Below are 288358 nucleotides of genomic sequence, written 5' to 3' on the forward strand. Positions count from 1 at the left end.
ATTTTTTATCATCATATTTATTTTTTCACCATCACCACGGTTTTGATTAATTTAAACAGACCTTATTTATTTTTATATGTTATATTTATGTGTGTACCAATGTTTATTTATTGTTATGTACCACAACCTTTATATTAATTATGAGGAGTATGTGTATTTATTCATACGATTAAGGGACCAGTATTATTTATTCACTTTATTATTGTTTTAAATATTAATATTTATTTGCATACCAAATATTGCAGGAGATTATATGACCATTTATTAATATAGGTGGAGAATTATTAGTAGTGTAGGGATTGGTAGGGTAGCGCAGTTACTTTTTGTTTTATATGGAAAATACAATTAGTAAGACAGAGTTGGGGAAAATGATTCGGTACCTGCACATTTGAGGAATTTAGGAAAGAAATCACATAAGATGACACTTAAAACCTTAGAGACATGGGATATGATACAGAAAAAACAAAAATGGAGCTATAACTCCCCATGTATTGCACTGAAGAACACAGAGTATTTTCCACTGGGGAAAAAGGGAAAATTGTATAGTCGCCTTTCCATAATTTTCCTTTGCTGACACATCCCATGGCAGCGCACACATTGGGTTGTGACTCCACCTCCACAACCTGATAGGACTGGTTAGCTATAAGATTTGAAGAGGAGTCCACCGTTGCATTCTCAGTAACTATTCACCTTAGAGGGGTGGGCCCCTGTGTGCTGCCATGGGATGCGTCAGGAAAGGAAAATTACGGAAAGGTGAGTATACAATTTTCTGTTTTCCTGACGCATCATGGCAGCACACACATTGGAAAATAACTCGCTACATGGGTGGGTGCTTTCAGAAGGTTTTATTTACTCAAGTACAAGGTATGGAAGAATTAGTTTGAATGATTGAGCTCCCAAACTCAATTGTAGTTAATTGAGCCGGGTCTATTCTGTAGTGTGACATGAATGTGTTTTTTGAGGCCCAGGTTGCTGGCTTGCAAATGGTTTCTGGGGACACTCTACAGTACGCTGCCCAGGAGGTCACCACTACCCTTGTCGAGTGGGCCCTCAATTCTTGCCATGGGATAGGTCGACGATGCAGTGACGTATCGCTCGTAATGACGCGATCACGTCACGTGACCCCGAACCGATCATGGGGTCAGCACAGCGTCCTAGTGGTTGCTGTGGCAACCAACAATCTTGATATCTATGCTATGGACGCAGCGTTGTCTATCCAATCTTTAAGGTCATACATATGGATACATCTACAAAAACTAAAGTCATCCTTATAATGTGAGTAATTTAAAGGTCTCCAAACGACCAACTATTGATCAGGCATATGGATGATGATTGTGTTGACTGTTTGATTAGTCCATCTGAGATATTATTTAACACCCGAGTTATGTGAACATCATATATCCACAATAATGGTCTAGAATAAATATATTACTGATTCCTCTGCTATATAGTTATTTGGGCATTAATTAATTGGTCCCTTTGAGGTATATACTAGATCAAATTACTAACATAAGACATATCAATAAAAGGTTCTTTTGTGACAGGCGAATATGCATGTACAACCCTTTATGGCGCTTCTAGAGTGTTTTTATAGACAGTTTGTTGATATGCTTATATGGTTGATGTATAGACAAGTATGTGTGTGTTGAATTGGCCAAGCTCATTGGTTGTTGGGTTTGTGTTGGCCCTCCCACTGTCCAGTACCATTGGGCCGCCATTCCACACACATTCTGTTTTTGATTACAGACTCCGCCCCCTTATAGGCGGGTCTGTCTTAGGGATTTTATAAATTTGATAGCAATGTGGTGGGTTCCAATATGCCCCTGTTGAAGACATACTTTGTCGAAACGCGTTGGGCTTGCATCTGCCACCCCACATTGCTTTTATTCTGTTTTTTGTGATCACATGTCATAACTTTTGTCCATTTTTATGACCTTTTAAATAAAACCTAAATGGTTACTTTTTGACCTGCACCATTTGGAGCTTTCTTTTTTCTTTATTATATTTTTGTGAACCCTCTCCTATATTTGGGGCTGGAACCCCAAACGGGCCATATCTGATCCGGACAACCTGAGGAATACTCCGAGAGACGTCCTTCATGGGCTCCCATCGTTTGAAGTCTCCCCAGCATCCGGTTTGACTATCTACAATCCATTATCTGTTTCCATGTTTGGATCCCAAGCGTTTTTGACTCAACTGTCGTAAGACTGATGAGTCCACCTTCTCTGGTAAGAGTACTCTACCTACCTTTTAGATCACTTCAGACAAGTTGATATATCTGGTTGCACTTGATCAGTGAAACTCCTGATTCTTTTGTGAGGAAGACCCACCACAACATTTGTTCACTAGTTTATACAAGTGGACCTTTTTTTTACTGTGTTTTTTACCTATTTTTGGGGTTTTCAGTATTCACGATTTTTTGTATATTTATATTTTGCTCTTTTACAACTACATTATCTTTCTACATAGATTTGTTATCCAATTCAGCGCTACACTATTTGTTGTTTTAAACCCCTAAAACAGACAGACAGTCACAGAGCATGACAGACACACTGTGACAAACATGCCATTAGTTAGTTACACGACACGAAACTAAAAATTCAAAATGGAGTTGGACACACAATAATAGTAGAACTAGAAAACCATTCTCCATCTCCTCCAGTGCTAGAAGAGTTCTAACAAATATAATATATATCATAATACTCCAGGTTGAGGTTCACTGTGATCATCATTGTTTGTTTGCAGTTGCCAGTGCCACTGCCACAGCCACCTTGTCGGCAGGTCTGCTGCCAGCCTGCCACCACCAGTGAGTCTGAGTCAACAACAGTGTGACTGCGTTGAGGTTGACGGCGCGCTAGACTAGAGTGGCATAACTGTCGTTATAAGGTCTTCTTGACAATAACATATGGATTGGGAATAGATTAGGACTCGGGAGGGAGAGGAGAAAAGGGGAAAGGGAGGGGGGAAAAGGGGAAACTGGAAGGGGGAAAGGGAAAAGGGAAAGAGGGAGAAAGACAAAAAGAGAAAGACAGAAAGAAAGGGGGAGAGGGGGAGAGGGGGAGAGGGGGAGAGGGGGAGAGGGGGAGAGGGGGAGAGGGGGAGAGGGGGAGAGGGGGAGAGGGAGAGGGAGAGGGAGAGGGAGAGGGAGAGGGAGAGGGGGAGGGGGAGGGGGAGGGGGAGGGGAGGAGGGGGAGAGGGAGAGGGAGAGGGAGAGAGAAGGAAAGGGGAAAAGGAAAAAGCGGAAGGGGAAGGGGAAAGGGGAAGGGAAAAAGGGGGATAGGAGAATAGGGGAATAGGGAAAAGGGGGAAAGGGAGAAGGGAAAAGGGGGATAGGGGAAGGGGATAGGGGAAGGGGGATAGGGGAAGGGGAAAAGGGGAAGGGAAAAAGGGGAAGGGAAAAAGGGGAAGGGAAAAAGGGGAAGGGAAAAAGGGGAAGGGGAAAAGGGAAAAGGGGAAGGGGAAAGGGAATAGGGGAAGGGAAAGGGGAAAGGGAATAGGGGAAGGGAAAGGGAAAGGGGGAAAGAGGGCCTTTTAATGAAAATCTGCAAAAAACAAAAATCATTATCTCAATGGCAGACAGTGCTATAAACAAACAAATATATACAATTAACACCGCTGGTGTGGCAGACTGACAGTGGGCACTGGGCAGGCAGATATGTAACAACAGTACAGCATCACTTCCTGGATGTGACTAACATCACTATGTAAAAAATGACAGAAAAAACAAAAAAACAAAAATGGATCACTGCAAGGCGCAAGCAATGCTGCTTAGCATTTGGGAATGTGTAGATTTTTCTGTAAGAACACTAGCTGATCCACATGCTCTGGTTTGAGGGTGCTTCTTTTTGTAGTTACCACATCTCCTGCAGTGGAAAAAACCCTCTCTGCAGACACACTTGTGCCTGGAATATACAAGTATTGCTTTGACAGCTGAGAAAGGAGGGGACATGTGACCTCATGCTCACGCCACCAGTTCAAAGGGTCCTCGGTGAGAGGCAGAGGTGGGGCTTTACAATATTTTCCATTTCCTCTTTAGCCTTGGCATAGGGGTCTTGGGTTCTATTGTACCTTCAGTGTCAGTGAAAGACTGTCCGAGCAAAGTCATGAGGGGAGGAGATGGAGAATGGTTGTCCTCGATGGGTGAACTTTCTTCTTCTTCCAGAGTTTCTTTTCTTCTAGCCACTTCAACTTCATCCTCATCATGTGTCCTAGATGTAATCTGTGTTTGAACAAAAAAGAATAGAAAAAATAAAAATAAAACACATTGTCAATTGCCTATATTTCTGATGGGGTGATGAAAAAGCACAGGAAAGGACGGTGCAGTTCCCGCACCACATCAGATTCAGAAGCATGGCTTACAAGTTACACCACACCACACAGTTCCAGTTTGTTTCAAGAAACATGATGAAATTCAAATTAAGTTTAATTACCTCCAAGTATGCAGCCTCCTCAGTCACTCGTTTGTATATCTCCAATCTCTCCTCCTCTGTGAGGATAAAAGGCAGTCCCTTAAAGTGAGGATCCAGTGCAGAGGCTGTATGAAGGATCTTCTTTTCTGCCTCACTGTTGTACCTCTTCTGGAGATCTGTTCTGATGGCATTCTTTATCTCATGGATCATAGGTGTGTCTCCCATAGTGTCTGTCATGCTCTGGAGGAGTTGTGCATTTAGAGGGGCAATGAGAGAAACTGTTGGATTGCCCTCTTCTGACATCAGCATGGTTGCATCCTTCATTGGCTTTAATGCACTCACAGCATCCTCTGCATTTGACACATCTGTTTCGTTGAGAGTGCAGAGATCGGACTCTCCTTTTCTGACTTCTGGAGACAGCAAGGTGGCACAGACTGCAGGTTGTTGTTCTAAGAACCTCTCGACCATGTCGTATGCACTGTTCCATCTTGTTGGCACATCAGTTATCAGCTTATGATTGTTCAGGCCAAGGCATTTCTGTTTCTCTTTTAGACAGTGGCTTGCTCTAGTGCTGCGGTGAAAGAATGTGGATATCCGTCGCACTCTGCCAAGAAGCCTGGAGAGTGTGGCCACTTTCAGCGCTCGCTGGGATGCAAGGTTTAGTGTATGGGCGAAGCATTTCACATGGGAGAATTTCCCAACTTGAGCTGCAACTATCATGTTTGACGCGTTGTCGGTCACAAGCACTACAGATTTATCGGACAGTTGCCATTCTTCCACAACACGAGACAGTAGCTCTGCCAGATGAGCACCCGTGTGAGATTCATAAATGGCTCTCATTTGTAGCACATGCGACATGATCTGCCAGTCCTTGCTAACGTAATGTGCTGTTATTGTAACATAAGACTCCATCGTGACTGAAGTCCATGAACCACACGTTATTGCGGTTCGACTTGCTTGGCTCATTGACGCAATTATCTGAGCTTTGGTTTCGTGGTAGAATGCAGGTATAACATTTTCTGTAAAGTGACTTTGTGACAGGATCTAGTAACGCGGCTCTATCGTCTTCAACAGGTAGCGAAACCCAGTGTTGTCCACAACAGAGTAAGGGCGCAGGTCCTTAGCTATGAAAGTTGCTACAGCTTTTGTTATTCTCTTCCCCTTTTCAGAGTTGGGCGGCAAAGTTGAGATTATTGCTGCATCAATTCTTGGCTGAGCTCTGTCTTTTTCCTTGGCACTGATGGCAGGTTTTAGCATCTCTGAGTGAAAACGGCTAGCATGGTTTCTCAAATTAGTAGTATTCCCTAGATATTTAATTTTTGTGTGACAGGCTTTACACACAGCGTATGACTTGTCCAATTCATGCTTCCCACTTTGTTCATGTTCATAAAAGCCAAAATTAAAAAGTTAGGTGCATTTTTTATTTCTCGTTCTTTTTGGTCTCCTCCTGCCATTTTTACTAGTCTAGCATCATGCCATGCAATTGTGACAGGGGTGGTGACAATGTTGTCTAAAAAATCTGTCAGTATTAAAAAAAAGAAAAAAAAAATTAATGTCATTATGTCATATACAATTACATACATACATCATACTAGTAGAGTAAACTTGTTACTGATATGTCATATACAATTACATACATACATTATACTAGTAGAGTAAAATTGTTACTGGTAGAGTAAACTTGTTACTAATATAGTTGACAAAAATCCTATTCTACCTCATGCTGTGACTGTCCCATTGTCCCTGTGTCCCACCAACATCCTCCTGCCCCCATTTCATGAAATTATGGTTTTATGTATTTAAAAAAAAAAACAGTAAAGTAGTTAGCCCAATTTTTTTGTATAATGTGAAAATTTGACATTTACATTAAATTTACACTGATGGACACAGATACAGATTCGATTTTGATATTTTTATTATTTTAGATTATATTATATATTAATTTATCTTAGTTTGGTAGTACAGTACCCTACCCTACCACCTCTTTTAGTCTAGTACTACTACTACTAGTGTGTGTGACAGACACTCAGACAGACACAATGAGTTTGGTTACCCCTACCTGTGATGATGATGATGACCATGAGTGAGCTGAGCGCAGCGCTGTTCTGGTGCTGAAGCAGGTCTCTCTCTCCTCCTCTCCTGCTGCTGCCTGTGAGAGTGTGAATGAGGACTGGAATCTGAGAGGACAGGACAGAAGAATGACAAGTTTAGTGACTGTACTAGTTCTTCCACAGTGTGTGTGTGTGTCTGTGTGTGATAGTGACACTAATATGACAAATGACAATGACACAGTCAGTTACCTACCTGATTAATTTGATGATGGTACTGACTCTGAGCTGAGTGGCAGGCAGTGTGGCACTGGCTGATTTCAACACCCCTAGTGATTGGATGTGGTGCTTAAAGGAGAGTTCAGAGTCCAGGACTACACCTAGAATGTTGGCATGTGAGGATGGGCTTATAGTTGTGCCATCGATTTTGACAGAGAGATCAGGGGAAGGGGCATACGGGGGAGGAAAAATTATAAGTTTGGTTTTGGATAGATTAAGTTTGAGGAAGTGGTGTGACATCCAGACTGATATATCTGATAGTAAATTAGTGATACGTGAGGCGACAGAGGGAGTGAGCTGAGGAGCAGAGAAATAGATTTGGGTGTTGTCAGCATAGAGGTGATATTGGAAGCCATGGGAGGCTATCAGCTGACCCAGGGAGGAGGTGTAGATTGAAAATAGGAGAGGTCCAAGAACAGAACCTTGGGGGACCTCAACTGAGAAAGGAAGAGGAGAAGAGGAAGTAGAGTTGTAGGAAATGCTAAAGGTGCAGTTGGAGAAGTAGGAAGAGAACCAGCGAAGAGTGAAGTAACAGAGACCAAAGCCGTGGAGTTTTTTGAGGGGGGGGGGGGGGGGTGATCAACCATATCAAAGGCAGCAGAGAGGTCAAGGAGTAGGAGTACAGAATAGTGTTGATTGGTTTTGGCTGTTAGTAGATTGTTAGTTTTAGGAGAGCAGTTTCTGTGGAGTGTTGAGGACGAAATCCAGACTGAAGGGGATCAAGAAGGCTATTATCAGCAAGATGGATGCTCAGTCGGTTGTAGACCAGACGTTCGAGGAGTTTGGATAAGAAGGGGAGCAAGGAGATTGGGCATAGGTTGTTAAGATCGGATGGGTTCAGTGAGGGCTTTTTAAGTATGGGTCTGACAAGTGCATGTTTTAGAGAATTGGGGAAGATGCCAGAAGAGAGGGAGAGATTGAAGATGTGGGTTAGAGAGTGTAGCATTGAGCCAGAGGGTGAACGTAGCATTTGTGAGGGAACAGGATCCAGAGGACAGGTGGTAAGGTGGACATTAGCAAGTAGTTTAGCAACTTCGTCTATAGTGGTGGGGTTGAAAGAATGATTGTGCCTGTGGGCATGAAGTGTAAAGCGCTGAGGGTATCGGAACAGCAGAGATCTCCTCATGAATTGTATCAATCTTCTGTTTAAATTGATTGGCAATCTCCTGGGCAAAGAGTTGACGGGGACGGGATGATAAGCTGCTAATGTGAGTGATAAAATAGGTCTACTTGGCAGTGAGGAGGCTGGAATTGTATTTTTGGAGGACAGATTTATATAGTCTTACGCCAAAGCCGCTCATGAACACAACTACGTTTTTTTCAGACTTCTAGTATCATCTGTTTGCCAAGGTTGAAGAAATTGGGGCCTGATTCTGTGTGTAGTGAGGGGGGCCATTGAGTCCAGTGAGGCTAGAAGTGAAGCGTTGTAGACAGAAGTGGCTAGGTTGGTGCAGGATAGGGGTGAGATTTTGTTGTAGAGGTTGTTGATAGAGTAGAGAAGAGAAGGGTTGAGATGACGTAGGTTTCTGTGGGTAACTTTTAGGCAGTTGGAGGGAGAGGGGGTGGAGGAGAGAGAGAGAGAGTGAAACTAATAAGGTGGCGATCAAAGAGAGGGAATGGGAAGTTAGAGCGGTTGCATGGAGTGCAAAGGTGAGAGAAAACAAGGTCAGAGGTATATTCAGAGTGAGTGGGAGCATGTATCCACTGCTTCAGTTCAAAGGAGGATGTTAGGCCGAGAAGTTTGGAAGTGGAAGGAGTGTTATTAATAGGGATGTTGAAGTCCCCAATGATTTGGGGGATTTCAGAAGAAAGAAAGTAGGGTAGTCAGGCAGAGAAGTCATCAAGAAAGGTTGATACTGGTGCAGAGGGGCCTGCAGATTACAGTTATCCTGGAAACTGGAGTGAAAAGACAAATGCAGCATGCTTTGAAAGAGAAGAGTGACAGAAGGAGGTGGGTGTAGTACCTGAAAGGTGCTATGTGGGGCTAGAAGGATTCTGACACCTCCTCCCTCACGTCCAATGGATCTGGAGGTGTAAGTCCAGAGAAGACAACCATGGGATAGGGCAGCAAAAAGATGCAGTGTCGGATTCGTGGAGCCAAGTTTTGGTAATGGCGAGTAGGTTAAATGAGTTGGCAATAAAGAGGTCATGGAGAGAGACGAGTTTGTTGCAGACAGAGCGGGAGTTCCAAAGGGCACAAGAGAAAGGGAGCCTGGTCTTGGGAAGAAAGGGGAACTAAATTGTGTTGATTGCGGGTGCTGCCAGAGGGTGCAGGGTGATGGGCGCATGGGGTAGATTAAATGATGGAGGCCTGGGGTTTGGGGACATATCTCCAGATGTTAGGAGAAGCAGGAGAGTGTGGGAAGTAATATGGGAGTGGGATGTATATGACGGGACATGGCCCAGGGTCTTGGAGGTTTTTAGTGTGTGTGGATTTAGAATAAGCAGGAGTTGGTGGAAGCAGTAATAAGGAGAGGACAGAAGTGAGGGTGATTATATATATATATATATATATATATATATATATATATATATATATATATATATATATATATATATTACTGTGGGGGGGGAGAAGAGGGGTGAAGGAGAGATAGTTTAAGGATAGAGGACACAACTAAAGTTCATGGTACAAGGGAAAAGAGCTGAAGGGATAAACAAGGTCACCTGATGTCTGTGTGGTGTTTTTCAAAGTATTTTCTAGTGTTCATTTGCTTTGTGCATTCTCTGAAGTGCAGTCAGAAGTGCTTCCACTTATAGAAATAGCCCCACTTTGAGAAAGGGCCCCAGTTGCAAATGTGCCCCCTGCAGATGCTTCCCCCAAAAGAAGCTTATATTTATACTGATAGGGGTGGATTTCAATTAGCAATCAAGAGGTAATAAAAGTTGGCTGGTTAACAGGGCAAAATTCTTCAGAAACAGACTAGCAAGAGGGCACTAACGTTAAAGGGCCATAATTCTGGGTAAGACAAGGGAGATAATAAAGCATTGTAATGTGAACAGGTCTACAGACTGTTAAGCAAAAATAACATAGCAGCAATTATTAACCACCTCAATACCAGGCACTTAAACACCTTCCTGCCCAGACCAATTTTGAGCTTTCAGCGCTGTCGCATTTTTAAATGACAATTGCGCGGTCATGCTACACTGTACCCAAATTAAATTTTTATCATTTTTTTCCCCATAAATACAGCTTTATTTTGGTGATATTTGATCACCTCTACGGTTTTTATTTTTTGCTAAATAAAAAAAGACCGAAAATTTTGAAAAAAAATATGTTTTTTTTGTTTCAGTTTCAAAACTTTGTAAATAAGTACGCTTTCTCTTTCACTGATGGGGCTGCACTGATGGGCACTGATGGGCACCGATGAGGTGTCACCAATGAAGTGGCACTGATGAGGTGGCATTGATATGTGGCACTGATGGGCGACATGGATGGACACTGATAGGTGGCACAAATTGGCACTGATAGCTGGCACGAATTGGCATAGATAGGCAGCATGAATGGGCATGGATAGGCAGCACAGATGGGCATGGATGGGCACTGATAGTTGGCATGGATGGGCACTGATAGGCGACATTGTAATGTTTTGTGCTGATGGATGCCAATCAGTGCCAAACAATAATGCATGCCAATCAGTGATGCCCATTGTGGGCACTGATTGGCATCCCTGGTGGTCTAGGGTGGCATATCTGGTGCTGGGCATCCCTGGTGGCATCCCTGGTGGTCCAGTGTGGGCATCCACGGGGGGAGGGGGCGGGGAGGCGGGGCTGTGCTGATAATAGATCAGCACAGACCCCCCCCGTCAGAGGAGCAGCAGATCGGCTCTCCTCTACTCGCGTCTGACAGACGTGAGTGAGGAAAAGCCGATCACCGGCTCTTCCTATTTACACTGTGATCAGCTGTGATTGGACATGGCTGATCATGTGGTAAAGAGTCTCCGTCAGAGACTCTTTACCGAGATCGTAGTTGCGGGGTGTCAGACTGACACCCCGCAACAACTCGCTGCGATGCATGCCCCTGGGGGCGCGCAGCGGCTCAAAATCCTGAGGATGTCCTATGACGTCCGGTCAGGATTTTGAAACCACTTTGCAGTGGTCATTTGCCTATAGGGCAGGCGGCAAGTGGTTAAAGACACATAAACAAAGCAGATAGCAGTGTTTCAGTTTTTGGGTGGAGATGGCAGTCAGCTGCAAACATACCTATGAAGAGACAGAGAAAAAATCTTCAGATGAGTGCAGAGTCAGAAGTGCTCTCACTTATAGAAATAGCTCCACTTTGAGAAAGAGCCCCAGTTGTAAATGTGCAATAGCAGCAAGTGAAGCCAAATTGAATCGACGATCCTACAAGGCAGAGAAAACGGTACCATTGTGGTGGGTATTATGTGCAGGAGAGGAGTGGGGTGTGTTTGGTGGTGGGTATTACGTGCAGGAGAGAAGTGCAGTGTGTATGGAGGTGGGTATTATGTGCAGGAGAGGAGTGCGGCGTGTATGGAGGTGGGTAGTATGTGCAAGGAGAGGGGTATGAAGATGGGTAGTATGTACAGGAGAGGAGTGGGGTGTGTTTGGTGGTGGGTAATATGTGCAGGAGAGGAGTGTGGCATGTATGGAGATGGGTTTTAAGTGCAGGAGAGGAATGGGGTGTGTTTGGGGGTGGGGTATTATGTGCAGGAGAGGGGAGGGGTGGGGTGTGTATTGTGGTGGGTAGTATGTGCAAGAGAGGAGTGCAGAGCATATGGTTGTGGGTAGTATGTGCAGGAGAGGAGTGGGGTATGTTTGGTGGTGGGTAATATGTGCAGGAGAGGAGTGCGGCGTGTATGGAGGTGGGTAGTATGTGCAAGGAGAGGGGTATGGAGATAGGTAGTATGTGCAGGAGAGGAGTGTGTTTGGTGGTGGGTAGTATGTGCAGGAGAGGCGTGTGGAGTGTATGGATGTGGGTAGTATGGGCAGTAGAGCAGTGCGGCGTGTATGGAGGTGGGTAGTATGTGCAGGGAGAGGGGTATGGAGTTTATGGAGATGGGCAGTATGTGCAGGAGAGGAATGGGGTGTGTGGAGGAGGACACAGTGGGCTGGGAGAGAACATGGGGAGTGGAGGAGAACAGCCCAGGAGGATCGTTGCGGCGGGAGGGACAGCTGTAAGCACTGATAGCCGCGGGAGGGAGAGGAGAAGCAGCTGCCAGGCAGGGAAATCGGTGTTTACAGCCGTCCCACCCGCCGCGCCGATCATTCCCGGTTATGAACCAGGGGACAATCAACCATGTGTGCAGGGTGGGTCACAGTGGACCCCCCTCCCTTCGGATGCCCGTGTGCAGTGAACACACTGCACAGATAGAGGATACGCCACTGCTCCTGGCTTCACCCAAGTGGTAAACCATTCCAGCTGGTGAAGCTCTAGCACTTCCAAATAGTGCTGAACCTTCCCTACTTGCCTCTTGTTCATTCCATTTGGGCACTAATGCAGATTATCATAATGGGCCAATGAGGAAGGTTTAGTGCTTCAAACAGCATTTCACTTACATGAATCGTGGGGGGGAAACTCTTCAGCGTCCTGCTGGTCCTATTCCTCAATTTACCCACCCTCAAACTGTCCCACCACCAGTGTTAATTTTGGCAGCAAATTTAGATTTAGTCTTAGGACTAAAATGGCATTTTAGTTTTAGTACCATTTTAGTCTTCTGCAATTGTTTTAGTTTTAGTCGTATTTAGTTGACTAAATCTCCAGTACATTTTAGTCGACTAAAACAAATTTTAGCAGTCTGAAATCAAATGGATGTAATTGTAATCATTCATTAACATTTCTCTACAATTTCCAAACTCATATACTGCTGGAGGGAAAAAATCTCATATGTTATTATTTAAGGTATTGAGGTAGGAGCATGCACTAAAGGCCAGTGTTAATTTTGAAGTCAAATTTAAATTTTGTTTTAGTCTTAGTCTTTTGACTAAAATGCCATTTTAATTTTACTCCCATTTTATTCTTTTGACTAAAATGCCATTTTAGTTTTAGTCGTATTTTAGTCATCTCAATTGTTTTAGTTTTAGTCCTATTTTAGTAGACTAAGATAGTACTCATTTAGTCGACTAAAATGTTTTAGTCATTTTAGTCGATGAAATTAACACTGCCCACCACTTACCCGAATAGTAAGGTCCTTCTCCCTTCAGAGGTCCTGTTTTTGTAACTTAACACACACAGCTGCATCATCCATTCACAGAGATATGTGAATGGGAGCACTAAAAGTCCCATCTAATCCCATAGCAGAGAGAATCACAAATCACGTGCCATGTCTAGTAGTCTGTTGTTTAAAGTGGTATTAAAAGTTCAGCTTTTAAAAAAATAAAAAAACAAACAAACATGTTATACTTACCCACTATGTGCAATGGTTTTGCACACAGCAGCCCCCATCCTCTTCTCGCATCCCCCACCGCCTTGACCAGTGCTACCAATAGCAAGCTGGTTGCTATGGGGGCACTGGGGGGTACATTGTCCCAGGCTCTGCTCAATCCCCCACTCTCTCCTCAATTGCTCCCGCTGCTGTCTCAACCAATAAGGAGATGGAGTCCTGGAATAGCTTGAGGCTTTTTGTGCACATCGCTGAATCAAGCAGATCAGATGAATAGTAGTTGAGGGGACTGTGGGGGGAGCAGCACACAGAAGGATTTTTACCTTCATGCATAGAATGCATGAAGGTAAAACACCTTCCGCCTTTACAACCACTTTAATTCCTTTCAACCCCATAAGAAAAGGTACAAACCTGGGGCTGGGGGGTAAACAATGCAGGAGCATTGATCATCATTTTGGACTTAAACCTTCCAATTCTCTGCAGGTTTAAGTCCAAAAATTTAATAAATGCACATTTGTTTACTTTATTAATATGGATGCATTTATTACATTTTTAGAAAAAAATGGACTATGCCTTACAACATGAAGATAAGTCTAATACAAATGCAACCTAGACTAGCTGATAACTGCTGTGGAACTTCTTCCTTTGTTGATACTGTATGATAATATCCTTCTAAAGTGTGGACAGGGTTAAACTGAATATTCATTAATATAGATGTGCAGAGCCATCTTTAACTGCTTGGCGACCATCACACGATGGTGTACGTCGGCACAATGGCATGGCTGGGCAAATGGGCGTACCTGTACATCCCCTTTAGGATGCGCCTTAGTGGGCACATGCACACCCGCCGCGTACACGGTGAGCGTGCCCACAGGTCGTGTGGACTCTATGTCCAGCGGGGGCAGTGATCGGGACACGGAGCAGCAGAACGGGGAGATATAAACAAGGCATTTCCCTGTTCTGCCTAGCAACATGACAGGGATCTACTGCTCCCAGTGATCGGGAGCCGTGATCTCTGTCATGTTGTAGTGAGCCCATCCCCCCACAGTTGGAATCACTCTCTAGGACACACTTAACCCCTATTGATTGCCCCCTAGTATTTAACCCCTTCCCTGACAGTGTCATTTATACAGTATGTAACCCCAAAAAGTACAGCGCTATTCTTCAATAAATTAGTGATAAATAAAAATATATATGAAAAAAGAAATTTATATCGTGAATGAAGCAGCAACTTATTATGTGAGATACCCACAAACCAAATCCTAGTTAATTTTCAAAAAAGCTGCGCTGAGAATGATCCAAAAATTATTTGTGAAAAATAAAGTGCTAAAAAAACAATATTATACCAACTCTAATTAAAAGAATGTGTATATTCAAAAAATAGTTCCAAAAAGAATAAAATATTAATTATATTAATTTTCCATATCACCATCTACACAAAAAAGAGTTCATTTCATATAGAAAAAAATAATAGATCCTCTTTGATTGTAGTTCCCACCGTGAAACACACCACACCGGTAAAGGGAAAAGGGTGTCCTCAAAGATGCAGAAAACAGAACTCCACCACCAATATCACTGCCGCTTACCAGCTAGACTGGTCCCATCACAGAGACCAGATATGGCCACACATAAGAAAACACTCCTTCTGCACATGGACCACCAGGAGGATACAGCTCTGTTCAGGCGTTTGGACTGATCATACGGCTACACCACTCATTGCCCGGTACATACAGAAACAAGAAGGGTCGCCATAGTGTAATAAATTCTTAGGTTTAATAAATAAATAAAAGATTGCACTTACATCCAATTAGGAAAATAGGTCGCTGTATAACAAGTAACAATATTGCCGGCCGGCTTCGTGAACGCTGCCCGTTGCTTCCGGGTTCAGCGTGGAACGCGATGACGTCAATACGCCACTCCTCCCTACGCCGTTTCGTCACAACTGACGTCTTCCAGGGGCACGGGCGGCGTATTGACTCACCGCATTAAATAACAGTACAGATAGTCGGTTCCGCCCCACTCTGAGCTTCTGAGGGCCATATCAAGTAAGGGCAAATCTCAATAACAAAAAGGGCAGGTATGCGAATATTCCCTCCACACACCGTCCGCTATATTGTGAACGATCAGATCTTAGGTTTACATTACCTACCCGAACGGAAAATTTGATTTTACATTTAAAAAAACTAACGAATATTAAAACCAGGTAAAACTAATCCCAAACAGAACATCTTATTTTCCCTCCTTTTTTTTCCCTTCTAGTTATATATATATCCAGAACTGAAATTGATATATTCAGATCGGAATTGGAATTTATTATATAACAGGAAAAATATATATATATAGAATAAAGAATTTTTATTAATTGAAATAAAAAATAAAAATTGGGGATTAGACATTAACCAAAATTACTTATAAAAAAATTGATATTATAAAAAATTAATGTGTTTAAAAATAAAAATAAAAAAATTAAAATTAAAAATAAAGATAAAAGTAAAAATAAAAATAAGAAAAAAAGGGAAACCCTCTAGGACTACCAGCCAATAATATGCATATCACGGGAAATATCCCATAAAGTGTATATGCATATCATATTTAGTTCAAAGAACTTTCATAAAAGAATAATTGTACAGAATCCTTTGTATATTTATTTTATTATTTATTTATTGGTCACCTTGAATTACCACTATGGAAAATAGGTTCCCCATATATCTGGTACCAAACAGGAAGAGTTGTTCTAATATGAATAAAATACTCATATCAAAAACCTCAAAAGAAGCTTCAAGCTGTATTTAAAATTATTCTACGCTATTCCTTCCTTTACTAAAAAGAAGGTAGCAAATAAAACAGCAACAAACCCAAAACGAAAAGATTCTTTATGCCCACTAGCATTTGCACATCCACAAAGGGTATACAAACAAAAACTTGACTCGGGCCTAACAGAAACTCACAGTGGGTTCACAGTATTTCATTCCCTTAATTATCAGCTAGCTGTTATCAATAAAAGCGTTAACATCCACTTCTACATTAAGACCATACGGGGTATAACATCGTACCCTATGTATCCAATTCATCTCCAACCTAGATAGCTCTCTCACCAAAGAGCTCCCCCTCCAGTGGGCACTGTATTTATCTATTCCCAGGAATAATGTGTTCGCTGGGTTACGGTTATGGTGAATAGCGTAATGTTTTGATACTGAATGGAACCTGAAACCATTTCGTATATTCGTTAGATGTTCGCCCAAACGCACCTGCATGGTGCGTTTAGTCCTGCCGATATATTGAAAACCACAGGGACATTGTAAAAGATACACCACCCCTGTGGAACTACATGTAATAAATGGTTCGATTTTATGTTCTCTAGATGTGCTGGTGGAGATAAATGATTCTGTCTTCCTTTGTTTGCTTTTATTCAGTGCACAGATTTGACATCTGCGACACTGATGATACCCTGACAAATTTTGAAAGAAAGAGATCTTCTTAGTGGGCGGATCGATAACATTTGGGGCAATTAAATCTCGGAGCGAAGGAACTCCCCTGAAGACCAAATGTGGCCTGGCTGGTAGGAAAGTTTTAATAATCCTGTCATTACCTAGCAGGTGCCAATGTTTACGAAGTAGTTTTTTAATAAGATAATGTTGAGTTGAAAAAGTAGTGATGAAGGGTATAACTGGTCTCTCCCTCCCCTTCTTATTGTTATTCTGACCTACAGTTAGTAAAGTAGAGCGATCGATTTCTCCTGTTTGTTGTATTATCTGATTTAGTGTCTCAACTTCATATCCCTTCTCAATTAGCCTATTTTTAATGATATCTGCCTGAAACTTATAGTCAGTGAGGTCAGTGCAATTTCGCCTCATTCTTAAAAATTGGCTCTTTGGAACCGAATCCAACCAAGCATCATGATGGCAGCTCCCTTTAGGAATAAATGCATTCCGATCCGTCTTCTTAAAAAAGGAGACGGTTTTGAGAGTATCAGCACTTTTACAAATGGTTAGGTCCAAGAAGTTTATTTTCTCTTGGCTCGCCTCATATGTAAAATTTATACCCCTCTCGTTATTGTTTAGATATCCAAAGAATTCCTCCAGCTCCAGACCTGTCCCATCCCATAGGAGGAGGACGTCGTCTATATACCTAGCCCAAAAGGTCAGGTGAGGACTCCTATCCTTATAGACGACGTCCTCCTCCCACTTAGCTAGAAACAGATTGGCAAGACTGGGGGCATATTTTGCCCCCATGGCTACGCCACGAATCTGTCTAAAGTAATTGTGTTCAAACCAAAAATAATTATGGCTAGCTGCGTATTCCAAAAGATCCATAATAAAAGATTGTTGCACCCTAGGTATAGTAGAAAAACATTCCAAAAAATATTTTACTGCAGAGATTCCCATGGCGTGCGGAATTATAGTGTACAAAGAAGACACATCTGCTGTAACTAAAAAGGTTGAAGCTCCTACTTTTAATTCAGACAGTAAATTGATTACATGTCTGGTGTCCTTAATGTATGATGGCATAAGTTGAACCATAGGCTGAAGAAAGAAATCTATATATTTGCCCACCCGGGCCGTGATGGAGTCGATACCACTCACAATCGGACGGCCCGGGGGGCAAGTAAGACTCTTATGGATCTTGGGGAGATAATAAAGTATGGGGGCTCGTGCTGCTTTGGGGATCAGAAAAGTTTTTTCTTTTTCGTTCAATATATTCAAATGAGAACCCCTATCAACCAATAATTGTAATGTTTTTTTATATTGAATTATTGGATTGCCTGGAAGGATCGCATAGGTATCTCTATCGTCCACTATCCTGTGCATCTCCGTCAGGTAATCTTTCTGGTCTAAAACCACTATGCCCCCCCCTTTGTCCGCTGGACGTATTACCAAATTTTTATTTTTGCATAATGAATCTAAACCCTCTTCCAAATTTTTTTCCATTTTGATATTTTTTATTTTAATGGACTCTAGGTCACGCAAAAGAACATCTCTAAACACCCTAACCGAAGGGGCCAATACCCCCGGAGGGTTAAAAGTAGATGCATTGGAGAGGCCTGTATGTATATATTGATGTTGGATACTTTCATGTTGAACAGTTGAAATGGACGAAAAATGTCTCTTTATATTAATAGTGCGGACAAATTTATGAATATCCATATAAGTTTGAAACTTATTCAGTTTCTTAGGGGGAGCAAATTTTAACCCCTTATTGAGAAGGGCTGTTTCAGCTGTAGTAAGGGTCTGAGAGCTAAGATTAAAAATACCGTCCCCATTTACTTCTTTGATTTTTTTTGATTGTGCTCTCCTCCCCCCTCTGGTTCCTCTTTGTTTTCTATTGCCCTTTTTATGCCCTGATTTACTTTGGGAAAACCCCAATTCTGCTGGGTTTGATTAATCACCGCAGGTCTAGAAGGTTCAGTTCTGGGCTCACTATATTCTCTCGCATTCTGTACGTAATTTTGAGAATATTGTTTCGTAGGGCCCTCTCTCTCATATAGGGGGAAGAAACGATTACGGGTCTCCACTCCATATTCAAAATCCTCCCCTCTCCAATTGTCCTGGAAAGGTCGAGAACCTCCATGGTAGCTTGGCGGTACACCATAGAAAGGTCTTTCATTAGGTATAAAATGATTGAAAGATCTATCTATTCTCCCTCCATTTGCATAAGGGTCTCTACCATAATGGGAAGGCTCTGGGTTGTAGGGTTGACGATAATCTCTGTCAAAATGCCCCGTCTGTCTATAAGGGGGTGGATGATTCCCCCCAGTAGTACGATATTGTTGTCCTGTTTTCCCTGTATTATGGTTTCTCTGCGGAGATGAGTAAGAAACCCTTCTCTCCTTTTTACTGAGTTTTTTTACAGGTCTCTTTGGAGTTCTCTGACCCTGATTTGCTATAGGTACATGTTGTATTTGAGCGGATTCTGGTTCTAAAATATCTCTGTCCTGCGTTCCCATTTCCATTTGTGAATCAGAACGCAATGTTGATTCCTCTCCCAATTTCTTTTGCCATTCAAAAACCCTATTGGCCTGGTAGTCCTCAAAGTCCCTATTGAACTTTTTCCTTTTTTTTATTTTTTGTTCCCTCTCTTCTTTATCTAATGTTTTGAGCAAAGCTGTACTCCTCTCCTTATATTCCTCTTTATCTTTATGTGGCAGTAATACATCCTTCAGAGTTTTAATCTCACCATCTAGGCGTACTAATTTACTGCTTTTCCTAGATACCAAGAACTGAAGGAAATTGACTCCTGCCTCATTGAAATATCGGAACCATTCCTCCAGTTCTGTTTCACCTTTTTGGGGGCACACCTCCCAGCGTAAACTGCGAGGGACCATACTTTTATTAATGTAGGTTTCCAGAAAAACAATATCCCACTGAGTGTGTATCTCTGAGACTGTCAAATTTTTCAGTCGCATAAACAATCCACTCAAATCACCCTCATCATCTTTGTATTGTTCAAAGACACCATCTATATTCACCTTTTTAGATGCTCTGTATTCAAAGATATCCATAATCCCTGAGCAGTAGAGCAAAAATCACCGTGAAAGTGCTAGACAGCTGCTATACTTGTGTATCAATATTTAGACAAAATGTAACCCCAAAAAGTACAGCGCTATTCTTCAATAAATTAGTGATAAATAAAAATATATATGAAAAAAGAAATTTATATCGTGAATGAAGCAGCAACTTATTATGTGAGATACCCACAAACCAAATCCTAGTTAATTTTCAAAAAAGCTGCGCTGAGAATGATCCAAAAATTATTTGTGAAAAATAAAGTGCTAAAAAAACAATATTATACCAACTCTAATTAAAAGAATGTGTATATTCAAAAAATAGTTCCAAAAAGAATAAAATATTAATTATATTAATTTTCCATATCACCATCTACACAAAAAAGAGTTCATTTCATATAGAAAAAAATAATAGATCCTCTTTGATTGTAGTTCCCACCGTGAAACACACCACACCGGTAAAGGGAAAAGGGTGTCCTCAAAGATGCAGAAAACAGAACTCCACCACCAATATCACTGCCGCTTACCAGCTAGACTGGTCCCATCACAGAGACCAGATATGGCCACACATAAGAAAACACTCCTTCTGCACATGGACCACCAGGAGGATACAGCTCTGTTCAGGCGTTTGGACTGATCATACGGCTACACCACTCATTGCCCGGTACATACAGAAACAAGAAGGGTCGCCATAGTGTAATAAATTCTTAGGTTTAATAAATAATAAAGATTGCACTTACATCCAATTAGGAAAATAGGTCGCTGTATAACAAGTAACAATATTGCCGGCCGGCTTCGTGAACGCTGCCCGTTGCTTCCGGGTTCAGCGTGGAACGCGATGACGTCAATACGCCACTCCTCCCTACGCCGTTTCGTCACAACTGACGTCTTCCAGGGGCACGGGCGGCGTATTGACTCACCGCATTAAATAACAGTACAGATAGTCGGTTCCGCCCCACTCTGAGCTTCTGAGGGCCATATCAAGTAAGGGCAAATCTCAATAACAAAAAGGGCAGGTATGCGAATATTCCCTCCACACACCGTCCGCTATATTGTGAACGATCAGATCTTAGGTTTACATTACCTACCCGAACGGAAAATTCGATTTTACATTTAAAAAAACGAACGAATATTAAAACCAGGTAAAACTAATCCCAAACAGAACATCTTATTTTCCCTCCTTTTTTTTCCCTTCTAGTTATATATATATCCAGAACTGAAATTGATATATTCAGATCGGAATTGGAATTTATTATATAACAGGAAAAATATATATATATAGAATAAAGAATTTTTATTAATTGAAATAAAAAATAAAAATTGGGGATTAGACATTAACCAAAATTACTTATAAAAAAATTGATATTATAAAAAATTAATGTGTTTAAAAATAAAAATAAAAAAATTAAAATTAAAAATAAAGATAAAAGTAAAAATAAAAATAAGAAAAAAAGGGAAACCCTCTAGGACTACCAGCCAATAATATGCATATCACGGGAAATATCCCATAAAGTGTATATGCATATCATATTTAGTTCAAAGAACTTTCATAAAAGAATAATTGTACAGAATCCTTTGTATATTTATTTTATTATTTATTTATTGGTCACCTTGAATTACCACTATGGAAAATAGGTTCCCCATATATCTGGTACCAAACAGGAAGAGTTGTTCTAATATGAATAAAATACTCATATCAAAAACCTCAAAAGAAGCTTCAAGCTGTATTTAAAATTATTCTACGCTATTCCTTCCTTTACTAAAAAGAAGGTAGCAAATAAAACAGCAACAAACCCAAAACGAAAAGATTCTTTATGCCCACTAGCATTTGCACATCCACAAAGGGTATACAAACAAAAACTTGACTCGGGCCTAACAGAAACTCACAGTGGGTTCACAGTATTTCATTCCCTTAATTATCAGCTAGCTGTTATCAATAAAAGCGTTAACATCCACTTCTACATTAAGACCATACGGGGTATAACATCGTACCCTATGTATCCAATTCATCTCCAACCTAGATAGCTCTCTCACCAAAGAGCTCCCCCTCCAGTGGGCACTGTATTTATCTATTCCCAGGAATAATGTGTTCGCTGGGTTACGGTTATGGTGAATAGCGTAATGTTTTGATACTGAATGGAACCTGAAACCATTTCGTATATTCGTTAGATGTTCGCCCAAACGCACCTGCATGGTGCGTTTAGTCCTGCCGATATATTGAAAACCACAGGGACATTGTAAAAGATACACCACCCCTGTGGAACTACATGTAATAAATGGTTCGATTTTATGTTCTCTAGATGTGCTGGTGGAGATAAATGATTCTGTCTTCCTTTGTTTGCTTTTATTCAGTGCACAGATTTGACATCTGCGACACTGATGATACCCTGACAAATTTTGAAAGAAAGAGATCTTCTTAGTGGGCGGATCGATAACATTTGGGGCAATTAAATCTCGGAGCGAAGGAACTCCCCTGAAGACCAAATGTGGCCTGGCTGGTAGGAAAGTTTTAATAATCCTGTCATTACCTAGCAGGTGCCAATGTTTACGAAGTAGTTTTTTAATAAGATAATGTTGAGTTGAAAAAGTAGTGATGAAGGGTATAACTGGTCTCTCCCTCCCCTTCTTATTGTTATTCTGACCTACAGTTAGTAAAGTAGAGCGATCGATTTCTCCTGTTTGTTGTATTATCTGATTTAGTGTCTCAACTTCATATCCCTTCTCAATTAGCCTATTTTTAATGATATCTGCCTGAAACTTATAGTCAGTGAGGTCAGTGCAATTTCGCCTCATTCTTAAAAATTGGCTCTTTGGAACCGAATCCAACCAAGCATCATGATGGCAGCTCCCTTTAGGAATAAATGCATTCCGATCCGTCTTCTTAAAAAAGGAGACGGTTTTGAGAGTATCAGCACTTTTACAAATGGTTAGGTCCAAGAAGTTTATTTTCTCTTGGCTCGCCTCATATGTAAAATTTATACCCCTCTCGTTATTGTTTAGATATCCAAAGAATTCCTCCAGCTCCAGACCTGTCCCATCCCATAGGAGGAGGACGTCGTCTATATACCTAGCCCAAAAGGTCAGGTGAGGACTCCTATCCTTATAGACGACGTCCTCCTCCCACTTAGCTAGAAACAGATTGGCAAGACTGGGGGCATATTTTGCCCCCATGGCTACGCCACGAATCTGTCTAAAGTAATTGTGTTCAAACCAAAAATAATTATGGCTAGCTGCGTATTCCAAAAGATCCATAATAAAAGATTGTTGCACCCTAGGTATAGTAGAAAAACATTCCAAAAAATATTTTACTGCAGAGATTCCCATGGCGTGCGGAATTATAGTGTACAAAGAAGACACATCTGCTGTAACTAAAAAGGTTGAAGCTCCTACTTTTAATTCAGACAGTAAATTGATTACATGTCTGGTGTCCTTAATGTATGATGGCATAAGTTGAACCATAGGCTGAAGAAAGAAATCTATATATTTGCCCACCCGGGCCGTGATGGAGTCGATACCACTCACAATCGGACGGCCCGGGGGGCAAGTAAGACTCTTATGGATCTTGGGGAGATAATAAAGTATGGGGGCTCGTGCTGCTTTGGGGATCAGAAAAGTTTTTTCTTTTTCGTTCAATATATTCAAATGAGAACCCCTATCAACCAATAATTGTAATGTTTTTTTATATTGAATTATTGGATTGCCTGGAAGGATCGCATAGGTATCTCTATCGTCCACTATCCTGTGCATCTCCGTCAGGTAATCTTTCTGGTCTAAAACCACTATGCCCCCCCCTTTGTCCGCTGGACGTATTACCAAATTTTTATTTTTGCATAATGAATCTAAACCCTCTTCCAAATTCTTACTCATCTCCGCAGAGAAACCATAATACAGGGAAAACAGGACAACAATATCGTACTACTGGGGGGAATCATCCACCCCCTTATAGACAGACGGGGCATTTTGACAGAGATTATCGTCAACCCTACAACCCAGAGCCTTCCCATTATGGTAGAGACCCTTATGCAAATGGAGGGAGAATAGATAGATCTTTCAATCATTTTATACCTAATGAAAGACCTTTCTATGGTGTACCGCCAAGCTACCATGGAGGTTCTCGACCTTTCCAGGACAATTGGAGAGGGGAGGATTTTGAATATGGAGTGGAGACCCGTAATCGTTTCTTCCCCCTATATGAGAGAGAGGGCCCTACGAAACAATATTCTCAAAATGACGTACAGAATGCGAGAGAATATAGTGAGCCCAGAACTGAACCTTCTAGACCTGCGGTGATTAATCAAACCCAGCAGAATTGGGGTTTTCCCAAAGTAAATCAGGGCATAAAAAGGGCAATAGAAAACAAAGAGGAACCAGAGGGGGGAGGAGAGCACAATCAAAAAAAATCAAAGAAGTAAATGGGGACGGTATTTTTAATCTTAGCTCTCAGACCCTTACTACAGCTGAAACAGCCCTTCTCAATAAGGGGTTAAAATTTGCTCCCCCTAAGAAACTGAATAAGTTTCAAACTTATATGGATATTCATAAATTTGTCCGCACTATTAATATAAAGAGACATTTTTCGTCCATTTCAACTGTTCAACATGAAAGTATCCAACATCAATATATACATACAGGCCTCTCCAATGCATCTACTTTTAACCCTCCGGGGGTATTGGCCCCTTCGGTTAGGGTGTTTAGAGATGTTCTTTTGCGTGACCTAGAGTCCATTAAAATAAAAAATATCAAAATGGAAAAAAATTTGGAAGAGGGTTTAGATTCATTATGCAAAAATAAAAATTTGGTAATACGTCCAGCGGACAAAGGGGGGGGCATAGTGGTTTTAGACCAGAAAGATTACCTGACGGAGATGCACAGGATAGTGGACGATAGAGATACCTATGCGATCCTTCCAGGCAATCCAATAATTCAATATAAAAAAACATTACAATTATTGGTTGATAGGGGTTCTCATTTGAATATATTGAACGAAAAAGAAAAAACTTTTCTGATCCCCAAAGCAGCACGAGCCCCCATACTTTATTATCTCCCCAAGATCCATAAGAGTCTTACTTGCCCCCCGGGCCGTCCGATTGTGAGTGGTATCGACTCCATCACGGCCCGGGTGGGCAAATATATAGATTTCTTTCTTCAGCCTATGGTTCAACTTATGCCATCATACATTAAGGACACCAGACATGTAATCAATTTACTGTCTGAATTAAAAGTAGGAGCTTCAACCTTTTTAGTTACAGCAGATGTGTCTTCTTTGTACACTATAATTCCGCACGCCATGGGAATCTCTGCAGTAAAATATTTTTTGGAATGTTTTTCTACTATACCTAGGGTGCAACAATCTTTTATTATGGATCTTTTGGAATACGCAGCTAGCCATAATTATTTTTGGTTTGAACACAATTACTTTAGACAGATTCGTGGCGTAGCCATGGGGGCAAAATATGCCCCCAGTCTTGCCAATCTGTTTCTAGCTAAGTGGGAGGAGGACGTCGTCTATAAGGATAGGAGTCCTCACCTGACCTTTTGGGCTAGGTATATAGACGACGTCCTCCTCCTATGGGATGGGACAGGTCTGGAGCTGGAGGAATTCTTTGGATATCTAAACAATAACGAGAGGGGTATAAATTTTACATATGAGGCGAGCCAAGAGAAAATAAACTTCTTGGACCTAACCATTTGTAAAAGTGCTGATACTCTCAAAACCGTCTCCTTTTTTAAGAAGACGGATCGGAATGCATTTATTCCTAAAGGGAGCTGCCATCATGATGCTTGGTTGGATTCGGTTCCAAAGAGCCAATTTTTAAGAATGAGGCGAAATTGCACTGACCTCACTGACTATAAGTTTCAGGCAGATATCATTAAAAATAGGCTAATTGAGAAGGGATATGAAGTTGAGACACTAAATCAGATAATACAACAAACAGGAGAAATCGATCGCTCTACTTTACTAACTGTAGGTCAGAATAACAATAAGAAGGGGAGGGAGAGACCAGTTATACCCTTCATCACTACTTTTTCAACTCAACATTATCTTATTAAAAAACTACTTCGTAAACATTGGCACCTGCTAGGTAATGACAGGATTATTAAAACTTTCCTACCAGCCAGGCCACATTTGGTCTTCAGGGGAGTTCCTTCGCTCCGAGATTTAATTGCCCCAAATGTTATCGATCCGCCCACTAAGAAGATCTCTTTCTTTCAAAATTTGTCAGGGTATCATCAGTGTCGCAGATGTCAAATCTGTGCACTGAATAAAAGCAAACAAAGGAAGACAGAATCATTTATCTCCACCAGCACATCTAGAGAACATAAAATCGAACCATTTATTACATGTAGTTCCACAGGGGTGGTGTATCTTTTACAATGTCCCTGTGGTTTTCAATATATCGGCAGGACTAAACGCACCATGCAGGTGCGTTTGGGCGAACATCTAACGAATATACGAAATGGTTTCAGGTTCCATTCAGTATCAAAACATTACGCTATTCACCATAACCGTAACCCAGCGAACACATTATTCCTGGGAATAGATAAATACAGTGCCCACTGGAGGGGGAGCTCTTTGGTGAGAGAGCTATCTAGGTTGGAGATGAATTGGATACATAGGGTACGATGTTATACCCCGTATGGTCTTAATGTAGAAGTGGATGTTAACGCTTTTATTGATAACAGCTAGCTGATAATTAAGGGAATGAAATACTGTGAACCCACTGTGAGTTTCTGTTAGGCCCGAGTCAAGTTTTTGTTTGTATACCCTTTGTGGATGTGCAAATGCTAGTGGGCATAAAGAATCTTTTCGTTTTGGGTTTGTTGCTGTTTTATTTGCTACCTTCTTTTTAGTAAAGGAAGGAATAGCGTAGAATAATTTTAAATACAGCTTGAAGCTTCTTTTGAGGTTTTTGATATGAGTATTTTATTCATATTAGAACAACTCTTCCTGTTTGGTACCAGATATATGGGGAACCTATTTTCCATAGTGGTAATTCAAGGTGACCAATAAATAAATAATAAAATAAATATACAAAGGATTCTGTACAATTATTCTTTTATGAAAGTTCTTTGAACTAAATATGATATGCATATACACTTTATGGGATATTTCCCGTGATATGCATATTATTGGCTGGTAGTCCTAGAGGGTTTCCCTTTTTTTCTTATTTTTATTTTTACTTTTATCTTTATTTTTAATTTTAATTTTTTTATTTTTATTTTTAAACACATTAATTTTTTATAATATCAATTTTTTTATAAGTAATTTTGGTTAATGTCTAATCCCCAATTTTTATTTTTTATTTCAATTAATAAAAATTCTTTATTCTATATATATATATTTTTCCTGTTATATAATAAATTCCAATTCCGATCTGAATATATCAATTTCAGTTCTGGATATATATATAACTAGAAGGGAAAAAAAAGGAGGGAAAATAAGATGTTCTGTTTGGGATTAGTTTTACCTGGTTTTAATATTCGTTCGTTTTTTTAAATGTAAAATCGAATTTTCCGTTCGGGTAGGTAATGTAAACCTAAGATCTGATCGTTCACAATATAGCGGACGGTGTGTGGAGGGAATATTCGCATACCTGCCCTTTTTGTTATTGAGATTTGCCCTTACTTGATATGGCCCTCAGAAGCTCAGAGTGGGGCGGAACCGACTATCTGTACTGTTATTTAATGCGGTGAGTCAATACGCCGCCCGTGCCCCTGGAAGACGTCAGTTGTGACGAAACGGCGTAGGGAGGAGTGGCGTATTGACGTCATCGCGTTCCACGCTGAACCCGGAAGCAACGGGCAGCGTTCACGAAGCCGGCCGGCAATATTGTTACTTGTTATACAGCGACCTATTTTCCTAATTGGATGTAAGTGCAATCTTTTATTTATTTATTAAACCTAAGAATTTATTACACTATGGCGACCCTTCTTGTTTCTGTATGTACCGGGCAATGAGTGGTGTAGCCGTATGATCAGTCCAAACGCCTGAACAGAGCTGTATCCTCCTGGTGGTCCATGTGCAGAAGGAGTGTTTTCTTATGTGTGGCCATATCTGGTCTCTGTGATGGGACCAGTCTAGCTGGTAAGCGGCAGTGATATTGGTGGTGGAGTTCTGTTTTCTGCATCTTTGAGGACACCCTTTTCCCTTTACCGGTGTGGTGTGTTTCACGGTGGGAACTACAATCAAAGAGGATCTATTATTTTTTTCTATATGAAATGAACTCTTTTTTGTGTAGATGGTGATATGGAAAATTAATATAATTAATATTTTATTCTTTTTGGAACTATTTTTTGAATATACACATTCTTTTAATTAGAGTTGGTATAATATTGTTTTTTTAGCACTTTATTTTTCACAAATAATTTTTGGATCATTCTCAGCGCAGCTTTTTTGAAAATTAACTAGGATTTGGTTTGTGGGTATCTCACATAATAAGTTGCTGCTTCATTCACGATATAAATTTCTTTTTTCATATATATTTTTATTTATCACTAATTTATTGAAGAATAGCGCTGTACTTTTTGGGGTTACATTTTGTCTAAATATTGATACACAAGTATAGCAGCTGTCTAGCACTTTCACGGTGATTTTTGCTCTACTGCTCAGGGATTATGGATATCTTTGAATACAGAGCATCTAAAAAGGTGAATATAGATGGTGTCTTTGAACAATACAAAGATGATGAGGGTGATTTGAGTGGATTGTTTATGCGACTGAAAAATTTGACAGTCTCAGAGATACACACTCAGTGGGATATTGTTTTTCTGGAAACCTACATTAATAAAAGTATGGTCCCTCGCAGTTTACGCTGGGAGGTGTGCCCCCAAAAAGGTGAAACAGAACTGGAGGAATGGTTCCGATATTTCAATGAGGCAGGAGTCAATTTCCTTCAGTTCTTGGTATCTAGGAAAAGCAGTAAATTAGTACGCCTAGATGGTGAGATTAAAACTCTGAAGGATGTATTACTGCCACATAAAGATAAAGAGGAATATAAGGAGAGGAGTACAGCTTTGCTCAAAACATTAGATAAAGAAGAGAGGGAACAAAAAATAAAAAAAAGGAAAAAGTTCAATAGGGACTTTGAGGACTACCAGGCCAATAGGGTTTTTGAATGGCAAAAGAAATTGGGAGAGGAATCAACATTGCGTTCTGATTCACAAATGGAAATGGGAACGCAGGACAGAGATATTTTAGAACCAGAATCCGCTCAAATACAACATGTACCTATAGCAAATCAGGGTCAGAGAACTCCAAAGAGACCTGTAAAAAAACTCAGTAAAAAGGAGAGAAGGGTTTCTTACTCATCTCCGCAGAGAAACCATAATACAGGGAAAACAGGACAACAATATTGTACTACTGGGGGGAATCATCCACCCCCTTATAGACAGACGGGGCATTTTGACAGAGATTATCGTCAACCCTACAACCCAGAGCCTTCCCATTATGGTAGAGACCCTTATGCAAATGGAGGGAGAATAGATAGATCTTTCAATCATTTTATACCTAATGAAAGACCTTTCTATGGTGTACCGCCAAGCTACCATGGAGGTTCTCGACCTTTCCAGGACAATTGGAGAGGGGAGGATTTTGAATATGGAGTGGAGACCCGTAATCGTTTCTTCCCCCTATATGAGAGAGAGGGCCCTACGAAACAATATTCTCAAAATGACGTACAGAATGCGAGAGAATATAGTGAGCCCAGAACTGAACCTTCTAGACCTGCGGTGATTAATCAAACCCAGCAGAATTGGGGTTTTCCCAAAGTAAATCAGGGCATAAAAAGGGCAATAGAAAACAAAGAGGAACCAGAGGGGGGAGGAGAGCACAATCAAAAAAAATCAAAGAAGTAAATGGGGACGGTATTTTTAATCTTAGCTCTCAGACCCTTACTACAGCTGAAACAGCCCTTCTCAATAAGGGGTTAAAATTTGCTCCCCCTAAGAAACTGAATAAGTTTCAAACTTATATGGATATTCATAAATTTGTCCGCACTATTAATATAAAGAGACATTTTTCGTCCATTTCAACTGTTCAACATGAAAGTATCCAACATCAATATATACATACAGGCCTCTCCAATGCATCTACTTTTAACCCTCCGGGGGTATTGGCCCCTTCGGTTAGGGTGTTTAGAGATGTTCTTTTGCGTGACCTAGAGTCCATTAAAATAAAAAATATCAAAATGGAAAAAAATTTGGAAGAGGGTTTAGATTCATTATGCAAAAATAAAAATTTGGTAATACGTCCAGCGGACAAAGGGGGGGGCATAGTGGTTTTAGACCAGAAAGATTACCTGATGGAGATGCACAGGATAGTGGACGATAGAGATACCTATGCGATCCTTCCAGGCAATCCAATAATTCAATATAAAAAAACATTACAATTATTGGTTGATAGGGGTTCTCATTTGAATATATTGAACGAAAAAGAAAAAACTTTTCTGATCCCCAAAGCAGCACGAGCCCCCATACTTTATTATCTCCCCAAGATCCATAAGAGTCTTACTTGCCCCCCGGGTCGTCCGATTGTGAGTGGTATCGACTCCATCACGGCCCGGGTGGGCAAATATATAGATTTCTTTCTTCAGCCTATGGTTCAACTTATGCCATCATACATTAAGGACACCAGACATGTAATCAATTTACTGTCTGAATTAAAAGTAGGAGCTTCAACCTTTTTAGTTACAGCAGATGTGTCTTCTTTGTACACTATAATTCCGCACGCCATGGGAATCTCTGCAGTAAAATATTTTTTGGAATGTTTTTCTACTATACCTAGGGTGCAACAATCTTTTATTATGGATCTTTTGGAATACGCAGCTAGCCATAATTATTTTTGGTTTGAACACAATTACTTTAGACAGATTCGTGGCGTAGCCATGGGGGCAAAATATGCCCCCAGTCTTGCCAATCTGTTTCTAGCTAAGTGGGAGGAGGACGTCGTCTATAAGGATAGGAGTCCTCACCTGACCTTTTGGGCTAGGTATATAGACGACGTCCTCCTCCTATGGGATGGGACAGGTCTGGAGCTGGAGGAATTCTTTGGATATCTAAACAATAACGAGAGGGGTATAAATTTTACATATGAGGCGAGCCAAGAGAAAATAAACTTCTTGGACCTAACCATTTGTAAAAGTGCTGATACTCTCAAAACTGTCTCCTTTTTTAAGAAGACGGATCGGAATGCATTTATTCCTAAAGGGAGCTGCCATCATGATGCTTGGTTGGATTCGGTTCCAAAGAGCCAATTTTTAAGAATGAGGCGAAATTGCACTGACCTCACTGACTATAAGTTTCAGGCAGATATCATTAAAAATAGGCTAATTGAGAAGGGATATGAAGTTGAGACACTAAATCAGATAATACAACAAACAGGAGAAATCGATCGCTCTACTTTACTAACTGTAGGTCAGAATAACAATAAGAAGGGGAGGGAGAGACCAGTTATACCCTTCATCACTACTTTTTCAACTCAACATTATCTTATTAAAAAACTACTTCGTAAACATTGGCACCTGCTAGGTAATGACAGGATTATTAAAACTTTCCTACCAGCCAGGCCACATTTGGTCTTCAGGGGAGTTCCTTCGCTCCGAGATTTAATTGCCCCAAATGTTATCGATCCGCCCACTAAGAAGATCTCTTTCTTTCAAAATTTGTCAGGGTATCATCAGTGTCGCAGATGTCAAATCTGTGCACTGAATAAAAGCAAACAAAGGAAGACAGAATCATTTATCTCCACCAGCACATCTAGAGAACATAAAATCGAACCATTTATTACATGTAGTTCCACAGGGGTGGTGTATCTTTTACAATGTCCCTGTGGTTTTCAATATATCGGCAGGACTAAACGCACCATGCAGGTGCGTTTGGGCGAACATCTAACGAATATACGAAATGGTTTCAGGTTCCATTCAGTATCAAAACATTACGCTATTCACCATAACCGTAACCCAGCGAACACATTATTCCTGGGAATAGATAAATACAGTGCCCACTGGAGGGGGAGCTCTTTGGTGAGAGAGCTATCTAGGTTGGAGATGAATTGGATACATAGGGTACGATGTTATACCCCGTATGGTCTTAATGTAGAAGTGGATGTTAACGCTTTTATTGATAACAGCTAGCTGATAATTAAGGGAATGAAATACTGTGAACCCACTGTGAGTTTCTGTTAGGCCCGAGTCAAGTTTTTGTTTGTATACCCTTTGTGGATGTGCAAATGCTAGTGGGCATAAAGAATCTTTTCGTTTTGGGTTTGTTGCTGTTTTATTTGCTACCTTCTTTTTAGTAAAGGAAGGAATAGCGTAGAATAATTTTAAATACAGCTTGAAGCTTCTTTTGAGGTTTTTGATATGAGTATTTTATTCATATTAGAACAACTCTTCCTGTTTGGTACCAGATATATGGGGAACCTATTTTCCATAGTGGTAATTCAAGGTGACCAATAAATAAATAATAAAATAAATATACAAAGGATTCTGTACAATTATTCTTTTATGAAAGTTCTTTGAACTAAATATGATATGCATATACACTTTATGGGATATTTCCCGTGATATGCATATTATTGGCTGGTAGTCCTAGAGGGTTTCCCTTTTTTTCTTATTTTTATTTTTACTTTTATCTTTATTTTTAATTTTAATTTTTTTATTTTTATTTTTAAACACATTAATTTTTTATAATATCAATTTTTTTATAAGTAATTTTGGTTAATGTCTAATCCCCAATTTTTATTTTTTATTTCAATTAATAAAAATTCTTTATTCTATATATATATATTTTTCCTGTTATATAATAAATTCCAATTCCGATCTGAATATATCAATTTCAGTTCTGGATATATATATAACTAGAAGGGAAAAAAAAGGAGGGAAAATAAGATGTTCTGTTTGGGATTAGTTTTACCTGGTTTTAATATTCGTTCGTTTTTTTAAATGTAAAATCGAATTTTCCGTTCGGGTAGGTAATGTAAACCTAAGATCTGATCGTTCACAATATAGCGGACGGTGTGTGGAGGGAATATTCGCATACCTGCCCTTTTTGTTATTGAGATTTGCCCTTACTTGATATGGCCCTCAGAAGCTCAGAGTGGGGCGGAACCGACTATCTGTACTGTTATTTAATGCGGTGAGTCAATACGCCGCCCGTGCCCCTGGAAGACGTCAGTTGTGACGAAACGGCGTAGGGAGGAGTGGCGTATTGACGTCATCGCGTTCCACGCTGAACCCGGAAGCAACGGGCAGCGTTCACGAAGCCGGCCGGCAATATTGTTACTTGTTATACAGCGACCTATTTTCCTAATTGGATGTAAGTGCAATCTTTTATTTATTTATTAAACCTAAGAATTTATTACACTATGGCGACCCTTCTTGTTTCTGTATGTACCGGGCAATGAGTGGTGTAGCCGTATGATCAGTCCAAACGCCTGAACAGAGCTGTATCCTCCTGGTGGTCCATGTGCAGAAGGAGTGTTTTCTTATGTGTGGCCATATCTGGTCTCTGTGATGGGACCAGTCTAGCTGGTAAGCGGCAGTGATATTGGTGGTGGAGTTCTGTTTTCTGCATCTTTGAGGACACCCTTTTCCCTTTACCGGTGTGGTGTGTTTCACGGTGGGAACTACAATCAAAGAGGATCTATTATTTTTTTCTATATGAAATGAACTCTTTTTTGTGTAGATGGTGATATGGAAAATTAATATAATTAATATTTTATTCTTTTTGGAACTATTTTTTGAATATACACATTCTTTTAATTAGAGTTGGTATAATATTGTTTTTTTAGCACTTTATTTTTCACAAATAATTTTTGGATCATTCTCAGCGCAGCTTTTTTGAAAATTAACTAGGATTTGGTTTGTGGGTATCTCACATAATAAGTTGCTGCTTCATTCACGATATAAATTTCTTTTTTCATATATATTTTTATTTATCACTAATTTATTGAAGAATAGCGCTGTACTTTTTGGGGTTACATTTTGTCTAAATATTGATACACAAGTATAGCAGCTGTCTAGCACTTTCACGGTGATTTTTGCTCTACTGCTCAGGGATTATGGATATCTTTGAATACAGAGCATCTAAAAAGGTGAATATAGATGGTGTCTTTGAACAATACAAAGATGATGAGGGTGATTTGAGTGGATTGTTTATGCGACTGAAAAATTTGACAGTCTCAGAGATACACACTCAGTGGGATATTGTTTTTCTGGAAACCTACATTAATAAAAGTATGGTCCCTCGCAGTTTACGCTGGGAGGTGTGCCCCCAAAAAGGTGAAACAGAACTGGAGGAATGGTTCCGATATTTCAATGAGGCAGGAGTCAATTTCCTTCAGTTCTTGGTATCTAGGAAAAGCAGTAAATTAGTACGCCTAGATGGTGAGATTAAAACTCTGAAGGATGTATTACTGCCACATAAAGATAAAGAGGAATATAAGGAGAGGAGTACAGCTTTGCTCAAAACATTAGATAAAGAAGAGAGGGAACAAAAAATAAAAAAAAGGAAAAAGTTCAATAGGGACTTTGAGGACTACCAGGCCAATAGGGTTTTTGAATGGCAAAAGAAATTGGGAGAGGAATCAACATTGCGTTCTGATTCACAAATGGAAATGGGAACGCAGGACAGAGATATTTTAGAACCAGAATCCGCTCAAATACAACATGTACCTATAGCAAATCAGGGTCAGAGAACTCCAAAGAGACCTGTAAAAAAACTCAGTAAAAAGGAGAGAAGGGTTTCTTACTCATCTCCGCAGAGAAACCATAATACAGGGAAAACAGGACAACAATATTGTACTACTGGGGGGAATCATCCACCCCCTTATAGACAGACGGGGCATTTTGACAGAGATTATCGTCAACCCTACAACCCAGAGCCTTCCCATTATGGTAGAGACCCTTATGCAAATGGAGGGAGAATAGATAGATCTTTCAATCATTTTATACCTAATGAAAGACCTTTCTATGGTGTACCGCCAAGCTACCATGGAGGTTCTCGACCTTTCCAGGACAATTGGAGAGGGGAGGATTTTGAATATGGAGTGGAGACCCGTAATCGTTTCTTCCCCCTATATGAGAGAGAGGGCCCTACGAAACAATATTCTCAAAATGACGTACAGAATGCGAGAGAATATAGTGAGCCCAGAACTGAACCTTCTAGACCTGCGGTGATTAATCAAACCCAGCAGAATTGGGGTTTTCCCAAAGTAAATCAGGGCATAAAAAGGGCAATAGAAAACAAAGAGGAACCAGAGGGGGGAGGAGAGCACAATCAAAAAAAATCAAAGAAGTAAATGGGGACGGTATTTTTAATCTTAGCTCTCAGACCCTTACTACAGCTGAAACAGCCCTTCTCAATAAGGGGTTAAAATTTGCTCCCCCTAAGAAACTGAATAAGTTTCAAACTTATATGGATATTCATAAATTTGTCCGCACTATTAATATAAAGAGACATTTTTCGTCCATTTCAACTGTTCAACATGAAAGTATCCAACATCAATATATACATACAGGCCTCTCCAATGCATCTACTTTTAACCCTCCGGGGGTATTGGCCCCTTCGGTTAGGGTGTTTAGAGATGTTCTTTTGCGTGACCTAGAGTCCATTAAAATAAAAAATATCAAAATGGAAAAAAATTTGGAAGAGGGTTTAGATTCATTATGCAAAAATAAAAATTTGGTAATACGTCCAGCGGACAAAGGGGGGGGCATAGTGGTTTTAGACCAGAAAGATTACCTGATGGAGATGCACAGGATAGTGGACGATAGAGATACCTATGCGATCCTTCCAGGCAATCCAATAATTCAATATAAAAAAACATTACAATTATTGGTTGATAGGGGTTCTCATTTGAATATATTGAACGAAAAAGAAAAAACTTTTCTGATCCCCAAAGCAGCACGAGCCCCCATACTTTATTATCTCCCCAAGATCCATAAGAGTCTTACTTGCCCCCCGGGCCGTCCGATTGTGAGTGGTATCGACTCCATCACGGCCCGGGTGGGCAAATATATAGATTTCTTTCTTCAGCCTATGGTTCAACTTATGCCATCATACATTAAGGACACCAGACATGTAATCAATTTACTGTCTGAATTAAAAGTAGGAGCTTCAACCTTTTTAGTTACAGCAGATGTGTCTTCTTTGTACACTATAATTCCGCACGCCATGGGAATCTCTGCAGTAAAATATTTTTTGGAATGTTTTTCTACTATACCTAGGGTGCAACAATCTTTTATTATGGATCTTTTGGAATACGCAGCTAGCCATAATTATTTTTGGTTTGAACACAATTACTTTAGACAGATTCGTGGCGTAGCCATGGGGGCAAAATATGCCCCCAGTCTTGCCAATCTGTTTCTAGCTAAGTGGGAGGAGGATGTCGTCTATAAGGATAGGAGTCCTCACCTGACCTTTTGGGCTAGGTATATAGACGACGTCCTCCTCCTATGGGATGGGACAGGTCTGGAGCTGGAGGAATTCTTTGGATATCTAAACAATAACGAGAGGGGTATAAATTTTACATATGAGGCGAGCCAAGAGAAAATAAACTTCTTGGACCTAACCATTTGTAAAAGTGCTGATACTCTCAAAACCGTCTCCTTTTTTAAGAAGACGGATCGGAATGCATTTATTCCTAAAGGGAGCTGCCATCATGATGCTTGGTTGGATTCGGTTCCAAAGAGCCAATTTTTAAGAATGAGGCGAAATTGCACTGACCTCACTGACTATAAGTTTCAGGCAGATATCATTAAAAATAGGCTAATTGAGAAGGGATATGAAGTTGAGACACTAAATCAGATAATACAACAAACAGGAGAAATCGATCGCTCTACTTTACTAACTGTAGGTCAGAATAACAATAAGAAGGGGAGGGAGAGACCAGTTATACCCTTCATCACTACTTTTTCAACTCAACATTATCTTATTAAAAAACTACTTCGTAAACATTGGCACCTGCTAGGTAATGACAGGATTATTAAAACTTTCCTACCAGCCAGGCCACATTTGGTCTTCAGGGGAGTTCCTTCGCTCCGAGATTTAATTGCCCCAAATGTTATCGATCCGCCCACTAAGAAGATCTCTTTCTTTCAAAATTTGTCAGGGTATCATCAGTGTCGCAGATGTCAAATCTGTGCACTGAATAAAAGCAAACAAAGGAAGACAGAATCATTTATCTCCACCAGCACATCTAGAGAACATAAAATCGAACCATTTATTACATGTAGTTCCACAGGGGTGGTGTATCTTTTACAATGTCCCTGTGGTTTTCAATATATCGGCAGGACTAAACGCACCATGCAGGTGCGTTTGGGCGAACATCTAACGAATATACGAAATGGTTTCAGGTTCCATTCAGTATCAAAACATTACGCTATTCACCATAACCGTAACCCAGCGAACACATTATTCCTGGGAATAGATAAATACAGTGCCCACTGGAGGGGGAGCTCTTTGGTGAGAGAGCTATCTAGGTTGGAGATGAATTGGATACATAGGGTACGATGTTATACCCCGTATGGTCTTAATGTAGAAGTGGATGTTAACGCTTTTATTGATAACAGCTAGCTGATAATTAAGGGAATGAAATACTGTGAACCCACTGTGAGTTTCTGTTAGGCCCGAGTCAAGTTTTTGTTTGTATACCCTTTGTGGATGTGCAAATGCTAGTGGGCATAAAGAATCTTTTCGTTTTGGGTTTGTTGCTGTTTTATTTGCTACCTTCTTTTTAGTAAAGGAAGGAATAGCGTAGAATAATTTTAAATACAGCTTGAAGCTTCTTTTGAGGTTTTTGATATGAGTATTTTATTCATATTAGAACAACTCTTCCTGTTTGGTACCAGATATATGGGGAACCTATTTTCCATAGTGGTAATTCAAGGTGACCAATAAATAAATAATAAAATAAATATACAAAGGATTCTGTACAATTATTCTTTTATGAAAGTTCTTTGAACTAAATATGATATGCATATACACTTTATGGGATATTTCCCGTGATATGCATATTATTGGCTGGTAGTCCTAGAGGGTTTCCCTTTTTTTCTTATTTTTATTTTTACTTTTATCTTTATTTTTAATTTTAATTTTTTTATTTTTATTTTTAAACACATTAATTTTTTATAATATCAATTTTTTTATAAGTAATTTTGGTTAATGTCTAATCCCCAATTTTTATTTTTTATTTCAATTAATAAAAATTCTTTATTCTATATATATATATTTTTCCTGTTATATAATAAATTCCAATTCCGATCTGAATATATCAATTTCAGTTCTGGATATATATATAACTAGAAGGGAAAAAAAAGGAGGGAAAATAAGATGTTCTGTTTGGGATTAGTTTTACCTGGTTTTAATATTCGTTCGTTTTTTTAAATGTAAAATCGAATTTTCCGTTCGGGTAGGTAATGTAAACCTAAGATCTGATCGTTCACAATATAGCGGACGGTGTGTGGAGGGAATATTCGCATACCTGCCCTTTTTGTTATTGAGATTTGCCCTTACTTGATATGGCCCTCAGAAGCTCAGAGTGGGGCGGAACCGACTATCTGTACTGTTATTTAATGCGGTGAGTCAATACGCCGCCCGTGCCCCTGGAAGACGTCAGTTGTGACGAAACGGCGTAGGGAGGAGTGGCGTATTGACGTCATCGCGTTCCACGCTGAACCCGGAAGCAACGGGCAGCGTTCACGAAGCCGGCCGGCAATATTGTTACTTGTTATACAGCGACCTATTTTCCTAATTGGATGTAAGTGCAATCTTTTATTTATTTATTAAACCTAAGAATTTATTACACTATGGCGACCCTTCTTGTTTCTGTATGTACCGGGCAATGAGTGGTGTAGCCGTATGATCAGTCCAAACGCCTGAACAGAGCTGTATCCTCCTGGTGGTCCATGTGCAGAAGGAGTGTTTTCTTATGTGTGGCCATATCTGGTCTCTGTGATGGGACCAGTCTAGCTGGTAAGCGGCAGTGATATTGGTGGTGGAGTTCTGTTTTCTGCATCTTTGAGGACACCCTTTTCCCTTTACCGGTGTGGTGTGTTTCACGGTGGGAACTACAATCAAAGAGGATCTATTATTTTTTTCTATATGAAATGAACTCTTTTTTGTGTAGATGGTGATATGGAAAATTAATATAATTAATATTTTATTCTTTTTGGAACTATTTTTTGAATATACACATTCTTTTAATTAGAGTTGGTATAATATTGTTTTTTTAGCACTTTATTTTTCACAAATAATTTTTGGATCATTCTCAGCGCAGCTTTTTTGAAAATCATTTATACAGTAATCAGTGCATTTTTATAGCACTGATCGCTGTATAAAATGTCACTGGTCCTAAAATAGTGTCAAAAGTGTCCGATGTGTCTGCTGCACTGTCACAGTCCTGATAAAAATCACAGATCGCCGCCATTACTAATAATAATAATTATAAAAATTTCATAAATCTATCCCCTATTTTGTATACGCTATAGCTTTTGTGCAAACCAATCAATATACACCTATTGCGATTTTTTACCAAAAATATATAGAAGAATACATATCGGCCTAAATAAATCAAGGTGAACCAATATCTGTGCTGACTCAAGAAACAGCAGCCAGCACAGTTTGCCGATTCATGAAACAATATTATAAGGTCCAATAGTGCAGCGCTGAACAAAAGTTTTAAATGTGATTGTCCATATAAAACAAATGTGAACAAAATCAATAAAAAATTGTTTAAACGTGATTGTCCACATGAAAAGTGACGTGAATCCTCCAAGATTCAATGTGCATATATGAAGCACACCACACCCACGTGCTCTCAAGCCACTTACTAGAATGCTATGAAAACAGGCATATAAACATATGATGCAAGTGGTAAATGGTAAACTTGGATGGCACACTCCAAACTTGATAGGTGGATCATAGAGTTAACCAGGTACATCAGTATCAGAATTCACCCCAGGGTATGGATTAAACAATCATCACCTTATGCCGCATACACACGACCGGACTTTGAGGGACTAGGTCCGACAGACTTTCGACGGAGTTCTGACAGAGTTCTGACCGACTTTCCGAATGAATGGACTTGGCCACACACAATCACACCAAAGTCCGACGGATTTGAACGTGATGACATACGACCGGGCTAGAATAAGGAAGTTCATAGCCAGTAGCCAATAGCTGCCCTCGTGTCGGTTTTTGTCCGTCAGACTAGCATACACACGAGTGGATTTTTCGGTAGGAACTGGGTCCGGCAGAGTTCTGGGCGGAAAAATTTGAAACATGTTCCATTTCTAAAGTCTGTCAGACTTTTGCAATTTAAAAGTCCACTGCAGCCCACACACGATCGAATGGTCTGCCGGAATCGTTCCGTCAGACCTTTGTTGAAAAGTCCGGTCGTGTGTACGCGGCATTAATCATCTACAGGTAGGAGAAAGTGGTGAAGTGGCTTATTGGAACCATAGATCTCTTCCACAGACCAGTGAATAGTCTAGCAGTGTTACCCTAGATCAGGCCTGCGGAGAAGGCGTGGAAGTAGCAGAATTGAAGGAAACGCATAGATCAGTAAAAAACAAACAAAAAAAACTGATACCATGGGAAGACTAATGCGTCTGTTCCACCTGCTAGCGGATCCCTTGTTGTCTACACTGTTGTTGAATCTGGATGCGAATAGGTCCACGTCCGGAATACCCCATCTAACATAGCGCTAGGAAGATGTCGGGGTGAAGAGACCATTCTTCTGGAAATAATTGTTGGCGACTCAAGTAGTCCACCTGCCAATTCTCTATTCCTGGAATGAAAATTGCAGATAGGCAAGGAATGTTGTGTTCTGCCCAAGCTAGAACATTATTCACCTCTTTTTGGGCTGCACGACTTCTCGTGCCCCCCTGGTGATTGATGTAAGCCACAGCCGTGGCCTTGTTGGACTAAATCCTGACAGGACAGTCCCGTAATCTGACCGTCCAAGATTCTGGGGCCAGACGTACTGCCCGAATCTTCCAAAATGTTGATAAACAAGGTCCTCTAACCTGGACCATCTCCCCTGGACAGAATCTTCTTCCAGGGCTGCTCCCGAACCTAGAAGGCTGGCATATGTTGTTAACACTTTCCAGGATACAGGTAGAAAAGATTTTCCCTTTTGCTGGATAACAACCACCAATGTAGGTTCTGACTTACGTCGGGAGCCAAGCGTATTTGGAAAAAACCAAGGCCTGAATCTTTTTCGTTTTCAATAGTTTATTTCAAGTTTTCAATTTTCCATAATAAAGCAGAAATACAAAATAAGTAAACAGTATCGCTTAAGTGATTACCGTACCAACATCTGTTAACGATAAAAAACTTCCAATAACACTGGTCTTCTGAGGTAGCATTGACGTCATTATGGTTACATTTATGTCCCTCTGTAAAAAATTTTATAGACTGTTACTGGTGTTTATATTAGGATTTGCCACCTCATGACAGACCGGGTTAGATATTTAAACCCAAAAAGAGATAGGTGAAGAAAGGAACGAATACGAAATGAGTTAGTGTTTTAAAGGTTTAGAAGGTGACCCCCCCCATATCCCGACCCCCACCCCCCGGCCCACTTTATGTCTCTATCACTCTATGGTCTCCTGCTAGGTAAATTTTGTCATTTAATATCGGTGTCATTCTTTCATTAATCATGATCCGGGAGAGTTTATGTTTGAGCTGGCCAAACACCACTACAGCCGATTTCCATGATTTGGCTATTATGATTCTCGCTGCTGTGAAAATAAACAATATTAGATGCTTTTGAGGCTGAATCCACCTCTGCCCCTAGCAGTGCCTGTTTCGGGGATTTAATAAAATTTACCTGGGTGAGGGAATATATAAAAATTATACACCCTAATCCAGTAACGTTTTACTTTGGGGCATTGCCACCATGTGTGGTACATCGTCCCCAGTTGCAGAAGCATTTAGGGGATGCCTCGGGAATAAAGGTCACCAATCTAATTGGGACCATGTACCATCTCAATAAAACTTTATAATTGAAGTATTTATAATGGATTTTGCTGCTCCCTGGGCTAGTTTGTGCCACTCGTCCAGCTCAATACTCTCCTGGAGATCTGCCTCCCATCTCTTCATGTATTCTAGTTTTACAGTGCTATTCATGAGAACTGTGTATAGTTCAGATATATGACCTCTTATCTTATCATATCGTGAGCAAAAGTATTCCATGGGAGTCCTCGTGTTTATATCTAAGTTTCTAGATATTGTAGACAAGAAATGCATCTGAGTGTATCTGTAGTGTTCCGAGATCAGAAGCTGGTACTTGCCCTTCTTGTTAAAATTCACACATATCTACAATTCTCATTAGACCCTTATTCATCCACCAATCGAAAGTTCTAGGAGAGAGACCCGGGGTGAATCTTACGTTCCCCACTAAAGGAGCTAATGGGGTGTGTAAAGATTGAAAGTTGTGGGATTTTAGTAATCTGTCCCAAATGCTCATGGAGACAGAAAGTGCCGGACATAAGATCGGGTGTCTCTGCTTCTGAGACAGCCAGAGGATGGAGGAAATCGGGTGTGTCGTACAGGCTGCCGCCTCTATCCACATCCAAATTGGATGTGGTTGCAAGCTATGGAATCTGGTGATGTGTGCCAGCTGCGCTGCATAGTAATATTTTAATAGGTCTGGAAAGCCCAGTCCACCTGTTCTCGTGGGGGCATATAACGTGCGTATATTCACCCTAGGTCTCTTATCCCCCCCATATGAAAGACAGGAGTTTGGTTTGAAATGATTACAAATCTGATCTAGCAAGTGCCACTGGTAACGTTCTAAAGAGGTACAAGAGTCTTGGTAGCATGTACATTTTGACAGCGTGTAGTCTGCCGAACCACGACGGTGGGTGTAAAGACCATTTTGTCAAATCTGCCCCCAATTTTTTATACAATGGAGGATAGTTTTGAGAATATAATGTATTCCAAGATGGAGTAAGATTAATTCCCAGGTAAGGGAGAGTGTTGGTTTTCCATTCGAATTTGTAAGATCTTTTCAAGTTGGAGATCATGGTATTTTCTAAGGAGATACTCATGGCCTGAGATTTGTCGTGGTTGATTTTAAGACCCAAGATTATTGAAAATGGTTTAAGTATAGCATATAAGTTGGGAAGAGTTGTAATTGGGGATGAAGTTGTCATCAGTATATCATCCGCAAAGAGGATGCATTTGTGTTCTGTGTCCCCGCATTCGATTCCCTTTACATCTAAAGAATTTCTTATCCATATCGCGAGTGGTTCTAAAGCTAGCACAAAAAGTAAAGAGGACAAAGGACAGCCTTGGGGTGTCCCTCTTTGTATTTTAATTGGTCCTGAGAAGTAGCCTTTTATTGTCAGTGCTGCCGTCAGAGAGCTATAGAGAGTATTAAGTGTGGATATAAAGTAGGTTCCGAATCCTAGTCGGGTCAGGACAAAGAAGAGGTAGTCCCAAGACAGGGAATCGAATGCCTTGTGAATATCTAATGAAAGCAGCATTCCCTGCCTTGGCCCCCTCCCATCCCAGTCCGAGTGGACCGCGGAAATAATATCTATAATTCTTCTCGTTTGATCTGTCGTTTGGCCCCCGGTACAAACCCCACCTGATCTGGGTGGATATAATTGGCTAGAAATTAGTTCATTCTGACCGCCAGGATCTTTGTCAAAATCTTTAAATCAGTATTGATCAACGATATGGTGCGGTTATTTTCGCAGCATCCGTGATCCTTGCCTGGTTTTGGAAAGACATGTATAAATGCCTTATTTTCCTGGTCAGGGATAGCCGTGCCCTGTCAGATCGCATTAAAGAATGAAGATGTGGTGTCAGAATCACCTGAAATTTCCTATAGAAAAGCCCTGAGAAACCATCCGGGCCTGGGGCTTTGGAGGGGCTCCAGGGCCTTCAAAAGTGTAATAGGTAGTCAACAAGTTAGATGTGTAATTTATGCTCCTAGAACATGTGACGGCGCTCCCTGCATGTTGGGCCTCTCTATGTGGCCAGGCTGTGAAAAAGTCCCACACGTGGTATTGTAATACTCAGGAGGAGTAGCAGAATTTTTTTGGGGGTGTCATTTGTGGTATACACATGCCACGTGAGAGAAATAACCTATTACCAGTACATCAGATGTGATCAATTTTGTGCGATTCGCACCACAGCTTGTAGACTCGCTAACTTTCTCAAAGACCAAATAATATCCACTAATTTGGGTTATTTTTACCAAAGGTATGTAACAGTATATATAGTGGCCAAAATTTATGACGAAAAATTTGCATAATTTTGTCACAGAAACAAGAAATATGCGTTTTTTTCAAAATTTTCGGTCTTCTTTCATTTATAGCGCAAAAACTAAAAACCCAGAGGTGATCAAATACCACCAAAAGAAAGCTCTATTTGTGGGAAAAAAAGGACAAAAAATTCATTTGGGTACACTGTTGCATGACTGAGTAATTGTCAAAGTGTGAGAGCACCGAAAGCTGAAAATTGGTCTGGGCAGGAAGGGTGTTTAAGTGCCCAGTAAGCAAGTGGTTAATCTAGTTAAACAATAGAAATAAATAATTAAAAAAAAAAAAAAACACATCAACTCTTGAGAAACCCAACCAGTCTCTGCCATGCATGCCCGAGGCCTCTTTGCCTCAAGATCGCCTATATAGAAACTTTGAATACCGGCCTATGCCGCCTTTATCTGGAGGCCTAGTGTATCCAGACTGGTTACATGTCTAGAAAAAATGGCCAGGAAAAAAAAATCAAAAAGGGCCACTCCCATTTGAGTTTTAGGCTTCAACTTTCTAACTTTTAGCAGAAGATCTGCAACTTGTCCAGGTTTAGCTGCCTGTGTCCTGTTAAACGGGTAGCCTTCACCCAAGGAATCCGTTAGACTTGTTTGAGTCTGTAGGTCAGTTGAAAATAGTGTCCCATAGGTGGATGAAAAAACCCTTGTAGGGGTCACAAACTGAGCTATTCAGGTTGGCGATTGTTGTATTCCGTTGTTCCTGGGTCTTTGTGAGAACCAAATGGGGGACAGTGCTCTGTTTTGGTGGGAGGTGTCGGCGGGTGATCCCTGGAGATGATTCCCAATTCAAGTAGAAGGTCTTCACCGTCATGGTAGTTGGAGGAGTAGTAATTCTTGCCTTTGTATGTAAAGGAAAGTCTGAAGGGGAATGACCATCTATATTTGATTTAGCAGTTCAGTAGTTGATGTAGGAGTGGCTTTAGGGTACAGCGTTTTTGCACCGTGGAGGGGGCAAGGTCTGCGAATAGTTGGATTGGGGCACCGAGTAGGTTTAAATCTTGTTTGTATCTTGCGGCAGCCATTAGTTTCTCTTTAATTTTGTAATGGTGCGGTTTCACGATAATATCCCGTGGAAGTCCATCAGATCTCGGGGCTGTCAAGGCTCTGTGGATTCAGTCGACTTCAAGGTGAAATGTCTGGTATTAGGTCCTTCATGAGGATAGTCATAGCTCCTTCTAGTTCCATCTGGGATTCAAGGAGGCCCAGTATGCATATATTATAAACAGCTGGACCTATTCTCAAGGTCCTCAATTTTAGCGTATGCCTCCTCCAAACGTCCCTGGAGTTCTGTAGTCAGCCTGGTGTTTTGGTTGATTCTGTGTACTGATTTATCACTTTCGTTTCAATAGTGTCCAGTCTGAGACCAAAACTTTGTATATCCTGTTTTATGTCGTTTGTAATGATGGAACATGCTTTGGAGAGCTCCTGCTGCAGCATGGTCGAATATCTCGCAAGCAGTGCTGCATCTCCTGTACAAGGGGCCTGTGAGAATGAGGGATCAGCTGGGGCTGGGCTAGATTAGCTAAAGATGGAGTCTGCCAGATCAACCATGTTTCTGTCCATGGAGGAGCCCAGTGATCCCACCCTATCCGGCTGTCCCAGTGATGTCCCTGTGAAGGGGGAAAGGGATTCCAGTCCTGTACTTCCTCCTCTGGTTCCCCAGAGGATTGGGAGGAAAATGAATCCCTAGGTGCTGCCATGGGAGAGACGTTAGAGTGCTGTGGGGAGTCTGGGTGCTCTGGGTCCCAGCCACCTCGTGCATTCTGCTTACCCAGGGCCATCTTGGAAGAGGAGGTCTGTGTGGAGTAAGCTCGCCTCGACTGATTTCTTTTAGTGGCCTGCTTGTTCTGACGCTGCTGGCATCTCATCTCCTTCCCCTCGGGTTCCGCTTCAGCTGGGGGGTTAGTTTACGGCTGCTCTGCTCTATCCTGCACTGGTTTTAGCTATTGCAAAGCCGGCAGTGTGTGGAGCACGGCTACGGCGCACTTCGGCCTGAATCTTTTTATTCCAGACCGATAGGATGGTGTTTTGAAGCAGTCTTGAGTGAAAACTGCACGCAAGGGATGGCCTCGAAGGAGGCCACCATTTCCCCTAATGATCTCATGCACAGCCGAATTGAAGGATTTTTCTTTGTTTTGAGAAGTTGAATAAGGCCGCGTACACACGGGCGGATTGTCTGCCCAACTAAGTTAGTCAGACAATCCGACAGGCAGTCCGTTCAACTTTTGAATGAACGGACTTGACCACACACGATGAACAGACAGTCCGCTGAAAACTTGCGCGATGACGTGTACAGCACGTACGACGGGACTAGAAAAACGACGTCCAATACACTGCAATGCAACCTTCGGCTGTGTAAATCCTTTCGGAGCATGCGCCATACTTAGTCCGTCCAACTTGCCTACACACGAGCGGACTGTCCGCTGAAACCAAGTTTGGACGGACAAAACCAAGTTTGGACGGACAAAATTACGGAAATTCCGAAAGACTAAGTCCGTCAGACTGTCCGCTGAAAAAGTCCGCTGAAGCCCACACACGAGCGGATTGTCCGCTGAAACACGGTTCAGTGGACTAAGTTGGGCAGACAATCCGCCCGTGTGTACGCGGCCTTAGTCCTACAATGGAACTGATTCTTGTCTGGGGTACAAATACCTTCTGTATGGTATCTATAACCAGCCCCAAGTACTGTAATCCTTGATGGTTTTAATGAGGATTTTTCTTGGTTAAATATCCAACCCAGAGATTCCAGGTAGTTTACAGCTGTGACCAGACTCTGGTTTAGACCTGAGACTGAATGATCTATTAAAAGTAGATCGTCTAAATAGGCCAGGACAGTTATGCCTTGAGCCCTTAATCTGGCTAAAGGAGGTGCCGGAATCTTCAAGAACAGCCGTGGTGCTGTGGCTAAACCGAATGGCAGGGCCACAACTGAAAATTATGATTTTCTATTTCAAAGTGCAGAAATTTCTGGTGAGCGGGAAATATTGGCACGTGGAAATATGCATCTTTGATATCGACTGAAGCCAAAAACTCCCCTCCTTGCCGGATGGACACAACCGATCGGATTGACTCCATGCAGGAGGATCGGATATATAAGTGCTGATTCAGACCTTTGAGATCTAGAATGGGTCTTACTTCTCCATTTGGTTTTGGAACTGTGAAAAGGTTTAATATCAAAACCTGTGCCCTGTTCCATTAAGGTAACCTCTGATATCACCGACAGGGATAATAGATGATCCAGAGCCAGAAAGAGAGACTTCTTTTTCTCTGGATCTTTGGGAATATTTGACCTAAGAAAAACGAGGAGACTGAAACGCTCAGAAATCTATTTGTAACCTAGAGAAAACTGCAGAAGCCACCCATCTGTCTTGACATTGTTCCTCTTTCACAATTTCAGGAGCCTACCCCCCCCCCCCCCACCTGAGCGAGCGGGGTCGCCCCTTTATGAGGAGGCTTTAGCATCCTGCTTTGTGGACTTTCTGCCCCAAGATCTCTTCTGACCCTGGTGCTGCCCTTGGCATCTTCCCCTTGAACCTGACGTTTGAGGCCGTCGATACTGCCTAGAGGCTGATGCCCCTGGTACAGTAGAGGCAGCATGCTTAACCACTTGGGATCCGCGCTATTGCCGAATGACGGCATTAGCGCGGACCTAGATTGCCGGGACTACGTCTATTGACGTCGTCCCGGTTACGAGCGGCCTGCTCTGTGATCGGCGAGTCCGTGAGACTCGCCTGATCACCGATCCGTGTAAGGGGTCGATCCCGCTTTATTTGTGGGAAAAAAATGATAAAAATTTCATTTGGGTACAGTGTTGTATGACCGCGCAATTGTCACTCAAAGTGCATCAGCGCTGAAAGCTGAAAATTGGTCTGGGACTGAGGGGGGTTTAAGTGCCCAGTAAGCAAGTGGTTAAAGGAGAAATATTTAAACTTCTTCTTTACTGGTAAAAGAGAGCTTTTCCCATTACAGATCCTTTGGATGTATTTTATCCAGATCCTTTCCAAATAGCCATCCACCATGAAAAGGGGCAACTGGCTAGGAGCTTTTTACAGGGTGCTTCGGCTGACCAATTTTTTCAGCCATAGAACTCTGAGAATGCACTAGTACAAGCATAAGCCGTGAGGCTTAAATGCTAGAATCTTTCATAGCATCTAATGTGAAACATAGTGCGTCTGATACACCAGCTCATTGCTGGGCCTGCTGATCAGGCAGAACTTTAAGTATCTCCTCAAACTGTTCCTTAATGGACTGGGATACACCAATTGCAGCAAGAACCGGCTGCGCTACTGAACTTGCTAAAGACATATTGTTTTAGAAAGAAGTTGCAACTTTTTATCTGTTGGATCCTATCCTAACATCAGCGCATTATCCACCGGACATGTGAGATTCACTAACCACTCACTAAAGAGATTGCAGCATCAATTGCTGGAACCCCCCCATTTTTTTAATAGAAATCCTCCTCCATAGGATAAAGTGTGGAGAATTTCTTAGGAGGATAATATTGTTTATCCGGATGTTCCTATTCAGAATACTTTAGCCGTTCATGAATAGGAAATACATCCCCAGATGGGGGAGGTTCTAATGAACCCAAATTAGAGGTGGGTTCCTCGAGAGCCTGAGCTGCAGCCAGAAAAAAAGGTTGAACAAACCAATTTAGTAAGGGAGTGCACAAGAAACCTGTCTTGTGATGTTACTCCTTCTATATTAGTATCCTTGGAAGAGGGTAAATAAGTATCTTCTTTGAGAAGATCTACATGATCCCCAGCCTCCTGTACCTCAATAAGAGGGCCTAGATAGGAATCTGCTGCTATGTTTGGCCCCACTATGGAGAGATATAGCATCAATCTTCTTTCCACATTACAAATGGTAGAAGAAAACCCTCTAGTGTGATATATACAGGGACTGAAGTGTCTAGCGCAGCTGCAACAACAGTTACCCGTGACGGCTCAATCTGACCAGCAGCATCCCTCTCAGAGGAGGATGACATTCTTTTGGAAATGGATTTAGTTTATTGTGAAACCATTGACCCTTTAGAACCCTTAGAGGAGTTCCTGGTCCCATTACCACTCATAGCCTGAAGCATAAACCAGAGGAACTACTGGCAAAAGAATGTACACTGCTAGGTTATAGTCTACCGCTAATAGCTGCCATTAATCCTAGCCTGGTAAAGTATAATGTGTCAAAGGGGGGAAAAAAAAAAAGCCTGTGTCGCCAACCTGAAACAAGCCATCGTCCTGCTCTGTCCCTCCACAGCCAGCAGCAGCTACACACATACAGTGCTTTAACAACTTCCTGCACATGTGGCTGGCGTCTGACGCGGTTAGCCACATCCCCCACACAAATTACACCCCCTTTCCTTTCAAAGGAAAATGTTTTCCCGTGAGAGCGGCGTCCTGTGAAACAGCAGAGATGGTGGGGGGTAAATCCCTTGCCGAGTGGCCAACAGAAGGAAAGGAAACTGCTTTGGCATATCACTCCCCCGAAGAGGAGAAAAACCAACATTGGGGGCGCAGGAGAACCAGACCCCCCTTTCTTACCGAAGGATCTGCTTGTGGCTGGAGAGGAGAAATGAAGGCTTCTGCGCTGTTTCCAGCATCAGGTCGGCAAGTGCTCAATACAGCTCCCAGTGGCGACACATAGGCATGACAGCATTATACATAGAAGGAGAAATTCCTGAGAAAATCTCCCTTCTCTTTCCTCACAGCAGGGTTATCTGAGATAAAACCCAATCTTCACCCTTCATGGTTGGCTCCGAAACCTTCAGGAACAGGGGAACCTCAAGTTACCCACAATCCTGGACCTGCTACAGCACCCTGCCAGTAAAAAAAACTTTATGGCCTTACTACCAAAAAGTACTGGATCCCAGGGTCCAGCTCTCTAAAAGAGAAGCGTTCCCAAGCAAAACCTTGTTTCTTCGGACATGAGGCCTGGGTACCATTCATTTAGCTCCTGAAAGGACATCAGAATGGATCTGGTCAGCATGGCTAGCCCGAGCAGGGAAGCTTCCAGTGGAGCTCAGCACAGCACACCTTTACTCGTGACCAACACCTTAGACACTGGCGAAAAAACTGAGGATTCACAGTAGCGGGAGGGGTTATATAGGGAGTACACTTCTTGCCTTAGGGCGTGCCAGTGTCCATCACCTATAAGTGGCCCTATAGCCCGCATAGTAAGTACTATGCCTCTGTGTCCTCTGATGTAAGAAAATAAATAGGTAGTACAGGTTACCCTCATACCCGCATTGTATTTCTTTCTTCCCTCCGCCCTTTAGTTTTTGTAGAAAAGTCTTTTGAAGAGTTTTGAAGAGTTCAGAATCAGCCTAAGGCCGCGTACACACGGGCGGACTGTCTGTCCAACTTAGTCCGCTGAAACACATTTCAGCGGACAGTCCGCTCGTGTGTGGGCTTCAGCGGACTTTTTCAGCGGACTGTCTGGCGGACAAAGCCTTTCGGAATTTCCGTAATATTGTCCGTCCAACTTTGGTTTCAGCGGACAGTCCGCTCGTGAGTAGGCAAGTTGGACGGACTAAGTATGGCGCATGCTCAGAAAGGATTTACACGGCCGAAGGTTGCATTGCAGTGTATTGGACGTCGTATTTCTAGTCCCGTCGTACGTGCTGTACACGTCATCGCGCAAGCTTTCAACGGACTGTCTGTTCATCGTGTGTGGTCAAGTCCGTTCATTCAAAAGTAGGACGGACTGTCTGTCGGATTGTCTGACGGACTTAGTTGGCCAGACAGTCCGCCCGTGTGTACGCGGCTTTACAGTTCTTTCTCTGTTCAACAGTTTGCAAGGGGTGGATACAGCTCCACAATCCAGCTGCTCCTTCAGTCCCTCCCTCTAGAGGACATGTGGGTGTGCCTGATGAAGAGGTGCACACCCAGGCTGCTATCTAGAGCAAGAACTTTCTTCACTGTTTCCATGGTAGCATGTCCCCAGCTAAAACCTGGAAGCAGAGACAGTGTGATACAAGCAGTGAAGTCCTCACCTTTCCCTGGCTGTTATCTGCAAGCTCCAAAACCTCTCCCCTGGGCTTTTATGTTCCTTCCTGTGTCCTCCGAATTCCCCACCCCAGGCTTTGAATGAGTGAAGGGGAGGGGGAATTCAGAGGACACAGGAATATCAAAGTTCTGTCAGCATCTCCTCCAGCCGATGATGGGGAGGACGGAGAGGCACTGAGCACTTCTCATGTTAAGAAATCACCACAAATAATCTCTCTACACACAGCACTGTGTTATAAGAGAAGAGGAGACCTGGCAAGGAGCATAGTGACCTGTGTCTGTTCTCTGAAATCAACACAGTGCTATGTGTAGAGAGATCATACCTTTGTATAGCACATATGATGGGAGACTGACAAATCCCCCACATCTAAAGTGGCCCCCGATATGTCCCCAGTCTCCTTTATTGTACATACAAATCATCCCTCTGCCACCGTTGTCATCCCCACCCCCCCATCCCCAAGTACTCCTATACAATCCCATCATGCGACCCCATGTCCTGCACTCCTATACAGTCCCATCCTCCCCATCCCCTGTACTCCTATACAGTCCCATCATCCCCTGTTCTCCCTCTACAGTCCCATCATCCCCATCCCCTGTACTCCTAGCAGTGTGAAACTAGCATATGTACATGGAAGGCTCCATTACCTTATTCACATAGCAGGATCTGAATAGCCAATACAAAAATGATGACATCACAATATTAGCTCTAATTCTTTTACAGTGAATGCAGGCAATACTAACAAAAGCCAGTGTTGTATTTTACTTTAAAATTGTATTCTTTGCATTTTAATTTTAGCAGGAAAGTAGAATATAGTACACTATAGAGAGCACTATCACCGACCTCTACACTCACTAATGCCTGCTGCTTTCCTGAATGTGTTTTCAGATCGTTCTGTCTACAACAAGGAGGAGGGGGATCAGCTCTGTGGTGTTGGATGAAGTCTCGGGAACGAGCAAAGAGCAAACATCAGGTAATTAACTATTTTAGCAGAAACGGGGCACTTCTCCGAGGGCAAGAAAGATTTATTAGATATTAGCAGCTCATCAGGATTAAGCAATGGAAAAAAAAAAAAAAAACCCCTACTTCTCTTTTAAATAGTAGCATGTGATACTCCATTTTATATCATGGCATTGCAAAGCACAAATAAGTAAAGTTGTACACAAAGTTGTAAATACCGAAAAGCCAACTCCGAAATTTTGCAGCCCAACTCCCAGCCTATTCTTTTATAGTATACCTGCTGTAGGATAAGCCCAAGCGCACACAGCTACGAATATTACTTTACAAATGGATATACTGCTGGATGCTTGGTCTAAAATGCAGCAACTGTAGTATAAGACGACCCCCAGCACAAAGCAATGATAAACAGTAAATGGTAGTTAATTGTTATGCTGTGCAGACAAGTAATACTGGTTCTCAGTACTTATTCTTTATTTGCAATCACAGCACATTAGACCAAGTCCCATAGCACAAAGAAAGGAAGATGAAAGGAAGATTATGACTATATGTTGCAGGGAAGCAGCACTGGTATTCAATTGCACATGTAATAGCCCTATAGCACAAAGCAATGAGCCTAAAGCAGGTAATACAGGATGCACTCTCTTTTCTTCAACCAGGTTGAATAAAATAAAATTGCTTCCCTCATCCACAATCTCAGGCTATGTTCACACCTGGGAGTTTTGGGTCTGTGGTAGAATGGCTGCGATTCCAGCCGTGATCTCAAAAAGCACTACAATCACAAAACACAGGTTCAGTGCCTTTATTAATAGCGGTTAAAACGTGGCGTGGTTTTGACGCAAAATCACATTGCGTGAAGCTTGTTGCCCAAAAATGAGCAGGAGCTTCTTTTGGGCGACAAGCTTCATGCAATGCGATTTGCCATGCAACAATCACAGCAAAACCACACCACATTTTAAGTGCCATTAAAAACAATGGCACTTGAACTTATGTTTTGCAATTGTATTGTGTTTTGAGATTGCTAGGAGAATCACAGCAATTCTGCCCTGATCCCAAGAGCCACACATCAGAACAAGACCTGCTCTGTGTAGACAAGTGGCAGTCTCAGCCTAAACCCCAATCCTGAAATGCTCAGGTGTGAACGGGGCCTCAAAGTGGATGGAGGAATCCCTCCAAAGAAGTTATTGTATTCTGAGAGAGGAGAGTTCCTTACGGTCAGAATACACTCATCTGTACCACCGGAGGCACTGATCGAAAAAAAATATTTCATCAATCTGCACAGAAGTCGATCAAGAGATTCATATTATGTACAACAAGCCTGCCCATAGGTGCATTGGCATTTGACTGGTCGATGCTGAACTAGCTGAATTTTGATCCATCCATGGATGGCTTAATAATGTTTTATACCACAGCAATACAGTACTAGTCTGCCTGCACTAGGCTTTAATATCATGCACATGCTGCAATATATACCCCACACAGTATAAATCAGTGCTCCATGGTCCTTATAGCAGATGAAACGAATTAAAAGATACAATTAAAAGATTTAAAGATTTTAGCCACTGGTTGCGGTTAGGTGATACAGAACACTTTCTTGAAACTTAAAGTGGTTGTAAAACCACTTTTCTTCTCACAATCCCCTCTGTTCTCTTACTGTATGTGCCCCAGTGCATGTTTATCGAGAAAATGCAGCTTTATACCAAATTTCAGAGCGCCACTCAGTGCTCACGTGACTGCCCACCACCGTCTTCCCCGTTCCAACAGCTACAGCGGGCGGAGTATTTGGTATGAAGAGACATATTTTTGATAAACCTGCATTGGGCACATAATGTAATATAGGGGATTATAGCAAGAAATCAATCATTTTTGCTGCAGGAGGGAAGCAATCAGCCATGACAGTAGCTGACAGGCAAGCAGGGTGGGAGGGGGGAGAGGGAGCAAGGAGAGACAGCGGATGATGGAGGCATGTAAATGGACCACGGTGTCAGGGCTCAGCAGGTATGATAACATTTGGTCAGTTTAGAGGGGGAGGGCAGAACCAGGCAGGATCAGCCAGGTATTTTAGGTGATACAGGGGACTAAATTGCACAACACAGGCACTATGGTGTATAACATGTTTTAAGCTGACAGGATTTTTTTTTTTTTTTTTAAGGCAAACACCTGGACTGTGGAAGCTTTGTTAATTACAGGCAAGTGGAAGGACAACGGACTAGTTACAGATATTGCCTATAGGCTCCCCCAGCTGATCTTTTCCTAAATAATGACATACTATACCTTTTTCTGCCCAATCTGTATGAAGGTGATCATCTAGGTAAACGTAGAGCTCTGCTTCCTGTCAGAGCTTGCCCCTGATGATTGGTGGGGAAATATTTAAGATGCAGGGAGAGAGGTTGATGAAGCAAAGATCCACAGAGTGGATGAAGTAGAAATAGGGAGACTTTTAGGTTATGAGGTAGAGCTTCCTCTCCAGCATTGTTTGTGGCTCAGTAGTAACACCAGGCAGTCATAGGCAGTGATGCATCTCACAGCAGATTAGCAGCTATGTGACTTAAGGTGTAACATTTCTAAATGTTCCCCAACAGATCAAATCTATACTGTTTGTGTCTAGATGAACCACTTCAGCCCCTTTAATGACCAGGCCATTTTTTGAAAAACGGCACTGTTACTTTAACCACTTGCCGCCCGCCCTATAGGCAATTGACGGCGGCAAAGTGGTTTCATAATCCTGACCGGACGTCATATGACGTGATCAGGATTATGAGCCGCTGCGCGCCCCCGGGGCGCGCATCGCGGCGATCGTTGTTGCGGGGTGTCAGTCTGACACCCGGCAACTACGATCTCGGTAAAGAGTCTCCGACGGAGACTCTTTACCACGTGATCAGCCGTGTCCAATCACGGCTGATCACAGTGTAAATGGGAAGAGCCGGTGATCGGCTTTCCCTCACTCGCGTCTGTCAGACGCGAGTAGAGGAGAGCCGATCGGCTGCTCCTCTGACAGGGGGGGTCTGTGCTGATCGATTATCAGCACAGCCCCCCCGAGGATGCCCACACTGGACCACCAGGGACGCCACCAGGGAAAAGGTAATCCTCCCTAGACCACCATGGATGCCAGTCAGCACAATGGGTGCCAATCAGTGCCCATAATGGATGCCAATCAGTGCCCACAATGGGCATCACTGATTGGCATGCATTATTGTTTGGCACTGATTGGCATCCATTACTATAGGATATAGCACCAATGCCACCTATGTGTGCTCACCTGTGCCGCCTATGTGTGCCCACCTGTGCCGCCTATCAGTGCCCATCCATGCCCATCTGTGCCGCCTATCCATGCCCATCTGTGCCGCCTATCCATGCCCATCTGTGCCGCCCATCCGTGCCGCCCATCCGTACCAGCTATCAGTGCCAATTTGTGCCACCTATCAGTGTCCGTCCGTGTCGCCCATCAGTGCCGCCTATCAGTGCCACTACATTGGTGCCACATTGGTGCCCATCAGTGCCGCCTTATCAGTGTAGCCCCATCAGTGCCCATCAGTGAAGGAGAAAACGTACTTATTTACAAAGTTTTGAAACTGAAACAAAAAAAATATTTTTTTTTTCAAAATTTTCGGTATTTTTTTATTTGTAGCGCAAAAAATAAAAACCGTAGAGGTGATCAAATACCACCAAAAGAAAGCTCTATTTGTGGGAAAAAAATGATAAAAATTTAATTTGGGTACAGTGTAGCATGACCGCGCAATTGTCATTCAAAGTGCGACAGCGCTGAAAGCTCAAAATTGGTCTGGGCAGGAAGGTGTTTAAGTGCCCTGTATTGAAGTGGTTAACGGACAATTGCAGCATCACATCCAAATAAAATTGATGTCCTTTTCCCCCACAAATAGAGCTTTCTTTTGGTGGTATGTGATCACCTCTGCGGTTTTTAGTTTTTGCCCTATTAAAAAAAAAATTTTTGAAAAAAAAAAAAAAACACAATATTTTTTTTTTTCTGCCATAATACACCCCCCCCCCCCAAAAAAAAATCTAATTTAATCAATTTAGGCCCATATGTATTCTGCTACATGTTTTTGGTAAAAAAAAAAAAAAGAAGAAAAAAAAAAACCAGTGTATATTGATTGGTTTGTGCAAAAGTTATAGCGTCTACAAACTATGGGATAGGATTTATGGACTTTTATTGTTTTTACTGGTAATGGGGGCGATCAGCGATTTTTTTTTTTTGTGGAACTGCGACATTGCAGCAGACAAATCTGACACCAAGTGACACTTTTTGGGGACCAGTGACAATACAGTGATCAGTACTAAAAAAAAAAAAAAAAAAAAAAAAAAATTTACTGCTACTGTATAAATGACACTGACAGGGAAGGGGTTAACATCAGGGGCAATCAAAGGGTTGAGTATGCTCCCTGGGAATGTTTTCTGTGTGGGGGGTGGACTGACAGGAAGAACAGAGAGATCCTTATTACTGCTTACAAAGAACAAATCTCTATGTACTTCCCTGTCAGAACAGGGATCTGCCTTGTTTACATAGGCAGATCCCCGTTCTACTTCTCTGTGGAGCGAACGTGGGTGACCAGCAGACATCGGGTCTGCCGCACCCGCCGAATGGCTGCCGCTCCGTGAAGCAGGTGCTCCCACAGTATCTATTGCACTAAACGTACAGGTACGTAGTTTCGCACAATAGAGCCACCCTGCTGCAGTATATATGCGGTGGGCAGTCGAAGTGGTTAAAGCAAAATTAAACCTTTGTTTTTGTTTTTTTAATTAACAAACATGTTATACTTGCTCTGTGCAATGGTTTTACACAGAGCAGCCCCAATCCTCCTTTTCTGGGACTCTCCCACAGCACTCCAGGCACCTCCTCTTTGGCGAGTGCCCCCATGAAAAAGCCAGTTTCCATGGAAGCACTTGTGCATGCTCGCTTCTGAGCTGCCCAGTCTATTGACACAGGTTGGGCGACTCAGCCCCACCCCCTCATCACAGCATTTGACAGCAGCAGGATGAGGAGGGAGACAGCGGCAAGAGACACTGCTCTCTTGCACAAAGCTGGATCAGGCTCAAGAAAAAGCCACACCCCCTCCTCCCCAGGTGGCCTATGTAGGACACACAAAATCGCGAGTGAAAACGCTTGTTCCCACTACATGTGTGATTGGGGCATACGACAGACTAAGCTGCTAAAAGCAAACAACTGCTAAATACTAGCTGACAAATTTAAAACATTTCAATTTCTAGCCTACTCTTATTAATCAGAATGATCTTGAAATTTTGTAAACTTATTAACCAGCAACCAATAAAAATCAGTCTGTATGATGAAGCATACTTGTTATACTGACTGTGGAACCGAAGGGGTTAATCCTCCACATTGTGTAAAAAGGCTGTTTGATCCAGACTTCTTTGATCCTTCCCTTTTACTGTGCCCAATACATCTTCTGATAGTACAGAGCCTTGGCCTTGCCCTTTGAACTACAGTTGTGCCGATAGTAGTTTCATACGACAGAGTCAGTACATGAATCACTGCTTACAGGCAAGCAAGGTATCATGGGACATATAGTCCTTAGAACTTTATGTAAAAAGATGAGGAGAACCTGCAGAGCATGCCAAATGTTGAGCGGCAATCACAACATGAAAGGGTATACATTTTTTATTATATTGGATTGTCAAACATTTATTCGTATTGCTATGACATTGCTGATGTTATAAAATCAAATTGCATGCTGTGACTATAGAATTCCTCTATTGTTTCTACCTCGATTAAAAGGTGATAATTGCCAATTCCAAGAAAACATGTTAGCTTTGCAATTTTTACTGTTTTGTGCAGCATTTTTTTATCTAAGAACACTGCTTTGTCATTGTATGTTTAATACAGGTGATGCAGTGGTTATGCAAGATGTGAAAGCTGAAGAAGGAAAAAAATAAAAATAAAAATAAAAAAAGGGAACACAGGGGGTTGGGGAGGAGATTCTCAGCAAAAGCTTTTACCTGTGTCCAACCACCTGTAGGTCCAGAAAGAATGATTAAGAAAAATATTAGGGATCACCACTACAAATATGTCATAATGAGCAATATGTGAAGAGATTATAAAATCCTAGAGTGGTTGGTAGATGAAAAAAAAAGCCTCAAGTGTAATTCCAGCTACATTTTTTATAAATTAGATTTGGATCGTGTGGAAGCATTAGAACCCTTGTCACCTCTTCTGAAGCCCCAGTTTTGGGGCATCTCTCCTAAATACCTGTCCCCGTGATAACACTGACAACAAAGGGAAAGACAGCAATAATTCTTTTTTCGATTACACTGTAAAGCAACTCAGAAATACCTTGTGTTTGCCAAGAAAGAGCTGGGATATTTGCTTCAAATGTGCAAACCATACAGCTCACTGAAATTACACAAGCATCTTAGGTCAAAAGGGCAGAGTCCTGAGGAAGTTTTTATCCCTTGGGTCTCCGAGTTTTCAGGGGTCTCAAACTGGTGGACCTTTCAGCTGTTGCAGAACTACCATTCCCATGAGGCACTGCAAGGCTGACAGTTACAAGCAAGACTCCCATAGGCAGACTTGAGATGGGACTTGTAGTTCCGCAACAGCTGGAGCGCCACCATTCTGAGACCCCTGGTTTAACCACTTGACCACTGGGCACTTAAACACCCTTAATAACCAGACCAATTTTCAGCGTTCGGTGCTCTCGCATTTTGAATGACAATTACTCAGTCATGCAACACTGGACCTATATGAAATTTTTGTCCTTTTTTTCACACAAATAGAGCTTTCTTTTGGTGGTATTTAATCACCGCTGGATTTTTTATTTTTTGTGCTATAAGAAAAAATACCGAAAATTCTGTAAAAAAATGAATTTTTCTTTGTTTCTGTTAGAAAATTTTGCAGATTAGTAATTATTTCTTCATAAATTTTGGCCAAAATTTATACCACTACATATCTTTGGTAAAAATAAGTACAAATTGGTGGATATTATTTGGTCTTTGTGAAAGTTATAGAGTCCACAAGCTATGGTGCCAATATCTGAAAATTGATCACACCTGAAGTACTGACGGCCTATTTCAATTCTTGAGACCCTAACATGCCAGAAAAGTACAAATAGCCCCCAAATGACCCCTTTTTGGAAAGAAGACATTCCAAGGTATTTAGTAAGAGGCATGATGAGTTTTTTGAAGTTGTAATTTTTTCCCACAATTCTTTGCAAAATCAAGATTCTTTTTACTTTTTTTTCACAAAATTGTCATATTATCAGGTTATTTCTCACACACAGCATATGCATACCACAAATTACACCCCAAAACACATTCTGCTATTACTTCCGAGTACGGCGATACCACATGTGTGAGACTTTTACACAGTGTGGCCACATACAGAGGCCCAACATGCATGGAGCGCCATCAGGTGTTCTGGAGCACCCAGGACAATTCTGACATTTCTCTCCTACATGTAAAAATCATCATTTATTTGCTAGAAAATTACATAGAACTCCAAAACATTATATATGTTTTTTTAGCAAACACCCTGGAGAATACAATGGTGGTCTTTGCAACTTTTTATCTCACACGGTATTTGCGCAGTAATTTTTCGAATGCTTTTTTTTGGAAAAAAAACAGTTTTGTGCTTAAAAAAAAAAAACACAGTAAAGTTAGCCCAATTTTTGCATAATGTGAAAGATGAAGTTACGCTGAGTAAATAGATACCTAATATGTCACTCTTCAAAATTGCACACGCTCGTGGAATGGCGCCAAACGTCGCTACTTAAAAATCCCCATAGGCGACGATTTAAATTTTTTTTACTGGTTATATGTTTTGAGTTACAGAGGAGGTCTAGGGCTAGAATTATTGCTCTCGCTCTAACCTTTTGCAGCGATACCTCACATGTGTGGTTTGAACACCGTTTTCATATGTGGGCGGGACTTACGTATGCGTTCGCTTCTGCATGCGAGCACATGGGGACAGGGGCGATTTAAAAAAAAACATTTTTTTTATTGTTCATTTTACTTTATTTATTTTAGTTTGACATTTTTTTCCCCAAAAATAATTTTTTTGATCACTTTTATTCCTATTACAAGGAATGTAAACATCCCTTGTAATAGGAATATGGCATGACAGGTCCTCTTTACAGTGAGATGTGGGGTCAATAAGACCCCGCATCTCACCTCTAAGCTGGGAAGCCTGAAAAAAAAAAAAAAAAGATTCTGGCTTTGATCGTATTAGCGATTCGGTAGAAGCACCCGAGGGCGGGGGATGTCTATGGCTGGGTATTGCAGGGTATCACCGACTATGGCTGGGTATCTCAAGAGTATGGCTGGGTATCTCAGAGTATGGCGTTGCAGAGCATTGCAGGGTATTGGCGGGTGTTGCAGAGCATTGCAGAGTGTTGCAGGGTATTGGCGGGTGTTGCAGAGCATTGCAGGGTATTGGCGGGTGTTGCAGAGTGTTGCAAGGTGTTGCAGGGCGTTGCAAGGTGTTGCAGGGCGTTGCAAGGTGTTGCAGGGCGTTGCAAGGTGTTGCAGGGCATTGCAGAGTGTTGCAGGGCATTGCAGAGTAATGGCAGGGTATTGCAGAGTAATGCAGAGTAATGGCAGGGTATTGCAGAGTAATGCAGGGAATCGAGGGGTTAATTTTCGGTGAGCAGCGATGTGGGCACTGCAGATGCAGCCCACATCGCTGCTGACACCGATCTCTTCCCCCTCCGCTGTACCGATCGGTACAGAGAGGGGGAGGGAGGAACCGGCGTCATAACATGACGCCGGCTTGTTTACAAGTGATCACTTCGTCATTTGACGGAGCGATCACGTGGTAAACGGCCGCGATGAGCGGCCGTTTACCGTGATTCGTGATGCGCCGGGTCCACTGGACCCGGCGATCACGGATGCTCTCGTGTGCGCACCCCAGGGGGCGCGCGAGAGCAGAATTCTGGGAGGCCGTTAATTAACGGCCTCTCAGAGTTAAACAACCGCCCTGAAGCCGTTAATCGGCAATGGGCGGTTGTTAAGTGGTTAAATGCTTAGGAAGCCGCATTTCCTCTAGAGTGAGTCTAGACGTTGCTTAACTTACTCCCCTTATCATCTAAAGTCAGAACACGGTTGGACGCATTGGCGACATTTGCCCCTCATTGATTGGTCGGTTAAACCTTCTCAAAATGAAGATTTTACTGACATTTTTTTACTTTTTACGCAATTCCCCAATCTGGGTATTCGGTTTCTATTTTAAGCGTGCAAATAGCCTATTTAGTTTATTTTTATGTCCATAGTCACATCCCAGGATAGGGCTTCATGCCCTGCAAGAACCCCGTGGACAGGGAGTCCTGGCACTACTGGATCTCTTTAAATATTTTTTAGCATGGCAAATGGTCTTTGCCAGACGCTGGTTATTACGTGATGATGGAGATGGAGCAAACGTGCTCCTGGGATCCTATGAAAGTCTATATTATCTGGTATACAGGGGTCCCCAGGTGGCTTCTCCTTTAAGTATACATACCACCATCCAAATTGGTATCTCTTCCGCTGCTTGCATTTTTGGCACAATTTAGATTTTTGCCACAAATTAGGTCATCTCCTTTAGAGCAACTGTTGTGTGATGAATTTATAACGAAGTCGCCATCTGAAGTCTATAAGGAATTGTTCGCAGAGAGACCAAAAGTACTCACTAAAATGTAGGGAAAGCTGGATGCCATTAAGCCCGTTTCCAAGGGGACAACATGTGGGACTACCCATTTAGGACTCATGTCAGCTAGGGGCCACTACATTCAATTTAAACAGTCACTATTTATGGCTCGGTGGAAGGCTGGCGTACCACCTCTCCTGCCAATTTCAAACATCTTCTGGCATTGGAAGCCGATACAGGAGTATTGATCATTCTTGTTTGTCTGCTGGGCCTGGTGGCAGAGCTAGCACCATGCAGAACACAAAGGAGTTTCCTCTCAATCTCACTTCATGACCATCTTGCTGTGCTGGAAGAAACCAGAAACCCCCTCATTTTATTGGAAGGGCATTGTTAACAACTTGCCACTATATAAAGCCACGTATTTGAGCAGGGGATGCTCCAAAAAGTTTTAAATGGTATGGCAGTGTTGGCTTTCAGCCACAGACATGCTAGATTTAATTTTTTTTATTTCCTTTGATACTACTGTGATAATCCTAATGTTTCCCCCTTACGTGGACTCAGTCTTAGCCAAGGGTGCCTTGTCTTATGTAGTCATAGCTCTGCACTTGAGATGTATCTAAACGAGTGGGCCAATTGTCTTTTTTTTCCCTATGCACTTAATAGAAATGTTGTACATACAAAAATGGGGAGGGGCTGGGCTTTTCTTTTAAAGTCAGTTGATTATATAGGCTCACTGACTTGGTGAGATTTATCACAGGGTTGTATATTGCTGTCTTTGATTGTTTTTATTTTTCAAATATGAAGGGGGGGGGGGGGGGGGAATGATGTACAAAGTTAAAAAAAAAAAAAATCATGCAAACCATGAATGCAACATGTACACCACTGAACAAATTTGTAATTCATGGGTAATAGCTCATCTGTTCCATGGAAGTAGGTTTTCACTGGATTGTCTTACAATTCTTGACCAAGATGCAAATGTCCTTATGTAAGGAGTCCTGACTTTCCTGAGCTGCATTCTTCTGAGATTTAGGTCAGCATGACAACAGGAAGTTAGCCTTTTCACGGTCCATAACAGGAGCCCTCTTTTTTAAGCTGCCATTGTTAACATATACATTCATTTGTGCTTTTTTCAAAGACATTTTAACATCGGACTTATTTTAAAGAATATGTAAACCCAACCAATATTCCTGAAAGGTGCCTGCAGTACTATGTACTTGTATGAGAAAGCATCCTGTTCTCTTTGTATTGCTTCCTTTATGTGAAAGCCCTGGTGTCCTTGTCAGTCCCTCTGCTTTCGTACTAAAAACTGACCACTCTAAGCAGAACACACCAGTTCTCTAGCTATGCTGGGAACTCTGCCTGCTCTCCTTCAAGGATCATATAGTTCTGACACCTCCCCCTCCACACAACCTTTTACTGAGAAGCTCAGTGTGCTGCTGCTTCTCCTTCCCCCCAGCTCTTATGCAGCTGAGAACAGCAGGTATTATATATTATATAATAAAAAAATGAAATATAAATATACTTTATACAGAATGGGTTGTTTAACAAAGGCATGTTTACTTTAAGAGTGGTGTTGGCTAGTTTTGAACCAGCTATCTTTAAAGAGTTAAGACCTGGCAACTTTGCCAGTCACATCAAGACTGGTAAACACTCCTTTACTGTTATTTCAGGAGATGGTAAAGTGAAACTAAAAACACAAAGTTAAAATAATTACTGTTGTAAGCAAAATGTAGAAAAGTTAATTGAGCAGTACCCCTTTGAGATTTCTCCTGAAAAATAGTACTTCCTGGTAGGTGTGCCTATAGCTACAGCCTCATAGTTATAGGTATGCAGCGTGAGATCTAAGGCAAAATTATAGATTAGGAGCAGCAAGTTAGACAATACTCTTCCCTCCCCCCCCCCCATCCTTTAATGCGTTATGCTATAAAGAGCAATTACCAAAAATGGTCTGACAGTTAAAATCACATACAGCTTGAGTAAAAGTAAGCATTAAATCCCAGAGTGAAGTCAAATTTACCAAACACAAGTAGATACATTTACTTAAAAACATTTTTATTTCAGACAATTTTATATTAAGGCTTTTATTTTTGTAAAGGATTTGTATGCTACTTTTTCCAGAATTTGTGTGTGAATGCAAATAAAACATAAAATAAATTTGTTACTGCAATACCTGGCACCCTGAATGATTGTTGAGTAGACCACAAACTTTTTAACCAAAAAATATTCCATTGGTTGGGTAAGTTAGGTGTAAATACTAAGCTCCAAAACAGGAGGGCAATGTGCAGGCGATACCTTGGTCAATCAGACTTTCCATATGGTATTTCTCTGGTGTATGTTAAAGCTGAACTCCAGGTCTATATAAAGAACAAAATATAACAGCTCTGTAATCACTAGCACATTAAATCTATTTTTAAATGCAAGCAGCACAATTACCTGAATAAGGTGTAAAGGAGGATCTCAGAGAGGAGGAAAATGTAGGTGTGCTAAAGTGCAAGGAACCATGCTGACAGGTGAGATGAGCACATCAGTGTGCTGCCTCACTGTCCAGTCACAGGGTACAGGTTGGGACCTCTAAGTGAAAGTGAAACTGCAGCATAGACAGATCAAGAGATCAGGATGACTGCCCCAAACACACACCTACACAGACAGGGCTGGGCTTTGGGACAGAGCTGTGTATTTAGTAATTTGCTTGGAATTCAGCTTTAAAAAAAATGCAAGCCATCATCTGACTAGTTACATAAACCTTTGTAAGTATACGCATTTGAAAAAAAAAAAAACACAAAACAAATAAAAAAACTGTCCATTTAAGAGGAAATAAAGTATTCCTCTTTAGTTGTACCTATAGGTAAGCCTATAGTAAGGCTTACCTGTAGGTACTGTAAACATCTCCTAAACGTGCACTATTTAGGAGACATTTACTATATATGCTGCCATTGGCGCAATGCGCACGGAAGGAACAGCCCCTACTCGTGCCTTTTTTACAGGGCCGGTGCCGTGACTGGCGGCAGCTGTGCTAATCACAGTGCTGGAGCTGCAAACCCGGAAGTAACTCTGGGAAATATGTTGGCCGTGTCAGTGGGATGCTGGCGCCGCTGCAGGGCATCGTTCTTAGGTAAGCATTTCAATGCAAACTAGCTCATTATGCCTTTGTCTTGCAGGGTTTTTTTTTGGGGGGGGGGCTTACAACCTATTTAAGGCTTCACAATATCATTGCGCTCTCTGGTTTTGTTTCAGTTTCGCAAGTTGTGATTGCCCACTGCCACCAATCAGATATCAAGGATGATTTACTAAAAGGGTGAAGAGTCTTCACACAAATTCTTTGAATGTTCGCTGCAATTATCTGATTACATACAAGTGAAATATGTAAGCAGGAATTTGCTTTTCACATGGGTGGATAACTGAAGTGAATATTCACACAACTGTTTGTGGGAAGATTCTCAACTCCGTTAGTAGATCAGCCTCACTGGCTCTTAATTTCTAACTTGCACTGGAAAACATTCTAAATACACCTGTGGTGAGAGGAATACATTGGCTGACACAACAGGGCTAGCTGTCTGTCGGGAAACTTAGAATGTCTTAAGTTTATAGTTCTGGGCCAATGACTCAAGCACTGAAGCATCCGCATGGCGTGCAGGCCACTAGCAGACTTCAGAAAGAGAGTCAGCATTGAAGCGCCCACATTTCTTCTATGGCAGGTTTATTTTAAAATGGCAACTATGGACAAAGCTTCCACAGGTCACTCATTAAGTTAAGGAATGGCTTGAAATGAAATTAACACATCAAAAATGTACTTTCATTCATGTCCAGCATTCACACATCAATGTTTATAGGAAGGACACCTTCCATAACAGAGCTGGATCACAAAATTCTTGAAATGGCAGCAATATTTTTATTATTGGAGGTATTTGCTGTCCCACAAGACTTCTAGAATGCCACGGGTGACTCTGTAAATACAGAATAGCAATGCTTTGCAAAATAAATGCAACAATAACTATTTAGACCAAAACAATGTTACAAAAAGAAAAATGAATCAAAGTAAAAAAACAAAAAAAACAAACAAAAAATAGTAAGATGTCAGAATACAAAAGTTAGAGGGGTGAGTTATAATGGGATACAGTTAAATAGCGGATGGAATTTAATTAATTAGTTTGACTAATTTATGCAGGCCATGTTACACCAGATCTACGTCCAGACATCAATAAAGTTCCATAGCATGCAAAGGGGTGCTTACAGGAACTTCTATCTGATAATGGTACAGCACAGAGCAAGAAGTTGAAGACTGCACAGTTTGACCCTGCCTTGAGTTTATTAGTAACAAAATGAAGACATAAGCTGCTATGGTTTTGGCACAAGTGAGGACTGTGCTCTTGAAAAGTAATACTTTCGAATCAACAAATTGATACTAGTAATCTCAGGGCCCTCTTCAGTCACAGGCTGGCCTTTTGGGTGGACTGGCTTAAACATTGTCATTTATGTGTTTTCTACTCTAGAGTGACTCTTTACATCCGATCAGATACAAGAAGAGCCAACCTCAAGTTTACAATACAAAACAGCATGATCACTGATGCACAGCACTGAAACAAGTCTTTAAATCATTAAAACCGGACCTTTACCTGTCCAGCAGTCAAGTAAAATGGCTGATAACCCCGGTGGCAAGCAAAAAAAAAAAAGAAAAAAAAATGTATAAAAAAGGCAAGTAAAAATCTGGGGAGGGGCTGGGCTTGAGAAGAATAGGAACAGCTAGGAAAGATGGCTGGTGTTACAAAAAGCATCATACAAAAAGACACATGCTACATAAAAAAATACTAACCCCCTTACCATCTCTTTCAGACAGTACAGTTTGATGGGTTGACCAATAACATACACCAATATGTTTCAAGAATATCATATTCTTTTCTTCCAGCAGCCAACATGAACAGCTAAAAATGCTTCTTTGCTATAGTATAAAAAGAAGAGAACAGTGAATGTATGAGACAAAGTAATGTGCTACTTTGTCTGCGATGCACTTCAAAGTTCACTTCATTTCAAGGTATCTGGAAATGTTTGTGCAGACAAACCCTGATTATTTGATAAATAAGCCATAGCAACAACTGCTATGGTTTCTTCTCACCACTGCTCTAGAACATTTCACAGAACAAATGTGAGTTCAATCTGCACAAGCAAGGTCAGCCTAACTGTTCTCTAATGGAAGAAAATGAGGGTAGCACAATTTGCCAGAGATGTGGCAACACAGCGATCTTTAGTTTTCTCCAATACGTTCAAGCCTTGGGAGCCTATTGAAGAGCCCAGAGAGACGATATCTGTCTTCAGTGACGAGAAAATCTGTACTTCAAGTGAAACTTTATTTTAGGATAATGTGGTAACTGTCACTTGTTTCAGCTGAAAGAAATCAAAAGAATAAATTATAAAAGACACATGGTAAAATTTAAGAATGTACCCCAGAACCGACCTTATATTATAGTTTAAAGGCTAATGACTTAATTTCTAAAAATATGCATAAATTAGATTTTTTGTTAATCTTATATTGCCAAATCTTATATTTTCTTGCCATTTATCTGATCTGTTTTATTCCTTTAGCTCTGGAAAATTAAAACATTAAAATAGATAAAAATGTACCCCGCTATCAACTAACCCCATCGTTGCCAGAGCAGTTTTTGCTTTTTTGTGTGCAAAGGTGGGATAAAGGCCCAAAACATTATATATTTTCTGAAAGCGGATACCCTGGAGGGGAAAATTTTATTTTTATTTTTTTTTGGGTCACATTAAAGTGGTCGCCCCGATCTATTTTTTTCCCCATTTAGGACCGATTGCCTTGCCCCAGTGTCTTTCCCGGGTTGGGAGCCTTTAGCTCCAATTGTCCATCAGCACTAGAGGGTTGGTCTCCTTTTTACATCTCGCTGCCTTTCCTCCAATCGGCTCTCACAGTACAAGCCCAGGCTCCCCACCCACTGCTGAAAGGGGAAGAAAGATTGTAAACACAATCTGCACTTTCCAAAGTGTGTAGAAAGGGGAAGACAGCAGCTATACATGAAAAACTTATGTAGGAGGATTTGTTTAATCTGAGGCTGATCACTTCACTGGGTATATGTGAGGGTTTCCAACCACTTTAACAGCATGCCGACCAGCCGCCGCATTTGTACTGCGCCGATGCAAGTGCCCGGCAGTCTCGATCACCACCGGGCTCCCGTGATCACTCGGGGCACACGGAGAACCGACAGCCGTTTGTGTAAACACACAGTTGCCGGTTCTCCAAGCAGTGAACTGACAGATCGTCTGTTCATACAGAGTATGGACAGCGATCTGTTCGTTTCCCTGCACAGTCCCATCCCCCCTAGAACACAAACTAGGATACATATTAACTCCTCCCCTGCCCCCTAGTGTTAACCCCTTCACTGCCAGTGATATTTTTACAGTAATCAATGCAATTTTAATCGCACTGACCGCTGTATTAATGCCAATGGTCCAAAAAGGTGTTAAAACTGTCTGACATGTACGCCATGATGTCGCAGTCATGGGGGAGGGAAGGAAAAAAATAAATAAATAAAATAATCGCTGATCGCCGCCATTACTAGTAAAGAAAAAAAAGAAAAATGACAAATCTATCCCCTATTTTGTAGACGCTATAACTTACAATATATGCTTGTAACATCTTTTTTTCATAGCTTTTTAAAAAAAAATGTGCCCTGAGCCTAAAGTGTTACTAAACTCAGGACCCTGCATTCACTATATCTGGTCTCCCACAGTACACAAAACAAATATTTTAGTAAATATAAACTGCTAAATACCCCTTTTTCATCAGCAGTATATAGCAGTCTTGTGACTAACAGGGTCTAACAGGTTAACGTTTGTAGGAGTTTGCATTCTACTCGATTGTCCTATGAGGTTGCAAGACCCCCGACCCTCTGTCTGGACAGTGCGGATTGGCCCTGTGCTGATCACATGCACCCGGCCCAAGAAAAATAAAATAAAATAAAAAACGCTCTAGCAATACACCAAACTGAGCATGTGCAGCTTGTCCCCAAGGCTCTGTTCTATCAGGACATGGTTTGGAGACTATGGAAGAAGGGGAGGATCAGAGGAGGCAGGATGAAACAACCTTTTTAATTTTGTAGAACATAAACCCCTTAGGTTCCACAGCGAGTATAACCAGCATGCTTTACTGCATATACACAAATTGATTTTACTGTTGTGGGCTGAGTAACACTTTAAAAATCAAAATCAGCTAGGGCCCTTTTAATATTCGTCCTGACAAGCAAAAAGGGATATGTCCTTTTTCTAATAAAATAAAAAAAAATAAAAAAAATTCTCAGTCTATAGCTCATGTACAGTGTATTTTCTCATTCATTCCCAAGGGAGGAACTACGCAGCAGCTGGGGCCCGCAGGCACAAAAAGGCATATTTTATTTTATACACTCATACATCTGTAAATACGTCTGTGTGCATAAATGCTCAGACGTTAAACTACACGGCTCTGTGTGAAAAGATCAAATTATAAAGAAAGCAATAAGTTCATACCAAGCAATAACTTTGAAAAGTTATCATGTAGACAGTAACAGAGGTTAGAGTATCAAGTAGTTTGATTTCCGAGAACAACCACTAGATGGTGATAATACAATGTAGTTCCCTAACCTGGTATACGTATGAAGTGCAACTATTGATACACATATGAACACATTACTATTTGGTTAGGTTTACTGTTAAACCTGTTTGAGTAAAATCAGGCTCTCTTCCTTGTCCATTGAGAGACAGCAGAAGTCAGATAAGGTTGGCTTTTAATTCTACTTCGAGAAGGAGAGGAGAGAAAAATTGGACACTGGAAGGAAAAAAACACTGTAGGCCATCCTCAGGATAACCACTCCTCTACCCAGCATGCCTGTTATTGGCTACTGTTTTAGGAGGAGGGACAAGTTCTTCAGCTCTCCCAACTATAGTCTAACCTTTGCTAGACTCTCTTCAGTTAATTTTTACGTGCATTCTTCCTCCATTGACTTTAATCAAGATTTCTCAATACAATGTCAGAGCTTGTCGCTAGCTATGCAGATTATAATTTCTGCAGTCCAACATTGGAGTGTTGTTCCCAGCCCTAGCAGCTAGCCTGGAATGTGATCTTCAGGCACTAACAAAAGTTAGTTGCAGAGTGCATTTCAGGTCCAGAGTCACTGCATTGTCTCAGCACTGGGTAAGGCTGTGGGGGGGGGGGGGGGGGGGATACCTTCACCATCTGCAGTTAGGCGCATATAAAATTTTCCCACTACTGCCACTTTTACTGCCGGTGTTAATGTTGGGGGACTAAGGGAAGGGGTAAAAGCAGAGGTCATCCGCTGGGTGAAATGCATTGTGGGCTCATTTCCAACAGGTGCTGCTCCTGTTTTGTAACGTACCTTGTGTAACTCTGGTCTGCTTCTACTGCATTTCTGCAATCTCTAGCCATCCAACTCTAATCAGCACTAACTGCCTGGGTTTGTGAGACCTATCCTTCACACCTTAGGGCTAATTGCATCACCACCACCACCACCACCACGTGGCAACATGCCCAGTTGCTATGGGTGACCCAAGCCCATAACATTTCCAGAGACACTTGCTCCATATCCTCTGAGGGAACAAATACCTGGAACCTGGAAACCAGTGACCCTGTAGTCCCAGGATCTACATAATCCGAGTCTTTCAGCTTCACAGAAGTGAGGTAGAGTTCACTAGCCTGTTGTCAGGGGACTCTACAGCAGTAAGAGGTTGTGACCTAATTCATCCAATTCCTTGATATGATCGCTGGCTGACCCAAGGCCTTAGAGTCTAAGGCCTTGGGTCAGCCAGACTCAAAGACTTTCCACCTCTCCCGTGTGAATATCTTGGTTCACCTTACATTTCACTTAGGTCACCACAGTTCCGTGCCCGCCCTGGTTGGTGCCTATGGGGTGCCCCCGCTGGACTGCCCTCCGTGGCTCCCGGTGGGGATTGCAGTTTGGATTGCTAGTGTTTCCCAGCACTACACCATCTTTTGGACTCAAGTAATTTTAATTGTATTTGGTACGGGGGTTTTCAGTTTCACCCCTGCCCATATCTACATTTATTCTACTATGTAAGTTAATGCCAATATTTCTATTTTTAGAAACATCAAGTGCTGGCTACCGAGTGGCCTTCCAGCCATGAAACACATAGAGCTGCCTTACGCCATGTTATTTATCAATACCCATACAGCCTTGTTAGCTAACTTTATATCCTACTTAACCTCCCTGGCGGTATGATTCAGTCTGGAATTAGGTGCTGAAAGCGGTACAATTATTTTGCATGGAAATCTGGCGTTTTATTTTGTAGTCCTGCAATTCTTAGGAATAACGCTCTTAAATTTCTTCAAACCAGAGTCTAGCAGACATCCCGGGTATGATAAAGTTTATAATATAATAATAAAAATGATTCAATAATGTAATTAAATTCTAAAACACTGAAAAAGGGACACATTTTGGTTGCTATGGACAATCTCCAAATGGCAGAAAAAAACTATTTATAATATAAAAGTGCATGCAGGGCACTGCACAGACCACTAGGGACAACGGGGGTGTGTAATTTTTTAATACAGCACTGTAATCTGTAAGATTACAGTGCTGTGTGTTTTGTGTCTTTTTACTTTTTTGAATTTGTCGCCGTTCTCCGCTCCCGTGCGCCGCAGGGAACGGAGCTCGGCGGCATTCGGCACTGTGAATTGAGCGGAAGACAGCTCAATCACACAGCGCGGGGGACATTGCTGGATCCAGGGGACAAGGTAAGTAAGTCTCACTGTGTCCTCCCCTGCATCCAGCGAAGCGATCCAGAGTCTGGCTCAGGGTTACCGCTAGGGGGGGGGTTAAGGATCCAAGAGGCCTGAGTTTTTGCAGGCATTATCAAAATTTTACAATTTTATCTTCATCATGGTTTTGGTGCACTTTGGAAAGCTGTTGCTTGCTGTTTTATGTGGCAATCATGTTATGACTGAGATGTACTGTATTATCCATGCATCACCTCAATATGTTTATATTTAATGTACCCAACTTGTATTTTATGGCAACCAATAAATTCCAATTAGGTTCATCAAATTATTCTTTTGCTACCACGTGCCTCATTTAAAGTCCCGCCCCTTGCTCTCCCCCCATTCTTGACCAAGACCTTAGAGGCCAAACCATCGGTCGCTGTGACCATCTGCAACTCAGCTTTAAAGTCATAAAAATCCGTCTTTAAAGAGGCACAGCAATCTCCTGCCTTCTCTCAATTACAAGAGGTTGCATCAGACCTCTTTGATGCAGCCTCTGCTGTCTCATGCCTTGGGTCTTTCAGAGCTCCTACAGTTGCAAAGACCTATCCATAACACCTGCTATTCGAGATATTCCTCTACATGGACTGGAAGCACCCCGAAGGGTCCCCGCTAGTGTGTTGGACTGTTCACCTTTGAGTAGGAATTTGATAAACAGTGTCCTATACCACTATGCATTTGTTAATAACCCGCCTGTACAGGAACACTACTAGACAGGTAGAGCACAAGCTTACTGACAGAATCCAGTCTCAAACTTCAGTTTTCTCTGGCTGGTTCTGCTGTTCACCCTCTATTGGCTGTGACTGTAAATTTGTCAAACGGTGACACAATAGCTTAGAGCCCCCATAGTGGATCTCTCCACTGCCAGGGCAGACCCCTTTATTGAACATCCAGGTTCAGAGCACCCCTTTAGACTCCCAGGCTAATCTTTTGCCTCCGGCGCCTCTATTATGGTAGGCCCAGGAGTTGTTCTCTAACATACACAGGAGTCACTTGACACGCCTTGTGGTTGGCTGCATTTTTCACTGGTAAGTCTTGCCTAGCGAGATTGCATGCCTAACCGGACCTCTTCAGTAATGGAATCCTCCTCCTTTTGCCCTAAGAGAATAGTGTAAAGGCTTTGGGCCTTCTCATGTAACCTGGCTAGTCTTTCTCACATGGACCTGTTGGTCCTAGGTTTTTTCTAGGGTTTGTCCCCAATTCTTTTTGCTCACATCATGTAGGTTTTTTTATTTATTTCATTCACAAGAATTTGTTACAAGTTTCTAATGGGTGTTTGGTTTTGATTCCCCCTTGTGTGGAGTGATTTTATCTGGTGGTGACCTTTCTTCTAGTCCACAAATCTGAAGATGATGTCTCAAATTCCCTTTGGTTGTGTTGGCAGGTTGCCTTAAGTGAAAGATAGGCTCAGCTTCATCTGGTTCAGAATCAGGCCTTGGTCCTTTCAGTGGTTCCTGGGCTGCAAGCAGTTCCCAGGCCTTTCAATGGACCCTTTAGAGATTGTTGCTGTGGCGTCCTCCCCTGAAGTTGGGCTGCTTATGGAGGTCACCGACATTCCCTGAATTCTTCTGTCACTTAAAATCAAACAGGATTTTCAAACTAAAATATTCTTGAAGTACATCAAATGATGCAGTATTGGTTATTCCTAGACCAATGGGTCAGGCTCCATTCTTTGCAATTTGGGATTCCAAATCATGAGGTAGTTGCAGCACAATGTGCATTTGGGAATAAATACCCCTTAAGGGATCACTAAAGGCAAATTTTTGATTTTTTTTTAAAACAACAAACATGTACTTGCCTCCACTGTGCAGCTCGTTTTGCACAGAGTGGCCAGAACCTGCTCCTCTGGGGTCCCTCGGCGGCTGTCTCGGAAGTCCCTCCCGCAAGTACTCCACAACTTCACGCGAGCTCCCTCGCATAGTGTGGAGTGCTTGCGGGTGTGCTCCAGTGATACAGCTAGCAGCCGTAGACGCTCACTGTATAACTCGGCCCCGCCCCCTGGTGCGCCACGTCATTGGATGTGATTGCACTGCTTTCAATCCATCCACTCTATCCAATCAATAGCCAGGGTGGGCGGCAAAGGATGTCGGGGGCGAGCACAGGATTTAGAGGGATCAGGTAAGTAAAAACGAGAAACACACACTCAGAGCAGCCCATTCACGTGAATGAGATTACCCTATACAACATGCAAAATCGCAAGCGGGAATGCTTTTTCCTGCTACGCAAAAGTGTGAATGTAGCCTTATGCATCTCCTCCAAGTAACTGGACACTGGCAATCGGAACGCCAAAATCAAGCCCTGCATAAACCCTCCCACCCATAACATACCTCTGTTTAAAAAAAAAAAAAAATATATATATATTTTGCCCATAGTAACCAGAGCAGGTTGAAAAATAACTAACAGAGTTATTCTTTTGGATACTTTGATCAGTAAGGTGGTTTATATCTATTGGGGAAAAAAGTACCGGAGTCTTCATACCTTTCATTGAATCCAACACAAAGCACGACTCATCCTGGAAGTTCTGAATCATCTAGAAAAAAAAAAAAAAAAGAAGAAGTTAGTGGAAGAAGATTTTTCTCAGGGTTTTCATAACTTTGGTTCTAAATTTTGTTAACTTTAAGAACTAGTAGGGTCAGCCAGTAAAAAGAAAGGGGATGAAGATGTATTCATTCAAATGATTAGGACATATTTGAGAAAATAAAATAAAAAAATCAAGGCATGGTGGGACATTATGTACAGTAAGTTAATCCAATTTCTATATCATAAGCTAAAATATTGTATTTTTAACATTTTAAAATACTGCACAGGAGATTTTTGCCCTATTATGTCCAACGATGGTGTTGTAGAATCTTTTAGAAGCATGTTTTCCATGCTCTCCTTACTCTCAACCTTCTCCCTTCTGTGCTCAGAAGGCTCTAAAGGAAGTTTAAAAAGAGACAGTCTGAAATTAAACAGCTATTACTGTGCTGTATGTTAGAAAAGCCATGATGCTCTGTGAATTATATGTCCCTGCAATGAAGAATGTGTCAGTTAAGGGTGATAAAATGTATCAAACAGCAATGCACTTGTGTACTGCAGTCTGATGTTGTTCATTTAACTTGCACTGCAACAGACCTTGGCTTATGTGTACAGATATGGGTTAATAGTTCCATTGTGGTGCAATATAGTAGGCTACCCTACTACTAAGCACATCAACGTATTTCAAGACGTGCAGTAACAGTCCAAAAATGCATGAATCTGGCCTAAATTTATTTTTCTAAACTAAATTTCTGTAAAATAAAATATAAAATCATAGGTTAAAAAAAAAAAAAAAATAATAATAATTTGAACCTTTTCACATTATAGCTTCTCTTTAAATGAGTTTCTAATAGAAATCCAGTTTTGAAATAACTTCAGATATCACCAATACAAAATAGGGCATGATGGGCTCTCGTCAATAAGACATTAAGGATCGGTTTGACTTCTAATGCTTCCTCTGCCTCTAGCCCATACAGATGAGAAACACTAGGTTCCAAGTTTGAATGTTATCCAGCTGCTGTTACCTTGAAGTGTTCAGCTAGACACTTCAGGATGATTAGCAGTCAGAGGTGTAATCATTGAATTGGAGATCTGATTTCCAGCCATTCTCCACAAAGGAAGCAAAAAGCCCTAGCGAGAACACTGAAAATCTGTACAAAATCCCTATTGCACTCCTTTAAAAACATGAGAAATAAAAAAAATTATAATAAATCCAAGAATAAGACAACAGCCTTGAGAAGAATATTAAAGTACAAAAAGGTCATGCAGACAATTCAAAGAACACTTCTGTCAGATCTGTAAATGGGAGCCTTTGAACATTAGGTGACCTAGGCAATGCATTAGTGATTTTACAGCAAATGCTGAAGCAGTGTATTTGGTTTGCTTTTATACAGGTGTACAAAGCACACACAAAAATGTTCTTTTAACGGAGATAAATACAATTAAACGGCCTTCAACTAAAGCTAGTGTACACATCCACAGCTCAGCAGTCTGTACAGCCCACACGTGATGTGAGAAACCACATTCTTCCATTGGAGAAGGGGAAAAAAAGCATATTTTAGTAAGTGAATAAACAAATCCGTTTCTGTTGTAAAGTGACCAGAGAGAAGAATGCAACACTAGCCCAAAAAAATAATAAAATCGGCTTTTCTATTTCTTTTTGTTCCACATTATCCGCACCATTTTGCCCCTGCTTTTTGGAACAGTTTGGTCAATCCTGCCACCTACTTGTTAGCAGGTATATTTTATAAGTATTGTTCCTACAAAATATATATCAATGGTGTTAGCTTGTTTGCTTTGATAATTATTATATTTTATATTGTTTTCGATTTGGCTGGCTTTCCTGTGCATGTATACAGACCACCGCATACTAAGTCTCTATTAGGACAGTAATTTTTCTGAGCTATTGCCTGGATATGCTTATTTGAGACGTATCCCTCTAATGTAATGGGCAATTATCAGTATACATATTTAATAACTATTTTTGTATTCATATTGTTATATGGGTCTTTCTAGTGAACAGATTAACATTTTGAATATATTTGATATATCACCAAGTTTGATTTTAAAGTTCATATGTTCTATTTTCAGACAGTGGCATCCACTCTATTTGCTATCTGTAGAATCTTGACTGTATCCTGAAGAAGCCTAACGGTGAAACGCGTCAAACAAGGGCTCACTCACTGTGTATTGGTATACATGATTTTTAACCTTTTTTGAATGTTTCATTCATGTTCTGTTATTTTTCTAATAAAACATTGTTATTTTTTTTCATACCTCTCGGTTGTTTCCTATACCTTTAAAGTCCAACCTAGGTTTAACATTTAGTATTCCTTCCCCTTTTGTATATTTCTCCCCTTATTACGGAAGTGGCTACCCCGTTTCCCTTAAAATAAGACCTAGCGTGATTGTCTGTGTTGGCTGCAATATAAGCCCTACCGCCCAAATAAGCCCTACTCTGTTTACCCGAAAATAAGCCCTACGCTGAAAATAAGACCTACAAGGACTTTAACTAGGGCTTATTTGGGGAGCAGGGCTTATATTGCAGCCATCACTGACAATCACGCTAGGTCTTATTTTAGGGGAAACGGGGTATGTGAGTGCGTTCTTTTTTCTTTATTATAATGCAACACTAACCACTTTAGTACTAGCCTGTATCACAACTTCATTACCAGGCCATTTTTCCAGTGTGAATTTTACAAAGTATTTTTTTTTGAGACAGAGCTTTTCTTTGGGATTATTTAAAAACCACTGGGTTTTTAAATTATATACTGGAAAAAATAACTTGTATACATTCCATTCTAAGAACAGAGAAAAATAAAAACACCATCACTTTAAAAATTAACCCTTTTTGAAAAGCAGGCAACCTAGGGTTGTCATTTTTTGCCACAATTTTATGGAAATGTGAAAACTGGTATCGAGGGGGTAAAACATGGAGCTTGGTAAGGGTCCACTAGATATATTAAAAGAAATATAGCCAAAGCTATTTTGGCTATAGCTTCTCCTATGGATGATGAAAGAAAAAAAATGCTGCTGCTACTGACCAGGAACTAATTATTTATTTTTAAATTCCTCCTTCCTACAATGCAGCAGGAAGGGGTGGGCTTACTAATGTAAGCACTACACTATTTACATTAGTGATCACTGCATTTGGTCATCTTGGTGATCACATGGTACAGATCTGCTCCAATCAGCTCTGTACATAGTTTGAGGACTATGTTCTCAGATATTAACAGGCGCAGCAGCTGAAGGGCAAATTCTGTTGTGCCTTTTATAAACACTGATGATCACCCATTTACATCAGTTTTTTTCCATAGAAATGCAGTGATGTCTGTTTTTCATTATTCAATGGATGGATGAAAAATGGACAGTCTGCATGTGTGAAAGGGGCTTTATGGTCAGATGAAACAATTATTTGGCCTCAACACCAAACGATAGGTCTGGCAGAAATCCAATACAGCTCATCCAAATAACACCATTCCTACAGTAAAGCATATAAAAGGTAGTAATATCCTGTTATGGGGGTATTTCCCTGCAGGAGGGATTGGAGCAATTGTCAGGATAGAACGGAAACTGAATGGGGCAAAATGGCATCAATTTCTTGAGGAAAAGCTGCTCCCCTCTGCCAGAAAGTTGTCAATGGGAAGATGATTTATTTACCTTCCAACATGACAATGATCCAAAGCACACAGCAAAAATGACCACACGGTGGTTGAAGGAGAAAAAGGTGAATTTCCTTGCATGGCCTAGACAGAGCACAGACGTAAACCCCATTGAAAATCTGTGGAGTGACTTGAAGACTGTGGTCCACAAACAGGTACCATTAAATTTAAATGAACTGCAAAGTAGCAGTTCTGCAAAGAAGATTGAGCAAATATTACAAACTCTAGATGTGCAAAGTTAGTAGAGACATATCCCAACAGGCTAAAGGCTGTAATTAAAGAAAAAGGTGGTAAAACAAAATATATTGACATAAGAGGGGTGATTCTGTTTTTTAATTTAATTTTTAAACATTTTGAAGTTATATCCTTCGCTTGGATGTTATAAGTTGTACTAGAAAATACAGCAGGATAAAAACAAAAAACAAGGTCTGCCTTCATTTTAGGCTGCAAAGCAACAAAATGTGTTTTAAACCACCTGCCAACCAGCCACCGCAGTTATACTGTGGCAGGGTGGCTCTATTGTGTGAATGGCCATACTGGTATGGCACTTTGTGTAATAGATACAGTGGGCGCGTGCATGGCGCTGGATGGCTTCAGAGAGGCAGAACGGGGATCTGCCAGTGTAAACAAAGCAGATGCCTGTTCTGACAGGAGTGTAAAGTGTGTCTCTATTCCCAGGCAGGCCAACCCCCGCCCCCCAACCACAGTTGGAAATAAGTCTCTAGGACACGCTTAACCCCTTGATCACCTCCTAGTGTTAACCCTTTCCCTGATAATATAAATATATATATATATATATATATATATATATATATATATATATATATACACATACACATACACACACACATATATACATATACATATATATATATACATACATATATATATATATATATATACACACACACACACACACACACACACACACACACACACACAGTACAGACCAAAAGTTTGGAGACATCTTCTCATTCAAAGATTTTTCTTTATTTTCAAGCCTATGAAAATTGTAGATTCACACTGAAGGCATCAAAACTATGAATTAACACATGTGGAATTATATACTGAACATAAAAGTGTGAAACTGAAAATATGTCTTATATTCTAGGTTCTTCAAAGTAGCCACCTTTTGCTTTGATTACTGCTCAGCACACTCTTGGCATTCTGTTGATGAGCTTCAAGAGGTAGTCACCTGAAATGACTTTCCAACAGTCTTGAAGGAGTTCCCAGAGATGCTTAGCACTTGTTGGCCTTTTTGCCTTCACTCTGTGGTCCAGCTCACCCCAAACCATCTCGATTGGGTTCAGGTCCGGTGACTGTGGAGGCCAGGTCATCTGCCGCAGCACCCCATCACTCTCCTTCTTGGTCAAATAGCCCTTACACAGACTGGAGGTGTGTTTGGGGGTCATTGTCCTGTTAAAATAAATGATGGTCCAACTAAACGCAAACCGGATGGAATAGCATGCCGCTGCAAGATGCTGTGGTAGCCATGCTGGTTCAGTATGCCTTCAATTTTGAATAAATCCCCAACAGTGTCACCAGCAAAGCACCCCCACACCATCACACCTCCTCCTCCATGCTTCACGGTGAGAACCAGGCATGTAGAGTCCATCCGTTCACCTCTTCTGCGTCGCACAAAGACACAGTGGTTGGAACTAAAGATCTCAAACTTGGACTCATCAGACCAAAGCACAGATTTCCACTGGTCTAATGTCCATTCCTTGTGTTCTTTAGCCCAAACAAGTCTCTTCTGCTTGTTGCCTGTCCTCAGCAGTGGTTTCCTAGCAGCTATTTTACCATGAAGGCCTGATTCACACAGTCTTCTCTTAACAGTTGTTCTAGAGATGTGTCTGCTGCTATAACTCTGTGTGGCATTGACCTGTTCTCTAATCTGAGCTGTTAAAGCGGGAGTCCGCCGTTTTTTTTTTTTTTAAAGCCAGCAGCTACAAATACTGCAGCTGCCGACTTTTAAAATAATGACACTTACCCGCCCAGTGCGCCCGCGATGTCTCTCGATCGTCTCTCGGGTGCCGCCGCCGCCATCTTGGGTATGGTTATCAGGAAGTGGAGCCTTTCGGCTTCATTTCCCGATTCCCTACTGCGCAATAAGGATGGTCCCCGCTGTCTCTGGGATCCGTGCGTTTCCCAGCAGGCAGCGGGGGACCTTCGCAAAGGGGCGTAGATTCTGCGGAAAGGGGCGTACCTTCTGCAGAATCTACGCCGGAAGTGGGTGCAGATACCTGTACTGTACAGGTACCTGCACCCCCCCTCCCCCCTGAAAGGTGCCAATTGTGGCACCGGAGGGGGTGAGGGTTTCAATGAGTGGAAGGTCCACTTTAGGGTGGACCTCCACTTTAACCTGCGATTTCTGAGGCTGGTGACTCGGATGAACTTATCGTCCGTAGCAGAGGTGACTCTTGGTCTTCCTTTCCTGGGGCAATCCTCATGTGAGCCAGTTTCTTTGTAGTGCTTGATGGTTTTTGCCACTGCACTTGGGGACACTTTCAAAGTTTTCCCAATTGTTCGGACTGACTGACCTTCATTTCTTAAAGTAATGATGGCCACTCGTTTTTCTTTACTTCGAATTTGTATTATGGCAAGAAAAAAAGCAGCTAACAGTCTATTCAGTAGGACTATCAGCTGTGTACTGTAGGCACCTCTTTCACAACACAACTGATGGTCCCAACCCCATTTATAAGGCTTGAAATCCCACTTATTAAACCTGACAGGGCACACCTGTGAAGTGAAAACCATTTCAGGTGACTACCCCTTGAAGCTCATCAACAGAATGCCAAGAGTGTGCGGAGCAGTAATCAAACCAAAATGTGGCTACTTTGAAGACCCTAGAATATAAGACATTTTCAGTTGTTTCACACTTTTTTGTCAAGTATATAATTCCACATGTGTTAATTCATAGTTTTGATGCCTTCAGTGTGAATCTACAATTTTCACAGTCATGAAAAATTAGGGCAGTTCTGAAGGCGAAAGAAGGTCGAACACACTACTAGTCAGGTGTACCTAATAAGGCCAGCGAGTCTTCATTTCATCTTTTAGATTATTTTTATTCAGTAGTATCTGAGCCCATGATCTTGCAAAGATCTCAAATATCTCCTCAACTACACATTGCAGATATTCACCACATATTGCATTTACTCTTCAGTCAGAGAACAGAAGCGCAAATATTAATAAACCGGCTCTCCTTTATAACACAGTGAAAGGTAATGGTGTGTAAAGATAGTAAACATTGCAGGTTAAAAGTACACTTTTGTCAATCGGCTACACGATACCAGAAAGAGCCTAGAGACATGGGCCTTGTACACACCGGCTCATATAAATATACTTACCATACCAAATGAACACCGTTTGCTACGACCCACAGAACACCACCAGTATACCACCCCCCCCACCCCTTTCCTTTTTTCCTTCCTTCTCTCCCATCCCTTCCTCCATTCACCCACACCTCGTCCCTCCCATTTATAGGGAACTACAGGTGGTTAGATAGACCCAAGACTGTTGCCTTATCCCCAAAAAAGTATTCTGTAACTCGCATTATATTTGAGTTACTATAAAAAAAAAAAAATAAAAAAAAAATAAAAAAAATAAATGATATCGGCCTCTACCAAGCCAGCTAATGTCCTATGTTAAAACTTGTTGTACCCTATGTTTTGTAGTCTATTGAACAGTTTCTTACAAGGGAAAATTTGTATGTACCATCTAGGATGGAAAAGGACCTGGGGGTCCTAGTAGATGATAGGCTCAGTAATGGCATGCAATGCCAAGCTGCTAACAAAGCAAAACAGAATATTGGCATGCATTAAAAAGGGGGTTCATTCAAATAAAGCGGAATTTCTCCCACTCTACAAGACTCTGGTCAGGCCTCACCTGGTGTATGTATTCCTGTCCAGTTCTGGGCACCAGTCCTCAGAAGGATGTACTGGAAATGGAGCGAGTACAGAGAAGGGCAACAAAGCTAGTAAAAGGGACTGGAGGGTATTCGTTATGAAGAACTTATTCTCTCTGGAGAAGAGATGCTTGAGAGGGGATACGATTTCAAATACGATACTGGTGACCCCACAATAGGGATAACACTTTTTCGCAGAAAGGAGTTTAATAAGACCCGTGGCCACTCATTAAAATTCGAAGAAATTAGATTTACCCTTAAACTGTGTAAAGGGTTCTTTACTGTAAGAGCGACAAGGATGCGGAATTCCCTTTGACAGGTGGTGGTTTCAGTGGGCTGCATCGATCATTTAAAAAAAAAAAACTATTAAGCACCTGAACAACCACAACATACAGGGTTATACAATGTAATACTGACATAATCATACACATAGGTTGGACTTGAGTCTTTTTCACCTCACCTGCTATGTAACCAACATTTCATGAATCTCTCTGGAATAAAACAGGATAACTACCTACCAGGGTGCGTGCCCCCATTGCCCCCCCCCCCCCCCCCGGCACAATTTGTCCATGATGGGGTGCCCAGGGATGAAGACAATATCCATTACCATAATGTTTGTCAGAACTTACTAGCTCCAAAGTTTATCGTTCAGTTCCGCAGACTTATTATATGGATTCATTAGATGATTCTCCAATATATAAACATATAATGTATGTCAGTCAATGTCTGTTTTTCTTGATAAGACTCAAACATTTGAAACATAAAGAACACTCTTATCACGTATGAAGGAGGAGGCTGAAAGCATCAAACTGACCTTGCAATTTCCCAACAATACACTTGTGTCATTTGTAGCACAGTCAGTCATACATTTTCAAACTGACAGAATTTTGCTCAAAATAAAGAATCAAACTATTTTATAGTGCAAACCGTAAATTATATTACCTCATCACTTATCAGAACATGAATGCCTGTGGGCCCCTGTTTGTAAATCTGGTTAATCTGATGAGGAGAAATGTTAAACAGCTGGGCTATCTTCTCAGTTAATTCCAGAGATGTGAGCTCCTCCAGGTAGATGGCATGATACACTGTAGGCAAAGATGGAACCTTCTTACTGATACAAATTAGTAAATAGTTCACCTCAAATGAGGGGAAAAGAACACATGCACATAATACAAAGACACATTTTGTGTTAAAGGCCCACTGAAGTTTCAAAACATTTAATTTCTTTGGAGTTCATAACCCTGCACATAATGATTTGGGACAGATTTTTGCTAGGAAATGCATTAAAGTAGATTTCGGTCTGTGAAATCACAGCTGTACAGGCAGAGCTGAGTAACAGACACACCCCTCAGCATAAGGGCCCTTGCACTGACTTCATAAAAAGGAGGGAGGGCAGCATTTCTATTAGAGTGCAGTAGCTCTAAAACTGTCTAAATGTAAAACAGGATTTTTGACTTGCACGTAAAATCCTTTCTGCAAGTGAATTACAGGACAGTGGATTGAATAATTTAGACCAATGAGTGAAGTTTAATGTCCATTTAAACGCTGGCAAAAAATCAAAGCTGAAACATAGCTTGGCATAACCCCTCCCACTTCTAACAGGCCTTCAGTTTTTTTAGCCAGCAATACAGCAGTGATTAGAACAGGTCCTGTTATATAATTCCAGGAAAAATGATTTTTTAGATAAAAAATAAATAAAATAAATAAAACAAAAAGAAAAGGCCCAAAACTCAGTGCTGTCTGAAGGACTTTCCAAACCAAAGACAGCATCTACTGGGGCCTGGACATACAACTGATAGAACTTAAAAATGTGAAAAAAAACAGGTGGCTATCTTACCGACCTGTAAAATTGAAGCCTGATGTTGGAACATCCAAGAAACACTAATACTTCTGGTAGAATATGCTCAGACCACAAAGAGGGAACCTTTTCCCTTAAGACCCTTGATCTGTGAGAGGAGTTGGTAAATCCACCTAAAAATGGCGAAAGAAGAAGCAGACTACCACTTATAAGAGAACAGGGCAGTTAGATTGATAGATGGAGGCTGTAGCCAACAGGTAGGCTTGCACTATCCACATCACATCCAAATAATAGAGAGCAACGAAGGATGCTTAAGAGTAGGAAAGAAAAATGGAAAAACAATGTACCGATTGAGGAAGAGACCACCTGGGGTAAAAAGGAAGATCCGGAGCTGAGCTGGGTACCCCCTTTTTGAAGAAGGGAGCAAACGCTTGGCCTTACATTAGAAAAGATACGTGCCTGTAGGTAAATCTGACCATCTCTGTATGTACATTCGAGCCAGTTCCTGCAAATATTTTACAACGCATGGTAATTTTTTTTTTTAACCTAAAGTTGACTATGGCCCCGAGTCGTTAGTCATGATCACTGATTTGCAAGAGTATGGATAGTGACAATCTGTTACTTTCATATCACTGCTAATAATATTGGTCAGGACTGTGCCGTCATGTCATACTACCGTGTCATGTTGTACACCCTTAAAGAAAGGATGAGAAAAAAAAAAAGGAAGGAAGCTCTGGGCCTCAGAACAACCTTATTCTTGTGTAGAACAAGGAATGGTCCCTTACAAGATAGGGCCGTCAATGTGGAAACCATGGAAGGGGGAAGTCATTGCAATGAGATAATCCAGCAAATGCAGTTTAAACCTAACAAAACCAAAGTTGAGGTCACACGGAGCATTATGAACAGGAACAAAGTAACCACTTGTATGAAAGCTCTTAAAGAATCAGGACCAAGAGGCCACTGAAGGAGAACCACCAAAGCCGATATCTGACCCTTAAGGGCAGTTAAGACTAAGGCTTTGTGCAGACCCAACTGAAGACTAGACAGAATTCATCAGATGAAAATTCCTGGTCTCACAACAAGTAAAGTACACTTTTGCCAAGAGGGGTGGTATATGTTGAAAGAAGATGACTTCAAGTGAGTAAGGATGACTGAATCTTTCAGGACCTGGACTTCAACATTCATGTAGTAAATGTCAGCGATGGCGAAGCAGGATAGCACACGGCCTCTAAGACAGCAGATCTGTGCATTCCAGGGGAGGCAACACATAACCAGCCAGAAGCTGGACTAGGTTTGCATATTAAGCAAGCCAATTCAGGGAGAAAAGTATTCACCAGAATGCCCTCCGTCTCGGGCTGATGGAGGAGTTTGGTGGGGGGAGGGGAAGAAACCAGACACTGGCAACTAGATAATGTCTTGAATGTGCCTGATGGACAAGGCTGGAATGTGTGTGAAGTTCTACGCAGGCCAGAATTCTAGCTACTTTGAGCAGTCTAATTTTTGGAGCCCCCTGGTGATTGATGTATGCCACTGCCATGGCATTGTCCAACTATAGCTTTACTGGCAAACCCTGAAGAGGAGAGGGAATAGCGCTGAAGGGATAGGATAGGTGAATAGCCCTTAGTTTCAAAACATGGATTGGGAGCTGAGCTTCATCGAAACACCACAGCTCCTGAACCGTCAGTCTTCAGGAATTAACCGAATACTTTCCAGACTAAAACCAACATCTCCAGGGCTATATGGGTCTGGTTGGTCAGACACATGGGATCAATTTAGGGCTGGAGTAAGTTTGTCCCGTATCGCCAGAATGTTGAGTTGGAACTGTCTGCAGTGGAAATGGGCATCGGGACTGCCATCAAGCCCAGTATCCACTTGTAGAGTGAAATTGAATGCACTAAAGACTCCATATGTCTCAACTTGTAGCGAAGGAACATGAGCTTTTGTTATAGAAGGTAATTGCAACACAGGTCTGTGTCCAAGACCAGGTGCTCTAAGCAGTAAGAGGGATCCAATGTGGACTTTTTGAGGTTTAGGATCCAACCAAAATGCTGAGTTTGTTGGACATTGGCAGAAAGTGTCTCAGCTGACTGCTCCATCAGGAGTAGGTTGGGCTCAAGAGATTCCCACCATTGTGTGTTATCTGGAGAAAGCAGGGTCAGGACCAGAGACAGAACTTTTAATAAAAATCTGGGGTGCTGCTGATGGGGTAAAAGGTAAAGCCACAAACTGAAAACGATGCTTGTCCACAGTAAATTGCATATAGCATTGGTTTGGCTAAAATATAGGATTGTGCAGATAAGCATGCTTGCTGTCCACCAAGGCCAGAAAATTCCCTGAATGAAGAAAGGCAATCACTGACTGGAAACACTATATAAAAAACGTTGGCACTCTTAAGAGAAGTTCACCTTTCATAACATGTTACACCCATATTCAGGGTGTGACATGTCATTGATGCAGCAGCCCCTGCAATGGCCCAACATTGCACCCGTGATCTGCTGTTCGCAGGTGGAATGCTTTGCAGGCTCCTAGTAAAACAAAAATAAATGCAATTTTTTTTTTACCTGCAAAAAGATGTGCATTTATTCATTTACTTTGTTTACAAAGGTCCTTTATCTTTTAAGTGGTTCAGAACGTTCAGATCCAAAATTAGATGCACACACCCCATCCGGCTTGAGAACAGTAAAACCGGTTGGAGTAAAAATCTCGGAAGTTTTCCCAATCTGGGAAAGGTACAATAAACCCCCCCAGAGAGATGCTGTTCCAGGGCAGCCAAGAGATCCGCTTTCCTGCATGGAGCAAAAGGCACACCAGATGGCATGAACCTGGAAAGGGGCATATGGAATTTAAGGTGAAAAACTCCAGCTTGTAGCACCTGGACCCATTGGTTTGAAAAGTTCCAGATCCAAATGGCCAACAAACAACATCTCAACTTGAAAGACTGGGAACTTGTCCCCATTCTGCGTTTACTTCTTCTTACAGAACTGGGTTTCAGGTTTGGACTTTGAGGCGAAGGGCAGGAAGGAATGAAAGGAATTCTTTGGCCCTGACTGAAGACTTCTTCGGTTTGGTCAGCTTGGTTTTTCAGGGCAATAGGATGCCCATGCCTTCAGTAATCTTATGGATAAAAGTATCCAAATGTAACCTAACAGACATTTTAAAAAGCTATTTGTTAAAGCCCTTTCTTGTTGAACACTCTGGCGAGGAACACTCTCGCAAGCAACACAAGAGATGGGAGAGAGAAAGAAAGAAAGAAAGAAAGAAAGAAAGAAAGAAAGAAAGAAAGAAAAGAAAGAAAGAAAGAAAAGAAAGAAAGAAAGAAAAGAAAGAAAGAAAGAAAAGAAAGAAAGAAAGAAAAGAAAGAAAGAAAGAAAAGAAAGAAAGAAAGAAAAGAAAGACATCCTAACAAAAAAGTACGAGAGTCTGAAAACAGAGTTTATTAGTACAAAGTCCATCTTCCTGCATGTATATTTTTGGAACTTTGGGTATTAACCTTGAAGGGCTCTTTCACATTCAGTTTTTGATGTGCTTTTGGTATTTGAAAAGCGGAAGATTGCGTGAAAAATGTATCCCTTTAAATCATATAGAAGTCTTCACAACAATGTGCTGCGGTGCATTCGTTAAAAGTCCTTTTTACTGCATTTTTGGTGCACGTTTAAAAAGTGCACCAAAAACAAACATCCCCTTTTGAGATGGATGAAAAATGCACCCACAGTGCATTTTGAGTCACATGTCCCAGTTTCACAAGTGCAGTATGAAAGGGCCCCAAGAGTACATAAAGAGTGACACTTACTGTAAAAGTACTAGTTTAACTTTATAGCACTCACATCTACATACATACAGTGACACAAAACGCCACACACAAAAAGTGACATTTACTTGGCTGAAAAAGTTCCTTATCTGTGTGTTAAAGCTTTGTAAACTGAACATGTAAGCTACAGAAAAAAGTGCCCTTACAAACATACCATAGAAAGCACCATTTCCTTGCTCTCCATTTTCATGTTTCTGTTGCTGATGTTCACGCAGTTGTTGCGACTCCTGACAAACATAAATCGTAAGCCTCGGCCGGACCACCCTATATGATTGTAGAACAAAAAAAAAAAAGGCTCAAGAGCTTAGGCCACACTTCAGAGCTACATCAGATTTAGCCACGACAGGACACACAGTTCAAGTTAAATTCCATTTACTCACCTTCCTTTCAGTGCATTGAAGAGCCGTATGCCATCAGCAGGCCCACAGATTTGGATAACATCGTCTCTAGTTAGTTTTAATAAATCTGCACCTGAAAACAAATACACATACTCCAATTGCTTTAGCTTCACGATTGATGTATCTGCTGGTTGGAAAATTATGTTGGCTGAAATTACTGACTGCCTAAAATGTTAAATTTTAAATGTAACCCTACACAACTTCTAAAACTAACTCTGCACTGAATACTGTGAAAATACAATTTAAAACTCAAAAACAGGATATGGGGGATTTAAAAATGACCCCTACACATATTGTTCAAAAATAGAAATAAAAAAAAAAAAAAAGTTTTTGGGCATATGTAAGCTAGCTAACACTGACAGTAAAGGATTCAATAAAACATGTAATTGTTAAAAAGGGACATGAGTAACTATAATCTATGTTTCCAAAAATTAACAAATCTCTTTTAAAGTGTTTTTAAATTCAATATTAACATTGCCAAGGGCATTAAACATACAAATTGTGATTTGTGAGGCTGCACACAGAAATATAACATATATATAGCCAGTAGGAGAGAGCATTTCATAATTTAAGAAAACTTAAGCCATATGATGAAAATAGGCCATATATTGAATTATATATACTTCTGAGTGAAAATGCTGGGCATACTGGGAGTGAATTGTCCACTAATCTCAAGAACATAAATGGAAGATGAACAGAAGCAGGCCATACAAAGTATTTAATTGTGTGGTAGTATTTTTTTTTTTTTTTTTTTTAAGTTTAAAGCTATATTTCTGAATCTGAACCTACCCAATAAACACCACCATGGGAGTTCTATTTGGTGGTGGGCCTGTACTTCTAAAAACATAACCCAGGTATTGTCACTTGATCCAAACACTAGCAACAACATTTCCAATATTTTTTAGTGGCCATCTTTGGCTAGTGTTTTACTTTTCATAGTATTTCCCATATATTTGGTTCTTGCTCTCCCATTGTTTGCTACACAATGGGGTTGATTTACTAAAACTATAGTGTGCAAAATCTGGTGCAGCTATGCATGGAAGCCAATCAGCTTCTAACGTCAGCTTGTTCACTTAAGCTTTAAAAAAAAAAAAAAAAAAAAAAAAAGGAAGCCGATTGTTTTTTATGCGGAGCTGCACCAGGTTTTGCGCTCTCCAGTTTTAGTAACTCAACAGTGCAAGTAAATTGCACTTAAAACTACTCCCACCAATCTTTTAAGTCCTATGCCAACTATCATGTAGAAGGAAGACACTTATACTTGCCTATATTCCAGGCAATGCGGTCCATTCACATGATTTGCCCCCAGCAGCTGTCTTTAGAGGAGTGGAGGGACATCTAACAGATGCACACAGTAAGCCTATGGGTGACATCACTGGCCAGGCATTCTATCTGTTGTTGGCGCTCTCTGTTCTGAAGCCGGCTGCTGGGGAATTCACACAACTGGATCAGAGAGCTCTGATAATAAGCAAAAGCATTAAAATTGTAGTTCATTTAGCATTAGAACGTGGGTGGGAGCGGTTTTAGACATAGTTCTCTTCCAGATTACTTTAAGCCAAAGAAGATATTCCACTCATTATGTAGAAACGTACCAGGTTTTGCAGTTCAAATAGAATGAATCAGCATTCCTAGATAGAGGCCTTCACTTGCTCGCTTACAGATGCATGTATAGATTTAAATGTGTTTAAAGTCAAATTTTCTCTTTTGTTTAAAAGTAACAAACATGTTACACTTACCAGCTATGTGCAGTGGTTTTGTACAGAGCAGCTCAGAACCTTCTCTTCTCGGGTCCCTCGCTGGCACTCCTGCCCCCACAGCATGCCCCCTCTCTCTCCTCATTGGCTCACTGACCGCAGCAGTAACCAATGGTGCCCCGCTGCTGTGTCTCAGCCAATCAGGAGGGAGAGTGACAGCCGAGGCTCCCGTGCAAAATTGCTGGATCGAGATGGGGCTTAGGCAAGTATTTGGGGGGGGGGGGGGGGGTTGGGTGGTGGCTGCTGCACACAGTTTTTTTTTTTTTTTTTTTTATCTTAATGCATTAAGATAAACATTCTGCCTTTAGAACCAGCAATTACATTTTTTTTGCTCCTTGCGCCTCTTGAGGTCGGTCCCATAATTTTTGTCTCTTCAACCTAATCTGTACAGCAGAAAGTCTTTTAGAAGCTTTCTCCCATCATATTATACAGCACACTCTAGCCACTCAGCCACTAAAAACATAGATACTATGACATTGCCCTTTGTGTGCTAAGCCCAATTTTCACCCCTGTAGTACAGGAGAGAAGAGTAAAACTTCCCTGCTGTGTGTCATACTACAAAGGCTTGCATTTTGTTCTGTACACTATGTTTGACACCCATAAAGAAAAGAGGTAAAATAAGACCGGTATAACCTCCATCTATTTTGACAAATCTCAAGCAACTATTCAAAGAAGTATGGAAACTACATATCTGTTAAAAGGACATATCACCCTTAGAATGCATTGTATGCAAAGCAGACAAAATTACTTTCCTTATTTAAGGTAACACCCTGCCAAAACCTGTCATTCTCAGGTTGCTTTTTAGGTGTGTGTGCGTGAAGTTAACCTTTGTAATAAAAAATAAAAAAATGCACATCTTTTTTCAGGTAAAAAACTAAAAAAAAAGTAGATTTTTGTTTACTATGAGCCTACATAGCATTGCAGCCATGATCAGCAGATCATGAATGCCATGCAGGGCTCTTGCAGGCAGTCTGTCCAGTTTGTGGAGGCCGATGCATTGTAACAGGTTACACCCTGAATAGACAGAACATGTTAAAGTGGTTGTAAAGGTAGGTGTTTATCTTAATGCATTCTATACATTAATAAAAAAATCTACAGTAAACAGCAGCCCCCCCCCTGATACTTACCTGAGTCCCATCTCTATCCAGCCAGTGCCTCGGCTGTCCAGGACTCTCTCCCCTTATTGGCTGAGACACAGCAGCAACACCCATTGGCTCCTGTTGCGTTCAAAGTCAGTTAGCTAATCAGGAAAGAGGGGGTGGGTCTGTACGATGGCTCCATGTCTGAATAGACACATGGGGCTGTGGCTGGTCTCGGCCACCCAACAGGAAGGAGAGGCCAGGATCGCTGGCGAGGGATCTGAAAAGTGAAGGATACAGGTTCCTCTGTGCAAAACCACTACACAGAGCAATTATATATATATATTCCTCTAACTGCATTGTATCAACAACTCAGAGCCAACTACATGATACATGAAGGGGAAAGAAGAAAAAAAAAAAAAAAAAAAAAAAAAAAACACTCCTTTTTATGCTCAGCATATCACTCAAGTGGGAGAGAAGTATACAATTGTGTTTGGTGCTAAAGAGGGAAAGAAGGTAGGTTGCAGGCGGAAGGGAGTGTGAAATAGCATTGTATTATTATTAAAACTTTTCGTTCTAGGGAGTTACCTGAGAAATTTGAGAATAGCCGCGAGAATGCAGCAAATCTATTTCTATGTAGCCACTGTTGTGCCTCCTGAGGGGTTGATGTAGGCAAGAGGTTCTACAAGAGAAATGCATAAAGAGAGCTCCACAAAACTCCATTCTATACATTAGGTAACAAACCAGTGTCTCATGAGAAGGGCATTTCCTCTTCTAGAAGACTGTATGCACCCACAATAAGGAGTGCATGTGTACTGTCACAGACTGTGGCATTATTCCTAAAACAAAGGGTAAGCAAACCGATTTTTCACATCCCATCAGTGCAAGTTCTACACTTTTTTTTTTTTTTTCTTAAAAGGAACTGTCAACTCCACATAAGACAATAGTATGTGATACATTGCATAAACACACAATGTGCTATTCATATTGTTAAACAATTTACTTTTACTATTGGGGTAGAGTATTATTGATTCTGACACATTTAGATACAATTCAAATGCACCTATATGTACCATGGAAAAATAAAAACAGTCAGCAAAAACACACTTTGTAAAGATTTTTTATGTTAAAAATATCCAGTTCATTACCGCAACAAAGTTATCAAGCTTTACTGATGGCCTATTTTTACATGTGAGTAGGCTTTCCTTTATGAGCTAGAATTCAATTACTATTAAGTATGGACTGCCAGAAAAGCACAAGATGGCTTTATTTAACAGATCCCAGTCAAAAAATTACTTTCTGCTTTTAGTGCTTGATTTGATTTTAAAATGCAATAAATATTGTTAACTTGAACAATGGCATTTTTAACATATTGAAAACTATATGCATGTACCATGTGTTAGAGGAAAAACTGCAGGTGGAAACCAGTGGTGGATAAAAAACACAGCCAATTTAGGCACTAGGGTAAGGTTTATTTTAATTACCATAACCCCCCAGGTGGCATATTTAACTTCAGATCAAGCAATATTCACTTTGGAGCCCTGCCTCCCATTGCACAGCCTTCACAAAGAAAGCCTTCACTAGCTTCACTTGATACTGTGAATGTGCGCTGCCATCCCATATACACACAGCCCCAGAGTACAGCCATCTCACTGAAATTAATGGGGTTCAGGTCAGCATACGTAGAAGGGGACACTTGCCAGAGGTTTTCTTTGTTAAGGCTGTGTGGCACTGAGCATGGGTGCAAAGCAAACATCGCTGGATCTGGGCTCAGGGTAATGCGTTTGTTACAGAGTGGGCTGCAGTCAAGTGGGTGGGGGGTAATCCAAAGGACAACTTTACCAGAAAAAGTTTAAAGTTGTCCTTTAAACCAAGGTGTTCGGGAATAAATGCAAAAAATTTAAATATTGACGCAAAAACATTTGCTTCACTAAAACTGGTCCTCTGCATTGAAATTTAAAAACACATGATATATAGTAGGTATCTGGCAATGCGAGACACAAAATTTCCAGTAAAAGGAATGCAACATAGTAAAAAGGCTGCACCGTAATAATACTAAAAGACTGACTGTTGCCCCAATATGCGTATGTTCACCTCACAAGGGAATACAACATCAAAAGGGCATTAGTTTTCAAATATAAAATAGTAATTATTTTGAAACCATAAGCGATTTTTATTTTACTCGAAATACTGAGTATTCTACCACTAGATTATATTTATTCTGAAGCTGTATCTAGATTGAAACAAGTATAAGAAAAAGCTTTTACGTATAACTAAAGGCTAAAAACTTTTTTTAGTTTTGGATAGAGTGCAGATGAATTAGAACACCTGTCAAGTTTTTATTACTCTTTGTGCCACCAATAGTCACATTTACCATTACAACACCCAAATTTTAGGCTGTCCTCAGGTAGGTAATAGAGGGTAAATCTTCCAATGGTGACGCTAGATTTGGTGTCAGGGATTTTCCCACTTTATAAGTATTTCCTCTCACTGCCTGTTTTGGCTATTGGACAGTAAGCAAAGGAAAATCTACCCAATGGAATACAGATTGCAAAAACAAAAATAAATACACAAAACACCTTGACACTATCAAAAATGAAAAGTTTTGTCTTTCTACTTTAAAGCTGAATTCCAGGAATTCAGCCACTTTGTAACAAAGTGCAGGCACACTAAGTGAAGTCCAACTAGGTGCATGCCACCTACTAGACTTCTATTAAATGCATGTCACAAGTTTTTGGCTCTGCCCAGGATAAACTGGGATTTTAGAGGGGAAAAGCACACAACTATGCCTGCTCCTCTCCTTTGATGCTCATTCACAGAAGCCTTTGTAATATATGAATCCGTGGACTTCTGTTACTGAGCAGGTGGAGGGGAGGGGTGGGCATAGCAGCTGCAGTGACTCTTCTGTTGAACATGCTGAGACCAGATGGTTCAGCAGTGCACTACAGTTAAAGTACAGTCTTCCGAGAGTTGTAAAAAACAGTCAGATGTACCTCGTTGGACTTAACTCATAGAATGCTTTTTTTTATTTTTTATTTTTTTTACAAAGTAGCTGAATTCCTGGAGTTCAGCTTTAATGCACAGGAATCTCACACATGCACTGTAATGGGGCACAACAAGTGATATTGCTCACATTATGGAAAATCTGTCACCCACCTGAGGTCATTGAAAGTATGACTGTACTTAAACATATCATTGCACTAACTTTTGCTGCAACCTTTCCACTAGATTTATAAGTTGACATAAGGACAATTGGATGAAAGATTGGATCATCATGGAACTTTCGAAATACATAACTTCTACTGCATCACACCTTACAGAGATCATGGATGTAATCCTGCAACCTAATACTGACAAAAATGCCTAAGCTTTGCATATGTAATCACCTGTACAACTTCCCAAATGAATATAACAACAATATTGCTATGAGAAAAAAGTGGGGGAAATCTGCAAGCAATACAAGGGCCACGTCACCCAAAACAGAAGCTTTCCATAGCTACAATTGTCTATCAAGCCGATTTACAGTCTGCTACAGCAAATGTCTGTATAAATAAAATAAGTGTCTCAGCTGCAAAAGACGAATTGGGATGAAAGATGTTCCACTGACTGCAAGTCCTTTCTACCCATGAACAAAAACACTTGGGAGATTCTGAAGTGGCTACAAAATCACTAGTGTGAGATGACCGTTCTTTTTAACAAGAACCTGTCCCAGACCATGCACAGTAAAGTATTTATATATGTAGAACAAGCCAAAAAAGCACTTGGCTCACTGAAATTCCTATGTTCGTTTCCACATGCGTACTGTGTTTGGTTTACCCTTTACAACGAAAATCTCTATTTAGTATGCAAACATGTTGTCCCTTGCATATGTTATTTGTCTGATGTGTTCACAGGTTTATGAGTGTTCCAAAGTGAAAAAAAATGCATGCTGCATTTTTTTTTTTTTTTTAAAGAACTGGAACTGAATATAATGCACAGTATATATATATTTTTTTAGAACAGGCCAAATAAAAAAATAAAAAAGCACTCCTGGGACTCCCTTAAATCCCCATATTCAGTTCTGCATGCACACTGTTAAGCATATTTTTTTTTACCCTTCACTACAAAAAGTCTAAGTTATTACCTGATAACTCCCTTTCCAGGAATCCTCCAGGACGGTCACATGAGAGATAGGTTCCACCTCCTACAGGAAACACAAGCACAGAGATAGTTTAAAACGGCCACCTCAGGGCTGCCCCTCAGTTATACAAAAATTACCCGGACAGCAAACACTCAACGTTTGATCATAAATGAACTGTAATATACAAAAATAAGCATGGGAATCCACAGTCCTGGAGGATTCCTGGAAAGGGAGTTATCAGGTAATAACTCAGACTTTCTCCAAGTCATCCTCCAGGATGGCCACACAAGACCCCAACAAACCATACCTTGGATGAACTACCACTTGAAGTACCTTGCGACCAAAGGTCAGATCTTGGGCGGAGACCAGATCAATTCTATGCTGCTTTGCAAATGTGGAGTCGCTGGCCCAGATCGCTGCTTTGCAGATCTGCTCAATGGAAGCCCCAGTCCTCTCTACCCAGGAGATAGTGATCAGGCAGTTGGAATGGGCTTTCAGACCTGAAGGACAACTGAGGTGTTGAGAAGCATAGGCAATTCCAATCGTCATTCTAATCCATCTAGCTATTGAGCCATCTAGCTATTAGATGCAGGCTTTCCTTTATGTGCGCCCCCCCGCAAAAAAAAAAAAAAAAAAAAAAAAAAAGACTGAAGGTTTCCTGAAGGGTTTGGTGGCTGCCATCTAGGGAGGGAAAACTTTGGTCTTCTCGACTTGTGAGTTTTGGCAAGATGGTAATAGGACTTCTTGAGTCCTGGGAAATTAAGGAGGAGACTTTAGGAAGAAGTAGTGGGTCGGGCTTTAGTACAAGTCTATCTGGGAAGAAGGTAAGCAAAGCCTCTTTAATGGATAAGGCTTGTAATTCACTCACCTGCTGGAGGTGATGGCCACTAGGAACACCAACTAAAGCGTTAATGTTAGCGAGGAGTCAACCAATGGCTTAAAGAGCTCTTGGGTTAATGCTGAAAAGACTGTAGAGAGATCAAGGTACTACCCTGATGGCCCAACAGGGGCAACTTCTAGGATCGGTCTTAAATATATTTGATCACAGGACTTTTCTTTAGTGCTATATCTAAAAAGACCGCCAAAGCAGCAGAATGAACTTTAAGAGTGCCGACAGCTAATCCTGCCTCTGCACCGACCTGAAGAAAATCCAACACAGTGGATAAGGTTGGTGATCCCAGTTAGACATTTTGGCTATTTCCTCCTTTTCAGGGGTTTTATGCTATTCAACAGGGTATCCACAACCCTTGAGAGACCCTCCTTTAACATTTCCCATTCAGGTCCAATGTACCTTAGCCACCTTCTCCAGAGACGAAAACCACCCTAGACAGAAGCTGAATCGGGAAAGCATAGACTAGCATGAATTGCCATGTGAAACCCAGGGAGTCAACTCAGAGACTTTCCATCTTCAGGGAGAAGAATTTATCTACCCGTCTGTTTGCTGTGGCAAACAAATCCACTGCTGGTGTTTCTGGGTTAAATTTTATGAAGATCTGCTGGTTCAGTTCCTACTCTGCTGGATCCAGTTGTTGCCGACTCAAGTAATCTGCAAGAGTATGGTCCGATTCTTGATGTGAACAGCCTTGATTTACATAAGGTTGGTCTCCACCCAGGATAACAGAAAATGAGTTGCACGCATCAGTGTTTTTGATCTGGTACCCCCCCTGATGGTAGACCTCAACACTAATTTCTTCCTTGAATACCAACAGTGCCCAGTGAACTGCTGCAAGTTCCCTTAGATTTGAAGAAGCTCTTAACAAGTCTGTGTCCCAGAGTCCTTGACAGACAGCTTGATTCAGGTGAGCTCCCCATGCTGTTGCACTCACATCTGTAGTAATGTGTATCTGAGGGGTAGGTGCCCAGAGTTCTTCTGCTAGTAGATCTCTTCTTCCACCACTGTAGTGACTGCTTGTTGACCTGGGAAATGGAAATTACTTCCCCCAAGGATTTCACTTAGCCGTCCCAGTTTTTCAACAAGTAGGACTGAAACTGTTGCATGTGGCATTGGGCCCCTTGTACTGCAGGGATAGATGTAGACAGGCAGAGGAAATAAAGGATATTCCGTCTGGTCACCTGCGTTGCTTTTGCAATCTGGTATGTGGTCTTCACCAACTTGATCTTTGCAGGTCTGTCGATGGTGTAGCCCAGAAAAAAACCCTTTGAGAAGGGACTTAGATTTTTTTTCCAAGTTTAGTTTCCATGCCAGCGACTCCAGAAACAGCTTGGCTGTGTCTAAGCTTGTCAACACTTCTGTTTCTGTCCTGCCATAGATTAGAGATATGGTATAATCTGCACTCATTTCAATCTTCGCTCCTGCATGACTCCTGCCATAATTTTGGTGAATATGCAAGGAGCCAAAGCTAGTTCGAAGGGAAGAGCTCAATATTGGAAATGCTGTACTTTTGCCATCTTATGGCGAACCTTGGGTACTTCTGATGGTTCAGATGGATGGGTACATGCAGGTATGCATCTTTTATATACAATGTCACTAGGAAAGACTACTCTGGGAGTAAAGCTCTTACTGGGAATATGCTCTCCATTTTAAATTTTTTTTACTGAATTGCTTTGTTTAGGGGTTTCAGGTTCAAAATCAAATGTTTCCCTGAAGGCTTAGCACTTATAAAAACATGAGAGTATAAACCGTACTCCCGATAATCACATTTTCTCTCAACAGATTAGAGGATTGGGATTTGTTAGTTGCAACTGCACTTGGGAACAGGACATTGGATTTTCCCTTTACTTTATTGAACACCCAGTTGCGCTGACCTTGGTGGTTTTCTCTGCAATTGTGGCTCCTTTTTTTTTTTTTTTTACACAAGACACCACAACCTTTTCTCCTTGACTTCCCTTGAACAATCCCTCACTCTCATCCACTGGAAAGAGGTGTCTTGAAGTCTTTTGGGCCTCACCCAGACTTGATTCCTCTTCGGATTCTGAACTATCCTGGAATAGTAGCTTGCCTTTCTCCTCTACTTCTGAGTCTGAAGTATTGACCGGGACCAGAGGGGTAATTGGAGGTCTTCGAAGTCCCTCACGGCGATGCGTGTCTTTTGAGCTTTGTGCTGAACACTGTCCAATATCTTTTATATTATTATTTTTTTTTTTTTTGTAGAGACTGCAAAGTAGAAATCTAGAAAATCCTTGAAGGCAGGCAGATTTTCTTCATTAACTATTTTCTTAAGGCATTTGTGGCATAGGAATGTGTTACTGAGGGAACTTTTGGTCGGCAGGTGCAGCAATATTTAATTTTCTTGGCCTTTTAGGATTTTCACAACAGCCCTGCCCATAGCGCACTGCTCGCATCATACTGGCGTCACTCCAGCCGGTAGACATGCCCCAAACAAAGATGGCTGCCATGCGACTTCCAGTCAGAGCACCATCTTTGCGACATCACTTCCGCAGCAGCGGCCACCTTGGTCGCAACATCCACATGGGGATGCAGCCAGCAGACAAGCGATCACGCAGAGGTGAGCCCAAACCAGGACCTCCCGGTTGGTGTCGCAGCAAGTGCCCCTCAGGTTCTTCACCCTCAACCACACTCCACCTAGGGTGTAGGAGGGTGGCCAAAAAGGGTGCAAAACTGTGAAGGTTACAAGAAAGAAGGCAAGTCCTAGAGCCCAGCCCCTCTCAAAATGTCTCTCCCTTCCCCCCCTAAAAAAAAAAAAAAAACACAACAACAAAAAACAAAAACCCTGCAGCAGACCACCTACCTTGCCAATACAGGAAGAGAGAAAGTATTCAGGGATACCCGCCCCAAATACAATGCAAAAAAACAACAAACTGGGGATGATTCCTCCTTCCTCTGTGCGGGTGCTTGCAGGACACAGGAAACACAAGAACGGAGGGGCAGCCCTGAGGCAGCCTTTTTAAACTCTGTGCTTGCGTTTTCTGTAGGAGGTGGGGCTATTCTCATGTGACCGTCCTGGAGGAGGACTTGGGAAATCTATTTTTAGTATGCAAACATTTTGTCCCTTGCATTTTTGATCAGATGTGTTAACACATTAATGCGCGTTCCAGTGTGAAAAAATGCATGCCAGGGTACTTTTATTTGAAAGCACTGGAACTGAACGCAATGGCATGAACTATTGTAATCAGAAAACAATTTTACTGTACATACGTTCAACGTGTTTAAGAAGGCAACCAACGGAATCTGATGCAAACAAGCTCAAATTCACCTCAGCTCACTTCACTAAGCAAAAGATGGTCTTCAAAGTTCACAACAGAGGCACTGAAATCCCCCCCCCCTCCCCATTGCAACTGAATCTGGGAGGCTGCCAGTCCTCCAATGTAAACACAGCAGGTGCGTTTAGCCTGTTAGAAACAACTGAAACCTGTCTTTATAGTCATTGTGAAATTTAAGGGGCTTTGAATTACAAGCAGCTAGAAAAAGTAGAGATGGCTTGTTTTAGAGCTCTTATACTGCTTGTTAATAGGCAATTTAATGTCCATAGTCTTTGCACAGGTGCATTTTAAGGATTGTAAAAATGGTGTGAAAATGTCAACGGCTTGTTACCAAGTTTACCAACTTCTGGACTGTCACAGAACTGCAACATTTAACTTAATTACTAGCTAAAAACATCCGAGGGCATTTTATGCAAGTTGCACCATTGAAATCTTTCCTATACCCCAAGTAACTGGAGCTCAAATATTGACCGACAAGTAAAGGGATTCTAAAATACGGTAAGAGGTCAAATCACCCAGCTCACAAATGGTATATTGTGGCCGTGCTAAATATAGGGATTGCTGCACAATATGTGCTAATGAGAAACAGAGCTGTTTATACCATTTAAGGCTGGGTAAATCGTATTAAAGTACCTGTATGGGCGTCAATCCGGAACTTACATCAACGATTGGAGCCGGGGGCTCTGGCTGATGATTTGGAGAACCATTACTATAAAGAAAAGTGACAAAAACTGTTGTTAAGCAAAGAATGTAGGACTATCGCAAGATGGCAATGTTAAGGTGCCACAGTGGTCTGGCAGTGCTAACCAATATCATACTGATAAACCGTTATAATGTCTAGGAAAGGAAAGAAATTTAAAATGAAAAAAGTGGACTGAGAGGCCCCCAAATGAACAGAGACCGAAGGTTACATTCACACTGGTGATCAGGGTAGGTTAGCCTTAGGACATCCAAAACACTATAATCTCTCTCTCTCTCTCTCTCCATCTACACATTTTTTTAAAGTTCACTTTTTTAATAAAAAAAAAAAATAAGACAGTTAAGTTAGCTCAATTTCTTTTCATATTGTGAAAGATAATGTTATGCCGAATAAATTGATACCCAACACGTCACTCTTCAAAGTTGCCCTTGCTCGTGGAATGGGAACAAAAACTTTTACCCTTTGCTTGTAAGCTCGTTGCAAGCTTGTCCCATGTTAGACACCTCCAGGGATGTCAAACTTATTACACGCCTTTGTATCAACAAAAAGTCATACTTTGCATAAAAGACCTTTAGTTATGCCACTTACAGTATCTCACAAAAGAGTACACCTCACATTTTTTGTAATTATTTTATTATATCTTTTCATCTGACAACACTAAAGAAATGACACTTTGCTTCAATGTAAAGTACTGAGTGTACAGTTTAACAGTGTAAAATTTGCTGTCTCCTCAAAATAACTCACAGCCATATATGTCTAAACCGCTGGCAACAAAAAGTGAATACCACCCCTAAAGGGAAAATGTCTAAATTGGGCCCAAAGTGTCAATATTGTATGGCCACCATTATTTTCCAGCACGGTCTTAACCCTCTTGGGCATGGAGTTAACCAGAGCTTCACAGGTTGCCCTGGAGTCCACTTTCACTCCCCCATGACATCATGGCGCTGGTGGATGTTGGAGACCTTGTGCTCCTCCACCTTCCGATGAGAAGTGTAGTTTTAGAGCTAGTCTGTTGGAAAGTCTCAATTTAGGCACCACATCCCTAATTGCAAAACTAACATAGGAGAGAAATTGTGACTTTTAAAGCGCACACAAACATTTTGAAAAATAGAAAATATTTATTGAATTAAAAATACAATTATGTGAAAAAAAGGGTAAAACCACAGTACATCAGTAACACATCAACAGAAGTAAATTGTCTCTCTATGTTCTGCCGTTCACAGCTTCTTCAGGAGATTCTGTTACAATAAACTCTGTATAGACGGATCACTATAATAGAAAAGTATACAAATCAAAAAACACAATATAGAAAAAAAAAGAACATACAAAAACAAAGCAGCAAACAATCCAGAGATTTTAGTATCAGACTGATGATGAACAGTTTAAGCATTTTCTAACCACGGCACCAACTTTCAAAATTTCAAAAATACAGTCATCAATAGTGGAGGAGGGGCCAACAGGGCCATTTGGGAGCATCATAGAGAAGGGCAATAGACTGGGAAGAACAGAAAGTCCATCTAAATTGAAGGTAAAAATGCAAAAAACACGAGTATAAATAACTCCCTAATAGCCTACCTCAATAAATTTTGAGCCAGTCACGATCTTGAGAGCAACAGCAGGTTATATTTGTGCCATTTGCAAGCAAGGGAAAAAAAATAGACTTTTTGAATAAAAAAAGGATTCACAAAGTATTCCAAAATTCCCTTCAAAAGAAATACAAAAACAAAAGTTGGAATAAAAAATATTTTTTGAATGAAGACTAAAAAGGTAACAGTTCAAATTAATCTTTACCTGGTAATTTCTGAAGCCCTAGGCAGCATGCCTCCTTTTTGGTGCCAAAAAGGTCTGGAGGGGGGTATATAAGGAAGTAATCCTCAGTTACTGTTAGGTTCAGTCCATGGAAGGAGGCATGCTGCCTAGGGCTTCAGAAAATTACCAGGTAAAGATCAATTTGGACTTTGCTACCTTATGCCCTGTACACACGGTTGGATATTCCGACGACAAAATCCGGATTTTGTCCCAAATCCGATTGTTAAGAACGAGGTGACGTAAACCATGTACGACGGGACTATAAAGAGGGCAGTAGCCAATAGATTTGTCTCTTAATTTATTCTGAGCATGTGTGGCACTTTGTCTTTTGGAATTGTCTACACACAATTGGAATTTTAAACTATTGTATTTTGTGGTCGGAAAATTTTAGATCCAGCTCTCAAACTTTGTGTGTTGGAAATTCCGACGGAAAAAGGCTCTGATGGAGCCCACACCCGCTCGGATTTTCAGACAACACGATCCGATGGCACATTTTCCATCGGAAAGTCTGACCGTGTGTACAGGGCATTCGTCTTCATTAAAAAAATATTTTTTATTGCAACTTTGTTTTTGTATTTCTTTTTAAGGGAATTTTGGAATACTTTGAGAATCTTTTTTGATTCAAAGTCTATTTCCCTTGCTTGCAAATAGAGCAACTATAACCTGCTGTTGCTATCAAGATCTTGAACTGGCTCAAAATTTATTGAGGTGGGCTATTAGGGAGTTTGCTTTTGCAACCCTCTCCCTCTTTTTCTGTCCAAATGTTTAAATATTTATACTCATGTTTTTTGCATCTTTACCTTCAATTTAGATGGACTCTCTGTTCTTCCCAGTCTATTACCCTTCTCTATGATGCTCCCAAATGGCCCTGCTTGCCCCTCCACTACTGATGACTGTATTTTAAAAATTTTGAAGGTTGGTGTCGTGGTTTGAAAATGCTTATACTGTTCATTTATCAGTCTATGATAATAAAATCTCTGGATTATTGTTTGCTGCTTTGTTTTTGTATTTTTTTTCTATATTGTGTTTTTTGATTTGTATACTTTTCTATTATAGTGATCAGTCTATACACACAGACTTTATTGTAACAGAATCTCCTGAAGAAGCAGTGAATAGCAAAAACATGTAAAAGACAATTTACTTGTTAATATTTGTTACTGATGTACTGTGGTTTTACCCTTTTTTCACATATGTAGTTTTAATAAATATTTTCTATTTTTCTAAATTTTGTATGTGTGCGCAATTTAAAAGTCCCAATTTCTCTCCTATGTTATTCCTTCACCTTCCATTTGAGGATGCCCCACAGATGCTCAATAGGGTTTAGGTCTAGAGACATGCTTAGCCAATCCATCACCTTTACCCTCAACTTCTTTAGCAAGGCAGTGATCCTCTTGGAGGTGTGTTTGGAGTTATGATAGAATACTGCTCTGGAGCTCTGTCTCTGAAGATTAGAGATAATGCTTGGGTTCAGTAGATCACAGTACATGTTGGCATTCATGGTTGAAGTGTAACTTCCCAGTGCCGGCAGCACTCATGCAGCCCCGGACTACCATACTCACACCACCATGCTTCACTGTAGGCAAGATACTTGTCTTTGTACCCCTTACCGGGTTGCCGCCACACACGCTTGAAACCATCTAAACCAAATACGTTTTTCTTGGTCTCATCAGACCACAGGAAATGGTTCCAGTAATCCTTGTCCTTAGTGTGCTTGTCTTCAAACTGTTTGCGGACTTTCTTGTGCATCATCTTTAGCAGAGGCTTCCTTTTGGGATGACCATGCAGACCAATTTGATGCAGTGAGCAGCGTATGGTCTGAGCTCTGACAGGCTGACAACCTCTGCAGCAAAGCTGGCAGCACTCATACGTCCATTTCCCAAAGACAACCTCTGGATATGACGCTGAGCATGTGCACTCAACTTTTGGTGGACCATGGCGAGGCCTCTTCCGAGTGTAACCTGTCCTATTAAACTGCTATATTGTCACCATGCTGCATCTCAGTTTCAGGGTCTTGGCAATCCTCTTATAGCTTAGGCCTTCTTTATGTAGAGCAACTATTTTTTTTTTTAGATCCTCAAGGAGTTTGGCCATGAGGTGCCATGCTGAACTTCCAGTGACCAGTAAGAGTGAGAATGAATACACCAAATTTAACACACCTGCGACCTTGTAACACTAACGAGTCACATGACCGGATGGTGCGCTAATTGGGCCCAATATGGACATTTTCACTTAGGGGTGTACTTACTTTTGTTGCCAACGGTTTAGAGATTAATGATAGTGTTGAGATATTTCGAGGGGGGACAGCAAATTTTCAAAATTTACACCATTATACAAGCTGTACACTCACTACTTTGCTACCATTTAAAAGTGTCATTCTTCAGTGTTGTCACATGAAAAAAGATAGAATAAAATATTTACAAAAAAAACTGGAGGAGGTATACTCACTTTTGTGAGATACTGTACATATCGATTACATAAAACAGGATCTAGTACAGAGCCTTGTGGTACACCACTAGTCACTGGTCTCTGCTCTAAGTGAACCCCATTTACAACCAACCACACACTGGTATCCATTCTTTAGCCCAGTGTTTGTCAATTTAATTTTTTTCCAGACAAGGCATCTTTTAAGGACTGTGCACAATTCCAGGGCACACCAGTCTGAGGGCTTGTTCACACCAAGAGGTGTGTGCAAGCATTTGCTTTTTTGCGAATGTCTCACTTTTCATGGGCGTGAATGTACACGCAAGATAAATGGTACCAACGTGCAGCTGCAAAAGGCAGCATATTCTGGTGTAATACGTGTGACAAAAATGTAGTCTGAGGCATTTCCCCTTCTAGCACAATTCCCCTTCTAGCACAAATTTCCCCCATCTACTAGCACAACCCTCTCAAATAATACCCCCTTCTAGCACAAATCCCCCTCTAACAACCCCCCACCATCCCCCCTCGTAGCATGAACCTCTGTACCCAAATCCCTACATCTAGCACAAACCCAAACTCCCCATAGCTAACAGAACAGGTTAAGTGGGATCTTATTACCAAACAAAAAAAAAGCAAAAAGTAAAAAATTTAATTAGATACACAGAAGAAATAAAAAAACAAAAAAAAAAACAAAACAAAAAAAAAAACTTACCTTTCCCCAATTGTAAAACTGTTATGTGAACTGTTAAACCCAGGAGAGGGGGCATTTGACACATATGCGATCTCTGGCCATGGAGAGCACTGTAATAAACAAAAGCCATGATCAAATATTCACACTTCACCTTAAGTGCATACAACCAGGCTTGACATAGTTAATTATGAAGTGAGGCGAAGCATAGAACCAGCGTTCATTTAAAGCATCCAACAGAGGAAAAAAAAAAAAAAAACCTCTTATACCATCATCACTGCCTCCAGCATAATACAGCCAAACCAAAGTAAACAAAAGTCTATTTGCTCACAAAGTGCCTGTTGTAGGGCCCATTAAATACTCTTTTATACAAGTTTACAGCATTTGTACCAAGCCATTTATTTGCAGAAACTAATACAGGGTTCTTCCATGACATGGTTTGCTGTGCATCCTGTGATTTTGATTTAATCCATGTCTAGATATACTAGCATACTAGCTCATTATGCCTTTTCCCTTGCAGGTGTAAAAAAAACAAAAAAAAAAAGTCAGCGGGTTTACTCTTGCTTTAATTTTGGCGAAGCGTGTAGGGCGAAGCTTACGCTTATGACATTACCACACACTCCCAAACCAGGAAACAGTTGGATAGACTCCTGGGTCTGAATTTTTTATACACAAGGGTTGATTTCTGCTTTAACATTGTGAGTAGTTGCAATTATATGAATTGTATATACGGGTTTACACTACGTGGGTCCTCCGAGCTTTTTTTTTGTATATTACAATGGAGCATCTTTTGTTGCTAATTGAGAAACACTGGTAACCATTGATGAAGCCACGGTGGAAAAATTGATTCCTTCTACAGATGGTACATTAATTCATACAGCCTTGACTTATACTTAGTAAAAGGGCCCATATACTTTGGCAAGATGCCATTTTGTCTAATGGTGGAAGTACACTTGGGTGGTGGTGTGGCAAAATCATTCCAATCCAAAATGTAATTGAATTCCTCACAAATTTGGACTTGAGAATATACTTTTTTTTAATTATACAACATTTGTCTTGATTTACTGTAGTCACATTCTGAGCATGGCAAAGTTAGTTTTATTCCTGCTGCATTACCCTAAAGTATTTTGCATATTAACCAGCACCATGGCAAGTCAGCTCGATTATGGTTAATGGGATGCCAAACACACTGCAATATACCTACATTTTTTAAATCACCATAGCACACAACATCTGTGCATTGGGGCAGAGATGTGGTGTGCTATGGTGATTTATGTGCACTAGAAGAGTATCGCTGAAAATAGATGGCAAGTCAATGCACTGATTTTGTGCTTTGCACTAACCAGTGGTTTACTGCCCATCACTACAAAGGTTTGAAACCGGCTCCATGGTTAAAAAAAAAAAAAGCAACACTAGCCTATCAGGCCATAACTTGGGAACAGATATCTATGTATCAAAAATTACATCAGAGTACATCCCTGTGCTATGTTTTTCCCATTTATGTTTTAACATTTGTATTGATTATAAAGCGGATGTAAAAAGGTGTGAATGGAGTGTGTGGACACCATACAAATCCCACGAATACAGATTCCAGACTGAAGGATAATCATTACCTCTGTGAGGATAGTCGTTTCATAAGATGGCTGATATTTTTCCTTCTCTTGTGGGGTTCTTTTCTCCATCTTTTCTCGGTCAGTTTTCTGTTTTCGATCTGCTCCCTTTGGCTGAAGGATTACATGATTACATGGTACATGAAAATGAAAACAGTAAAGCTCAAGCAAGGATTTTGCACATGTTAAAGAAGATTCAACCAATCACCTTTATGTAACAGAGCTAAAACATATCAAATGCAATTTACAAACATGACTGTAAAAATTTCCAGATTTGTGCATTTGCTGTGAACATAGGCATAGCACATGGTTTTATGTGGTCAGCCATTTTAGGTAAATGCTTGTAAATTGCAGGTGGCAATACAGTTATACTAGTTCTTTACATTTATTGGGTGTTCTTTAAAAAGATCCTGGTTTAGAGGGAGGAGGAGGGAGGAGGCTAGCCAAAGCTTGTTTGGCTATACTTCTATGGATCACATGAGTGCAGTTCGTTTTCTACTTGTGACCCATTTCCAGCAAAGAGCGGGCTGAAGGCCGCTCTCTGCTGACGTCATGGATGTCAGTCCAGGCACTGCGTCATCGCGACAATAAAGTCTGGATCCGCCAGATGGACTGACACCCGGCTCAGACTCAGCAAGAAGCTAAGAGCCTGAGCGGGCCACCCCCACAGCTCAGCTCTCCAGTAAGCAAGGAGGGGGCAGCGCAGAGAGCTGCGAATGACAGTCTACACTCTGGGAGGTCTGAAAACCAAACGTTTGACGATGTTCAATTGCTCGGTTTTCTGTGCAGAGGCGCCGGGGGACAGATGCAGTATCAGACTGATGCAGCATCCACCAAGGCAAGGCAGGATTAATAAAAAAAAAAAAACACCTGTACTTTTAAAGTGGTTCTAAAAGCTTGTAAAAGAGATATATATCTCTATTTTTTCTATCTTGACACATTCCCTGCATTAAAGTGTTACTAAACCCACAACAGTAAAATCTGCCTGTATATGAAGCATAGCATGTTCGTTACTCACTGTGGGACTTAATTCATGTAGTAAAGCGCTGCACAAACTGTTGGCGCTATATAAATCCTGTATAATAATAATAATAATAATAATAATAATAATAATAATGATAAATAATAATCCGCTGCATTGTGTAAAAAGGCAGTTTTATCCTGTATGCGCAGATCCTTCCCTTATTGCATTGTCTATCTTGGGAAGGCTAGCTAACACAGGCAGCAGCCAACCTGCACATGCTCAGTTGTGCATTTTATGCTGGAGAAAACATTTACTTGTTCTCAGGGCTAGTCAGGTCACATGATATTGGCATCACACATGTGGGAGTGTATACAGGCTGCAGTGGAAATCCACATGAACTCTCAGCACTGGAGAAACGGTGCAGTTTATCAATGACCGTGGTATACAGATCATCCAAATCTAGTAACACTTTCAAGTTAAAAAAACAAAAAACCCAACCTTCTGTGACACAGGATCTCCAATTACTTACCTGAGCCTGATCTCAATCCAGCGATGTGCTCGATTGCAGCGGCTCCCTCTACTCTCTCGTTATCACAAGGCAGACTATCAAATCTTGTCACAGAGGAGCAGGGCTGAGCTGTGCTGTGTGTCTATAGGGGCATTCAGCATGGGATTGAACCAGCAGGAGTTCCCCCATAGGAAGTCGCTTCCTATAGGAGAACTTGCCGATGAAATGGAGCAAGCAGCGACAGGGGGGACCCCTTAAGAGGAGGATCAGGGTTGCTCTGTGCAAAAGCATTTTACAATCCCTTTAGAAACCTAATATATCAAGAAAAGTAGGTAAATTGTTACTGTAAACTGCAGTGAAAATAGCTGCTAAACTGGTTTGCAACTCTGTAAAGCATCTAATGTAAAACACATGGTTTAAATTAATATATCCTGGCATGTTTAATAAATTCCTTAAGTAACTGCTAACACTGTCTTTGACCCAAGGTCAGCAAGGGCCCCAGGAAAACCAAACTTTTAGTCTTACACATTAAATACAAACTCTTATTAAAGTGGCTAGCAGCAGAACAGAAAACTGCACAATGCCGCACCATCTACACAACACTAGTAACCGCCACAAAAAAAAAAAAAAAAAAGGAGTTAAGATAAAAAGGTCCACCAAACCTTAAATATGGGCAACATATCAAAAGGCAGGCTAATATTAAAGTTAAAATTAAAAAAGGTACAATCATGTAGCAGACCTGATTGGAAAATAAAAAATTACATTCAGAAACAGACTGCTGTGTCCACAGTCCACATAGGCATCTACTGCCAAATATAGGACTACTTTAGGGCTGAATCGATTAGTTGGCCTGCATACAGAATGCATTCTCTTTACATATCAGAAAATACAGTGCAACACATGTACAGTTCAGTGCACCAGCCACGTTGGTATACACAGTGCAGCACACATACAGCTCAGTATGCCATTCATACATGTCAGTAAGTGCCTGAGAATTTGTGAATGTGTGAGGAGCAGTGGCTCATAGGACATGTAGTCCTGGGCAGAAGTGTGTGAGGCTAAAAAGGCAGACATTTTATACCTTACTATAGGGCCACTTTATACCAGGGGTTTCCACCCCTGGCCCCTAGGCCACATGTGGCATCCTTGTAGGTTTTCTCCAGCCCACAGCTCACTCAGACACTAGTGAAGGCACAGCACTGCTGGTCTGCTTGCTTTCCTAAACACCCGCTGTTCGTAGCAGCAAGTCCCTCCCCTCTACCTGACAGCAGCCGCTATGTCAGTCCCGTGACTGCAGATGGGCAAGTGGAGGGCGGGCTGTTACTGGGGGTGTGTAGAAGCAATTGGGGTGGCAGCGCAGCCGCTGCAATGCTTCCATTTTACAGACAGGAGTGTGCTTGTTATATTTACAAACAAACCTGGTGACTGTGGAACTAGGTTAAAGAGGAAGTAAACCCTTTCAAACCACTTTGACCTACAGGTAAGCCTAGATTAAGGCTTACCTGTAGGTCCAAGCAATATCTCCTAAACCTATATGGTTTAGGAGATATTTGCCCGAAAATGGGCACCGCTGTCTACGGCGCATGCGCCGTAGACAGCGGCGCGCAGGCGCACTAAATGCGGCAAGTCCAAGAATGGATTTGCCTAATTTGTCGACTCCCGTGCGCATGCGCGGGAGTGACGTCATCGCGGCTTCGCCAAATGGCAGCGGCGGAGCTGCGAGACGCGACTCCCGTGCGCATGCGCGGGAGTGACGTCATCGCGGCTTCGCCGCTGTCATTCGTCGGAGCTGCGAGACGCCACCAGCAAGATGGATGCGGCGGACTACAGGGGACAGCGGCGACTTTGCTGGCTCCTGTGTCAGGTAAGTGACACATAATGAGCTACTATGCGATGCATAGTAGTCCATTATGCTTTACCTTTGCAGGGAAAAAAAAGAGGAAGTAAACCCATCAGGGTTTACTTCCTCTTTAACCCATTATAGTAGTCATTATCTGCTGTTTTTGTATAAAAAAATAAATAAAATAAAAATACACACACACTGCTGCTACAAAATCTTATGCAGACCATACATTTTTGAATGAGAATATTCATTAAAAAAATTCTTTGTACATTCAATTTCAAAATGAATGTAAATTTCTGAACAAAAACCACACACGCTATCCAAAAACTATTTGGAGGAAAAAGGTTTTCTATTCTGCTCCTTTAAATTTTCCCATCACCGTGGTTGAAAACGAATGTCGAGCTGACCACACCAAGTAGAAAAATCAACCGAACATTATTAAAATTTATGTTTTTGAAGAAAATTGTTTGTGTATGGCCAGCATAAGTGACAGCAGGCAGCTTGCATCTAGCTACCTGCCTATGACAAGGGAGTCTTCACGCATATTATTATATTACAATACTGTCTGAAAATCTGCAAAAATTTAGGTCTTTATTATTTTTTTCTTTAAATAAAAATTTTGATGTGTACCATTTTCAACCTCATTTATTTATATGCATTTTTTTACATACGACATTTCTTCTGTCTGCTATTCTCAGTGCATTAGATATTTTGTCCCCCAACCATATAGATGGTTATATATACGCACACACATATACAGTTGATATTCGAGGATAATTATTATTTTTTTAAACTTTACATGTTAACCAAGTTAAATGTCACAATTCTTTTTTAGATTTTTTTTTCCCCCTTAAAAGCAATTAAACTAAATAACCGGCCAACAGATTATGAAAATAATCCTTAGTTTTAGTCCTAGACTACTTGTGCTCCATCCAGAATGCTGCCGCCCAAGCCCAAATTCCTTTCACATATAGGTACACAAATACGACCATCTCTTCTCCTGTGCACGTAGGCATACTTTGGGTCCTTCACTTAATCCCACTGGTATTATGAATAGGAAATCCTACTTTTATATGATAGTCTGGAGGTTTAACACACCATGTAGCCTGCGTGAACAGGGCCATAAAGATACTTAAAGTGCTCGTTCTTTAGTATGAGCATCAATTTTTAAGCTTCCTAAAAAGAGAAGACGGAATTGAAAACCACAGAACTTCAGCTCTCCTACCTTCTAAAAGACTAGAGCACTTTTAACAGTCCTGTTATAGGTAAGAACTGTAATTTCTTTAATACAAATAGACACTTTAATTATTTTTATGTATATTCAATAAACTACTTTTCACATTATATCAATGTTTGTTGCCTCTAAAGTCCCATTGAAGGGGGCTCTCTTCTTTTCTTAAGCTGTTGTATCTCTGCAGCAAGAAGTTAAGTAAACGCTCCCCAGTGAAATTTTTTTTACCATTTTCTACTCTATCCACATTAAAAATAATTGGTTTAGACACACAGCCAATATCTTTATTCAGAGATTACAATCTTGTCACCCTTTGCTTGTAGGATACAACTGTGCATATTTACATGTGTCAGGGAAGTAGGCATTCCTTTGTACTAAAAACAAGAAAATGGTATGCATCTATAGTGATTATGTAATCGTAAAGAGGTTCTTTTTGTATAAAAGTGTGCATTTTTAAAATGGCAGATAACACATCCACAGAAATAAAGTTGAATGCATGGTATAGAAGAACTTTCATGCACAGTAGGCAGATAGGTAGGATAAGTAGCTTCCATTACAGAAACCTGTACAGCGGCTTTGTTCCATATACTTGACTGGAAGGAGTCAATTTACTGCAGTGTTGAAGGCTCTTGACTGGAAAAGTGTCATTTATATTCAAATTAAGAAAATGCGCCCAAGGCCAAAAGCTTACGTCTGGCAAGAAAAGAGTGATTCTGTAGAATAGTAGACAAACCAGTTGTCACGTTCAATGGAGGAGAATTTCCTAGATTTAACCTTTATAAATTACTGGCATGAGCAGGATATCCAAAAAAAACTTACAAGGTTTCAACTTTTCATTTCAACTAATGCATTAAAACTTGCTGTAAAATGTTTGAGAGACCATCCAGACACACCAGAATTTTGAAACAGACAGGTTAAAGCGTTACCTACAGAAAAAAAAAAAAATAAATCCAGCTGTAAACTCCTTCATTTGCCCAGTGAAGTGACTGGCAATTAGCAACATGCTCACGAAAAAAAGCCTCCTACAGTAGTTGTAGCTGTATCTGCAGCTATTTTTCCTGAGGATTTTTCTGAAAAACACAAGTATTTCTCTCTAGTTTCATCAGCAGGGGAGCGGGGATCTGAAATCTGTGACAGCTGAGCCCTGACTGGAGGGAAGGGACACCCCATCCCCCTTTAACACAGTACAGAGAACAAACAGCTGTGGATAACACTCACAGGCTGAGTGCTGCAGCTCCCTCCCCATCACCATTTAACTCATTGGTAAATCAGAAAAGCTGCCATAACAGTCATGCTGGGAACAGAGGAGCCAGTGAACAGAGAAAAATGTCCCTCATTTCTTTGGGGAGTGACAAGTACACAGTACAGGAAGATGTTTTTTTCATATTTCATGTCTGAGGCTTACAATCACTTATCTTGCTTAGTGCCATACCTTGAAGACTTTAATCTGACAGCTGGCTGAATGCAGGTGTTCTGTGTACTCTCCATTTTCATTCTCTTTGAAGGTATCTATCTGGATTCGGAAGGGAACACCTTTTTCACCCCCATGCTTCCTCATGGTAAATTCTGTACTAATACAGTGTACCTATATAAAATAAAAAAAGTAAAATTAAATTCAAATCTAATGGGAAAGAGGTATTCTGTACATTCACTAAACTATGCCTTTCTTAAACTATAAAGTTGTATATATTGACAAATTTGATACAAGCTTATGAACCCAAAATGTTTACAAATAACAGTTTTTAGTGATCTGTAAAATCCATTTCTTGCAGTACATCACAGGACACGAGACATAAAACAGGTTGTGTAAAGGCAGGTGGTTTATATTAAAGCGGAGGGCCACCCTTGCCAGAAACTCCTGTTGCTAGGCAGTCTTCCTAATCTGCCTCTTCCTATTCCATGGCACTTCCTCCTCTTGGGCGAGCAGCGCCGTTGCCTTCTGGGACAGGTGTGTGTCCCAGAACACAACGGGGCCATTCACAAAGCGCTGCGCAACTCGCACATGAGCGGTAGGAAACGGGCAGTGAAGCCGCAAGGCTCCACTGCCCGTTTCCCTACGTTAAGATGGCGGCACCGGCAGCCGATCCGATGGACGGATCGGCCTTGGGGCGGCCAACATTGCGGGCTCACTAGACAGGCAAGTGTCCTTATTAAAAAAGTCAGCAGCTACAGTGCTTGTAACTGCAGACAAAAAAAAACAAACAAAAAAAAACATCACATTGTGGCCGGAATGCCCCTTTAATGCATTGAGATAAAAAACCTTCTGTGTACAGCAGCCCCCCCTAATACTTGCTTGAGCCCCATCTCTATCCAGTGATGTCAACAGGTGTCCTAGCTGTCCGAGATTCTCCTTCCAGATTTGCTGACACACAGCAGCGGCGCCACTGGCTCACGCTGCCGTCAACGTCAGCTGGCCAATCAGGGGTGGGGGGGGGGCCGGGTCAGGGCTCTATGTCTGAATGGACTCAGCTTGGGTGCCCCCATAGCAAGCTGCTTACTGTGGGGCACTGAACAGGAGGGAGGAGCAAAGAGTACAGAATAGAGACCTGAGGAGAGGATCTGGGCTGCTCTGTGAAAAACCACTGCACAGAGCAGGCAGGTATAAAAATAGCAAAACACAAGACTTTACAATCACTTTAAAATCTAACGTTCCACCTCAAGGCGATTGAACACTGGCAAACAGCAAAGTTAGGCTCAGCCCTGCATCACTCCTCCCACTCCCAGCATTGCCTCAGTTTTGTCAGCAAACAATGGAGTTAAACAAGAGGGGAAGGATCAGTGTATGTTCTTTCAGGCAAGTCAGAAATCCCAGTTGTTTAACCACTTGCGAACCGCCGCATGCACATTTACGTCGGCAGAATGGCACAGCTGGGCAAATGGGCATACAGGTATGTCCCTTTGAATTTTCTCCATGTGGTCGCGTATGAGCTCCGCGAGTAGGATCTCCGCGATCGTCTCACGGAGAGGAAGAACAGGGAGATACTAAATTTAAACAAGCATCTCCCCGTTCTGCCTAGTGACACTGTCACTGATCATAGCTCCCTGTGATCGGGAGCTATGATCAGTGATGTGTCACACATAGCCACGCACCCTAACAGAATCACTCCCTAGGACACACTTAACCCCTTCACTGCCAGTGTCATTTTTACAGTAATCGGTGCAATTTTATAGCACTGATTGCTGTAAAAATGACAATGGTCCCAAAAATGTGTCAAAATTGTCCGATGTGTCCACCATAATGTCATAGTCACAATAAAAGTCACAGATCGCCGCCATTACTAATAAAAACGAAAAAAAATTTAAATAAAAATCCCATAAAACAAACTCCTATTTTGTAGACGCTGTAAATTTTGCGCAAACCAAACGCTTATTGCTTTTTTTTACCAAAAATATGTAGAAGAATATGTTTCGGCCTAAACTGGGAAAAAAAAAATTGGTTTTATATATATTTTTGGGGCTATTTATTATAGCAAAAAGTAAAAGGATTTTTTTTTTCTTCAAAATTGTCACTCTATTTTAGTTTATAGCACAAAAAATAAAAACCGCAGAGGTGTTCAAATACCACCAAAAGAAAGCTATTTGTGGGGAAAAAGAATTTTGCTTGGGAGCCACGTTGCACGACCGTGTAATTGTCAGTTAAAGTGACGCAGTGGCAAATTGCAAAAAGTGCTCTGGTCTTTGGCCAGCCAAATAGGCCGGGGCTTAAGTGGTTAATCATACATCACACACACACACACTAAAGTGGTTGTAAAAGGCCAAAGGTTTTTTATCCTAATTTAACAAGAGGAAAAAAAAAAAGAAAAAACAAACAAACACACACACACACACACACACCTTCTGTGAGAATCAGCCCACCTCATACTTACCCGAGCCCCATCTAGATCCAGTGATGTTGCATGAGAGACTCAGCTGTCCAGGGCTCTCCCTCCTCATTGGCTGAGACAGCAGTGTGGTGCCATTGGTCCCTGCTGCGGTCAGTCAGCCAATGAGGAGAGAAAGGGGAAGGGGTTGGGCCAAGCTGTGGCTTGGCTTGATCACCCCCAAAGGAAGCTGCTTGCTGTGGGGGCACGCAACAGGAGGGAGGGGCTAGGAGCACCAAAGAGGGACATCTGGGCTGCTCTGTGCAAAACAGCAGGTATGACATTTATTTTCAAAAAATAAAAAAAATAAAGCTCTGATTATCAGAGCAGCCCAACTCCTGGTTTCGTCTTGGTGATTTTGGTTTTCCACAGCCATGGACATTGGACTGGATCCAGATCAACAGTCCCTGGAGTAAGGGGGTCTGAAGCTGAAGACCAAGCTGAATCTCTCTGAGCTCCAGGACATTAACCTGCATCTGAGCTTACTTTGAACCACATTCCATGAAGTAAGAGGGAATCGAAGATTCCTCCACAAAAGGCTGGCGTACATCAGTACTTTCCACACCATGGGGAGAAAGAATTTCACAGACTCTGGCACCAAGCAGGAAGGCCGCCAATTCAAGGATAATAGGGTTCTGAAGCTCAGACACAGGGGGATATTTAATAAAGTTGGTGCAAACAGAATATGGTACAGCTGTGCATGCATAGTAGCCATGTTCCATGACATATGTTCCAGATGAGAGGGTTGGAAAGAATTTCCCAACGAATCCACACAGAAGCGCAATATTTTGGGGCAGCTGCTCTGGATTCGCTTTGCCTAGAATAGCAAGGTTTGACAAACACTTATGGTGGGTTGCATCGCTGTGCTTGCCAAGGAAGAGATGGTTTCAAACTTTTTGTCTGCAAGAATCTTAAACAATGTCCACCGAGACAGTAAGGGTCTTATTTAAACAAGAAAGCAGGGGCCAAAGCTGGGATCATCCACTTCACTTAGAAGCAGTCATCTATTGGATATAATTGTGCAAATAATTTTTTGGATGTGCCCAGCCCTTGCATAGATTCATGGCAGGCAGTGATAACCAAGTTTTTATGGACTGCCTTTGTGAAAAAAAGTCACTATGGCCCTAGGAGTTTGAGAATCGTTGCGGCCAGAATGTTCTAGGAGGATTCGTGCGTGTCACAGGCATCTTTCTTAGATCCTCCCTGCTCTTACAACCCAAAAAACTGTGGAAGAGGAAATCTTATTGATATCTGCCAATTGTGCCAGCATAGTGGAGAAGGCAGCAGAAAATTCCTAGGACTGTACATGGACATGGGGACACAGGGTACCTGAAAGAGGAGATCAAGAAGTAGTGAGTAAAACAAAAAAAAATAGGATTTTTAAACCGGCTTACCCTGTAAAATCCTTTTCTTTGAAGTACATCATGGGACACAGAGCCACAGTAGTTACTATGTGGGTTATAGGCCACCTTCAGGTGATGGCCACTGGCACACCCTAAGACAAGAAGTCTACTCCCTATATAACCCCTCCCACTACTGGGAGTACCTCAGTTTTGTAGCAAAGCAATATACGTGTATACCAAAAAGGAGGGACCTGTGTCCTGTAATGTACTCCAAAGAAAATAATTTTACAGGTAAGCCGATTTTAAAAATCCTATTTTTTTTTAGCGTACATCACGGAATACAGAGCCATAGTAGTTACTATGTGGGATGTCCACCAGCAATGCCAACTGAAGGGAGGAAGGCAACAAAATTAGGGCACTAAGATTAGGAAGACTTATACTGCTGCCTGCAGTACACTGCGCTCAAAGGCAATATCCTCATGACCCTTTACATCTACTTGATAGAATCTCGTAAACGTATGGACTGAAGATCAACTTGCGGCCTTGCAGATTTGAGCCATGGAGGCTTGGTGATGCACTGCCCAGGAAGTACTAACAGCCCTGGTGGAGTGTGCTTTAATATGAAAAAGGTGGAATTTTCCTCTTTAAACCATAAGCTTGAGCAATCACTTGACAAATCCATTTAGAAATGGTAGATTTCGACAATGCCTGTCCTCTTAGGACATCTGTTCTACGAATCTGAGCAGTCACCTTCAAATAGACCTTGACAGCTCTCACCAAATCAAGAGAATGTAGTAACCTTTCTTCCGCAAAATGAGGTTCTGGAAAAAAAATTATGGCAGGACAATATCCTGGTTTAAATGAAAACCCGACACTACCTTCAGTAGAAAATTAGGATGCGGACGCAATACAACCTTATCCTTATGACTAATCAAATATGGCTCTTTACAAGAAAGAGCAGCCAACTCTGACACTCTTCTTGCAGAAGATATGGCAACCAGAAAAAAATGCCCTTGTCAAAAGGACCAAGGGACTATCTTGTATCGGCTCAAAAGGCTGTTTCTGTAACTCCGACAAGACTAAATTCAAGGTCCAAGGGTTCAGGGGTGATCTAACTGTAGGATTAACCTACGTTACCCCCTGAATAAAGCTACGAACCAGAGTGAAGCAAGTGGTCGTTGAAAACACACAGATAAGGCCATCACCTGGCCTTTGATAATACTCAAGGCCATCTTCATTTCTAATCCCTTCTGTAGAAATTCAAGGATACTACCTATGACATATTTCGTGGGGTGCCAACCCCTGGATTCACACAAGGAGACATATGCCTTCCAGACTCTAATATATGACTCTGTAGGCCGGCTTCCTAGCATTAACCAAAGTAGAAACTACTGAACCTGACAGCCAATGGTCTTTCAAAATGTGGGTCTCAATAGCCAAACCATTAAAGTTTGCGTTTGTTAGGCAGGATGGAATACCGGATCTTGCGAGAGAAGATCTGGCCGTAGTGGTAGGGTCCATGGGTCCCCTGCCGCCATCTTTAGGATTTCTGCATACCAAGATCTCTTGGGCCGCAAGAATCACCTCCTTCCCTTCCCTGCTTGACCCTGCGAAGAACACACGGAAGCAGAACAGGAGGGAGCGCATAGATCAGTGAAAACTGATGCCATGGAAAAAAAAAATCAAAGCATCTGTTCCGCATGTCAGCGGATCCTTTGTCCTCGACACAAAGTTATCAATCTGTTTGTTGAACCTAGACGCAAACAGATCCACATCCGGTATTTTCCCCATCTTTGACATATTGACAGAAAAATTGGGTGAAGAGACCATTCTCCCGGGAACAACTGTTGGCGACTCAAGTAGTCTGCCTGCCAATTCTCTATTCCTGGAATGAAGACTGCTGATAGGCAAGGAATGTTGTCTTCTGCCCAAGATATGATATGATTCACCTCTCTCTGGGCCACACGACTTCTGGTGCCCCCTTGGCGATTGATATAGGCCACTGTTGTGGCATTGTCGGATTGGATCCTGACAGGACAATTTCGTAATCTGAACAGCCAGTGGCACTGCTGAATCTCTAGAAAACTGATGGGCAAGGTCATTTCTGATTTGGACCTTTTTTCCTTGGACAGACGCTTCTTCCAGGACTGCTCCCCAGCCCAGAAGGCTGGCATCAGTTATTACCTTCCAGGTAACTGGTGGGAAGGATTTTCCTTTTTGAAGATTCTTGGATATCAACCACAAAGGCTTTGAGGCACTTTGGGGGATAAACGCATTGAGAAGTCTAGAGCTTGGACCTTCTTGTTCCAAGTTGACAGGATACTGTTTTGCAGCAGTCTCGAATGAAACAATAAGGAACAGCCTTGAATGAAGCCACCATCTTTCCCAACAATCTCATGTAAAGTCGAATTGAAGTATTCTTCTTTGCTTTGGCCAGCTGAATCAGTTCCCTTATGGAATTGATCTTTGCCTGGGGCAAGAACAGCTCTTCTGAGCTGCATCTATGACCAGACCCAAGTACTGCACTCCTTGACATTTCATAAGAAAATTAAAAAATTTCTTAGAAAACTCCACTTACCTTTCCCGCCGCATGGTTTTCTGTGGTAAAACCAATAGACCCAATCTTTAACCTTCATGGTGGTTTCCGTTAACAAACCTCCATGAGCCGAGGACCCTTGGGAAACCCACAATCCTAGACCTGTAATAGCATTACCCCCAGTAAAACTTTACGGCCTTAATACCAAAAGTACTGGATCCAGCGCTCTAAAAAGATAAGCGTTTACAGGCAAAACCTCGTTTCTTCGGACATGTGGCCCAGGTACCATTCAATTCGGCCTAAAAGACACTTTGAATGGATCCGGCTGAATAGCTAGCCCCAGCAAAGATTGCTCCAGTGGAGCACAGCACATCTTCACGCGAGACCAACACCTTAGACACTGGCGAAAAAAACCGGAGGTACTCCCAGTAGTGGGAGGGGTTATATAGGGAGTAGACTTCTTGTCTTGGGGTGTTCCAGTGTCCATCACATGAAGGTGGCCTATAACTTACATAGTAATTACTATGGCTGTGCCCCATGATGTATTATAAGAAATAAAAACAAAAGCTGCTTCAGTCTGTTGTCTTATAAAGGAGTTTGTTAAAAGAAGTTTCCAAAAAACTGTGGGAGTTTAATCATACCGATCTTTGCCAGATCCATAAAGCCTGCAGGAGCACTACGCAAAGTACTGGGCTCAAGCGGGGAGGGGTGGTGTCAGCGTCCTACCACCTGGAGGTCTAAGGTCCCCAATTGCGCTGCAGCCTGTGCTGGATATAGTGGAGCTGCAGAGTGCAATTGCTGCTTGGTTGGTGTTCAGCCCTGGAAAGCTGAATCCAATATGGCAGCTATAAAAATTGTCAAGTCTTAATGTGCCTACCAAATGTGGCTACCAGGAGCAGCAGGGAATCAGCCAACCATGCTACAAATTCCCCTTACAACTCTAAGCCAGGGAAAGCACTAAGGGCCCACCACAACAGGGACACTTGTGGCATGCAGAAAAGTCGACAAAAATTGCTCAATCGCCACATCTAGGTCAGACTACCCCACAGGGTCTTCAGGACCTGGGCTCTGCTGCAGTAGACTGATGCTCTTGGCCTGCGTTACCCTCTTCCAGCTAACTCCTACAATGCAAATGTCTAAGGACAAAGTAATAGTTGCAGTTTACAGGCTTTCCCTGTTCACACCCAGATATAGTCGCCCCTCTAGGAACTGAAATCTGTAGAGACTGATTCAGATGACTGCTGAGGCTTTAGAGCAGGGATATGCAATTAGCGGACCTCCAGCTGTTAGAGAACTACAAAGTCCAATGAGGCATAGCAAGACTGACAGCCACAAGCATGACACCCAGAAGCATGATGGGACTTTTAGTTTTGCAACAGCTGGAGGTCCACTAATTGCATATCCCCACTTTAGAGCATCAAGGCTCAACAGCTGGATGCAGTTGGCAGTAGATTTTTGTGCATCTTAGTAGAAAGATTCCCTCAGGAGATATAGCTGGGAGTGAAAGGAGTTATGAAGGGCTGAGTAAAGCTTTGCCATTTGTGTTCAATTAGCTGGGGGTGGAGCATTATGCAATGGCATATGAATCTTGTGTTCTGTGATGTAAATTTAAGAAGACCAAATCCTCTCAATGTGACTGTCCGTTAAATGACTGGAATTAAATAGCAAAGTAGTATATTTTTTCCCCTTAATAAAAAGAAGTTTTATACTTACCTGTCCATTGATCGATTTGTTAAAAAAAAAAAATGTCACTTTGTAACAAAGCCCCCGACTCCAGTCCTAATCTACACCTCCAGTTGTTCACATGTTCCCTGCTTTCTGCTGTGGCTGTTCTTTATGGCTCCTATGTCCCTAGAGTGTCCTGTAGTGACTAGGGACCAGCCAGAAGAGCCAAAGGGGCAAACAAGGAGAGGAGTTGAATAGGATCAGCACCGGGAGTTCTGCCACAAAAGCAGAGATTCAGCAAACTGGATGACAGACAGGCAAGTATAAATCAGTTTTCTTCACAGGGTACTGCTTTTGACTTTTTAAAAATGCCTTTACGGGTCACTTTAAACTACAGCCTTGGTCAAAGGTTTTGAGGACGGACACAAATATTGATTTCCACAAAGTCTGCGGCTTCAGGTTTTTTTTTTTTTAGATCTCCTGGTCAGATGTTACTTTGGTATACTGAAGTATACCTACAAGCATTTCATAAGTATCAAAATGCTTTTGACAATTAAAGTGGATGTAAACCAGATTCATGAAATTTGGCCTAGGCACATATTCGTAGTGTTTACTTATCTTGCTCCAAAGCCTCAAGTCCTGAGTCTTTCTGCCGTTTCGTTCCTCTCATCAGTATAGTGTCTGACAACTGAGATAAAACCAGCTTGAAATTTGTGTCGAGGTGGGTACTATAAACAGATTAGCAGAGAGCTTGTCTTGTCATGGCACAGCTCCGCACATTCCTTCCTCTGCCGAGGTGGGAGGTGGTGTGCGCACCTTTTCCCCCAATCAGCTATCAGTGTATGCCAAGAATCCACTCCTGCTGAACGAGGACATAAAGATAAAATCTTGTGACCGTATGCACTGAAGACCAGGCTGCTGCCTTACAAAATCTGAACCACAGATACCAGATGTTGAAAGGCCCAGGAGGTTCCTACACCCCTCGTGGAATGAGCACTCGCCCTGAAGGGAGGAGCCTTACATTTCAGACCGCAGGCCTGAATGACCAATTGACAGACCCAATGGGCAATGGAAGCTGCCTGCCCCTTCTTGGGTCCTTCTGGTAAAACAAAAAAAGGAGTCTGATCCTCCAATATCTGCAGATCTAGACAAAAACTGACTGCCCACACTAAATCAGTAGTGCAGTTGTTTTTCTACCAAACAAGGCCAAGAGAAAACAAAAACAAATGTCCTGATTCAAATGAAAGGCCAACACCACTTTAGGCAAGAAGGATGGAACAGGTCATAACATGACCCTGTTGCGGTGAAGGCTAAAGTATGGCACCCTGCACAAAAGGGCCACCTACTGCGACACCCTTCTAGCCGAAGTTATGGCAGGAAGGCTAGCTTGCGTGACAGCAAGCCTAATGGAGTTTTCTTGATGAGCTCAAACGGTTCTTTCATTAACAGTGACAGTACCAGGTTTAAGTCCCAAGGACACATAGGTGACCTAATGTGGGGAAGCAAATGAGTTACCCCTTCATGAAAGGATCAGATCAGTTAATGGGAGGCCAAGGGCCTTTGGAAGAATACTGACAAGGTCAAAATCTGACTGATGGTACAAGGCCAATCTGATTTCCACAGCCAACTGTAGAGAGAAAAAACAAAAAAACAAAACAAAAAACGCAAGCCTTCTCCCAATAACATTTAAGGATGCAATTTTCTGGCTTCACACCAAGCAATATAGGCTTTTCCAGACCCTATAATAGATCTTCCTATTGAAAGCTTTTCTGGCATTCACTAGGATAAACACCACCGGTCCCGAGATGCCACGATCCTTTAACACACTGGCTTCAATAGCCATGCCGAGTGTAAAAAGGTGGTTTAAACACAGGACCTTGAGACAGTAGACTGGGGCGCTGCGGAAGCCGAACCTCGGAATCCTGCGCAACAAATGTGGAAGGAGGGGGGGGGGGGGAATCAAGGGGAAAGCATAAACCAGGGAGAACTGGTTCCATAGAACTACTAGAGCATCTGCTCCGATTGCCAGGGGATCTCTTGTTTGGGATTACAAACTGCTGTAGCTTGTTGTTGAACCTGGATGCCAATAGATAGACCTTTGGTCATCCCCAACACTGGTAGATTTTCGTAAACACGTTTGGGTGTAAGGACCATTCCCCTGGGCAGATCTGCCGGCGGCTGAGATAATCTGCCTTCCAGTTCTCTACTTCCGGGTTATGGGCCGCCGATAGAAACGTCACATGGCCCTCTGCCCAGATTAATATGTGGTTCACCTCCTCCCGAGTTGAACGGCTCCTGGTACCACCTTGGAGGTTGATATAGGCCACTGCAGTGGCATTGTCAGGCTGAACCCTGATGGGGCAGTACTGAAGCTCCACAGTCCAGGACCGTAGGGCCAGACATAATGCCCATAAAACTCCAGGATGTTGAGGGACAGGCTCTTCACTTGAGCCCCTCTAGGGTCACTCCCTAGCCCGAGAGACTGGCGTCTGGTCAGTACTCACCAAGACATCGGGAGGAAGGATCTTCCCTTTTGCAGGTTCCGATCCTGCAACCACAAGCTTCAGCATGCCAAGGGAGATGAGAATATGGGGTAATCCAGGGCTTGTGCTCTCCAGTTCCAAGCTGACAATGTTTTGTTGTAAAGGCCTGGAATGGAATTGAGCGTAGGGAACCGGCCCGAAGGAGGACACCATCCTTCCCAGAAGACTCATACAGAGCCAAAATGGAGGGCTTTGCCTGGTGCCCCTTGTCTGACGCACCTGATCCTTCAGGGCACAGATCTACACGGGTGGCAAAAATAACTGCCTGGACCGTATCCAGGATCAGACCTAGATATTTGACTCTGAGCTGGTCTCAAGGTTGACTTTTCAGTACTTATGACCAAGCCCAGGTTTTCCAAATACCGCACTGTGCAGGCTACACTGTGTAACAGGGCCTGTAGTGAGTGATCTCTAAACAGGCACCAAGATCCCCTGGGCCCTTAAAAGACCCAGTACAAGATCTTTGTAAACAACCGAGATGCTGTGGTAAGCCCGAAGGGCAGTGCCACAAACTAAATGGCATTCCTCTACTGCATATCGCAGGAACCTCCGATGAGGCTTAAAGTTAGGCAAGTGTAAATGCGTGTCCTTGATATCGATGGAGGCCAAGAAGGCCCCTGTCTGCGGCGAGGCTACTACCGAGCGGACGGACTACATCCTGAAAGATTGGATTAACAGATGTTGGTTCAGGGATCTTAGGTTCAAGATTGGCCTTATGTCCCCCATTTTGTTTTAGAACCATGAACAGGTTTGAAAAAAAAACCCTGTGCCTCTTTCGGACACCGGAACTCCTGATGCACCAACTGCTCTCGTGCTTGAAACGATAAGTTTCTTTTTGAAGGATCCACGGGAACATTGGGTCTTAAAACCGAGGAGGAAACCTTCGTAATTCCAGCTTGTAACTGCGGGACACTGCCACTCCCTTGGACCTGTACAGCACCCTGCAGGAATGCCTTAGCTCTGTGGTGTCCAGGATTCCACTATGTAGGATCCAGTGCCCGGAGGTCGCATTACAGGCAAAACCTTGCCAAATCCTTGCGTGTTTCCAAAACTCATGTACCATTTATCTAAGCATATAAGCCAATTTCAAATGGATCCAATAAGTCAATCCCTTGATTTAGGAACCGTGCTGGGACTCCAGACCTTGAGAGAGCTCAAAACGTGGCCATCCACCTTGCAGACACTGGTAAAAAAAAAAAAAAAAATCTGAAGTACTTCCTGCATGGGAGGGGTTATACAGGCAATCACTTCCTGTCTAAAGACCTTTGGTCTACCAGTGTCCATTCACCTGGAGATGGAGTAAAACCCAGTAAGGAATAATAGCCTCACTCTGTTTCCTGTGATGTATGATAAAGAAAAGCATTGTTCCTCACCAAACTGTTCTTGGATGGTTGGGAGACATTGCTCTCGGAGGATATTTTTGAACCACTTTATTCTTGGCTGTATTCTTAGGCAAAACTGAGCGAGCCCACTCACTTGGCTGAGAATCAACCCCACACATGAATGGTCTCGGGATGCTTTGTTGTTGGCATGACACTGGACTGATGGTAGCGCTCCAAACAATTGGAAAAGGAATTTCTTCAGAGAAAATGACTTTACCCCCAATCCTTGGCAGTCCAATCCATGTAACTTTTACAGATTCAGTCTGTCCTTGATGTTTTTCCTTGAGAAAAGCGGCTTCTTTGCTGGCCCCCTTTATACCAGGCCATCCTCAGTCTTTGCCTCACTGTGCATGTAGATGCACTCACACCTGCCTGCTACCATTCCTTAACAAGCTCTGCACTGGTGGTGCTCCGATCCCGCAGCTGAATCAACTGTAGGAGATGGTCCTGGCACTTACCAGACTTTCTTGGGCTCCCTGCAGCCTCCTTTGCAAATGCAGTGGAAAGGTTATTTATGGGTTTAAGTTTATTTTCCTGGCAAAGAGGGACTTTGCATATACTCTGAAATGTTTTATAAAGAGTAATCAGATGAATTGTGACTTGCCATCATAAAAATTGAGGCAGCAGATGTGAAAATTTGTGCAATTCGCAAAACTTTTGGCCATGGCTATACTCGAGTTCTGGATGGAATATGAAACGCTCAACTAAGCAGTACATTTTACCAGAGGGATAGGTGTACAAGGTCTAAGAATCTGCTCAAACATTTGTGTCTGATAATCTTGTTTTCTGCAGCAATGGAGGAATGCTTTTTATAAAGCTTAATGGTCAATGTACTGGTAACGTAGTCAATAGATTACCCTTTCGAAAAAAAACAAATAACCGAAGTGGTAAATACAGAGTTCTAAAACTCCAATTGCTGCAACCATAATGTGCTTTTATTTGCACAGGAAGATAGTTTGAATGTCACTTCACCATGCCTACAGGCTTAAGAACCACCTCACTGTATAAACTGCGGAGTGAGGCAACTGAGCTGAACAATCTAGGAATATGGAAACAGCTGTTCAGTTATGTCCACAGTATATCACAACTGAATCTACTTGCTTTACAAACTGAACAGTTACAGGGTATTTATAGAGAAACAGTATGTTCTTACTGAGGCCATACTGTTGCTTAACAAAAAAAGTAAAAAATAAAGCAGGAGGGATGTGCTCTACAAATATGCCATACAAATGTGCCCAATGCTTGAATTGGCAAAAATAAACCAAAAAAAGTCTGTAAGGATGGCCTGCTCACATGACCTGTTAAAGTCATGTGGTCAAACTCTCCTCCAATCACAGTGTTCTTTACAGTTATGCAAAGAATTATTTATGGAATGCCAAAGCTTATATTTTATGAATGAGTCTTAAAGCATAGCAGCAGTGTGGAGTAAATGCTATAGGGTCCAGTAGACAGCAGTAAATGGGTGCTTTAGAACACAGATGAGGCCAGGAACGAAGATTAGGTATCTTGTCATAAGTGGCCATGAGAACAGATAGCCGAGAGTCTTACTTGGATAAACACAGATGTCCTCTTTGAGGGATCCCAGAGAAATTCTACAGTATTAAGCTGTGTTGGATTTGCTCGCGGGTCAATAATACCCACAGACATTGGAACATCTAGGGTTTAAGAGAAAAAGAAAAGATACTTTGTTATCTAATCAAACAGAAAACACAGTGCAATAATACTGCTATTGTAAAGAAACTGGCGCCAGCACATTGCATACATATGTTTGTTAAGTATTAGTGTTGAGATGCAACAGGCCAATTATTAATCTGGCAAAGTAATTAAATACAATTTTCAGTTTTACTTTGTAACCAGTGATAACACAAGTGTAAAAATGTCATAGGATCTTTTTTAAAATATTCTGTGGGTGCATTTAAAATATGCAGTGTTAAAAGAAAAAGAAAATAACATACTGTTGAAATAAATCAGCGAAAAAAAAAAAAAACACCTGGCAGCTGCTTTTTAAACAGAACCTTTTTATTTCTTGAACCTACATTGCAAGCTATATGCATGTTATGATGAAGTCTAACATATAAAAATCCAGACCATATACATATATGTTTCTGCATGCAGACACATTTCTTCAGCACCGATTTTGGTATAGTTTCAATGCGAGTCGATGGACATGACAATCTATTTTCTTTGCACTACAAAAAAACCCAAAAAAATAAAAACCCCCACAAAACAAACCACCACGCACAACTAAAGCATTGCCTCCTATAAGGAGGAGCCCAGGCTAAAGCTATTCATGTCTCAGCTTCTGGCTGAGGAATTAGGAGTGTAGTATATTACTGATTAAAAGCATCAAAATGGTTTTTCCATGGGTTCTCTCTGACAATATATGCAAAAAGTGTATATCTGGGCACAAAAGTAAGAACAAAAACCAAAATCAGTACACCTCTGCAGTACATGCACTTTTTCCTATGCTTTGCCTTTTTAAAAACCCTAAAAAAAAAAAAGTACATAAAGGTCTGTCAATCTGCCTGAAATCTATGTAGCTTCCAAATTCCTGTTTAAGCATATAATACAGTGTCTCTGCTGCACTGAAATTACAAGATTGCCATCCATGTTTGAGTTTTCTTCTGCTGAACTACACAATACCTCTCCCCTCATCCCAAAAAAAAAAAAAGGGGGGGGGATGTGTTCTGTAGTCCAACAGGAGAGAATTGGACAGAGCCGATACTGGTTGGGATTTCAGTAGAGCAAATGCACAGTATTTTCAGGTTAAACAGGCAGTAGGTGGCACAATTTGACAGGATGGATGAATAGCTAGAGGTGATATCGACACACAGGTCCCATCCATCTAAAACATCATGCTGGGAGCCATCTTGCTGAGCTGACAGATCTACACTGTGTATATGCAAGATATTATAGCACCTCCCTTATGCTCCGTTCTTGGGAGATTGGCGTTTAGATCCTACACAGGACATCTTCCCAAGTGCTAAATACGGTGGGCGAGTATAGAAAAGAACCACTCTTTAAAATAATCCCATTTTGTTGTTTTCTTTGCAGCCTGAAATTAAAGTGGTTGTAGTAAATTTTTTGACTTTTACCTACAGGAAAGCCTATGCACACAGGGGATTTTCGGCTAAAAGTCCGGCAGACCCTGCCGGAAAGAAATCTCATGCGCGGGAGTGACGATAATTGTGGCTCCGGCCACTCACAGCGCCGAAGCCGCGATACCTGGAGAAACGCAGAGGGAACATGTCAGCTCCCTCGGCGTGGATCGGGCCAGATGTTAGGGCCTCGTTCTAAGGTACATATTTTAGAATGAGCTAGTATGCCTTTTCCTTTGCAGGTCAGGAAGAAACCGCTTTAAGACAGACACTGTTTTATCCAGCTGTATTTACTCCGTGCAACATCCAAGCAAAACACCAACTAGTAAAAAAAAACAAAAAAAAAACAAAAAAAAAAACAAAAAAAATAACAAACACAGGAGGTGGGAAAAGGATCACCACCTTGAGCAAGTATTTTGTTGAATCACCTTTCTTTAATTACAGCCTTTAGTCTGTTGGAATATATCTACTACTATATCTACCAACTAAATTTGATGGTGACCGTTCGTGGACTGCAATCTTAAAGTCATTCCACAGATTTTCAAATGTGGTTTAAGTCTGGGCTCTGACTAGGACATGCAAGGGTATTTACCTTTTTCTCCTTCAAACACTGGTAATTTTTGCTGTGTGCATTGAGTCAGTCATGTTGGAAGGTAAACCTTCTTCCCACGCAAGACTTTCTGGCAGAGGGTGGAAGATTTTCCACAAAAACCGATGGCATTTTGCCCCATCTATTTTCCTTCTATCCTGACAGGTGCTCCAGTTCCTGTTGCAGAATAACACCCCCATAACAGGATGTTAACACCATTCCTACAGTAAAGCATGGAGGTGGTATTTGGATGAGCTGTAGTGGCTTTTCGCCAGACAGATCACTTGGTGTTGATGCCAAATAGTTCGATGTTAGTTTCATCTGACCATAACACCTTTTTCCATGTGGCTTCAGAATCTTCAAGGTGTGATTTGGCAAAGCTCAGTTGTGACTGCATGTGGCCTTTTTCTTGAATGGATTTGTTCTTGCAACCCTCCCATACAAGCCACGTTTGTGGAGAATTTGTGATATTGTTGTCACATGCATCCAATGACCACCCTGTCAAATTCCTGCAACTGCTTCAGAGTTGCTGTAGGCCCCTAGGTATCCTCTCCGACCAATTTCCTCCTGGCTTTTTCACCTAGTTTGGAGCAATGTCCTGATCCAGGGAGGGTCTGTGTTGTACCAAATACCTTCCACTTCTTAATAGACTTAACAGTACTTTTAGGCTTTGGTAAAGCCTTTAAATTTTTTTTGTATTCATATCCTGACTTGTGCCTGTCCACAACTTTATTTCGGAGATCTATTGACAGTGCCTTGCTACCCATAGTTGACCGTTTGCTCGAGCTGCACTACAAGGGACTGAAATGCTCCAGGAAACTTCTTTCATGCTGGGCTAATCAAACTGATCACAGCTGGTAACAGTTGAACGTCAAATGGCTGTGTGTCTACACCTGATTGAGTTTACAAGTCAGTTTTAGGAGGGGGCGAACCTTTCAAACGCACCGATTCTGTTTTTGCATTTTCTTAAAAAAAAAAATGTTATTTTTTTTCCATACATATGACATACATTGTAGGCCTAAGACGTTACAGCATGATGCAATCCATTCAATCCAAATGACGCTGGCTTTACTATTAAAATGTTTTTCCAACTTTTCAAACACTCCTGTAGAGTCCTCGATGAAGCAGGTGTGACCCTGAAGAAATACATTGGCACTAACCAGAGGGATACATGAATATTTAACCTACGCATTTGTATTGATGTTAAACTTTTTGTATTACCGCGTTTGTAACTTACAGTATCTCACAAAACAAAAGTGAGTACACCCTCACATTTTTGCGACCATTTCATTGTATCTTTTCATGTGACAACATTGAAGAAATTACACTTTGTTATACAAGCTGTACACTCACTACTTTACATGGTAGCAGTGTCAATTTGCTGTCCCCCTCAAAATACAGCCATTAACATCTAAACCGCTGGCAACAAGAGCGAGTACACCCCCAAGTAAAAATGGGCAAATTGGGTCCAAAGTGTCAGTATTTTGTGTGGCCACCATTTTCCAGCACTGCCTTAACCCTCTTGGGCATGGAGTTCACCAGAGCTTCACAGGTTGCCACTGGAGTCCTCTTCCACTCCTCCATGACAACATCACAGAGCTGGTGGATTTTAGAGACCTTGCACTCCACCTTCCGTTTGAAGATGCCCCACAGATGCTCCATAGGGTTTAGGTCTGGAGACATGCTTGGTCAGTCCATCATCTTTACCCTCAGCTTCTTTAGCAAGGCAGCGGTTGTCTTGGAGATGTGTTTGGGGTTGTTATGTTGGAATACTGCCCCGTGGCCCAGTCTCTGATGGGAGGGGATCATGCTCTGCTTCAGTATGTCACAGTACATTATTTTATCTTCTATTCTAGCAAACCCAAAATAGTGGAATAAATAGTGCCACTTAAAATAGAAGTGCTAAATAAATGAAAGAAATAGAAGTAATCTTAAAAAAAAAAAAAAAAAAACAGTGGATTAAATCACCTGTGTTACAAAGGTTCATAACACCTTATAACAAGTGAAGGCACTAATATCAAACTTAATGTTTAAACAATAAGTGATATTGCTATATTTCTATCACCCTGTGACAAGTGAACATAAAAGCTAAACAAAAAAAAGGATTTTGGTGAACATATACTATATTAAAAATGTATTAAAATGTATTAAAAAGTCAACAAACAAACAATGGGTGGGGGAAAAAAACAAAAACAAAAAAAACAATCCAATGAAGGGATTCCAGAGCACTGATCTTCTATTCATCCACAACATCTCTGTGCAAGTGATTCCACTCCCCTCAAAGCACGCACTGACCGGTTTGATTTGCCTCACACTCTTGTGTTTGGCTAAAATCGCGCAAAAGCAGTTTCTGAGGGAAAAAGAGGGCCCTCATCTTTCCTGGACTGTGGGAGCAACGTGCTCTTCACACCGGTAACATTATTAAAAAGGTCATTCAGCGAAGCTCCAAAAAGCCTCTCACCTTGGAAGGGCAAATCTGCCAGAGATTTTTTTTTTTAGATGCCTGGTCCACAGACCACCATTTCAGCCAAATCAGCCGCCGTAGCATCACTGCTGATGGTGATGCTCTAGAGAGCAGGGGGACCATATCTAAGGCCGCATCACAGACATACTTAAGGCGATGCACCAACTGGTCTGCCAGCTCTACGCAGACCGGTGGGAGACTGATGTTTCTCCAATTCATGGTGCAACAGCTTGGCCCATTCAGTAAGTGTCTGCGACACCAAGGCCATGGCCAGCGCAGGTTGTAAAGCTGATCCCACTAATGTAAACATGGACCAGGCCACTGCTTTGGCCCTCCTGTTGGCAGGATCCTTGAAGGCAGGAGTCCCTTCTACCAGAATCCTGGTTACTTTATTTACCGGGGGGGTGGGTTTGTCAACGACCGCAGGACACTTTTTCAGGAGGTTTTACTCAAAAGGGGTAACACACCGCCATTCTCCTTGGGACTGAAAAAGGTCCACTGCTGACTTCCCCATTCCTTGTAGATGAACTCATCAAAATAAGCCAAATACGGAAACACCTTAGGCATGCGGGCCGGTTTGCGGGACACAAAAGGGACCACCACCTCAGCAGAGGTTCATGCTGCATTGTGTATTTTCAGGGTATCTCGCACCGCAGTGATAAATGCTCCTACTAGCGCTTTTTCCTGCGTTAACCCGGACACAGTTTCACTGTCCAAACGGTCCTGATCCACATCCTCCGACACGTCAGAAAAGGGGCCGCCAGTCACCGCGGGACCAGAGTCTCAATCAGCTCTTCCCAGGAGACCGGGGGGGGGGGGGGGTGCAGGAGGGGTTTACCCACCTTGCGCCCGCACGCCGCTTCCACCCTGGAAACAAAGGACCGCCGACAAAGCATCCATAGGCATCGCATTTTTTGTAGGCGAGCAGGTTGCAATAGCAGGGATGTCTGGGGAAGAAGTGCCTGCTTCTGACACCATGCTGACCCTCACTCCCCTGCCACAACTTAGGGACTTAAGGCAAGGTACACAAATCCCACCCTCCTAGCTGCTCACAGACTGAGGGGCCCCTCCGCAGGACCCTGACCAAGTTCTGTGCTGCCGCTGACCGCTCTGACCTGTTTCAATCACAAATTGCTCAGAGTGGAAACTACGCTGTTCTGAGGTACACAGACCCAGCACTAGAGATAAAAACGCGCTGAGGCTACAAGAAAATAGCTGCCGGCTGTCCTTAGTACAAAAATCCCCAAGAAAATGGCCACCGAACCTTCTAGAAAATGTCTAACAGCCATACACTGCATAAGACTATAGGAAAATGGCCGCGGCCTCAACAAAATGGCAGTGGCCTCTCCTGAGGTAAATTTACTCAGGCACCTCCCAGCACAGTAAAAAGAGGCAGAAAAACAAAAACCGTACCCCAACAGCCAGCGCAGCCCTGTCAAAGCTTAGAGGCCCTCTCCCCGGCCTAGGTATATACGCCAAACCTCATGCCCAGTCACACAGCGGGAGGAGGGAATGAGGGATAGGGAGAGGGGAAAGAGAGCGAGTCCCCCTAGTCGACCTCCCAGGGAATGCCCAGCTGCTCTATCCTGCCAATGCAGGGAGATCTATACTTACCGTTCCTGTCAGGATTGCTAGACACATTCCACCACAGACCCATCACCCGAGCAGTACTGGGTGGCTGCTCGCCACGACACACTGACAAGGAAAGCAGTAGCCCCGTCATATGTGTGCCCCGAAGCACATAGCTCACCGGCCACAACTGGAGCAGAAGGGGCATGTCGTGGCCAACCCAGCGCGTAGCTAAGGTCTGCTCACGCTCGATGGCCAGGCTTGGGAGACTACAAGGATCTATGTTATCCAGTCCGTCACCCAGCCAGCTGTTGATTGTAGATAACAAGATCAAACAAACATTGTAGAAAAAAATCCCAGGACCAATGGTCCCTTCAAGGAGCCAGGTCTTTCTCCTACACTAGGCACAAAAAAAAATTTTAAATATGGAGCTGCAGGAAGCAGGGTGAGGGGTTATAGCTAGAGGGACCGCCCCCCTGGGAGGTGCTGTGCAGTCTTGCCGTTTTTACATGTGTTTACATGTTCTGCCTAGTCCTCTCCTGAAGTGGCGTGATAACCTAAGGTCAAGAATTAAAGGAGCTGTGTCAGTCAATGAACAAAAGAGAAATACTGTTTACACACTTGTTCAATTTAAGTGGCAGCTCTAGGTATCGCAGTGAATTCCTCCAGGAGCACAGTGGTGGGATTACAAGTGCGGGAAGGTTGAACTTGTTCACCATCCGTTTAAAAATGTCACAGTACATGTTGGCATTCATGGTTACCTCAATCAACTGTAGCTCCCCAGTGCTGGCAGCACTCATGCAGCCCCAGACCATGACACTCCCACTACCATGCTTGACTGTAGGCAAGACACACTTGTCTTTGTATGCCTCACCTGGATGCCATCGCCCACGCTTGACACCATCTGAACCAAAAAAAGTTCATCTTGGTCTCAGACCACAGGATATGGTTCCAGTAATTTAGTCTGCTTTTCTTCAGCAAATTGTTTGCGGGCTTTGTGCATCATCTTAAGAAGAGGCTTCCTTCTGGGACGACAACCTCTTCAAACACTCCAGCAAAGCTGGCAGTACTCATACGTCCATTTTCCAAAGACAAGGTCTAGATATGACGCTGAGCATGTGCACTCACCTTCTTTGGTTGACCATAGCAAGGCCTGTTCCGAGTGGAACCTGTTCTGTTAAACCACTGTATGGTCTTGGCCACCATGCTGCAGCTCAGTTTCAAGGTCTTGGCATCTTCTTATAGCCTATGCCATCTTTATGAAGATAAACAATTCTTTTCTTCAATTCTATGCAAGGATTCTGTTTTGAGATCCTCAGAGGGTTCTTTGCCATGACGTGCCATGTTGAACTTCCAGTGACCAGTAAGAGAGCAAACACACCAAATGTAACACCTGCTCCCCATTCACATCTGAGACCTAATTAAAAATGAGAGAAAATGGCTAATTGGACCCAATTTTGATATTTTCAATTATTGTGAAGACCAGTTATGGGTGTGGGCAGTGGCCAGTTTTTTTTGTTACTGTTCGTATATATGGTCTGCAATTGTGCTCTTGCTGGGTGTCCAGCATGCTCCTGTTCCTTTAAGGGCGCTTGGGCAGCCTCCAGGCTCACCTGTCCCAGATCTATCCATTGCATACATGTGCTTCCACTGTGGAGACACTTATAAATTTGTAGTATCAAAACAGCAAGCAACACAGGGTGCCGTGACGAGGCCTTGCAGCTTTCACATGCATTTGCAAATGTTTGCTAACTAAACCCCCTGCTTTTAACAGATGGTTAGACAGGTTCATTTGGTTGGTCAGCAGACTGGTTGGTGAGTTGAGCTATGGAATCGTTTTGGTCTTACATGAATTTCCAGTGGCCAGTAAGAGCGACGACACCAAATTTAACACACCTGCTCCCCATTCACACCTGAGACCTTATTAAAAATGAGAGAAACTGGCTAATTGGACCCAATTTTGATATTTTCACTTAGGGGTGTACTTACTTTTGTTGACAGTGGTTTAGACATTAATGGCTGCGTGTTGAGTTATTTTGAGGGGGACAGAAAATTTACACTGTTATGCAAGCTGTACACTCACTATTTTACATTGTACCAAAGTGCCATTTCTCCAGTGTTGTCACATGAAAAGATAAAATATTAACAAAAATGTGAAGGGTGTTGTTAGTTTGACTAGGACGCCTCTAAAGGTCCCTAATCCTGGAAGGAAAACGTTCCTTTTGTCTTGGTAGTATCTGGGATGTGGCATTGTACACACTCCCTGAGATGTGGGTATTTCTTTTATATGAACAGACATTTGTATGCGTCTCAGCACATTGTGAGTATTACTCCTTTTTATTCTATTAACCACTTCAGCTCCGGAAAGTTTTACCCCTTCTGACCAGGCCTTTTTTGCGATACGGCACTGCGTTACTTTAACTGACAATTACACAGTTGTTCGACACTACCAAAACATAATATGGATGGCCTTTTTTCACCCCACAAATACAGCTATTGGGGTCATTTGATCATCTTTTCGTGTTTTTTTTTTTTTTGCATTATAAACAAAAACAAAAATTTATATTTACTTTCTGCTATAAAACATATACAAGTAAAAAAAAAAAAAAAAAAAAAAAAAAAATTCTTCAATTTAGGTCAATATGTATTCTGCTACATGTTTTTGGTAAAAAAAAATAATAAAAATAAAATTCCCAATGAGTGCAAATTGATTGGTTTGTGCAAACGTTATAGCGTTTACAAACTGAGATATGTTTATGGAATTTTTCTTTTTACTAGTAAATGGCAGCGATCACTGATTTTTAGCCAGACTGTATTGCGGCAGACAGATCAGAAACCTGACTTTTTGGGGACCAGTGACACTAATACAGTGATCAGTGCTAAACAAACAATTGCACTGTTGGGGGATGCACATTCACTAAAGGAAAACAGAGATCCGTGTTTCTGCTTAGCAAAAACACCAGATCTCCATTTTCCTCTCTGGCAGACCGCTGTTCTGCCTTTCCTCAACGATCCCAGGTGGCCGGCGAATATCACGTCCAACGGACTCAACGATTGGCACCCGCTGTGTCCGATCACAGCGGGAATAAGGCTCCGACAGTGTGCGCCCCGGAGCCGAAGACGAAAGACACTTAGGAGGTATGTGATTTTGCACTTAAGGGTCGCCCTGCCACAGTAAAATTTACTTGGGGTGGTCCTTAAGTGGTTAAAAAGTCACTGGCAGTGTTAAACTATTGGATTTTTTTTTGCAGTTACGTTTTTTCTTCTTTTTATGTAAGAGCTGCAGCATATAGAGATGTGACCTGAGTGCTGCTATGATTAAAGCGCTTTTGACCACCTTGATTATTTTAGGGGTCCACCACATAAGGTGAGGCGACACCTGATTGGGCACATGGGTGACATACTTTGGTGGCAGTCCATGGTGATGGTGTTCCCTTTTGGACACATCTAATTGGATGATGTACAAGACTGTTCTCACTTTTTATATTTCTACTTACAACCTAATTGGATGATGCTTAGGATTGTTTTTTTTTTTCCCTCTGCACATGATTTTTTGAGGATAGTGTAAATTCTCAGTAGCAGATAGGCTGCTAGCCTTCACAGGCCTGGACAAGAGCTGTATAGGGCAATATATGGTGGCTGTGAAGACATTTTAGGGATGATTTTGGCCAGAAGTAGCTGTCTGCAGATAATGGAATATACACCACTATACATTTATATTAGAAAAGGAAGAAAGACACAAAATAAACTGTCTGCACAAGTGCACACTTTTTTTTTTTGACCGAGATCTTGGCCATTCCAAGGAATTAAAGTAGATCTTCCAAAAAGTCTGCTTTACTCACCCCGCCCCCTCTCTCAAGAGCAACCAGCTTAAAAAGTGATTGGGAACTCCACTCTCTCAAGAGGCACGGAGACAAAACCTGCACCTCCACATCAGAAGCCATGCTGGGGGTGGGAGTGGGTAGCTCTTTGTATTTCAACAAGGTTTGTGCCTGGGATCATAGTCTTGCTGGAAGACCAATCTTCCTAGACTCAGGTTTAATTCAGACTTTTCTACAGAAATACCCTGTATTTTGCTGCATTCATTCTGCCCTCAAACCTTTCAGGGCCTGACATTTTGACATTAAACTGTATTCGGCTTACACAAACAGCATTTGGAGTGAGAACTCAATTTTGTCTCCTCATACTACAGAATCCTATTAAATCTGACCTAAACCTTCCACCTGCCTTCTGGTAAGCTGTAGGTGACATACCATGTAAGATTTAGTTACCCGTGGCTGTCTTTGCCAGGTACACAAATCAGCAATTGGTGAAGCACCCAGGTAACAAGAAGTTGTAAGCATAGACTCTTCAATCTCAGCCATTGAGCCCTATTAAGCCTTCAGAGTAGTCATAGGCCTTTTTCATTAGTATCTAGCTAACTACTCCAAGTGTTATTTGGTGGCATGGAAAAATACTTGTATTAAATTTATACCATATTTTTGGACTGTGGGAAGAAATCTGTTTTTAAAGAAACACAAAAATGGCGAGCACATAAAGCCTTCACAAAATCCTATTGGCAATTAAAGCCAAGACCCTAGCTTTACAAGCCCCAAAGGATAACCACTGAATCACAGTACATGAAGTGGAAATTGGCCAGCATATAGCATGGGCAGATACAACTAGACTAGTTTGCCATGTAACTAGTATGGTCAGAAATCAGAAACTTGTGTCAGTCCCTTCCTCCTATAAACAATACAATGTCCACAAAGTTGCTACAGTTTACCAATCACTTGCTTCATACAAATGCATGGCCATTCTTATTACCAATGTCAAGTATTCTGTCTCCAGGCCTGTTCCACCTCCAGCCTTCCAGCTGCTGGTGCTCTGTGTACTGCAGACGCCGGTCATGGAACACCACCCGAAAGATGCTCTGTAGGCAGAACAATTATTAATCCAGATGAATATTGCCACAACAAAATGTCTTACACTAAGCTATGAGATCTGCAGCCACTGTGGAACAAGCCATCCTTTCATTTCACAAAGAAAGCAATAAAGTTGTTCAAGTCAGCTCTCAGCAGCCCAGCTCTCCCTTCCCACGGCACCTGCTCCATGTTTACATCCGATTACATTAGAGGCTGAGACACTGTTGGGAGAAGAGAGCAGGGTGAACTGAGATGCACTGAAAATGGCTTTGCTGCTGTAAAATATGAGAATTTCTTCAACGTCCCTGCAGCTACAGAAGTCTTAACTGCTTGTTGAGAACCAAGAATTTTACGTTTTGATAGTGTACACAGTTTGCCTTATAATCTCAAACCAAGCAGCATATTCCATATATACACACAGTAAAACGTATGGTGGTGGCAGCAAGGAGTTTTTTTACACAACCAAGCGTGTGTACATTTTTGTATTTTTAGCAGTACTTTACTGTCATTTTTGAGGGGGTTTTCGGCCGCTAGCAGGCCGCTTTTAACCGCAACTAGCTGCCAAAAAAGGGTTAAAATGACCCACAAAGTGCCGCTGCAGCGGCGCTTTGCCGGTGGTTCGGCAGTGGTGCCCATTCATTTCAATGGGCAGGAGCGGTGTATACACCGCTCCTTCACCACTGCAAAGATGCTGCTTGCAGGAGTTTTTTTTTTTAATGTCCTGCCAGCACATCATCTCAGTGTGAAAGCCAGAGGGCTTTCACACCGAGACTGCAGGGGAGCCATTTTTAGCACCAAAGCGCCTGAAAAATGCCTCCGTGTGAAAGGGGTCAGTTTCTACGCGATAAAGTTATAGTGGGAGGGGGGGGGGGTGTGCTCGCAGCAAGTTTCTCCCAAGCGCCTAACCTCCCCAAAAACGGATTGTGAAGGCCCCATGTGTACAAAAAAAAAAAAAAAAAAAAACACACCCATACCGGTTGGGGGTGCACATGTACAAAAATGATGCTTTTAATACACGTTTATACCACGCATGACGAGTGAGAGCAATATTTCTAGGCCAATTATTCATGATCAACTTGAAACTGATGATCTGTATGGACTAGTAAAGTGTGGCCATTGGAAATTACAGGGTACTAAAGTTTGACGTTTTCTGGGCAATCATAAAAATTCTAAGTTTGGCACGTTTGGCATCTATTTACTCAGCCTAACCATAGCTTTTATATTTGATCAAAAATCAAGTAACATATTGCAATTGTGCTTGTTAAAATTAGCTTAAATTTTTTTTATTTATTTTTTACAGAAATCTTGCACTTTATAAACCATTGCGCAAACATAAAAAGATTGGAACTACCACCATTTTATTCTTCCGAGTGACTGTATTTGGAAAAATAGGATTTTTTTGTACTCAATGTAAAATCCCTTTCTCTGTAATTCACCGACAACACAGCTCCTCTCTTAGCCATTGGGTTATAATGCCCTATTACTAGGAGATACTAGGCATTAGTTGTAATACAACACTCAGAACTCTTAGTTCCGCCCAGGGGGCAGTCCCTTGGGCAACAACCCTCCAGCCTGCCATGCAGCCATCAGTATGTCAAACAAGCAGTATAACGTAAAGATAAAAAAAAGAGGGGCGAGTGCTGTGTCGGTCAGTGAATTACAGAGAAAAGGATTTTACGGAGAGTACAAAAAAAAAATAAAAAAAAAAACACCTATTTTCTCTTAAATTCACCGACCGACACAGCTCCTCTTAGCCATTGGGACATCCAAGCAGTGCCAAACAGTATAGAAACTTCATCCACCATTGCAAGTGGGAACTAGTGTAACTTTACCCACAAAACAACAGTGCGTGGAGAAATCCACCACAAAACCAGGGTACCCTCAACAGGAGTGACTACCCACAACTGCACCAAAAAACTGCAGAATGTAATGCAACAGCGAATTAACTTAACGGTACTGCATTTATCGAAAAACCAGTAAAAAAAACTGAAAATATATATTGCATATTCAATTGCAACTGTACGGCTGACTGCAAAACTTTGCGGGCAAAACAGGCATCAGCCGATTCACTGACATCCACCTTGTAGAACTTGGTAAAATGTGTGGACAGACGACCAGGTCGTCACTTTACACACCTGAATGACGGGCGCTTGGTGTCGGAAGGCCCAAGACGTTCCGATTGCCCTTGTGGAGTGGGCCGTGACCGGAAAGAGTCTGAACCACATCCAGAGCGTGAAGGGCCACCTCCTTAGGGTGCTTCGGCTTAGGACACAGATGGCAATACAATGTCCTCATTAATATGAAAAGCAGAGACCACTTTTGGTAGAAAAGACGGTTGCGGACGCAACACCACCTTATCCTTGTGGATAACCAGATAGGGAGACTTGCAAGACAAGGCCGCCAGTTCCGAAACCCTCCTGGCCGATGTGATGGCCACTAGGAAGACCACTTTCTCCCTGATGTTATCAAATGGCGGTTTTTGAAGCGCCAACACCAGGTTCAGATCCCAAGAGGGTAACTGTGGACGCACCGGAGGCACTACCTGTCATACCCCCTGAACGAAGGTACTCACTAAGGAGTGAGCTGCCAGGGGTTGCTGAAAAAGACCGCTAAGGCTGAAATTTGCCCTTTAAATGGTGCTTAATGCCAATTTCTGGTCTACTCCTTGCTGAAGAAACAGCAGGATCCTGGATATGGAAAAGGAGCGCGGATGCCATCCTTTCTCCACACATGGAGATGTGGGCCTTCCAGGTACAATGATATATCTTCAGAGAAGAAGATTTCCGTGCTCTCAACATAGTTGGGATCACCGAGTCCGACAGACCCCGGTTCCTCAACACCCGGCTCTCAATAGCCATGCAGTTAAAGCCAGCGATGGTGAAGCAGGATGGAGAATCGGACCTTGAGACAGAAGATCCTCTCGCAACTGCAGTCGCCAGGGAGCGTCTGCCACCAGATGCACCAGGTCTGCGTACAAAGGAAGCCAAGGCCAATCTGGGGCAAATCAGCATTACTGGGATCCCCTCGACTTCCACTCTGCGAAGCAGACGTGGTAACAGTTTCAGTGGAGGAAAGGTGTAGATCAGCTGGTACTGACCCCACGGAGCCACCAGAGCGTCAGCCCACAGATCTCTCTTGTCCTGGACACTAATCTCGGCACCTTCCAACTGAGACGGGAGGCCAAAAGATCCACGTCTGGTGTGCCCGACCTCAGGCACAGTAGCCTGAATACCTCAGGAATACCTCAGGATGCAAAGCCCATTCTCCAAGGTCCAGCATCTGGTGACTCAAATAGTCCGCCTGCCAGTTCTTCACTCCCAGGATGTAAATGGCCGGCAGGGCCGGTACGTGTCGCTCTGCCCACCGAAGTATGTGAGCGACCTCCCGTGCGGCGGCTGGGCTTCTTGTTCCTCCTTGGCGATTGACGTATTCCACAGTTGTGGCATTGTCTGACTGGATCCTGATCGAATGCCCCTGAAGTCTCAGACCATGTTGAGAGGCACAGCCTGATCGCTCTTAGCTCGAGCAGACTGAGCGGCAACTTGGATTCTTCCGCCGACCAGAAGCCCTGAGCCAACAACCTCCATCACTCCACTCCAGCCGGATAGGCTGGCGTCCGTTGTGATCACTGTCCACTTCAGAGGTAGGAACGACTTCCCAGACTGAATCACCGGGGACCTCAGCCACCGGATCAGTGATTCTCTGACTGGCTTGTCTGGATCTGTCGATCCAGGGACAATTGAGATTTGTCCCATTTTGTCAAAATCTCCTTCAGCAGGACTCTGGTGTGGAACTGCAAGCCAGGGATACAGGTATACTGGAGGGGAATAATCTGTTTTGCAGCCAAGAGAGAAAGTATCTTGTAGCCGGAGGAAATCAGATCGCAGACCCATTGGTCGGATAGTCAAGAGGACCACCAGGCTGCAAACTCCCGAAGGTTTAATAGATTTTATTTACGATAGCGCAGGGATACCTCTTTTATCAAACTCCCGAAGGCGACCCCCCCATCCGAGATATGGGTGGAGGCAAACCTTCATGAGGTAGCATTTATTCACAGACTTGCAGTACCAGGTTTTTGTCCTTCCATGGTCCTCCTGTCGGGCTGGGAACGTTTAACCGAAGCTCCGGGCGGACGAAAAAGCTGTTTGTGAGCGGAAAAAGAGGGCCCTTGCTACGGCATGGCTCCTTAGCTTTCCTGGCCTGTGGGAGTAGGGTACTCTTACCACCAGTGACATTTTTAATAATGTCATCCAAAGAGGCTCCAAAGAGCCGGTCGCCAAGGAAGGGAAGATCCGTCAGGGCTTTTTCGGATGCCTGGTCAGCAGACCAGCATTTAACCAAATCAGGCGCCTCAGAACCACTGCTGACACTGAAGCCCTGGATAACAGAGGAAGAGTATCCAGGGCCACGTCACAAACGTACTTAAGGCCTTGCACTAGTTGGTCTGCTAGTTCCACGCAGACAGGAGAAGACTGTTGCTCTGCCAATTTGCGGTACAACAGTTTTGCCCACTCAGTGTGTGCGACACAAGTGCAGATGCCAGTACTGGTCTCACGGCGGACCCAACAACCGTAAACAAGGAATGAGCCACTGCCTCGGACTTCCTGTCCATGGGATCCTTAAATGCAGGAGTCCCCTCTACCGGGATTGTGGTTACTTTATTTAACCTGGATACTGGGGGGGGGTCCACGACCAGAGAAGCCACTTCTTGAGAAGGCTTTCCTCAAAAGGGTAACGCACCGCCACGGATTTGGGGACCGAAAAGGTCCATTGCAGACAACCCCATTCCATGTAAATGAACTTGTCAAAATAAGTCAGATACGGGAACACCTTTGGTGAACATGCTGGCTTGCGGGACCCAAAGGGGACCGCAACATCAACAGAGGGATCTGCTAGCTCCTGAATCTTCAGGGTATCACGCACAGCTGTGATAAGTGCACCAACAAGCGCTTTGTCGGGCAAGGACCCGGATGGGGACTCGTCCTCACTGTCCTCACAGTCCTGGTGAGCGTCATCTGACAAGACAAAGCAGGGGTCACCAGCCTCAGCAGGACCAGAGTCTGCGTCAGAGCTCTCCCCAGAGGATGGGGGGGGGGGGGGGCTGTTTTTTTTTTTTGCATGTGCCACCTCTATCTTGGCAATGAACGAATTGAGGACCGCCGTCAGGGTGTCCATAGGCACTGCGCAGTCCGCAGGTGAACTGGTTGCAATTGCCTGGATTTTGGGGGAAGAAACGCCAGTTCCTGAAGCCATGCTGACCCTTACCCTGTCTGCCACCCGAAGGGGACTTAGGACAGTGAGACAGTCCCACCCTCCTTACTGCTGCTGGCTGAGGGGCTCTTTCCCGCTGGACTCATCACCCTGAGGAGTTCTGCACTATTCAGCAGGTAGTGCTTGTAGTCCCTGTTGGCTCTCAGGTGCAGAGGAAACCCTGCTGTGTCAGTGGAAGCAGCTGCAAATGGCGCTAAAACTGCTCTAAAGTGTGCTCAGGCTTCAAGAAAATGGCCGCCCAGCATCCAGCACAAAGACATAAAACACAGGGAAAATGGCTGAGGGCACAGCAGCACATGCTGCCGCTAAAGAATACTAAAAAAAACACGTGTTCAGGCTACAAGAAAATGGCCGCTGGTGTTCCGAATAGGAAATCAGCAGGAAAATTACAGCTGAAGCCCAGGAGAGCATGCTGCTTTGCCCACACCTAAAATGGCTGAAAACAGCTCCATGAGGTACAGGGAGAAATCAATGGCGGTGAGCACACAGCTGCACAGGGCATCAGCATGGCCTCACAGACACCTTCCAGGGACATGGAAAACAGGACCCAGGACACAGCTAGCCAGCGCAACCTCCCCTGCCCCCCCCCCCCCAGGGGAGCCCCTGCATAGTACTACACACACAGCTCAGCAGCCACATGCAGCATCCCCCACGGGGGGGGGGGGGGGGATAGGGACAGGGAGAGAAGAGAGGGAGGTGAGGGACCCTCCGAATCAGCCCTGCTGAGGCAGGGAGAGCTGTACTTACCAGTCCTGAAGAGCTGGGAGACATTCCATCACATACCTACTCACTGAGCAGTACAGGTTGGCTGCTGGTCCGGCATACTGTGAAGCAGATATCAGTAGCCCGGTCATACGTATGCCCCGGAGCATAAAAGCTCACCGACCACCTCTGGAGCTGAGGTTTCGTCGTGGCCTGCCTAGTGTGTAGCTGGGGCCTGCACATGCTCAATGGCCGGACTGGGGAGACTACAAGGATAAGAGTATCCAGCCTGTCACCCAGCCGGCTGGATCACAGGATCAATCATCTTGCGCAAAAAGTCACGCTTCTGCTGAAAGGAAAAAAATAAAAAAATAAAAAAGCACAGACCGATTTGCCTGCAGAGTTCCTAGGTCCTTCTTCACTAGGCAAAATAAAACTGATAGCTACATAGCAGGCTGGAGGGTTGTTGCCCAAGAGACCGCCCCCTGGGCGGAACTAAGAGTTCTGAGAGTTGTATTACAATTGATGCCTAGTATCTCCTAGTAATAGGGCATAACAACCCAATGGCTAAGAGAGGAGCTGTGTCGGTCGGTGAATATAAGAGAAACATGTTTAGGGATTTTAATGAACCGTCGGGCCTAAAATCATGTTTTAAACAGGTGTGTAAAAACAGCTCTGGCAGCAAAAGTTTAAATGCCAGTTATGAACCACACCATTACCAATGTACATTTTTCAAGTGGTCTTTAACAAAACCTATTAAAAACTTACCTTAACTAATTTGCCAGTTAACTCTGGTAATTCTCCTAGCTTTCTATTGTCCAACATCCTGATTTCATAAGACTGACCTGTGGAAAGCAGAAAGAAACAAATTAAATTTGGCTTTTATTAGTTTCTTTAGAAATGGAAATGGCTAAGAAGTGTCCATTTTTTTTTATTTATTTTTTTAAAGCGTTAAACCTAAAAGCAAACATTGTATTGTACCAATTCTTAGATATGATGGCTGCATTTGTTTTCTTTTTTATGCCTTCTCTCATTTTCACCTGGTGATCCTTCTAGCAAGGTCTTGTCAACAGAAGAAGCTATCCTGCATATGCAGCAGTTGGAGGGATGAGACTCGCCATTTACCACTTTTACAGGAGTGCTTACCATGACCATTTTTTTTTTTCGTTTTTTTTAAATAACCAAAACCCCTTAATCGCCAAAAGGACAAAAAACAAAAAAAAACAAAAACTGTTGCTGTAACTGCATATAAAGTGTTAGCTGGAGTTTCCATTTGCTAGTGTATTTAAAATCAGCTAGAGAATCCAACAATCTCCTCCCCCCAGACTGGCAATGCCGTTGTCCAAAAGGTGTCGCAGGGTGTCTACACTCTGGATGAAGCAGCACAAATACAGGAAAGTCTGTTACTAGACAAATAACCAGGCAAACTAATGCAGTCACCACATTTAATGAATGACAAGCTGCAATATATGACGTTTTGGGTTTAATACCACTTTAGGATACCCTCTAATGTAATGTATTACTTCGATCCCATCAATCTCTTTATCTGTCTCTGCCCTCAAGGAGCTTACAATCTAAGGTTCCTAACTCGCAGCAATACAGATTTCAACATCACCACACAAAAATGTAGAGACTGTACTTCGTTATACGTCAAAGATTGGAAACCAGGCATTGCGATAGTGTTGCACAATATAAAAAAAAAAAAAAAAAAAAAAAAAAAAAAAAAGTTTAGTTTCTGTTCTCTAATGTTCTTTGGAAGGAAAAATACAAGTGATCCAATTTCTGAAAACAATTTCAATTTTAAGCAGCAAGATATGAGAGCAACTCCAAGACTTCAAAGGCTGATATTTCTACAATGCATGTAAATGCAACAAATAAGCCGGCCATAGAAGGATCAAGATTGGCCGGTTCAGCAGGGACCAGTCATATTTCCATCCATGTTATGCCAAGGTTTTTGCCACTGGATCAGCACTGATCTAGGTATTCTGATGGTGGGGAACTCTCTCCACTGTCTGAATACAACACCTCAAAAGCAAGGATTCCCTCATCCACCTTGAATGTGTGGATATGTGTATAGAGTATGTTTTATGTTAAATCTACTGGTTGCAAAATAAAAATAAAAAATAAACAAACAAATAAAAGGATTCACGTATGGGTCGCTTTAGTAAAATTTTCACCCCAATATACACGACTAATTCTAGAATAAAGTACATGAGAAGTGGTGAAAGGTTACAATGGTTGTGAAACTCTGTTCTTGCAAAATATAGGAGGTGAATAGCTGAGTACTGCATAGGGGCAGAGAGGTATTAATTCACATACAATGGAATTCATGCTTATATACCATGTATGTATGAAAGAATGTGACTGTACTGGACTGTGATAAAATATTTCAGAAGCAGCTAGCATATGTGCAGAAAAGACTGACCCCGCCAAGAGTAAACTCAAATCAAACTTGGGAGAAAAAAAAAAAAGGGGGGGGGGGGGGGAGTAAAACCACACACTTTGCTATTGTAGGACAATAAAAAAAATAAAAACACATTGTCTAAAATGATTAAGTTAAAAAAAGTGGCCATAAGTGGAGGCCTGTCACCAAGTATGGCCAGCAATGAGAAAGCCTCTTGTGCTTGCTCAGATTAAATGTACTGTCTTGATGAGTTAACAGTTTTTCTACTTTATTTGGTGAATACTATAATGTGGCACATTTTTCAAAGAGCAAACGAGCATTTACAGACATTTTCAGAAATGAAAAATGAGTTTAACAGGCTAAAAAAAAAATAAAAAAAATAAAAAAAATAAAAAAGAAGGACAAAATATGTGAAAACCAGACACCAGCTGCCAAAGATTCTTAGCCCTGCCCATAAGTAGTAATTTATATACAAAGCCACGATGCATTATCTTTAACACTGTTTGCATCACTTCAGAGTAGTGCACTTAAAACTCCTCACCAAACTTAATCATTTTCCTACAGCGAACCTTCACCCCCTACCTGCCCAAGGCAATTTTCAGCTTTCAGCGCTGTCGTACTGTGAATAAATGCGTGGTCATGCAGCACTGTACCCATATGAAATTTCTTTTTCACAAATAGAGCTTTCTTATGGTGGTATTTAATCACAGCTGGGTTTATTTTTTACTAAACAAACAAAAAAGGCAACATTTAAAAATAAAAAAAATACGATTAGAAAAAGAAATCTGAGAAGTTCGTTATAGTTTCGGTTCCAAAATTTAGCAAACAGGTAATTTTTCTTCAGTAGTGATGAGGCAGCACTGATACAATCAGCACACTGATGACCAGTGTAGATTGATTGTTATACTGGCTCTCACTTCTCCTCGCGCTGTGGCTGTGAAAGCAATGTCGATAACTGGCAAGTGCGTTTACATCACATGGTAAAGAGCCACTATGACTAATTCTTTACCCTGATCAGCTGTGTCCAAAAGGATACAGCGACCATAGAGCGTGCCACAGGGTGTGCGATTCTAAGAGGAAATCTCCCAAAACTGGACAACTGCACTGTAGCAGTCATTCCACTATACATGGTTGGCAAGTGGTCAAAGTATTACTAAACCCACAACAGTACAATCAGTCTGTATATGCAGCAAAGGATGCTTGTTATACTCAATGTGGAACCTAAAAGCGTTAATCCTGCGCACTGGTAAAAATGTTGTTGGATCCTGCATTCACTGATCCTCCCCTTCTTCCAGTCCCCAATACATCTGCTAACAGTACAGAGCCTTGGGGGCACTCTGCACATGCTCAGTTTGGTGTGTGTGTGTTGCTAGAGTTTATTTTTTCGGAGGATGCATGTGATTAGCACAGGGCCAATCAACACTGTCCAGACAGAGGGTCAGGGGTCATGCAACCTCATAGGTCAGTCAGGAGAGAATAAAAAACTCCTAAAAGCTTTACCAGTGTTCGGGTGGACACTGATAGAAGTCACAAGACTGCTATATACTGCTGACAAGAAAAATGTATTTAGCAGTTTAGATTTACTAAAAAATTGAAATTTTGTGTACTGTGGGAGAGCAAATATAGTGAATGTAGGGTCCTGGGTTTAGTTAGACTTTACAGTGGTGCTAAAGGTTGTTTTGACCTTTATGCATTCTCTGCATGAAGGTAAAAAACCTTTTACGTTTAGCCCTCAAACCCCCCCCCCTCCTCTAAATGCTTACCAGAGGCCAATCTCAATCCAGCAAAGTACCAGAGAGCAGCAGTGGGAGCCATATAATGCATATACTGTTTTGGGGTTCTATGCAATTTTCTAGCAAATGAGGATTTTTACATGTAGGAGAGAAATGTCAGAATTGTCCTGGGTGCTCCAGAACAACTGAAGGTGCTCCCTCTGCATGTTGGGCCTCTATGTGGCCACGCTGTATAAATGTTTCACACATGTGGTATTGCCATACTCGGGAATAATAGCAGAATGTGTTTTGGGGTGTAATTTGTGGTATGCAATAAATTGAATGGTGGGGAAAAAAAAAAATTACAACTTTAAAAAACTCACCTTGCAGCTTTCTAAATACTTTGGAATATCTTATTTAAAAAAAAGTGTCATGGGGGGAGTTATTTGTACTTTTCTGGCATGTTAGGCTCTCAAGAAATTAGATATGCCATCAGTACTTCAGGTGAGATCAATTTTCAGATATTGGCACCATAGCTTGTAGACACTAACTTTCACAAAGACCAAATAATATACACCAATTTGTACGTATTTTACCAGAAATATGTAGTGGTATAAATTTTGGCAAAAATGTATGAAGAAAAATTACTAATTTGCAAAATTTTATAACAAATTAAGAAAAAATTTATTTATTTTAACAGGATTTTCAGTCTTTTCTTTTATAGCGCAAAAAATAAAAACCCAACAGTGATTAAATACCACCAAAAGAAAGCTCTATTTGTGTGAAAAAAAGGAAAGTAGTTGTCATTCAAAATGTGAGAGCACCGAAAATTGGTCTGGTTAGGAAGGGGGTTTAAGTGGCCAGTGGTCAAAAACAAAAAAAGTTGTCTTTTTGAAGTGTATGGCAGCAACAAGTCTCCGGTGGGACAGGCAAACAAAATCTTGAAAAGTAAGTGGTAGTAACAATGAGGAGCTGTAAGAACATTTAGCAAAAGGCCAGTAACATGATTGGGTATAAAAAGATAATCTTAAGAGAGTCAGTCTCAGAAGTAAAGATGAGAAGAGGTTCGCAAAAAAAAAAGAAAAGTTAGGTCAAAAAATTGTCAGACAATTTAAGAACAACGTTTGAAAAATACTTGAAATAAATCTATGAATTATAAAGATTCAGTAGATCTTGAGAAATCTGTGTACAAGGGACAAGGCCAAAATGCAATATTGGATGCCCATGACCTTCAGGCACTGCAATAAAAACAGGCATAGTTCTTTCATGGACATGACTGCATGGGCTCAGGAAGTGTTAAATTAGGCTCCTGCGCTGTATGTGGAATAAGGAGTGATAGTCTGGATTAGCTGGATGCCGCAAACACTTTCATGAGAAACCTACTCATGTAAAAATAAAATAAAGAAAAAAAAAAAAACAATGGTGTTGCGCTTCCAAAGGGAGTAAACACTATATCAGAATGGAGAGAAACTTATTACTAAAAAAATTAAGTGTGACCTAATGGTGTGTGATCACCTCAGATAGCCTTGGGAGCAACCCAAAGAACTACTGTTAAACTTAAATCCACATATATGAAAATAACCAAACACAAACGTGGTATAGTTGGGAAAAAACTACCCCAACTAAAGTGCTCGTATAAATCAAATGTGTATAAACAAAATACTGTGCACGATAAAAAACATGAGAGTGATCAAAATGGCATCAAAGTGCTAGGTGCATCTTATAAATGTGAAACAAAAACACATAAAGCTTGCATCAAAAGTGTTAAGTGCATATAGTAAACATAGAACGATTTAAAACACACACAATAGTCCAGCTAAGTGAACAAAGTCCAGTGAATATCAAATACAATTATAAAGTGACTCCGTGCTTGTAAAGTGCATAACGAGTCTTCCTCCACTCTGGTGATTCCACGTGTTAGTGCACACACTAGGTAATTACCTCCCTGCTGTAGAATATACAGCGTATCTGCAGCCTCCTCAGAGGTACACCAGGAATCAGAGGGGGGGGGGGGGGGGGGGAACGACTTCAAAAAGCCACTCTCAGATCTCCGTCCATGTAGCCTCCATAAGTGTATTCCAGTATGGCTCAAGGAATAAATGCAAGGGCAACCATAGTGTAGCAAGTTTTTAAAATCACAACTGTTTATTCATGAATTAAAATACTCACAAACAAATGAGGTGAGTCAAGCAGTAGCAGCAAAGTTACGAGTGAACCGCTCGAGTGCACGGGCTCAGGAAGACTTCCAAAATTTACCAACTTTGAACACAATTCACCGTGCCATCCAAAAATGCAAGGTAAATCGCCATCATGAAAGAAACCCAAATCTGAACACGATCCAGAAATAGATGTCCTTTCTAGGCCAAAGACATTTAAAATGGTCTGTTGCAAAGTGGAAAACACATTCTGCGGTAAGACTAATAAAACTGACATTTTTGTCAATCATGGGCGCTGCATCCTCCAGACTAATAAGGGGATGGCCCTTCCAGCTTGTTCAAAAGGTTGCAAATCTTATGGTATGGGGATGCCTTGGTGCATATGAACAGCTGGAAAGCACTATCAATGCTAAGAGATATATCCAGGTTTTACAGCAGCACATGCCCACACCCAGAGGACATCTTTCCGGCAAAACCTTGCGGTTTAGGATTCTCCTGCTGAAACATGCATCTATATGGACAACAGCATGGCTTAGTAATAGAAGAGTTTGGGTGCTTAACTGGCCTGCCTGCAGTTCAAAACCAGGACTGTTGAGCAGTTAGAATCCTTTATCAGGCAAGAATGGGAAAAAAATCCTCTCCCAAAACTCCAGCAAATGGACTCCTCAGATCCCAGGCATTTACAGAGTGTTGTTAAAAGAAGAGGGGATGTTACACCATGGTAAACATGGCCCTGACCCAACTTTGAGACATGTTGCTGCCATCAGTTTCAAAGTTACCTTATTTTATCTTTATGCATTATACCTTGTGTGACTAGTCCTGCAGCCTCTTGGGACATGTGACGTGTCCAAGAAAGCTGCAAGGGACATCTTCACCTAGGTGAGGATTACAGATATTGGAAGCATTTTTTATTTATTTTTTTTTTAAAGCTAAAAAAAAAGTCGAAGTTCACCTTTATAGAAAAAAATAAGTGCATTTTTTTTCCCCTGAAAAAAATAACACATTTTTCCAAGCAGGAGCTTGGAAAGCATTGCACCAACAATCAGCAGATCAAAAGGTGCCATGTTAACTCCTGCAGACATATCCTCTGGCTTTCAGCCCATACTTCTTCTGGAAAAGCTGTAAGCCAGAGGACATGTCAATAGATGAGAGCACTCAGCACCCCAGAAGCCCACAGAAACTACAACTCCACCTACCGCAGTGGCAGATGGTACTTGCAGTTTGTTAATTCACAGGAAACTGAATGACCGACGCAGCTGTGTGGGCAGAGCCCTGACCAGCCACAATCTTTTCAAGTGACATAAGGTGCAGGGAGAAGAACCCCAGCCCACGGTACCAGGGGAAGCAGTGGAATAGGCAGCAGGAGCAAAAAAAAAAAAAAAGTTACGTTACACCCTAGGTGTTCGTTTAATAAATCAATTTAAAAATGGTGGCTGCAAGTTGAATGGATGGGCCTCCAAGGTTATACTCTCTGAAATATTCACCGTCATGCACAACACAGGAAAGAAATGGGGAGCTTAGGGAACTTAATGCATAGCTAAAGACCTGCTGTACAAGGGAAGGATATGGATTGCTAGAGCATTGAGCCGATTTTTCAATTGGGGTATGACCTATATTGCTAAAGATGGTTTGCACCTAACTGCAAGGGGGTCTGCTGTGCTGGGGAAGAGGTTTACGGCGAGGCTGGAGGAGTATTTAAACTAGGATTCGGGGGGAGGGAGAATTAGAAGACAGGAGTCAGACAAATGGGAGGGTAAACTGGGGAAAGGCCATGGCAGGTGATAGGTTTCCCATGTTACATGCAACTATGGGCAATTATAGTATTATTTGTACTACAAAAAAAATAAAAAATACACAAGACACAAGTACAAAATGCAAAAACGTATTAGGATTGCTCACCAATGCTAGAAGGCTGTCAAGCAAGATAGAAGGGTTAGAGGCTTTGGTGCATATAGAGAACTAGGATTTAACTGGTATTGATGATTCTTGGCTTCATTCTTCACACATATTGGACTATCAATATTCCTGGCTATGCCTTTTTTTATTTTTTTTTATTTTTTATTTTTTTAAAGAAAGATGGAGAACAGGAAGGTGGCTGTGTGTCTCTATGTGGGAGGACATCTCAAAGCAAACCTTGTTGAAAGAATGTGCTATGGTGCTTAAACATTATGGGTGGATCCCCATATGGGTGTGAATACGTCAAAGTAACTAATACTACTACAGGCCACTTAGTGTTAACGAGGAAGTGGAGACTACTCTTTTTGTATCGAGCTAAGACTGATAATGGGAGATTTTAACTACCCAGAAATTGGAGTAAAGATACTGCTGGAACTTATAAACCTATTACAAGACCGATAACATCACATGCCTGATGAAGGGGTCCAGCACAGCTCCAAAACTTTGCACTTCATTGCTGTGAGGTGATCTCTCATCAAAAAAAAATAAAAAATCCGGACTGTGAAGATCTGTGGTGTGCTGGCAAATAGTTACACCGTTCTGTCGAGAATTGATCGCAATTCCTGGTTAAAGGTTCCAAAAGGTGACAAATGTAAAATGGTAACGGAATTTTCCAAAATCGGGTATGTAATGGGAGTCCCAAAGGTGTTGAAATGCACTGCACAGTCAAAGATGAGACTGTTGTGAGGCCTCATTGGTGCCATCAATTAAAGTTTTGAGCGTTTTACTGCACAAAAGTGGGAGGTGTGAGAAGAATAAGCAAGCAGAGTATTTAATAGAATCCCAGACAGATGTATCAAAAAGAGGGATCCAATGTATAGGGGAAAGGAGGGATTGGGTCTGTTTTGAAAGGTGCAGTTTTAACTATGTTTAATTGGACTAAAGGGATACCTTTTAACATTTATAAAGGATAGAGTATGTGTGATGAAAGTACCATTTCAGCATTAGCAGATGACACTAAAGTATGTAGTATAGTAATGTCCTTACAGGATATCTCCAACTTACAAGTTGATGTCAATGAACTATTTAATTGGGCACCTATGTGACAAATTAGTTTTAGGGCTGATAAATGTAAAGTTATGCACTTGATGGCTAAAAGCATTAATGCATCATACAGTACATGTGGGGGAAGTCAAAGGCAGAGAAGGATCTGTGTGTTCTGGAAGATCAGACTTAAAGTGGGGTGCCCCCTAAAAAAAAAAAAAAAAAAGTCAGCAGCTACAAATACTGCAGCTGCTGACTTAATAAATCGGACACTTACCTGTCCCAGGGTCCAGCGATGCGGGGGAATGAAGCCCCCCTCGTTCCCCCGCTCCGCTTGCAGCGCCGTCATTTGTACTGTGGGCATCCGGCTGTGGCTTCGCAGCCGAGCACCCACTGCGCATGCGCGAGCGGCGGCGTGATACGCCACACAGCCACCTGGGACACGCGACAGGTCCCAGGTGACTGTGCGGGGTGAGGGGGAAGTGATGTCACCAGCCCGGGCAAGGAAGAAGGCAGACTACAAAGGGACCCCCTAACAACAGATATTTAGAGATGAGTAAAAAAAAAAAAAATAAAAAAAAAAAAAAATCCCAATTTTTTTTTTTTTTTTTTAATAATTTTAAACAAGGTTTTATTTTTTGGTGGCAACACCACTTTAAAGTGATTGTAAAGTCAGAAGGCTTTTTATCTTAATGCATGCTATAAAAAGCCTTCTGTGTGCAGCAGCTCCCCTCAGCCCCTAATACTTATCTGAGGTCCCTCTAGACCCAGCGATGTTTCAGCAGTGTCTCCCCTCCTCATTGGCTGAGACAGCAGAATGGCGCCACTGGCTCCCGTGCTGCTGTCAAAGTCAGCCAGCCAATGGGAGAAACGGGGTGGGGCTCAGTCTGAATGGACACAGGGAGCTCAGCCCATGTGCCCCCATAGCAAGCTGCTTGCTGTGGGGGCACCCAGCAGGAGGGAGGGGCCAGAGGCACCAAAGAGGGACCCAAGAAGAGAAGGATCTGGGCTGCTCTGTGCAAATGAACTGCACAGCACAGGCAAATAACAGTTTTTTTTTTTTTTTTTTTTTTTAAGAAGGACTTTACAATCATTTAAGCTGGCCATAGATGTCTAGTATATTTAACAAAAACTCTTGGAAAAAGAAAGTTCATTTATTTTTCTAATCATTAGTGGGGTTAATGCGACATTCATTTTCGACCACAATGATGAGAAAATTCAAAAGGAGCAGGACTGAAAATGTTTCTCAAATTAAAAAACAGCGTAGGTGGTTTTCATTTGGTCCAGTCATTATAAGATTGCTTTCATCATTCAAACAAAATTTATTGGACAAATGTTCTGAGAATTTGCTTCCAATTTTTCCCAAGACTTTTCCTAAGGAATATGCGTTACAAATTCTAGCCAGCTTTAATAGCATGCAATGGCAAATTGCAGTTTCTAAAGCAAGCAAAAATACTTTGTAGTAAAAAAGAGTTAGATACCAGAAGAGACATGCCCCTGTACAAAAGACCTCTTCTGGAACATGTATTTCAGTTTTGGGCACAAGTTCACTATAAGGATATTGGGGAACTGAAGAAAGTGCAAAGGGCAAGCAAAATTACAAGACACACTCTGGAGCTCAGTTGAGGAAAAATTTGCGAAAGTGAATTTATTTATTAAGGGGGGATAGGGTCAGCATTTTTAAATGTAAAGAAACTAACATGCTTCATAGGGTAAGTATATATCGAACCCTTGAAAGTGATCTCTGGTACTACAGGGATAATGCGGACTGCCAGATCTGTTTGCCAGAGAGCACAAAGCAAGGTGATAGAGAGCAAAACTGCAGTATCACAGATGTTCTGGCACCAGGAGACAGAAAAGGTCAAGAGACATCTCCTCACCCCTAGAGAAGTGGGGGTGCCCCTCAATATTCAGAGTGGCTTGGAAGCCATATATTGGAAGGATTGAAAGAAACCCTTCATAACCTCAGGAGTTAACAGACCCGCTGGTCAGAGATAAACACCTTTTCTTCTGGGGAAGGAAGTTGCTTTTTAACCCCACCATCATCTTGATGTACTTATCCTAAGAGGGACCAAAAATGGGAACCGCAAAATTTTTTTTATATATATATATATATATATATATATATATATATATATATATATATATATATATATATATATATATATATATATATATATATATATATACACATATACACATACATATACACACACACATACACACAAGGTGGTAGCTTAGCTGAGAAGCAGTTTCCATCTTCAGGAAACCACCTTCTGATGGTCAATCTCCAGGCCGAGGTGACATCATTTCTGTCAGGTTTGGGATTGCTGAATCTGTGCAGAAAGTTATGTGTGCGCCCCCCCCCCCCCCATCTGTAGTTTACTACCACTTTCATGCAGAAGAGACCAAGCATGTATCTTCATTAAAAATCCTGCCTCTTAACTATGTCTGTAGTCTAAGCCCTCAGCAAGGTCAGAAATTTTGCCCATGAATGCGGACCTTGTGGCAGAAAATTCCTCTAGACAAGAAGGGCGAGGTAGCCATGGTCCGAGAAAGAGAAAGGCCGAGACTCAGAATGGGGGAAAGCATTAGATTTTCATTTATGGTCCATGTGTATTTTTACAAATGGCCCCGTCAGTCCAGGGGAAAGTTGTGAATGGAGCATGCCTGCCACACAGGTTTTGGCATTTCATACTGTCAACTGGTGGCAGGGAAAGGTCTATAGCAGCATACAGGGATGTTAAGCACTCGCCACACCTTATTCCCCACCTGGGAAATAACTTGTCGTTTTTGGAATAAATCAGTACCGTTCGAGACAGGATGAAAACAGGCTGTGATAGAGCATCTATGTAGGGCTGACAAGACCCAGAGTGGACTCACTGCTAGTCGAGAGACTGAATAACTTTTGCTGGATTTTGGATTGTGACCATCACACCTGCAAAAGAACCTCTTGCTTTTGGTTGTGTTTTTGTGCTACAACAATGGACAAAAGCAAGAATCCCTTTAAAAACACACTTTGGCATGTGGATCACCTGTGTCTGCTTGAAATGGAACCCCACAGCATACATAAAATATGTCCCACCCACACCCCAATGGCAGTGGTGCAGGAGGGGGAGGAGGTCTCAGCGCAAGCCCCAGTAGGCTGCAGTAACTCTGTCCCAGAGAGAAAAATCACTACTTGTATGTGCACAGGGGCAGGAAACAGAAGATGTTGCTTGGCTGATGCAGAATCCAAATTGGGAGAGGCATGGCGAGGACACTCCGAAACTCCCCCTCCCTCCTCAGTGGCGGTTACTGTCCTGCTGAAAGGCCCAAACACATTATCCCTGGTCATTCCTCAAATAGGATTACCACAACTGGGCCATCCAGTATGCATGTTAATGCCACGTCAAAAATCCCATCCCCTGCTCAGTAAATATAAGTATGTATGGATAGATGGTTTTTGTGTTTAGACACTTGAGAGGACCCACCCAGCACCCCACAGGATCACCCGTTTTTGTACATTATGGGAAAGTAGAAACGGCCATATGACATGATGGACTTGGTAATATATATATATATATATATATATATATATATATATATATATATATATATATATATATATATATATATATATATATATATATACACACACACATATACACACACACACACACACAGGGATATTGCCTGAGCGCCGTTATCAGTGTTTGTACCTTCTTGGTTTGTTCAGTCAAGTTATGTGAATCCCCCTCTCTCTCTTTTTCTATTAGTGTAGATTCAAACTCTCTATAACCGCAGACACAGTGGCTCATTTAGATGTTGCAGGTACCGAGTATATAGCACTGCATATTGGTTCCCCATTTATAACAATATGGTCTTTTTGTGCAGATAGCTCCTTTAAGGGCTTTTGCCGCAGCTTTCTGCATTGTCAATTAAGTCTCCCCTTAACCCAAACACATCTGATGCATTCTTTAGGACAGGGGTCTCAAACTGGCGGCCCTCCAGCTGTTGCAGAACTACAATTCCCATGAGGCATTGCAAGGCTGACAGTTACAAGCGTGACTCCCATAGGCAGAGGCATGATGGGACTTGTAGTTCAACAGCTGGAGGGCCGCCAGTTTGAGACCCCTGCTTTAGGAGGCAATCCTCTACCCCTTAAACCCCACCCCCCTTCCGAGGGATAGTATCATGTATATGTAGATATTGTATATGGATATACAATTATGTTCTGTTCATGTCAAATTTCTTAGAACCAAACACGAATTCCCAAGCCCTAAAGAAGTGGCTTGTGCCACAAAACATGTAGGCCAATCCTGTATGGCACATGCTCCAATGTGTCTCATGGTTCTTAATACTCCTGTATTTTTAACAGATGTGGGCTTACGATTGTCCTCACTGTGTTTGTCTTTTAGCTACTAATAAACAAATAGTTTTTGCATATTAAGCCCATTTTTACTTATATATTGTGACACACCCAGGGAACTTCCATTTAACCACTTTCAGACCGGACCAATTTGCTGGTCAAAGACCAGACCACTTTTTGCGATTCGGCACTGCGTCGCTTTAACTGACAATTGCGCGGTCGTGCGACGTGGCTTCCAAACAAAATTTACGTCCTTTTTTTCCCACAAATAGAGCTTCCTTTTGGTGGTATTTGATCACCCCTGCGGTTTTTATTTTTTGCGCTATAAACAAAAATAGAGCGACAATTTTGAAAAAAAAACGCATTATTTTTTACTTTTTGTTATAATAAATATCCCCCAAAAATATATAAAAAAACATTTTTTTCCCTCAGTTTAGGCTGATACGTATTCTTCTACATATTTTTGGTAAAAAAAAAAAAAAATCGCAATAAGCGATTATTGATTGGTTTGCGCAAAAGTTATAGCGTTTACAAAATAAGGGATAGTTTTATAGCATTTTTATTAATAATTTTTTATTATTATTTTTTTTACTAGTAATGGCGGCGATCTGCGATTTTTATTGTGACTGCGACATTGTGGGGGACCCATCGGACATTTTTGACACATTTTTGGGACCATTGTCATTTATACAGTAATCACTGCTATATAAATGCAGTGATTCCTGTGTAAATGACACTGGCAGTGAAAGGGTTAACCAGTGGGTGGCAGTGTAGGGGTTAAGTGTTCCTAGGGGTGTGTTACTAACTGTGGGGGGGTTGGGCTTTCATTTAGTGTACACTGATCTCTGCTCCAATCACATGGAGCAGAGATCAGCGTCACTAGTTGCTAGGCAGAATGGAAAAATGTTGTTTACACAGCATTTCCTCCATTCGGCCGCTCCGTGAGACGATCGCGGGGATGCCCGCGGCGATCGAGTCCGCGGGTCCCGCGACCGGACTCACGGGGGTCCCAACCAGCGCGGGAGCGCGCCGCCGGCAGCGCGCTCCCGATGGCAGGGCGGCATCGAATATTGGACGTACCTGTACGCCAATATGCCTGCCCGTGCCATTCTGTCGACGTACATCGTCGTGCGCTGGTCGGGAAGTGGTTAAACACTCATTTACAAACATGGTCTTTTGTGTTTATTTGTTCTTCTCCACATCACAATTACAGCATATAACAGTTTAACCCCAAAAAAGTGGACACCCTGGGAGAAGTTTAAAGGGCTTCTGCCTTGTTCTCGCCAAATTCAAAAGCTGGGACAGGGGCTTAACTCCATCAATGGTAGATAGACCCTTGCAGGGAGCTTCATAGGCCAGCAGACCATGGCTCTAGACTGAAAGAGCTCCCTGAGGCCAGTTCTACATGTTGCACTGTGTGTGGTAAAAGCACCCACATTAGTATTCAGTGCAAAGCAACATTACAGGCCAGCCCTACATCTTCCAAAACAAGTAGGGACCATGTACGATCCCCAAGGCTCTGCCAAGAAGTCTACTGAGCTCGAAGCTACATAAAGCTGCAGTGGTGGCAGTTCTTGAACACTGGTCTTGGAGACAAAATACGAGTAATGATATTGGATCTGTACATGACCCCTGAAGGCCCCGGGTGAAAGTTAACCGCCACTTATCAGAAACCCCCATCCAGAAGGGTACCAGACAGGAATGTCCTCTAACCCATTCATTTTACAACTAGAGCCCTTTCAACTAGTACAAAACAGTGGCGTATACAAGGACATATTTCCCCAGAACCCCATCTATCACTTATGAAAACACTACAGACCTTCAGCAGCGCCTGGTGCTCCATTTTTTTGGGGGTGGGAGCAAACAAAGCCCCAACCAACACCCCCCCCCCCCCAAATCACTCGCCTGCGATAGGGCCTACAGACAGATCGATCGATATATATACCCACTTAAGGGGGGGGTGCGGGGAGCAAACAAAGCACCAAACAACCCCCCCCCTTCAAATCACTCGCCCGCGAGGGCCTACAGACAGATCGAGATTGATCGATATATACAGATATATACCCACTTAAGGACCAAGCCTGTTTTTCAGACTGTGTTTACAAGTTAAAAACATGTTTTTGTTTTCTAGAAAATTACTTAGAATCCCCAAACATTATACATTTTGTTTTCTAACATTCTAGAGAATAAAATGGCGGTCATTACAATACTTTTGTACTTTTTTGAATTACAAAATAAGACAACAGTAAAGTTAACCCAATTTCTTTTTATATTGTGAAAGATAATAAGTAAATTGATAGCCAACATGTCACGCTTCAAAACTGCGCCCGCTCGCGGAATAGCGTCAAAACTTTAACCCTTAAAAATCTCCATAGGCGACGTTTAAAATAATTCTACAGGTTGCATTTTTTGAGTTACAGAGGTGGTCTAGGTCTAGAATTATTGCGCTCGCTCTCCCAATCGCAGCAATACCTCACATGTGTGGTTTGAACACCGTTTTCATATGCGGGCGCTGCTCACGTATGCGTTCCCTTTTGCGCGTGAGCTTGTCAAGACGGTACACTTTTAAAAAAAAAAAAAAGTTACTTTTCCCTGATTTTATAAAAAAAACTTACAAATAAAATAAAAAATTGGGTCACTTTTATTCCTATTACAAGGAATGTAAACATCCCTTGTAATAGAAAAAAGCATGACAGGTCCTCTTAAATATGAGATCTGGGGTCAAAATGTCCTCAGATCTAATATTTGGACTCAAATGCAAAAAAAAAAAAAAAAAAAAAAGTTTTACAATCCAAAGTTAAAACAGATTTTATAGATGGAAAGTTGAAATAACAAGGTCTGCTTCAAGAGTACACATTTAAAAAGATCTCTTTGAAGGTCTACTGTCCAACCCATGAGACAAGGCATGGAACAATAGTCATTTGATTTGATCATGAGGCCTCCAGGTCTCACCTTGATTGAGATAGGTGAGGGTCTCTTCATGAAGCTTCACAGCAGGGGAGGTAGCTGTACACAGCACATACTGAAAAGGTAGAATCTTGTTTTCATTTTCAGAAGGCAAACTGGACTCTTCTTGCTTGAAAATAGGCAGGGCGAGAACATCGCTGTTGTAAAAACAAACAAAAAAAAAAGTGAGATACAAAGAACAGCCCATACATGCACTGAAGCATAAAATCATAGAAAGGGTAAATCTCAAAGTAATCTTTATATGACTGAAAGGGTTTAATCTAAAGCAGACCCAGATTGTAATTTCTGTAGGGTGACAGACCAAAATGGGAAAAAAAAAAAAAAAAAAAAAAAAAAAAAAAAGATACAATTTTCACTTTTTTACAAAAAGAAAACCCCAAATAAATGCACATCTTTTTGCAGGTTAAAAAAAAAATAAATAAATAAAAAACATTAGGAGCATGTAAACCATTGCAACCGCTACCAGGGTGCAATGCAAGGCTCCTGCAGACTGTCAGTGTATCTGTCTGTTCATACCTCATACGGGCAGGCATCAGCAATGAACTACCTACAGTGCTCTAGTAGTTAATTGAGAGCTACAAGCTGTAAGCCGCAATGTCTGACAGTAGTTGTAGTTCTCCCATCCACAGAAATCTGTAAATGAATGGCTCTGCCCACCTGGCTGCTTGTTTAGCAACATATTACACCCTGCTGCCCAATACCAAATATGTTCCCAGGAAAATTATCCCTGAAATCTACCGGGTAAACAGCTCTTCACAGGCCGTCATATTCCTTGGTTCTTCGCAGGTCTTGCTGGCTCATCCCTGCTGACCTCAACATCACTACAGGGGACAGTGGTGACAAAGCTGGACATCAGGAGGAACCAGTGAGCCGAGATGGACCCCAGTGGTCAACACTCCTGAAGAGTCAGTTGTCCAACACATTTTTATCAGTAATAGAATGATAGACAGCAGCATGGCCAAGTAATCACTCCCATTTAAGGCCTTGTGCACACTGGACATTATAAAAAAACGCCAGTAGCATTAGTTTTAGAATGAGTTATGCAGCATTTTTGCAGAAATTTTTGTTAGCAAAAACTATACCCCCACAAAAGCTTATGGCTCAAAAACGCTGAAAAGCCATGTTTTGTTTTTTAAGCGTTTTTAAGCTTTTCAGAGTTAGAGCGTTTTTACAGCTGAAAACCTAAAAAAACTCACTAGTTCTAGGTAATTTTTTTCCAGTCAGAAAAAATGAAAACAGCCTGTGCGTCCACATGGACACATGGGATAACATGCTGGGGAGTTGACTGGGGGCTGGAAGAGAGGTGGATAGCCTGCGAAAAAAAAAAGCTGAACCCTGCAGGTCTTATTCTGCAGGTCATGCGCTTTCAGTAAATATATGGTTTGGGGGGGTGTTTAACAAACTCTTAAAGCTATAAGGCCTCATGTACACTGCTGCTGCTAAACGGACGTTTAGGAGCAGCTGGGAATTTTATTCAACTGCTCCTGAACTCTCCTCTGTTATCAGTACATTGCATGCAGGGTAGTTTACAGTAGTTTCTAGGCAGTTGAGATTAGAGGCTTTTTTTGGAAGGAAAAAAAAAAAAGGGGGGGGGGGGGGGGGTCAGAAGCAGAGTTTAGAGGCAATTCAAGCACCAATCACCCCCCCCCCCCCCTCCTTTTTTTTCCTTGCCACTTCAGTGAACACTTGAGAGACTTGAATCAACTCTGCCGTTCATCGTTGTCCCTTTTAGTTTCAACATCATTGTAGCATTTATTTCATTATCCGTTTTATCTTATCAATACATTGTACTCAGGGTCGTTTACAGTCATTTCTAGGCAGTTGAGATTAGAGGCTTTTTTTGGAACGCAAAAAGGGTTCAGAAGCAGAGTTTAGAGGCATTTCAAGCATGAAACGCTTCTAAGCGTGGCAACTCACATTTAGCCGCATTTCGTTTACAGGTTAATTTTTGGCTATTTTATAATATAAAAAATTAGTTCTTTTTAAAAACTAAACCACTTCTAAAATCGCAAACGCAGCAAAACGCCACTAAACATGGCATGTAAAAAGTAGCAAAATTTGGGTTTTTAACTGCTTCAGCCCCGGAAGATTTTACCCCCTTCCTGACCAGAGCACTTTTTGCGATTCTGCACTGCGTTGCTTTAACTGACAATTGCGCGGTCATACGACTTTGCACCCAAAACTGCCGCCCTTTTTTCCCCCACAAATAGAGCTTTCTTTTGGTGGTATTTGATCACCTCTGCGCTATAAAACAAAAAAAAAAAAAAAAAAGACAATTTTGGGAAGGAAAAAAAAAAAAAAAAAAAAAAAGCACTCTTACTATAATAAATTAGCCCCCAAAAATCTATTTAAAAATTTTATATCTATATCTATCTTTTTTCCCCTCAGTTTGGGCCGATCTGTATTCTATATATTTTTGGTAAAAATATTATATATATATATATATATATATATATATATATATATATATATATATATATATATATATATATATATATATATATATATATATATATATATATATATATATATATATATATATATATATATATATTTTGCAATAAGCGTATATTGATTGGTTTGCGCAAAAAAAAGTTATAGCTTCCACAAAATAGGGGATAGTTTTATACCATTTATAATTTTTTTTTTACTGGTAATGGCGACGATCTGCGATTTATATCAGGACTGCGACGTAATGCCGGACACACCAGACAATTTTGATACATTTTTGGGACCACTGGCATTAATACAGCAATCAATGCTATATAAAATGCATTACGGTGCAAATGTCACTGGCAGTGAAAGGGTTTACACTAGGGGCAATGCAGGGGTTAATATGTTCCCTAGTTGGTGTTCTAACTGAAGGGGGGAGTGGACAGTGCAGGGGAGATGACAGATCGCCGTTCATACTCTGTATGGACAGACAGATCTGTTCTTCCCTGAGAACCGGAAACTGTTAACACACACAAATCCCGGTTCTCCGTGTGCCCTGAGCGATGCACCTTGTGGCCACAGAGCAAATCGATGTTATATAACATTGTTTCGCCCAGCCATGCCATTCTGCCGCAGTGCAACTGCGGTGAATGGTCGGCAAGTGGTTAAACATGAGTTACCATCTGTCAAGTTAATTAGTTCAGGAGACGTTGTAAAAACGTCCCGTGTACATGAAGCCTAAGGGAATAATGAAAACCTCTAGATTTGAGAAATTTGGAAATTTACATTTTTGCATATGTTTGCTTTTCACCATTTCACAAAAAAGCACAAACTAAAATTTACAAATAGTGGTTGGTAATAAACAATACAGGTTAGCTTTTATATTTAGTAGGAATTTTGTAAAAATAGGATTTTTTTTTTTTTTTTTTTTTTTATAACAGCTTACCTGCAAAATCCTTTTCTTTTGAGGTACATCACGGGACACAAAGACTCAGTAATTACTGGTGGGTTATAGGGTATCACTAGGCGATTAGACATCGGCACACCCTAGACAGGATGTTCAATCCCCCATATAACCCCTCCCCCTACTGGAGGTACCTCAGTTTTGTAGCAAAACAATATAAGTGTATTAGAAGAGGGGAGGGACCTCTGTGTCCCATGATGTACCTCAAGAAAAGGATTTTACAGGTAAGCCGTTATAAAAATCCTATTTTCTTTCTCGTACATCACAGGACACAGACTCAGTAATTACTGGTGGGATGTCCCAGAGCAATGCCATCTGAGGGGAGGGTAACCACACAACATAGGGTGTACTCAGACCTGAGAACCCTGTACCGCTGCCTGCAGCACACTATGCCCAAAGGCAAAGTCCTCATGCCTTCACACATCCACCTGATAAAAATTGTTAAAATGTATGGATTGATTACCAGGTTGCGGCCTTGCAGATTTGAGCCATGGAGGCCTGGTGATGCACCACCCACGAAGCACTAATAGCCCTAGTGGAGTGCACCTTGATCTGAAAAGGTGGAATCTTTTGCTTCAAACCATAAGCATGAACAATTACTTGTCAAATTCATTTAGCAATGGTAGATTTTGATGCTGCCTGTCCTCTTGGGACCCTCTGGCAATACGAACAAAACATACGTTTTGCGAACCTGAGCCATCGCTTCCAGATAGGCTTTGACTGCTCTCACTACATCCAAAGAACGTAGCGACTTCTCTTCCGTAGAACGGGGATTTGGAAAAAAGGAAGGCCGAACAATATCTTGGTTTAGATGAAAACCTGAGACCACCTTCGGTAGAAAACTAGGATGAGGGCGCAACACCGCTATTCTAGTGCATTATCAGATACAGTTCTTTACAAGAGAGGGCCTCTAAATCTGATACTCTTCTGGCAGAAGCAATGGCCACCAGAAAAATGAATTTCCTTGTCAACAGAACTAAGGGAATCTGATGTATTCGTTCAAAAGGCTGCTTCTGTAAAGCTGACAGAACCAAATTTAAATCCCAGGGGTTCAGAGGCGCCCTAACTGGAGGATTAAGGCGCGTTACCCCTTGTATAAAGCTTCGGACCAAAGAATGTGAAGCAAGTGGACGTTGAAACAGAACCGATAAGGCAGAGACTTGGCCCTTGATGGTACTCAAGGCCAGTTTCATCTCTAACCCTTTTTGCAAAAATTCGAGGATTCTGCCCATGACATTTTCTGGGGTGCCAACCCCTGGATTCACACCAGGACACATATGCTTTCCAGACTCTGATAAATCATTCTGGAAGCTGGCTTTCTTGCATTGGTAGATATCACAGGGCCCGAAAGCCCATGATTCTTCAGAACGTGGGTTTCAATAGCCAAACCGTTAAATTTAGTGTTTTTAAGGTAGGATGGAATACTGGTCCCTGGGATAGCAGGTCTGGACAGGACGGTAGGGTCCAAGGAGAGCCTACCGCCATCTTCACTATTTCTGCATACCAAGCTCTTCTGGGCCATGCTGGGGCCACCAGAAGCACCGACTTCTTTTCCTGCCTGATCCTGCAAAGCAGTCTTGGCAGTAGCAGAATAGGAGGGAACGTATAAATCAGACAGAACTGATGTCATGGAGTAACCAAAGCATCTGTCCCGCATGCAAGAGGATCTCTCATTCTTGACACAATGTTGTCAACCTTGTTGTTGAACCTGGGCACAAAGAGATCTACATCCGGAACCCCCCCCCCCCCCCCCCATCTCTGGCATATGGCCAAAAAGACGTCGGGGTGGAGAGACCATTCCTCTGGCACCAACTGCTGGTGGCTCAAGTAGTCCGCCTGCCAGTTCTCTACCCCCGGAATGAAGACATGCATGGCATCTGCCCAGATTAAGATCTGGTTTACTTCTTCCTGAGCTGCACGACTCTTGGAGCCCACTTGGTGATTGATATAAGCCACTGCTGTGGCATTGTCGGACTGGATCCCGACGGGGCAACCCGAGTGTCCAGGCTTTTACGGCTAGATACGCCGCACTGTAACTGGTAAAAAAGGATTTTCCTTTCTGCAGTTTTTCGGATATCAACCACCAGCGGAGGCTCCGACGTGTTGTAGGGGACAGATGCATCGGAAAATCTAACACCTGAACCCTCTTGTTCCAGGCCGATAGAATACTGTTTTGCAGTAGCCTTGAATGAGACTGAGCGTAGGGAACTGCTTTGAATTAAGCCACCATCTTCCCCAACAACCTCTTACAAAGACTAATAGAAGGACCCTTCTTTGCCCTGACTACCTGAATCAGTTCTCTTATAGCACTGATCTTTGCTTGGGGTAGGAATACCCTCTGCTGGGCTGTATCTATGACCAGACCCAAATACTCTAGTCTTCTTACTGGTTTTAAAGAAGACTTCTCTAAGTTGAGGCCCCCAACCTAGGCGTTCCAGGTAGTAGATTGTGGTGACCAAATTTTGGTCCAGGCGGGCTACCGACCGGTCTATCAAGAGCAAGTCGTCTAGGTATGCCATTATTGTTATACCTTGGGCCCTTAATATGGCCAGAGGAGGGGCCAAGATCTTTGTAAACACCCGAGGTGCAGTAGCTAGCCCAAAAGGCAGAGCTACGAACTGAAAGTGGCGTTTTTCTACTTCGAAACGCAGGAACTTTTGATGAGCAGGGAAAAAATAGGTACATGCAGGTACGCATCCTTGATGTCTATTGATGCCAGAAGTTCTCCTCCTTGTAGGATGGAGACTACAGATCGGATAGATTCTATGCGAAAGGACCGTATCTCTAGAAATCAGTTTAGATCTAGAATGGGTCTGACATCTCCGTTTGGCTTCGGTACCGTGAAGAGGTTTGAATAAAACCCCATTCCCTGCTCTTGCATGGGAACTACCATGATAACTTTTTTGCGACAATAGTCGCTCCAACACTAGAAGAAGAGACTTTTCTCTGGGTACATTCGATCTGAGGAAACGAGGAGAAGAGAATTCTTGGAATTCCAGTTTGTAACCTACACTAGACTACACTAACTTGTTACACTAGAGTTGTGGAGACCACCCATTTGTCCCAAAATTCCTCTTGCCAGAGCCCTGAGAACTTTAGTAGTCTTGCCCCCCCCCCCACTCGAGTGAGCACCCCCTTCATAAGGAGGTCTTAGCATTTTGTCTTGAAGATTTTTCTCCCCCAGGACTGCTTTTGTCCCTGGGGTTGACTCTGAGTATTAACCTTAGAGCTTGACGGAGAAGGCCGTCGTGACTGCCTGGAGGCTGATGCCCCTGGCACTGGAGAAAGCGCCTGTTTAAAGGAGGAACGTTTACTACTTTTCTTGACTGATAAAAGGGTTCCCACTAGAGATCCTTTGGATATAATTGTCCAAGTTCTCTCCAAACAGTTTTGCACCACTAAAGGGAAATCCCGCCAGGAGTTTCTTACATAGTGATTCGGCTGACCAATTTTTCAGCCACAAGATTCTACCCATGTGTACCAATCCAAGGGTAATGCCGCGTACACACGGGTGGACTGTATGGCGTACTTAGTCCGTCGAAACACATTTCAGCGGACAGTCCGCTCGTGTGGGCTTCAGCTGACTTTTTCAGCGTGCAGTCTGGCGTACTAAGTATTTCGGATTTTTCAAAATTCTGTCCGTCGTACTTTGGTTTCAGCGGACAATCCGCTCGTCAGTAGGCTAGTTCGACGGACTAAGAATGGCGCATGCCCAGAAAGGATTTACACGGCGGAAGGGTGCTTTGCTGTGTATTGGACTTCCTATTTCTAGTCCCGTCGTACACGTCATTGCGCAAGCTTTCGACGGACTGTTTGTGCATCCGTGTGTGGTCAAGTCCGTTCAGTCGAAAGTATGACGGACTGTCCGTCGGATTGTATGACGGACCAAGTACGCCATACAGTCCGCTCGTGTGTACGCGGCATTAGGTGAGAGGTCTGCAGGATAGCATCTCTGATAGCATCAAAAGCAAAACACAGAGCCGCTGGAAGGTTAGCTAACCCCTGGGCTTGCTGTTCGGGTAAGGCTTTAAGTACCTGTTTAACATGGTCTCAAATATTGACAGACTCCAATTGCTGCTACTGCAGCTTGTGCTACTGAACCTGCCAAGGAGAAAAAAATGTTTTTAATAGGAATTCCATTTTCTTATCAGCTGGATCCCTAAGCATCTGAGCGGTGTCAACTTGACAAGTCAGGCTTTTGTTTACGGAGGAAATGGCGGTGTCAACTGCCGATATACCCCACATCTTAGTAAATTTTTCCTCCATAGGATAAAGTGTAGAAAACTTTTTAGGAGGGAAATAAAAATGTTTATCTGGGTGATCCCACTCAGAATAGATAAGCTTTTCCAGCAAACCATGAACAGGAAAAGCATGTGCAGTTTGAGGAGGTTTCAGTGAACCCAGAGAAGAAGTGGGTTCTTTAACGGACTCAGGTACGGGTAACTTAAAACGTGGAACGGACCAATCCAGCAAGAATTTGCACCAACATTTTCTCATCCTGAGAAGCTGAAGAGGGCCCTTCTCCGCTAGATTCCTCGGAAGTGAAATCATCAGTTTCCTCCCGATCCTCTGAGGGGGATTCCTCTTCCTTATCCCAGAGTTCCTCACTCTGAGGGTCCTGGGTGTCAGAGGGGGGTCTAGTGCGTTTTCTTCCACCGAGTGAAGATGTGATTAAGGCCACTAATCTTTCCTCTAAACTGTTTATGGTTGAGGAAAAAAACTACATTACACAGGGGCTGAAGTGCCAGAAGCAGCTGCAGCCCCTGACCCCGACGGCTCTCACTGGCCCGCTTCCCTGGGTCCTGCGAGCCTGAAGGGGACCCCTTAGAGCCCCAATTCTTCGGGGTGCTTGTACCTCTTTTACCCATATAGTGCAAAGCAACAAAAAGGTAGAGGTACCACACAAAAAAATGCAATTCAGCAACTGCTGCTGCTACTTAAGACTCAGTCTGGTGCCCAAGTAAATTCTGCCTGGGAGTGCCTGTCTCTCACACTCACATGTGCCTGTAAGCTGTGTGCCCCCATAGGCTGTGTGCATCTGAAAAAGAGTACACTTTAAAGCACGTGTAGCCTAGTGTTCCGCTTCCCCCTGTTCATTTTTTAAAACAAGTGTTTCCCGCGCAAGCAGAGGCTCTAACCCTGCTGGCAAGCATGGAGGGGAGGATGGGACAGAGGAGAGGGAAGGGCCGTGGATGTGAAGCCGCTGTAATGGCGGCGACGAATGGTGGGGTATATTACCACTCTCTGCCCAGGCCTGTCTCAGCCCCCTAATCCATGGAGGGAGAATCCCAGAAGGAAAAAACCCCCCTCACCTTCATCCTTCCTGGAGCACGGCTGGAGGAGCATAGAGCGTGGACACCAAGCAGACAGATCAGGCATGAAAAGGTATGTGCTCTTGGCAGCCCCCAGTGGCGACTATAGGCATAGCATACATTTACTTAAAAGGAGAAAACCTACTAGAATTAGAAAAATTATTGGAGTCTCCCTTACCTTATCCAGCTGCAGAGTTTGAATAACAGACCCAATCTTCACCTCTCACGGTGGGCTCCATTAGGAAAAAACCTTCAGAGACTGGGGCCCCCTTGAATAGGGGGATCGCAAGTTCTGGGCCCGTAAAGCACCCTGCCAGGAATATGGCTGAAAAAAAAAAAAAAAAATACTGGATCCCAGGGTCCAGCTCTCTAAAAAGAGAAGCGTTACAGGTAAAACCTTGTTTCTTCGGATACGAGGCCCGGGTACCAGTCTTGAAAAGACACTTTGAATGGATCCGGTTGCATAGCTGGCCCCAGTAAGGATATTCCAGCGGAGCTCCGCACAGCACATCTTTACTTGTGACCAACACCTAAGACACTGGCGAAAAAAAACTGAGGTACTTCCAGTAGGGGGGAGGGGTTATATGGGGGATTGAACTTCCTGTCTAGGGTGTGCCATTGTCCAATCACCTAGTGATACCCTATAACCCACCAGTAATTACTGAGTCTGTGTCCTATGATGTACGAGAAAGAAATGTGCTGCTTTATCTGCGAATAATGATTTTAGTGTATCCTTAGCAAAAATAATTGTTTTGATCAACATTTCTAAATCTAATTGTGCCCTAAAAATCTGTAGCATCTTATTTGTATTCCACTGCCATGTGCTTTCAGAAATATGGTAGTAGCGGGGGGGGGGGGGGGGGGTGTCTTTAACAAACTCTGAAAGCTGTAAGGGAAAATAAAATAAAGCAATGGAAAAATTGCAAAAATGGCCTGGCCAGCTAAGTCTAAGGCTGCTTTCACAAGGAGCTGCGGGGGGCGTTAGCGGTAAAGCGGTGCTATTTTTAGCGCCTCTTTACGGCGCTATTCCCCCGCTAGCAGCTGAAAAGGGGTTAAATCGGAGCAGCGTTTTGCCAGCGGTATCGCAGCACTGCCACATATATTTAAACGGGGAGGAGCGGTGAGATCACTGCTCCAAAGCCTCTGGCAGGACTTTTTGTGACGACCTGCCAGCACACCACTCCAGTGTAAAAGCCCTCAGGCTTTCACACTGTAGTGAAAGGAGCTGCTTTTTTTCAGACTCTATACAGGCGCTATTTTTAGCGCTGCATCACCTGAGAAACACTGGCAGTGTGAAAGGGGTCTAAAAGCAAAAGCGTTAAAGTGATACTAAAATCTTGTTTTTTGTGTTAAACATGTCATTCATACTTGCTCTGTGCAGTGATTTTGCACAGAGCAGCCCAGATTCTCTTCTTGGGTCCCTTCGTCACTCCTTGGCCCTTGAGTGCCCACACAGCAAGCAGCTTGCTATGGGGGCACCCAAGTCACAGCTCCCTGTGTCCAGACACAGAGCTGCAGCTAGGCCCTGCCCCTCTCTTGCCTTATTGGTTGACTGATAGCAGTGAGAGTCAATGCTGCTCCACTGCTGTCTCGGCCAATGAGGAGGAAGAGTCCCAGACAGCCGAGTTTCTCCTGCAACAATCGCTGGAGAGAGATGGACTCCGGTAAGCATTAGGGGGGGCTGCTGCACACAGGTTTATTTGAATCTTAATGCATATTTTGCGGCGACTGGTGAAGCACTGTGAAGTAAAAATGGGATGAGTGGGTGGGATCTAAAGAGACCCTGTCAATTTTTCACTGAATAGAGAAGGGGCAAAAGGTTTTTTCCATAAGCACCAACATAACACGTTTCACAGCTGTGAGCAGATGACATTTAATTTCCATTCGTTCAGAGTTGCATATAGAAGCAGGAGGTATTATTTATAAACTGGCATTTCCAAAATATATGTTGTGCAGGATGCCCAGTGATCTTATTTTATCAGAGGGTTGGATCAGCACTTTCATTTAACTCATTAGACAAACTGAAGATGCTCAGGTAAAAAGTAATCAACAAAACTAACTGGTTAACAACCACACAGTGCTTTTCTATTTTATGAGATAAAATATTACGGGGGTCATAATGTGAGGTATTAAATTACACAGAGCAACTGAACATTTTGGAAGTGTCTGACAATAAAGTGATTGTAAATTATTTTTTTAATTAACAAAAATTGTGTGGGTCATGAAGAGAGCTGCTGCTCTTGTTCAGATTACTGGATCGAGATCAGGCAAGTATAAGTCTCGGTTCACACCAGTGTGCCATTGAATGCGATGTCTGTGCAATGCGATTTCAGCCGGATAGTATGGCTGAATTTGCATCACATTCAGACCAAACTCGCACAGGACCCTTTTTTGGTCTGCACCAGCATCGAATTGCATGCGATCCGAGTCATGTCTGCACTGTCAGTTCGCACTGCGATATGTGAACTGATTTTGGGGTATCATTCACTTTCTATTGGACACTCCCAGAAGTTTGCAAAGTGCAGTGTAAAATTGCCTTGCGAGTCAGGTGTGATGTGGGAAACCGCAGTGAATTTGCAGGGTTCCCATATCGCACTAGTGTGAACTGAGCCTAGGGGGAAGCTACATTTTTTTTTTTTTTAAACATCTTAATGCAATAAAAGCGGATCTTTTTTACATCTGAGCACCACAAACCAAAACAGTATTTTTTTTTAATCAACTTTCAGACCGCAGGCTGTCAAATGACGGCCCAGCGGCGCACCTATTGTGGCGGGAGGCAGTCATATGACTGCCTCCCATTTAAACAGGGAATCGTGCGTGCGCATCCCTGTTTCTTCGGTGGCGGCGTGTCACGGAGACACCGCTCGCCCACCGAAGGGGATGAACAGCCATTGGTTATGACTGTGAAATGGATATTTTGATGATAGGCAACTCCTATCCGCATACTGATTAGTGGTTCCAAATAAATAACTACTGCAGTAGGGAACAGACACAAAAGATACGCTTAGCATCTTTCCAAATAACCATTCTCCTTTATTATGAAGCATGTGAAGGTTTTTATACACATGATTACGTAGGTATCACATTAATATTACAATTGTACATTTATGGTAACAAGGGGTGTTACATAGGCAGGCTAATGCTAATCAGGACTCGAAAGAATGCAAAACATGTACTGAAAACATTATTAGTGCCGTGTGCACAGTGAGGGCAGCGTGCAATACATATAAAATAGAATACAATTATATACAGAACATACAAATTTCCATTACAACTGTTTACCACGTGATCGGCCGTGACACAGATAGTGACACCCCCACTGTGCACGGCGCATGCGCACGTCGTGGTGGCGTGTTCCCCGGGAACACTGCTCATCACCGACGCTGGTAAACGGCTGTTTACCCACGTGATCGGCTGTGATCCTTTCACAGCCGATCACCAAAATGTAAACAAACCACATCAACGAGATGTTACCGGGTTCTCCTCCTCACACACCGATCGTGTGTGAGGAGGAGATTGCGGTAACATCTCGTTACCACCTACAGTGTACACCAATCATACCGATTGGCCCCCTTATTAAAAAGAGGACCTGTCATCACCCCTCATAATACCTGTCAATCACGGCCCATCAGGGTACCTGTCACTAGGCCATCAGAGTACCCGAGTACCCATTTGCAGCCCATGTCTCAGAATATACGTTGTGGTGTTTGCTTTCCAAAATGGGGTAATTTTGTGGGTAATTTCACTGTCCTGGTGGTCCAGGACCTTCAAAAGTGTGATGGGTAGGAATGAAATGAGATGTGTCATTTATGCTCCTAGAACGCCTGAACGTACTACTTCAATGTTGGGCCTCTCTGTGACCAGGCTGTGTAAAAGTCCTACACATGTGGTATCGCCATACTCGGGAGGAGTAGCAGAATGTGTTTTGGGGTGTAATTTTTGCTACATACATGCTATGTGTTAGAAATATCTTATAAATTGACTGTGTATAAAAAAAAAAAAAAAAAAAAAAAAAAAAAAAAAAAGCGCTCTCTTTTTTTTCCCACATACTCCAAAGACTTCGGGAAAAAAAAAAAATGAACCGTTCAAAAGACTCATTATGCCTCACAGATTATACGTTGGAGTGTTTGCTTTCCAAATTTGGGGTCATTTTATGGGAAATTCCATTGTCCTGGTACTCCAGGGCCTTCAAAAGTGTAATAGGTGGTTGAGAAATGAGATGCGTAATTTTTGCTCGTAGAACGTCTGAAGGTACTACATCAACGTTGGTGCTCTGTATGTGGCCAGGCTGTGTAAAAGTCTCACACATGTAGTATCGCCGTACTCGGGAAGAGTAGCAGAATGTATTTTGGGGTGTAATTTGTTGTATGCATATGCCGTGTGTGAGAAATAACCTGATATGACAATTTTGTAAAAAAAAATAAAAATCTTCATTTTGCAAAGAATTTTGGGAAAAAATTACAACTTAAAAAAACTCACCATGCTACTTACTTAATACCGTGGAATGTCTACTTTGTAAAAAGGGGTAATTTGGGGGGTATTTGTACTTTCCTGACTTGTTAGTGTCTCAAGAAATGAGATACACCTGATGTACTGAAGGCCTGATCACATGTGATCAATTTTCAGCGGTTGGCACCATAGTTTGTAGACTCTATAACTTTCACAAAGACCAAATAATATACACTAATGTGGGTTATTTTTACCAAAGATATGTAGCAGTATAAAATTTATGACAGAAACAAAGAAAAAGGCATTTTTTTTTCACAAAATTTACATTTTATTTATAGCACAAAAAATAAAAAACCCACTAGTGATTAAATACCACTAAAAGAAAGCTCTATTTGTGTGGAAAAGAGGACGCAAGTTTCATATGGGTACAGTGTTGCGTGGCTGAGTAATTGTCATTCAAACTGTGAGAGCGCTGAAAGCTGAAAATTGGTCTGGTCAGGAAGGGGGTGTAAGAGCACTGTATTGAGGTGCATTTAATTTATTTTCATTAGGATATGATTCAACTGCCAGCAAAACGTGGAGGCATACTTCATTACTGGCCAGTTAGGTCACTAAAACTATAGAGAAGCGTTTTTTTTTGTTGGGTTAAACTGGAGCTTTAAAACCATAAAGCTGGCCATACATTATACAATTTTCTTATTCAATTTCCTTAAAACTACTTTCACACTGAGGTGGGCGCTGGTGGTAAAGCGGTGTTATTTTAATGCCACGTTACCATCGTTTTAGCAATGCTATTTAGCCTTTTAACCCTTGCCAAGCGCACTGCTCCAGTGTAAAAGCCCTCGGGCTTTCACATTGGAGTGAATTGAGCGGCTTTCAGGGTGCTTTGCAGACGCTATTGCTACTTTAAACTGTGTAGTGCAAGGGCCTTCCTGATTGTATACTAAATTGAGAGTGTGTTTAGATTTGACCTCATATTATATGCCTTTTATAAATCTAAAGAAAAAATTATACAAGAAAAAAAATTGTATAACGTATGGCCGGCCAGCCTAACTCCAGACACGAGAACAAAAAAAAAAAAAAAAAAAAAAAAAAAAAAAAACACACAAAAACACACCAATACCCTTGCAGCATGCCAAGCAAACAAAAAAAAAAAAAAAAAACAGGACTAGCGAAAATGTACAAGTTTCACATATCTAAAATATAACATGCATGATGCCATTATAAATTCTTTATCAGTCATAGCAAGGAAAATGTACAGTAAGCAGACTGCACATCCCTATGAAATTCTTGTTAAATAAACAAACACACACATACCCCATCAATAAGAGGAGACAGATTCTCTCATGTGTGACTAAATATTAGTGAAGCAGCCCACAGACAGACAGTGGCTGACATGGAAGGAATGTATTGTTTCTTCACAACTTGCTCTTTTGAAGATCTGGCAGCAGGAAGGCAAACACAAAGTATGAACCAGATAAACGACAACCTCTGAATCAAGAACAAAAATAACCAGCAAAACGACCACGGAACTTGCCATCCTGACCCTTTAAGCGGAACCGATTCTTCATATATTTTTAAAGCGGTATTAAACACTAAACCAAAAACTTAATATCTTGCAGCTTACCAATCCTTAGATTCGCTGGCTGCAATCATTTCACCCGTTTTCACCATTAACAGACCACCTGTATCGGGAGTGCCCCAATCTGGATAAAGCAGGGGGGGGGGGAGCACATTTGGACAGCAGCAGCCATATTAGCTACACTAGCAGATTTAGATCTATTACCAAATTGAAGCTAAACTCCAGCTAACACTTTATAAAGGAGTTACAGTTTTTCCCTTTGGGATAAAGGATTTACATAAATTAAAGCTGATCATTTAAAAAAAATTAAAAATGCAACCTGCAAGGCAAAAACATAATGAGCTAGTATGCATAGCATACTAGCTCATTATGAATAACTTACCTGAGAAAGAAGCCCCCTGATCGGTCCTCCGTCTTCATCTTCGCGGCTGCCATGTATCCTGGACTGACTTCCGGGTCTCGCTGTTCCGGCGCTGTGATTCGCCGGAGCCGCGATGACGTCATGAGCGCCATATTGCCGCGATCTGCGGCCTGCTCAGTGCGCCTGCCATAGACATCGGTGGCTGTCTTTTTGTAAATATCTCCTAAACCGTATAGGTTTAGGAGATATTTCTTGGACCGACAGGTAAGTCTTAATCTAGGCTTACCTGTAGGGTTTACAACCACTTTAAGCACTCCTGTCAGTAGTAAATATACATCTGTAGCATAGATTTATTAATTTTTTCTTTCAAAAGAACAGACTTAATGGACAGATCACCAAGTAAAAATAAGACAAAGAAAGTATTGGTAAGCTGAAATATAATAAAAGGTTTGCTTTTGGATTTAATACTGCTCAAGGCTAGGTTCACAGTTGTGCCCGTTGTTGCAGGACAGCGTGCAAGTCACACTGGTATCCACACTTGTAACTACTTGCAGCCAAACCGTGCTGCTCCTTTGCAGATGCACAGGGCTGCTATTCATTCATAATGGCACCCCCACACAGAGGTACGATAAACACCAGGTTTTTGGTTGCAGGAAATCGCGTGGTGCAATAGCACTATGCAATTTCTCTCCAGCTGCGTTTTCAAAAAGATGCAGGAAACTTTTTCCTGAATGAAGAGCAGGCACAGGAGCGGATTTAAAAAAAAAAAAAAAAGCCCTAAGAAAATGTGTCTCAGAGCCTATTGGGTGTGAGCCTAGCCTTAAAGCTTTCAAAACAGAACAGATTCTAATGTAGGTAATTAGAAGACTGGACGGCCGCACTCCAAAACAAATTCAGTGCCTTTTTTTTTTTAATAAAGGCACTGAATTTGTTTTGGAGTGCGGCCGTCCAGTCTTCTAATTACCTACATTAGAATCTGTTCTGAAAGCTTTAAGGCTAGGCTCACACCCAATAGGCTCTGAGACACATTTTCTTAGGGCTTTTTTTGTTTTTTGTTTTTTAAATAAACACAGGAGCACTACAAACTACATCACAGCAAGAAGCGGCAACAACTGACGCGTTTCACACTACAGAGTGCTTATTCATAGCACTGAATTTGTTTTGGAGTGCGGCCGTCCAGAGTCTTCTAATTACCTACATTCTCTGCATGCTGTGGCTCGCACCTGGATCTCTCTGCCCGGAGAAGTTACTTGTGTTCTCTGGATCTGGCTAGAGCAGTGGCGTTTCTCTCATCAGAACAGATTCTAATACTGTAAAGTTTTAGAAAGTTTTTTTTTAGACAGTAGAGGGATTAGAACATCGGTCATGTCTTTATTGCCGCCCATGTCCCCGTTAGAGATTCACTCTATTTGTCAAGTTTACCTTCATCAGTTAAAGTGGAGCACCAGGGGAAGCTCCACTTTTTTTGCTTCCTCCCCTTCCATATTTGGCACCTTTCGAAAGGGGGGGGGGGCGCCTAGATTCCTTTACGCCGCTTGTTTGGGTGGAGGGAGGATTTAGGGTTTTTCTTTAACATTCAGCCACAGGCTGAAAACAAAATAAATCTATGGCCAGCTTAAGGGGTCAATTTAGAATTGCTACCTGCTCTCAATTATACTAGGTTATGGACACTATGGCACATTCATAAAATGGGGCCATAGTGTGGAGCCTGCAGTTCCCCACCAGAGTACTCTCTGCTTAATGTAACATACAGGTCTCTGTGATAGGAGAGAGACACAATCAGATTTTAGGCAGGTGAAAGCAAATGCATTTTAAGCTCTTTAGAGATCATCAATGAAAGGTGCGACACGACACGATGGCTTGTTTAGATTGGAACCTAGAGGAGTAGTGAAGCTGTCAGGTCAAAAGGTACCAAAACCTCCTATGACAGATTCAGGTCCCGAGAATCTATACAGGATTCGTTTTCATTTGATAAACTGGACTGGAGGTCAAATGAGGATTCCATAGGTAGGCAGAACTTTGGCTTTGAGACCAATTCATATGAAAGAAAACCAGTCTTGAGAGAAAATTGAAGCATGCCATTTCTGCGTTTACTTTGAGCCAAGGCTCACCCTGCCCCCATTAACAGCAATAGATCTGTTCTAATTGCGACACTCAAGTCAAAAGGTTCCTGCACTACTTTGAGGCGACTTGCATTGACTTCTGTTAAAGACGTACGCAAGCCGCAACAAGGTCACGCAGGGATTTCAGCTTCAAAAGTTGCGTGACTTTGAAGCAGCAATGGTATGAACTGGCACTTAATCATTGACCAAAGCTAGGTATGAAGATAGTCTTCTGACTTTACTCGGATTTCCTTAATTGTATGCTTGCGCTTGGTCAGTGAATCAAAGTATTAACCCCCATTTCCTCTAGATCAGTATTACTAGATGCACTTAATCTGCTCCAAAACTTGTTTTACCTTATGTAAAGATAACCCCAGATGTGCAGTGGACTTCCCCAAATTTCTGGTCAGGGAGAGAGAGTACTGTGCTGATCACACATGCAAAAGTTCAGGCTTTCAAACCGAGAGCTGGTGAGTAAAGTGCTGTGGTTAAACGAGGAGGCTGTCACTTTGAAGAGCTAGTTGGCGTGAATAACTGCAGTTTGCAGAGGAGACTACTGTGTCAATATCTGGAAAATCCTGCAAAGCAATGGGAGCAACTCAGCCACAAAAGGAAGAACCTCTACTTGTTTTCATATGGGGGGGGGGGGGGGTGGTAAATACAAAAAACAAATTGATCAGGTATGTGTAGGATGCTTTTTATTAAATTGGATAGTGGGGTTAATAGGTCAACATTGGCAACTTAAAGGGCAATTCAGTACTTGGATTTTTATTTTTTACTGGCTATGCAATTTGTATGCCAACTATCTTACAGTAAACCTGTGCTTAGACTTCAGAACATTGAAATAATTCAATATGCAAACAAGCAAAAGCTTCACCCTCTGTAGCTATAGGTATTGTGGGAATATTAACTTTTAACCACTTGCTTACTGGGCACAAACCCCCCTCCTGCCCAGACCAATTTTCAGCTTTCAGCGCTCATGCACTTTGAATGACAATTGTGCGGGCATACAACACTGTACCCAAATGAAATTTGTATCTTTTTCCCACAAATAGAGCTTTCTTTTGGTGGTATTTAATTACAGCTGGGAGTTTTATTTTTTGCTAAACAAACAAAAAAAGATGCAAAATAAAAAACTCATGTTTAATAGTTTGTTATAAAATTTTGCAAACAGGTCATTTTTCTCCTTCATTGAAGTGCGCTGATGAGGCGGCACTGATAGGCAGTACTGGTGGGCACTGATAGGCATAGTAAAGGTGGCACCAATAGGCACAGATAAGGTAGTACTGATGGGCACAGATAAGGCAGCACGGATGGGTGGCACTGATAGATGGGACTGATGGGCATGGATATGTGGCACTGGGGTGCAGCACCGTTGAGGCAGATTGCGGGCACTGCTGGGTGGCACTATGGGCACTGCTGGGTGGCACTGGCAGGGGTCAGGTGGGCACTGGCCGCGATCGGGACTGATGTCCCGATCACGGCCGCCGGTGATAGCCGATAACCGGCTCCGTTGTATCACATGATCAGCTGTCATTGGCTGACAGCTGATCACGTGGTAAGGGGTCAGGATCGACCCCTTGCTCCGATCCGTGATCAGGCGAGTCTCATAGACTCGCCGATCACAGGGCGCACAGGCCGCTCGTGCACGGGACGTCGTCAATAGACGTAGTCCCGGCAAAGGAGGTCCGCGCTGTAGCCGTCATTTGGCTATAGCGCGGATCTCAACTGGTTAAAGAACACAAAAGAAAATCAGTTGTAGTCTCTTTAGGCCTTCTGCACACAGTGAGAGGCTGAACATATGTTGGGCATATTTCCACACCAAGGAAGCCACACCCAGCCATACAAGTGAATAGTTGTAACTATGAAGCCACACTCTTAACACCAATGCTTCTGTGTTTAGGCCCCTTTCACACTGGGTCGGGAGCGGCGACGGCGGTAAAGTGACCATATTTTTAGCGCCGCTTTACCATAGTTTTTTTTGCCCAAAAAGGGTTAAAACCGCCCGCTGCAGCTGCGCTTTGCCGGCGGTATAGCCATGCTACCCCATTGATTTCAATGGGTAGGAGCGGTGAATACACTGCTCCAAAGATGCTGCTAGCAGGACTTTTTTCACCATCCTGCTATGGCACCGCTCCAGTGAAAGGGGCCGGTATTTTTCAGGCACTATTTTTAGTGCTGTAGCGCCTAAAAACCACCTCAGTGTGAAAGGGGCCTAACTCACATGTACTTACAACATATTTCTCAAATACTGGATATCCAAGTTCAGGAAACATGTTGACAACCTGCACAGGTAAATGTCCATGCTGCTGTACATCGTCATTTACATGAGTACATCGCCATACACTTGTACGAAAAGCTGTACATGACACCTGTGGCTTCTTGAGCACAGAAATATTTCTGGAATTCTATGCCCAACATATTCTTAGACACTTACTGTCTGTATGCACAAGTCCAAAATTTCTATTGAGAGAAGACCCGGCGGTCATGCAATGTAAGCAAATAGCAAGTCTTTCTAAGATGATAGAAAATGACAATCTGTTGTGATGTTTGAGGATAAATTACTTCAGTGTGCATGCAGCTAGAGATCAGCAATGGCACGCTTTAAAGATATTGCTGCTTGTTAACCACTTGCCGACCGCCAAACACATACGTTGGCAGAATGGCTCGTACAAGCAAATGGGTGTACCTGTATGTCCCTTTGAATTTGCTGCTTTGTGGGCAAGTGTGCGCCGCGGTGGCGTGCCTGCGGGTCCTGCTGTTGTGAGACAGAGGACATGCCTAGTAACATGACAGGGACTGTATGTACTACTGCTCCCCTTCATCGGGAGCCGTGATCTCCATCACGTCAGTAGTACCCCCCCCCCCCCCACCAACAGTTAGAATCCCTCCCCAGGACACACTTAACCCCTTGATCGCCCCCTAGTGTTTAACCCCTTCCCTGCCAGTGTCATTTGCACAGTAATCAGTGGCTATTTTTGACACTGATCGCTGTATAAAATGACAATGGTCCCAAAATAGTGTCAAAAGTCCTGATATAAAATTAAAACGGCATAAATCTAGCCCATATAACTTTTGCGCAAACCAATCAATATACGCTTATTGCGATTTTTACCAAAAATATGTAGAAGAATACATATCTGCCTAAACTGAGGGGGGGGGGAAGTACATCAATTTAGTTTGGGTAAGTGGATATTTATTATAGCAAAAATAAAGGTGATCAAAAACCACCAAAAGAAAGCTATTTGGGGGGGGGGGGGGGGAAGTACATCAATTTAGGTTGGGTAAGTGCTGAATTCTCTGGTCAGGAAGGGGGTAAATCCTTTCAGGGCTTAAGTGGTTAATCTGTCCATAGGCTGGCCACTGCTGCGCTTTAAACTTGGTTATTTTTTAACGTAAATGTACCTGTAAACAGTAAGCTTAGGCCCTTTTCACACGTGGCCAACTGCTAGGAGTCTGCTTGTTCAGAGTGGGATCTGTCTGCCAATCCCAGCTGAGCAGGTGGATAACTGGTCAGTGGCCGCTTATGCAGAGGGGACACAGCCCTTTCTCCTCTATTAGTGATCAGATGTAAACGGGCCGCCTGTCCATTTACACTAAACTACCATCTGACCTGATCCGCTAGACAGAAGGGGAATGGATCCTCCATTCGTCTGGTTTTAGCAGATGTAAATGGACACATGTCTGTCAACACCCGCTGCTGCACAGGAGGAGAATGGAGGGTCTGATCGAGTTTGCCTGAAAAACTGACAGGCGGAGCTGATCAGACTGCTAGCGTGAAAGGGGCCTTAATGCTTTTGTTTCTGTAAATTAAAATATAGTGTCTCATTGTAGATTTCACAGTTGATCTCAGGGATGTCCATGGTATCGCGCTTCCCATTACCTTTTTTTGTGATCACATATATACAGTACCTGTATCCATCTACATTGATGCAAGTGCAGTACTTTTTCAATATACATATCTGGTTAAGGATTTTATGCTATGTTAGCGTTTTTCCTTCCCTGATCTTTATATGTCTGGTGTAGCCTTGTATTTTTTTGGACGCTGAGTTGGGTGCATTTCCTATGTGCTGGTTACTGTGAAGTCCAATTTCCTTTGGTTTCTCTGCGCATTTGGCGCCTTGTTGATGGCAAGTAGCCCACTTGATCTGGTAAGAGTACCCGATCATTTTGTTTGGTGGTGGCTACACATTTGATATTGATTTCTACTCGTGGTGGCCCTTTTTCACAAGAGCACATCGAACGTCTTTCTAGAAGCAGAAGTTTGAATTCATATTGAACAATTTTTCTTTCTTGGGATCAATCTTGTCTCATTACGTTTTTTTGCATGGACATTACGTCATTTTTTTATGCATTTATCATTATGTATGTTCTACACTTATACCAGAGTTAAATATTTGTTTGCATTTCCCAGCGCTGCACTTTAATTTATAATGCTACCAATTGTGACGAGATAGCATTTTAACCCAGCACCAAGAAGTGCTGTTACTGATCATTTCTGATACACACACACACACACACTCTAAGAAGTCCATTCATAAAATATATATACACAGCTATCAATCCCTGCGATGTGACCAATATATTTCCCATGCTAGTGAGCTCCATCTAAACCATAAAAGCTTGACATTTTCATGAATGAGGTACCCATATAAAATTTTGATGATCCCCCCCCCCCCCCCCACAAATAGAGTTTTCTTTTGGTGGTAGTCGATCACCTCTGCAGTCTTTATTCTTTGCGCTATAAATAAAAAAGGACTACAATTATATGTATACACAATTTGTAGGAGTTCTTTTTAAGTGGAAGTAAACTATTGTTTTCAGCCAAGGAAGCTGCCATCTTTGCCTCTGTTTAATCTTCAACTGCTATGGTGCTGCACATGTGATTCGTTATGACACCAGCCATTGGATGGTTTGGTAGTTTGGTTGAGAGCACAGCCAATGAGCAGTTAGCATTCCCGGCATGTTTTTTTTTTTTTTTTTTTTTAACTGTTTAAATCCATGGGTTTACTTCCACTTGAAGGACCTGCTGGGTCTAACTGCGGTCACTCCTACATATGTGATTGAAAGAGCCCATCGGGTGCCCATAGACCGAGCCAGACGCTTTCTGAATTAATAAGACGGGGAGAGGATTTTGGCAGAAGCTCATAAACATCCCACACTTAAACACGGCAACACCTCTGTCCTTTTCCCCGACTTCTCGGCCAAGCTACAGAGGAAGAGAAAGACCTTCAAATAAAATGTTTGTAAACAGCTCAGAGCAAAAAATATTAAACATGACATGTTTTACCCCAGCCGATTCCGGGTCCACCATGTCGGTAAAGTTTGTTTTTTTGACACCCCATCAGAGGTTGACAGCTGGCTGGCCACTCCGAGATCTCCTATCGCTTAAAAGCTATTTGATGCACGGATCACACATGTCCTGAATTCCCTATTCTACTATTCTCCTTTTCACAAATGCCGGAGCTACAGCAAGCACACCTTTATGCTGGATACGCACTTACCCCTTGCAGTTTGACTCTGCAAGATCATCAGAAGTTCCCTGAACTGTTGCTCTACCCTTCTTTGGAGGGACCCTATAACAAGGGTTGAGCCTGCAACTTAAGTACAGTGCTGCAAAGGACTGCAGTGTGGCCTAGTTCTCAGGTTACCGCTTTACAATGTTGTGTTCAGTTTTGGGTAGTGCCGGGTACCAATAGGAAAAGCATACAGTGCTTGGGAAGTTGTATTGTTTTCTATGTTATGTGTGGTTGGCTCTGGCTCTAAAAACACTCATCAGGTGGGACTCGTTCACCCTGAAGCCAGGAATTCTCCACTGGGATCATGGCGTCACGGAAACAGGAAACAAGGTCGGTGATATCCTGGAATGTCAGAGGCCTCAATTCCAAATTGAAAAGGGCTCTGATGTTCCAGTTTGTCAAGATGCATAACCTGCAGGTACTGATCCTACAAGAGACCCACTTGATGGGTGGCAAACTGACGGCCTTGAAAAAGCCCTGGGTTCAGAAAACTTTTCATGCCACGTATTCCTCTTATGTCAGGGGGGTCTACCTGTTTTTTCTACCTCATAAAACCTCCTCCAGAATTGATTACCCATTTGCAAATCAACTTATGTTGTTAACTGACATTGTGGAGGCAACACACCTACCTAGTGGGCTTTCTGACCACTCGCCCCTCAAGATGACTATGCGGACCCGAGAAAAACAGTGGCACCACGTGGTGCCTTGGATCTTCCATGACGAGATATCAGGGCAGGCCCCACAGACATTGCGTGAATTTTGGGAACATAAAGCGGGGTCAACTTCTCCTCCCACAGTATGGGACACCTTCAAGGCATTCACTAGAGGACACTATATGCAACTAAGGCGACAAAGGTAAATCAACAAGTCAGCATGTCGTGGATATTAAACTCCGCAGACTATTCGTCAACTTGCATGCCATACAAGACAATGTGGGCACTAGAACGGTTGCCTCCTTCGATATCAAAAAGGCATTCGATTGAATGGCCATTTCTTTGTGAATCTCTGCGGAGGATGGGATTTCCGTTGGTTTTTATTGCCTGGCTGCAAAATATATACAAATGCCCGGGGGGGGGGGGGGGTTGTGCGCGATACCTCTCCCCCCTTCCCGCAATCCAGGGGTACCAGGCAGGGCTGCCCTCTCTCTCCAGCACTGTTCGCAATAGCTATGGAACTGGTGGCGGAGGCACTGCGGGTCTTGCCCCACATAAATAAAATAAAAATAAAAAAGGAAGGACTAAAAATAGCGTGGCTGGAGGAAAGGGTAGCTCTATACACGGATGACCTCCTACTCTTTCTGAACGATGCAGACTCCACCCCTTAGAGGAGCGCTGCAAGTATTGACTGAATTCTCCAATAACAGGATTACGGGTGAACTGGACAAAATCCCAGTTGCTAGCTATTGACCATGAGGCAAAAAGACTAGCCCCGCCAGCTCTCCAACTGTAATGGGTAGATGAAATGGTGTACGTCTCGAGACGCATTCAGCTTTATCCCCCTTAACCTAGAATCTGTGGCCCAAGGAGTCAAGGCAAAACTAAAAAGGATACCTTGCTTTTTTTTATTTTTATTTATTTATTTATTTATTTTACGAAAATTGAACGGCATTTTCTCCCCCTTCCTCTGGGGCCCAAACCCTCCTAGATTTAAACTGTCCACATTGATGCATCCGGTGTTGCGGGGGATTGGGGGGTTGACGTTTCCGGACTGCCAGAAATTATTTGGTCATTGTGGTCCATTGCGTGGTATTACAAACTTCTCACCTCACCTATACACCCCTTCAATCATTTAGTACCCCACAACAATGTGCCTCCCTCCCAACTATTTCGCTATATGCAACTGTCTCATGTGTTTAAAGAGTCTCTCCAGATCTGTCAAAGCTCCATCAGCGATGGACAAAGGACCTCCCGGGACTGGACTCGAGGATTGGGAGGACGTGGAACTTTCCCTTCAAAATTCTGGTCTCACTTCGAGACCGTCTCCTACAAAACAAAGTACTACACCAGGCATATATTACTCCATATAGATTGCATAAAATGAGAACCTCCCTGTCCTCAGAGTGTTGGAGATGTACTGGGGATCCGGGTGCGATTTCATACACATGTTCTGGTCCTGCCCAGCAATTAAGAACTACTGGTCACAAGTACTATCTGTAATACAAGAAGTGGTGGGAATAGATATAGCCCCAACCCCGCAGATATGCCTTCTAGGCTTAGTAGAATTAGCCCCCAGGATAGCAGAGAGAACTCCGATAGGACTCCTGATTTTATATGCCAGGAAAAATGATCACACTCTGCTGGAAAAAAAAAAAAAAAAAAAAAAAAAAAAAAAAAAAAACACCACACAAAAACGTGCCCCGCCATCCATATTGCCATTTAACACATATCAATAAAGTACTACCACTTTATAAGGAAACCTACCAAAAAAAAAAAAAAATACAATATATTGTGGGTCAAGAGTCTAGCTGAGGCCTCCACAACAACCGCAGACCGATTGAGCTTGTACATATTACCACTCTACGGGTAGATGTAATTTTGGTACATTGGATGACTTGTATTGTAATCTCTGATATGGGTTTATTTAATATCCATCATTGTCCCTTGGGTGTCGAATGACAGATTTGATCCTTAGATATTTCAATTTAGCAGAAGCCACTACAGCACTAGGTTGGTGGTTCTTTTCTTGTGGATGTGCTACAGCTGTATGATTGGTGGGGGAGAGAGAGGGAGAGGGAGGAGTATACACACACACACACACACACACACACACACACACACACACCCGATTACTGTATGTCGGTGGCAGGGAAGGGGTTAACAGTAGGGGGCGATCAAGGGGTTAAATGTGTTACCTAGTGAGTGATTAACTGTGGGGGGAGGGAACCCATTGGTGTTCCTATATACAAGGAACACACGATCTGTCTCCTCTCCCCTGACGAGTAATGCGGCGGGAAGCCGAGGATGTCATACGACGGCCGCCCAGGATGAGAGATTACTATACAAGGGAAATAACACCGGGAGACATGTCGCCGGTCACAGCGGTGTTAGAGGACCACTGCAACAGCTTCAATCTAAAAAGGTATTTCATAATGAGCTAGCAGCTTCAGCGCTGAGCATTTTACAAGCTGGAAAAAAAATAAAAAATAAAAATAAAAAATCGCTCATATCTGAAAGGGCCTAAAAATGACAGCTGGCACCCAACTTTCTGGGGCTCCCTCTAATTGTCAATGGAGCCTTCACCTAAGAAATCCTGCTGGCTCCTGGATTGGGCAAACTGGCTACTGAATTCCATATTACATTTGTCTACCTCTGTTCTAAATGGTTCACATAAAATGGGATTAAAATCTGTAATGTTATTTTGTTTACAGTGCCTTGCAGAAGTATTCACCTCCTTGGCATTTTTCGTGTTTTGTTGACCCACAACCTGGAATTAACATGGATTGTTTGAGAATTGGCATCACTTAATTTACAGAACATGCCCACAACTTTGAAGAATTTTTATTTTATTTTATTGTGAAGCAAACAAATAGGACAAAACAGAAAAAGTCAATGTGCATAACTATTCACGCCCCCTAAAGTCAATACTTTGTAGAGCTACTTTTTGCAGCTATTACAGCTCCAAGTCACTTTGGATAAGTCTATGAACTTGCCAAATCTTACCACTGGGATTTTTGACCATTCTTCCTTGCAAAACTGCTCTAGCCCTTTCAAGTTGGATGGTTTGCGCCTGTGAACAGCAATCTTTAAGTAGGACTACAGATTTTCTATTGGATTGAGGTCTGGGCTTTGACTAGGCCATTCCAACACATTTACATGTTTCCCCTTAAACCACTCAAGTGCTGCTTTAGCAATGTTCCTGCTGGAAGGTAAACCTCCGTCCTAGCCTCAAATCACACACAGAGTGGTACAGGTTTTGCTCAAAAATATCCCTGTATTTAGCACCATCCATCTTTCCCTCAACTCTGACCCAATCCCGACTGCTGAAAAACATCCCCACAGGATGATGCTGCCACCACGGAGTTTCACTGTGGGAATGGTGTTCTTTGGATGATGTGATGCGTTGGGTTTGCGCCAGACATATCATTTTTCTTTGATGGCCAAAAACTTAAATTTTAGTCTCAGACCAGAGAACCCCCCTCCATTGATGCTTGGAGTCTCCCACATGCCTTTTCGCAAACTCAAAACATGCCATTTTGTTTTTTGCTGAAAGCAATGGCTTTCGTCTGGTCACTCTACCATAAAGCCCAACTCTATGGAGTGTGCGGCTTATTGCCGTCCTATGTACAGATACGCCAATCTGTGCTAGGGAAATCTGCAGCTCCTCCAGGGTTACCTTAGGTCTCCAATTAATGCCCTCCTTGCCCAGTCTGCAAATTTTGTTGTGCAGTCGTCTCTTGGCAGGTTTTCTGCTGTGCCATGTTCTTTCCATTTGGTTATGATAAATTTGATGGTGCTCCTAGGGATCAAAGATTTTGATTTTTTTTCCCCTCAACAACATAGTCCCTTACAAGTTTGGAGAGTTCCTTGGTCATCATGGCAGTGTTTGGTTAGTGGTGCCTCTTGCTTAGGTGTTGCAGCCTCTGGGGCCTTTCAAAAGGGTGGTTATATGCAATGACAGATCATGTGACACTTAGATTGAACACAGGTGGACATCATTTCACCAATTATGTGACTTCTGAAGGCAATTGGTTGCACAGAGCTTTTTACGGGCTTCATGACAAAGGGGGTAAATACAATTATCAGTTTTTTATTTCTGAAAAATTGTTTTATGTATATATTTTTCTAATTTTACTTCACCAACTTAGACTATTGGTGTTCTGATCCATCACATATAAATTCAGATTAACATTGAACTAAAGGATATAACTTTTGCAAGGCACTGTACATTGCTGTATTCCAAGCAAATAATTTTAATTGCCAGTTCAAGGAGCAAACTGCCAGCCTAAATAAAATTGTGCATCGGCAGTGCATTGAAACAATGCACAATACAGAAAAAAAAAAAATTATAATATACACACAAACATAAAAATAAAACCAAGACATCAATTTAGCTTCTGGGATCGACAACCTGAGCTACACATACTGTGCGGTTAAGTGGTCATTTTTGATGGCATCTGGAAGATCACTGGCACTTCCAAAGGCTTTGACTGTCACGCTGGAGGATCATCAAGATCTCTCAATTATTCTGCTAGGACTTTGGTAAATATTCTCGCTGAGGAGGATGGCCCAAAAGGAAGAGCCCTGCTTTGGATAGGATACTCCTTTCCCTCCATCTCCAGTGCCAACCTCAGGTATGTCTGGGTATCTTCTCGTATGGAAATTTGGAGATAGGCATCCCTGGTTGCCATTACGTTTCCCGGTAGCAGAATGTTCTTGACTGAGAATATAGATTCCATACGGAATGTCTTGTATAGTATAGCTCGATTTAGGGACTTTAGATTTAATATTGGTCGAAACGTCCCGGAAGCTTTTTTGATCACCAAAACGTACATGTAGAAACGCTTTTGTTTTTCTTCCTCTGAGACTGGAGTAAGGACCTTCTTTCTGGTCTACCATCTCCCCCAGTAACCGTGGGATAGGTCTTGCCTTTTCGGGATCCCTGGGACGTTTAGTCAATAAAAATTTCTCTGGAGGATGACAAATGAATTCCAGGGAGTAACCCCTTGCAATGACGTCTAGGACAAATTGGATGGCTGTCTTCTGCTATTGAAGTAGGAAGGTAGCCAGCCTCCCCCCTACAGGTGTTCGGTAGTCACCGTTTTGTGGTTTGGTTATAAGAGCCAGAGAACATTGCTCTTTTGCTTCCCCTTATGACCCGTCCAGTGCTTCTTGGGATAATCTTTCCTTCTTGTGGACATTCTCTTTGCCAATGAAAAAAAACAAAAAAAAAAAAAACACTTTAGTGAAGATTCGAGTTTCTCGGTTGGGTAGGTTCTCTTGTCCGCCGTTCTTTCTAGGGCTTCACCCAAGCCCGTTTCGAATAAAAGATCTCCACAGAATGGGAGGTTACATAGGGGACCCTGCATCCAAGATGCGACCGACCAAGTCTTCATCCAAATAGCCCGCCTGGCTGCCACGGCTAGACCCCTGATCTCATTGCCATCTATATAACACACACACACACACACACTTTCTTTTCTAGATATAGGTTAAATGTGATTGACCCTTCACACTGTAAGCAGGGGTGCCTTGGCTAATTAAATAAGCTGCCATAAGTTCACGAAGAAGTGGATTTCTGCTTTACTTTAGGCTTCCATCCAACACAAGCTAAAAAAGCAGCCTGCAAGAAATGCAGGCACTGACGCCTGGACATTCCTTTCAAGATCTCCCGGAGTGCCTGAATTCCAGGACAAATATTAAAATACCAATAAAGCTGGCCCAACTCCCTCATATGCCCCAAGCCTCAATAATCACAAGGCAGCCCATTGCATTTAGTGACTAATTCACTACATGAGTACCATTCTCTGCAGAATAGAGAACTATCCACCACTGCCACAGGAAAAGGATCCTGGGGCATCACACAACCTGAAAAAAAGGCACACAAGTGGTAGAGGAGGGAAGACACTGGTTTTGGGTTTTATAGCGCACCTGTGCTATAATATAGATAGAGAGCTTTAATGGAGTTGTAAAGGCAGGTTGTTTTATCTCAATTCCTTCTATGCATTAAGATAAAAACCTTTGTGTAGCAGCCTTCTCAGCACCCAAGTACTTAACTGAGCCCCATCTCTCTTCGGCAAAGTCCACAAGTAATTTAGCCATCCGGGACTCTGCTCCTGATTGGCTGAGACACCGCAGTGGTGCCAATGGCTCCCGCAGCTGTCAAAGTCAGTTAGTCAATAAGGGGTGGGTCCGGGTCAGGGCTCAGTGTCTGAATGGACACACGGATCTGTGACTCGGATTGGGTGCCCCCCATAGCAAGCTGCTTGCTGTGGGGGCACTCAACAGGAGAGGGGCCAGAAACACAGAAGAGGGACCTGAGAAGAGGAGGATCTGGGCTGCTCTGTGCAAAACTAATACAGGCGGTGGTAAGTATAACATGTTTGTTTAAAAAAAAAAAAAAAAGACTTTACAATCACTTTAACATCTAAATGTAGGTGAATAAATTCACCACATTTATGACAGAACTGAACGGGCAGCCTGCCAGTCTAACAGAGCAGATTCTCTGAGGACTCCTTTACATGAGCTTTGCCCTCTGAAGAGTAATCACTATTCAGAGGCGTTTGACAAGCTGTGAGGATACCTGGCTGCAGCTGTGTGCTTTACCAAGTGGTACCACCAATTGGTGCCCTGTGCATGCAAAGGTCTGAAACAGAGTAAGTTTACATCACAGACAGTCCCTGTGTGTCAGGATGACTGTCTTGTGCATACATGCAGGATTAATGCCACCCTGTGCCAGACAATCAAGATGGCTGAAGACCAGCACCCAGAGGAGGCAAGTACTGTGACTTGAGTTTTACATACGGCCAAAGACTTCTCCACATCCACTGGACAGGGCTGGCTACATGAGTGGCCAACTGTCAGGCACCAACATATCACATGTGAAATGTGGGGGCAAGTCCAAAACTTCCCTATTACTCCGAAGTAACAGGTATAGCTCTACTCTCCAAGCAGACAAATGGAGTAACTGGGATGCATGATTAAGTAATCTGAGTAATCTGCTGCAGGGACAGCTATTAAGCTTGGTTCACAACTACAGGTGCAGGCAATCGTGGGCATTTATGAGATAATAAAATCCCTTTACTTACAAAGAAAGGATAATCTCACTTAACTTTTGAGGCCATTTTAACCACTTGCTGACCATATAACAGATATACAGCAGCAAAGTGGCACGACATCTGTGCAGGTTTCTGCACGGATGTCAATGTAAATCACAGACCGAAATTGCAAAAAGTAGTACAGAAACTACTTTTTGAAATCGGTGCAGCGTCGCACCAAATTTGTACAGTGCCATTGACGGCAATTATCAAATCACATGTTAAAACACTCCAGTGTAAACCAGGGCTCGAGGTGACATTTAGAAGCTTGGGTCAAATTGGGATATCTATTAAGGGACTGGACTTCTCATCCACCGGCCATTTCTCTTTCCCAAGGAAATGGCCACTGTTGGGAATCTCCAACATGGACATTGGACTATTAGCCTAAAGCCTCGTGCACACGATCGGATTTTCCACAGACAAAACCTCAGGACTTCTGCCCGAAGGCCAGGAACTTGTCTTGCATACAAACGGCAAGGAATTGTCGGCCAAACACAAAAGTAGTGACAGACTATGTGTTTTTTCAGCTCTTTAGCACCATCCTTTGGGTTCCTTCTGCTAATTTTGAGTTAGTAGAAGTTTGGCAAGTGTTGATTCGCGCTTTTCATTTCTCACTTTGTTTTTCTGAACCACCATTCGTCAACCAGCCATGTTCAGGAATCGGAGGAGGTAACGGGTTATTGGCCTTGGAGTTATTGCTTTGAGCCAAGACCAGTCCAGGAACAGGAGGAGGAATTTTCGGACCAAAAATTGGTTGCTTTATTAATCGTGACCAATTAGGTTATATGCCTTTGCTGTGGGAGATCCAGGAGAATACTACAGATGATTTTCGGAATTATCTCCGGATTGACGGACCCCTGCTTTCACCAACTGTTGGCATTGCTGCCCTCTATTTTAAGAAGCAGGACACATGCACAAGGCTATTTTTTTTTTGGGGTTGAATAATGACTTGATTTGATATATTTTCTTTATTTTTGGATGCATAGAAAGCACTTTTTGGTTAAGTTCTATTGGCAGATAGCATGTCTTTATTTATTTAACGCAAAAAAAAAAAAATTTGTAAATACTTCCCACCTATGTACATAAACGGCCGGGTAGGCGCTCTCTCCTGAGTAGACGTTCAGGAAGGTCCCTCAGAAGGAGGTGGAGAATCACACAGAGGCGCGATCCCGATGCACTCGTGTCACCTGGACACGGCGCATCTCCGATCGGCAGGAGCGCTCTGCAATTTGCCCTCATGATCACATGATGGCCGTGTCTATTCACAGCCGTCATGCGATGTAAACACAGAGCCAGTTGCTAGGCAATCGGCTCTCCTCATGCAGAAGTTGTCAGTGAGGAGAGGGGGATCGCTGCAGCCGGCTGGTGATCAGCAAGTATGGGCTTATTTTTTACAGCTTTTTACTCACTGATCATCAACCTAGTTTCACCACACAATATCCCAAAAAACAAACAAAAAAAAAATAAAAAACACACACACACACACACACACACACGTCCCCAAATAATTAGGGCTGAAACAACTAATCGATTAATTATGAAAATAATAATCGATTAATTTCATAATTAATCGGCCAGTAACAAAATGGGGTTAAAGTTAATGAGTCTGATATTTACTAGATTGACCCTTTAATAGTATATACAGTATATCTCTCCTAGTATCTCTTCTAATAGTATATACAGTATATCTCCTCTAATAGTATATATACAGTATATATCCCCAAATATACACAGTATCTCCCTTCTGTCTGTTATTCTCAGAGTGGATTAGATATTTTGCTCCCTAACCATATAGTTGGTTATTTATATTTACCACTGAATAGAGATATTTAAGAATAAATAGCTTTTTTTAAACTTTACATATTAACAAAATTATACACCACACTTTTTTTTTTTAAGGTTATTAACCGATTAATCGAAACAATAAATCGGGCAACTAATCGATTAGGAAAATAATCGTTAGTTGCAGCCCTACAAACAACATCTGTCCCTCACATGTCCAAATGATTATCTGCACACATCTATCTGTACATGATCATTTGCGTACATCTGTCCGTGATCACACAAACCAATTATTATTACACTAAACAGAAATTTTTACATTTTTTACTAAAAACCATGTAGCAGAAAACTTATTGGCTTAAATTTATGACAAAATTTGATTTTATTGGATTTCTTTTAAAAACAGAAAGAGGAAAATCGTTTTTTTCCCCCAATTTTATTTTTTTTAGCGAAAAAAAAAAAAAAGAGCAAAACAGTCGTGAATAAATACCACCAAAAGAAAGCATTATTTGTGCGAACAAAATTATAAAAATTTCATTTGGGTACAGCATAGCATGACTGCGCAATTATCATTGAAAGTGCGAGAGCGCTGAAAGCTGAAAATTGGTCTGAGAAGGAAGGGGGCGAAAGTGCCCAGTATTGAGGTGGTCACTAGAAGAGAGGGGAAAAAAAAATAAAATAAAAAAAAAGGGCCTTTTAACCACTGTTAAAATTTATGGCAGAGTTTTGGCACTGAGCAGCGCTGTGGGCTGGATCTGTAGTGCCCACAGCGCTGAAAACGATCTCTCCCTCTCACACTTTACCGATCGGTACAGAGGGGAGGGAGGAACCGGTGTAATGACATGACGCTGGTTTGTTTACAACTGATGCTCTATCATTTGACCGAGCGATCAAGTGGTAAACGGCTGCTATCAGCGGCCATTTACCATGGGACCCGCTGTCATATATGTTCCCGGGTGCACACCCCAGGGGGCGCGCGATTCTGTGAGGACGTCCACCCAGAATAAGCCAGCTGCACTGTAGCCATCTTTCGGCTATGGCCCGGTCGGCGTGTGGTTAAAATTTGTTTGCCTCAACTCCATCAGTATTACCAGCAAAGCAGCTTCATTATTATCCTATTTAAGAAGAGAATGTGCGCTGCATGTCCAGATTCCATAATTTGCCGAGTCTCGAATATTAATTCTCTATTACAAACGCTAGTCCTTGCTTCCGAGCATGCGTGTTTGTACTTTGGACTTTTGTCCGACGGATTTGTGTACACACAAATGAAAAATCAGACAACAGACATTTGTCAGCGGAAAATTTTAAAGCCTGCCATCCCCCATTTGTCCGTGGAAAACCCAGCAATTGTCTGATGGACCATACAGGGTCAGATTTTCTGCCGACAGCCTGTCACACAACTCCTGTTGGAAAATCAGATTGTATGTATAAGTCTTAAGAGTGACGGGAGAAATAAAGAAATAAAATCGCTCTAATCTACAGGAAAGGGTTCAATGCTTATGGGCGGTAGTTCAACACAACAGTGGTTCAAGGTCTCTATCCTCAAGTATCCCCAACAGGCCATGTATTGGTAATTTTTTTTGGGTGTTCACCTTGTTGCCTACACAAGGCAGACAGGTCCTATTGGATGTCCAGCGGCAGAGCTCTCTCATTACTCTAAAAACAGACCACACCTTCATGGGGGGGGGGGGGGGGGGGTGGCAGATCAACGCTCTTGGGCTGTATAAACAATTCCCAAGGAAGGAAGACTCAGGCGAGTTTATCAAGATTCCCAAGACAAGAGGAAGAATGCCTAGTAGGATGGATGTAGGGTGGGAATAGTTTTGGAATGTTAAAAGGTATAAATAACTAAATGCAAAACTTTTTTTTATTTTTTCTTCAATAGAGCGTAGGGGGAAATAGAACTTCTGTCGGGGGTTGTGCGCTATGTGCCTTTTTTGTTTTTTTTTGTTTTTTTAACAAAGATTCACTATTGAGTTGAGATACTAAAACTGAAGAGTACAACATCTGGTGCAGCTCTGCATAAAAACTCATCAGGTTCCAGGGTTTTTTTTTTTTTTGTTTTTCCTACAGCATAAATTTAACAAGCTGAAGTTAGAAGCCAATTGGCTACCATGCACAAATGCACCAGATGTTGCACTCCAGTTTTAGAAGATAAACTTGTGTGTCCTGTTTACCATTATAAATGAGTGTGAAAGTAAAATTAAAAAAACATACCGTATTTGTCGGCTGGGCATATAAGACGACCCCCTACTTTTCAATTTAAAAAGTTGGTTTTGTGCTGTACTCACTGTATAAGACGACCCCCTTATGCAGGAATTCCATGTTCAGAAACGAAGTTGGCGCTGGGTAACATGCTGTCTCACAGTATACATATAGTATACCGCCCTTAGCCAATCACGGCAAGCTATGCATTCTATTGCATACAGTGCCTGCTCGGATTGGCAGAGGCTGTTACATCATCAGCCCGCGCCTCTGACTCTCACAGCCAATCCGAGCAGGCGCTGTATTCATTAATAGAATACATCGCTCGCCGGGATTGGTTCAGCGGTGTATATTGTATGTATACAGTATTACCGCACACTCGGCGAGTATCCAGAGAGCTTAAAATCCAGCGGACGGCTGACATATGATAACCCCAGCTTTATATCCGGCGTATAAGACGACCCCAGCTTTTTGCTCATTTTTTTTTTACTGTAAAAAGGTCGTCTTATACGCCGGCAAATACAGTAAATGTCGAGTTACTGCCACAACAGAAAGCAAGAGGAAATCTTTCAGCCGAGACAAGTTCTGGTGACAACCAGGGATTCCCTCACTTTGGATGGATTTACTCTCACTTCCCCTTTGGCTAGGGGACAGGAAGTGAAGGGAACTCTCAAATGGGTCACAGACAAAAAAAAAAAAAACAACATTTATGACATGGGTATTAAAGTGATTGTAAAGACTTATTGATTTTTATTTAAAATAAATCAAACATGAGAAGGGAGGGGGGGGCTTATCTTGCGGGCGCGCTCCCGAGTCCAGCATTTGCCATCCATAAGCACAAATGCCGGACTCGGCCCCGCATCATTGGTTTTGATTGACAGCAGCGGGAGCCAATGGCTACACTGCTGGACGGGGTGGTGACTACCAGAAGTTCTCTCATCTTAGGCTGGATTCACATCTATGCATTTTTAGTGCTTTTTGCAGATTTGCACTACAGAACGTGTTCCATAGGAAACCATGGTAAATGGACTGTAGTGCAAATCTGCAAAATGCAAAAAGCACTAAAAATGCATAGGTGTGAATCCAGCCTTAATAAGAACGTGAGGGGAAAAAAAAAAAAAATCCTTTACCTTATCCAAAAAAAAAAAAAAAAAAAAAGAAGTTCCCTACAGTTGTATATTAAGGCTCTGCTCAGATTTGTACAGTTGCATTCCCTGCGTAGGGCAGCCAATCCATTCCAATGGGCTGCCCTACCTGCAAAAATTCAGCAAATGTTCCATGGGGGAGCTGGGGACTGATGTAACCTCTTGCATTGGAAAGACACTGAGGAGTGGAAGGAACTTCCATTCTTCCTCCTTCTCTGTGACATAAGAATTTAATCACTTCCAGTTTCAGCCGTTTACTAGTGCTTATTGGTTAGTGAAGCAGCCAAATTGGTGTGGTTTAAAAGGCTATCCTTGAAGGTAGAGGAGAGATCAGGTGTCACCAAAACTATCACAAGGAATCCCTTGTGATAGCAATAAAGTTGTAAAAAATATTGAAATAAAGTTTAAAGCAAATACAAATGTGCATGTAGTTCCCGCACGCAAATAAATGTTGATCGCACCTTATGTGAGGTATCACCACAAACAGAGGGAGAGCAATAATTCTAGCACCAGAATTCACCTTTGCCTCTAAACTGGTAACAAACCATCATCTATGGATAATTTAACATACCAAAGTTTGTCACCATTCCATGGGCATGAGCAGTTTTAAAGCGATAGTAAACCCGCAAATTTTTTTTTTTTTTTTACCACCTGCAAAGCAAAAGGCATAATGAGCTAGTATGCACCGCATACTAGCTCATTATGAAATACTTACCTTAGAACGAGGCCCCGACATCTGGCCCGATCAACGCCGAGGGACCTGACATGCCCTCGCGCGGGAGATTTCATTCCGACCGGTCGGCCACTGACGGATTTTCAGCCGAGAATCCCCTTGTGCGCATGCGCCACTGCAGTCAGTGGCGCATACCGAGGGGAATATCTCCTAAACCGTACAGGTTTAGGAGATTTTTTTTACCTACAGGTAAGCCTCATTACAGGCTTTCCTGTAGGTAAAAAAAAAAAAAAAAAAAAAAAAGAAGAAAGAAGAAAGAAGAAAGAAGAAAGAAGAAAGAAGAAAGAAGAAAGAAAAGAAGAAGAAAGAAGAAAGAAGAAAGAAGAAAGAAGAAAGAAGAAAGAAGAAAGAAGAAAGAAGAAAGAAGAAAGAAGAAAGAAGAAAGAAGAAAGAAGAAAGAAGAAAGAAGAAAGAAGAAAGAAGAAAGAAGAAAGAAGAAAGAAGAAAGAAGAAAGAAGAAAGAAGAAAGAAGAAAGAAGAAAGAAGAAAGAAGAAAGAAGAAAGAAGAAAGAAGAAAGAAGAAAGAAGAAAGAAGAAAGAAGAAAGAAGAAAGAAGAAAGAAGAAAGAAGAAAGGAGTATACAACCACTTTAAAGTATGCCGATGTTCTGTATCTATTTACTTGTCGTAACACTACATTTTACCTAAAATTGGTTATTATATTGTATTTGTGTGCACTAGAAAAAACTAACACCACCCACCGTTTAAATTGCAATTTCACTCTCTCAATCAACACTATTTTTAATCCTTCTGCTGCTAGCCTTAGTAAATGGAAACAATTTTACTTGTTTTAAACATTTTTTTTTTTTCCTTTTTTTTTTTTTACATTTCTACAGTTACTTCCAAGTTTACAGGCCTAGGAAAACGATGTCATACATAACAGGAGTCTTCAGAGGAGGAGAGGTTCTCAGCTAAGCAAACCCTCCTGCCTGCACTAAGGGCAGATGGATTCCAGGAAAACAACGCTATGTGAATCATCTGGGTTTGCCTTGAATATTAAAAAGGAATTAAATAATGCCTTTGGCTTGTGTTGCTCAGATAGAAAGGAAGGAGTGCCAGATTTCTCACGTACTCACTGAGGCTGCATTCACACCTGGGCGTTTTGAACCATGGTCAGATTTGCTGCAATTCTGCCTGTCATTTAAAAGTACCCAGGTGTGAATGACAAATCGCACATTTCAGATGCCATTCATTTGACAAATGCAGCGTGGTTATGCCGCAATCAATTGAGCTGCATTGCGACAAACTGCACTGCATAAAGTCTGATACCCAAAAGAAGCTCCTGAACTTTGGGGGGGGGGGGGGGGTGATAAGCTTCACACGACACAGTTTGCAGCTTGATTTATTGCAGTAGAACTTGCCTGTGTTTTTAGTTGCCATTCACATGAATTTCACCTGAAATGTGCATTGTACGATTTGTCATTCGCACCAGGGCATTTTGAAATTGCAGGCAGAATCGCAGAACATCTGCCCACAATTCAAAACGCCAAGGTGTGAATGGAGAAATAATGCAGCAGTCTGCCACCAGCTCTACACTGAGAGCTGAGCGATCAAATGCTAATTGCTCAGTTATCTGGTCCCCTAAGAGCACAGAGCAGTGATTTAAGCTGAATACACATTATATAAAAAACTTGTTTGATTTCCTTTAGGATTTACCAAAATGATGCAGTGCAAGGGCCTGCCTGATTGAATATAAATTGCAACTGTTAAGGTTTAAACTCATTATATGGTTTTGGCAAATCTAAAAAAAAAAAAAAAAAAAAAAAAAAAAAAAAATTTGTAGTGTGTGTCCAGCTTTAGACTGGCCATACATTATACAATTTTCCTTTAGATTTACTAAAGCCATATAAATATGGGGTCAGACCTAAACACTTTTACTTTGTATGCGATTAGGCAGGGCCTTGCATTACATAGTTGAAGGTAGAGCTAAAAGGAAATGGAATAAGAAAATTGTATAACGTTTGGCCAGCTTTATGCCCCGTACACACAATCTGAAAATCAGACAACAGGGCATCTTTTTTTGTATGCTAGTCATATATCGAACTTGAAGAGTTTACTAAAGTTATGACAATTCTGAAACAAATCAGACGTGATGTCACGTGTTGTAGTGCATTTGTATTTTCAGATGACAACTGAACTAATTAACCACTTAAGAACTGAGCCTCTTTTTAAGATTTGTTGTTTACAAGTTAAAAACCTTTTTATTTTTTACTAGAAAATTACTTAGAACCCCCAAACATACATTTTTATTTCCCTAACACCCTAGAGAATAAAACGGAGGTTGTTGCAATACTTTGTCGCATTGTATTTCCGCAGGTGTCCTACAAGCTCACTTTTTTGGGGATAATAAAAAAAAAAAAAAAAAAAAAAAAAAAATGAAAATAGTAAAAAGTTAGGCCATTTTTTTTATATTGTGAAAGATAATGTTAAGCCGAATAAACTGATGCCCAAATGTCACGCTTCAAAATTGTGCCCACTCATGGAATAGCAACTTTTACCCTTAAAAATCTCCATAGGTGTCTTTAAAAAAAAAAAAAAAAAATTCTACAAGTTGCATGTTTTGAGTTACAGAGGTCTAGGGCTAGAATTATTGCTCTACCGATAGAAACTTCACATGTGGTTTGAACACCGTTTTCATATGCGGGCGCTACTCACATATGTGTTCGCTTCTGCACGCGAGCTCGGCGGGACGGGGCATGTAAACACCCTTTGTAATAGAAAAAAAAAAAAAAAAAAAAAGGATGACAGAACCTCTTAAATATGAAATATGGGGTCAAGAAGACCTCAGATCTAATATTTACACTAGAATGCAAGGAAAAAATAAAAAGGCCCTTTAAGAGGTATGGGCGGAAGTGATGTTTTGACATTGCTTTCCGCCCTGCAATGGTATGGAGACTGTTGGGGGGCCATCTTCCCCTCACTCATCTCCATACCCAGCTAGGAACAGCATTCAATCACCTCCAGTAAGTGGTGGAGGGCACCAGAGCACGCCAGGAGGGGGGCCCCTCCCCCGATAAAAGTGATCTCGCGGCAAATCCGCCGTAGAGACCACTCTCATCGGAAAGCGGACCTCTGGCTGAAGAAGAGGATACTGGGGTTATGGCAGCTAGCTGCTGCCATAAGAGTGCTATCCCCCTACAAAGTCAGGACATATATCGGCGTGTGGTGGTCCATAAGTGGTTAAACAAAAATCACAAGATACAATAAATTTTCGTGCTTGTCCAATTGGATGAACTTTTGCAGTCGGCTATCGTAAGCTCTGTACTCATGACCCAATCACGTCAAACGCGGTAGTTTTTCATACAATTTCTGGATTGTGCATATGGGCCATCAGTCACCGCCCTGCCCCCTCCAGCACTCAATGGAGCATGGGGGGGGGGGGGGGGGGGTACAGGAGCTCCCTGGGAGGCTAAGCCAAGTGAATCTGGGTGGATCATGACATTATTGTCGGGATCCCTGCAGAGCCTGGCTCAGTGGTGTCAGGTTCTCCTGTGACTCCGAGTAAAGAATAAAGTGACCTCCTGTGATCCCCAGGATTAGTATGACAAGTACAAGCTGAAGTAGATCCAGAAAGCATGCAGTGATATTTGGAGGGAAAGCAGAGATCAGACTTTGCACCCCCAGGGCTGTTCCTGGAGAGCAGTCCTCATTATTACCTCATACTGTAGGCGCCAGCACCCAGCTCCTGCCCTATACCAGACAAGCTGGCATCGAAGTCCTGTACCAGTCCGGATTCTATCACCTCATCTGCCAGGGGAAGCTTCAGAGCCCAGGCCATGGTTGCGGGCGGGCCTGGCACTTCTAGTGTCCGGTGACGAGCTGTGGATCTCGGAGGGTGTGTTGATGGGGGGAGGGTGTCCGGTAGCTGCACGTTCCTATTACCCGCGGAGAGCGGAGCTCCCTCCGTACGGAATAATGGCGCTGACACAGGCGGACATGCCAGGGCTCGGATGTCTGGGCGGGAGACGGTCCGTGGAGTCGGTAGCTCCGGCTTTCTAGGAGATCATAGTGGTTGCGGCAGCTGCTGAGGGAGGCATCACAGGGAACGCTCCGCCACTGGCTCTCGGCAGCCGCCCTCCCAGCGCACGGAGACACACATGTAGAGCAGCGAGCGTGTTGGCAGCTGCTGTCCCCGGGCAGGGCTCCCTCCGGACACAGGTGACAAGCCGCCGAGGCTGTTTAACAAGGCAACATGGAGGAAGCCAGAGCAGCGGCTGCGACGGCCCACAAGACGCACACCGTGACGCGTCCGTACCACGCCCCTTGTTCGGTGACCAGCCACCAATAGAATAGCACAGGCACGTCGTAGCTCTCGGAGGCTTGCGATGGGAAGCCGCTGCGCGCAGAGCAAGTAGAGGGGCGGAGCTACCGAGCGAACCTGGATGTCATTGGCTAGTGAAAGGCATGGACGAGGCGTGAGCGGAAGTGTGCGCGGCGTGACGTGTAGTGTAACTATCAGCACGCGAAGTGGAGTTGCGGAGAGTTCGGTTCTATTCTGATCACTTTACTTCAAAAGCTGTACCGACCGACGTGTTACAGGGCGGAGCTGTTATATCCCCGGCTATGGATAGAATGGCAGAGGGTTCATACATAGCTAAGGGGTTCACTGACACATGAAGTAATGAGGGAACAGAGTGCGGACAGACGTTCTAACCTGAACCTGGCCAGCTGTGGTAGTGATTGCTGGAGAGTTTTCTCTCAGGGAACCTAAAAAATCCATTTTCCTAAAGCCCAGAGACCCTAAACAGCAGTACATCACAAAGAACCAAACCCGTCAAGTTAACAGTTGAAAAAACAGTCACATTCCTGGAATGCAGGGATTGCTGTCACATTTGCTTGCGTTCTCAACTAAACTATCAAACCATCAAATGGCTGGTGTCATAACTGATCACATGTGCAGCACCGTGACTGTTGCAGATCAAACAGAAGCCGCTTCCTTGTCTGTGACGGATAAGAGGGATTCATTCAGCTTTAAGACCTCTTTCACACCTGAGCATTAGCGGTAAAGTGGGGCTTACTGCTGTTTTCTCTTTTCGGCTACTAACAGTGTGCTTTTACCCCCACTAGCGACCGAAGAAGGGGTTAAAAGTGCCAGTTTGTGGCAATTTCGAAGAGCTGGACATTCATTTTAATCGGCAAGGCGTTTTGGGAAGGGGTGTATACCCCCCTCCCAAACTGCCCCAAAGATGCTACTTTTTCTAACATCCCGCAAGTGCACCACCCAAGTGTGAAAAGTTGTACTGAAATTAATGTGAGGCGGCTCAGTGTGAAAGGGGTCTAAGGCTGTCAGCAGATTGGCCTCTAAAATATATAACAATAGACAGCAACTCAACATGCGCAAAGCAAGGTGAGACAGGGTATTGCTGGATTTTACTAGTTCCTGACCATGCTATAGTCTGATGGCTACAGAGTGGTCGAAAAATTACCAGGAGGATGTTATGTGACATCCTCCTGCGATAGCGCGCCTGCTGCAGTGCGCGGCCAGTGCATTTTCTGAAGCTGAAAGTTGGCCTGGGCAGGAGGCGGATAAAAGGGCCCAGTAGGCAAGTGATTAAACAGTATAGGCACTTTTTTTTATATATATATTTTTATTAAGAGTTTCATAACAGACAACACTTAAAACAACAGTGCTTACAGTATATAAGAGTCATTCATTGACATAGAAGTATGCATTGCAACACAGCATTTCAACATTCCACAATTATAAGGGTATTTCACTGGTGGCCCCAACTCAACCGGAATATTATATTCAATCCCCTGTTTGGACTAACAAGAGAACAGAGCATCCCCCAAAAACCCGGGGGGGGGGGGGACAGGGAACAGAGCCCCGTCAGCAGCCACGTTCCCCTCCACCATCTAGGCTGTTTAGGGGTCAGCCAACCAAGCGTGCCAGACCTTATTGTACTTCTTTGGACAGCCCCGGTGTAGGTAGGTATCTTTGTATAGGGGAAGACTGTTGTTCACCAGGCGCAATCAATGTGCGTTTAGCAGTGGACTGCACCATGAGCTCGATGAGTCCCAGCATGCAAACCTCCATGGCCAAAGGCACAGCAGTCATGGTGACCTTTCTAATTATATTCAGCACGAACTCCCAGTACTGCTGGACCCTTGGACACTGGCAGAAAATGTGCGAGAAGTCCCCAGGTGAGGCACCACACCGCCAACAACTCAGAGAGTGAGAGGGTTTAATCCTATGGAGTCTGTACGGGGTGTAGTAGGCCCGGTGCACAATTTTAAATTGCACTAGGTGGTCTCGAATAGAGACCAGGGAGTTAAAAGGAAGATCCCATGCATCATCCCAATCATCCGTGTCTAGTGTGGGGATGTCGGTCTGCCATCTGGTCCAAAGTTTATCAAGAGCCGGCAGCGACACATTAATGAGATGTGAATATAAAATGGAAGTAGGTTTTTTGTCGCAGTCATCCCTGAGTGTGCGTTCCAGTTTCGATTGTGTCATATGGCAGGAGGAATGCGGGAATTGCGCTGCAAACGCGTGGACCAATTGAAGGTATCTGAATAGGTAGTGGCCAGGCACGTTGTACAGAGAGATCAGGCTGGCAAAGGGGTGTAGAGAGCCCTGCGCCACAACATGCGACATAAGCTTAATCCCGTGCCTAGTCCATGCGTATGGGTTAGGGATCTTGTAGAGGTGAGGTAGGCTAGGGTTCAGCCACAGTGGGGCATTTGGGGATATATCAGTGCGCCTGCGCTCCTCCAGGGCCAGCCCCGCCCGCCATGCTCGCAGTGTAGCGATCATGGAGGGCGTCAAGAAATATGGGGCCCGAGGGCCTCGATAGATGAGAAGCTGTAGGGCCTCCAGCAAACCCACAACAGTTTGTTTGGTCTGGTTGCAGCCACCAGGCCACTGTAACCAGCTGCGCGGAGAGGTAGTATTTGTAGCAGTCTGGAAAAGCCATACCTCCCTGTGCCCGTGGTCTCATCAAAGTGGTCAAGCGGTATCTGGGTGGCGAGGGGCCCCAAATAAAGGAGGAAAAAATCTGGTTCAATTTTTTGAAAAACGACTTGGGCAACCACTGTGGGGAGTGACGAAAAAGGTACGTAAATCTGGGGATGATCTTCATTTTAAGGAGATTAACACGCCCCCAAAGCGACAGTGGCAGGTTGCCCCATGATTTAAGCTTAGACTGGACATCTAAAAGCACCGGGGTAAGATTTAATCTGATGCCGAGTGCGATCCCTGAACCCCCAAATACTTAAAGGAGTCAACCCAGACAAGGGGGTTGTCCAAGAGCGATGTGGCCCTTGCCTCCTGATCAATCGGAAACAGAAGAGATTTGGACCAATTCACCCTGAGACTGGTGACCCCAGCATAGGTATCCAGCACATCCAACACTCCCCTCAGCGCAGGACCAGCATCATTCAGGAAGAGTAGCATGTCGTCTGCGTACAGGGCCACCCTCTCCTCCAGCAGCCCAATACGCATTCCTGATACCTGGGGCGAGACACGCAGTGCCTCCGCCACAGGTTCGATCGCAAGGGCAAACAAGGCTGGAGAAAGAGGGCAGCCCTGCCTGGTCCCCCTGAAGAGCCTGAAAGGGGCGGACAGGGCCCCCTCCAGTCGCACCGACGAAGTAGGGCTCCTATTAATCACCTGGAGCCAACTGATAAACAGTAAAGGGAAGCCCATTTTTCGTAGTGTTTCCCACAGAAAAGGCCATTCAATCGTATCAAAGGCCTTTTCGACATCCGGAGCACCACCGACAGTGGGCTATAGTCAGACAATCCACTGGGGAGATAGGACGCCTCCAACACGTCCGCTAACAGTGCGGGGTTGGAGAAAGCCAAATCTATCCTGGATGCCGTCTTGTAAGAAGCTGAAAAACAGGAGTAAGCCCTTTTTCCAGGGTGTCTCCACCTCCAGACCTCCACCAGACCAACTGCCTGAGCCCACACGGAGAGTTCCATACACTGCTTCTTTGCCGGTGTAGGCCTGTCCAGTTCCGGAGATAGGGTGGCATTGAAGTCTCCCATCACCAGTACCCGCCCAGGACAAAAGGGTGATATCTTGTCTAAAACATACAATAATGCGAGTGAAAAAGGAGGGGGAATATAGAGATTTATAATAATGTACCTTTGAGACCAATAGGCACTTATTTTTAAAGTTTTATATAGCTATACATGCAAAAGGGGCCAGCCTGAAGTCATCAAGCAGAACTTAATATTGTAATTAAAGTTCCATTTTAACCACTTCAATACCGGGCACTTAAACACCTTCCTGCCCAGACCAATTTTGAGCTTTCAGCGATGTCGCATTTTGAATGACAATTGCGCGGTCATGCTACACTGTACCCAAATGAAATTTTTATCATTTTTTTCCCACAAATAGAGCTTTCTTTTGGTGGTATTTGATCACCTCTACGGTTTTTATTTTTTGCGCTACAAATAAAAAAATACAGAAAATTTTGAAAAAAAATGTTTTTTTTTTAGTTTCAGTTTCAAAACTTTGTAAATAAGTACGTTTTCTCCTTCACTGATGGGCATTGATGGGGCTACACTGGTGGGCACTGATAAGACGGCACTGATGGGCACCAATGATGTGGCACCAATGAAGTGGCACTGATGAGGTGGCATTGATGGACACTGATAGGTGGCACTGATGGGCACTGATAGGCGGCACTGATGGGTGGCACTGATAGGTGGCACAAATTGGCACTGATAGCTGGCACAGATTGGCATGGATGGGCGGCACAGATGGGCATGGATAGGCGGCAAAGATGGGCATGGGTGGGCACTGATAGGCGGCACGGGTGGGCACATGTGGGCACTGATAGGCGGCACAGGTGGGCACTGATAGGCGGCATTGTATTGTTATACTGTACTAATGGATGCCAATCAGTGCCAAACAATAATGCATGACAATCAGTGATGCCCATTGTGGGCACTGATTGGCATCCATTATGGGCACTGATTGGCATCCATTGTGGCACTGACTGGCATCCCTGGTGGTCTAGGGAGGATTACCTTTTGCTGGGCATCCCTGGTGGTCTGGTGGCGTCCCTGGTGGTCCAGTGTGGGCATCCTCGGGGGGGCTGTGCTGATAATCGATCAGCACAGACCCCCCCCCGTCAGAGGAGCAGCCGATCGGCTCTCCTACTCGTGTCTGAGAGACGCGAGTGAGGAAAAGCCGATCACCGGCTCTTCCTATTTACACTGTGATCAGCCGTGATTGGACACGGCTGATCACGTGGTAAAGAGTCTCAGTCGGAGACTCTTTACCGAGATCGTAGTTGCCGGGTGTCAGACTGACACCCCGCAACAACGATCGCCGCGAGGGGGGCAAGCAGCGGCTCATAATCCTGATCACGTCATATGACGTACGATCAGGATTATGCAACCACTTTGCCACCGTCAATTGCCTATAGGGCAGGCGGCAAGTGGTTAAAGTGCAACTAAACACACCTATCCACCTTTTTTAAGCCAAGAAAGCTGCCATCTTAGCTTCGGTTTGATCTACAACTGCAATGGTGCTGCACATGTGATCAGTTATGACACCAGCCATTTGATGGTTTGACAGTTTGGTTGAGGAAAAAAGCTAATGTGAGCGTTACCAATCCTGGCATTCCAGGAATGTATCCATTCTTTGAAACCAATAAATTAATGGGTTTTCTTACACTTTAAAGTAGAACTAATGGCAAAACTTGTTTGTTCTGTATTGTGGATACAGTAAAGAAGGGTTAGAACCTCTGTCAGGATTTATTTTTTTGCCATCTATGTCCCATGCTGGAGTTTTCCCTTCCCATCCTGTCCCATAGCCAAATCAGGAAGTGAGGAAATCTCTCCAAAGTGACAGAATCCCAGAACTTGTGTCCCCATTGGATGATTTCCCCTCTATTATTGATATGGGGATAACCCAAAATGTGGGATTATCTTTTACTTTAGATGATAACAGTAAACAGGACAAATAGAGTGGGTTTCTCCCCAATTGGGACAGGCAACAATAAAAACTGACATGTTCTAATCCCTCTCCACTCAATAACTAAAGGTAAAACATTTTTTTTCCCTCCCGGTCACTGTACATAAACTGACTTTCCTTGTTCTGAGTGGATGTTCAGAAATGGCTGTGATCACAGGACACAGCCAAGGCGGGATCAGGATATGGGTGCTGTGATTGGCCCTCACGATCATGTGATGGCTGTGTCCAATCCCAGCCTTCACCCTGTAAATAGAGACACCTGTCTCTGCAGGGTAATCTGAAAGGTCTGTGACAGCTCTCTGTGTAAGGATGCATTTACACACAGCTGTCACAGATCCCCCCACACACACAGTACACCAAGTACCACTGTCCCTATACACATCTGTCAAAGTGCCCCCATAAAACATCTGTACCGGTGCAAAAAACATCTGTCAGTGTCCTATCACATCTGTACCAGTGCACAACACATCTGGAAGTCCCCCATCACATCTGTACCAGTGCACAAATCATCTGTTGGTCCCCCATCACACCGGTACCAGCGCACAAAACATCTGTCAGTCCCCCATCACATCTGTACCAGTGTACAAAACATCTGTCAATGTCTCATCACATCTGTACTAGTTCACTGAACATCTGCCATAGTGTACCATTGTGACATCAACATCTGTCAGTATCCACCAGTGGCCAATCAACATCTGTCAGTGTACCAGTGTCCCACCAAAAATTAATAAAACATTTAAAATGGCCCTGACCCCCGTGATTGCGTGCAAAGGTGAACACACATATAAACAGCGATCGCACCACACATGAGATATCGCTGCAAATGTCAGAGCGAGAGCAATAATTCTAGCACAAGACCTCCTTTGTAACTCTAAAGTGGTAACCAATAAAGGCTTATAAGGCGTCACCTATTGAGATTTTCAAATACTGAAGTTTGACACCATTTCACAAGCACGCGCAATTTTAAAGTGTGATATGTTTGATATCTATTTACCCGGTGCAACACCATATTTTATATTTTACCAAAAATGTGGGTATCATATTGTCTCTGTGCATTGAAATTCATGAAATTGTATTTCTCTTTCGTTCATTGAAGGACACAGCTCCATTAAATCTTGACCATAGGGTTGATTTTCCTGTGCGTTTTTTCTTCCCAGCACTGGTTCCTGTGCCTCAGAACAGCGTGGTTTTTACTCCTAGACACTTGTGGCTGACACAGGACACAGCGATCAGCGACAGCACGGCACAGCACTCGGTCAGGGTGGTGAGTCCTGCGGTGGGGCCCCTCAGTCTGTTAACAGCTAGGAGGGTGGGATTGAGCACCTTGTCCTAAGTCCCCAAGGGTGGAAGACAGGGTGGGTCAGCATGGCGTCAGAAGCTGGATTTTCTTCTCCAGATCTCCCTGCATTTGCAACCAGCTCGTATGCAAATAGTGCAGTGCCCTTGGACGCTTTGTGGGCGGTCCTGGAAACATTCGTTGCCAGGGTGGAGGTGGCGTTCGGGCGCAAAGGCTGTAAAAAACTTCCCCTGCCCCCCGTCCTCCGGGTAGAGCTCTCATTCAGACTCGGGCCCCGCGGTGACTGGTGGCCCCTGTTCTGATGTGTCATAGGATGCTGACCAAGACCATTTGGACAGTGAGGATGATTCCGTGTCCGCGCAGGAAAAAGCGCTAGTTGGAGCACTTGTCACTGCTGTGTGGGATACCTTGAAAATACAAGATGCAGCAGGATCCGGCCCGTACACCTAAGGTGTTTCCGTATCTGACTTATTTTGATAAGTTCATATACAAGGAATGGGGAAGCCCGCAATGGACTTTTTCAGTTTCAAAAAGGATGGTGGTGCGTTACCCCTTTGAAGAGAGCCTCCTTAAAAAATGGATGGCTCCCCCGGTCGTTGATCCCCCAGTATCCAGGTTAAATAATGTAACCACGATTCCGGTAGATGGGGCTCCTGCATTTAAGAACCCTACCGAAAGGAGAGCTGAGGCAGTGGCCCAGTCCATGTTTACAGTAGTGGGGTATTGGTGTCGCAGACCCTTACTGAGTGGGCAAAACTATTGCACTGTGAATTGGAGAAGCAACAGTCACCTCCAGTCTGTGTAGAAATAGCAGACCAGCTGTTGCATGGCCTTAAGTATGTCTGTTATGCAGCCCTGGATACCCTTCCTCTGCTCTCCGGAGCATCGGTATCAGCAGTGGTGCTACGGCGACTGATCCGGCTGAAATGCTGGTCTGCGGACCAGGCATCTAAAAAAGCTGACGGATTTGCCCTTCCTTGGTGAGCGGCTACTTGGAGCTTCGCTGGATGACATTATTAAGAATGTCACAGGTGGGAAGAGCATGTTGCTCATACAGTCCAAGAAGGGTAAGGAGCCACGCTGCAGGCAAGGGCCCTCCTTTTCCGTTCAAAATAGTTTTTTTTGTCCGCCCTGGACGTCAGGTAAGTGCTCCCAGTCCGACATGGCGACTGCTGAGGGACAAAAGCGTCCCTGGTCTCGCAAGCCTGCGAGCAAAAGTGCTACCGCATGAAGGTTTGCCCCTGCCCAACACATGGGTGGGGGGGTCGCCTTCGGGAGTTTGCAGCTCGGTGGGCCTCTCAGTTATCATCGGGCTACAAGATAGAGTTCCTCTCTTGGCCACCAAACTGATTATTTCCCTCCAGCAGAGGCCCTGTTTGGGGCAGTAAGGGACCTGCTCAGATGTGGGGTGATAGTGCCTGTTCCAAAGCTGGAAAGGTTTCAGGAATTATACTCCAATCTGGACTCACCTGTCTATGGATTTCATTGTGGAGTTGCCCAACTCCCAAGGCAACACTGTTATCCTTATGGTGGTTGACTGGTTCTCAAAGATGTGCCATTGTATTCCACTTAAGATGTTGCCTACCTCTAAGGAACTGGCTTCCATTTTTGCTCGGGAGATCTTTCCCTTACATGGGCTACCCAAGCTGTTCCAAAGCTGGAAAGGTTTCAGGGATTCTACTCCAATCTGTTTGTAGTCCCCAAAAAGGAAGGGATACGTCCAATTCTGGACCTAAAAGCCCTCAATTGCTTTGTGAAAGTACAAAGGTTCAGAATGGAATTCATTTGCTCCATAGTCACTGCACTCCATCAGGGGGACTCCCTGGCGTCTCTGGACATCCTAGACATGTACTTGCATATACCCATATGCCTCAGGCATCAGAGGTTTCTGCGATTTGCAGTGGGGGGAAGAGCAGTACCAGTTTGTGGCTCTCTCCTTGTCAGGGCTGGCTTAGCCCTTCCTTCTCTGGGCTTGTTGCTCAGCTGTCGGCTAATTGCCAGCTCTCTTCTCTTTCCACAGTTACCAGCTGTTCCTGATGATGCTCCTCTGACCTGCCTACTTAAAGCCATCCAGCTCACTTCACCTCTGCCCTCGCCTTGGTCACATCACAAGAAACCATCTTCTGCGGTTTGTTTAAAGACTGGCTTGCTGACATCCCTTCTGGCTCCTTATCCTGCTTGCTGTTGCTCTACTTATATCCCTGACTTCTGGCCTGGCTGACTACCAGATCTGGTTATTGAACTCTGGCTGACTACTCTATTCAGTTACTGGACTCTGGCTATGTTTTGACTACGCTTTTTCTATTTACCTTTTTATTTTTATTAATAAACAAGTGTGATTTAATTGTACTTCTGTCTCAGTCTGTTTTATGGTTTCTGACATTAGGCGAAGGCCACGAATTCAGAAGATACAGTCAATCCCCTTGTTGGTAATATTTTTTCCAGATTGGATGAGTAAGATCACCGCATGGATCAGTTTGCCATGGTGTTACAAACGCTCATGAATCACACGCCTCACCTGGAATCTCCCACGGTGGCTGCTCCGGTACAACCTAAGTCGCAGGCCGTCCCTGCTGCTGCACCAGTCTCTGTGCAGGTACCCGCCTTGAGTATTACCTCTATAAGAGGTATGTCTGGTTCTGCTCCGCTTCCCCAGCGATTTGGGGGCGGTCCAGTTCAATGCAGAGGGTTTCTCAATCAGGTTGAGATATACTTCGAGATGCTGCCCCAGGCGTTTCCCACGGACAGAAGCAAAGTAGGTTTCGTGATACCTTTGCTTTCTGAGAGAGCCTTGGCCTGGGCTAACCCTCTATGGGAGACGCAAAAACTTGTCTTGAGTTAACCTCACTTTGTGGCCTCCTTTAAAAGGGTATTTGATGTTCCCGCACACTCGGCTTCTGCTGCCAAGTGCCTCATGTCCATCAAACAGAGTACGAGAACTGTTGCCGACTACGCCATTGAATTCCGTACTCTGGCAGCAGAGGTTGCTTGGAACAATGAGGCCCTCATGGCTGCTTTTTCTCATGGTCTCTCGGATTCCATCAAGGATGAGATAGCAGCCCGAGATATACCCACTGAGCGGACACAGAGAAAGACTTTCTCTTAAGGAGCGCTTGCGGAAGCCTCCTGTACGTTTCCCTCCGAGCTTTGTAGTCCCACCCATGCCTCCCTCACCTCCCATGCCTCCTAGTACCGAGTCGGTCAGTGAAGATGAACCCATGCACCTGCGCTTCATGTGTCTCTCTGCGGATGAGAGAGCCTTTAGGAGGAGGGAGAGATTGTGCCTTTATTGTGGCCAGGCAGGTCACTTTTTGAAGTCTTGTCCTACCCGTCCAGGGAACACCTGAACTTTGAGGTCCTGTCATGGACAGACCTTAGGTGGCGTTGTTTCGTCCCCAGTTATCCAGAAGGATAAGCCCCTGGTTTTGGTCACCCTTTCTTGGGCTGAGTCGTCCATCAAGATACAGGCTCTAATCGACTCTGGGGCTGCAGGCCTGTTCATTGATGCTGTATTTGTTTCGCAGCACTCTATTCCGCTGCAGCTGCGTGACACTCCACTTGCCATTGAGGCTCTTGACGGGAGGCCTTCACAGCCTGTCCATGTGACTCATGAGACGGTTCCATTGTCCATGGCCGTAGGGGCTCTTCACCATGAGATAATCCAATTCTAAGTTATTTCCTCACCCAGGTTTCCACTGGTTATTGGTTATCCTTGGTTACAGAGGCACAACCCCTCTTTTGATTGGCTCCATACTGAGGTTCTCTCCTGGTCACCACAATGCAGTGAGACATGCTTCCTGAAGGTATCCAAGGTCCTGTGCACCTCTTCACTCCCCTCCCTGCCAAAGGAGTACCGCGATTTTAGCAATGTCTTTGATAAAGGTCAAGCCGGTAGTTTGCCTCCACACCGGTCTTATGTTTGCGCAATTGACCTTCAACCTGGTGCCATACCTCCTCGTGACTGGGTTTACCCTTTGTCGATCTTGGAGGATAAGGCCATGGAGGAGTATGTTGCTGACGCACTTTCTCGAGGTTTCATCCGCAAATCGTCTCCTGCTGGTGCTGGTTTCTTCTTTGTGAAAAAGAGTGGTGAACTGAGACCTTGTATAGATTATAGAGCTCTCAATAGTGTCACAATTAGGAATGCCTACCTGATTCCATTGATTACAGAGTTATTTGACCGCCTCAAGGGAGCAACAGTTTTCACGAAGCTTGACTTGAGAGGAGCATACAATCTCGTGCGCATTAAGGAGGGCGACGAGTGGAAAACTGCGTTTTATACTGGAACAGGCCATTATGAATACCTGGCAATGCCTTTTAGCCTTTGTAACGCCCCAGCAGTTTTCCAGGAATTTATTAACGATGTCCTCCAAGATTTGTTGCAGTTATGTGTGGTGGTTTATCTCGATGATATCCTCATATTTTCCAAGTCCCTGGAGAGCCACCACACAGATGTCTGTCGTGTGCTTCAAAAACTAAGAGAGAACAATCTCTATTGTAAACTGGAGAAGTGCGAGTTCCATCGTGAACAGGTTACATTCCTGGGCTATGTCATTTCCACTGCTGATTTTTCGATGGACCCATAGAAACTTTTGGCAGTCCTACAGTGGCCTCGACCCATGGGTTTACATACTCTGCAGCGTTTCCTGGGCTTTGCCAATTACTATCGGAAGTTTATTCGTAACTTCTCGTCTCTGGTCAAGCCCCTGACTGATATGACCAGAAAGGACGGTAACCCACAGAGTTGGTCTCCAGAGTCCATTAAGGCCTTTGAGACTCTCAAGGCTGCCTTTGTTTCTGCTCCAGTGTTGGCACATCCTGATCCTATGTTGCCTTTTATCCTAGAAGTTGATGCTTCTGAGACTGGAGTTGGCGCCCTTCTGTCTCAACATCCTAACTCTGAGAGCGCTATGCATCCGTGTGGCTACTTTTCCAAGAAATTGTCATCTGCTGAGTGCAACTATAAGATTGGTGACAGAGAGCTGTTGGTGATCATTTTAGCCCTAAAAGAATGGAGACATCTCCTTGAAGGTACCACTGTGCCTGTTCTTATTCTTACTGACCATAAGAATCTTACATTCTTGTCTGAGGCTAAGCGACTCTCTCCCAGAAGAGCGCGATGGGCTCTTTTCTTGTCGAGCTTTAATTACATTGTCTCATTCTTACCCGGTACTAAGAATGTAAGGGCTGATGCCTTGTCACAACAATTTTCCTCCACTTTCAAGTCGGAGTCGGTTCTGGTTCCTATGATTCCTCTTGATCGTATCTTGGCTACAATTCGCACCAGTCTTACTTCTCCTTTGGGTGACAAAATTCTTGCTGCTCAGGTCCATGCTCCTCCTGATAAACCTTGTGACCGCTGCTTTGTCCCAGAGAGTCTCCGTACTGCCGTGCTCCAGACTTACCATTCTCCCAAGGCAGCTGGCCATCCTGGGAAGAATCAACTAATTTGGGCCATTTCCCAACAATTCTGGTGGCCTAGTCTACAGGCTGATACTGCCTTTGTAGCTGCCTGTCCCGTGTGTGCTCAGAGTAAGACTCCATGACACCTTCCAGTGGGCCTCCTACAACCCATACCCAATGGAGAGAGGCCCTGGGCTCACCTGTCTATGGATTTCATTGTGGAGTTGCCCAGCTCCCAAGGCAACACTGTTATCCTTATGGTGGTTGACTGGTTCTCAAAGATGTGCCATTGTTTTCCTCTTAAGAAGTTGCCTACCTCTAAGGAACTGGCTTCCATTTTTGCTCGGGAGATCTTTCGCTTACATGTGCTACCCAAAGTGATTTTCTCAGACAGGGGCAGTCAGTTTGTTTCCCGGTTTTGGCAAGCCTTTTGTGCACAGTTGGGAATCCAGCTTGCGTTCTCTTCTGCGTATCACCCGCAGTCTAATGAGGCCACAGAACGAGCCAATCAGTTCTTGGAGCAATTCCTACATTGCTATATTTCTGACCATCATAACAACTGGTCAGACCTATTACCTTGGGCAGAGTTTGCTCACAACAGTGCCTTGAGTTCTGCCTCCCGATTGTCTCCATTAGGGATGAGCTTCATGTTCGAGTCGAACATACGTTCGACTCGAACATTGGCTGTTCGCCCGTTCGGCGAATTCCGAACATTATGGGCCGTTCGCACCAAATTCGTGTGGCGCTCACGGCCCACAATGCACTGCGATGGCTGATGTCAGTACTCTCTATCATGGTGCTGCTGTCAGTGCTGTATATCACGGTGCTGGTGTTAGTGCTTTATGTCACGCTGCTGATGTCAGTGCTCTCTATCACGGTGCTGCTGTCAGTGCTGCATTTCATGGTGCTGGTGTTAGTGCTTTATGTCACGCTGCTGATGTCAGTGCTCGCTATCACGGTGCTGCTGTCCGTGCTGAATATTACGGTGCTGGTGTTAGTGCTTTATGTCACGCTGCTGATGTCAGTGCTCTCTATCACGGTGCTGTTGTCAGATGACTCTATCACGGTGCAGGTGTCATTGCTGTATGTCACGCTGCTGATGTCAGTGCTCTCTATCACGGTGCTGCTGTCAGTGCTATATTTCACGGTGCTGGTGTTAGTGCTTTATGTCACGCTGCTGATGTCAGTGCTCGCTATCACGGTGCTGCTGTCAGTGCTGAATATTACGGTGCTGGTGTTAGTGCTTTATGTCACGCTGCTGATGTCAGTGTAATAAAAGAGAGGACAGACCATATTGGTCCCATGAAGAATGAGGAAGGACATCTGGTTACAAAGGATGGGGAGATGGCAAAGGTACTGAATTTATTCTTCTCCTCAGTCTTCACAAGGGAATCAAGGGGCTTCAGTAACCAAAACTGCAGTGTTTATCCTCAAGACACATCACAGGAAGCACCTCCATGGTTAACTGAGGACAGAATTAAAATTAGACTTGGGAAACTTAACATTAATAAATCACCGGGACCAGATGGCTTTCATTCGATGGTACTTAGGGAACTCAGTAAAGTAATTGCCAGACCATTACTGTCTACTAACTGGAATGGTACCAGCAAAATGGAGAAAAGCCAATGTAGCACCAATGTTTAAAAAGAGCCCAAAATACATCCCTGGGAATTACAGACCAGTTAGCCTAACATCAATAGTATGTAAACTCTTAGAGGGGATGATAAGGGACTATATACAAGATTTTAGTAATGAGAACGGTATCATTAGCAGTAATCAGCATGGATTCATGAAGAATTGTTTTTTGCCAAACCAATCTACTAACCTTCTATGAGGAGGTGAGTTTCCAGCTAGATAAAAGAAGGCCCATAGACATGGTGTATCTGTATTTTGCAAAAGCATTTGACACAGTTCCCCATAAACGTTTACGTAGAAAAATTTAAAATAATGCATTTGGGTGGCAAAAATAGGAATGCAATCTATACACTGGGGGAGAACCTCTGGGGGAATCTAGGATGTAAAAGGAGCTGGGGGTCCTAGTAGATGATAGGCTCAGCAATGGTATGCAATGCCAAGCTTCTGCTAACAAAGCAAACAGAATATTGACATGCATTAAAAAGGGGATAAACGCCAGAGATAAAACGATAATTCTCCCGCTCTAAAAGACTCTGGTCTGGCCACACCTGGAATATGCTCTCCAGTTCTGCGCACCAGTCCTCAGGAAGGATGTGGTGGAAATGGAGTGAGGACAAAGAAGGCCAACAAAGCTGATAAAGGGTCTGGAGGTTATTAGTTATGAGGAAAGGTTGTGAGCACTGAACTTATTCTCTCTGGAGAAGAGACGCTTGAGAGTAAATATAATTTCAATATACAAATACCATACTGGTGACCCCACAATAGGGATAAAACTTTTTTGCAAAAGGGAGTTTAACAAGACTCATGGCCACTCATGAAAATTAGAAGAAAAGAGGTTTAACCTTAAACTACGTAGAGGGTTCTTTACTGTAAGAGCGGCAAGGATGTGTAATTCCCTTCCACAGGCGGTGGTCTCAGCGAGGGGCACTGATAGTTTGAAGAAACTATTAGATAATCACCTGAACGACCGCAACATACAGGGATATACAATGTAATGCTGACATAATCACACACATAGGTTGGACTTGATGGACTTGTGTCTTTTTTCAACCTCACCTACTATGTAACTATAAGGCAGCTCTGGCGTCTCTTCCGACTTCTTCTCCCCTCTCCGGCTCTTTTGCCTCCTCCGCGGATGTCTTCTGTCTCCTAGCCCTCCCAGGTTTTTCTCCCTCTGTCCGCTGTCTTTTGCCACTGCCGGGTCTTGCCGCTATCTTCTTGCTCTTTTGCCAGGTCTTCTTCCGATGTTGACTCAACCCTCTCTCCCACTGTAATGCTGGGTGCGCTGTGTGCCACTACTTATATTGGCATTAAGCAGGGTTACTGGAAGCCCACCCCTAATGACATCACTGCCCATCATGCCCTGGGCATTTATGTCATAAGGGGCAGGCCTCCAGATGACGTCAACCGTGACCCCACCCCATGCCAATATAAGTAGTGTTGTACCGCGCACTAAGCATTAGAGCTGGAGAGAGCATTGAATCAACTCCGGAAGAACAGATGGAGAAGACAGTGGAGAAGACCCATCAAAAGAGAAAGACAGTGGACAAGACCCGGCAGAGGCAGAAGACAGTGAACAGAGAGAGGGATAAGAACCGGAGAGGGCTAGAAGACATCAACGGAGAGCCGAGAAGACCCAGGAGAGGGGAGAAGAACCGGCAAAGGCAGAAGACATCAGCGGAGGAGGCAAAAGAGCCGGACAGGGGAGAAGTCGAAAGAGATGCCAGAGCTGCCTTAATAAATTACTTTATATTTTACACGCATATATACACATACCTTGTATTTTTTACCCTTTTTTTAGGTCACTGGGTAGGGGTACTATTTATCCCATACTCTTTCACATAGGGTGGGAGGCCGGGATCCGGGGGACCCCTTGTTAAAGATTCCGATAATCCCCTCACCCGCAGACCCCGATAACCAATGGCCAGGGTTGTCGGGAAGAGGCCCTTGTCCTCATCAAGGTGTTTTGGGGTGGGGGCACAGGCCCACCACCCCAAAGCACCCACACCCCCATGTTGAGGGCATGCGGCCTGATACGGCTCAGGAGGGAGGGAGAAGCTCCATCATCCCCACCCCCTTTCCTGACCTGCTGGGCTGGGTGCTTGGATAAGGGTCTGGAATGGATTTTGGGGGGGACCCTATGCAGTTTCTTTGGCGTGGGGGTTCCCCTTAACCGCTTGCCGACTGGCTCACACCAATATACGTCAGCAGAAGGGCACATACAGGCATATTAATGTACCTGTACGTTGCCCTTTAAGAAGCGGTTTGCGGGCACGTGCCCGCCGCGAGCTCCGTGAGTGTGATCGCTGGTCCAGCGGACTCGATGTCCGCAGAGATACCCGTGATCATCTCGCTTGAGGAAAAAATAAATGTGAATGGCCCCAAAATCACTCCAAAAGTCTCCGATCTGCCCACCATAATGTCACAGTCACAATAAAAATCGTTGATTGCCGCCATTACTAGTAAAAAAAAATTATTAATAAAAATGCCATAAAACTATCCCCTATTTTGTAGACGCTATAACTTTTGCACAAAACAATCAATAAACGCTTATTGTGATTTTTTTTAACCAAAAATATGTAGAAGAATACATATCGACCTAAACTGTATATATATATATATATATATATATATATATATATATATATATATATATATATATATATATATATATATTATTTTTTTTATTTATTTATTTATTTATTTTTTTGGGGGGGGGGGGATATTTATTATAGCAAAAAGTAAAAAAAATTTTTTTCAAAATTGTCGCTTTTTTTTGTTTATAGCGCAAAAAATAAAAACTGATTAAATACCACCAAAAGAAAGCTCTATTTATGGGGTAAAAAGGACGTAAATTTTGTTTGGGAGCCACGTCGTACGACTGCGCAATTGTCAGTTAAAGCGACACAGTTCCGAATCGCAAAAAGTGCTTTGGTCTTTGAGCAGCCAAATGGTCTGGGGCTTAAATGGCTAAAATCCATACTAGACCGAAGGGCCTGCTATGCTCTTGGAGCGGGAACCCATTTTGATTTTTGTTTTTTACATTTTGCGTGTTCCCCCTAAAGATTCATACCAGACAGTGCCTGGTATTGTCGGGGATCAACGTTGGATCCCCGTTCACTGAAGTCGAACTTCAAGTCGCAGGGCAAAGTCGGATCCACAGTTGTTGCGACTGTCGTTTCGTACCAGTGTGAACCCGGCCTAAGTCTCGGTTCACACTTGTGCGTGGTGTGAGATCGCATGTGATTTGCATCGCAATGCTGTGCAAATCACATGCGATGTCTGTGTGATGCAATTTCAACCATACAGACAGTATGGCTGATATCGCATTCGAACCAAACTCACGCAGCACCTTTTTTTTGGTCCGCACCAGAATCGGATTGCATAAGTGTTCACACCCATGCAATCCATTTCTTGTCCGAGCTGTCAGCTCGCAGTGCAATATGCAAGCTGAAACAGGGATGTCCTTAACATTGTATTGACACTCCCAGCAGTTCGCATATGGCATCCATATGCGTGTGGGTGGGGACACAGGGGGCCCCATGATCTTCTATTGCCCGGGGGCCCCATGAGTTGGCAGTCCGCCCCTGGTGACAAGGGTGGTGAGAGATGACGCGCATGCGCAGCAAGGACCTCCCGCACTTCATGCGGCAATCGTACTGCACATGGCATTACATACCCGTCCCACAGTGTGGATGTTAAAATAAAATTATTTATGTTTATATAAATGAATGTTTATAATAAATGTTTTCAATGTTTGCCATATATTTCAGAATGTACTATCCTCTTTGCGCAAAAATAATTTATGAAATGAATATAATTATACATAAAAACATTATTGTCACTATGTTAGATTCTTTTTGTCGGTCATGTGTACAGTTTACTATAAAATATAGAACTAACTGCTCTTTCCTTCATAGATCCCCTGGACCTCAGCTGTTTTGTCTGCCTCTCGCCCTTGGGTGGCGACACCTTAGACCTGTTGGGCTACCTGGTGGGGGGAGTGGGGGGGGGGGAAGACGTGTCTCATACATGTCTCCCCCTGCCCATCTCCGCAATTTTAAGATCCACCACTGTGGGGAGTTCTTACTGTGCCGGCGGCGTTCTGTGATCGCCGTCGGACGGGTATGTGATGTTATGCGCAGTATGATTGCCACACGAAGTGTGGTGTGCATTCCTTTGATTATATTATATTTATCTGGTCGCTATAAGTGTAGCGACAGTTTCATTGCGCACATTCTCTTCACGCACCTAAGATTGAACAACGCACAATGATCATCCAGTGTACGGTAAACACTGAGATGGTCACCATGAGCACTCACCATTTATAAATATATTAAGAGAAAATAAAGTAGTTCACTATGTACAACATGAATTACAGAAATGAAAAACTGCGCCAACCCTATACTAAAATAAGTAACAAAAAAATCGTGTCAAAATATGTAAGTAGTTATCATTAAATGATTATAACGATAAAAAAACACCTTAAGTGCATAAAGAACACAGCAATACATAAAGTAAAAATATCATAAACAAAAGTCCAATCTTGGAAAGTTCATAAGTGAATCCGGATAAACGTTTGTGACACCACAGTGATTCAACACGATCCAAAAAGCGCATAAAGTGCCCGTCACCGTATATTAAATGCGCTTACCAGAAAGTAAACAAATTAGGGCGTTTATATATATTCGATGGGTCCCATCAAAAGATATCCTCCTTTTTAGTGGATCAACTCTCCATCTCCTAATAGTACCTTCCGGATATTAATATACTTCGTGGTCCCAATAGGGAGCTAGCCAAAATGATCTTAGTTATGGTTGTGAAAAGCAGCAATGAGCCACATTCTGAAGTAAAGCAGTAGGATTATCTTGATGCTCTGTTTTCTTTGCATTAAAAGGTTTTCTGTAGTCAACACAATGGGCAGGGATCTTTGGAGCCTCCCTCAGTACAGCAGGTTTTTGCACTGCAGCCAAATGTATACACCAGTATACATGAATTGACTGTCTCTAACTTTTGGGGATTATGTATAATCCTTCTTATCCCCGAGCATGGTGCGCCACACACGGCACTTAAAAATTAAACAATAATTCATTTTTTTTTTTTTTATATCATAAAACCATTGTTCCCGGCAGTATCAAGAGGGGGACTTCTCCGAGTGAGGGTCTTTCCCCTCTTTTTAAAAAAACACTTGTCTTAAAAATGTCTGCACCCTGTTTTTTTTATTCCCCTCCATAAAATGCTAACTATACATGATTATAATTTTCAGGTGTGTTCGCCCCGGGCGCTTCCGATGTGGGGGCTCTACTATTGTGTGACCACTTGTAAGCTTAACGGGCTGGGGTTGCCCCCCTAGGGGTGCAGGCGTGGACAATCCTTCAGCAGGGTTCGGGATTATATGTGAGGGAATCTTTTTGGTTTTTAAAGAGGTCTCTGGTTAAGCAAACCCATCTGGTGGAAAGGGTAGATATACAGTGATATATAATTCAACATATGATATTGTATACTGAAATGTGTTTGTGTTAGGTGCCAAATATTAAATGTAAAATAATGAGATTTGTTCCTTTGATGTATTAACAGAAATGTCAGAACTCCCTGAAGAAGACCATAATCCCTAAGTTTGAAATGCATTGGGGCATTTCCATATATCGGATGGCGCACTTACCTAAAACTGTAGGGAATTACTTCACAGTGTATATTTTTTTATCATTGTACTGGGAATCATTCCCTGATGTATGTTCTTCCCGAGCCTAGCGCCCTGTATATACCAGAGCTCATATTTTAACCTTTGTATTCTATACATGTCCATTTGTCTTTTGATAATAAAAACAATATTTTTTTTAATGAAATACTGACTCTTAATTCCTGCTAAAAAGCACCATGGGGAATCTTCCAAACTTTTTTCAAATACTTGCATCGGGGGATGCAGCTTTTTCAGATTCCCACACATGTGTCCTTCTATGATACATGTTACATCCTCAACCCTAAAAACAAGTGGAATATGTAACATGTTCCCAAAGGTGAATGTATCCTTTAAGTATGTAACCATCTTAATGATGTTTTAGTTTTGGGAGAGAAAATAATCATTAAATCAACACATTTCTTTGAATCGTGTTCTGCTCCTTCAGGAGAACCTTTAACACATCACTAAAAGTTAGACTGTTGCATACTTAAAGTTCATTTGGCTGTAATTCTCCTGTTGATCACAGGAATGCAGTTCATTCTGCACTCCTGTGACCCATTTTCAGTTGACAGTGGGCTGAAGTCACAGAGCTGGTCCAGACTCAGGAAAGATCATGACAATGAAGTCGGGATCTGCCCACATGCCTGGACTGGCACCCGGCTCAGCTGCTGAGAACCTAAACCGGCTGCTCCCGCCCCTCCAGAGCCCAGCGCTACAGTGAGAAGGGGGGCAGGGCAGAGAGCTGCTGACTAAAGCCTTGTACACACGATTGGATTTTGTGATGGGAAATGTATATTGACAGGCTGTTGGCAGAAAATCTGACCGTTTGTACGCTCCATCGGACATCTGTTCTTGGATTTTCCGTGGACAAATGTTGGATGGCAGGTTTTAAAATTTTCAATGGATAAATGCCTGTTGTCGGATTTTCCAAGCGTGTGTACACAAGTCCGTCGGACAAAAGTCCAAAGTACAAACACGCATTCTCGGAAGCAGGGATGAGCCAGAAGCAGTCAGACACGGCAAATTATGAAATCTCCAAATGCAGTCTCTTTTTCTTTATAAGCGATAATAATTAAGCTGCTATGCTGGTGATACTGACGGAGTTCTACCAAAAGTATTTATAAATTCTAGTGATATCAAGAATTTTTTTTTTTTGTGTCAAGTTACCACAAAACCATTATCCTGTAGTTTAGAAGAGATACAAGGGACAACTGTCACGTACCAGTGGAGCCCGATCTGCAGGGAGTGACCTCTTTTGCAGCTACGACTCGAGGGCCCTGGTAGGATGAACAGGAAGCACAAGAGTCAGTAGTGGCATGAGTGCCTGGCAGGATCAACAGCAGAAGATGGATCAGGAACCCAGGAAGATCTGTGTAGCAGGACCTCGGACTGGATCAGAAGATAGGCAGGAGCCTGGAAGGAGCTGGATTGGCAGGCAGGTGCGGCAGCCAGGTACTGGGCAGCAGGCGGGTACGAGGAATCAGGAACCGTGACACCAGAGCAGGACCTCAGACTGGAACTGGGCTGCAGACAGGAGCTGGTCAGTGAGCTGGAAGCTGGGCAGCTGACAGGGACCAGGAACCAAGATACCGGAGCGGGACCTCAGACTGGAACTGGACCGCAGACAGGAGCTGGACCACAAACTGGAAGCAGAGCAGCAGGCAGGTGTCAGGAACCAGGATACAGAGAGCGGAGAGTCAGACAAGCCGGGTCAGTTATCAGGCGGGCAGCAGAGGTACTAGAGGATCAAGCAGAATAGTAGTCAGCTGTGGTCTGATGCAGACGGATGACAGGGATAGTCAGAGACAAGCCGGGTAAAGATCAGGCACAGCAAACAGGTTTTCAGGATCAGAGCACACACACGCTGTAAATCAGAAAGCAAGATCCCAGAGTGACAGTCAGGTTTAAATAGCCCGTCTGGCTCCAACATGTGGCACACACGCACACTCGTGCAGTTTCTGACAGACTAGACCGAACCCATACCATCTCTGTCAACGCTCCCTTCCACAATCGGCTGAGGCAATTTTTTTCTTCTGCATTATTACAAAAAAATACGTAAATAAATTACACATGTTATCTGCCATCCAAATAAAAATTTTATAACTTAACCAAAAAGTGCATTTTCAGCATACAAAAATAAATTATAACATCTAAAATTATAATTTTTGAACAAAAAACAAAAAGCAAATTAGTAATTATATGGATGAAAATCCCCAGACCAGTGGGGTTGTTGGGGGTCTTGGGGCCGGAACTGCCAATGTCCAGCATGCTGCTGTGTTGGGTGGGGCATCCAAATCATAGATCTGGGTTCTTGATTAAATTTCCCCCCTCCCCCTTGTTTAGGAGCTGGAGGATTAGTTCCTTGCACATCCTCCTTTGGTACACATTCATATCCCTCAACTTATTTGCTGTCAGAAGCGAAATGCCTGAGCTGCATTTGTGGCCATAGTGTAGTTGTTTTTGCGTGGCTCAGGAAGGCAGCTGTGGCCTCGTCTAGGTTTCTGCTTTTCCTGGCCCTTTTAACAGGAGGGCTTAGGGGAGGGTTCTGGGACTCCGTGTGGCTGCTGGCTACGGGCTCCACCTGACTGACACTTTCCTGTGTATGAAAATGGGACATAATTATTATTTTTGTAAAAATGTTGGTCATCAATCACACAGTTTTGAGCTCATGACTGTTGAAAATTGAATGTGGAGAAATAGAAGAGACTATTATTCTGACCTCAGCATTTTTCCTTCTTGTCCCAATCATTTTTTGCCACTACTGTATATTGATATTGAAACCACTTTGTTAAGGCAGAAATTTAATAACAATAACGTCTAGTTATCATCATTCTTGGATACATTTTTGGATACAAATATGTTAAACAATGCTATACCAGGGTCAAGCTGGGCTCCTCCACATCTTCATCCTGTGTTGAAGGACCAAGGTGGACCTCAGGAGCTGTGGCCTCATCCGATGTGGAAGGGAGTTGGATGAGGAGAAAATTCTGGACAGCCGCACTCAAAATCAATGCCTTTATTAAAAAGAGGTAATAATCCAAAAAATACAAGCCACAGCAAACAACGGAATACAGGAGTTGATGCTTTTTACACTTTCATAGCTAAAGAACCACAAACATTAACTGAAATATATACACTAATCTATATTGGACATGTGACCAAACCTGTGACTAGATTACTCTAATTAGAGTTAATTAGTGAGTGAAGTGTGTTAATTAACATATATAACATATATAGCTAACATGTGTGGTTAAATGTGAGAGTACAAATAAGTATTCTGATGAATAAAAATGGATGTGCATAAAACTATTAGGTTTTGCTACTGGCAAAACCCCCAAAAACATTTGGTAAAGCATCCATTGAATATAAACAGAAAACAAGGGAGAAGAATACTTGATACTAAATCAAAGTGCATATGTGATAAAGTAAAATAAATCAGAATAGATTAAATATATACAAATATTAAGTATAAGTACTTATATGATGTTTGTAAATAAAATGTATAAATAAAAATATTCACTGTGTTAAAAAAGTAAACTAACGTGAAAATAATATAAGCAAAGTAAAAATGTGGAATGGAATAATATAATGATAAACAGATATCTATGTCTGAATAGACATGTGTATCTCCAAGTAAGTATAAACATTAGTGTACGTGAATATATGTCAAAAAGGGAGTGTTGACAGTGAGGTTGGGTTTGGTCGGACAAAAAATGCAGGCTGTTGTAGTACCACAACCTGGGGATATATATGTCATCTACTGATGCTCCCAATCTCTGTGATTCCTGGACCTTCTTGTGCTCCCTATAAAAACTTACTTCTCAGGTTCCCAATTTTGTGCTTTACAAAATTTAGGTCTATCCTGGAGTACAGAGGCTTCACCAATTCAATAAGTTTCTGCATCGCTGCTTTCCTCTTGATTTTATTCGAGTAATCCCTACTTTTCACCTTCCACAGACAGGGCAGCTCCCAGTATTGGTCGATAAATTGAGGCAAAAAGTCTGGCGCAGTGAATGTATCCACCGTTTTCTAATATTTTTCTGATACCTACAAGACAGAACACAATACAAGCCATAATGTCAGGTTTAACTCATAATCTGCTCATAATCCACTGCTTGTGCACCTATAGTGGCAGCAATTTATCAGATTACTATAGGGTTAATCCTGATAGTTTGGGGATTAGATATAAACTGAGACGTCACGTCATTAGGCCACGCCCTTTGATAAAGTCGTGAGGATAAAACACGTCAGGGCGTGACCTATCGATGGCCGGAAGTGACGCCCAGACACCTTGCCTTGCAAATGACTGAGTAAATCAACCGGAAGTGGTATTGAACGGCGTGGGGAGAGGTGAATTGCGCCTATAGCTGTTTATGGAATTATCCTTCTGCCTTCTCAGTAAGTGGCTACCAAATATTGCATGACAAGGTATTTGGCCAAATTTGAACAAGGACTGTGGCAATATTGGGTGGCACAGTGGTGTAGTGGTTAGCACTCTTGCCTAGCAGTAAGAAGGGTCGCTGGTTTGAATCCCAACAACGACACTACCTGCCTGGAGTTTGCATGTTCTCCCTGTGCCTGCGTGGGTTTCCTTGCACAATCCAAAGACATGCAGGTAGGTTAATTGGCTTCTATCCAAAATTGGCCCTAGTATATGAATGGGATTGTAGGCTCCTTGAGGGTAGGGACCAATGTGAGTGTGCAATGTACAGAAATAGGGACAGTTGTAGACACTCACTCAGGTTGAACTGGTGTCTGGTGTCTTTATTCAACCTTACTAACTATGAAACTATGAATTTTGTAAAGAGGACAAGTTTATTTTATTTTATACATCGTGGAGTCTTAATAAAACCCAATATGGTTGTTTTGGATGAGCCATTTGAGAGCTTTAATGTATTAAAGGCACACGGAAACAGAGTCCCGGGATATCTAAAGTGATGCTTGATAATTTCGGAATTGTGGTGAGTTTAAACCCCAGAGGGTAGTGTGACGCACGTGTGGAGGAATCTGGTGGAAGGGTGCACAGCCAACGGATAAATATTAATATCACCATTTGTGTCTGGACTCTCTTTCTACTTATCACCATTTGAAACTGTTATCCAGTGCCGAATGCTCAGTTTTAATATAAGTGTTATCATTTGTGTTATATTGGACATTAATCTAGCCTGGTCATTATAGGAATGACAGGAGCGCTGCTAATGATGAAAGACATCTGATATTTTTTTGATCAATAAGCTGTATTTATCATGTGAAGTTACAATTCAAAAAGTAGGAACCAACTGTGTCTGTCCTTGCTTTTTTAGGAATGCTTTATTTTGTTTGCAGGAAAGTACAAATACGTACTTTGTTCGTTTAAGGATGCAAATCGGTTTGGGCAACAAAGCCTTATGTAGTGAGTGCAAAAGGCGATGTAAGCCCTGGTTCACATTGATCCTCAGAAAGGACTTCCAGAAGCTCCGTGACCAGGTCAAGGTAACGGAGACGAGGCTGAGTGCAGTGGAGGACACCATCCCACCCCTACATACATCCTCAGACCGCATGCAGCAGCAAATACTCTAAACATGATGATATGGAGAACAGGCTGAGGAGATGTAATCTGCGCTTTATAGGTCTCCCTGAAAGGGCTGAAGTTGAGGACACGACCACGTTTTTGGAACAACTGCTTGTCTCCACATATGAACAGGAAGCCTTCTCCCCCATGCTCGCGGTTGAGCGAGCAAATCGCATGCCAGCCAAACCCCCCGCACTTTCATAGCCAAACTCCTCAATTATAAAGATCGGGATGCAGCCCTGAGAATGGCAAGAGAGAAAGGCAACATCGCAGTGGGGGATAATAAAGTAGCCATCTTCCCTGAATTCTCAGCAGAGGTGCAGGGCCGCCACCTGAACTTCATGGCGGCCAAACACAATCTGCCGAACCAACACTTCAAATACTCCATGCTTTTTCCAGCCCGCCTTAGAATAGAACATGATGGCCGTGCAGTCTTCTTGAGACTGTGTCCCAGGTATGAACTACTGATTTTTTGTGCTCACAAATTTACATAGAACTTTTCCCCTTCAGAATTGCATAAATGTCCTGATTCCTGAAGTTGCGTGGAACTTAATTTAGACTTACCCCTCTGATGAAAGACATCTGATATTTTTTTGATCAATAAGCTGTATTTATCATGTGAAGTTACATCTCAAAAAGTAGGAACCAACTTTGTGTCTGTCCTTGCTCTTTTAGGAATGCTTTATTTTGTTTGCAGGAAAGTACAAATACGTACTTTGTTCATTTAAGGATGCAAATCGGTTTGGGCAACAAAGCCTTATGTAGTGAGTGCAAAAGGCGATGTAAGCCCTAGTTCACATTGATCATCAGAAAGGACTTCCAGAAGCTCCGTGACCAGGTCAAGGTAACGGAGACGAGGCTGAGTGCAGTGGAGGACACCATCCCACCCCTACATACATCCTCAGACCGCATGCAGCAGCAAATACTCTAAACATGATGATATGGAGAACAGGCTGAGGAGATGTAATCTGCGCTTTATAGGTCTCCCTGAAAGGGCTGAAGTTGAGGACATGACCACGTTTTTGGAACAACTGCTTGTCTCCACATATGAACAGGAAGCCTTCTCCCCAATGCTCGCGGTTGAGCGAGCAAATCGCATGCCAGCCAAACCCCCCGCACTTTCATAGCCAAACTCCTCAATTATAAAGATCGGGATGCAGCCCTGAGAATGGCAAGAGAGAAAGGCAACATCGCAGTGGGGGATAATAAAGTAGCCATCTTCCCTGAATTCTCAGCAGAGGTGCAGGGCCGCCACCTGAACTTCATGGCGGCCAAACACAATCTGCCCAACCAACACTTCAAATACTCCATGCTTTTTCCAGCCCGCCTTAGAATAGAACATGATGGGCCGTGCAGTCTTCTTGAGACTGTGTCCCAGGTATGAACTACTGAATTTTTGTGCTCACAAATTTACATAGCACTTTTCCCCTTCAGAATTGCATAACTGTCCTGATTCCTGAAGTTGCGTGGAACTTAATTTAGACTTACCCCTCTCAGGGCGAGGAACACCTTATGCCACACATTATAAGTTAATCTAAGAATTACGACACCGGATATGCATTGACATTAGCACCTGCCAGAACTGCAGACACCTTATCTACATGAGCCAAGTTACCCCTGTTTACTATCCCTTTGGAGCCTTACACACTTTCTCAAAATCACATTGATCACAGGAACTGTGGAGATGCAGAGGTCCTACATGCCACATGCACCGTGCAGGGTGACTTTGCTCCACATACCACTGCAAACCACTGTCATGCTTGCTGGAGATGTCTCTGGAACTCGATTGTTTTTCTAAGCAATAAACAAAGGGATCCTATAACTTTATTTCACATTGGTTTCAAGATATGGTGGATATCCCTCGGCCTACCTAGGCCTCAGAGACACTTCCAGCTCTATTTTCTTTTTCTCACACTCTGGATTCCCAGTTGGCATGTGCAATAAGTTAAGGGATTACTCCCGCACAAGTTAGGAAGAGTGCAGGGCAGGGTGGGGGTTAATTCGTTTACAATTTTATTGAACCTGAATATGCATAATGAACTCCGGATACAGGTAACACATCGTGGTATATACCTATGTGAGTCTTTATATATTTTACCTAAGACTATATTGGTATTGACATTCTTGAGCCTTAGGGACCAAAGCGCTCCATACACAGAAAAAAGATTGTTCAACATGACTGGGTTAAGTAATTCAGAGATTTTTTCCCTATGGCGTCTCTAAAATTTTTCACGTGGAATGTGAGGGGCCTGCACGAGAAAGTATTGCTGGCTGACCGATACTGTCACATACCTGGTCAGAGTCTGAAATGACGAGGTCAACTTCTCTTGTATCTCTGGCCCTGGTCCTGCTGAGAGTGAAGACAGAAGGAACCAAATGACAGGAGGAACATCAGTGCCTGCAGATGTAGCCCTGGAAGCCTGAAGCAGATGATGCGACTCTTGGAAGGCAGAAAGACGCAGCAGGTTGCTGGAACAAAGTTGCAGATACCCGGGTTGCAGAGTAGAGCCGAGGATAGCCGGGTTCGGTAGCAGGCAGGCAGCCAGGGACAAAGACATCAGGCAGGAGCAGGGTTAAAGTAGGAAGCTGGGATCAGGAACTGATAATCAGAAGTATAGGAGAGTCCAGTAGCAAGGTCAGGGAAAGCCAAGATTCAGCAACAGGTAATAGGCAGGTAACAACAGGATACAGGTACAGGAACAGCTGAAGATCAGTCAGCATCTGTCTGAAGTCAATGCGCCCTTTAAATAGGCCATCTGGCACCAAAGGAATGCGTGGACGTGCTCCTGCGGACACACACATTGCTTTGTGCATGCGCATTGGCGCATCTGCGATCTGCTGAGTTCATGCACGAGTGTGCCCGGAGTGCAATTACAGTTCTCTTACACCCATCCCTAATACTGACCTTCTACGTCCCTCCCGTTCAACATAGCCATAATTAATTAAAGAGGGGCTATCGTTCATGGCCCGCCGCCTTGCGATATCTGCAGTCTGGCTTGGTGATTTTAAGACCACGCTAAACCCAGCCCTGGATAGGCTCCAATTGGCACCATCTACCTTAAGAACGGCTACTGAAACGACATTCTCCAAGCTCATTTCCACTTTTCACTTGTTAGGCACATGGCAACATAAATTGCAATGAACACAGTCGTACTCTTGTTTCTGCTCTACTTATAAATCCATGTCCCGAATAGATTTTATGCTCCTATCCCACAGACTGACACCAAGACTTCTAGAAGTAGCATTTTGCCCCAGGTTACTATCAGACCATAGCCCCTACTGGATTACTTTAGTATCCCCATTGATAAACCACCACGCTCTTGGTGCTTAAACCCATTCTGGCTCTCGCTCCTACCAGAGAACAATGAGCTTGTGAACAAATGGAAATTACACTTTGCAGAGAATGATCACTCTGCGTCTCCCTCTGCAGTATGGAATTCCTTTAAACTATTTGCCCGCTCAACTCTAATTGCGCACATTAATAAGATCAAGGCTGAATCCACTAGTGCCTTTCATAAGGCAGTGGTGAACTTATCCTCCTCTTAGCAGGATTATGCTACCAATCCAACCCCAGCAAAGGCAAACCTACTTAAACTGCAAACTAGAGTAGTAACCCAGCTACAATTCTAGAAAGCAAGACAAAAACTATTTTTCTCTAAACAAAAAATGTTTGAGTATGGGGAAAAACCGGGCAAGTTGTTGGCATACCTGGTACACAGAGAAGACTACATGGCCCTGGGGGTCAGCAAATTACAGAACCACCTAAAGTGACAATCCATGTTTATGGACTTCTTTGCTGACTTATATACAATGCCAGCCCCCACTGCAATAGAACCAATGTCCCTCTTTCTTGAGGGTGTCACGAAGCACCACCCAGACAAGACAAGAGATCAGGTAGACCTCTTGGAGGCACCTCTCACCACAGACGAAATTACGACTGCCATTGCCAGTTTTGCCAGATCTAAATCTCTGGGATCAGACGGCCTCCCTATTGAGTTTTATTCTCAATTCGGTGAGATACTTACCCCTAAATAACTTGCCCTATACAATCCCCTCTTCGAGTCCTTCACATTACCCCCTTCCATGACAGAGGCAATAATAATCCTTATTCCCAAATCAGGAAAAGACTCGGGCTACCCAGAATCTTACCACCCAATTTCCCTATTACAAGTCAACGTCAAAATACTAAAGTACTTTCTGTTAGACTCAATCAGGTCATATTATCCCTTATACATGCAGACCAAGCAGGTTTCATGCCCGGCCGCATTACCTCATTTAACCTCAGGAAATTATTCATGAATTTACAAGCCACGCATGAAGATGTAGGGTCACGAGTTGTAGTGATATTAGACACAGCAAAAGAATTTGATTCGGTGGAGTGGCGGCATCTATGGAGATGCTTGGAGGGCTATGGATTTGGTCCCAGATATATCAAGTGGGTTCAACTACTGTACCAGGTGCCTTGAGCTAAAGTGGTGACTAATGGGTGGACATCTCAAGTGTTTGACCTCACTAGAGGCACGAGACAGGGCTGCCCCCTATCCCCACTTCTATATGCCCTGGTGGCAGAGCCCCTTGCAGTATCAATCCAAGCAAACCCAGGGTTCAAGGGGTTGAGAGTGGGATTCCTAACCGAAAAAATCAGCAGGTATGCAGGTGATACGCTATTGTATTTGGTTGACTTAGGTCATTCTCTCCACTTCAAACCACGCTTCAAACCACACTTCAAACGATTGAACAAATCAGAATATTCTCTGGGTTGAAAATGAATTGGAACAAGCCCCAAATCTTACCAATAGATAGCTTCCCAACCCCGGAGTCCCAGGCTAAACTACCACTACAACGGGTTAGCGTCATCAAATATCTAGGAATGCATATATCCAGATCCTCTGCGGATTACACCTCCCTCAAAACTGAGTCTCTTTTCTCTTTTATTGGACTAAACTAAGGATTTGGACCTTCTGCTTAGGATATGGGGCCACATAAATTTAATTAAAATGGTCCTACTGCCCAAAATTCTATATGTTCTATGACACACTCCGGTATACTTACTGTACCTCAAAAAATTTTAAATCCCTGAAGGCCCTTCTTAAACCTTTTGTCTGGGGAACTAGCAAACTGGCATGGCAAGCACTTAAAAACCCAACTGACCTTGGAGGCACAGCACTTCCCGATTTCAACCTCTAATACATTGCATCACAGTTGTCACAGCTATTCCACTTAGACAAGTCAGATAGCAAAAGATTCATCTCTCTACTTTGTCCAAAGTGGACCAAGCACACTAAGGACTTGATATAAGCGATAGCAACGGGCTCAGGGGGGGCAGAACTAGGGAGCGATAGACAAACCTTATTATACCATTATATGGGATTTAGCCTCCTCCAAACTGGGAATATCACAATCTAATGATTATACGCCGATATCGCAGAACAAGAATCTCCCCAAACTCACAAGAGTCTGGACTACACAGGGAATATTTTATTTACACCACCTCCTAACAGATGGAAACCTTAAGCCTTTGTACACACGGTCGGACATTCCGACGGAAAATGTCCGATCGGACCGTGTTGTCGGATAATCCGACCATGTGTGGGCTACATCGGACTGTTTCCGTCGGAATATCCGACCGACAAAGTTTTAGAGCTGGGCTATAAAATTTTCCGACAACATGATCCGATCGGACTTTGTCCGATCGTTTGTAGAGAATTCCGATCGGACAAAGTGCCACGCATGCTCAGGTCAAATTCCTAGACCAAAGCTATTCGCTACTAGCCTGAACGTAGTCCCGTGGTAACGAAATAACATCATCACGTTACGAACAATCGGATTTTCCGACAACTTTGTCCGACCGCGTGTATGCAACACCAGTTTCGGACAAAATCCATCGGACAAAATCTGATGGATTTTGTTGTCGGAATGTCTGACCGTGTAGACCTTCAACACACAGAGAAGAATTCACACTCCACAACCACATGTTCTTCAGATCTTTACAACTTTGCCACACGACACAATATCAATTTCCAAATTCCCTACCGCACCCCACCCCTAATTTTATTATGGCAATAATTAAGAACACAGACCCCTCTCAGCTTTTTATAGTATGCTCTCCACCCCTGTTTCTACTAAACTAGCGTATAACCCCCGATGGGAGAGAGAGGTGGGATAAATGGAGGATGAAGAATGGGGGGAGGCACAGGAATCATGTAAGGCTGTATCCCCTAAAGTCTGCAATCAATTATCGCAGATCTACATTATTCACAGGGTATACCTCACACCCCTCAGAGTAGCTAGATATAAATGCACTCAGTCCACACTGTGCTTGATGTGCGGTCCAGAAGCAGGCACATTTTTCCACTTCATTTGGGCATGCGCCAAAATACAAAGCCTATGGACACAAATTGTTACCTTCCTGCATAACACCATGGGCTTACCCTTAGCACTAGACCCGAAACAATGCCTACTGGGGATATTTCCAGACACAATAGATACATTTATGAAAATATTTCTACATGAGATGCTGTTTTCAGCTAGGAAAATTATAGCAAAAAAATGGATGAGGCCTTCACCCCCCAGGATTTTGGAGTGGAAGATAAAAATAAATAATACCTTACCATACAAAAAATGTATATATATTAATAGAGGATGCCCAGCCAAATACAATAAAGTATGGGACCGATGGCTGCAAGAATCTGAAATCTGCATATGAAAACAACACAACTGCTTGAAATAAATACCCAGAAGCATGTATTGAATATCCTTTATTGCAAGGTATATACCACCAGAATGTACCCACATAGCAAAATATTTTGTAATTTCTAATATACTCACAAAAATGTATAACCTTGAATGTACCAAGTACATATGAAATGTGAACATAAGGTGTGTGCACTATTTGATTAACCACTTCGCACCCAGGCCAATTCTGACATTTCTCTCCTACATGTAAAATTCCTAATTTTTTTGCTAGAAAATTACATAGAACCCCCAAACGTTATATATGTTTTTTTTAGCAAAGACCCTAGAGAATACAGTGGCGCTCATTGCAACTTTTTATCTCGCACGGTATTTGCGCAGCAATTTTTCGAACAAGTTTTTTTCAGAAAAAAAACTGTTTCATGCTTAAAAAAAACAAAAAAACAGTAAAGTTAGCCCAATTTTTGCATAATGTGAAAGAGGAGGATACGCCGAGTAAATAGATACCCAACATGTCATGCTTAAAAATTGCACGCGCTCGTGGAATGGCGCCAAACTGTGGTATTTAAAAATCCCCATAGGCGATGCTTTAAATTTTTTTACTGGTTACATATTTTGGGTTACAGGGGAGGTCTAGGGCTAGAATTGTTGCTCTAACGTTCGCGGCGATACCTCACATGTGTGGTTTGAACACCGTTTTCATATGTGGGCGGGACTTACGTATGCGTTCGCTTCTGTGTGCGAGCTCACTGGGACAGGGGCGCTTTAAATTTTTTATTTTTTTATTTTTTTTTTATTGTTAATTTTATTTTTATTTTTTTAGTTTTACACTTAAAAAAATAAAATAAAAAATTGATGACTTTTATTCCTATTACAAGGAATGTAAACATCCCTTGTAATAGGAATATGGCACCTATTTACAGTGAAATATGGGGTCAATAAGACCCCATATCTCACCTCTAGGCTGGGAAGAATAAAAAAACAAAACAAAAAAAAACCGATCCTGGCTTCCTAGCCAGATCGGCGCCGTTAATTTGAATACCAAGGCCGGGCGTGACGTCATAACATCGCGCCCGGCCTCCGAACGATCATAGAGACTCCGGGGACAATCTAGTCCACCGGAAATCTCTATGATTACTTGCTGGGGCCGGCGGATCCTGTGACCGACTCACCGATGGAAACGGTGAGTCGGTAGAAGCACCGGAGGGCGACGGAAGGGGGGGGGGGCGTCCCCTCCCGCCGCCCGTAAGAATGATCAAGCGGCGGAACAGCCGATATGATCGTTATTATGGTGCAGGGAATCGCCGGCTGAAAACGGCAATATCTGAATGATGTCTGTGGCCTCAGGCATCATTTAGATATAACCACTGAAACCCCATGACGTCAATAGACGTAGTGTGGGAACCAAGTGGACCGCCTCCTGCACATATATACGTCAGCAGAATGGCACGGTGGGGCACAAGCACGTACAGGTACGTTGCTCTTTAAGTGGGCAGCCATGGGTCAGGAGCGCGCCACCGCCGGCGCACTCCCGACACGGCCCTGAGCTCTGTGACCGTGGCTGCGGGACCAGCGGACCCGATCGCCGCTGGTGTCCCGTGATCGGGTCACAGAGCTGAAGAACGAGGAGAGGTCTGTGTAAACAAACCTCTCCCCGTGCTTCCTACTGTGGCTGTCACCGATCGTCTGTTCCCTGATATAGGGAAAGACGATCAGTGATGTCACATGCCAGGCCATGCCCCCTACAATAAAAAAAACACATAACATCATACATAACCCCTCCTCGCCCCCTAGTGGTTAACTCCTTCACTGCCAGTGTCATTTACACAGGAATCAGTGCATTTAAATAGCACTGATTGCTGTATAAATGACAATGGTCCCAAAAAATGTCTGATGTGTCCGCCATAATGTTGCAGTCACAATAAAAATTACTGATCACCGCCATTACTGGTAAAAAAAAAAATATTAATAAAAATGCTATAAAACTATCCCCTATTTTGTAAACGCTATAACTTGCGCAAACCAATCAATAATCACTAATTGCTTTTTTTTATTTTGCCAAAAATATGTAGAAGAATACTTATCGGCCTAATTTGAGGAAAAAAATGTTTTTTTATATATTTTTATTTGGAGATTTATTATAGCAAAAAGTAAAAAATATTTAATTTTTTTCAAAATTGTTGCTCTATTTTTGTTTATAGCGCAAAAAATAAAAACCGCAGAGGTGATCAAATACCACCAAAAGAAAGCTCTATTTGTGGGAAAAAAAGACGCCAATTTTGTTTGGGAGCCATGTTGCACGACCGCGCAATTGTCAGTTAAGGCGACGCAGTACCGAATCGCAAAAAGGGGCTTGGTCCTTTGGCTGCAAATTGGTCTGGGGCTTAAGTGGTTAAACAGTAAAAATATGTGTTTTTTTTAACCTACTAGCATGTGGTTGCCTTGAAAGTCTGTTGGGCATTTTACAATAGGGGTTTTCTTCATATATTTTCTGAAAGCAGAGGGCCTGTAAAATAAAAAAAAATAGTAGTTGCAGTTTTTTATGGCACACAATATTTACGCAACTGTTTATCAAACACATATTTTCAGGAAAAAATATAGTAAAATAGATTTTAGTGCACATGCACAACACACATTTTTTGGTAAAATTTAAAAGACAGGGTTGGCTGACACAAAGAAAGCTTCGAACTAAAAATGAATAGGCATGCGCATGTTTTTTTGCACAGGTTAGGTAGCAGGGGATGGGGAAGCATTTGCATGGTTTGTGTTAAGGAAGCCATACATGGATTGAAATCCTGCCAGTTCTGCATTTGGGGCATATGGGCACATACACAAGAGTGTTGGCACTATTGAATGTAGGCCCCCACAGTGACGCCTTCTCTATTGACATGTCAATTTGGTTGCGATCTGGGCGATGCTCCTGATTGGATCTAATATTAAATATGATAGTGGTTTTATTGATCAGGGCCCCCCACCTTACTGGCATGGAGTCCACAGGGCTTATTAAAATATTTGTTATTTGTGTGATTGTACTCTTGATTTTTATAAATATTGTGTTTTATGTCCAACCAATAGTGCCAGCCCTCCCACGCATGTGCCCATCAGTCCCATAATATAACCGGCACTGAGTCCTAATGCACGGCCGCCATTACCAAGATGCTGAAAACACCCACAGTGGTAGGGCCTGGTTGCATCTGTGACCAATGGCGGCTGCTGCTCAATTTTCTTGGGGGGGGCGGCTTCCCAGCCAGCCAGTCACCTCCCCCCCAGCTAGCCAGCCACATAACCTACCCCTCTGGTGCTTGATTGATGGCCCGTCCCCCCTAGCACTCAATCGCCCACCAGGCCCCTCGCCAGCCCCGCACCTACCCCATCCAGGTCGCAGCTTCAGCAGCTTCCCCCTGCGTCTTCTCCCGGCAGTCGCTTCTCCTCCCGGCCAATCAGGAGTTAGGCCCCATGGCCAATCGGGTCTCAGGACCCTGGAGGAGAAACAGGAAGACATTCGCTATAACTGTGTGGGCTCCAGGCGCAGTACTCTGCGCCCTGAACCCACACTTTTTTAAGCCAGTTAGAGCCTCTGGCTCTAATCACGTGCTTCAAAGAAAAAAATCCCATGGGAATCCATACGTCCAGCACACTGCATGAAGATTTGGGGTGCAGGCACATGGATTAGGGGGGCGGTGCCCCTGCGTCCGCCACTGGTGGTGACATTATGTAAAGCAAAGCAAACAAATAAAAACAAATTGTTGATTTATTTTGCATAAAAAACAATCATGTGACTATGAAAGCCCCGCCCACCTATTCACATAGACTGCAATGGTTAGGAGACCTACACGGTTTAGGAGATATTTGGCAAAACACAGGCACCGCTGTCTATGGCGCACTGAGCACGCCGCTGTCATATGCCGCGAGTGGCGGCTCCGGTACGCATGCGTGGGAGTGACGTCATCGTGGCTTCGTCGAATGACAGCGGCGGAGCAGCGAGACCCACCGAGACCCACCGAGAAGATGGACGCTCCAGACTACAGGGGACAGTGGTGACTTCGCTGGCTCCTGTGTCAGGTAAGTGACACATAATGGACTACTATGCGATGCATAGTAGTCCATTATGCTTTACCTTTGCAGGGAATCAAAGAGGAAGTAAACTCATCAGGGTTTACTTCCTCTTTAAAGACTTGCTTGACTGGCATTCCTTCTGGCTCCAGATTCTGCTTGCTCTTCTACTACGCTCATCTCTGGCTCCCTGACATTTTGGTCTGTCTGACTATCCGTTCCGGTTCCTGAACTCTAGCTATGTTTTCACTACGTTTACTCTGTTTACCTTTTTTTATTATTATTAAACAAGTGTGATTTAACTGTTCTTCTGGCTCGGCCTGATTCATGGTTTCTGACAGCCATATTGGTAAAAAGATGATCTGACAAGCCCCCCGCCCACGGTTGTGGGGCAGAGCCCTCTAGTGCCCCAAACACTCACCCCCCTCTGTTGAGGACATGTGGCCTGGTATGGTTCAGGAGGGGAGAGAGCTCCCTCATCCCCATCCTTTCCTGACTTGACGGGATGCATGCCCAGATAAGGGTCTGGTATGGATTTTGAGGGGGGACCCCACAGTTTTTTTTTTTTACATTTTGCCATGGGGTTCCCCTTCAAATTCATACCAGACCTTTATCCGGGCATGCAGCCCGTCAAGTCAGGAAAGGGTGGGGACAAAGGAGTGCCCTCCCCTCCTGAACTACTGAATACTTACTCAGCTGTCAGTGGGGAAAACCATTGACAGATGATGACTCATCGGTTGTCAAAGACGTCGCGGCCAGCTTCCTGCCCACTACGTGCCAAGTGACTATGCCCGCACACTACTCTGCCTGTGTTAGCTGGCATTCCCCAGATAGACAGTGCAGGGAGGGAGGAATCTGTGTATACAGGATAAAACTTTTTACACAATGCCACAATGCAGAGGATTAACCCATTAAGTTCCACAGTAAGTATAACAAGCATGCTATGCGGCATATACAGACTGATTTTAATGTTGTGGGTTTAGTAACACTTTAACCACTCAAGGACCGCCGCATGGCAATGTACGTCGGCAGAATGGCACCGACAGGCACAAGCACGTACATGTACGTACTTGCCTTCCAGCGGTTGGGGGGTCCGATCGGACCCCCTGCCGCTGGATGTGGCGGTCCATTTCGCTTCAGGAGCGATCCGGGATGAGGGGGTGGCCGTTGGTTTCTGGCCATCCCCTCTCGATCGCTCCTGGCGAATGAGAAGCTTCCCCTACCTGTGTAGTGTAAACACAGGCAGGGAGGAAGTGATGTCACTCTCCTCGGAGCGGTCTTTTTGACCGGACTACGAGGAGAGGACATAGTAAGTGCACCAAACACTACACTGACACTTAGGCACACATAGGCACACAAATCCCCCCCGCGATCACCCCCCCGATCGCCCCCCGATCCCCCCCCTCCCAGTCACAGTGTCACTGATTGCAGTGGTCATTTATTTACTGATCACTGCATTTAGTGTCAGTTGTGACAGTAAAAACTGTCAGAGCAGTTAGTGTTAGGTCCAGGGTAGCCCCCTACCCCCCCCAATAAAGGTTTAACCCCCTGATTGCCCCTAGAGTTAACCCTTTCACCCCCTTTTGCCAGTGTCACTAAGCGATCGTTTTTCTGATCGCTGCATTAGTGTCACTGGTGCCGCTAGGTAGCTAGTTATTTTTTTAGGTTCACCGCCAGGCTTTTATAGCGCTAGGTACCCCATATACTACCCAATAACGGTTTTAACCCCCTGATTGCCCCTAGTTAACCCTTTCACCCCCTTTTGCCAGTGTCACTAAGCGATCGTTTTTCTGATCGCTGCATTAGTGTCACTGGTGCCGCTAGGTAGCTAATTTTTTTTTTAGGTTCACCGCCAGGTTTTTATAGCGCTAGGTACCCCATATACTACCCAATAATGGTTTTAACCCCCTGATTGCCCCTAGTTAACCCTTTCACCCCCTTTTGCCAGTGTCACTAAGCGATAGTTTTTCTGATCGCTGCATTAGTGTCACTGGTGCCGCTAGGTAGCTAGTTATTTTTTTAGGTTCACCGCCAGGTTTTTATAGCGCTAGGTACCCCCATATACTACCCAATAATGGTTTTAACCCCCTGATTGCCCCTAGTTAACCCTTTCACCAGCGATCACCGTATAAGTGCCACTGGTGACGCTGGTTAGCCAGTTAGTTATTTAGGTTCCCCGTCAGGTTTTTATATAGCGTCAGGGACCCCCATATACTACCTAAGATTTTAACCCCCTGATTGCCCCTAGTTAACCCTTTCACCAGTGATCACTGTATAAGTTTTACGGGTGACTCTGGTTAGTTTGCTTTTTATAGCATCAGGGCACCCACCATTTATTACCCAGAAAAGGTTTAACCCCCTGATCACCCGGCGGGTGATATCAATTAGGTTTTAGGGTCAGGGTCTACGTCGCTCCAGGCAGCGCTAGGTTAGTGCCAGTACCGCTAACACCCACGCGCAAAGCATACACCTCTCGTAGTGGTATAGAATCTGAACAGATCAATATCTGATCTGATCAGATCTATACTAGCGTCCCCAGCAGTTTAGGGTTCCAAAAAAACGCATTGTTAGCGGGATCAGCCCAGATACCTGCTAGCACCTGCGTTTTGCCCCTCCGCCCAGCCCAACCAAGTGTAGTATCGATCGATCACGGTCACTTACAAAACACTAAACATATAACTGCAGCGTTTGCAGAGTCAGGCCTGATTCCTGCGATCGCTAACAGTTTTTTTTGGTAGCATTTTATATTTAAATCCTGAAGGCAGTGCTTGGTTTTCAGAGTCCCGTACGTGGCTAGGCTCCCAAAAAGTCCCCCACATGTGGTATCCCCATACTCGAGAGAAGCAGCAGCATTTATTTTGGGGTGTAATTTCACTTATGCCCATAGCATGTGTGAGCAATATAACATTTAGTGAAAAAAAAATTGTAATGTTCCTGCAACTTGTGCCAAATATAAAATATTTCTTGGACTCAACATGCCTCTCAGTAAATAGCTTGGGGTGTCTACTTTCCAAAATGGGGTAATTTGGGGGGGTTTTGTGCTATTTTGGCATTTTATGGCCTTCAAAACTGTGATAGGTAGTGAGGAGTGAAATCAAAAATTTGCACCCTTAGAAATCCTGAAGGCGGTGATTGGTTTTCGTGGTGCCGTACACCGCTAGACTCCCAAAAAGTCCCACTTATGTGGTATCCCCATACTCAGGAGAAGCAGCAGAATATATTTTGGGGTGCAATTCCCCATATAACTATGGCATGTGCAAGCAATATATCATTTAGTGACAACTTTTTGTAAACTTTTTTTTTTTGTGTCATTATTCAATCACTTGGGACAAAAAAAAAATATTCAATGGGCTCAACATGCCCCTCAGCAATTTCCTTGGGGTGTCTACTTTCCAAAATGGAGTCATTTGGGGGGGGGGGGGGGTTTGTACTGCCCTGCCATTTTAGCACCTCAAGAAATTAGATAGGCAGTCATAAATTAAAAGCTGTGTAAATTCCAGAAAATGTACTCTAGTTTGTAGACGCTATAACTTTTGTGCAAACCAATAAATATACGCTTATTGACATTTTTTTTTTTACTAAAGACATGTGGCTGAATACATTTTGGCCTAAATGTATGACTAAAATTTAGTTCATTCGATTTTTCTTATAACAAAAAGTAGAAAATATCTTTTTTTTTTTTAATTTTCAGTCTTTTTCCTTTTATATCGTAAAAAAATAAATATCGCAGAAGCAATCAAATACCATCAAAAGAAAGCTCTATTTGTGGGAAGAAAAGGACGCAAATTTCGTTTGGGTACAACATTGCATGACCGCGCAATTACCAGTTAAAGCAGTGCAGTGCGAAATTGTAAAAAGACCTCTGGTCCTTAGGCTGACAATTGGTCCGGGGCTGAAGTGGTTAAAGCAGAACTAAATTGTATCTGAGTAACACAACAGTTACTATTTTAATCCTTATGCTGCTGGCCACAGTAAATATATAAGAAGATTTATTATATTTTCTGGCTTTAAACTTTTTTCAACATTTCTTTAATTGTTTGCTGGTTTCTGGCCTAGGTCAAAATGATGTCATACATGCTATGAGTCTGCAGGGGCTTTTTTTTTCTTTCATCTGGAGAAGGGAAGGAGGGGCTTTCTCAACTAAGCACACCCTCCTGCCTGCATGTGTGAACTATGCATAAGCTGATTTCTCTTTTTTAAATATCTCTTTATTATTTTTTTTACATATCCATTATACATTTCACCATTTACATTTATCGCTCTCTTGTGAGCTTCCATAAAATACATTCATAGTCATGTCCTCAAATACTATAAAATTATACATATATATTTATACATTCATCTCCCTCTTACATTTAAACAGGTGTTGTTTATTGAACATTATTTCAGAGATTACAATCATAGTAGAAAGCACCGAACATTCAAGAAGTGCTTCACCATAGTCATAACAGTACATAAAGAAATATTTCTTTATCACAATAGACAATAGGTATCATAGCCGAGCAAAGTTACATCATAGACATTTCATCCATTTCAACAGTACTCCAAAGTTCCTAATTACATGTGCCAGCCTCTTGCAACCACCTATCCCAGATTTTATTGTATTTAGCTGGGCATCCCCTATTTTTATATAAGAATTTTTTATATTTTAGATTAACTTCCCGTTTCCAATCTTCTACCTTGGGTGGAAGGGATCTCATCCACTGTCTAGCTATCACTTTTCTAGCGGAAAACAAGGTTTCTTGTAAGAAAGTTCTGGTAAATTTATCCAGTACTTCGGGAAATATCCCTAGGAGACAGGTTTTGGGGTCAAGGGCTAAGGGTAAACCCATGACGTCATGTAGAAAGGACACTATTTGTTTCCAAAGTTCCTGAAGTTTAGGGCAAGACCGGATAAGGTGGAAAAAAGTCCCCGTCTCAAGGGTACATACAGGGCATAGCACAGATTGGTTTGTATTATACTTGGCGGTCCTGAGGGGTGTAAGGTATGCCCTATGAACTATGTAAATTTGAGATCTTGGCCTATCTTGGAGTCTGGGGGACACCATCTTGCACGTTTCCAGAGCCTCCTCCCATTCCTCATCTGTCAGCTCTCCTACATCGCCCTCCCAACGAGACTTTAAAGCATACGCCAGCCTCACCGAGACGGGAGCCGTGAGCATACCATAGAAGCATGAAATAATCTTTTTGGAGTCTGTATCCTTCACTATTGCAATAATAGGGTTGGGAGCAGGCTGTGGCGGTGACTGTGGAAACTGTGCCCCAAGTGAGTGCCGAACCTGAAGGTACTGGAATAGCATATTGTCAGGAACACCAAATTCCTCCTGCAGTGTTTGGAACGTTTTGACAGTTCCACCGCGAATCAGGTGATGCATGTAGTATATTCCCCTTGAGACCCATAGCATAACACTCTGGATTTTTTGAAGTTCTGGTAATTGTTTGTTATGCCAAAGTGGGGTATAGTCATTTGGTGACATTACATTCAATTTGGTTAACGCTAGTTCCCATATTCTTCTGTAGTGAAAAAGCATAGAGTGTTTACTTGGTCCTAATGTCGAGCCGCCGACTCCTATTGATGTAACAGCTATCGGATCATCAGCAATTTGCGCCCAAGGGGGGCAGAGAAGGGTAAGAAAGCATTGTTTATCAGTCTTATCCACATGGAAGTGTTGGGACAATTGTGAGGCAACATAATAGTGATTTAGATCGGGAAGGGCCGTACCACCCATATCTGTCGGGCTTTTCAGAGCCTGCCATCCAAGCTTGTGCCTATTAGTCCCCCATACAAAGGGCCTAAGAAGACTTTCAAGGGATTTAAAATATTTTAGCGGTAAGTATACCGGGGTGTGTCAAATTAATGCGCCCCAAACCCCAAGGGGGAGACGGGACCAGGCTTGAATTTTAGAGCGAACTAGGGAGAATAATGGTTCTATATTCAACGCTATATAATCTGCCGGATTCCTAGAGACATATACACCCAGATACTTAATAGTTCCAACCCGCTGGAGGGGCAGACTGGCTTGAGATTCTGACGGTGGAAAACTGTCAATGGGTAAAATTTGGGACTTCCCCCAGTTCATACAAAGACCGGAAAAGCTACCAAACCACTCGATCATGCGTAAGGCTTTTGCGAGGGAGGGGCCAGAGTCCGCTAGGTATAGCAGCGTGTCATCAACGTATAGACTGATTTTTTCAGTCAGATGACCTACCATCAGCCCCCTGATCTCAGGGTCTGCACAGATCGACACCGCCAAGGGTTCTGCAGCCAAAGCATAAAGTAGTGGGGAGAGTGGGCACCCCTGCCTGGTACCCCTACTGAGGCCAAACGCCTGGGAGGACCATCCATTCGCCACCACCTGGCTGTTGGGTGTTGGTACAGCAGCTTCACCCACCTAATAAAATTAGGTCCAAAGCCATAGCCCTCCAGGCACCTCCAAAGGTACCCCCACTCCACTGAGTCGAATGCCTTGGCTGTGTCAAGCGACACCACCACCCACTCACCCACTTCCTCATGTGTAGCCTGTAGATTAATATATAGCCTGCGTAGATTGAATGACGTATTACGACCCGGCATGAATCCCGCTTGATCAGCCTGAATCAGGGTAAGCATCACGCCGTTCAATCGAGCAGCAAGTACCTTGGCTAAAATCTTAATATCTACCTTCAATAGGGAGATTGGACGGTAGGATTCTGGGAAACCTGGGTCCTTGCCTGGTTTGGGTATTAAAACGATCGTTGCTTCCCTCATAGAGGGCGGTAGTTTCAGGGTATCAAAAAGACATTTGTAGAGGGCGAGAAGCTTTGGCGCCAGTATTTCTTGGTAACGGGAATAAAATTCAATGGGAAGACCATCTGACCCCGGGGACTTGGATCTTGCAAATTCCGCAATGGCACATACTATTTCATCAATAGTTAGAGGAGCCTCAAGAGCCTTCACCTGATCCTCAGTTACTTGGGGGAGGGAAACTTGTGCTAGGAATCTGTCCATCGGGTAGGGTCGTCAGATACCGTAGTGGTGTATAAGTCCGCAAAGAAGTCTCGAAATCTAGACGTTACCTCAGAAGGATCTGTGATCACCGTATCTCCCTGTCCACGCAGAGAAATAACAATCGGGGGGTCTATCTTCCTTATGCACTAAATACGCGAGTAGCTTTCCAGCTCTTTCCCCGGTTTCAAAATGTTTCTGTTTGATAAAGAAAAGTTTCTGCCGAGCCTTTTCATGTTGTATTTGGGAAACTACCCTCGACTGTAGTCTGAGTGCGTCCGCGTTCGCCGGAGATGGATCTGTTATGTATGTGTGTTCTATGGAGCTCAATTCCGAGACAGCCTTGTTAAAGGTATTTGCAGAGTCAGCCTTAAGTCTATTAATGTGGGTAGTCAGTACCGAACGAGCATGCAGTTTAAATGTGTCCCACACAGCCGGAACTGAGGCCGTGTGGTCATTGTCCCCAAAGAACCTTATCCATTCTGCTTCTATGGTGTCATCCTCTGGCAACAGTGACAACCAGAACGGATTTAACCGCCACGTCCGTGGGGGCCTATTTAAGGGTACTCCAAGCACTATAGAGTATGGGCTGTGGTCCGAAAGTAGTCTGGGGCAAAACATTATCTCCATGAGCCTGGAAGTAAGTTGTTGAGAGATTAATATAAAGTCAATATGCAATAGGGAACCATGAGTGGGTGAGAAGCATGAGTATTCTCTCGTTTGAGGGAATTTGTGTCTCCAAGTGTCTACGAGATGAATGGTGGCTAGGAGCTTGGAGAGTCTAGTGGTTCCCGCTTGCCCTGCCATCAACTCGGGGGGTTTGAGCCTATCCAGTGTAGAATTAAGCGTAGTGTTGAAATCCCCTAGCCATAATCGCGGGGTGCCTGGTCATAAAGGTCAGTCCCTCAACAATTAATGACATAGTGAATGGAGGGGGGATATAAAAGGCCATAATTAGGTAGGGTTCCCCATACAGCTTAGCATGTAGAAAAACATACCTGCCCTGCGGGTCAGTAAGCACCTCGCAGAGTTCAAATTGGACAGACTTAGCTATAAGCACCGAAACCCCTCTCGAGTGGGACGTGTAGGTGGAATGAAACGCCCAGCCAATCCAAGGGCGTTTAAGGGCCATCTACATTCCACCTTCCACGTGTGTCTCAACCAACACCATCATCGTGAAGGCTGCCGTGCGCTTAATTTTATCACGCAGGTCCCTCACGTTCCAGGTAAGAAATCGTACAGATGCCATACAAAGTCATATACAGTAATGAATACATCCAGTGCTCCACATAACAGCTCCCCTGTGATCGCACCCACATACAATAGTTCTCGATCAAGCACAGCTAGGGACTGCATATGTATTATTTGTAATAAACATTCGGTAAAAGCAACACATAGTCCAATTATGTTCTCCAACACATTTATAGTAATCTTCTGCATAAAAACCCCAAATAACCTACCCCCCTCCCCCCTGCACCTGCCCCAACTTGTGCGGGTATAGTCCCTCAAAAAACAAAAATGTTTGTCTGGGAAAACCAGTTTCATCGAATCAGAAAAAAAACAGATCAAAATAAACCTAAGCGAGAGTTGCAGGCACCAGTACCAGAAGGCAAAACGAGACAGGCCACCCTGCATAATGGTACACATCATCTCCCTCTTACTCCTTTTTTTTCTCCCCCTTTTGGTGTGGCTTGCCCTATCTCCATACTGTTTTATCCTGATGCCGTTATGGAATTTTCTATCCAACTTGCCCATACTCTCTCATATTTCTCTCCATGCCCTCTACTCCAATATGTTTCCCTATATAGTGGTAGATTACTATTTACTAAATTTTTCCACTGTGTTAACGTTGGAGCTTCCACCTTCTTCCAATTCAGCACTATTGTCCCACCTGTATTCTCCTTCCTATAGGGGTGATATTATTCCCTACTAGTCCTAATAGGCAGATCTCTGCCTCTTGATTTAAAGAGACTGATGTTACTATAGTAATTACTCTCAAAACCTCCCTCCAGAATATCACTATCTTTGGACAAAACCAGAATATGTGGATAAAATTTCCTGGGGTGCCTGCACATCTCCAGCAGTTTTGAGAGTTTGTTGGAAATATTTTATATAATTTGTATGGCGTATAATAACTTCTATGTATTATATTAAATTGTATTAATTTATCTCGCAGAGATACTAATATTTGGAGTGGAGATCTCTATATCTCCTCCCAGTTTTGATCTGCTAATGTTGGAACATCTCTTGTCCAGCTTTCACATAGCTTACTTATATCTGAAAATGTAGTTTTTGATAAGTAGCTATATAAAATTGAAATTTGCTTTTTTTTGGTCTTTTTCCTTACCATTTGCTCTAATTCTGTTTCTATCAATTGTGGGATCCCCTCCAGGAACTGAGCCAATAAAGCATGGACCAACCGCATGTATCTAAAAGTGTAGTTCCCAGGTATATTCCAACATTTCCTTATTTCGGCAAATTAAATAATTCTCCCTTCGGATACAACTTGTGATCGTTTTTTAATACCAAATCTAGTCCATGCCCCTGGATCTTGGATGGAATCCAAATATGAGAGCTCTGGATTTCTCCATAATGGAGTGTTTGGGGATAAATCCCCTCTCAAATGATCCTCTTTTGCCATGGCTGCTCTCCATATTTTTACTGTCGTAATCATCGAGGGAGTCAGATCTATCAGACCTATATTTTAATCCGCGGAACGGCAATGACTGCAGTGCTTCCCGCGACTGGACCACTGAGGCCTCTACCATCGTGGCAGAGTCAAATCCATCTGGATTCAGCCATCTCCCTATAGTCACCAACTGTGTAGCCATATAATATTTATAAAGATCTGGAAAAGCCAATCCCCCCTGTACCAGCCGGACGCATAAGTAGGCTTAGTTAATTCTAGCTGGTTTGCCTTTCCATATAAATGTAGAAAACATAGCGTGTAGCAGTGTAAAAAACTTCTTAGGCAACCACTGCAGAGAATTTCTATTTCTATTTCTTTTTCTTAAACTCCTGTATTACTGGATCTAAATTCAGCATTTTAAAGTCTTTGACCTGTCGAGATATTATTATGCCTAGATACTTAAATTCTGATACCCATTTGAACGGTAGATCTGGGGGAGCTGTGTCTTGTGCCCCCATAAGCTGATTTCTCAACAAAATAAAAGCATGTAGAAATGGATGGGTAGGGGAGTTTGCTGTGAATATTAAAAATGATTTAGCCTTTTCAGTTTGTGGTGGTTAAGTTAAGTTCCCAGCCTTTTTCAACCAGGGTGCCTTGAGGTTTCTTCAGGGATGCCTTAGCAAAATTACTAAAAATTGGCCAAACATTTTATATAAACCAGCCTGTAGTTGAAGCCTGCCTTTTAGTTACACAAAGCCACAGGTTTTTATTGTGCATTATTACAACCTTCTAGCTGCTAGCATCCTAACGACCATGGCATCATCATTTAACATGGGGGATGTCAGTGGCCTGCAAAGCATCCTTGTTTGACCCCCCCTTCCCTTGCTTCTCTCCACCAACATTGGAGTCACATTAACTGAGTGGTGGAGAAAAACCTGAGGGAGAAGAGAAACATTAGAATACTAGTCAGTACCAGTTTGCAAAAGTTTATTTGCTTTGGAAGGATAAATCACCTCTAACACTGGAATTTCAGACAAAAAAATAATTCTGTGTACTGCTTAGACACAATTACCTTTTCTAAACGTTCCCTATAACATAGAAAATCTTCACTTTTTAAGTTCAGTTACCCTTTATGAACAGAGGTCATCCTGCGGCTGTGACAGGCCTGCACTGAGCAGAAGTAGGAGCAGAGACCTGCTGATGTATGCAGCGCACATGGATCCTAAAAAATAAAAGTTAAGAAAAAAAAAGAGAGAATGAAATGGCGATCGTTGCAAGTTTTTATGCCGCATGGTATTTGTACAGCATTTTTTTGAAATGCAATTTTTGGGGGAAAATATACACTTTAATGAATTTTAATGTAAAAAACACACTAAATAACCCATTTTGTTTGTAAAATTTAAAATATGATGTTACATCAAGTAAATAGATATTTAACATGTTACAATTTAAAATTGCGCACGCGCATTGAATGGCGACAAACTATGATACTTAAAGATCTCCATAGGTTTCTTGTGAAAAAAAAAAAGATCTCCATAGGTAAAGCTTTAAAAGATTATCTGTTTAGAGTTACAGAGTATGTCTAGTGCTTTCCCCCAGCTACATCACTAGCCTAGTCTCTAAATACCAACCTACTCATTCTCTTCGTCCTCGCAAGACCTCCTGCCCTCTAGCTCCCTCGTCACCTCCTCCCATGCTCGCCTCCAGGACTTTTCTAAAGCCACTCCAATCCAATCCTGTCCACTTATCTCCTACTCTTTTAGCTTTTATGCCGCGTACACACGATCGGAATTCTCGTCGGAAAAAGCTCTGATGGTTTTCCCATCGGAATTCCAACGGAATTTAGTTCAAACTGTCTTGCCTACACACGGTCACATCAAATTCTGATGGTCAATAACACCGAGACATACAACACGTTCAATGGCACTTATAGGAAGTTCAATGCGTTGAATTGTTTCCAAGCATGCGTCGAAATATTGCGTGTCGTAATTGCATGCACACGATCGAAAAATCTGATAGAAAGGTTTTCAGTCGGAAAAATTAAGAACATGCTCTCAATCTAAAGACCGTTGGAAATGCTGACAGAAAAAGACCAATGGGCATACACACGGTCAGAAAATCTGATGAAAAACTCCCATGGACTGTTTCCATCGGAAATTCCGGCCTTGTGTAGGTGGCATTAGACGATCCCTGAAAACCCTTCTCTTCAGAGAAGCCAACCCTACCCACAGTTATTACCTTTTGTCCTCCCTTCTAGATTTTAAGCTCTAAGAGCAGGGCTCTCTGATCCCTACCTTATTGATTTGTATTGTAAGTGTACTGTCTGCCCTCATGTTGTAAAGCGATGGGCAAACTGTTGGCGCTATATAAATCCTATATAATAATAATAGTGCTAGAAGTATTGCTCTCTCTCTAATGTTTGCGGCAATACCTCAGGTGTAGTGGGAACACCGTTTACAAATGCGTGCGCAACTTACGTATGCATTTGCCTCTGCGCATGAGCACGGAGGGATAAGGGTGCTTTAAAAAAAAAAATCTTGCTTATTTTATTTTTTATGTTTACACTGTCCTTTTATTTAAATCACTTTTACTCCTAAGGGATGACAGATCCTCTTTTTGGAGAGATCTGGGGCCTATAAGACCCCAAATCTCTCCTCTACCTTTAAAAGCAAAACACCAAAAAAATATATATATATATTTTTCTTCTGCCCTAGACCATAAGACCCCAAATCTCTCCTCTACCTTTAAAAGCAAAACACCAAAATATATATATATATATATTTTTTTTTCTTCTGCCCTAGACCAGAAGTGATGTCATGACGTCGCTCTGGTCCTCCTATATCATAGAGGTGATTAGAGACAATCTGGTCTCTGTTAACCTCTATGGCCAGCCACGCAAACTGTCGGATTGTTTCCCAGGCTCGCTGGTAAAATTGATAAGCCTGAGAAACACTGCAGAACGGTGGGAGGGGAGGGGGACGACCTTTCCCGCTGCTTCTGCTTCAGTAGCTATATAACCACTCTGACCCCTTTCGTGAGAAAGAGAATAGCTGGTTTCAGCCATAACCCCAGTAAACCACTTGCAATCCGCAATGTACATATAAGTATTGGAGTCGGTAAGTGGTTAAATTTGTCCATCTTGAACCAGTGTAAGTGTGCATAGGTCATACCTGTGGTACGTCTGTGGAAGTAAAGAATCACTGTAGTAGTCATCACTACGATGGTGATTGCGGCTGACTTCCAGGTCTCAAGTCAATTGATTGCCTTACTGCATAATGAACACAGGTGGATATTTCCTCTTGGATAACATACTGTACATGGTAGTAGAAGCTCCTTATTTGAAAGAATAGTGCCCGGAGCATGACAGGGACTCTGGAGAAAAGTATCATTGTTGGAATTTCCTTAACCATTGTCTCCTTATTCCAGGTAGTAGAACCAGGTAGTTTTTCACATCCCTTTAGGCTAGGTTCACACCGGAGCGATGCGGGAATGCCGCGAATCCGCTGCGTTTTCCCGCATCGCATGCCTCCCGCCGGCAGTTCGCACTGCCCTATGCGGACTGCTGGGAGTGTCAGTGAAATGTTAATGACACCCCCAGATCAGTCCGCATATTGCAGTGCGTTCTGCAAACTCGGACAGGAATCGGATCGCATGGTGTGAACACCCATGCGATCCGATTCTGCTGCGGACCAAAAAAAGGGTCCCGTGCGAGTTTGCGGCGGGTGCGATGCGAATTCAGCCATACTATCTGTATGGCTGAACTCGCATCGCACAGAGATCGGATGTGATTTGCACTGCAGTGCGGTGCGAATCACATCCGGGTCTCCCAGCCGCAGCGGTGTGAACCCAGCCTTAAAGAAACCAGTGTTTTTGAGAGGAGCTTTAGAGTGGAAAAGTGCACAAAAAGCCTGAAAAAGCACAAAAAAACTAAAAAAAGCTTGAAAACGCACAAAATAAGAAAAATTAGCTGATGGGAGCATTTGTTAAAAAAAAAAAAGCTTATGCTCAATAAAAATTTGCAAATAGAACCCAAAAAAGTACAAGTTATTTCAAGCTGAAATAAAAGCTCAAAGGCCTGTAAAAGCAGCTTTTTTTTTGAACTGCAGGGGGCAGGTGACTGTGGCACCTCATATGAAATGGGGGGACAGAATATTGACATGGACAGAGACTAAAGCCAGGAACTGAAAGCAGACCGTCATTTAAAATTGTTGGTTTGCCCCAGCCATGGTTTTTCTTGTTTTTCAATAAAACTGGGTGACACCACAACACTAAGATTATATCTTTATTTCTTTATTTGTACTTTTTGGTGTATATGGAAGTTCAGATTGCATTGTGATGTGCAAGCAGATGTCTTATAACCTGTACAATTAACATGCCTGATGCTCAAGAGCTTGTCTGAGGCAGGATGTCCCCCAACAGGCCCAGAAATCTTTTTGGACATTAAAGACCCACCCCTGCAAAATTAAAAGCCAGCAGCTACACATACTACAGTTGTTGACTTTTAATAATAGGACACCTACCTATCCTGGAGTCCATCGATGTCAGCACCACAACTGATGATTCCATCAGCTGTCGGTTGCTGCCGCTGCCATTGCGGGTGAAGGAACCTGGCAATGTAGCATTATCACTTCACATCGGGTCCCTAATGTGCATGATGCCATGTGGTGCTTGAGTTGGTCTGCTTAGGGGACAGGACCCACCTCAGCTAATAGCCCCCCTTTTGTCACTCCTAAATTCCTACTATATTTTTCCCAAAAAAACAGGTGAATCCCCCTGTCCCTCTGATTCAAACACCACCCTAAAATCACTGATTTTGTCTTCTGAAATAAACATTATTAATCTTTCCTCTCGCCCTCTCACTTCACATGAAATTTCTGTCCTCTCGAAAGGACTCTCATTTTGTCCAACTGGGAAGATGGACAAATTTGAGGCAATTAAAGACCTTTACTTATACACTCGGAAATTATTATTGAAGAGCATGTTTGAAAAAGAGAAACTTGAATATGAGGGCTGCCGTACATATAATGAGAGACAAGCTAATAGAGCTAGATAATTTAAACTCCCTATTAGAGGAAAATGAGTCAAAAGATGTAATTGACACCATAGATTTAGATACTCTTCTAAAACAAGGAGATGACCTATCCACCAATACCACTAGCACTATTCCTAAATCCTCTTCAAAAAATACTTCATCGCTATATCCTGCTCCTAGTACCAACCATGGTATAGCCACATTTCTTAAAATGATAAGCCAAGAAACACGGTCTTTGAATTCTGGGCCTTCTAATGTAGAGAACCTTACCAAAAATGAAAAGATTGCTTTAAAAAATCTATCAAATGACTATAATATCACCATAAAATCCTTGGGCAAGGGAGGCAACGTTGTCCTTATGGACAACGACCAATATGGTCTGATGTGCTCCAAGATTCTAGGCAACCGTGACTGGTATCATCCAGTAAGTACAGATATTGTTGAGGTCTACAAAAAGAAGATCTACTCGTTTGTTGATGATGCTTTCTACAATAAAATTATCTCAAAACAAACATGGGATTTCATTCATATCCCATACCCCAGAGTAGCAACCTTCTACTCGTTACCAAAAATTCATAAGAATGCTACAAACCCCCCAGGGAGATCCATACTCTTTAGGAACGGTTGCATTCCTGAAAATCTCTCTTAACTCATAGATGAGCACATCAGACCATTTGTTTTAACGCTGCCCTCTTATGTCCGTGACACTATACATTTATTGCATATTGCAATTCCGGCAGGCTAGGTCCGGACTATGGAGGGAGTCCGCCGGACTTTTGAAATGAACGGACTTGCCCACACACGGAGAAAAGTCAGTTCATTTTGAATGTGACTCCAGGTAGACAGGACTAGCGAAGGAAGTGAATGTCGCCACCTACATCCGTGAGATTGACACCTCGCTAGCCCCGTTGCCTGGTATGGATTTAAAGGGGAACACCCTATGCCGAAAAAACGGCGTGGGGGTCCCCCCAAAGTCCATAGCGGAGCCTTTTCTGAGCATGCAGCCTGGCCGGTCAGAAAAGGGGGTGGGGATGAGCGGGCACCACCCCTGCTAAGCCGTACCAGACCACGTGCCCTCAACATGGGGGGTGCTTTGGGGAAGGGGAGGCCCTGCGGCTCCCCCCAGTCCCAAAGCACCTTGTCCCCATGTTGATGAGGACAAGGGCCTCTTCCCGACAACCCTGGCCATTGGTTGTCAGGGTCTGCGGGGGGGTTATCAGAATCCGGGAGCCCCCTTTAATAAGGGGACCCCCAGATACCGGCCCCCCACCCTATGTGAATGAGTATGGATGTACCCCTAACCATTCATCTGGTGAAAAAAAGTGTAAATAAAAAAACAACACAAGTTTTTAAAATAATTTATTAGACAGCTCCAATCTTCCGTCTTGGGGGTCTTTTCGCTGGATTCCTCCGCTATCTTCTGCTAGCTCTTTTACTAGCGGAGGGGCCATGCTTTCTTCTTCGTCGATGCTGCCGCCGTCCGGGGGTCTTCTTCCGACTTCGGGGTCTTGTCCCGCTCTTCGGGTCTTCTTGCCGGGCCTCCGCTATCTTCTTATAGCTCTTTTACTAGCGTTGGCCTGGTCTTCTGTCGCCGCCGCCTTCTTCTCTTCTTCTTCCTTGCGATGTTGACACAACACTCTCTCTGGCTGCAATGGCAGGGACGTGTTGTGCGGTGACTTATATAGGGACAAGGGGTGGGGTCACCGGGTGATGTCACATGGTGACCCCAACCCTTATGATGTCACAGTCCCAGCATCCTCCGAGGCTGAACAGCGGGAGGAAGAGGAGGACTTCCTTACCTCTCAACCCCTTTATCCAGATACTAGTATTTCTGAAGGCCCACTGATCATACAGGAAGAAGAAGAGGAGGAGGAGGATTGTGTCAGCATGGAGGTGGAGGATAACACTCAGCATCAGTCTTCAAGGGATCATTTCCCAGTCCCCAGTAACCCATGGAGTTGTATGTGGCTGGGGAGAGGTAGTTGAGGATCATGTGATCCTTAGTGACCCAGAGGACTCAGGATCGAATGCCTCTGCAAACTTATACTGCATGGCCTCCCTGATCCTGCAAAGCCTGCAAAAGGGCCCTAGGATTCATGATATCAAGGAGAGGGATCATTACTGGCTGGCAACCCTTCTTGTTCCACGATACAAGGGTTAGGTTGCAGAACTTATCCAGCCTTCGCAGAGGGAGCAGAGGATGAAATATCTTCGGGAGGCCTTGCAGAAAGGTTTGTGCAATGCGTTTCCAGAGCCTGGGAGGTTACAATTTCCTGGTGCTGGACAATGTGTTGCTGAGGCTTCGTTCAGTCACAGAAAGAGCGGTGGAGAAGGTGGCCGGCTGACCGATGCCTTCAGGCAATTCTTCAGTCCCCAGCGCCCAGGTCTGATCAGTTCCAGAAGCCATCGCCAGCGTCCGAATTACATGGTGCAGAAATATATAGGTGCAAGATCAGACTTGGAGACCTTTCCACCAGAACATCCACTGAGTTACTGGGTCTAGAGGATGGACCACTGGCCAAAGCTTTCTCAATATGCAATTGAGCTACTGGCCTGTCCTGCATCCAGTGTTCTTTCAGAACGCACATTCAGTGCTGCTGGAGGCTTTGCAACTGATCACAGTGTGCGCCTGTCCACAAACTTTGTTGATTGGCTCACATTCATAAAAATGAATCAGTCTTAAATCACCAGCTACCAAGCACCTGATGCTGATGTAACCAATTGATTTTTCTATGGATGTGGGATGCCTTGAAGACTGCATATGCTGAGTGATTATCCTATTATGCTGAGTGACTATCCTATTCCTCCTCAATCTTCATGATGATAGCGTCTAGGAATATTTTCGGTTCAGGGCACCACCACCACTGCCTAAGGTCCAATTTTTCTGCCCCTGTTTAAAAGGGGCATGTAATTACAATTTTTTATCTAATATTTCACAGCAGGGCCTGTTCCTGTGCTCAACAAAAGTATTTGTGAGGCTTTACAGTGTTGTGCCACCACCACCACACCACTGCCTAAGTGTCACTTACCTGGTGGTAGAGCCCGACCTGCAGAAAGAGACCTCTCTTGCGGCTCCAACTCGAGGGCCTTGGTAGAGTATACAGGTAGCACAAGAGTCTGGAGTGGCACGAGTGCCTGGCAGGATCAACAGCAGCAGCGGGGTCTGGAGCCCAGGAAGAACTCGTAGCAGGACCCCCAGCTGGATCAGGGGACGGCTGGGACCAGGAAGGAACAGGATCAGCAGGCAGGTGCAGGAAGCTGAAGCAGAGCAGCAGGTGGGGTAGCTGGACCTGGGACACCAATGCAGGAACTCAGGCAGAAGCAGGACTTCAGGTAGGAGCTGGAACCACAACTGGAGGTAGAGCAGCAGACGGGCACCGGAACAGGAGGCTGGCAGCAGAGCAGTCAGACAAGCCGGGTCGGAGGTCAGGCAGTAAGCGAAGGTACCAAGGATCAAGAAGGTGGATAGTCGGACAAGCTGGGTCGGTAACAGGCAGGTAGCAGAAGTACCGAAGGATCAAGCAGAGGGGAAGTCAGACAGGCCGGGATCAGATGCAGGCGGATAGCAGGAATGGTAGGTAGACAAGCCGGGTCAACAGGTCACAGAAGGCAGGTTCTCAGAATCAGGATACTCGCACGCTGTAGATCAGACAGCAAGAACTGGATGTGACAGACTGAGTTAAATAGCTCGCCTGGCACCAACAGGCGTGCGCGCACCCGCGTGCACAGGCACGCACACGCGAACGCGCGGCGGAAGGTCCGGACTGATTTCTGCTGGCAGGATCTTCCTGACACTAAGGCCAAATTTTTATGCACCTGTTTAACAGGGGCGCAGAATTACAATTTTTGATCTAATATTTCACAGCAGTGCCCATTCCAGCGCCCACCAAGAGTAACTGTGAGGGCTTATAGTGTTCTGGTACCACCAATACCTAAGGCCCAATTTTCCACAGAGTGTAGAGGGCAGGCTGTATAGTACATAACGCAGTCCCCTATTTTCAAACATCCAACTTACAAATGACTCTTACTTAGAAACGGAGGGAGACAACAAGAAGTGAGAAGAAATTTAACCAGAGGAAGGGAAATTCTTTCCTGTAATGCCTCGTACACACGATCAAACAATCCGATGGAAAAGTCCGGTGGACTCAAGTCCGCCGGACAATCCCGCCGTGTGTAGGCTCCGGCTGACTTTTTTTACCCAAAAGTCTGGCGGACTAAGAAAGTATTTTTGCACTCCAATCTGTCTGCCGAACTCGCATTTCAGCGGACAATCCAGCCGTGTGTGTGCCAGTCCGCTGGACTTTTGAAATGAACGGACTTTTCCCGCCCGGAGAAAAGTCCGCTCATTTTGAGCGCGTCTCCAGGTAGCCGGGGCCAGCGACGCCTCCGTCACCTGGTATGGACTTAAAGGGGAACCCCTACGCCGAAAAACAGCGTGGGGGTCCCCCCCAGGTCCATATCAGACCCTTATCCGAGCACGCTACCCGGCCGACCAGGAAAGGGGGTGGGGACAAGCGAGCGCCCCCCCTCCTGAGCCGTACCAGGCCGCGTGCCCTCAACATGGGGGTGCCTTTGGGAAGGGGGGGCCGCGCAGCCCCCCCACCCCAAAGCACCTTGTCCCCATGTTGATGAGGACAAGGGCCTCTTCCTGACAACCCTGGCCGTTGGTTGTCGGGGTCTACGGGCGGGGGGCTTATCGGAATCCGGGAGCCCCCTTTAATAAGGGGGCCCCCGGATCCCGGCCCCCCACCCTATGTGAATGAGTATGGGGTACAATGTACCCCTACCCATTCACCTGTGAAAAAAGTAAAAAAAAAAAACACAACACACAAGGGTTAAAATAGTTTATTGCACAGCTCCGGGGGTCTTCTTCCGTTTTCGGGGTCTTCTCGCCGGACTCCTCCGCTATCTTCTGCTCTTTTGCTAGCTCTTTCACTAGCGGAGGAGCCCGGCTTTCTTCTTCACCGCCGCCCTCTTCTTCCGACCTCGGGGTCTTGTCCCCCTCTTTGGTTCTTCTGTCGCCGCTGCCGCCGTCTTCTGTTCTTCTCTTCTGGAGATGTTGCCTTGTCGCAGTCTCCGGTCACAATGGCAGGGACGCGGTGCGCGGCGACTTATATAGGGACATCGCCGGATGATGTCCCCGCCCATTATGATGTCACAGTCCCAGTATCCACTGGGACTGTGACATCATAATGGGCGGGGACATCATCCGGTGATGTCCCTATATAAGTCGCCGTACGCCGCTTCTCTGTCATTGTGACGGGAGAGAGCGATGAGGCAACATCTCCAGAAGAGAATAAGAGAAGAACAGAAGAGAAGAACAGAAGGCCAGAAGACAGTGGCGACAGAACACCGGGCCACCGCTTGTAAAAGAGCTAGAAGAAGGCGCGGTGGCCCGGCAAGAAGAACCGAAGAGGGGGGCAAGACCCCCAAAGTCGGAAGAAGAGGGCGGCGGCGAAGAAGAAAGCCAGGCTCCTCCCCTAGTAAAAGAGCTAGCAGAAGATAGTGGAGGAGTTCCGGCGCGAAGACCCCTGAAGACGGAAGAAGACCCCCAGAGCTGTGCAATAAACGATTTTAACCCTTGTGTGTTGTGTTTTTTTTACATTTTTTTCACAGGTGAATGGGTAGGGGTACATTGTACCCCATACTCATTCACATAGGGTGGGGGGCTGGGATCCGGGGGCCCCCTTATTAAAGGGGGCTCCCGGATTCCGATAAGCCCCCTACCCACAGACCCCGACAACCAACGGCCAGGGTTGTCGGGAAGAGGCCCTTGTCCTCATCAACATGGGGACAAGGTGCTTTGGGGTGGGGCACCCCCCCATGTTGAAGGCACGCGGCCTGGTACAGCTCAGGAGGGGGGCGCTCGCTCATCCCCACCCCCTTTCCTGGCCGGCCGGGTAGCGTGCTTGGATAAGGGTCTGATATGGACCTGGGGGGACCCCACGCCGATTTTTCGGCATAGGGGTTCCCCTTTAAGTCCATACCAGGTGACGGGCCAGCGACGCCTCCTTCGCTGGCCCCAGCTACCTGGAGACGCACTCAAAATGAGTGGACTTTCCTCCGCGTGTGTGGGCGGACTTATTTCAAAGTACGGCGGATAGTCCGGCGGACTTAGTACGCCGTATTAGTCCACTGAAAAGTGCCGTGTGTGGGCAAGTAGCTCGTTCAGAAAGTCCGGCGGAAAGTCCGCCAGACTAAGTCTGCTACGTGTGCACGCGGCATGTACATGTAAGAGTTAATATGGGAAAAAGGTGTCTCCACTGATGCTTTTTCACCAATCCTTGCGTCCCTAATAACCCCAAATTTTCTAAATCCAATTGTCATTGGGACAGAATGTGAGGTGAAATCTTCTGAACAGGGCCACAGACAGCAAAACAAATGTTACAGGGGTGATGATAACCCTTCCCTATGTTATCCAAAAAGCTTAAAAATTTATTTTTTTGGCTGGAGCTACATTTACAAATTGTACCTGTCCCAAATTACAAACAAATTCAACTTAAGAACAAACCTACAGTCCCTATCTTGTTTGTAACCTAGGGACCGCCTGTATACTGCTGCTGTTCAGAGTATATAGGGCCTGGGGCCCCACGCCTTTTTTTTTCAATTTGGGTGCGGGGTTCCCCTTAATATCCATACCAGACCCAAAGGGCCTGGTAATGGGCTTGGGGGGGGGGGGGGTGTTAACTTTACATTACAGCCGCAAGCAGTTTTAAATGACTTTTATTCCTTTAGAAATGTCATTTAGAACAGGTCCCTGCACAAAACACTGGAACAATGTGCCACTTTACAGACATACTATAGTCACCCCCCCAGGCACGATATTTAAAGGAATATTTCACTTTTATTGTTTCACTTTAAGCATTATTAAAATCACTGCTCCCGAAAAAACAGAAGTTTTTAAAGCTTTTTTGCATTGATGTCCCCTGGGGCAGGATCCGGGTCCTCAAACACTTTTTATGACAATAACATGCATATTAGCCTTTAAAATTAGCACATTTTCGATTTTTCACATTCGAGTCCCATAGACTAACGGTGTTCACACAAATTTTTTGCCTGTTCACATGTTCTGCCGCAAACCGAACTGGGGGGTATCCCTACTAACAGATTTGGAAAGCTCTAAAAACACATTTCAACAGTTTATTTGCAGCCCTGGTGCCCAACCTGTGGCCCTTTGATACTTTTTGTGCAGCCATTGGTGACCCTACATCCAATTATCTGTGCTTCCTATTCCTCAGTAAGAGCAGTTATCTCTAGCAGTCTTGTGTAATGGGTCTCCGGCATAGGCATTCGCACAAGGTGTGCCAGATTTATTCCTTTCGAAATGTCATTTAGAACAGGTCCCTGCACAAAACACTGGAACAATGTGCCACTTTACAGGCATACAATAGTCACCCCCCCCCCCCCACCCCAGGCACGATATTTAAAGGAATATTTCACTTTTATTGTTTCACTTTAAGCATTATTAAAATCACTGCTCCTGAAAAAACTAAAGTTTTTAAAGCTTTTTTGCATTGATGTCCCCTGGGGCAGGATCCGGGTCCTCAAACACTTTTTATGACAATAACATGCATATTAGCCTTTAAATTTAGCACTTTTGATTTTTCACATTCGAGTCCCATAGACTAACGGTGTTCGCACAAATTTTTTGCCTGTTCGCATGTTCTGCCGCAAACCGAACTGGGGGGTATCCCTACTAACAGATTTGGAAAGCTCTAAAAACACATTTCAACAGTTTATTTGCAGCCCTGGTGCCCAACCTGTGGCCCTTTGATACTTTTTGTGCAGCCCTTGGTGACCCTACATCCAATTATCTGTGCTTCCTTTTTCTCAGTAAGAGCAGTTATCTCTAGCAGTCTTGTGTAATGGGTCTCCGGCATAGGCATTCGCACAAGGTGTGCCAGATGTGCCTGGGCACACCCTAATCACCCCCTGCGCTAGGGATTATTTCTGGGGGAACTCCTTCAGGCATCTCTGCCAGTGGACACTCGCTGACAGTGGTAGTGCTAAGGGTGGGACAATTTTGGTCAGTGTACACTGAGTCTGACCTATGAAGACTGCAGATGCAGAATTTACATTTTCTGATGCTGCCTCTATAGTTCTGGCAGCTGATCCCTTATTGTAGGCAGCAGAGTGATATAATGAATATTCCAATATTCCAAAATTATCGAGAAAGCAGTAGTACAACAGCTACAACTCCATCTGGACACCCATAAACACTTGGACCCACAAAAATCTGAATTCCGCCCTGGTCACGGGACAGAAACTGCACTCCTCAAAATCTGGGATGACACCCTCGAAGCAGTAGATGAAGGAGAATCGTGTCTCATGGTGCTGCTGGACCTCAGTGTAGCGTTCGACACAGTAGACCACAAAACCCTGCTCTCTCGTCTCACAGAAGTAGGTGGAGTTGCAGACTCAGACTTACCCTGGTTCGAATCCTTCCTAGAGAACCGATCTCAGAACGTGAAACTAGGAACGTTCACTTTGGAAGCAAGAAAAAGTCCCTCAAGGATCACCCCTGTCGCCTGTGCCCTTTAATATCTATCTCCGCCCACTCCTAAAAATCATCAGCAACCAGAATCTACTTTATCACTCCTACGCAGATGACATCCAATTTTACCCTACGCATCACCAACAAAAAAGACCAATACCAGGCACTGGAAAACTGTCTTTCATTGATCGACGATTGGATGACGGAGAGCTCCCTTAAACTCAATGGATCCAAAACAGAACCTCTTCCTCCATGCAAACTGAAACAAAAACCCTGGCACGATGTCCACACCACTCACCATTCTCAGACAACCCATCACCCCAAGCACTAAAGCCAAAAGCCTCGGAGTCATCTTTGACTCAAACATGACGATGGATACACAAATAGGATCAGTAGTCAGCAGATCCCACTACCTTCTTCGCCTACTGAAGGAGATACAGCAGCAGTAGTTGGAACAATTAATTCCTGACTTGACTATGTAAATTCCCTCTACCTAGGACTTCCAAAATACCAAATTTCACATCTACAAAGTGTTCAGAACACAGCAGCCAGACGGGTAACTGGAAAAAACCATGGGAATCAATCACCCTGTCCCTGAGGACCCTCCATTGGCTAGCCGTTAAGGATCGAGTGTCAGGGCTGGCTTAGCCCATCCTCCTCTGGGCTGGCCGCTCAGCTGTTGGCTAATTGCCAGCTCTCTTCTCTCTCCACAGTTACCAGCTGTTCCCGATGATGCTTGTCTGGCCTGCCTATTTAAAGTCTACCAGCTCGTTTCTCCATTGCCTTCACATTTGGTCACATCACAGGGAACCATCTCCTACTGTTTGTTTCAAAGACTGGCTTGCTGACATCCCACCTGGCTTCTTATCCTGCTTGCGGTTGCTCTCCTTGGATCCCTGACTTCCGGCCTGGCTGATTACCCAATCTGGTTAATGAACTTTGGACTGACTAACTACCCGATCTGGCTACAGGACTCTGGCTATGCTTGACTATGCTTTTTTCTGTTTACCTCTTTATTTTTATTAATAAACAAGTGTGGTTTGATTGTACTTCTGTCTCAGTCTGTTTCATGGTTTCTGACATCGAGTTACATTCAAGACCCTCTGCCTCACTCACAAATGTACACAAGGAAGAGCCCTGCAATACCTCTGTGATAAAATAAAGCACTACACCCCAGGTCGCACTCTCCGGTCAACTAACCAGAACCTCCTCCACATTCCCAAGACCCATTATGAATTAAAAAGCGAGCGAAGGTTCGCAGTCCAAGGACCACGGCTATGGAATGCTCTACCCGCAGATATCCGCTCGGAAGAAAATTATCTGGCCTTCGGGAAGAAGCTCAAGACCCATTGCTTCTGAAAACCCAGACGGACACTGGTGGCAAAGCGCCCTGAGGCGATTTAGTTTGCATATGTAGCGCTATACAAGATATTCATTCATTCGTATAGCTGTCTCCCCTCCCGTGGCTCTTCTGCTTTCATAGGATAGAAGGACAGCGGGAGGCCAGACAGACTAATAAAAAAAAAAGAAAGCAATATTTTAACAAAGCCTCTGCTCACAAAATGAATGTTTGGCTCAACCCCAATCTCCAACATTCTTAGGAGGCACAAGTGATGCTGTGTGCCTCCTGGTGAGGTGAGAAGCTCAAAAAGAGTTCATTATCATAGGAGTTTGAGCTCCAAAAAGTGTTGGAGGCTGGAACTGAGTTAAAATTCTTTTTGGGGTGGTTTGTTAGCAAATGGCTTTTTAAAGGGGGCTGTAAAATAAAACAAAAAAAAAACAAAAAGCAACAAATATATATATATATATATATATATTTTTCCCTATACACAATTGCACGGTCGTGCAACACTGTGTGCAAATGAAATTTATATAATTTTTTTCCCACACACATAGAGTTTTCTTAAGACTTTCTGTTATAAATCATATCCAATAAAATGTAATTTCTTCATAAATTTAGGCCAAAATGTACTCTACTACATGTGTGAATGTTATAGCGTCTAAAAACTATGATACATATACTGATATTTACAATTTTTAGACACTATACTGTAATGGCGGTTATCAGCGACTTATAGTGTACCTATGATAGCAAGGTGGGCAATCTGGCGGCGCTAACTGACACTGGCTGGGGGGGACAATAGCTGACTGACACAGACATCACTAGTGACACTGATACCGTGATCAGTGATAATACTGTACACTGACACTGTACTGACACTGGCTGGGAAGAGGTTAAGATCTAGGGGTAATCAAGGAGATAACTGTGTGCCTAAAGCCGCGTACACACGGGCGGACTGTATGGCCTACTTAGTCCGTCATACAATCCGACGGACAGTCCGTCCTACTTTCGAATGAACGGACTTGACCACACACGGATGCACAAACAGTCCGTCGAAAGCTTGCGCGATGACGTGTACAGCACGTACGACGGGACTAGAAATAGGAAGTCCAATACACAGCAATGCAACCTTTCGCCGTGTAAATCCTTTCTGAGCATGCGCCATTCTTAGTCCGTCGAACTAGCCTACTGACGAGCGGATTGTCCGCTGAAACCAAAGTATGACGGACAGTATTTCGAAAAATCCGAAATACTTAGTACGCCAGACTGCACACTGAAAAAGTCCGCTGAAGCCCACACACGAGCGGACTGTCCGCTGAAATGTGTTTCGACGGACTAAGTAGGCCATACAGTCCGCCCGTGTGTACGCGGCTTTAGGCTCGATTCACATCTATGCATGAAGATGGAGGAAGAAGCGGGGGAAGAAGAAGACAATTTTAATAAAGGTCTTGTCAAAAACTGTCTTTTGTCACACAACTTTTTTGGTGAATGGGTAGGGGTACAATGTACCCCATACTCATTCACATGGGGGGCAGGATCTGTGGGCCCCCTTATTAAAGGGAGCTTCCGGATTCTGATAAGCCCCCACCCACAGACCCCTACAACCATTGGCCAGGGTTGTGGGGAAGAGAAGTTGGGCTCCATGCTCGGATAAGGATCTGGTATAGATTTTGGGGGTGACCCCACGCCAATTAAAAAATAAAAATTGGTGTGGGAGGTGTCCCCTCCAAACCCATACCAGACTAAAGGTTCTGGTATGGTTACGGAGGGGACCCCACGCCATTTTTTCCGTGAATTTTTTTATCTGGCAAATTTTTTTCTACATTCAGCTGTGAGTGGGGGTTGTTAGGTTGTTAAGGACGCAGCGGACTGCTTCCTGGCCCGCTCCTTAGCAACCAGCTAAATATAGTAAATGTAAAGCCAAAAAAAAAACAAAGCACAAATCGTGGTAAAAAAGCAGTAATTGCGTTTTGGATGTGAGTCCATTGAAGTCTATTACATGCAAAATGCTGCATGCTGTGGGAAATAAAATTCCCTGGCCCTTTCCAAAAACGCAGCACCACAAGAATGCATTGATGTGAATGTGTTCCTTAGGATTCCATGTTAAAAATAATGTCCTGCGTTTCTGCAAAAACCATGAAAAAACATATTTGTACTGCTTTTACCTACTGATCTGATCGCTGTTCTTATGCACACACATACAGGTACAGTATATGCATGTGTGTTTGAACTTTTGTTTGGAGTGCACACTCAAGTGCAATAGGCTGTGCACATCTATGGTCTCTAGTCTATGATAACTTGCTGAGGCACGTTCCCAGTCCTAGGTTCAGAATCCCCAAGAAGTCCTATAGGGTGTTAGTAGTCTATAAACATCTCCTGTTGCAAGTACGCAGTCTATGAGAACTTTCTATAGCATTAGAATATTGAATATTATGTGCAGCCCTTTGAGTCAGGGGCTGCTCTTGAGGGCCCCTATATCAAGAAAGTTGACAACCACAATTTCTCAGTTACTTTTTGGTCTTTGTGTATTAGAGAGCCTATTGAAAAGCCAGACTTTCTTTTTTTCAATCACTTTGCAAAACACAACATGCGGGAGAAAGCAGTGACCTTGGAGACCATCGAGTGACCTTGGGGACCATGGAGATCGACACTACCCGACGTGTTGGTTTCCCAGTAGACTATAAAGGACTATTTCTAGTGATCAGAATGGACCTGAGGGTGTAGGCATTTGGAGAGGTATGTATTAAGTTTTATCTTAAAGGATAACTTCACTTTATGAAGTTACACGTTATACCCGTTAATCATGTGTAACATATTACAGACCTGCCCCCCGCACCCCCACTCCTTGCACCCATTGTCACATATTGAAAATAGCGTGACCCTGCAGGGCTCTGCCCACATGCCTGCATCATTCATTTACAGTGATCTATGAATAAGAGAACTACAAGAACCATCATCCATTGGGGCTGATGGCTTGGAGTTCTTAATGGACTGTGAGGGCACTGAAGTACACTCTCGTAGTTCATTCACAAGCCCTGTATCTTGTAAACTGTCAGCCCACATTGGAGGTATGGGCTGAAAGATGCAGGGCTTGTCTGTGGGAGCCTGGCATGCTTTGCAGGCTCCTGAGGGAAAAATAATAAATGCTATTTTTTTTTCCTGCAAAAATACGTGCATTTATTTATTTTTCCAAAAAGGTGAATTTAGCCTTTAATACGTTTTTTCTTTAATAAAGATATTTCACAGGGTCCCTTTAAAAAGTATATACTGAGTTCAAATAGGGTATATACTGTAAGCTAAAGGACTTTGGTGAATATCAAACACTTTATCTAATGTGTTGTTTGCATGCAGTATTTTTTATACTACGGTGTAGCAGTTTGGGATGTTTAGTATGTGGGTGGTTTCACAGACATTTAATATCTGAACATGAACTGGCAGGATGCAGTAGGGAAACTACTCATCTGTGTTACCAAAACAACCAAGTTTTTTGTTTAGACAACATTCAACACACCCAAAGGATGCAATAAGCAAAAAACACATTTTGGAATACATTTCCTGAAAATACGATGCAATAACCAAAAAAGCACATTCTGGAATATATTTCCTGAAAATACATGCTTAAGCACCTATACATCATTTCCATTTGAAATATATCTACAGTATATGTTGCATACATTACAAATTCTTGTATATAGGATTTAGCATTCTGCTGCTATCGGGAATTATCTCTGTAAATTGTGAAGAAAATAATCAGTGGCAAAATTAATAAATAACTTCCTCCTATAATGCCCTGTACACACGGTCGAACGTTCCAACGACAAAATCCGTCTGATTTTTTCAGACGGATTTTGGCCCAAACTTGTCTTGCATACACACGGTCGCACAAAGTTGTCGGAAAATCCGATCGTTCAGAACAAGGTGACGTAAAACACGTACGATGGAACTCTAAAGGGGGCAGTAGCCAATAGCTTTCGTCTCGTAATTTATTCTGAGCATGCGTTGCACTTTGTCCGTCGGAATTGTCTACACACGATCGGAATTTAAATGATCGAATTTTGTTGTCGGAAAATTTTAGATCCAGCTCTCAAACTTTATGTGTCGGAAATTCTGAGCGGAAAAAGTCAGATGGGATTTTCCGACAACAGGATCCGATCGCACATTTTCTGTCGGAAAGTATGACCTTGTATACAGGGCATAGCAGGGAAAATGTGTAAAATTACCAATATATATGACTGCACAGCTGCTGACCACTTATAGTGATACACCACACCAAATTCAATATTATTTTCTAAATAGTGCAGCGCTGTGCCTTTTTAAACAATGTGAATACAAAATTTATATTGAACATTTCATAATCAAAAAAATATCAAAAACAAAAAAAATCAAAAACAGTTCATCATGAATGTAAATGCATAGACAAATCACTCCTCGTTAATCCTACAGTCTCCAGACTGCACCTCTGTGTGGGTAATCAGCATTTGAGTTGCAGACAGACAAAAACCTTCACCTTCACTTTCTCATTAGTGCTCAATCTCACTTTTACTTCCATAAGTTAAATACATGAAACAACAAACACAGGTGCCATAGTGTACTCTGTATGTTTATTAAAATTCCCCAAAAAATCCACTTACAAGATAAAAACGGCTTATCTCAAATCATCAATTCATTCACTGCAGATCTACACTCACGATTAGGGATGAGCTCAGGCGTGTTCGCATGGACCACGTGCAGAGCCCGCCAGGAAGTCGGTGCAGTGCTGCGCTAATCACAGGCAGTGAGACATTGCCCGATCTCTGCAGCCGCACATCGGGGCAATGTCTCATTGCCTGTGATTACCGTTGCGCCGACTTCCTGGCGAGCTCTGCATGTGGTCCATGCAAACATGCCTGAGTTCAGCCTTACTCACGAAGCTTCACAGATTCGGCTCCTCCTGTTTATTTGTTTAACATTTTGGTGACACGATGGACCCCTTTATTGAGATTACACAAATTGTGTGGTGTCTGCAGAAAGCAGACATTCCCAATGTTAGGGTTAGAATACCCTTTCATGGGCTTAAAGATCCACAACTTCATACATTTTGTGTCTGCCTATATTTGGCCCTTGCTTACATATGCATTCATCATAGATAAAAATTGTTGTCAACACCAGCACAAGAATTTAGGCAAGAAGATCACTGATGATCACACACACCAAAAAGAGAGAAATATCAATTATCTGAAATAATTTAACATTTTACACTGTGGCCTCATGGCCTCATGCACACTGGACATTTGGCTGACTCTCTTAAGCCCCATACACACTATTAGATTTTCTGCAGATTTTTGTCTTCAGATTTACCAAAACAATGTAGTGCAAGGGCCTGCCTGATTGCATACAAATTGAAGCTCTTAAGGTTTGACCTCAGATTACATGGTTTTGGTATATCTGAAGACAAAAATCTGCAGAATATCAAATAGTGTGTATGGGGTCTTAGGCCTCGTACACACGGTTTGAGTGAGCGTTTGATTTTTGTCGAAAGCGAGTTTGCAGAGTTTTGTCTAGCATACTAACTATCCAGGAATTGTCATTTGACAAACACAAACGTAGTGACGTACTATGTGATTATAAAGAGGAAGTTCATTTCTCAAACCCCACCCTTTGGGGCACCTTCTGCTAATTTTGTTTTAGTAGAAGTTTGGTGAGAGTTGAATCACGATTTTCAGATCGTACAAAACATATGCTTTTAAATTACATTTGGCATAACTATGTCAGCATCACCGGTAAGGATGAGCTCCTGCGTGTTCGCATACTCCACATGCAGAGCCCGCCAGGAAGTCGGCGCAGCGCTGTGCTAATCACAGGCAGTGAGACACTGCCTCGATGCGCGGCTGCAGAGATCGGGCAATGTCTCACTGCCTGTGATTACCGCAGTGCTGCGCCGACTTCCTGGCGGGCTCTGCACGTGGAGTATGTAAACACGCCGGAGCTCCTCCCTAATCACGCAAAGCAGCTTCATTATTATCCCTTTAAAGAAGATGAGAATGTGCGCTGCAGTTTGACATTTCATCAATTGCTGCGCCACAAATGTTATTTCTAGATTATGAAAGGTAGTTTACAAGACCGTCTCGTACCTTGATTCCGAGCATGCGTGTTTGTACTTTCGACTTTTATGTGACGATTTCTGTACTGACCATCCGAAAATCAGATGTTGAGTTCACATGCGACAAAAATTTTATAGCTTACACATCCAGCTTTTGTCTGATGTAAAAGTCAAATCATTTGTCGAATGCATAAGACTCCTTTGCTCCTGGCAGCAGAGTTTTGACAGAAAAAATGCTTGATGCTTGTAAACTCATGTAATGCATTTATCCACGTTTAGACATGTCAATCGCTTGGCTGTTAATTCATTTATTTGGTCAGAATAATATTTTATTCAGGCCATTGAAATTAATTAAAGCTCAGGCGCTAAATGGGCCTAGTGCTTAAGCGTGTTCAGATGCGTTTAGGAGAATCAAGTGTTTTTTCTACCAAAACTTTGCTGCTCCTGGGTGCACTGGCTGTTTTTTTTTTCTGCCTTTAAACTCCTCTAAAGTCCGATGATCAGCCACAGAAACTGTTTAATTAATATGTGTTCAGTTTTAAAGGGATGAGGTGGCAACCCTAAGGCCGAACCCCCCCTGGGAGCAGCAGAAAAAATGTCCAGTGTACACGAGACCTTATACTTATCTCTGTTAATTTGTTTTCAGCACAACCTTACCTGAACCAAAATAAGTACAAAAATGAACAATGAGCAGATATCACCAAACCCAGCTGTATCAGTTTTTCTGGCAGTAGAATCTAGAGCAGGGGTAGGCATCTTTTCAGAGGTTGAGATCTACCTGGACCTGGACAACATGGAGAAAAGCAAAGATCCCCATGGGGTAGATGGGTACTACTTAAAAAAAAAAAGCTTCCAATAAAAAGTAAAAAGACATGAAGAACATAAAGTTGTGCTCATAAGTTTACATTCGATTTCTTGGCCATTTTTCAGAGAATATGAATGATAACACAAAACACATTTCTTTCACTCATGGTTAGTGTTTGGCTGAAGCCATTTATTATCAATCAACATTGTTTACTCTTTTTAAATCATAATGAAAACAAAAACTACCCAAATGATGCTGATCAAAAGTTTACATACCCTGGTGATTTTGGCCTGATAACATGCACACAAGTTGACACAAAGGGATTTGAATGGCTATTAAAGATAACCATCCTCACCTGTGATCTGTTTGCTTGTAATTAGTGTGGTTGTAATTAGTGTAGAAAAGGTCAATGAGTTTCTGGACTCCTGACTGGGAAAAGGTAGCTGAACTGTATAAAACAGGAAAGGGATATCAAAAGAAATCCAAGGAATTGAGACTGCCAATCAGCAGTGTTCAAACTCTAATCAAGAAGTGGAAAATGAGGGGTTCTGTTGAAACCAAACCACGGTCAGGTAGAACAAGTAAAATTTCAGCCTCAACTGCCAGAAAAATTGTTCGGATGCAAAGAAAAACCCACAAATAACTTCAGATGAAATACAGGACTCTGAAAATGTGGTGTGGCTTTTTCAAGATGCACAATATGGAGGCACTGGAAGAAAGATGGGCTGAACGGTCGAGTCGCCAGAAGAAAGCCATTACTATGCAAATGCCACAAAGTATCCAGCTTACAATACGCCAAACAGCACAGAGACAAGCCTCAAACCTTCTGGCACAAAGTCATTTGGAGTGATGAGACCAAAATTTCGCTTTTTGGCCACAACCATATACACTACATTTGGAGAGTCAACAACGCCTATGACGAAAGGTCCACCCTTCCTACTGGAAACACGGAGGTGGATCGCTGATGTTTTGGGGATGTGTGAGCTACAATGGCACAGGAAATTTGGTCAAAATTGATGGCAAAATGAATGCAGTATGTTATTAAAAAATACTGGAGGAACATTTGCATTCATCACTTAGGAAGCTGCACATGGGACATACTTGGACATTCCAACATGACAATGATCAAAATCACAAGGTCAAGTCGACATGGCAAGGCATGACAAGTTGTCATTGGCTACAGCAGAATAAAATGAAGGTTCTGGAGTGACCATCTCAGTCTCCTGACCTCAATATCATTGAGCCACTCTGGGGAGATTTCAAATGTGCAGTTCATGCAAGACAGCCCAAGAATTTACAGGAACTGGAGGCTTTCTGCCAAGAGGAATGGGCAGCTTTACCATCTGAGAAGATAAAGGGCCTCATCCACAAATACCACAAAAGACTTCAAGCTGTTATTGATGTTAAAGGGGGAAATACGTGGTATTAAGTACTGGGGTATGTAAACTTTTTATCAGGGTCATTTGGCTAGTTTCTGTTATCATTATGATTTAAAAAAATAGGCTTAAAAAAAAGGGTGGGCTTGGGGCGGAGAGCACTTCACCCTGAGCCCACCCAGTTGTGTGACAATAGCGAATTAATATTCGCTATTGTCTTCCTGATTCTCCTCCCAGCCAATCAGGAAGTGTATCCTGAGACCCGATAGGCCAGGGAGTCTTAGGACTCCCATCCAATCGGGTTTCAGGACCCACTACCTGTTCGGCAGGGAGGAGAAGCAAGGTCTGTTCGGCCAGTTGGAGAAGCCCTGTCTCTTACCTTGGCTGGAGCGAGGAGCAGCAGCCCTAGCCCTCAATCCTCATCACCTCCAAAGGTAAGGCCGCCTTGCCATCCATCTCCCGTGGGGGGTGGCGTTGGTGTGAGAGAGGGGGGGAGGTTTGTTTGCCACCCCCCCAAATATTGAGCACCAGCCTCCACTGTGTGAGTACACAGCAGGATAGCATTAGGTATACAGTTTAAGTTTTACAGCATAAGTCTTATGCCCCGTACACACGACCGGACTTTTCAACATCAAAAGTCTGACGGAATGATTCCGGCAGACTATTCGAACGTGTGTGGGCTGCAGCGGACTTTTGATTTGGAAAAGTCTGACAGACTTTAGAAATGGAACATGTTTCAAATTTTTCTGACAGAACTCTGCCGGACCCAGAAATCCGCTCGTGTGTGTGCTAGTCTGACGGACTAAAACCGACGCTAGGGCAGCTATTGGCTACTGGCTATGAACTTCCTTATTCTAGTCCGGTCGTACGTCATCACGTTCGAATCCGTCTGACTTTGGTGTGATTGTGTGTGGCCAAGTCCGTTCATTCGGAAAGTCCATCAGAACTCTGTCAGAACTCCGTCAGAACTCTGTCGAAAGTCTGCCGGACTTAAGTCCTGTCGTGTGTACGCGGCATTAGATTAGAGGTTAAGAGCCCAGTTTGGAAATTAAAGCGAAGTTCCAGTCATATTTTTGTTAAATAAAAGCCAGTGATGATCAGTGCCCTGATTACCTTTACACATTTTTACTGTGAGGAGATACCGCTTATCAGCTCTTTTCACCTCACACTCTATTAGTGTGAGAGAGGAAAAGCCGATAAACAGCACTTCCTTGTTTACATGTGATTAGGGATGAGCCAAACACCCCCCCCCCCCCCTCGGTTCGATTTGCACCAGAACTTTCGAACGGACCGAAAATTCGTACGAACTTTAGAATCCCCTTGAAGTCTATGGGACTCGAACGTTCGAAATAAAATGTCAAGATATTGTCCTAAAAAGGGTTTGGGGACCCGGCTCCTGCCCCAGGGGACATGGGTCAATGGCAAAATTCTTTTTAAAAATGGCTGTGAAATATTCCTTTAACCCGTTCCCGACCGGCGCACGCCGATGTACGTCAGCAGAATGGCACGGGCAGGCATACTGGCGTACAGGTACATCCATTTTTAAATGCCGCCCTGCCATTGCGTGCATGCCACTGCCGGCGCGCTCGCGTGGCGGTCGGGACCCCTGTGAGTCCGCAGACTCGATTGCCGCAGGGACACCTGCGATCGTCTCACGGGGTGGCTGAACGGGGAGATGTTGTAAACAGCATCTCCCGTTCTGCCTAGCAACAAGTGACGCTGATCTCTGCTCCATGTGATTGGAGCAGAGATCAGTGTTCACTAACACAAAGCCCAGCCCCCCACAGTTAGTAACACTCCCCAAGGAACACTTAACCCCTACACTGCCACCCCTTGGTTAACCCCTTCACTGCCAGTGTAATTTACACAGGAATTAATGCATTTATATAGTATTGATTGCTGTATAAATGACAATGGTCCCAAAAATTGGTCAAAAATGTCCGATGTGTCCGCCATAATGTCGCAGTCACAATAAAAATCGCTGATCGCCGCCATTACTAGTAAAAAAAAAAATTATTAATAAAAATGGCATAAAACTATCCCCTATTCTGTAAACGCTATAATTTTTGTGCAAACCAATCAATAATCGCTTATTGCGATTTTTTTTTTTTACCAAAAATATATAGAAGAATATGTATCGGCCTAAACTGAGGGACATTTTTTTTATATATATTTTTGGGGGATATTTATTATAACAAAAAGTAAAAAATTAGGCATTTTTTTAAAATTGTCGCTCTAAACCTCAGGGGTGATCAAGTAACACCAAAAGAAAGCTCTATTTGTGGGAAAAAAAGGACGTCAATTTTGTTTGGGAGCCACATCGCACGACCACACAATTGTCAGTTAAAGCGATGCAGTGCCGAATCGCAAAAAGTGGTCTGGTCTTAAGCCAGCAAAATGGTCTGGTCTGAAAGTGGTTAAATATCGTGCCTGGGGGGTGTCTATAGTATGCCTGTGAAGTGGCACATGTTTCCCGTGTTTAGAACAGTTCATGCACAAAATTACATTAAAAAATCATTTAAAATGCTGCTGGTGTTTTAATGTAATATCTGGTTCCGGCAATACGGATGAAAATCATTGATAAAAAAATGGCATGGGTAGTCCCCCCCCTTCCCATTACCAGCCCCTTTGGGTCTTGTATGGATATTAAGGGGAACTGTGTAGGTTTGTTGTGTTAAATAGAATCTGTTTGTAATTTTGAACTGGTACATTTTTAAAGTGTAGCTCCAGTCAAAAAATCTATTTTTAAGCTTTTTGGAAAACATAGGGAAGGGTTATCACCCCTGTATAATTTTTTGGGCCGTCCGTCTTTTTTCATATCACTTCCTGTTTTCTCCTTCCGTTTGCAAGTAGGAGACGTTTGTAAGTTGGATGTTTGAAAGTAGGGGCCTGCCCTATATGCTCTGCAGAAATGTGGGCCTAAGGTGTTGGTGTTGCCACAACACTGTAAGCCCTCAAAGTGACTCTTGGTGGGCGCTGGAGCGCCCTTGCTGTGAATGATTATATGAAGATATTGTAATTACATGCCATTGTTGAACAGTGGTAGAAAAATTGGGCCTTTGGTGGTTGTGGTGGTGCTGGTGCCACAACACTATAAGTCCTCACAGTTACTCTTGGAGGGCGCAGGAATGGGCCCTGCTGTGAAATATTATATCAAGAACTGTAATTATATGCCCCTGTTAAACAGGGGCTGAAAAATTGTGCCTTAGGCACTGGTTGCTGGTCCCACGACACTGAAACCTTTCCCAGATACTCTAGAGTAAAGAGTACTCTACTCTTACCCTGTAAATCAGAAGCTGGGGATGGTTGCTGGAACCGATCATACCTTGGGGCTGCGGATGAAAAAATTGTCTGAACGCATCAGTCAGATCCACCGCTCCTTCTGTGACTGACTCCTGTCCCCCAAACAAACCAGCGCAAGCACGGCATGGCATCTTTTTGCCTGCGTACATGCGTAGCCCCTTGAACACCTACGGAGCACTACTGGTTCAGAGGACAAAGCACCGGAAGAGGCCATGGAGGAAGAAGAAGAGGAGGGGGTGGAGGAGAGAGGTGTCTCACAACCAGTAGTAGCATTTTGGAGGCATGGTGGCGTTTGGGGATCTGCCACTGAGGAACTGCACATTGCACAAACTCACGGAAGGGGGCCGAGTCTACCAACTGAAAAGGCAGCAGCTGAAGTGCTAGCAATTTAGCCAAGCTAGCATTCAACCACTGGGCATGTGGATGGCTGGGAGTGAACTTCTTTCGATGGTCCAGCAGTTGGGGCAGGGAAATTTGCCTGCTATAATTGGACATGAGTGTACTGCTCGCAGAGTGCCCGCAAGTACTTGGCTGTGACACACCTAATTATACACCTTCATTCCTCTCAGTGCAGGTTTCAGAGAGGACTGAAGGTCTAGTGGGGTTGGAGATCCCAGCTGATGAGGAGCAAGGAGAGGTCCACTTTGTTCTTTGGTGTGGGACTTTAAGGTACGCTTGCCAACGAGCTGCATTGCAGGTCAACATATGTCTAGTCAAGCATGTGGTGCCCAAGTGGCTGATGTTTTGGCCACACGAGATACGCTTGAGACATATGTTGCAGATAGCAGCGGTGCAATCTGATGCACTAGTCTCAAAAAAGGCCCACACCAAAGAACTTTTGGTATAACGCGCAGAGGCAGCACCCTGCACAGGTGGAGCTCTGTGGTGTGACTCAGTCGGCATTCTGCCCCTAAGCTGGACCTGGAGGGCATCCTGCCTCGTTGGAGATGTGCCTCCTCCTCCTCCTCTCTCCTATAAGGCACCCACGTTGAGTCAGTGACCTCATCATCCCCTCCCTCTTCATCACTGGAGCAAACCTACCTCTAGCTGGGTATCATCATCAGAGTCTTCAAAACGCTGGGCATTCTCCTGGAGCATGTACTCAACACTGTGCTCAAACAGTTCAGGGGATTCCTCAGGAAGACATGGTGGGTCTAGGGAAGGAGTGACTGATGACATTGAGACGAGGGAAGAAGATGCATTGGCCAGTACCCTGAGCCTGGGTGAGAGAGGATGAGGAGGATGAGGAGGGCTTGGTCATCCACTCTACCAAGTCTTCTGCATGATACGGCTCAACACGTCCAGCTGCCGAAAATAAGGACAAGCGTGTCCCATGGCCAGGTGCTGATGACGATTTGCACAGCGTCCACGACCAGCACTGTTGTCTCTAGACACAGAGCCTGCTTGCCCTCTTTTATTGGCTCGTGACTGTCTGCCTTTCCTTGTTGGCCTTCCAGACATAGTAATGGCCTGCAGGGAGATGGGAAAAAAATTGGGTATATTTAGGTGCACACTGAGCAGATGACACAGTACACTGACTGTAATTACTGAAGCTGCCTGCCTGTGTTACAGAAACAGAACAACACCAACAATAAGGGGTAGCTTCAGGTGTATACTGTGCAGGAGGCACACAACACCCACTGTAAATGCTACAGATGCCTGTAATACAGAACACCGGCAATAAGGGGTATCTTCAGGTGTATACTGTGCTGGAGGCACACAACACCCAATTTAACTGCTGCAGATGCCTGTATTACAGAACACCAGTAATAAAGGGTATCTTTGGGTGTATATTGTGCTGGAGGCACACAACACCCAATTTAACTGCTGCAGATGCCTGTATTCCAGAACACCAGTAATAAAGGGTAGCTTCGGGTGTATATTGTGCTGGGGGCACACAACACCCACTTTAACTGCTGCAGATGCCTGTATTACAGAACACCAGTAATAAGGGGTATCTTCAGGTGTATACTGTGCTGGAGGCACACAACACCCACTTTAACTGCTGCAGATGCCTGTATTACAGAACACCAGTAATAAAGGGTAGCTTCTGGTGTATACTGTGCTGTAGGCACACAACACCCACTTTAACTCCTGCAGAAGCCCGTATTACAGAACACCAACAATAAGGGGTATCTTCAGGTGTATACTGTGCTGGAGGCACACAACACCCACTTTAACTGCTGCAGATGCCTGTATTATAGAACACCAGCAATAAAGGGTATCTTCAGGTGTATACTGTGCTGGAGGCACACAACACCCACTTTAGCTCCTGCAGATGCCTGTATTACAGAACACCGGCATTAAGGGGTATCTTCAGGTGTATACTGTGCTAGAGGCACACAACACCCACTTTAACTCCTCCAGATGCCTGTATTGCAGAATACTAGCAATAAAGGGTAGCTTCAGGTGTATACTGTGCTGGAGGCACACAACACCCACTTTAACAGTGCTAGGTTCACAAGAAAAGAACACACTGTCCCTGCCTATCCTGCTCTCTCCCTGAACACCGCAACACAATACACAACACGCTGGCGGCCTTATATAGTGTGGGGCGTGTACTGGCTCTGAATTATGGCGCTATGATTGGCCAAACATGAGCCAGCGGGGTCACGTGCATGCTTGGCCAATCATGAGCCAGCAATGCACTGCGAACGGCCCACAGAGTTCGGGCTTTGATGAACGGGCGAACAGCCAGTGTTCGAGTGGAACATGCGTTCGACTCGAACACCAAGCTCATCCCTACATGTGATCAGCTGTGATTGGACACAGCCAAACACATGGATAAAGAGCCGCGGCTCTTTGCTGAGATTTTGGTCATGCCGTGTCCCAGTCCCATGTCCCCAGGGGCGTGCGATTGTGGCTAAACTGGGCACCTTCATGGGAGGTCATTCCAGAAAAAGAGCCACACCACTTCGCTCTCATTTGACAGTGGGTGGGCAGGAAGTGGTTGAATCGATGTTAAGTGCAGATAACAAAACACTTATTTAATTTGAATTCTTATTTTGTTGCTCTGCATTATCCTTCTACAGAGTGGACAGGAATAAACTAAATATTCATTAATCCAGAAGTGCAGCAGACATATTTAAGGAGACTACTGTGTAATACTCGTCCATGGAATTTTTCTAGTGCAGGGAGCAGCCATCTTAGCTGGGTCTGGAGCAGTCTGGAGGACAGTGATTGGCTGATGCCACAGAGCATGGAAAAGTGTGCCTGCAGGCTGGTGAGGAGCGGAGAGAGGACGAGCTTGAAAGAAGCAGGTGTGTGGGAAAGAGCCTGAGCTGCTTGATGAATGCATCCCTGCCATAGCTGACCACGGTCGGGTGAGAACTCAGAGAAGCAAAGAGACTGAGGGGGGTGTGATTGGGATTCCTGGTGAGATCAGATTGTACTGGGAAGCACTCCCACCCCTTGTAAGGGAGGAAAGGGAGTACTGTTACAGAATGATTGAAAGAACGAGATTATAAGCAACTTCTATCCCTATCAGGCTTGAACTGTATTTTTACTTAATTTAGAGCACGCCTGGAGACCCAATATGTTGTCTGCTGAGAACTGTTCTGTTTTCTTCAAAGGTCCCAACATTGCCAGACAGTTTTTCAGTACTCATCATTGGCCAGTGGGATAAAACTCGGACCATTATAACAAGTTAGGACTATCTTTATATACTGTTGCAAGGTAAACGCGATTCAGTTCTTATAATTACCCAAAGCAGGTGCGTTCTGAAGAGGAGCATTTCAGAACTAAAAACACCCTAATGCAGCTAAATGCATTTTCAAAGCACTGATACATTTTATTGGACATAATATTGGCATTATTGGCAACATCTGCATAGAGGAAATTCCTGTATGTACTGTTTCAAGCGTTCTTTGTTGCTTTGTTTGAGCCATGTGGATGTCCTTTTGAGCTGGCTGCAAGCAACATTGTAAGTGACATGCCACAGACTGAGCTAATTTTAACAGTCAAAGCACATTTAGAACTCTGGGTCTCACTCCCCCCAGTATAATGATAGGCTCAGTAAGACCAAAGCGTGGTAAGAAATGGTTCTGCTGTACAGCAGCAAAAATTTGGAGATTTTATTTTGTGTGGGGTAAACATATACAGACACCAATGGGGACTGTATATTTTGCCCCGCACAGGAGAAAAACTACAGTTTTTCCTCTGTCTGGGGTAAACATATAGGCTTGGTTCTCACCCACGCATTTCTTAGTAAGTTTCAGCTTTGCAGAAACACACTACAGTCCATTTAACATGATTTCCTATGGGTCATTTTCCACCAGTGGATTTTTTTGGAAAGGGTTGCATACTTTTTTTTCCCGCAGAAGGTTGCATTTCTGGTTCCATAGACTTCAATGGAAACACAGCGGAAATACATCAAAAAATGCATCAAAAATGAAGTGCTTGTGTTTTATATGTATTTCTGCTGCATTTATGCTGGTCTCTCATGCAAAACAACAGATACCTCCCAAAAAGACAAAATGCATTAAAAACCGGTGTGCAAAAAAACAAAACACACCAGGAAAACACATCAACCGCTACCTGCATAGGTACACACACCAGGAATTTATGACAGACTGGTCAATGTGTGCATGTGACAACAATATCACAAATTCTCCACAAATGTGTCTTGTATGGGAGGGCTGCAAGAAAAAATCCACTCCTCAAGAAAGACCACATGCAGTCATTACTGAACTTGGTCAAAATGCACCTTGAAGATTCTGAGGTCCCATGTTAAAAGGTGTTATGGTCAAAGAAGGCTAAAATTGAATTATTTGGCCTTAACACCAAATAATGTTTAACACCAAATAAATGTTTTGCGGAAATCCAATACAGCTCATCATGCAAATAACACCGTTCCTACAGTAAAGCATGGAGCTGGTAAGATCCTGTTAAAGGGGTGTTTCTCTGCAGCAGGAACTGGGGCACTTGTCAGGATAGAAGGAAAAATGGATGGGTTAAAATACTATCAAAGGCTTGAGGAAAATCAACTGCCCTCTGCCAGAAAGTTGTCAATGAGAAGAAGGTTTACCTTCCAATGACCCAAAGCACACAGCAAAAATGACCACACAGCTGTTGAAGAAGAAAAAGGTGAATGCCCTTGCATGGCCTAGTCAGAGCCCAGACTTAAACCCATTGAAAATCTGTGGAATAACTTGAATGCCGCATTCACATGATCTGAATTTTGGTCGGAAAAAGCTATGATGGTTTTTCTGACCGGATTCCATTCAAGCTTGTCTTGCAAACACATGGTCACACCAAATTCCCACCGCCACGAACGCGGTGACATACAACGCGTATGACGGGACTATAAAGCGGAAGTTCAATAGCCAATGTGCCACCCTTTGGGCTCCTTCTGCTAATCTCGTGTTTATTTCGTGTTAGTAGAAGTTTCATGAGAGATGATTCGCGCTTTTCAGACTCCTGCTTTTCAGATTGAAGGCAAGGAATCGCTTTCTACACTTCCATCCACCCTTCCTTCAACCCCAGCTGAGGCTTCTGAGGACCAACCTGGGCCTTTCATCCTGGAAGAAGTTGAGAAGCCCAGCTGGAACCAGGTATAGTATTTTTGAACATTTATTGTCCTAAAATTATTGTCGTTAACTAGATGTTATTATTGATAACAGATGAATGATTGAACAAAAAGTGTTTTACATATCAATAGAGAGAAGGGGTCAAAAATGATTGTGACAATAATGAAAAATGCTGGGCTCAGAACGATAGTCTTTTTTATTTATTAACATTCAATTTGCAACAGTCATGAGCTGAAAATTGTGTGTGATTGATGAACTAATAACTAAAACTATGTCCCTTTTTCATACACAGGAAGATCTGAGCCAGGACAATGCTCTGGAATGTGGCAGCCAGGAGGAGGCGGAGGTAAGTGTCAGCCAGGAGTTGGCGGGGCCCTGTAGCCTCACCCAATCCCAGGTGCCTCCCCTCTGCCAGGAAGGGGAGTAACGTGGAGAAGGCATCACTGGGCCTCATTAAGGACGGTAATGCGGCACTGAAAACACCCCCTGATACTGAAGAGGCCTATGGCTGCTATGTAGCTGCAAAATTGCAGCAAATGGAGGAGGGCCAATGCTTCATGTGTGAGAATCTTATTTTTCAGGCCCTTCGGAAGGGGTTGAGGGGCCAAATTAGTGAGAACATGCACTTATGTGCGCTTGCCCATCCTCCTCCTCCTGCCACAAGTCCACCTCCAGAGCCACAGCCTCCAAGGAAAGCTGCAGGGAAGCGTGGAGGAAAGGCTGCAGGGAAGACAAGAAAGTGATGGCTTGGGTTCAGTCTGGTCTGACAGAAGATGCAGACTGTGGTAGTACCACAGCCTGGGGACATATATGTCATCTGCTGCTGTTCAGGATCTCTAGACCAGATTGTGCTCCCTATTATATGGACTTTTCAGGCTACCAATTTTTAGTTACAAAGAGTTGATGTGTGCCCTGGGATACAAAGGCTTTGCAAACTCCAGCAGTTTCTCCAGCATTGCCTTCCTCTTTATTTTATTATGAGCCAGAATAAATGTAGATTTTTTTTTTATATGAAAATATTGCCTATTTGTTTTTCTTCAAAAAGGACAGTTTGTTTGTGAGTAGGCAGGTACATTTCAAAAATACAATGTCAAATTAACAAGGGACAAACAACCTCCTTGAGCTTTAAAAATACAAGATAATAATGTTGGTGTGGAAACTTGACACACAAAAAAAAAAATTTATGGAGATGACTAGAAAATAATTTAAAAATAATCAAAAAAACAGGAGATCTTGATTAAAAAAAGACAAGAAAAAAATATGACTATAAAAATAATTCTAAACATTATTATCGAGATCTGGCTTTAAAAACAAAAAAGATTATTTAGGAGATCACGAGAAATAATAAAGAAATACGTTTGTGAGAACTCTGTGTGAATATCAGCAGCAAAACAACTTCATTCTTCTAGCATTATAAAGAACAAAAGAATGCGCTGCATTAAAAGATCCAAAAATTGACAGCGTGCAGCATGTGCGATCTCCATTACGAATGCTCGTTTTACCAGAACGAGCGCTTCCGTCTCGTACTTGATTCTGAGCATGCATGATTTTTTGCGCGTCAGAATTGCTTACAGACGGTCGAGGGTCGTGGTGGCTCTGGATGCCGCTAAGGCCTTTGACTCTGTGGAGTGGAACTACTTATGGGAGTGCCTTTCGAGATTTGGATTTGGCCCCAATTTTATTCGTTGGGTTCAACTCCTATACCAATCCCCCAAGGCCAGGGTGTTTGTGAATGGTTGGTTATCGGACCAATTTCCCCTTGAGAGGGGGACCCGACAGGGCTGTCCTCTTTCCCCCATGCTGTATGCACTGGCGGTGGAGCCGTTGGCCATCATGATTCGGGCAGATGCTAATATCCGCGGCCTTAAGATTGGTAACCTGGAAGAGAAGATCGGGCTGTATGCCGATGATACCCTCCTATACCTGGCAGACTCGGGTCCTTCCCTGTGCGCTGCCCTTCATTCTATAGAATGTATCGGCGGCCATTCGGGTTTGCGTATTAACTGGTCCAAATCTCAGATCCTTCCCATTGACCATTTCCCCCCTCCGTTCACGTCTCCACCTCTGAGTCTCCCAAGGGTCTCCTCGATTAAGTACCTTGGGGTGCAGGTGACCAGGTCGCTCACAGACTACACACTCCTTAACATTGAACCTCTATGTACCCTGATCAAGACTAAGACACAGAATTGGGCCAGACTACCACTGGGGGTTATGGGACGCATTAATTTGGTTAAAATGATACTTTTACCAAAGATACTCTATCTCGTGTGGCATGCCCCCCTATATATACCACAAAAATTTTTCAAAACGATTGAGTCTATTCTTAACTCATTTATATGGGGACACAGCAGACATAAATTATCCTGGAAGCTCCTGAAAAACCCGGCAACGCTGGGAGGAGCTGCTCTTCCAGACTTTCAGGAGTACTACCTTGCCTCACAATTATCCCATTTTTATTATTTCGATAAAAGCGAACTACAACGATATCAGGCACTAATCTGTGGGCATCCTGACAATCCAGCCCACACCCCCCTTCAGGCAGTACTCAGGGCCCCCTTGACGGGTTGCTCCCCCCGTCATAACGCAGACATGCTGACACATCACCGGAGGGTGTGGGGGGTGGCACTGAAAAAACTTGGGATCCCACGGGTCCACTCCCACACGCCTCTCTGGTTCAACATGCACCTACCTGAACTGCTGTCCATTCCAGATCCTGTGGTGTGGATACGCCATGGGATCTTATATATTTATCAGGTCATGACTAATATGGGAATAAAAACGTTTCAAATGCTCAAAGACGAATTTTCCCTCCCTAACTGTCTCCTTTTTAGATACCTGCAGCTCCGCCATGCCATACAAACCCAATTTATTAGCTCTAACCCATCCTTGGCAGTCCCCTCTATAGTAGATACAGTTACGGGTACTGAGCCAGCTAAATTAATCTCCACCTTGTACTCCGCTATCCGTCTCCCTGGTGTCATGGCCTTGGCCTATGCTGCTAAGGCCGGATGGGAGGTGGACGTTGGGCTTATTGCGGATGAGGATTGGGATGACATTCTGGGGGATGTGAAATATGTATCCCCCCGGCTGTCAGATCGCCTCACGCAGCACACATACATACATACATCATACACAGGACATATCTAACTCCCCAGAAGATAGCACGTTTCAAGCCCATGTACAATCCGGGATGCCGTCAATGTGGTCATACCCCGGGCTCCCTTTATCACCTTCTATGGACCTGTCCCACTATTCAAGCATACTGGATGCAAGTGATACGATTCCTGCACGACCAGATGGGTTCACCTGCTACCCTAGACCCCAAAATGTGCCTGCTCGGTCTGATGCCTAGCTTAGAAGCTGATAAATCTCTTCGCACCTTTTTGCATGAGACCCTATTCCTGGCAAGGAAAGCGGTGGCTAGAAGGTGGATGCAGGCCCTGCCCCCCACAATCCAGTGTTGGAAAAAAGAGGTAAATGATACTCTTCCATATAAGAAGCTGATTTATGTGCATAGGGGGTGTTCACCTAAATACGAAAAGGTCTGGGGTAGATGGTTGGCAGATGGTGAAACGTGTACTTGATATACTCACCCTTCATCTTCTCCTTTCCCTCCCCCCTTTTTTTTTTTTTTTTTTTTTTTTCTCTCTCCTCTCCCCTCCCTCTCTGTCTCTCCCTTCTTCCTTTGTTTTTTTTTATATATATACATATATACTATGTGATGGCTCTACCTCTTGTGGGTAGTTTGTTTTATGCTACACGTTACTGTAATGTATCTATATATGTGCTATTGTTTTGGCCATGTTGGCCTCCGTCAATTTATGTACCAAGCATTCGTACCTCAATAAAGTTGGCTTTTTTCAATTAAAAAAAAAAGAATTGCTTACAGACGATCGCATGTTTGGATAGGAACTTTTCCCGACCGAAAAATAGAGAACATGCTCTCAGTCTTTTGCTGGCTACAATTTTGCAAGCAAAAGACAGACGGAGCATACACACAGTCACATTTTCTGACAAAAAGCTCTCATCTGAGTTTTGTTGGCGGAATTTCCGATCGTGTGTACACGACAGAAGACTGCAGTTCACATGGATTGTAGGCTTTAGCATATATATGTGTACATGGATAATGGCCACTTTTCTGCATACTGTAGGGGATCTTCCTGGGGTAGGGTGAGTTTGGACACAGTTCACAGCAGACTTGGAATTTATAAAGCAGACCTTGGCGTTTATTCGTGGTACAAACAGTCCAACAAACAAAAATATACGGCAACACCGTGCTTTTTAAGTACAACAGAAATAAATAAAAAAAAACAACCTAGCCCGGCTGGGCGCTTACTAACAGGTTCTTCTCACCTATCTGACACTTATAAACACAGCGTCTTTCGCCTGGATATCGCAGGGTGGGTTTTAGCTCCAGCAGTGGCTGCGCTCGCAGCTTCCTCCAACACACAGACTGTTCATTCCCAGGCTGAGAGCGAGCACCTGCAGGCCCCGCAGAGCCTTTACCTTCCCAGGCTAATTAGGATCAAAGCTCACCTGATCCAAAACCCAGAATTGGACCGGGGGGTGTGTGGAATGACAGGTCCCTCTACCAAACCTACCTGCCATTCCATATAAACCCAGGCCCGGCAAGATTAAATAACAACTCAGCAGCATATTGCTGCTGAGAAACTGATCCATCCTGGACTTACCATCTCACACTGTGTAGCAACCTAGGTGAGATGTACACCCCCTCGACCACTTCTCCAGTGACATGTCTACATATCCCCCCCCTCTTTTTCAGACCGGAGGGCTGAGCCTTTTGTCCCCACAGACAACTTACCCTCGACAATGCGTCAGCATTTGCCTGTAATTTCCCTGGCCTGTGTTCCACAGTGAAATTAAAGTTTTGTAAGGACAGAAACCATCTAGTCACTCTTGCATTTCTCTCCTTGTTTAACTTCATCCATGTTAGGGGGGCATGGTCTGTCACCAACTTGAATTTCCTGCCTAGCAAGTAATACTTTAAAGATTCTAGGGCCCACTTCACTGCCAAACATTCTCGCTCCACAATGGCATAATTTTTCTCGGCCGGGGTTAGTTTTCTACTCAAGTACGTCACCGGATGCTCCTCACCATTCACTACTTGTGAGAGTACTGCACCTAAGCCTGTGTTAGAGGCATCTGTCTGGACCAGAAATTCTCGCCTGAAATCGGGGGTAACTAACACAGGTGGTTGGCACAAGGCAGACTTAAGGCTTTGGAAAGCCTTCTCGGCCTCTGGGGTCCACGTGACCATTGCTGTCTTTCCGCCCTTTGTCAGGTCAGTTAGTGGAGCAGCAACTGAGGCAAAGTTCGGCACAAATCTACGGTAATAACCCGTAATACCCAGGAAAGCTCTAACCTGTTTCCTTGTCAGGGGTCTAGGCCAATTCTGTATTGCCTCAATTTTATTTAGCTGTGGCTTAATCAATCCTCTCCCAACAATGTAGCCCAGATATTTGGCCTCTTCTAGGGCTAGAGCACACTTCTCGGCATTTATGGTCAACCCTGCATCACTTATGGTATCCAACACGGCCTGTACCTTACAGAGGTGACTTTCCCAATCAGGGCTAAAAATGACCACATCATCGAGGTAGGCGGCTGAGTAATCCCGATGTGGTCGCAGAATCAAGTCCATCAACCTCTGGAAAGTTGCAGGCGCTCCATGTAACCCGAATGGCATCACTACATACTGGAATAGCCCATCAGGGGTGGAGAATGCAGTTTTCTCTTTAGCCTCACCAGAAAGTGGAATCTGCCAGTAGCCCTTTGTGAGATCGAGGGTGGTTATGTACCTGGCGTTACCTAACTTAATCAACTCATCTACCCTGGGCATAGGATAAGCATCGAACTTGGAGATCTCATTCAACTTTCTGAAATCGTTACAGAACCTCCAAGTTCCATTGGGCTTTGGGATTAGCACAATCGGGCTGGACCATTCACTCTGTGACACCTCAATTACCCCCAGATCAAGCATACGTTTTACCTCGGCAGATACGGCTTTCCTACGTCCCTCCGGTATCCTATAGGGCTTTAGGTTTACTCTGCTTCTAGGCTCAGTTTCAATGTGATGATGGATGAGGTGGGTACGCCCTGGGAGGTCAGAGAACTTGTTTTTGTTTTTCTGTAAAAATTCCTGAGCCTCCTGTTTCTGTGACACTGATAGAGTATCACCTACCTTGACTGGAGGGATTGGTGGTAACAAATTATTAACAGTATTTGTCGCCACCAAGGATTCCCTGTCTTTCCAGGGCTTGATCAAGTTTATGTGATAAACTTGGAAAGGCTTCCTTCTACCTGGTTGGTGCACCTTGTAGTTCACCTCACTGATCTTTTCAACAATTTCATAAGGACCTTGCCACTTCGCCAAGAATTTACTCTCAACAGTGGGGACTAGTATAAGGACCCTATCGCCTGGGTTGAATGTCCTGATTCTTGCGGACCGGTTGTAAATTCTACTTTGGGCCTCTTGAGCTCTCTGGAGGTGTTCCCTTACCAGGGGCATTACAGTGGCTATACGGTCCTGCATTTGTGCTACATGCTCAATAACACTCTTGTATGGGGTGGACTCATTCTCCCATGTCTCTTTTGCAATGTCCAGTAGACCCCTAGGGTGACGACCATAGACCAACTCGAATGGTGAGAACCCTGTGGACGCTTGGGGCACTTCCCTAATAGCAAACATGAGGTAGGGTAATAAATGATCCCAGTCACGACCATCTTTTCCCACCACTTTCTTCAACATATGTTTCAAAGTTTTATTAAATCTCTCCACCAATCCGTCCGTCTGGGGGTGGTATACAGAGGTACGGATGTGTGAGACTTTAAATAGTTTGCATAATTCCTTCATCAGTTTTGACATAAATGGCGTACCTTGGTCAGTTAGGATTTCTTTGGGGATCCCAGTCCTAGAGAACATATAAAACAACTCACGCGCAATTGTTTTAGATGCAGTGTTTCTTAAGGGTACAGCCTCAGGATAGCGGGTCGCATAATCCATGACGACCAAAATATACTGGTGTCCTCTAGCTGACTTTACAACGGGACCCACTAAATCCATGGCAATACGCTCAAAAGGCACCTCTATAATAGGGAGCGAAACCAAAGGACTGCGAAAATGTGACACTGGGGCACTAACCTGACATGTGGGGCACGACTCGCAGTATTTTTTAATGTCATCATATACCGCCGGCCAAAAAAACCTCTGGAGAACCCTCTCTCGCGTTTTGTCAGTCCCCAAGTGTCCCCCAAGAACATGGTTATGTGCCATGTCAAGCACCTGACGCCGGTACGGCTTAGGTACCAGAAGCTGTTCCACAATCTCATCCTTAATCTTATTGACTCTATAGAAAAGATCATTAGTCACCGAAAAATGTGGAAATCTTTTTTCAGCATCTGGTTCCTGAGGTACCCCATTCATAACAGCAACCTGCTCTCTCGCATTTTTGAGAGTGGGGTCCTGTAATTGTGCAGCGCCAAAATTATCCCTAGACACCTCTAAGTCTAGTATATTTTGCTCAGTGGGAGGAGCCTCCTCCTCCCCAGCCAGGACCTGCAAAGGAAAACAATCATTTTCATCCTGCACACTTTTATCATTCACAGGGGACAAGGCAACCCCCTTAGAGGTATCCTCACTCCTTTTGGGGATTTTTCTTTTTTCCCAGAGAGCCCAGAATAATGGAAAATCGCGCCCCAATATTACATTATGCATGAGGTTTTTAACCACACCCACTTCATATTGTACGATGCCTTGTTCAGTCCCGACTTTAGCCAGCACTATAGGGTACACTTTTGTATCACCATGTATGCACACAACACTCATATGCTTTTTAGACTCTAAGTCCCCAGCCACCAGGCTAGCATGCACCAAGGTTACGAGGCTTCCCGAGTCCATTAACGCCTTAACAGGAAGGTCATTGATTGTAATATTGCAGATTTGCGGTTCAGTCTCTAGTCCAGGAACTGCAGCACAAGATGGTTCCGCAAATAGCGACTGACGCCGGCTAGCGTCACACTCCATGGGTTCAGTGGTAAGAGGGCAATGGGCAGACACGTGTCCCGCCTCATGGCATCTCCAACACTGGATAGGGCCTGGTCTCTTTGGCAAGGAGTCCTTTTTAGAGCCCCTTAGCCACCCGGGACCATCACCAGTCTTTTGTCCCTGAGACACCACTTGAGCCCTTTTCCCTCCATCAGCACCCCTCCACACTCCCCCAATAGATGGAAGTCTCTTACCAGCTGACGGCACAGATCTGGCGTTCCGGGGAGGTGAAGATGCTGCAGGAACATCACGGAGGTAGTCCTCAGTCGCCTGGAACCTCTCGACAAGGTTGACAAGTTCGTTTGCATTCTTAGGATCACCTTGTCCCACCCAGCGTTGCAGGTCAGTAGGAAGCGCTCGGAGGTAGCGATCCATCACGACCTTCTCTAGGATTTGTGCAGGAGTAGAAGTGTCTGGCTCCAACCACTTTCTTGCCAAATGGATTAGGTCATACATCTGGGACCTCGCTGATTTGTCCAGACTGTAGCTCCAGTTGCGTACCCTCCGGGCACGGACTGCAGTAGTAACTCCTAGTCGGGCAAGTACCTCCTCTTTTAGCCGAGTATAGTCCTTAACCTCTTGCTCACTGAGGTCATAGTAGGCCTTTTGAGGTTCACCTGTTAAATAGGGTGCAATTACCTCTGCCCACTCAGCGGCTGGTAACTTCTCTCGCTCAGCCATGCGCTCAAATACTGTTAGATAGGCCTCAACATCGTCCTCAGCAGTCATCTTTTGCAGCGCTTGCTGCACAGTCCTTCTCCCAAAAAAAATCTCTGGAGCGGCTCCCTCCACTGTGGGTGGATTAGCAACCACAGGCGCCTCTCGATTTACTATCAGGTGCTCGATAAGTTGTTGTTGGCTTTGGCGCAAAGCTTGCAACTCTTCCTTATGCATCTGCTGTTGTGCAGCCATGGACTGTTCATGTCGTCTATTGGCCTCTGTCTGAGCCTGCTGTTGTTGCAAACTCACTTGCATAAACTGCTTCAGCATCTCCTCCATGTTGCTGGATCGTTCTTGGAGTGTAGTTGCAGCTTTCACCCAGGACATAAGCAGCTGTAGCCAAGTCTGTCCATACCGTTGCCCCTAGCAACCGTGTTGCCCGAATTCTCCACCAATTGTAGGGGATCTTCCCGGGGTAGGGTGAGTTTGGACACAGTTCACAGCAGACTTGGAATTTATAAAGCAGACCTTGGCGTTTATTCGTGGTACAAACAGTCCAACAAACAAAAATATACGGCAACACCGTGCTTTTTAAGTACAACAGAAATAAATAAAAAAAAACAACCTAGCCCGGCTGGGCGCTTACTAACAGGTTCTTCTCACCTATCTGACACTTATAAACACAGCGTCTTTCGCCTGGATATCGCAGGGTGGGTTTTAGCTCCAGCAGTGGCTGCGCTCGCAGCTTCCTCCAACACACAGACTGTTCATTCCCAGGCTGAGAGCGAGCACCTGCAGGCCCCGCAGAGCCTTTACCTTCCCAGGCTAATTAGGATCAAAGCTCACCTGATCCAAAACCCAGAACTGGACCGGGGGGTGTGTGGAATGACAGGTCCCTCTACCAAACCTACCTGCCATTCCATATAAACCCAGGCCCGGCAAGATTAAATAACAACTCAGCAGCATATTGCTGCTGAGAAACTGATCCATCCTGGACTTACCATCTCACACTGTGTAGCAACCTAGGTGAGATGTACACCCCCTCGACCACTTCTCCAGTGACATGTCTACAATACATTAAAAAAAAAAAGTATATATGGTCAGAAACACAAAAAAAAGAAAATCATAAAAGATAACGTATTCAAGGAAAACATTTTTTTTATTATTTATTATGAGTACAGTAAAATGCAAAGCCAACAGATGACATTACATATATTCATCCTGCCAGGACACTTCACCCTCAGGGAAAAAAGGGAAGTCTGTAAATTGATTGTGAATTGTAATGACCCATGCAGTTGAACATAAGTCTACGAAATGGACATGGTGAGCTGGATTTCATGGCTCTGGTTAACCAGACCCTCTCTCCTTTTCTTGTAGAAAATTATGGAGGACACAACAGATCATTAAACTTTTGCCACGTACACATGATCCGACTTTCCGGCGGACCAGAGTCCGTCGGTCAATTTGATAGTGTGTGGGCTCCAGCAGACTTTTTCTTCTCAAAATTCTGGCAGACCTAGAAATAAGACTGGCTTCAAATTTGTCCGCCGGACTTGGCTTTTAGCGGACAATCCATTCGTCTGTGTGCAAGTCTGACGGACTAAAACTGACTCTAGGGCAGCTATTGACTACTACCTATGAACTTCCTTATTCTACATCATCACGTTCTAATCCGTCGGACTCTTGGAGTGATTGTGTGTGACCAAGTCAGTTCGTTTGAAAGTCCGGTCGTATGTATGCGGCATTTGATTGCATTCTCTACATCCAGCTACATGCATGACAAGAGTACTCTACACTTTGCTGTGCAGCTGCCAAATGCTCATTTAAGAACCCAATGGACACGGCTGAGATGATAATTCAAAATGTTCTGCTTAACCATTGTATGGCTGCATTTGATTCTCAGCCAGTTTTAAAGCCTCATCTGCCATAATGACTATTCAAAGACTTGGCTCTGTTGTTCATGGTAGTGAACCGTTTGGGACTAGAAAAAGGAAGTTCAATAGCCAGCAGCTAATAGCTTCTGTTTCATACTTGCTTCAGAGCATGTGTGTCGTTTTTGGTCAGTCGGAACAGCATACAGACAAGCGGTTTTCGTGATAGGAATTGGTTCCGTCGGAAATATTTAAAACATGTTCTATTTTTAGGTCCGTCAGAATTTTCAGAAAAAAAAGAGAGAGATTGAGTTTTAGGATAAGCATTTGAGAGCATTTGTAGGTCTGACTTTAGGGGGATTGTAGGTAGGGGGGAAGTCAAGTCCCAGTACGATGGGCAGATAGATTGGTCAGAGCTGAGAGATATGCATCCGGAGGAGCGTAGCTGAAAGGTGAAGAGAAAGGAGAGTAAGAAAGAAGAGAGGAGGGAGCAAAAAGAAATGGGGGAGTTGAGAAAAAGGGGGAAGGCAGCTAAGAAGAAGGGGGTAAAGGGCAAGGAGAGAGTTCACTGGGGGGGGGGGGGGGGGAGATAGTGGTCTGGTCTTTATGTGTAGGCAGAGTTATCCATAGGGCTATTCAGGGTAATAGTAAAGCATTATTGAAGTTGGGACGGAGGAAATGGTCGACCCAAGGTCTTCAAAGTCGTTCAAACTTTTTGACGCTGTCTAGGAGAACTGCTTCTATTTTGGAGTGGACCATGGCTCTGGTAACCCTATTTTAGGTTTCCAAGTTAATGAGGTGTGGGGTTTTCCAGGCCTTTGCAATGGTTTGCTTCGCTGAAGTTGTGTCAGGGCTGGGCTCAGCCCTTTCTTCTCTGAGCTGGCCGATCAGCTGTCAGCTAATTGCCGGCTCCTATCTCTCCACAGTGACTCACCTGTTGATGATATCCTGCTCATCAGTCCTGCCT

The 288358-nt window shown here is 43.2% G+C and overlaps 1 protein-coding gene across 3 annotated transcripts; it reads right to left on the minus strand.

The window, feature by feature from the left end:
- Positions 1 to 63441: 63441 nt before the first annotated feature.
- TFCP2 (transcription factor CP2) lies at positions 63442 to 199224 on the minus strand. 3 transcript variants are annotated; one of them, XM_077483680.1, is made up of 16 exons: positions 198636 to 199224; positions 158626 to 158777; positions 142879 to 142955; positions 136040 to 136145; positions 125062 to 125168; positions 111617 to 111769; positions 105642 to 105752; positions 104053 to 104141; positions 99044 to 99119; positions 94232 to 94291; positions 90697 to 90790; positions 87261 to 87351; positions 87035 to 87144; positions 82217 to 82359; positions 73670 to 73721; positions 63442 to 66789 (listed from the first exon to the last, which is right to left on the minus strand). In XM_077483680.1, the coding sequence occupies exons 1-16, from the start codon at positions 198755 to 198757 to the stop codon at positions 66752 to 66754; spliced, it is 1581 nt and encodes a 526-aa protein (XP_077339806.1). In that variant the 5' UTR covers positions 198758 to 199224; the 3' UTR covers positions 63442 to 66751. The 3 variants fall into 3 exon arrangements, with proteins under 3 accessions (XP_077339806.1, XP_077339807.1, XP_077339808.1); XM_077483681.1 differs by lacking the exon at positions 94232 to 94291; XM_077483682.1 differs by lacking the exon at positions 158626 to 158777 and having other exon boundaries at positions 198636 to 198767.
- Between the last annotated feature and the right edge of the window lie 89134 nt (positions 199225 to 288358).

Source organism: Lithobates pipiens, unplaced genomic scaffold (assembly GCF_037356315.1).
Source record: "Lithobates pipiens isolate NorthernLeopardFrog02 unplaced genomic scaffold, aLitPip1_a1.2 Scaffold_16, whole genome shotgun sequence".
NCBI lineage: Eukaryota > Metazoa > Chordata > Amphibia > Anura > Ranidae > Lithobates > Lithobates pipiens.

Bases quoted from the DNA above. Each gene is read 5' to 3' on its own strand.
- TFCP2 (XM_077483680.1), bottom strand. From the start codon at position 198,757: ATGGCCTGGGCTCTGAAGCTTCCCCTGGCAGATGAGGTGATAGAATCC. The intron at 142,956-158,625 runs GTGAGACCTGGA...TGCTTTCCACAG, and splicing joins CCTCACCTATCTCAATCAAG to GTCAGTCTTATGAAATCAGG. The intron at 104,142-105,641 runs GTAATGATTATC...TGTTTATTACAG, and splicing joins AAACGACTATCCTCACAGAG to TGCTCTCCATGGCCAGAGAT.